This window comes from Corythoichthys intestinalis, chromosome 16 (assembly GCF_030265065.1).
Source record: "Corythoichthys intestinalis isolate RoL2023-P3 chromosome 16, ASM3026506v1, whole genome shotgun sequence".
NCBI lineage: Eukaryota > Metazoa > Chordata > Actinopteri > Syngnathiformes > Syngnathidae > Corythoichthys > Corythoichthys intestinalis.
In genome coordinates, this window is record NC_080410.1 from 39,264,195 (window position 1) to 39,552,552 (window position 288,358).

The following is a 288,358-nucleotide window of genomic DNA, read 5'->3' on the forward strand; positions in this document are numbered from 1 at the left end:
CATAGTTTTCATCAAGTGATGGGCCGCAATACCTAAATTCATAAAGAGATGGCCTCTAAACACTTTTTGTGTTAGATGGTATATATTTTTTCACTGTTCTTCACTGTTTGGTCTCCTGTATATAACCTGTTTTGACTAGAGCATGTATAAAGGCAAAAAACGCCTATGGCTATACCTGTTGTTTATGTTGAATTGTCAAATATAAGACTATTTATTCTAAATTTTTTGGTTGAATGTTCATCCTAACATGTTGAATAAATATTACAAAGTTTCAAAACGGTTCGTTACGCATGTTTGGTTGTCAATTGGACATCAATATTAAAAATTTTGATTTTGGAATTTTTGGTCTTTTGGGGCCCAAAATGATGATTTATAATTGGTCAGTGAAGGAAACAACAGTTTGGACATGAAGTTCAAGGTGTCACAAAAAAAGGGACCAAACCAGGCCATCGTAAACAATTCTTTCTTTGAAATATTAAAGGCAACTTCAAAGGCATGCAAAATCAGACAAAATAGGCCCAGACCTTAAAGGGTTAACATCAACCACATCATTTAGGGTCTTGAACTAAAGAAAGTGGGCGTGGCTAGGGCCCAAGTGGGTTGAGCCCTTGGGAGGCAATCTTGTTAGGAGCTTTACTGATCCAAAAAACGCGCGCTTCTCTCTCTCCCTTTGTATGACAGCCGCCTCCCTTCCTCTCTACTCTGCTTCATCCCTCCCACACACGCACACACACTTCCTCCTTTAGCCCGCCTTTCCTCGCTCCACTCCTCCCCTCCCCTCCCTCGCCGGTCGTCTCGGCGGATAGAAAGAAGCAGCCCGAGCGAGCAGCTCCGCTCAGCTGTATGCGAGGAGCGCCGATGGAGCTCCAGCCGTGCTGAACACTCACAAGAATCACTCAGCAGTTATAACAGTTACTAGTCATAATAATAATCGTGGATGTTGGAGCCCTTTGGGAACCTGGAAGCTTCTTCTTCAGAATGATGACACTGAGCTGAGCTGCCGGTCTCTCAGAGTACAGGTAAGAACCTGTTCTGTTTTGGCACTTGAATGCAACAAGCGTGCTTCTTTTCAATGCATTTTGAAAATTCCGGCTTCTTGGTTGGGAGTAGATGCGCAATGAGCGAGCGTCTCATGGTCTGTAGAACAAGTTTGCATTCAGCACCACGGACAGCTCCTCCTGTCTAAGCATTTCATTGCATCCCATGTAGAATAAAAAGTTGTTTTACGTCTTAATAAATCAGCATAGAAGTTTGGTATCATCAAAGATGCTACAGTAGGGAACAAATACACAATGATTAGCTATTGCCAATGGCCTTAATCTATTCTATTAGACTGCACGCTCATTACAGTTGGCCGAGCGGAGCTCACTCGTGGATAAGCTGAGGATTTCGTAGCCTCTGTGCCATCTGTCTTTAGAAATGCACACTGGAGGGACACCGCCTGAGACCTTGAGACGGAATGATTTTCTGTTTATTTTATTAAAGAAAGTCTCCAGAAAATCTTCACAGGATGTTGAATCACAACTTGGGTCGATCACTTCACTCGCTCGCAACTTTTTATTTTGCCGTCTTCTGTCTCTCTCGCACACTTCCTGCCAACCCCCCTCATCTGCCTTATCTTGATTATGCAGCTGGATGATTGAGTCAGCTATTTTGTATGCAACTTGCCTGAGCGCCCTCCTTTGTGAAAGGAGAGGGAGAGAGATCGTGCCGAGGATACCGAGAGAGAATTACAGCTTCTCGTGACAGTTTATAAAAAAATAAATAAATAAATAAATTTTAAAAAAAAGATGAGGAGGCTGCCCCCGCTGGATAAATTGCTGTTTGAGGAAGACGGATATCCTGAGGGGACGGCGCTTTGGGAAGCATGGCCGACCTTATTAAGCAGGAACGGCAACCACATTTCTTTGGACAACCTGGATAGGAGCATCCAAAAGTCATCGTTACTATGTTAGAGGGAGACGAAGCAGTGTGAGGTTGCACTTTCTTGCGATGTGTGATAAAACACTTCAAGCAACAGTAGGGAAAAATTGTGGTTCGCGTTGGGCCGCTACCTGGGGTGAAGCTTAATTTTGGAGAGACAGGTGATGCAGATAAACATTAAAGTGACACAACAATTCTAGAGCCTAATACAACTCGTCTGTGTTGTCGTCAGAATTTTTTAAAATCTACTTTCAAACTACTTCTACAAATACAACACATTAGTTGACATGCAGATAGGGGTACAGAAAGCTTTAATTATTAGTAGGGTTGTTCCGATCATGTTTTTTTGCTCCCGATCCGATACCGATCGTTTTAGTTTGAGTATCTGCCGATCCCGATATTTCCCGATCTGATTGCTTTTTTTTTTTTTTTTTTTTGCTCCCGATTCAATTCCAATCATTCCCGATAATTTTTCCCGATCATATACATTTTGGCAATGCATTAAGAAAAAAATGAATAAAACTCAGACGAATATATACATTCAATATACAGTAAATAAGTACTTTATTTGTTAATTATGACAATAAATCCTCAAGATGGCATTTACATTATTAACATTCTTTCTGTGAGAGAGATCCACGGATAGAAAGACTTGTAATTCTTAAAGGACAAATGTGACTTTGTATATTGTGACTAAATATTGCCATCTAGTGGATTTTTATCAGCTTTCAGTAAATGATAATTCAGCTATTTAACTTCTGCCCAAATGCGTGATGGGAAGTGCAACCATGACTGTGCGTAATGGTATCAATTGATATATCTTCTTAGCGTTGGGAAATAAAATAGGGTGTTAAGAAAAAGATCACCTACTACCTTTCTTCCCCGCATTGCTTCCCACGATATTTCTGATCGCTGAGAGAGGGATTGTAAGGCTTTGGCCAATTAAAAAAAGGCTTCAAAGGCTGCCAAAATTCTGTCTACTCATTTTATGTTGCCTTTTAGTTCTATGTATACGTAATACGGTGCCATTATCGATTGACCGCGACAGTGCGTGTGTGGGTAGTGCAGTGCATGCATAATTGCGTTAAATATTTTAATGTTATTACCGCCGTTGACGCGATAAATTTGACAGCCCCATTTTAAGCCAAAACTAAAGAATCTGGATGAGTGTAAGACGTTTTGTCTGTAACGGTAAATACAATTAGAAAACGATTTAATTTAAAATATATATATAGCTATATATATATATATATATATATATATATATATATATATATATATATATATATATATATATTAAAAAAGGCATGTCCGATATTTTTTTGCCGATTCCGATACTTTGACAATGACGTGATCGGCATGCCGATCGATTGGGACATCTCTAATTATTAGTCCTAGCAGAAATACATTTCTTTTTAATACTCAACAGAAATTAAGTTGAATTTGCAAGACGCTAATGCTGCTACCTTAACAAAATGCTAATTGCTTACTGCAGGCAGTGTTGTTAATAACGGTGTTAGAGTATAACGCCGTTACTAACGGCATTTTTTTTTTCAGTAGTGAGTAATCTAATTACCTTTCTAATCTTGGCAACGCCCTTACCATTACTGAGTATGTAAAGGTGTGCGTTACGATGCGTTACTACTTTGGTTGAATGACGCGAGAAAAGTCTGAGGGACATGGACTCACGGAGACGAGACAGCGGAGCTGGAGTGGGGAGGAGGCAAGGGACTTATGACGCCGGTGCAAATGTGGTGCTAGGTGGCTCAGTAACACCTGACTGTGGCCGATAGCCTACAAACTACGCCCACATGATGCTACAGTAGATATCACATATATATACAACTAGATACGAAATGATGGACTTGCCGGCGCCAGTAAACAGCCACCATCTTAAAGCAATAGACTTCTCAGGAAGGCTCTGTTGTAGAGAAGTAATGTTTTTATCTTTTAATCTAAAATACTCCTAAATCGGCAAAATCTTGACTTGAATCTATCTTCAAATGATGAAACGGTTTTAAAACTTTCACATGTCGAAAGTAGACAGAACGGAACTAATGCAAAAACAGGAACGATTTTAACAACTTTACTGGTTGATTCACAACATTAAATGACTTCCAAACATAGCAAAGGTTACCATTTAGTTATCGCATCATCAATACCCCTGTGTCTAGTTAGGTTTAGGGTAAAAAATTGGGCTAGGGCCAAGTGTCCCAAAAACCCTTTGAACTTCGCATTGTGTGACCTATGTTTTTTTTGTTTTTTTTGTTTTGTTTTTGTTTTCTTAATGAAAAAAACAACAACATGAAAAGTAACACCAGTTACTTTGCCAAGTAACTAATTACTCTTACATTTAGGTAACTGAGTTACTAACGCAATTACCTTTTGTGAGAAGTGATTTGTAACTGTAATTAATTAGTTTTTTAAAGTAAGATTAACAATACTGAACGCAGGACACAATTCTGAACAGTCATTTTAGAAACAGTCCCACCAAAATTAGGGATGACAACAGAATGAAAATTGAGAAATGCATCCCACGGATTTTAATACAACAAGATCACTGTTTCGCTCATTTCGCTGTCAATTAAAAAGGGTTCCAGCCTCAGACAAATCATCCATGCAGATAAGCAGAGTGTCCGGGCCAGCTGAGCCTCGCCCACTGCTCATAGACCCCCAGAGACGCAGACTGTCCGACAGAGGGCGGTAGAGTGGCAACAAATGTACTCGTAAGTAAGAGTAGTGTTACTTCAAAATAATATTACTCAAGTAAAAGTAAAAGTAGTCATCCCAAAAATGTACTCAAGGACTAATAAAAAAAGTTTCCAGTGAAAAGAATACTCAAATAATGAGTAAAGTTGTGAGCAACTGTTTTTATTCTTTTTTTTAAACAATGGTATTTTTTTCCTCTCAGCACAAACTTATCTTATCTTATGTTATAATGAACCGGACAATAATCCATTACAGAAATACATTAAAAAAACAAACAAAAAAACAAAACAAAAAAAAAAAACATTGAATTGTGGCAAGAGAAAAAAAAAGACAGAAATGAAGCATTATTCGTTCAAAAAGCATGAGTGCCCTCTAGTGGAGAAAATAGTTCATAGTTTGAATCGTGAATACTTCCTTCATAGTAACTATTATGAAATTAAACGGATCATATCTCTGAAACTGAGTGAAGTTTTAATCTGTGCTTTTGATTCATGTTGAGGGCAGCGCGCCATGTCAAATGCTTCATTTTTTTAAGGTGCATTAAAGACGCCACGTCATTGAACAGGCTGGCGTGATCATAGAACGGCAATCTTGGGTCGGATTGGTGTAATGGAGTCATGTGATTATTGTTGCAACTTCTCATTGGTGAAATTGGTAGAGCTGCTCGGCATCGCTGGCAAAAAAAAAAAAAAATCAAATACGTCGAATGAAGAGGAAAAATGTAACGACTCTTGTGTAGCCCCAAGTAGCTGAGTAAGAGTAGTCTTTTGTCTTCACAAATCTACTCAAGTAAAAGTAAAAACTATGGCTTAGTAAAATTACTCTTAGCCAATGACTCGTCTTGTTTCGCTATAGTGGTAGTGGCACAACGCACTCTCAACTCTGGAGACGCACAGCGTCCACATTTAAAGGACTGTGAAGCTGCGCGAATGAATGAAAATCAAGCCGCATCATAACCAGTGATAAAAAGCTAATTCTGAACAAAAGTTGAGTGTGTTGTAGTGCTTATTTTGTCAATGACATGTACACACAACCGTATACATTTGATCACTTACTCTGACATTTTAGGGGAAGCTGAGCTTCCCTTGCAGTCTGAGAGCTATCGCCACTGGTCAAGTCATTTTCCCCCATTGAAATTGGAATGCCATTAGTCAATTTCAGCCTCACCTAAAAAACACAGGGTTTTTTTTCCCAGTGTCTGGGGTTTGTGTTTTTCCTTTTTGAAACAAGGAAACTAGCTCTCTATAAAATCATACTTCATAAAACCAAAGAGGAATAGCAGAGTTACTAGAGTATATGTAGAATTTACACAAGCCAGCATGGAATAAGCACTAAACCTAACCCAATATTAAAGATGTCATTGTTGATAATCTATGGTCGCCGTGGTTACCTCAGAGCTGCTATTCCCATTTTAAATTTGTGAATTACATTACAAACTGTTATTCCCAAATCAGATTGTTGAATAATGTGGTCTTAAATCACAATAATGTTCCTACGGCTTGTTTAAGTCATCTTTTGTTGTTTTTGACGCTTGTGTTTATTGATCATTTCCATTGTGCAAAGTATTAGGGCCCCAAAAATACGTACTTGAAATGAAGAATAACTACTCACTTCATATCAATTTCATTGTACCTGTTACAATGACAACAAAAGCTTACTGTATGCTTATTCTTATGGCTAATAACTGCCATGTATTTAGCGCGTGGAGGTTGTTGTTCTACGACTAACAATGTGTAAAGGGAATCATGCTGGGAAACATATGGAACGACAGCACGGCACACACACATTGCAAAACGTAAAACTTCATGTGCCGCTCGAAAAAGCTGCTGTTGCATCACCTCCGGCGTCCCGTGTGACATGCGTTCGCTTGATTAAACCCCCCGCCATTTTTATGTTGCCTCACTCAGGCGAGTACGGCAAAGTCAGGAAATGAGCCACAGAGGGAGGATAAGACGATGCTCCTTATTCCGCGAGTTTGGATTGTTAATTTTTATCTGGGGACGGCGGACGACCAGTTAGCACGTGCACTAAAAAATAATGCACTATTTTACTTTCAAACAGGTATTTTTTTATTGTATATACACATTAGTTTTGTGTTTTTACACGTTACTGAATCCATTGTTTTGTATTTATCATGTAATAGAGTCAATTAAAACACTTATGAATAAGCATTGCTTAATACATATGTAATGTGATTTTAACTGATGATAAATCGATGTTTTTCATTGTATATACACATTAGCTTTATCTTTTTACACGTTATTGAATCCATTGTTGTATTATTTGTGTAAGAGAGTCAATTAAAACACTTAAGAAAAAGCAATGCTTAATATATATGTAACGTGATAAAATAAAATTTTAAAGAGAAGTTTTTCATTGTATATTACATATTAGCTTTGTGTTTTTACAAATTACTCATATAACTCAAAGTTGTATGAGTTATGAAAAAGCATTGCTTCATACACTGTGTATATATAATGTGATTGCACAATAGGGGTGTGACAAAATATCGAAATGGTGATATATCGTGATACTTTGTATCCCAAAAGGTTATCGATATGCTCCTGCCAAGAATCGAGATATCGTTTTAAAAAGGTGTCAATGATTTAAAAAAATAAATAAATAAATAAATAAAAGGAACCAACAAGTTTTTATCAAAATCTTCCACCATAATACAACCCCTAGCAAAAAGTATGCAATGACCAGTCTTGGACGAGCACTCTCTCAGACATTTTATCATGTAGAACAAACTCGGATAACAAGCTTGAAAAAATAATGAATTAGTTCAAAAGTGCTAAAGTGCTTTAGCATTCAGAAACACTAAAAGAAATGAATAAAAAACATTGTGGCGGTCAGTAAATGTTAATTTTATAGAGCAAGTGCAGGGAAATATTCACGGAATCACTCCATTCTGAGGAAAAAAAAAAATGGAATCATGAGAAACAAACAAAGAAATAACAATCAAAACACATCTCTGGTCTTTAGTAGCACGACCTCTGGCTTTTATGAAAGCTTGCAGTCTCTGAGGCATGGACTTGATGAGTTTTCTTAATCAATTTGGTGCCAACTCTCTTTGATTGCAGTTGCCAGACCATCCATGCAGGTCGGAGCCTTGGTGTGGACCATTTTTTTCAATTTCCTCCACAGGTTATCAATAGGGTTGGGATCTGGGCTATTTGCAGGCCATGACATTGACTGGATGAGTCTTTCTCCAAGGAATTCTTTAATAGTTTTAGCTCTGTGGCATGATGCATTGTCATCTTGGAAAATTTCATATTTTCATTTGAAGGGATAAGAAAGCTGTGTAAAATTTCAATGTAAACTTGTGCATTTATTGAAGATTTAACCACAGCCATCTCCCCAGTGCCTTTGCCTGACATGCAGCCCCATATCATCAAGGACTGAGGGAATTTTGATTTCTTCTTCAGGCAATCATCTTTGTAAATCTCACTGGAACGGCACCAAACAAAAGATCCAGCACCATCACCTTGTCAAGAGTCAAGAATCTGCATTGGACAAGGTGTCAAGAGTCAAGAATCTGCATTGGACAAGGTGACGATGCTGGAACTTTTGTTTGGTGCTGTTCCAGTGAGACCTAAAATGGCCCAAAATTACCTAATTGCCTGGCATTGACTGCCACAGACAGCCATAGACGTTCAATCAGTTTGAAGTGGGAGGGATGGCAGCGAATGAACGAATGTTCATTCGCTGCCACCCTCCCAGTTCAAATGGATTGGACGTCTACTATTGATAAACTAATTCCAATTCACACTAGAAGCTTGTTTTTCTGTAAATTAGTTGTTTGTAGAATATCCTTGAATGATTTCCTGACCAATGTATTGATAATCGTTGTATCACCATATCGTCAGATCATCGTTATCGTGAGCTTTGTATCGCAAATCGTATCGTATCGTGAGGTACCAAGAGGTTCCCACTCCTATTACACAATGTGTATGACTTTTGTCCTTCTGAGGTTGCCGTACACAGCAAAATCTTTGGAGTTGATTTTTGGGTATAAATTATTTTTGCGTTGATTGGTGTTGATTTGGGTGTTGTTTTAACACTCGCTGTGTTAAGATCACTCTGGCAGAGTTAAATATTATAGCGGAGTTAATCAGCTACACCCAGTTGAAGTGCATGTGCCAGAAAAAAACAAAGCAGGCGCAAAGACTTGTGTGTGAAGTGACACCACGACTATGAGTAGTAGTGTCTGTAAATAGCTGGAGTGTGTTCGGTTGAAAAAACACATGATAGTGAGCCTAACTCCTGTGCTTACTTAAGGGATGCAAAGTGCCTCTGTTACCTCTCGTGAGCGCAACAGTAGGGTACAATAGCCAGTTGGGCCCATGTTCTGCACAAGGGTCCCCCACTCATCCAGAATATTAACAACATCACAATGGATATTTTAAATTAACACTGCTATTGTAAGAAAACAAAAGGTGGTTCCACATTTTGCATGTAAAAGGTTTGAATAGGAATTGCTTAGCTCGTTCAAGGAGGTTATTAAGACTTACTTAAATCTTGGGCTGTCAAACGATTACAATTTTTAATCGAGTTAATCACAGCTAAAAAATTGATTAATCGTAATTAATTGCAAATCAAACCATCTCTAAAATATGCCAAATTTTTCTGTAAATTATTGTTAAAATGGAAAGATAAGACACAAAGCAGATATATACTGTACATGCAACATACTGTTCATAAGTACTGTATTTGTTTAATTTAACAATAAATCCACAAGATGGCATTAACATAATTAACATTCTTTCTGTTAAAGCGATCCATGGATAGAAAGACTTGTAGTTCTTAAAAGATGAATGTTAGTACAAGTTATAGTAATTTTATATTAAAACTAGAGATGTCCCGATCCGATATTTGGATCGGATCGGACGCCGATATGGGCAAAAAAATGCGCATAGGTATCGGATCGGAACACGGAAAAATTCTGATCCAGACTTCTGATCCATTTTTTTAAAAAAAGTCCTGTCCGGGTTTTCCAGCGCACCGATTTACATGATCCATTCCAGTTTTTGCTTCGGTTTGCCTAAAATCTGGTCCACATTTTACGGCACATCTTCAACACACTACATTTACATTACCAATTTACCGAGAGACTTTATCGGTAAAAATGTCAGCTGTGTGGGATCATTTCACCTTAAAGGACGACAAAGATGAAAAGGCAGAGTGCAACATATGCCACAATAAAGTCAAGCATAGTGGTAAAGCTGTAAGAAGTTTTAATACAACCAACCTAATCAAGCATTTAGCGAAATACCACCACAAACAATATGAGGAGTATGTTAAGAAAACCGAAGACAAAAAGAAAGGTCCTACACAACTAACACTGGCAGAAACTTTTGCTATGCGTGACAAACTGGCACTCGACAGTCCCAAAACCCAGGGAATAACAAGAGTCATTGTCGAAGAATTCATTCTGGATGACGAGCCATTATCTCACGTGAGTAAAGACGCACCATCCAACACTTAGAACCACGGTACAACATGCCCAGCCGTCATTACATCCTTCAGCGATTCAGCCGTGGAAGATTCGAGAATGATTCACAAACATCCAAATTCCGATTATTGAAATATGTCAAGTAAAGCGGAACTAATACACAGCGCGGTCTTCGGGACGCAATGAGAAACTGACCGCATTGCGTCCCAAAAGTAAACATAATGCTTGTCCCGGGTAATGCCAATGCTCAACTCACGGCTTTAGCTCAACTCATGCCGCTGGATAAAAAACACAAGAATACCTGACTGCTGCTGACCGCCGCTACAAACTACGTCAACGTCGTTGTACTGGAGATAAGATATCATATGTATATAGAACTAGATGCAAAATGACAGACTCGACGGCATTAGCAACATTGAAGTATTGAAAACCAGATGCGTTTGTAAACAGTCGCCATCTTAAAGCAGGAGACTTCCCTAGTAGGCTGTTGTGAACCTTCCAAGCGAACCTAATTAACTTTTTATCTAAAATACTCCTAAATCGGCAAAATCTTGACTTGAATCTATCTTCAAAACAGTTTTAAAACTTTCACATGTCGAAAGTAGACAGAAGGGAAATTATGGAATAACGGGAGCAATTTTAACAACTTTAACAGTTGATTCGCAAAATTAAATGAACTGAATGTAGTTTAAAGCTGCTGATACAGAATGGGGACTTGAGTATTTTATTTACTGTTTTAAAATGTTAACTTGATACTGAAATAGTTGTTTATTTAAACCTGAGAGGCTTTTTATACAATTTTTGTAACTAATGCACGAAACATTAAAAGCATCTCATAGCTTTAGGGATTTGTGGGATTTTCCACTGAGGTTGTTGGAGTTTACAATATTATTTGCACGTTTTACTGACTGACTATGCCATTTCTGTTTATTTATAATGTTTTGTGTTTGTCACTGAATAAACAGGTCAGTTTCTTGTTACCAACCGTTGTGTGTTATTCAAACTCACCTAATTCAGCTGGCTAGTTGTTATCAAGAGTACTAAAACCTTTTTCAACATGAGTCTGACAACGAAGTAAGGAGGCTAAATAACTTTAAACTTTAACACATGCTCAGATAGGTCGGTATCGCTATCGGCCAGTCTCGGTATCGAATCGGAAGTGCAAAACAATATCGGTATCGGATCGGAAGTGCAAAAACCTGGATCGGGAAATCCCTAATTAAAACCCCTCTTAATGTTTTCGTTTTAAAAAATGTGTAAAATTTTCAATCAAAAAATAAACCAGTAGCTCGCCACTGTTGACTTCGCCGACCGGTGACGTCACATGGGCTCCCTGCCGTTCTTCCACAGTGTCTTTAACTACGTAAGGTAGTGATTGAAATACACCACAAGGTGTCAATAGCCATGTTTACATGGAGCCAAATATTCCAATTGCGATCGGTTTAGATGTTCAAACCGAATAAATGTGTTCCATATAAACACCTCATTCGGAATGAACAGGCCCAAACCGAATGGAATTTCATTCCGATTCACAGGGGTGGAATATTCCTTTTCCCAAACTGATTAGAAGTAAAATTATATCATGTAAACAGGGAAGCGGAATGGTGTCTGGTTGCGTTCTTTCTGCACATGCTCCGTACTGACGTGGTGACGTCACTTGGTGACGTAAGTAACGTCACTTGCAACATGGCACAGCGCACCTAATTGGAGTCCGGCGCAAAGTTTATATCCATGAATCCCTCCACCAGCCCACACAACTTTTTAAATGAACGGCGTGTCATTCAAAGTTTTGTTTCCACTCGAAAAGTTAAAACAGCAGCTGATCTGACGATCGATCTCCATGTTTTGCAACGTGACGCTTTGTTTTGATTAATCTGCGCATGTCAGACGGCAGTTGTCAAACGTCCTTTCGGAATAAAGGCAGACATGTAAACGCTGGATCGGAATAGATGAAGTGACATGTAAACAGCTGATCTGAAATTTCCATTCAGAATTATTTGAATCGGTATGACTAAAAGTCAGCATGTAAATGTGGCTACTGGCGAGTTTTAAATGACATAGAAATCAAGCCAATGAGTGTGTTTTGTCCCTTGATTGACGCCGTAGTTCCCTGTTTACTGGTCCATCTACAGTCATTTGAGTGCTGGCTTCACAACGTACGAGACCTCTGATAGGTTGTATACTGTGACTAAATATTGCAATCCAGTGTATTCAATGAGCTAAACGACATGTTTGAATAGAGTTCGACCAAAGTCTGAGTAAGTTTTATGTGTATTTTGCATAGCTATTTTGATTGGGAATGCCAGTTCTCTTTGCATTGTTTTTGTGAACATTATTTTTCTTGAGAGATAGGAATATTATTTTTGTTGTGCTTTCACTAAATGATACTTATGTTTGTTGTGAAGGAGTTGCCGAAGCTTATGCCAATAATCCAATGAACACTTTCTATCGCCTTTCTATGCTTCTTAGCTCTCAATGTGCAAAAAACAGCGTCATTGTAATCTGTTTGAGGCAATGCATGAGCGAGTCATTCCGCGCATGCATTAAATGCGTCAAATATTTTAACGTGATAAATTAAAAAAGATTAATTATCGTCCGTTAATGTGATAAATTTGACAGCAGTACTTAAATCATTTAGGCATTTTTCATTTAACTACATAACTTAATAGTTACTTAAAGCAGTTGTGTGAAACCACTTGAAATAAGGCTTGCATAAATACCATGTTTCATTTTTTTGAGTGTGCGCCTGACAGTTCGGAGAGTCGGGTTTGAATATTAGCTCAAGTGTGGAGGCAGGGAAAAATGCAAAGTTGCTATTGGTTTATGCCTATGTCAAAAGAATGGTTAAAAGCGCCATCTAGACAAGCCTGAAAGGTGAGGTAAGACATTATCAATAATGCTGCCCACGCTTTTGCCTGAAGACACCACACATGAACCAGCATTGACTGCAACCTTTAACATTCCGGTAGGCATAAGGAAGAAGGGCTGAGGTTTTCCATTATCTAATAAAAGCTGTAGCCAGTAGATAAATGCAGGAATGACAAAACAAAGCAAAAAAAAAAAAACATCCGACAGACTGTGCTCCTACATTCTTTCCTCAGAAACTCACAGTGAATCAGCACTCCTGCTTGGCTTCATCCCAGAAAACAAAATACGTAGCTGAGGTTATTGAATGTGGCTTCTACGGCAAACGCGGGTGTATTAATAATAATAAATACAAACATGACAAAGGAACACAAGGCTGTCTGCTTGTCTATAAGCTTATCAGTAAGGAGTTCCAGGTTGAACACAAGCCATTTGATTTCTTTTATTTCCCATGACACGTTTCATTGGTAAAATGTCACCGTTTTAACTGAAATACTAACTCAAACAAGCATAAAATTTAGTTTTTCCTTTCAGTTTTTGCCTTATTGGGAGACTGGGAATATACACAGTATCATGTTTTGAGTATTGATCTTTAACTATGACAGCTATAGTTATTATAGCTTTTTGAAAATTGTACAATTGTGTATTTTCTAGTTGTATCTAGTACAACTTTATTGACGCACAGCTTTTGGTACAATTGTTTCGTAAATTAACTAGGGCTGTCAAAATTATCGTGTTAACGGGTGGTAATTAATTTTTTCAATTAATCATGTCAAAATATTTGACGCATTTAACGCACATGCCCTGCTCAAACAGATTAAAATGACAGCACAGTGTAATGTCCACTTGTTACTTGTGTTTTTTGGTGTTTTGTTGCCCTCTGCTGGCGCTTGGGTGCGACTGATTTTACGGGTTTCAGCACCATGAGCATTGTGTAATTATTGACATCAACAATGGCGAGCTACTAGTTTATTTTTTGATTGAAATTTTTGCAAATTTTTTAAAAACGAAAACATTGAGAGGGGTTTTAATATAACATTTCTATAACTTGTACTAACATTTATCTTTTAAGAACTACAAGTCTTTCTATCCATGGATCGCTTTCACAGAATGTTAATGATGTTAATGCCATCTTGTTGATTTATTGTTATAATAAACAAATACAGTACGTATGTTGAATGTATATATCCGTCTTGTGTCTTATCTTTTCATTCCAACAATAATTTACAGAAAAATATGGCATACTAACCATATATAGATGGTTTGAATTGCGATTAATTACGATTAATTAATTTTTAAGCTGTAATTAACTAGATTAAAAAATTTTAATCGTTTGACAGCCCTAAGATTAACCCATTGGCTGCCATTGACAGTAATTGACGAACCAGAGTTGCACTAAAATATTTCTGAAAGAGTTTAATTTTTCATTCTGTATTGAAGTCTTCTTTGAATCAGCAGTTACACTATAATGAGTAGTTACTTTTACTGTGGGGGGAGGAATGGGTCCGCCCCCCGATTGACTGGGGAAGGGCCATGGCCCTGGGGCGGCACCCCCGCGGCATCTCCACTCGTCTGAGGGACTATCACATGTGCGATGGGATTCACGTATGACTAGGTGCAATTAGACACACACATGTTGAAAACCTCGGTGTCAGGATTAGTGAGGAGACAGCATAGAATAGGATGCCAACTAAGGGAGTACCAAAAAAAATCGACTAATAGATGCATCGCGATTCGACACTTGACGATTCGATTACGATTTATAAATGTTCAAAAACGATGATTTTCCCTAATAACTTTACGACAGCCGCTCGTAGAGGAACAAAATTCAAGACACGTCTGCCACCCGGACACCTTTAATGGACACGCGCACAACGTTATGATGGATGCTGCCGGTTACTGAGCGAGAGATTTACTTCTTTTCAAAAGACTGGAAAATAAATTTGTGAATGCGACAGTCAGGGACCCGGCGGTCACGCTTCTGTGCGCAAGTTATTTTTTAGAGCGAGAGGGGATGAGAGATAGTTCGTTGCTCCTTGTCTTTCAGTTGTCCAGCAGTAGGTTCCAGTCATGTTAATTGGAAAAAGTCCCTAGTGTTTTGCTAAGTTCCGTGTCTGTCTATCAGAGGTGAGTACACAAACCCTCTTGTACTGTAAGGCCTTTATTGTTGTTGTTTTTGAGATGTTACTAGTTAGCACCGAGTGCTGTGCTAATTAGCTTCGTTGTTTGGTGGTATACAAAAGTTATTCCAGATGCAGAACGTGTAAAACCAGGATTAAGTACAGCGGTAACACTACAAACATTCGAAATAGTACAGAAATCTGTGAAAACAAAGGATATCGGTTAAAAGATGTCTTATTTCGAAAGACACTTTGTAGTTTCCAGAAAATGTGGAATTCATTCCACCAGTGTAAGATGCATTGTTCATAGGCGCAGTTTGACATGACCGGTGTCTTGCCAATGTAGTTACCCCAGTCAAAAATTGTATCCCCTGGGCAGAGGCCCAGGGGATACAATTTTTGCATATGGAGGTAGCTCCCAAGGGATAAATAAAGTTTATTGAATTGATTGAATTGTCTTTATTATTCAATCAAAAAAAGTTGCTTCAATTAAAAAAAAAAAAAAAAAGTTGCTTCTATCAAAATATATATTTTCAACTAAAAAAAAAAAGTCGCTTCAATTTAAAAAAAAAAAATAAAATGTGTTTGAATGCAAAAAGAAATTTGAAACTCAAAAATCTAAATAAAAAAATGTGAAAGCTATTTTTCTTTGAATAATTTTTATTTATTTATTTTTGATTGAAGCAACTTTTTGATTTAAGTAATGCTGATTTGTGTTTGGGCCACATTTTGACTAGAACATTTTTGCCTTCGTTATTCATGAAAAATATAAGTTGCTTCAAAAAAAGTGTATAGATTTTCAAAAAGAAAAATCACTTCAATCAAAAGAAGAAAAATTTCAATCATAGAAACAAGTTGTTGAATGCAAAAAAATATTTGAGATTGAAAAATTTGCATTTCATTGAAAAAGTTTTCTTTGATTGAAGCAATCCTTTTTGTGTATGGGCCATATTATGATTAGGACATTTGTGTCTAAATCATCCAATCCCCCCAAAAGTTGCTTCAATCAAAAAAACATTTTTAATCAGAGAAAATAATCATTTTTTAAAAATATATTTTTTATATTTTAAATTATATGCAAAGCAAATGACCGTCAAAGGTGCTCGAAAAATAATGTCGACCCGTTATAAAATATGTTTTTTTGTTCATTTCATTCATTATGTTGCAGTTTTATTGCATATATTTATATATGTATATATATATATATATATATATATATATATATATATATATATATATATATATATATATATATATATATATATATATATATATATATATATATATGAAAGTCAATTACATGCAATGACACTTTCTGGCCACCAGGGGGGCCTGGTCCCCCCTTAAAATCCACTTATGGCATTGTTGAGAGAAATAACTTCTGCTGTTTGAAACAGCTAATGTTTTTGCACAATCTTGTCCGTGTCAAGGCAGCTGAACAGAACAGGTTAAAAAAAACCATACTTTTACTCTTGCTCTAACTAGTACGGACTTGTCATTTGCTACGTCCGCCTCCGTGCGACAGGACTGTCACTCAAATATTCACGTGACATTAATAACACTGCGCAGTTTCATTGGCATCCCCCTATCGGTCAATCAAAACGAGCTCATCCATTATTCATTAATGTAACAGCAAAAGGGCATGAATGAATTAGCGGAGGGATGTGCAAACATTCAAATGTGCAGCGATGGCATTGCGTTGCATTTGGCGGGCGTGGGTGATTAAATGAAGCTTGATGTAAAATCTTTACAAAAGATCTTTTTTTTCAATCCTTACAGGGCATTCATTTAGCACATATTCTGTCATTGACAGTGATGGATGTCCAATCTACAGTGCCTTGCAAAAGTATTCGGCCCCCTTGAATCTTGCAACCTTTCGCCACATTTCAGGCTTCAAACATAAAGATATGAAATTTAATTTTCAATCTCCATGGACTGAGAGGCTGCCGTGCAAGAAGGAAGCCATTGCTCCAAAAGCGGCACCTTAAGGCTCGACTGAAGTTTGCTGCTGATCACATGGACAAAGATAAAGAAAGTTCTGTGGTCAGACGAAACAAAAATCAAGCTGTTTGGCCACAATGCCCAGCAATATGTTTGGAGGAGAAAAGGTGAGGCCTTTAACCCCAAGTACACCATGCCTACCGTCAAGCACGGTGGTGGTAGTATTATGCTGTGGGGCTGTTTTGCTGCCAATGGAACTGGTGCTTTACAGAGAGTAAATGGGATAATGAAGAAGGAGGATTACCTTCAAATTCTTCAAGATAACCTAACGTCATCAGGCCGAAGATTGGGTCTTGGGCGCAGATGGGTGTTCCAACAGGACAATGAACCCAAACACACATCAAAAGTGGTAATGGAATGGCTAAATCAGGCTAGAATTAAGGTTTGCGAATGGCCTTCCCAAAGTCCTGACTTAAACCCCATTAAGAACTTGTGGACAATGCTGAAGAAACAAGTCCATGTCAGAAAGCCATCAAATTTAACTGAACTGCACCAATTCTGTCAAGAGGAGTGGTCAAAGATTCAACCAGAAGCTTGTGGATGGCTACCAAAAGTGCCTAATTGAAGTGAAAATGGCCAAGGGACATGTTACCAAATATTAGCGTTGCTGTATGTATATTTTTGACCCAGCAGATTTGATCACTTTTTTCTGTTCACCCATAATAAAGTCATAAAAGAACCAAAACTTCATTAATGTTTTTTGTGACCAAGAAGTATCTGTTCCAATCACTCTATCAGAGAAAAATCAGAGTTGTAGAAATAACTGGAAACTCAAGAGAGCCATGACATTATGTTCTTCACAAGTGTATGTAAACTTTTGACCACAACTGTATATGTACGCCGCCGTCTTCCGAAGGAGGAAATCGGACGAACCGAGCCAACGGACGACAACGAGCCAACATGAATCGCCGGTCCATAGCACTGCCAATTACCAAGAAGGGCGAATTGGTAACGCAGGCATTTAATTGGAACCGCGCTATTTAATGGAGTAAGCGGTGGCATCTCTTCCACATCTGTTATAACTATTGTGGCAAGCGACATGGGAAAGAATAACTGGAGATGATCATTTTCTTAACACCATGTATTGTACTCAACGCAGAGAAGATATAGAACATTTAAGTCGCTACAGTATCATTTAGAGAAAGCAAAACAAAAATAATATTCCTATCCCTCAAAAATAAAATAATGTTCACAAAAAGAAAAGTGCTCAACGCAAAGAGATCTGGCATTCCCAATCAAAATAGCTATGCAAAATAATACTCTATTCAAACATTAAGTTTAGCTCAACAAATACGCTAGATGGCAATATTTAGTCATGATATACAAACTATTAAAATTACTATAACGTGTACTCACATTTATCTTTTAAGGATTACAAGTCTTTCAACAAATACAGTACTTATGTACAGTATGTTGAATATATATATGTCTTGTCTTTCCATTCCAACAATACAGTGCCTTGCAAAAGTATTCGGCCCCCTTGAACCTTGCAACCTTTCGCCACATTTCAGGCTTCAAACATAAAGATATAAAATTTAAATTTTTTGTCAAGAATCAACAACAAGTGGGACACAATCGTGAAGTGGAACAAAATTTATTGGATAATTTAAACTTTTTTAACAAAAAAAAAAAAGAAAAGTGGGGCGTGCAATATTATTCGGCCCCCTTGCGTTAATACTTTGTAGCGCCACCTTTTGCTCCAATTACAGCTGCAAGTCGCTTGGGGTATGTTTCTATCAGTTTTGCACATCGAGAGACTGACATTCTTGCCCATTCTTCCTTGCAAAACAGCTCGAGCTCAGTGAGGTTGGATGGAGAGTGTTTGTGAACAGCAGTCTTCAGCTCTTTCCACAGATTCTCGATTGGATTCAGGTCTGGACTTTGACTTGGCCATTCTAACACCTGGATACGTTTATTTTTGAACCATTCCATTGTAGATTTGGCTTTATGTTTTGGATCATTGTCCTGTTGGAAGATAAATCTCCGTCCCAGTCTCAGGTCTTGTGCAGATACCAACAGGTTTTCTTCCAGAATGTTCCTGTATTTGGCTGCATCCATCTTCCCGTCAATTTTAACCATCTTCCCTGTCCCTGCTGAAGAAAAGCAGGCCCAAACCATGATGCTGCCACCACCATGTTTGACAGTGGGGATGGTGTGTTCAGGGTGATGAGCTGTGTTGCTTTTACGCCAAACATATCGTTTTGCATTGTGGCCAAAAAGTTCAATTTTGGTTTCATCTGACCAGAGCACCTTCTTCCACATGTTTGGTGTGTCTCCCAGGTGGCTTGTGGCAAACTTTAAACGAGACTTTTTATGGATATCTTTGAGAAATGGCTTTCTTCTTGCCACTCTTCCATAAAGGCCAGATTTGTGCAGTGTACGACTGATTGTTGTCCTATGGACAGACTCTCCCACCTCAGCTGTAGATCTCTGCAGTTCATCCAGAGTGATCATGGGCCTCTTGGCTGCATCTCTGATCAGTTTTCTCCTTGTTTGAGAAGAAAGTTTGGAAGGACGGCCGGGTCTTGGTAGATTTGCAGTGGTCTGATGCTCCTTCCATTTCAATATGATGGCTTGCACAGTGCTCCTTGAGATGTGTAAAGCTTGGGAAATCTTTTTGTATCCAAATCCGGCTTTAAACTTCTCCACAACAGTATCTCGGACCTGCCTGGTGTGTTCCTTGGTTTTCATAATGCTCTCTGCACTTTAAACAGAACCCTGAGACTATCACAGAGCAGGTGCATTTATACGGAGACTTGATTACACACATTTGGATTCTATTTATCATCATCGGTCATTTAGGACAACATTGGATCATTCAGAGATCCTCACTGAACTTCTGGAGTGAGTTTGCTGCACTGAAAGTAAAGGGGCCAAATAATATTGCACGCCCCACTTTTCAGTTTTTTATTTGTTAAAAAAGTTTAAATTATCCAATAAATGTTGTTCCACTTCACGATTGTGTCCCACTTGTTGTTGATTCTTGACAAAAAAAATAAATTTCATATCTTTATGTTTGAAGCCTGAAATGTGGCGAAAGGTTGCAGGATACAAGGGGGCCGAATACTTTTGCAAGGCACTGTAATTTACAGAAGAATATGGCATATTTTAGTGATGGTTTGAATTGCGATTAATTGCGATTAATTACAATTAATTAATTTTTAAGCTGTGATTAACTCGATTAAAATTTTAATCGTTTGACATCCCTAAATGAGATCTGATTCTCAGTCCCTTCCCATGTAAGATAGGTGTAAAATAAAACAAAGAAAAGGCTCAGCAACATCAGCTTAAAGTAGGTTGAGTCAGTATTGTTGTTAGGATTGTCCACAAAGAACACTACCCGAGGCTATAATACACACAAGATATATAATCCAGTACGGATGCTGTGCTGAAACGCCATCATCAAACAGCGGCACTGTTCAGTCCAAATCACCTTTTCTGGCATTCACCTCACAGGTTCTCTCAAAGCCGCCAGCGTTTTTTACGTGCCGAGGAGATGATTGGGATGCTGCTTCAGTTGCATTCACTCGCTTAGCCTATTAGCCAGTGAACAAACGCTCCTCTAAGTGTAAGACGCTCTGAAGCAAAAAGTCAAGAGTACCAGATGCAATCAGAGTAGCCGACTCGGACCGACGTTGGCTGAAGGTCATCCTGTAATCTTTTTTCACAGCGCGCACGCCCTGCGTTGTCACACAGCTTGAACTCGGCGTGATTGCTTTGAGTCCGGCCAGGTTTCCATGTACTGTATGGCTTGATGGACAGATGAATACATCCACAACTTGGCAAGCTTTTGTTCGGGTAAGGGAAAATAACAAAAACAGCAATACTGTTAGGGGCACAAATAACTCTTGTGCATTGTTTCTTAATGACTGTTATTACACATGGTTTAATAACAGCGCATTGACTCACTGAGAGTCTGGATCTGTCATCGCAGAGGCCTTTTGTTTCTCACCACAATCTCGGCAGCATCTGGTTTACTGCTACACTTGTGGATCGCGGCCTGCCGTTTGATCACAGAGCGCCGTATTTGCCGGGTGGAGACTGGCAGGTGGCGCAATCACCAATCTAATGGCATTGATGGTGAAACCACATGCAAAAACAGCAGCTGGTTATGAGGTACCCGTAGACATAAACATAATCCAGTTGTACGTGTGGCGCATTAAGGATGAACAGTGAAAAATTCAGACACTAAACAGGCTTGAATCATAGGCGGAGTTTGACTTATGGGGCAGGGGGGCACAACATGTTGATGACCCCGAAATGCAGTGTCAGCTATAAAATCAACTTACAAGAATATTCATGATTAGGGTTGTTCCGATCATGTTTTTTTGCTCCCGATCCCGATCGTTTTAGTTTGAGTATCTGCCGATCCCGATATTTCCCGATCTGATTGCTTTTTTTTGGCTCCCGATTCAATTCCAACCATTCCCGATAATTTTTCCCGATCATATACATTTTGGCAATGCATTAAGAAAAAAATGAATAAAACTCGGACGAATATATACATTCAACATACAGTATATAACTACTGTATTTGTTTTTTATGACAATAAATCCTCAAGATGGCATTTACATTATTAACATTCTTTCTGTGAGAGGGATCCACGGAAAGAAAGACTTGTAATTCTTAAAGGATAAATGTGACTTTGTATATTGTGACTAAATATTGCCATCTAGTGTATTTGTTGAGCTTTCAGTAAATGATACTGTAGCCATTTAACTGTTCTGCCCTAATGCATGATGGGAAGTGCAACCATGACTGTGCGTAGTGGTATCAATTGATATATCTTCTCTGCGTTGGGAAATAACATAGGGTGGTAAGAAAAAGATCAATTACTACCTTTCTTCCCCACATTGCTTCCCACGATATTTCTAATCGTAGGGAGAGGGATTGTAAGGCTTTAGCCAATTAAAAAAAGGCTCCAAAGGCTGCCAAAATTCATTCTACTCATTTTACGCTGCCTTTTAGCTCTATATATAGATAAAACGGCGCCATTAAAGATTGAACACGACAATGCGTGAGTGGGTCGTGCAGCGCATGCGTTAATTGCGTTAAATATTTTAACGTGATAAATTTAAAAAAAATTAATTACAGCCGTTAACGGGATAAATTTGATAACCCTGTAACATATTATGTCTGTAACGTTAAATACAATTAGAAAATGATTTAATTAAAAAAAAAATATATATATATATATATATATATATATTAAAAAAGGCATGTCCGATATTTTTTTGCCGATTCCGATACTTTGAAAATGATGTGATCGTCATCTCTATTTATAATAATAATTTGACAATGAGTGTTTTTTGTTTCGCATCGCTCTTGAGGGGAATTCTAAATCAGGCTCCTTAGGCAATACTTTTTGCCAAGATCTTCATCCATTGAATATGCTGTGCCCGCCGGTGTCGTGCCAATGTAGTTACCCCTGGCAAAAATTGTATCCCCTGGGCAGAGTCAGATGGAGGTAGATTTGATTATTCAATCAAAAAAAGTTGTTTCAATCAAAATATATATTTTCAACCAAAAAAAAAAAAGTCGCTTCAATCAAAAAAAAAAAAAAAAAAGTGTTTGAATGCAAAAAAAAAAAAAAACTACAAAAAAAAAATGAACGTGAAAGCTAGTTTTCTTTGATTGATTGTTTTTTTGTTTTTTTTTTAAACTAAATATTAGATATCAATTAATTATTCTAAGCTAAAAATGACAGACATTTTGAATAATAGATATAATCTTTTTATGGCTGGGTTGAAACAAAAGTGGTTGCGCGACGTCTGTAAATGGAGGTTTCCAGGGTAAAATGTCAAATTAAAATATAGTTCGGGGGCTTAATGTGCCATGAATCTGCTATTGCAGACATATTTTTCTATCAAACACAACAGTTCTTTTGGTGTAAAATACAGCAGTTTATTTTAAAGAGGGGTGCAAGAGCAGGAAGTGATTTTTCTGCTATTTTTCTTTGATTTAATTTTTGTTTTTTATTGGAGTCAAGTTTTTTTTTGATTGAAGCAACTTTTTTTTTTTTTTGATTGAAGTAATGTTGATTTGTGTTTGGGCCACATTTTGGCTTGGACATTTTTTGTCTTTTTGATTCAATCAAAAAAGAAGTTGCTTCATAAAAAAATATATATTCAAAAAGAAAAATCACTTCAATCAAAGAAAAGAAGAATTTCAATCAAAGAAAAAGTTTTTGAATGCGAAAAAATATTTGCATTTGAACACTTAATTTTTCATTGAAAACAAGTTTGTTGATTGAAGCAATCCTTTTTGTGTTTGGGCCATATTATGGGTAGGACATTTGTGTCTAAATCATTCAATCCCAAAAAACTTGCTTCAATCTAAAATTTTCAATCAAAGAAAAAATTCATTTGACAAATGATGTTAAACGAGCTATGTTGAATGATCACAATGGGAGTATGTCATACTCTCAATGTGAAACATTAAAACTGTTCAGACCATCGGGCACTTAGATTTCCATTCTCCGTGTCAAACAGCTGAACAAGACGGTAATTAATTTTTTAAATCAATCACATTAAAATATTTGACGCATTTAACGCACATGCCCCGCTCAAACAGATTAAAATGACAGCACAGTGTCATGTCCATTTGTTACTTGTGTTTTTGGGTGTTTTGTCGCCCTCTGCTGGTGCTTGGGTGCGACTGATTTTATGGGTTTCAGCACCATGAGCATTGTGTAGTTATTGACATCAACAATGGCGAGCTACTAGTTTATTTTCTGTTTGAAAATTTTACAAATTTTATTAAAACGAAAACATTAAGGGAGTTTTAATATAAAATTTCTATAACTCGTACTAACATTTATCTTTTAAGAACTACAAGTCTTTCAATCCATGGATCGCTTTAACAGAATGTGAATAATGTTAATGCCATCTTGTTGATTTATTGTTATAATAAACAAATACAGTACTTATGTACAGGATGTTGAATGTATATATCCGCCTTGTGTCTTAACCTCCCATTCCAACAATAATTTACAGAAAAATATGGCATATTTTATAAATGGTTTGAATTGCGATTAATTACAATTAATTAATTTTTAAGCTGTGATTAACTCGATTAAAAATGTTAATCGTTTGACAGCCTATTAATAATATTTTTTTTAATCCTCTAAGGCAGGGGTTTTCAACCCAGTCCTCAAGGCACACTGTGGGTCCTGGTTTTTGTTCCAGCCGATCCAGCAGAGACAGTTGAACCAATGAGGCTTCTGCTAAAATAAGCCACACCTGACTGCAATCAACTGATTGCACTTGTAAAACACCAGATTGGGGAAAAAGTGTTGTCATCTTGTTTGGTAAGAATGAAATCCTGCACCCACAGTGTGCCTTAGTGGAATAGGTTGGGAACCCCTGCCTAAGGTGCTAGTCACATGATCTGTTCAAAAAACAATTCTGAACCATTATTTAAAAAAAATAAAAAAATGTTCATTTCATTCATTTTTGTAGCAGTTTTATTGCTTTATAACTTTAATATATATAGGAAAGTCAACTATATGCAATGACACTTTTCGACCACCAGACCCCCCGGCCCCCCACTTAAAATCTGCATATGGCTTGAATCTAAACAGACCTCCTTAAATTACTCATTACAACTGGTTTGCTTTTAATTACTTTTATATTCGTTTTTCCATTTGTATCGGTTGTGAAACTTAAATTCATCTGATAAAAGCGCCAGGAGAATGACATGAAATCTTAGGACTCAGAGTTGTTTATTAACCGATATCGTGATATTGTCCAACTCCAAAAATCCGATACCGATATATGCAGTCATGGCCTTAACAGATTGTCTGCTCACATAACAAATCCCAAGCATCTTAGTTTGGAGACCTCTAATAATAATAATAAGCATAACTGCTGTGCTCAGCTACGACCAGCTATTGTACAAATGTAGAAGTCTTCTACATCCACTTTTAAGGCAACATGCATATTGGAACAAAACCAATAATGAAAAGCCAATGTTGATATTATCCAATATCCTTTTAAAATGCTTTCATCGGCCGATATTATAGGGCAACGCTTCTCCAAGTTACAGTTGAAAAATTGTCTACTGTTATGGTTATAGATCGATTATAGCATGAAACTAGAAAATAAAATCTTACCTGGGGGAATATAAAGTGAAAACTATTTATATTCTTTTAGTGTGAATATGCTAGTTTTGATTAGGCATGTGCCGATAACCGGTTTCAAGGTATACCGTGGGATAAAAACGTCATGGTTTCAAAACCGTAAATATTTTCCCCCTAAGATATTAGCTATTTTTCATGTCCTAAAAATGCAGGGAGAAATCCCTCGCTTGCAGCTGCAAGGCTTAACCTTCCCCCACTGGTTGTTGCTCAGTGTCAATGAAACTCCTGAACTTTTTCCCCCCATCGAAGAAAAGGAAATCACAGGTATGGGAATACTTCGGGTACAGAAAAGTTAAAGACGGCCGCGGCTTACAGGAGGAGGGCCGACCAACATGTAAAACATGTTTGCGGAGGGTGGCTGTTGAGGAGGCGATACCTCCAATGTGATTTCACATTTAAACAAATTTAAAGGTTAGTAGACACTGTCATGAATGTTACCCACCAGTTACGAGAGTTAACTCCAGCGTGTTTAGTGTGTCTAGCTGGGATAAAATGTGTTTTTTTTTCTCTCTGGCAACTATCTCTGTTGAGAAAGAGAGTGCGTATCATGTAAACATGATACGAGTCAATAAAAACATGCTTTTTAGGGAAAATAATTAAATTATTTTTGTTCTGATGATAATATTGTTAAGCTGTGGATGTGGGTTCTCACCTGAAGGACTACGTTTATTTTAAATATTATTTAGAATATTTGTTATTTTTTAAAATGTATTTAACTAAATATTATACTTATGTTGTAATTTGCTAAATTGTTTTGAAAATTTAAAGTTCTGTTCAATGGAAAAGATTTTTTTTTAACCCAGATATCTCAAAAGTAACACATTTAGAGCATTAGTTGCAATACCATGATACTGTGAAACTGTGTTTTTGCTTAAGGTTATCATACCGTCAGAATCTCATACCGGCACATGCCTATATAGTACATAATATACAGTAATATACAGTTGTATATAGTAATAATTAGGGATGGGAATTGATAGGATTTTTACGATTCCGATTCCATTATCGATATTGCTTAACGATTCGATTCTTTATCGATTCTCTTATCGATTCTAATTTTGGGAAAAAGAACAAACGTTTTGATTGGCATCGAGTTTGTTTAATCAGAACTCACAACCTTACAAACTCACAACGAAATCAAAAGAGGCCCAAAGCCTCAATGTTAACTGTGGCAATAAGTGGCAAATACACAAGAATGTGTAACATTTTACTGAAACATTTATCTAATAGAAATAAAAAATATTGGTATATATTGGCAGATAGGTTGTTGTTCTGCCTTTGGCAATATGTGTTAAAGCAGGGGTCCCCAAACTTTTTCCTGTGAGGGCCACATAACTTTTCCCTTCTCTGATGAGGGGCCGGGGTCAGTTTGTAACAGAAAAAGTGTGACGATTGCAGAAGTGCATAAATGTAAAAAATTATTGTTTTTCAGAAAGCCACAATCAAATAACCCTTTCTGGATTCTTCACGGAATGAAAGTAAATAAAATAAAAATATAATAATAATAATTCATCATAAAAACACTATTAATTAAATAGATAATAACCAAATAACCCTCTCTGAATTCTTCAAGGAAAAAGGCCAGGAAATAAATAACACGATTGAGGAAAAAAAAAAAAATTCAAAATGGCCGGACCAAATGTGGAGGCGGGCCGTATTTGGGCCGTGGGCCGCAGTTTGGGCACCCGAAGAAATGCCGCATCCAAGCGAGTGAGCGAGCGAAGTGAGAGAGGGAAACACTTCTACGAGCCTACGTTCTTTGTTAATGTTAATATCTACAGAGGCAACGCCTGTATGTATCATCTTTTGTGTTGTTGTTGATGTGTTTCCACTCGCGATCGGACACTTAAATCCAGTTGTGTAGTGGTTTGAACGATGTGCTAATGCTAGCGAACGAATGCTAACCATACTGTTATTAGCAGCTAATCATCGCTGATTTACGTTGATGCAAACCTGTTTGTTATTGGGGACGAAATTGATTTGTTTCATTTCTATTCTTAGTTTCACTCTTCAAGTGATGGTTGAATAAAGTCAGCAAATTATACCAACGTCTTCTACATCGTCATTTGGGAGTTTAGCTAGCTGTATAGCCAGAACTGAGCTTAAGCCTCTCTGTGAGGACAGGGCAGTCGTATTCCCTCCCGATGCAGTTACCTCCACCTTGCAATGACTGCAAGTCGCTTTGTTGTAATTTTTCCTCGTGAAGTGAAGACACACTTTCGAGCGTTTGAACCTACGTGCTGTCATTGTTATGTTTATGGCTGCAATGCTCGTGCTTACCCGTCGTAACCTTTCATTTTCACACTCTTTCCTGGTGAAGTGTAGTCAAACTTTGGAGCGAGTGGTTCTTGGCGCCATGCTAGTTTGATGCGTCTGGACAACAAGACACGTCACGACGCAATACGCGTCTTTAGAAATCGTTAAAGGGATCGTTAAGGCTTTTTCATTGTGATGTCGAGGCCTCGAAACACTCGGAACCGGTTCCGAATTGGAATCGGATTTCGATTCCCATCCCTAGTAATAATAATATCATTATCCTACCTTCATTTGTATCATTAAGTTTTTCATGCACGAATTGTCTTTTTTTTTTGTCAACCCTTTCAGGCACTCATTTAACTCACTGGCTGCCATTGACAGCACCAGACGTCCAATCCATACTATTCAAAACGGAATGGACCTCTACCCCCGTCGCCGTCTATTGTCATGTTTTAGCATGATCACGCAATGCCAGCCTTCCCAAAAAACCAAAACCCGCAAAACCGAGTGGACAAAAACATACATCATGGCAGTTTTAAGTTGGCATTGACGTCAGTCGGGCTGACAAAGGGACCGTACTATCCATTCCCCTCTGAAAAAAAAAAGTTCACTTTGATGACCAAAAAGCGAGTCGTCAGCAGGATTTAGCAGAGGCCGGACATATGGCCGCCCAAATTATTGATGAGTCAGCCTGTGGTGTCCCGCCCGCTCTTTAAAGCACTCATCTCCTCATTAAACGCGCCTCGACTCAATGCGTCCTCTCTGATGTGCCCGCCGCGACTGATGAGGGCCCAGAGGTGCTTCAATAATGTAGACACTGTCTTTCCTGGTTGAGGCGGTTGCTAAGCTGCCTTAGTGTCCAAAAAACACAAAAGATGATCGCCGTAATACTAGGTCACTACAGTTGACAACTATTCAAAAGTTGACATTTAGGACATTTAGCCCCTTTATAGAGCGAGTTTTGTCATCTAGAAATCTTTTTATTTAAACACTTAAAGTAACACTTGGTAACTTTTCAGTTTTGGTCGATTTTAGCGACGCCGGTGGACAAAAGCGGTAGTGCTTTGTCTTAAGGAAGACTGCGTTTCCCTTGAGGACCATTGCACACCCACACAGTGTCGTAAAATCATCAATCAAAAATCCAAAATTCAATCTCCCGTAGCCTGCAGATGGATTAAACAACATATCTGTTTCCAGTGTCTGATGAGTAGTAGGATGAATAGTAATAGGGTAATGAATCCATTTGTGGCTTCACCCCAGCAAGTGAAAGTGGGGCCAATGTTTATTCTGTATATCCTGGTAGCCTCCCTTTTATTTTCCTTCTCAGACAAAACTTTTTGTCTCTTTTGTTGCTCTGCCATCTGACAGGGATCTTGGACAGCTGCCCTCTTGTTTGGCCTAAATAAGGCTGTAAGCTGTTTCAGCTAATATATGTTTGTGTATGCAAGTTTAGAGCTACAGTTTGTGGATTTATGTGTGAGGGATTTGCAATGAAAATTATTAGCATGCGTAGCATTTAAGCTAGCAGATTCTTGCTAGGCAAATTTAATCGACTAAATTCACATTTTGATCAGATGAGATGAACGTTTAAACACCTATTGTTTTGTGTCAAGTGTTTTATTGTTAAAATGTGTGTCGTTTTGAACATAAGTGTACAGTCCCAGACAAAAGTCTTGTCGCTTATCCATTTTGTAGAAACAATTGCTAATAACCTGACTTTTAATTATTCAATTGGTTTCAGAAATGGCTCATATGAAAGCTAAGACCCTCCCAAATGATGTTGAATGTACAAAAAACCCACCGAACCTCACTGTTTTGTGGCAAAAGGTGGATTTATCAGATGAATCGTCCATTGAATTACACCACAGTCGTCGCAAATATTGCAGGAGACATACTGGAGCCTGCATGAATCCGAGATTCACTCAGAAAACAATTAAGTATGATGGTGGCAAAATCATGGTCTGGGGTTACATCCAGTATGGGGGTGTGCGAGAGATCTGCAAGGTGGAAGGCAACATAAATAGTCTGAAATATCAACAAATCTTAGCTGCCTCTTACATTCCTAACCATAAAAAGGGACAAATTCTGCAGCAGGATGCTGCTCCATCGCATACTTCAATCAAGATCCTCCAGGACTGGCCAGCCCAGTCACCAGACATGAACATCATTGAGCATGTCTGGGGTAGGATGAAAGAGGAAGAATGGAAGATGAAACCCAAGAATGTTGATGAACTCTGGGAGGCATGCAAGACTGCTTTCTTTGATGTTCATGTCTTCATCGATAAATTGTACGAATCCTTGCCAAAGCCCATGGAATTCATACAAAACATTAAAATTTGGATCTCACAGCACCACTACTTAATTCCCTCATGTTATTTAAGATATTTTTGTATTTGAAGTATATTTTTTGTACAATTTTCACACTACTTTCTGTAGGCGACAAAACTTTTGTCTTGCCAAAATTTGACCTTTATGTCTTCATTAAATGATAATCTTTTTTCGGTGAAACAAATATATTTTTGCACATCCAACATCATTTGGGAGGGTCTTAGCTTTCATATGAGCCATTTATGAAACCAATTGAATAATTAATTGAAATTGTTTCTACAAAATGGATAAGCGACAAGACTTGTCAGGGACTGTACTGCCTTGCAAAAATATTCGGCCCCCTTGAACCTTGCAACCTTTCGCCACATTTCAGGCTTCAAACATAAAGATATAAAATTTTAATTTTTTGTCAAGAATCAACAACAAGTGGGACACAATCGTGAAGTGGAACAACATTTATTGGATAATTTAAACTTTTTTAACAAATAAAAAACTGAAAAGTGGGGCGTGCAATATTATTCGGCCCCCTTGCGTTAATACTTTGTAGCACCACCTTTTGCTCCAATTACAGCTGCAAGTCGCTTGGGGTATGTTTCTATCAGTTTTGCACATCGAGAGACTGACATTCTTGCCCATTCTTCCTTGCAAAACAGCTCGAGCTCAGTGGATGGAGAGTGTTTGTGAACAGCAGTCTTCAGCTCTTTTCACAGATTCTCGATTGGATTCAGGTCTGGACTTTGACTTGGCCATTCTAACACCTGGATACGTTTATTTTTGAACCATTCCATTGTAGATTTGGCTTTATGTTTTGGATCATTGTCCTGTTGGAAGATAAATCTCCGTCCCAGTCTCAGGTCTTGTGCAGATACCAACAGGTTTTCTTCGAGAATATTCCTGTATTTGGCTGCATCCATCTTCCCGTCAATTTTAACCATCTTCCCTGTCCCTGCTGAAGAAAAGCAGGCCCAAACCATGATGCTGCCACCACCATGTTTGACAGTGGGGATGGTGTGTTCAGGGTGATGAGCTGTGTTGCTTTTACGCCAAACATATCGTTTTGCATTGTGGCCAAAAAGTTCAATTTTGGTTTCATCTGACCAGAGCACCTTCTTCCACATGTTTGGTGTGTCTCCCAGGTGGCTTGTGGCAAACTTTAAACGAGACTTTTTATTGATATCTTTGAGAAATGGCTTTCTTCTTGCCACTCTTCCATAAAGGCCAGATTTGTGCAGATTGTTGTCCTATGGACAGACTCTCCCACCTCAGCTGTAGATCTCTGCAGTTCATCCAGAGTGATCATGGGCCTCTTGGCTGCATCTCTGATCAGTTTTCTCCTTGTTTGAGAAGAAGGTTTGGAAGGACGGCTGGGTCTTGGTAGATTTGCAGTGGTCTGATGCTCCTTCCATTTCAATATGATGGCTTGCACAGTGCTCCTTGAGATGTTTAAAGCTTGGGAAATCTTTTTGTATCCAAATCCGGCTATAAACTTCTCCACAACAGTATCTCGGACCTGCCTGGTGTGTTCCTTGGTTTTCATAATGCTCTCTGCACTTTAAACAGAACCCTGAGACTATCACAGAGCAGGTGCATTTATACGGAGACTTGATTACACACAGGTGGATTCTATTTATCATCATCGGTCATTTAGGACAACACTGGATCATTCAGAGATCCTCACTGAACTTCTGGAGTGAGTTTGCTGCACTGCAAGTAAAGGGGCCGAATAATATTGCACGCCCCACTTTTCAGTTTTTTATTTGTTAAAAAAGTTTAAATTATCCAATAAATGTTGTTCCACTTAACGATTGTGTCCCACTTGTTGTTGATTCTTGACAAAAAAATTAAATTTCATATCTTTATGTTTGAAGCCTGAAATGTGGCGAAAGGTTGCAAGATTCAAGGGGGCCGAATACTTTTGCAAGGCACTGTATGTGTGCTACAGCTTTACAAATTGTCAAAAGTGAAGGAAGGAAAAAGCAGTTTGCTGTCAACCTGAACAACTTCATGTTTAGTGCGGACAGAACACGTCAATTTCATAAAGTTAAAAATAAGATACTGTGTGGTACAATAAGGTACTGTTCACGCAGCTTAAAAAAAACACAACTGGAGACAAAGTTGAAATCTCGTAAGTCGAGTCTGTCGTAACTGCCTGCATTTTAAATTATTAATCATTATATCGTTATTGTATTTTTTACGATTATAAATGAATTCATAAATTAAAGCTTCATTTTCTCTTGTTTAATCCTGGCTGCACCTCTTAATCACACATGCTAAGCTTTCATGCATATCTCTCACTCGCCGTTCACTTTCCTCCGGCTCCACTGCAATGGCTTCATTTTTCACCGCCAGCGACGGCCACATCTACGAGACCGTCAAGTAAGGCCGAGTGTGTTGATACGACACCGTCACCATGGAAACTGCCTCCAAACTTGGAGCCGCGATCGGAGTGTCGTCTTACAAAAAAAATAACGGGAAAAGAAAGTGCCAGCATTTACACCTTGGGCAGACCACCGTGTACCATGACACTCACGCTGGGGGACTTTTCTGAATACTTGAAATCACAAGGCTGCAATATGATGCAGATTATTCATTCCTATTCCCTCGGCTGTCTGCTACACAGTGAGAAACCTTCTTCCATAGTTTATTTCAATAGATACAGTACACCTGCATAGCCCAGCACACACACACACAAAAGCAATATATTAGCATTGTCTATGTTTCAGGACTCAAATAATTATGAATGGTTGTAAACAATAATTACAATTTTCTGTTACTTAAAGTCAATATTTTTAATGCAACCCAACTGCTCCATACAAGAGTGACGGTAGACACTTTGAAAAAGGGTGTCAAATTTGTGGCTTAGGGGCCAGATCTGTCTCGCCGCATCATTTTAAAGGGGCACGCGTAGGTAAAATATGCACTTCAACTTCATGTGTCTTGCTAAAATAAAATGGAATAATAATTCATTTTAGACTTTCAGAAATTATCTTTAAAATGATCTTTTAAACTATCTTTAAAATAAACAGTTTTTCAAATGACCAATAATAATAATAATAATAATAATTAAATAAAATACTAAAATAAAAAAAATAAAAAACAGAATATTTACTGTTATTTACTCTTTTTTAATACAATAAAAATAAATCAATAAAAGATGTAAATAAATAAATCATGTGCCTCGAACTCATGTTTCTTAATAAAATGGAAAGGCATTTTTTGGAATGTTTACTCTTTAAAAAATCTTATTTTTATTTATTTACTTATTTACTTTATTTAAATCTTTCATTTTGAATTAATAACCTCTTTTTAAAATGATAAAATAAAAAGAGAATATTCACAGCTTTTTCCATTTTTGTTTTTTTCTACTGATAATACAATAAAAATAAATCAATAAAAGATGTAAATAAATAAATCATGTGCCTCAAATTCATGTTTCTTACTAAAATAAACATTTGAATAAAATTTTAGGAATGTTTACTTTTTGAAAAAAAAATCTTATTTTATTTATTTTAATCTTTAATTTTGATTGAATAACCTCTTTTTAAAATGATAAAATAAAAAGAGAATATTCACAGCTTTTTCCATTTTTGTTTTTTTTTTACTGATAATACAATAAAAATTAATCAATAAAAGATGTAAATAAATAAATCATATGCCTCAAATTCATGTTTCTTACTAAAATAAACATTTGAATAAAATTTTGGGAATGTTTACTTAAAAAAAAAAAACTTATTTATTTATTTTATTTTAATCTTTAATTTTGAATGAATAACCTCTTTTTAAAATGATAAAATAAAAAATAATATTCACAGCTTTTCCATTTTTTTTTTTTTTTTTAACTGAGTTTTTCTTAATTAAAAATTCCTGTTAAAAACAGGATTTTTACATCAGCAATGTCTGCAAACAATGAATTAATTATCCAAATAGTCGTTAATTTGTTGTCGTTTAGTAGATTCATAGAGTTGGCTCTAATTAACAGACACAACAACCCTCTGAAAGAAACCCTAACTCCGGCTCAAAGAGTCCAGAATTATATACTGTATTTAAAAATACATTTTTCAAAGCAATTGAGACAAATGTCAACAAACAAATAAAAGGCATCTCAGCAGGAATGTTGGCTAAAGCTCCCACAATATCTCCACACAAGAAGCGTCCTTTAATGATCACCATCAGAAGCGACAGCTGGCGAGAGATGCGCGCCGTCCCCAGCTGCCGAGCCTCAATCTGACGCTCCACCTGTTGTCACCTCGCTCGCTCGCGCATCAGACGGCGCCACCTTTCAGGGCGAATCATCTCAGCCCGGTGATCGCCCGCTGGGAAAGCGGGCAGAGAGAAGGGATCTGCGCCGGCAGATTGTCATGCTTGCGAGGTGTTATTCCTCCAATAAATAGAGATTATGCGGAAAAGCCTGCATGCCAATTACGGTACGCTTTCCCCAGATTTCTCAGTGAATTGTAACACAATCAAATTGACCGACTGACGCCAGGATGTCTTTTGCATGTCTTATTCTGCCATGTTTTGGCATTCCATAAAGCTAGACTTTTTCTCTAAGGCTCGTATATAGAAAAAAATGTCAGCAAAAAAATAAAACATTTCTTAGGCAGCCCATGAGATATTCGTGTACATGCACGGTGCCAATGCCATCCACAGAAATGTCATTGTGCTTTTGTTTGAGCAGATGGCATCTCGTCACATTTGAGTGTCAAGCAAGAATAGTTTGGAAAGCCATCGGATCATATGAAGCCATACATCACCATATAGTGTCACCAGCTACTTATTGAAATTAGCATAAATTTGGAAGTTGAGCCCGATTTTGAGCACTACCTCAATGGTTGCCGTTGAGGGCATTACGCACCCAATTTTCCTGACAGTCAAGATACTGTATCATGGTTAAAATTTCAGTTGAAAAAATTACCTGCAATAAAGAGTCGAGGGAAATATTAGGGCCCGTTTACATGATGACGCTCTGGGAATACGACAAATTTCATGTGTGCAATAGAATAGAATAGAATAGCCTTTTATGGTCATTATACAGTTGTGCAATGAAATTGTTGAGCATATCCCTTTACAGTGCAGGACAAGTAAAAATCTCGAAAGTGGCATGGAAGAGTAAAAGTAAAAAATGTAAATAAATATAAAATATTTTTGAGGTAGCTATGTTAAGGCTTTGCAAAAAAATTGAAGTGAAGTAGCAGCAGTTGACAGTGAAGGCATTGAATATTGCACATCAATATTGCACGTAAATAAGTATTGCACATATAATATGTGTGAATAGCAGTTAAGTAGAAGAGGTTGACATTGAGGCATTGAATATTGCACTTTGTAAGTATTGCACATAGAGTGGGGCAAATAAGTATTTAGTCAACCATTAATTGTGCAAGTTCTCCCACTTGAAAATATTAAAAGGCCTGTAATTGTCAACATGGGTAAACCTCAACCGTGAGAGACAATGTGGAAAATAAAAACAGAAAATCACATTCTTTGATTTTTAAAGAATTTTTTCGCAAATCATGGTGGAAAATAAGTATTTGGTCAATACCAAAAGTTCATCTCAATACTTTGTTATGTACCCTTTGTTGGCAATAACGGAGGCCGAACGTTTTCTGTAACTCTTCACAAGTTTTTCACACACTGTAGCTGGTATTTTGGCCCATTCCTCCATGCAGATCTCCTCTAGAGCAGTGATGTTTTGGGGTTGTCGTTGGGCAACACGGACTTTAAACTCCCTCCTCAGATTTTCTATGGGGTTGAGATCTGGAGACTGGCTAGGCCACTCTAGGACCTTGAAAAGCTTCTGACGAAGCGACTCCATTGTTGCCCTGGCTGTGTGTTTGGGATCATTGTCATGCTCTAAGACCCAGCCATGTCACATCTTCAATGCCCTTGCTGATGGAAGGAGATTTTCACTCAAAATCTCTCGAGACATGGCCCCATTCATTCTTTCCTTTACACAGATCAGTTGTCTCGGTCCCTTTGCAGAAAAACAGCCCCAAAACATGAGTTTTCCACCCCAACGCTTCAAAGTGAGTACGGTGTTCTTCGGATGCAATTCAGTATTCTTTCTTCTCCAAACACGAGAACCTGTGTTTCTACCAAAAGGTTCTATTTTGGATTCATCTGACCATAACACATTCTGCCAGTCCTCTTCTGGATCATCCAAATGCTGGGCCTGGACGTGTACTGGCTTCAGCAGGGGGACACGTCTGACAGTGCAGGATTTGAGTCCCTGGCGGCGCATTGTGTTACTGATCGTAGCCTTTGTTACTGTGGTCCCAGCTCCCTGTAGGTCTGAAAGACCCAGCCACGTCTCATCTTCAATGCCCTTGCTGATGGAAGGAGATTTTCACTCAAAATCTCTCAATACATGGCCTCATTCATTCTTTCCTTTACACAGATCAGTCATCCTTGTCCCTTTGCAGAAAAACAGCCCCAAAGCATGATGTTTCCACCCCCATGCTTCACAGTGGGTATGGTGCAATTCAGTATTCTTTTTCCTTCAAAAAAGAGAACCTGTGTTTCTTCCAAAAAGTTCTATTTTGGTTTCATCTGACCATAACACATTCTCGCATTCCTCTTCTGAATCATCCAAATGCTCTCATGCGAAGCGCAGACAGGCCTGGACGTGTACTTTCTTCAGCAGGAGGACACGTCTGGCAGTGCAGGATTTGAGTCCATGGCGGCGCGTTGTGTTACTGATCGTAGCCTTTGTTACTGTGGTCCCAGCTCTCTGTAGGTCATTCACTAGGTCCCCACGTGTGGTTCTGGGATTTTTGCTCACCGTTCTTGTTATCATTTTGACGCCATGGCGTGAGATCTTGCATGAAGCCCCAGATCGAGGGGGATTATCAGTGGTCTTGTATGTCTTGTATTTTCTAATAAATGCTCCCACAGTTGATTTCTTTACACCAAGCGTTTTACCTATTGCAGATTCAGTCTTCCCAGCCTGGTGCAGGTGTACAATTTTGTCTCTGGTGTCCTTCAAAAGCTCTTTGGTCTTGGCCATAGTGGAGTTTGGAGTGTGACTGACTGAAATTGTGGACAGCTGTCTTTTATACCGATAATGAGTTAAAACAGGTGCCATTAATACAGGTAACGAGTGGAGCCTCCTTGTTTGTAGGTAACCAAATACTTATTTTCCACTCTAATTTGGAAATAAATTCTTTAAAAATCAAATAATGTGATTTTCTGGGTTTTTTTTCCACATTCGGTCTGTCATGGTTGAGGTTTACCCATGTTGACAATTACAGGCCTCTCTAATATTTTCAAGTAGGAGAACTTGCACAATTGGTGGTTGACTAAATACTTATTTGCCCCATTGTAGTATATTGCATGTAAATGAATATTGGACATTGGGTGATGTGGTGTGACTTATGGCTGTTCAGGGTGGGGATGGCTTTAGCAAAGAAACTGTTCCTCAGTCTGTTTGTTCTTGCTTTTAAACACCACAATATGGTCCCATCTCCTTTTGAACGATGTCCCAATTCTGCGTGACAACAATATAGTATTCATGCCAGGCACTGGGGGGCAGTGCAGATTTACAAGGCGACAGCCAATGATGCACTTTCTCGACACCAACGACCTCCTCAGCCCAGTAAACAACATACTGTACCTGCCTTTTGCTCCAAAAGACACAAAAATGCAAACATTAAACATATTTGAATTAAAAATATTATAAAAACAGTAAATTAAAGCTGACGTTCCGCCATGTTTGCGGTTTTTAATGTTTAGTAGCTGCGCTGCGCATGTCCAAATTGAAGTGTGCGAGTGCTGACGTCGTCGGCGCGAGAGCTTTCCATTTACAGTGATCCCTCGCTTTTCGAGGTTAATAGGGACCGGAACCCACCGCTATAAGTGAAAAACCGCGAACTAGCGCCCCCCCCATGTATTTATCAATGTATTTATTTAGATTTAGCATTGGAAAGAGTTACGTATAAAACATGTTTTTTCACTTTTTTCCCCGAAAGTATAATTTAAATAAAAAAAAAAAAACGTTTATGTATACAGTCCCTGACAAAGTCTTGTCGCTTATCCATTTTGTAGAAACAATCGCTAATAACCTGACTTTTAATTATTCAATTGGTTCTCGAAATGGCTCATATGAAAGCTAAGACCCTCCCAAATGATGTTGAATGGACAAAAATATATTTGCTTCACTGAAAAAAGATGTATCATTTAATGAAGACATAAAGGTCAAATTTTGGCAAAAAAAAAGTTTTATCGCCTACAGAAAGTAGTGTGAAAATTGAACAAAAAATGTACGTCAAATACAATAATATGTTACATAACATAAGCAAATTAAGTAGTGGTGCTGTGAGGTCCAAATGACTTCCAAGGGCTTGAAGGACTGCATCCATGTGGTTTGGCAAGGATTCATACAATTTATTGATGAAGTCATCAGGAACATCAAAGAAACCAGTCTTGCATGCCTCCCAGAGTTAATCAACATTCTTGGGTTTCATCTTCCATGCTTCCTCTTTCATCCTACCCCAGACATGCTCAATGATGTTCATGTCTGGTGACTAGGCTGGCCAGTCGTGGAGGATCTTGATCTTCTTTGCCTTGAGGAACTTTGAAGTAGAGATTGAAGTATGCAATGGAGCACCATCGTGGTGCAGAATTTGTCCCTTTTTATGGTTAGGAATGTAAGAGGCAGCTAAGATTTGTTGATATTTCAGACTATTTATGTTTTTAAGTACTTCAAATGTAGTAATGATACATTTTAAACATGTTACCGTCCCGCCAAATCATTTTTAAACAAGAATAATTAATAAAAATACTTGTCTTTATTAAATGCTTCATTGAGTGAGTCCACACAGATCCGCTCCATCCTCTCACATACACACAATGAGTTGCCACAGCAACTGTTTAACAAATTAAGCGATGATTGACGCATACAGCGCTTTGATGCTGAGGCATCCAGGGATCTGCGGCAAGATCAAACATAAGACATCTATCCACGATCTTTAACTTTAATAAGCAACTCCAGTGGATTGCCTGAACAACAAAGAGCAGGGAGAATCCTTCCACTTTGGAGCCCGGAATCAAAGGTTTGCGTCTTCGCCTTGCGTTTTCGCTGTCACCATATAAAGGTGAGGCCATTCCGTAACACAATTGTTGCGTCTTTGTGTCGCAGCATCACCATCTAAACTGCTCCTTAGAACGTAAACTGAGCTTCCATTGCAGTTCTGACAATACACACTGTTAGAACTGCTGTGTAGCATTTAAGTAGCGTATTGCAGCACTCCAGCCTTCCGCTGTGAGTGCAAACGCTCAGTGACACTACAGTACGAGCTCTCGATGTTTCATGTTGGAAGACAGCAGCTCCCCAGTGAGGCCGTATGCTCCCGCTCTCTATTATAACCCTCACATTCGTGTTGTGGGGCCGGGGGGGGGAAGGCCCTTGCTTGTCTCCTCGAGGGCACAGCTGTGGTCAAAAGTAAAATAAATCTCAGGGAAAAGGATTTTTTTGGGACATTGTGCAGACTTCTTAATATATTAGGGTTATTCTTGAGCATGATAGCATTGTCAGTATTTCACAAAACGAGCAGCAAAAGCAAAATGAACGGGAAAGACTGGATGCGATGGGACGAGAGTAGCAAAAAAATTAATTAATTAAAAAACGGTGTTCTGCCAAAATGTGCTATACCAGTGAAACATCTACAAGAGGCGAATTTGACACCCAAAGTACTACCATGCGCTTTCAGCTTGTTTTCTTTAGATTCATACAGACATATTAAAGATGCCTTAAGAAAATATTTAAATGTAGTAACATCAAATAAGAGTGGTTTAAATATGATATGTGACTCCCCCCAGGGGTGAAACTGGCCAGAATTTCTTGCCGGAACTCCCCGACGTGAAGGTCGCCCACGGGGGGGTCAAACTTCTTAACTACTGAAATATAAAGAAAACTATTTTAGCACAGTTATTTCTGTAACACATACACAACGGATTTTCATTCAAAATTGTATTTTTTCAATGATTTGCAAAACAAAAACAGCAATAACCCCAACCTCCATCTCCTAATTTTTACTTTCCCTCATTTCCTCACATACTAAATGCCAAATCTCAATTTTATCTACTTAAGAACATAGGATGTATATTAAAATTGAAATTTATGTAAACATTTCCTTTTTTATGATAGTAAAGATATACGAAACATACATTCAGAAAAATAAGTACAAATTACTTATATAATGCAGAGTGAAATGGAATATATTTTGAAACTCACGCAAACATTGAGTTTTTTTTAAATCATAAGTAGCCTAACATGTATGAACAAATATAAGTCCAAAGTTTATATTAACAGCTAAGATGTTCTGAACCTCCCTATCTGGGCAAATAAAACTAAATATGATAAATAAGCCTCCTCAACTTTTTCGTTGCTCTTAAAGATTTGATCCATTTTATGTTGCATTGCCCTTTTTTTGTTGCATCAATTCAACACCCTTTTTATCTCCTGAAAACATGCACATTTGAACCAATCAGAGCTAACTAGCTCTGCTGATCACATGTCAGTATGTCAGCCAATTGAACGGATGAATGAGTTCAGGCATTTTGCTTTGCTGCGTGCATTCGCACATTGGCGTGACTCTTCATTGTCAGACTTGGATAACTGCAGCAGCTGGGGAAACCCTCCATGCCGTCCGTGGAATAAAATAAATGATAAATATTGGTGGAAACGGATTACGCTAAACAAGCACTTTATTATGCTTGTTGTTAACACTTGTGTATGTAAATCTGATGTTGGTAGATTGTTTTCTTCTTAGAGATGAAATGCATGTGTGGCAGCTTAGCATTTTTTTTTTTTTACATCGCATTTTGACAGTTGCTGTCATATTTTCGGAATCAAAGCATCGTGTACCGGAACAGCATTCCTGCCCTGAATCTTATACCGGAATAGCATTTCAGCCCTGAACCTTATACCGGAACTGCGTTCTGGCCCTGAATCTTATACCGGAACTGCGTTCCTGATCGTTCTGGCCCACTTTCACCCCTGCTCCCCCCCCAATCTCTTTGACAATCACGTGAGTTAAAGTCTCTGAGTAAAACCGGACAGAAAGACGAATTCTGGTGAATGATAGTACGATTTCTCGATTTTCTATGGCAACTCATCACATTTTTAGCGATTTTTGATTCATTCGACGGATGTCAACAAGTTTGATAACCATGTGATTCAAAATAGGGACGGATAAAAAGATTCCGGTGAATTATAGTATGATGACGGTGAGTGTGTTCCGAAGGTGAAACTGAAATTTCACTGATTCTGCACATCCAATCTACGCACTGTGCTTTTTCTTTAGGACTAGCCGCTTTTCATCTATTTAATAAAAGAAAAAATTCAAAAACTATTCCATCAACACAGTAATACAATGAGATCACACACACTGACAAGTTCCAACCATTGAGTAAATCTGAAGTGAGACTTCGCAGACCCCCTATCCATCAATTATGCATCTTAACGGTGGCAGAACTTCCTCAAAGAACATTTTCTAGGGAAATTCCTCAATATAGCATGCAATGTTAAATCAGCTTAATAATAATAATGTCATTATCAGTGCCTGAAAGCGGATGGAGTTTCATTAAATTTCCCTTGCTAGTCTGCAAGTCGTCCTTTCTGGCGATATGAGCCTGATTAAAAAGTCGAATTCATCTCTGACCGCTTTGCCAATTCACACCACAGTAGTAAAATGCAGAGTCTTATTATAGAAGGTGCAAGCTTGACTAACTGTATCGTTCTCCGCTTAATCTGATTTACAGCTAAACACCCGATGCGACGAGCCCCTGTCGCCTGACTTTTAATTAAAAACTGAGGTCTTCTTTTTTCTTAAGCTGTCTTTCACTCTCTTGAAGGATTCCAGCAATCCCCTCCACTCCGATTGAAACGATAACGCCAGTATACGATGACCGTCTTGAGATTTACGGAAGCAAATGCAACCGCTTTGAATCATGTTCATATATATTAAATAAATCACGTGTGATGAATTTGAATTACAATCGCTAGTACGGATGTCCTGGATAAAAAAAAACAAACTCATGGGCCACATAATGAGGTAGAGTCGAATGAGAGACCTAAATAAAAGCATCATGTATTTAATACAATGACAAAAAACTTTGACAAAAAATGTTTAATTGCTTCAAAAATAAAATAATAAAAAAACGTGAATATGCAAATAAAATGACTATTTTTAAAGAATACATTGGGAATTGTATTCTATGATGAATAGGATTTACTGATCATTAAGAAACAAATGCAGTAATTATTTTATGCATACAATAATTTGAAAATTAAATATTCATAGTAGGGCTATCAAAATTATCGCATTAACGGGCGGTAATTAATTTTTAAAATTAATCACGTCAAAATATTTGAGGCATTTAACGCACATGCCCCGCTCAAACAGATGACAGCACAGAGTCATGTCCATTTGTTACTTGTGTTTTTGGGTGTTTTGTCACCCTCTGATGGTGCTTGGGTGCGTCTGATTTTATGGGTTTCAGCACCATGAGCATTGTTTAATTATTGATATCAACAATGGCGAGCTACTAGTTTAAGTTTTGATTGAAAATTTTACAAATTTTATTAAAACGAAAACATTAGGAGGGGTTTTAATATAAAATTTCTATAACTTGTACTAACATTTATCTTTTAACAACTTCAAGTCTTTCTATCCATGGATCACTTTAACAGAATGTTAATAATGTTTATGCCATTTTGTTGATTTATTGTTATAATAAACAAATACAGTACTTATGTACAGTATGTTGAATGTATATATCCATCTTGTGTCTTATGTTTCTATTCCAAAAATAATTTACAGAAAAATATGCCATATTTTATAGATGGCTTGAATTGCGATTAATAACGATCAATTGATTTTTAAGCTGTGATTAACTCGATTAAAATTTTTAATCGTTTGACAGCCCTAATTCATAGTAAACAAAAATGCAAAAGTTAAATTAACAATTATTTTTGATATTACAATAAAAAAGAATGTCTTGATGGGAACCACGGACAGAAAGACTTGTAGTTCTGAAAAGAATAAATGCTAGTATGAGTGATAATAATTTCATATTCAAACCCCTCTAATGTTTTCATTTTTATAAAATTTGAAAAATTTGTTTAACTAGTAGCTCGCCATTGTTGTTGATGACGCAATGCACTCTGGGCGGTGACGTCCCTGGTCGCTATGTAAACTTGCCGTCGGTTCTGCCCTTCCAATTTGAACCCGAGTGAAAAGGTGATGAGCACCGTCGATATTTCACAAAACGGGCAGCAAAACCAATCAAATGACAGTCTCCATCAGGATTCGAGCGCGCGTTTCCCGTGTGACAGATGAGCGGGTAGACCACAGGACTATACAGTACTTCCGTGTGATGTCAGAGTCATGATTTTCCTTATACAGCAATCACAATCCACATGTGTTGTCTGTCTGTGCGTTAAAACCTGAAAACAAAACACAACTGAAAAGAAAGTGTGGCTGGCTTGACCACGGAAATAAAAAACATTGCTCACTTCAGACAGCAAGCAGACAACAACATAGTGATTGTGTAAAAGGGTTTATTGAACACACTCACAAAAAACACGTGATCGCGAAAAGGGAGACACAAGATGGGTCCATGGCACTAGGTTGGAGAAAAAAAAAAAAACCTGAGGCAGACAAACGAAAAAAAAACAAGGCAATGATGCAACTTGCAACGAAGTGATATACAAACTGTCATATGGCAGCAAGTAAATATCTCGGCAAGCCGCCTAGGATCGGTTTAAAGACACTGCTGATGAGCTGGAATTGGATGCAGTTGCAATGTTGGTACAGTGCCTTGCAAAAGTATTCGGCCCCCTTGAATCTTGCAACCTTTCGCCACATTTCAGGCTTCAAACATAAAGATATGAAATTTAATTTTTTTGTCAAGAATCAACAACAAGTGGGACACACAATCGTGAAGTGGAACAACATTTATTGGATAATTTAAACTTTTTTAACAAATAAAAAACTGAAAAGTGGGGCGTGCAATATTATTCGGCCCCTTTACTTTCAGTGCAGCAAACTCACTCCAGAAGTTCAGTGAGGATCTCTGAATGATCCAATGTTGTCCTAAATGACCGATGATGATAAATAGAATCCACCTGTGTGTAATCAAGTCTCCGTATAAATGCACCTGCTCTGTGATAGTCTCAGGGTTCTGTTTAAAGTGCAGAGAGCATTATGAAAACCAAGGAACACACCAGGCAGGTCCGAGATACTGTTGTGGAGAAGTTTAAAGCCGGATTTGGATACAAAAAGATTTCCCAAGCTTTAAACATCTCAAGGAGCACTGTGCAAGCCATCATATTGAAATGGAAGGAGCATCAGACCACTACAAATCTACCAAGACCCGGCCGTCCTTCCAAACTTTCTTCTCAAACAAGGAGAAAACTGATCAGAGATGCAGCCAAGAGGCCCATGATCACTCTGGATGAGCTGCAGAGATCTACGGCTGAGGTGGGAGAGTCTGTCCATAGGACAACAATCAGTCGTACACTGCACAAATCTGGCCTTAATGGAAGAGTGGCAAGAAGAAAGCCATTTCTCAAAGATATCCATAAAAAGTCTCGTTTAAAGTTTGCCACAAGCCACCTGGGAGACACACCAAACATGTGGAAGAAGGTGCTCTGGTCAGATGAAACCAAAATTGAACTTTTTGGCCACAATGCAAAACGATATGTTTGGCGTAAAAGCAACACAGCTCATCACCCTGAACACATCATCCCCACTGTCAAACATGGTGGTGGCAGCATCATGGTTTGGGCCTGCTTTTCTTCAGCAGGGACAGGGACGATGGTTAAAATCGACGGGAAGATGGATGCAGCCAAATACAGGAACATTCTGGAAGAAAACCTGTTGGTATCTGCACAAGACCTGAGACTGGGACGGAGATTTATCTTCCAATAGGACAATGATCCAAAACATAAAGCCAAATCTACAATGGAATGGTTAAAAAATAAACGTATCCAGGTGTTAGAATGGCCAAGTCAAAGTCCAGACCTGAATCCAATCGAGAATCTATGGAAAGAGCTGAAGACTGCTGTTCACAAACACTCTCCATCCAACCTCACTGAGCTCGAGCTTTTTTGCAAGGAAGAATGGGCAAGAATGTCAGTCTCTCGATGTGCAAAACTGATAGAAACATACCCCAAGCGACTTGCAGCTGTAATTGGAGCAAAAGGTGGCGCTACAAAGTATTAACGCAAGGGGGCCGAATAATATTGCACGCCCCACTTTTCAGTTTTTTATTTGTTAAAAAAGTTTAAATTATCCAATAAATTTTGTTCCACGATTGTGTCCCACTTGTTGTTGATTCTTGACAAAAAATTAAAATGTTATATCTTTATGTTTGAAGCCTGAAATGTGGCGAAAGGTTGCAAGGTTCAAGGGGGGCGAATACTTTTGCAAGGCACTGTAAGTCATCCCACATCTCTTGAAATCTGACCAGCTGCAGAATGTGACAAAATTTTGCGAGTCATCATACTAGCTTCACTTGCTAGCTAGCGCAGCTATTCTCTCAGTTCAGGCCAACCATGTCTTCCCCCCAGTGTGCATTGCGTGCGTAAAACATGGCACCCTCCGTAGGTCAAAACATGTTCTAAGTAATATAGATTTTTAAATCAATTGCAATAATATACAGTTTATGTTTCTGATAACATATTTTAGTAAAAGACAACAATTGTGGCTAATTAGAGCCTACAAGGCTTTAAGTCCAAGGATCCCTTTGAATAAAATAATGAAAAGAACTGAATCCAATTTTTGAAATTTAAAAAGAGAAAATTACTTCGCGAATAAAATCATTCAAAGATTTAAAACAAGAAAGCCCGCAAACAGTTTGCTGAAGACATGTCAACAAAGCACATGGATTACAGGAACCATGTCCTATGGTCTGATGAGACGGGCGGACTTTCTTGTGCACTGTGTTCAGAAGAGGCTTCCTCCTGGTGTGACAGCCACGCACACCAATTTGATGTAGAGTGCGGCGTATGGTCTGAGCACTAACAGGCTCACCCCCCACCTCTTAAATCTCTGCAGCAATGCTGACAGCACTCCTGTAATGAGTCACATGACATTTTGGACGGAAAATGACAAGCAGTACTCAATTTGGACATTTAGGGATGTACATAGTTTCTAAGGGGGTGTACTCACTTTTGTTGCCAGGGGTTTAGATATTAATGGCTATATTTTGAGTTGAGGGGAAAATAAATTAACTCTATTATATAAGCTGCACACAGGCTACTTTTCATTGTTTCAAAGTGTCATTTTGTCAGTGTTGTCCAATGAAAAGATATACTTAAATATCTGCAGAAATGCGAGGGGGGTACTCACTTTTGTGATGCATTGTATAAAGAAAACACCCTTCATATGTGGACGGTCGTAATGTCTAGAGTCGTTTCTACAAGCTCCATTGCAGCAGTATTTACTCAGCATGTCCTTTTTTGAAAGATTACTGGCAGAAAACAAGTAGTACTAGAATTGGTTGTATGTGAGCGCGCTTCTATGTTGACTTCCTTCCGGTTTACGATGGTGATGTCACGCAGCCTTGCGGTCTAAAGTGCGGTACGCTATTTGAGGTCTAGCGCTGTCAATGGCAGCTAACGTAGACACTATTCTAATGGAAGATTTGTGTAGCAATCTGTAGGTTCCTTTTTTTTTTAAACAGTAACACCTTTTTAAAACGATATATCGATTCCTGGTGGGGGCATATCGATAACCTTTTGGGTTACAAAGTATCATGATCGATCACCTTTTTGATATATTGCCACACCCCTTTTAAACACATTATAGGCCCACGCACCATCTTACCTTTGTTTTTGACTCTCCTCTCACCCAACCACGCCGATTTTTCGCCCACAAACGCGCCCCCTGAAGGCTCGGGCCCGGATGCGCATGCACCCCCGGCACACTCCTAAACTCCGCCCCTGCTATATGTACATACTGTATATTATAAGATAGGCTATTAAAAAATATTAAATTGAATCAATAAAAAGTTGTAATGAGGTGAAATGAGTTTTAAAAAATGATACAACAAATAAGTGTACAAGTATCAAAACAACATAGGAAAAAAAATTATGAATAAAACAATTAAAAGATTATTAGGGATTAATTAAAACTATTTTAAGTCTTAAACTACTTTAAATCTTAAAAGAAATTAAGGAAAAGAATTGCTGAAATTTTTAAAAAAAATATTAATAAAGTCAGCCAATACCATTACAAATTTAATAAACAGATCATGCATTTAGGTAAATATACATTAGACATGCCTAAATATTATATCACACTTCCAGTGTGTAAATCACCGTCAGTCCTATTAAAAACGTGGCAGGCAATCTTCATAACGCCTCCATAAAAATACATATTTAGCATCTCGAAAAAAAAAAAAAAAAAAAAAATCCTAACCAGAATTCCAACGAACTGCACCTGTATGAGATTGAATAAAAAAACCAACCTCCCTCAACTTAATTGCCACACTGGATGGAAATGAGCTTTGAAAAAATGAAGCCCAAAACGTGTGGGCTGCGTTCAAAGCACCAACATGCTGCCGCGGCGCTCATACTAAAAATATTGCTCTGTTGAAGTCCTACGTTATTGCTTTGACTGTATCGTCGACTTCAAAGCGTCTAAAGTTCGACAAGGTGCTGCAGGGGGTCTCGGCAGATGCGTTGTCGTTTCTCACCTCTGATTAAATATAGTGGGGCAAATAAGTATTTATTCAACCTCGAATTGTGCAAGTTCTCCAACTTGAAAATATTAGAGAGGCCTGTAATTGTCAACATGTGTAAACCTCAACCATGAGAGACAGAGTGTGAAAAAACCCCCAGAAAATCACATTGTTTGATTTTTAAAGAATTTATTTACAATTCATGGTGGAAAATAAGTATTTGGTCAATCCCAAAAGTTCATCTCAGTACTTTGTTATGTACCCTTTGTTGGCAATAACAGAGCCCAAACGTTTCCTGTAACTCTTCACAAGCTTTTCACACACTGTTGCTGGTATTTTGGCCCATTCCTCCATGCAGATCTCCTCTAAAGCAGTGATGTTTTGGGCTGTCGTTGGGCAACGCGGACTTTCAACTGCCTCCACAGATTTTCTATGGGGTTGAGATCTGGAGACTGGCTAGGCCACTCCAGGACCTTGAAATGCTTCTTACGAAGCCACTCCTTTGTTGCCCTGGCTGTGTGTTTGGGATCATTGTCATGCTGAAAGACCCAGCCACGTCTCATCTTCAATGCCCTTGCTGATGGAAGGAAATTTTTACTCAAGATCTCTCGATACATGGCCCCATTCATTCTTTCCTTTACACAGATCAGTCATCCTGGTCCCTTCGCAGAAAAACAGCCCCAAAACATGATGTTTCCACCCCTATGCTTCACAGTGGGTATGGTGTTCTTCAGATGCAATTCAGTATTCTTTCTCCTCCAAACACGAGAAACTGTGTTTCTATAAAAAGTTCTATTTGGTTTCATCTGACCATAACACATTCTCACATTCCTCTTCTGAATCATCCAAATGCTCTCCTGCGAAGCGCAGACGGGCCTGGACGTGTACTTTCTTCAGCAGGAGGACACGTCTGGCAGTACAGGATTTGAGTCCCTGGCGGTACATTGTGTTACTGATAGTAGCCTTTGTTACTGTGGTCCCAGCTCTCTGCAGGTCATCCACTAGGTTCCCCCGTGTTGTTCTGTGATTTTTGCTCACTGTTCTTGTTATCATTTTGACGCCACGGGGTGAGGTCTTGCATGAAGCCCCAGATCGAGGGAGATTATCAGTGGTCTTGCATGTGTTCCATTTTCCAATAATTGCTCCCACAGTTGATTTCTTTACACCAAGCGTTTTACCTATTGCAGATTCAGTCTTCCCAGCCTGGTGCAGGTCTACAATTTTGTCTCTGGTGTCTTTCGACAGCTCTTCGGTCTTGGCCATAGTGGAGTTTTGGAGCAGGGCCTGGCCATTTGGGGGCCCTAAGCAAAATAATGCTAAGGGGGCCATATTTTTGGCCAACCATTTCGTCACAGTGTACTGTGAAACCCATACATGCAATCCAACCCATACGTCCATATTTTGTATATTAATCATATTTTGTTGCACTGCATACTTCAAACTTCTCACCAATGACATGTAATGACAAGAAAATGGATGTTTGGATGGATAAATGGCAATGCGCGCCACATTATTCACGATGTTCTATTAACAACGTGTAAAATGAGGTTGCCAGATTGGGGGCCCCCTTGTGGTCAGGGGCCCTAAGCAGCTGCATAGTCTGTGTATAGGCTGGGCCGGCCTTGGTTTGGAGTTTGTGGACAGGTGTGTTTTATACCAATAATGAGTTAAAACAGGTGCCATTAATACAGGTAACGAGTGGAGCCTCGTTAGAAGAAGTTAGACCTCTTTGACAGCCAGAAATCTTGCTTGTTGTAGGTGTCCAAATACTTATTTTCCACTATAATTTGGAAATAAATTCTTTAAAAATCAACAAATTTTATTTTCTGTTTTTTTTTTTCCACATTCTGTCTCTCATGTTTGAGGTTTACCCATGTTGACAATTACAGGCCTCTCTAATCTTTTCAAGTAGGAGAACTTGCACAATTGGTGGTTGACTAAATACTTAATTGCCCCACTGTACCTGCTTGGCACGAGAGCTACAAGTTAACACCGGGATAAGACTGTGTACAAAACAAGACGACTGTAAGGCTCTTTGAGTGACTCGGGTGGTCTGATTCTTTTTTAACCCGCTAACACCTGCAAATGGAATTACTTGGCTTAATCGGTCTGTGTGGATTGTGAAGGTTAAGGACCACCAGCAGCACAGAAATTAGATTAAATTATTATGATTTTTTTTTTTTTTTTTTTACTTACTGGGTGCCAATGGACGTCCAATCCATGTGGATGGATTGGATGTCCATCATCGTCAGAGCAAGCGAGGAGTTAACTTATTCCATTGTGCTCAGTATTGAAAATAAGAGGCTGAGATTAAAAAAGTTCATTTACCCATCAGCACATTTCTCGCAGCACAAAGTTAAAATCACCAAAATCAATTTAAAAACAAATTTTTAGCCGCTAAAAATGTAATTGTTCACTTCAAGTATAAAATTAAAGCTCATTACCAAGCGAGGCATTCTCACTTATCGAAATAATAAGGTAGAAATTCCTATTTTTGCTTCAAATGAATGCCTTTTGTATGACTGGGTGGCTGCTTAAAAGCCTGCCACCATTCATTTGCATTCATATTAATCACAAACAATGTAAGCCTCAACCACATGAGGCTTCGTGCTAAAGATGGAGCGGTTGTATTTAGTAGGATTTTGTACAAAAAAAGAGATGCCAATCGGTGTGACACTTCAAAGATTTTAAAGACTTTTATTAGAATGATTGTGAAATCTGATTCACCAATACTGATGACCTTGGACTTCAATTGGTAAGGTTATTCGGTCATTTCATGATGCATATAAACTAAGCCCTGATTCATGCTTCTGCGTTCCGTTGACAGCGGAGCGCATCTTTAGTGGGGCAAATTGAAACTCCACTCACCATTTTGGCAGTGCACTCCGGCGTTTCATGGTCCACATCTTCAATCCTTGGTTCTCGCTCAGTAGTTGTTGTCGCTTTTGAAAGCTTAGGTTTGAAAAAATTACGTATATCCATCTTGCGTCTTCTGTTCTCAGGTGGTTATGGCTAAGCAAAGCAAATGACTGTCTAAGGTGCTAGTCACATGATCTGTTCGAAAAAAAATTTGTCGCTACTTTTTTCCCTCATTTTGAATCCTGCGGCTTATAGTGCAGTTCAACATATTTGTTGATTTATTTGGGTTAATAGGTAACCCTTTATTTGACAGCAGCGTCATAAGACTGTCTTAAGACCATCATAATTATGACATGATACTATCATGGGCATTACGACATTATGACAAATGTCATTAAGTGTCATACGTCAAATTATGTCACTAACTCCATTTGTGCCCAGTTTGGCTCCTTTAAATCCATTCAAAAGTGAGATAATTTGCCGGATGACACGAAATGACATCTCTTATAAAAGCGTTCATTAATGCTCATGACAGCGTCATGTCATAATAATGAATGTCTTATGGCAGTCTTATGGCGCCACTGTCAAATAAAGTGTTACCAAATTCCATAACTAGCAATGGCGTACCGCAAGCAACACGTCACTTCCTCTCATTAAAATTCATGACATTAGCTACTGTTGCTCATCATCAAATCATGTACGAAGGAGATGTTTACAGAGCTAAACCTACTAATTCTCTCCGAAAATGATGTGCCTGGTGCCAAATTGACTGGCAAAGATGTGGTAGAACATAAAAATGTTCAGTTAAAGAGATGGCTTTAGTGTCGAAGGCTGAAAAGACGAAAAAAAACGAGCCGACCTAAGCATAGCTTTAGCTTTTTTATCGACGCGACTGACAATGACATTCTCCTGTTTCAACAAGCTATCCTTTACCATCAGCCTTGTCTTTCTTACATATCCTCTGGTTGTCCTACGTCTCTTACCGTTCTTGGGGGTAATTTAGTTAGCTTTGTGTAGCGATAGCAAATGCTACTCAGTGACAGCCAACCAACACTTTTAATTTTTTCATTGATAACACATCTTAATCTTATAATTTATTTACACTTCCCCCTTACTAAAGTTGTTTTTTTTCATATATAACAGAAACGGTAACAGTGGCAGTCAGATACCATTGTAATTCTTTTCAGGTCATTCATTGTCAGACAGAACCAGTACGGCACAACGTTACGCTAAGAAAATAAGTAAAAAATATAAAAATGGCTTACCTCTTTGTCCTCTGAAAGACCATGCCAAACCAACATAATGTTGACCGCATATGAAATGTGAATGGATTCACCGAGCTGGTGTTAAAGTCCGTGCAAGCTGATTCGGTCTTCACATTTTTTCCTCCCGAGTTTTTGGTTTGGGGAAACGTATGAAGAAAACATTCTTCATGTGTCGTAATGTCTAGAGTCGTTTCTACAAGTTCGAAAAACGCAATGCGTGATCGGCATGTTCGTTTTTGAAAGATTACCGGAGAAAAGTAGCACTAATTAAGTTGTGTCAATGCGAGGGCGGGTCTATAATGTCCCACTTCGGCTTCACTTCCACGTTACCATGCGACATCACGGTCTAAAAATAGCCTGCGTGCGGTACGCCATTTATGAAACAACTGGAACAGTAACTGAAGAAATAATTAGCATAGAACACGAATTTTGTCTGTAGCGCCACAATGCATGCTAGGAGGCATGTTGGACGACAACAGTGTTGACAGCAGAGGTTGACTGTCTACCCCAAAGGAGCAGTAATGTCCAAATGAAGCTTCTTGAAGCTTTGCAGCTAATTCCTTCAACGCTTCATGGTGGTTCATTTGGTCTTATGAGCGTTATAATGCCGCTGTCAAATAAAGTGTAACCAGTTAGTATATTTTCGTGTAAAAATCCCATAATGCAGTGAGGACAGCTGCGGCTTATAGTCTGATGCGGTTTACCTATAAACAAATGCCGTTTTCGTGTCAAATTTGGTGGGTGGCAGCTTATAGTCAGGTGAGCCTTATAGTCCGAAATATACGGTAATCAATCAGTCCTCATACAAAAAATATGCTCTACTACCTAGCTGCCAAGTTTCAAGACGCTTAGTTCACAAATAATGGAGGATTAGGTCTTCAAAGTTAGATTCCTCAAGAAGAAAAATAAGAAGGACAACTACTTGAGTGGTGCCTTGACATGCCCCCAGCCTGTAAAAATCAAGTATAAAACCTAAACCTAAACAAGACAAACACAACTTCACAGGCAACCTTGCAAAAAAAACATCTTTAAGACCTGACAGAAGAAATTCAATCCCTTTTCAAAACACTTAATTAAGACATTTTTAAAGCTATTCAAAACCATGCGGTCTGTGCTTATTCCTATATATTTGTGTTTATTTGCCATTTATGTTACTTAGGAAAAAAAAAAGATTCAGTTCTTGAGGAGTTCTTACAGAATACTTACTACTTTGAAAATGAATTCGATCTGTGGTTTTATAACACAAAATGGAGCCTGCGTTATTGCGTCGCTGACTTTTTGTTGCGTTCTAATTGATTGGTTCGATCCTAACCGTGGAGGAAAAGGGGATCTGGTGGAATTACATAACAAGGCCTCTCAGAAAACTGGAGCAGTGCCAGTGGCAGCTTTGAGGGACCGACTCGGGCTGGGACTGGAGCCCCAGCTCCTCGTCTCTTTTTAATGTGCTCTGGATACGCGGCCATGAGCCGTGTCGCTCGCCTGCTAGCCTACATATGCTCTCCTCCGGGGCTTTGGCCTACGTGTCCTGTGGCCAAGGATTATGGTGTGTGCAAACCTCCAAGCTGTGCCCATTTGAACACTCCTGTTTAGGTATACTGTACGTAGGCTATAATGAGTAGGTGATAAGACTGTAGTGCAAATGTTATTGTTGGAATACATTTTATATTAATATTTAACCCCTGTCCATTTTTGGTGTGCGGCACACACGCTTTGACCGATTCACACCGTTCCAGCTTTCCCAAAATTCATGCGATGATGGCAAAACATTTAATAATGTCAAAATGTATCTCATTCTACATCTTTATTTCAATTCACATAATTTAGACATCTAAAAAAAATCAGGAAATCAAAGCGCACAAAAGTTGTACACTGCAAAAACACACCTCCTTAAACCTAGTTAAATTCCCTTGTTTTTAATGTAAATCTACTAGAAATGATTGAAATTGTCTGCCAGTGCCTATTTTAAACCTATTTTAAGCAATAAATTAGTATATTTAATAGGGCTGTCAAAATTAACGCGTTAACGCGCGGTAATTAATTTTTTAAATTAATCACGTTAAAATATTTGACGCAATTAACGCACATGTCCCGCTCAGACAGTATTCTGCCTTTTGTTAAGTTTTACAGCAAGGCTTTTTGTGCTGTAACAGCGAACTCTTGTGGTCGCTTTGCGACATGGTTTATTGGTTTTCTCCTCTCGTTCAATATGGCTGCAAGACGTCTCTGTTGTGCTTATATGATCCTTGGACAAGATTTGTCCGTAAGTATGGTTGTTGTAAAGAATGTACATATTATGTTAATAAGCGAAATGTTATATTTTTTGTATGAGACGCTTTTTGTTTATGTTTAGTTAACCTGTATAGCGTGCTAAGCTAACGTTGTTGCTAATGCAATGCTTGTGTACTTTTTTTTTTGTAGTTTTAAAGGGGACAATGGTTTGAGACCAATTTATTAATAAATCAGATGAAAAAGGAAGAAGTCTGATTATTAAGGCGTCGTTCACGAGCTGTCTAGCATTGGAAAAAGTAGACGCTTCGGAGTGAGGACAGCATAGACAGATTTGAATGACAGTAGATTGAAATGCCCACTACAGTCCTTATGTACCGTATGTTGAATGTATATATATATATCCATCTTGTGTCTTATCTTTCCATTCCAACAACTTATTTTACAGAATATATATATAATTCACAGAAAAATATGGCATATTTTATAGATGGTTTGAATTGCGATTAATTGCGATTAATTACGATTAATTAATTTCTGAGCTGTAATTAACTCGATTAAAATTTTTAATCGTTTGACAGCCCTAATATTTAATGTTGAAAAAAGCTTGTTTGTCAGAAATGTTCTTAATTCAAGAATAGACAAGGCCGGCCCAGCCTATACGCAGCTGCTTAGGGCCACCACTAGGTGGCCCCCAATCTGGCAAGCGCATTTTATAGACCCTACTCACCTACATCACAAAATGACGTGTCGCTGTATCCGGCCGCCATATTGTCCGTATTTTTTAGACTTATTCTCATTGTTTTCAATTAGTCGTGCAAGTTATAGAGCAATTCATGGAAGCCCCGGTGTTATCCGACGCTGTAAACTCATTGGATAAATTGCATAAAAGGCGTTATGTGGAAAAGCTTCAGTTTATCCATTCGCCAGATCCATATTTGATGCCTAAATCGATGTTTTTCGACCCGCTGTCTTCGCCGCCTTTGCCTGACATCTGCTACCATGATATTTACAACTATCTTATCCACACAAAATCAGCCTATTCTCACGAAAGTTTGAAAAACTTTAAGAGCTTGGAGGCTTATAAATACTTCGTTGCTGGTTGGGTGAAACAGGTCCTCGTCCACGAAAATTCGGCAGGAATCTATCTTGTGCTCGGGAAGGTGAGTTACGAAATTTTCAATTCAAAATCTTTTGTTCTTGCTAACATCCACTGTCAAGTCTAATGTATTTCATGTCATTTGTCAATGGAGCTAGGGCTTTTAATGTTTATATGGTTTAGCGATAACACTCTCACTACATACATATATAATATGTAATAAATATGAAGTGCGATAGCACTACTCCAGATTGTCCCTAGTTGAATTTATTTTTTGGCTTTTGACCTCAATAGTGAAATTGTAAATTAATTGTATGACAACTGTCTTATTATCCCCTTATAATTATATATTTTCAGGTAGTTCATTCACAACGTCTGACTGTATGTTGTCGGCGATTAGCCTAGCAATGATCTTAATTGTGGTTGTCAGCCCAAAACCCTCTAAATATGTATTAAATGCATTTTACCAGATATAAAATGACTACTACATAATATGTGGTAGTCATTTGGAGCCCAGTTTTCTCGTCGAATTGCAGCAGTCAATCTCGCTCTCCTGTCCGGGTCTCTCGGAATACGGTAAAACTTCAAGTCCCTCCGTCTATCTTCTCTGTTTTTGCAACCGACCGCCACACACGACTTCACCATTTTGATTATTAATGTTAACGAGCAGAAAAACACGCCATAATAGGAGGAATTTACGAAGCGCTAATGCATTAACATGACGAGTATACGGACAACATGGCGCGGGGGCGTGGCTGTGACGTCACGTGAGCAGGGTCTATACGTTGTTAATAGAGCATCGTGAATAATGTGGCATGCATTGCCGTTTATCTATGCAAAAATTTTCTTGTCATTACAATCTGGCAACCTGGGGAGTGACGTTGAACTTGCTTTGCGATGATTGGTGCTCAAACTTGATTGGAAAATAGATGCACGAATATGTCCTTTGGAGTAGTGACGGGATCTGTCGTTCACTTGAGTAAACGAATCCATTCCGGTTCGTTCAGTGAAAAGATTCGTTCAAACAAATCGTTCAACGAATCGTTCGCCCCCCTCATCTCCCTCCACGCCCAAATGAATCGTTCGGTTAGTGAACGGGAAGTGACGTTGCCGAACGAATCACCAAAGGCCGCTTCGCAGCATAACTGAACAGGAAGTGACATTGCTTGGTCCCGCCCTCTCTTGCACACAGGCTCCTCATTGACCGCTCATTATAGTTTCAGAAATGAGTGACAGGCGATATCATTCTGCTTTCACAGATAGCCTCGTCTCCCTCCCGCTGCTGCAAAAGCGAGGGAGAACTTCCGCGTCTTCTGTCCTAGTTCTATGGGCTCAAAGTCATGGCTCGTGCTTGCATTTCGATTCAGGACTAGGGATGGGAAGTGATAGGATTTTTACGATTCCGATTCCATTATCGATATTGCTTAACGATTCGATTCTTTATCGATTCTCTTATCGATTCTAATTTGGGGAAAAAGAACAAACGTTTTGATTGGCATCGAGTTTGTTTACTCAGAAGTCACAACCTTACAAACTCACAACGAGATCAAAAGAGGCCCAAAGCCTCAATGTTAGCTGTGGCAATAAGTGGCAAATACACAAGAATGTGTAACATTTTACTGAAACATTTATCTAATAGAAATAAAAAATACTGGTATATATTGGCAGATAGGTTTTTGTTCTGCCTTTGGCAATATGTGTTAAAGCAGGGGTCCCCAAACTTTTTCCTGTGAGGGCCACATAACTTTTCCCTTCTCTGATGAGGGGCCGGGGTCAGTTTGTTACAGAAAATTGTGACGATTGCAGAAGTGCATAAATGTAAAAAATTATTGTTTTTCAGAAAGCCACAATCAAATAACCCTTTCTGGATTCTTTATAATAATAATAATAATTAATAATAAAAACACTATTAATTAAATAGATAATAACCAAATAACCCTCTCTGAATTCTTCAAGGAAAAGGCCAGAAAATAAATAACACGATTGAGGAAAAAAAAAAAAAAATTCAAAATGGCCGGATCAAATGTGGAGGTGGGCCGTATTTGGGCCGCGGGCCGCAGTTTGAGGACTACTGGAGCGCGCATACACCCAAAGAAGAAATGCCGCATCCAAGTGAGTGAGAGAGGGAAACACTTCTACGAGCCTACGTTCTTTGTTAATGTTAATATCTACAGAGGCAACGCCTGTATGTATCATCTTTTGTGTTGCTGTTGTTGTGTTTCCACTCGCGATCGGACACTTAAATCCAGTTGTGTAGTGGTTTGAACGATGTGCTAATGCTAGCGAACGAATGCTAACCATACTGTTATTAGCAGCTAATCATCGCTGATTTACGTTGATGCAAACCTGTTTGTTATTGGGGACGAAATTGATTTGTTTCATTTCTATTCTTAGTTTCACTCTTCAAGTGATGGTTGAATAAAGTCAGCAAATTATACCAACGTCTTCTGCATCGTCATTTGGGAGTTTAGCTAGCTGTATAGCCGGGACTTTTATTTATTTATTTTTTTATAGCCAGGACTGAGCCTTAGCCTCTCTGTGAGGACAGCGCAATCGTATTCCCTCCTGATGCAGTTATCTCCACCTTGCAATGACTGCAAGTCGCTTTGTTGTAATTTTTCCTCGTGAAGTGAAGACACACTTTCGAGCGTTTGAACCTACGTGCTGTCATTGTTTTGTTTATGGCTGCAATGCTCGTGCTTACCCGTCGTAACCTTTCATTTTCACACTCTTTCCTGGTGAAGTGTAGTCAAACTTTGGAGCGAGTGGTTCTTGGCGCCATGCTAGTTTGATGCGTCTGGACAACAACACACATCACGACGCAATACGCGTCTTTAGGAATCGTTAAAGGGATCGTTCAGGCTTTTTCATTGTGATGTCGAGGCCTCGAAACACTCGGAACCGGTTCCGAATTGGAATCGGATTTCGATTCCCATCCCTATTCAGGACACGGTTCAACATTTTCCTTTTGTGGGGGGAGTGGGGGTTTGGGGTCGGGGGCGCACGGACTTTCTTTAGCATGATCTTGATCACATATACAATGCCGCTGCTACCAGCCAACGCGGCATGCTTGCCGTCACGAAAATAAAAATAAATCAAAAGTTTAATTTCTAAATATGGAACGACCAACACATCATATTTACCTCTCGCTCTGTTGTATTTTTGTTTTTATGCTCATCACTATTATTTTTGGTCACTATTGTTAAAACTAAAGTGTAAATAGCTTGTTTTCAAATGTGCTGCTCTGAAATAAAAACAATACTACATTTGATATTTGACAGTTTAATTGCAAATCAGTATTAAGATGATCGTATTGAATTTTTGCACTGGTATTAATAAATAAAATAATCCGGTCTGCTCCCCTGTCGTCCCCTCATCTCAGATCGTCAAATGCTGAAGAGAAATAATTGTTTGTTCTTTACGATGTCGCCTTTCTACTCTCATTAGTCTGTTAAGAAAAATGTAGACATATTGCGTCGTACTGGTAGTTGCCATTAACCGCAGTGCCCCCGCCGACTACGCCCCGCCTAATATGGACTGCTGTCACCGTACAATATTCGGATACTCAGCAAGGGACGTCATACCGTCGCTGTTTTTACTGCGGCATGACAGCATCGTAAACAATGGAGGCGGACGATCACGACGTGGCATTCCTGCTCTTTTCTTTTCCACACATTTTTCTTGAACCTTCAAACTCCGTGACGTTTCAATAATATGCTTCAATTCAGTGCCCATTTCGGGTCTTCCCATCGCGGATGATTTGGAGATGAGCGTTTTTTACAGAGCTCGTCTCCCGAGTTGTCTCCGGTCAGCCATCTGCGGGGCTGGCCCCTCCCAACTCAATGCCGACCAAAAAGGAGTACTGTATATAAAAATGCGTAGAGGAAAATTAAACCCCGAAAAAGTGACCTGCGTGGTACCTCCAGGCGAAGAGGCGCGCGATCAGTTTTTTTCCCCAAGTCATTTCTGCCTGTCAAAACAGTCGCCACTTTCAGGATAGCTACTTTTATGCACACGTTTACAGGAAATACACACAGCGCCACACCATATGCTTCTATTTGTTATTTTCCAAGTGGTGAGAGCGCAACTGAGCATCGATTGTAACATCCCAAGTAATGATGTCAGGCTTACGTTGTTTTATAAAGATTTATTTGTATCACAACTCGGCGCCTGCTCGTAAAAGTGCTCTCCCTTCATTCTCGCTCCTGCGTGATGCGTTCAACTGCGATCACGAAAAAAACAGTGATCACAAAATAATGACAGCAATGTGTAGTGATTTCAAAATTTGCCGTGGGCAAGTAATGAGTTTCCGGTTCAGAGGTAAACCGCGCGGGCGACGACGTAACACATTTCTCCTTTCTACGCATGTGTAGTTTGCGCAAATGCAGTCGTACCTTGCAGAAGCGGGGGGCTTAAACGCACCTTAAACGAAGTGTGGAAAGGTAAAAAAAAGTAGTCGGCAAAATACCCTGGAGAAAATTATCTGTCTCATTGCATTTATATCGCACATTATTATCAAGTAGTATGCCATGTATCAGCCTACGGTGAATCTACTTAATTAGTTGAGCATTCCCTACAGTACACGTTTTTGTTGACGAATATTTTCCTGGGCTGAATTTTGTTCCACGTATTCATATGTTGTACTTTGGATGATTCAAAGGAGCAGTATCTCCGTATGGAATTGGAGGTGGAGTGCCGTCATCTTCACAAGATGATGATTTCCCCAAATGTACAATTCAAGGTAATGCTTGGCAATGTCGTGTACATAGTTAAGAGATCAGGAATCAAGAAAGATGTACATAAGGTTACAATTTTAAAACAGTTTTACAAAAATATGGGCCCGTTGTTATTATTTTGCTTAGGGCCCCCAAATGGCCTGGGCTGGCCCTGAGGATATTGTTCAAAACATTATTTGAAAGGAAATTTTGCTTGATTTAGGTGAAAAATTACCTTTTAGATTTATGGGCTTAATAAGAACAAATAGTAACATTTACGTAAAGTCAATGTCAAGTCAATAATCTGACAAATTAATTTGTTAACTACTCTTTAACACTCAAACAAGATGGAGAAAATTATTTGACTAGATTTATGAAAAATAATCAGATTCACACGTTATAAATTTGAAGTCTGTAGTTTTTGCCAAAAATTGGCGGTTCCATCAGAATTTGCTAAAAACATCCCTACAGGGTGACCCCAAAAAAGTTTACACTGCCATAATACAACTTAAATGCCATGTTTATACATCTTAGAATTAGAATTTAATCACAAATTATACATTATTGTAAAGAACATGTACAGTACACTCTATTTTTCAATGTGTCCTCCCTTAAGTGTCACAACAGCCTCCAGACGCCTGCGGAACGCTTGACAGGTCTTCTTTATGTAGGATGCTGTCATCTTTCCCAAGATCTAACAATGGACCTCTCCAAGGCTGCCACAGAAGTTTGTGGCTTCTTACAGGCACTGTCCTCCACAGTTGCCCATATGCTATAATCCAGGGGATTGAGATCTGGACTCTGGGGTGGCCACATATCACCTTGTCAATCAAATTTTTGGTCCGCACAGATCGTCACTTCCTGACCCAGGTTTTCGTGAGGCTGTTCCAGTATCTTTCAGCTTCTTTTTAACTTTGTAGACTGCACATCTGGATATTTTCAGATTTGCTGCAATCTCAGTAGGTGTCAGACCGGCACGCCGCAATTCAGGTACAGCTAAAGTTTTCTTCATTTTCAGCAGAAGCACAGGAATTGTAGAGACGAGAGATTACCAGCTGCATTGAGTGACCTTAATGAATCACTTAAGCATGACAACCTATTTAGATATGTTTCAATGGCTTTTAAACAAGCAGTCAACTGAATGTAAACTTTTTTTTGGGTCACCCTGTATTTATTTTCAATGGTCCAATTGATTTCCAATGGGGGAAAATTAACCTCAAATCAACATTAAGTGACCTAAAAAAAAGCTCTAAAATCAACAGGAAATGACAAATGAACAGGAAGTGACCCATGAATGTTCTATAATCAATGCAAAAAAAAATCCCAGCGAAAACCACGAAAAATCTCCAAAGTCAAAAAACCATGGAAAATGCGAAAAATCATTAACAGTCATGCGAAAACAGCGAAAAAAATGTAAACCCGGCAATACTGCGGTAGAAAATTGCAAAACCATGAAAAATTGCAAACAGAAAAAATTGTGAAAAATCGAAAAACCATGGATTTCAGTCTTCATGGAGCACTCATTGATGGCGCTAGATGTCAATGGCAGCAAGGAAGTGACCCGAATTAACCGGAAGTGACTAAAAAATCTACAGGAAGTGACCCACAGAGAGAGAGAGAGCAACGCATCCTTATGTAATTTCTCCAGATTTTTCAACATTTACCAGTTTGTTATGCCATTTTGTGTGTCTTCCTCACACATCTGTACTCATCTATGAGCATTCATATGTAAAATAGCCAAGATTTCATTTTCTGTCTTGTCTGTCATCATTTACTCGCCGTTGAATCCTATTTTCTCTGCTCTTTTTTACAAGATACATGTTTATGTGGACACGCGTTACAGTTGTCAAGCACTTTGATTGCTGGAAGTGTGGCTAGCGAGGGCACACAAACGTCTAGCGAGCTCCCTCATGGACTCCCCTGAATTACCTGTCAGCATCGATTACACACAGTCGGTGTGGACGGGATCTCGGATTTTCTCTTGCCGAGAATTAAGATAAGCTCCTGCCTGCCCGCTTGAGATGCCCCCTGTTGACCCACCTGTTGAGTGAGATGGGAGATGTGTGTTTGCGTGTGCTGCTGAGGACACACATTTGCGACATTGCGTTGTAGAGTTGTATTGTGACTATTTTTGTTCATTGAATGAAAAAGAAAAATTAGCAAATAAAATACATATTTAATTTTTTATTACATATATACACACACACATATACAGTGCCTTGCAAAAGTATTCGGCCCCCTTGAACCTTTCGCCACATTTCAGGCTTCAAACATAAAGATATAAAATTTTAATTTTTTGTCAAGAATCAACAACAAGTGGGACACAATCGTGAAGTGGAACAACATTTATTGGATAATTTAAACTTTTTTAACAAATAAAAAACTGAAAAGTGGGGTGTGCAATATTATTCGGCCCCCTTGCGTTAATACTTTGTAGCGCCACCTTTTGCTCCAATTACAGCTGCAAGTCGCTTGGGGTATGTTTCTATCATTTTGCACATCGAGAGACTGACATTCTTGCCCATTCTTCCTTGCAAAACAGCTCGAGCTCAGTGAGGTTGGATGGAGAGTGTTTGTGAACAGCAGTCTTCAGCTCTTTCCACAGATTCTCGATTGGATTCAGGTCTGGACTTTGACTTGGCCATTCTAACACCTGGATACGTTTATTTTTGTAGATTTGGCTTTATGTTTTGGATCATTGTCCTGTTGGAAGATAAATCTCCGTCCCAGTCTCAGGTCTTGTGCAGATACCAACAGGTTTTCTTCCAGAATGTTCCTGTATTTGGCTGCATCCATCTTCCCGTCGATTTTAACCATCTTCCCTGTCCCTGCTGAAGAAAAGCAGGCCCAAACCATGATGCTGCCACCACCATGTTTGACAGTGGGGATGGTGTGTTCAGGGTGATGAGCTGTGTTGCTTTTACGCCAAACATATCGTTTTGCATTGTGGCCAAAAAGTTCAATTTTGGTTTCATCTGACCAGAGCACCTTCTTCCACATGTTTGGTGTGTCTCCCAGGTGGCTTGTGGCAAACTTTAAATGAGACTTTTTATGGATATCTTTGAGAAATGGCTTTCTTCTTGCCACTCTTCCATAAAGGCCAGATTTGTGCAGTGTACGACTGATTGTTGTCCTATGGACAGACTCTCCCACCTCAGCTGTAGATCTCTGCAGTTCATCCAGAGTGATCATGGGCCTCTTGGCTGCATCTCTAATCAGTTTTCTCCTTGTTTGAGAAGAAAGTTTGGAAGGACGGCCGGGTCTTGGTAGATTTGCAGTGGTCTGATGATCCTTCCATTTCAATATGATGGCTTGCACAGTGCTCCTTAAGATGTTTAAAGCTTGGGAAATCTTTTTGTATCCAAATCCGGCTTTAAACTTCTCCACAACAGTATCTCGGACCTGCCTGGTGTGTTCCTTGGTTTTCATAATGCTCTCTGCACTTTAAACAGAACCCTGAGACTATCACAGAGCAGGTGCATTTATACGGAGACTTGATTACACACAAGTGGATTCTATTTATCATCATCGGTCATTTAGGACAACATTGGATCATTCAGAGATCCTCACTGAACTTCTGGAGTGAGTTTGCTGCACTGAAAGTAAAGGGGCCGAATAATATTGCACGCACCACTTTTCAGTTTTTTATTTGTTAAAAAAGTTTAAATTATCCAATGAATGTTGTTCCACTTCACGATTGTGTCCCACTTGTTGTTGATTCTTGACAAAAAAATTAAATTTCATATCTTTATGTTTGAAGCCTGAAATGTGGCGAAAGGTTGCAAGATTCAAGGGGGCCGAATACTTTTGCAAGGCACTGTATATTCATAGAACGCATTGGACGTCTATCGCCGACACTGGAGACAAAGAGTGAAATGAGTGCCCTATAAGGTTAAAACAACAACAACAACAAATAATTTGTGCAAGAAAGGGTTAATTTACCGTATTTTCTGGACTACAAAGCCCTCGGATTATACGGCACAGCACCAATGAATTAATTCCTTTTCATACATAATTAAAACTTTCTTCTTTAAATTGCATTAGTGTATCAATACACTGCATTTGTGTTTTTTTCCTTCATTTACTAACATTATAATTAGAGATGTCCTATCACATCATTTTCAAAGTATCGGAATCGGCAAAAAAATATCGGACATGCCTTTTTTTAATATATGTATATTTTTTCATTAAATCGTTTTCTAATTGTATTTAACGTTACAGACATAATATGTTACACTCATCCAGAGTCTTAGTTTAGGCTTAAGGTAGGGTTATCAAATTTATCCCGTTAACGGTGGTAAGTAATTTTTTTAACAAATTTATCACATTAAAATATTTTACGCAATTAACGCATGCGCTGGACGACCCACTCACGCATTGTCGCGTTTAATCTGTAATGGCGCCGTTTTACCTATATATAGAGCTAAAAGGCAGCGTAAAATGAGTAGAGTGAATTTTGGCAGCTTTTGGAGCATTTTTTTAATTGGCTAAAGCCTTATAATCCCTCTCCCTACGATTAGAAATATCGTGGGAAGCAATGTGGGGAAGTAAGGTAGTAATTGATCTTTTTCTTAACACCCTATGTTATTTCCCAACGCAGAGAAGATATATCAATTGGTACCACTACGCACAGTCATGGGTGCACTTTCCATCATGCATTTGGGCAGAACAGTTAAATGCCTACAGTATCATTTACTGAAAGCTCAACAAATACACAAGATGGCAATAGTTAGTGACAATATACAAAGTCACATTTATCCTTTAAGAATTACAAGTCTTTCTATCCGTGGATCCCTCTCACGGAAAGAATGTTAATAATGTAAACGGCATCTTGAGGATTTATTGTCATAATAAACAAATACAGTACTTATGTACTGTATGTTGAATGTATATATTCGTCCGAGTTTTATTCATTTTTTTCTTAATGCATTGCCAAAATGTATATGATCGGGAAAAATTATCGGGAATGATTGGAATCGAATCGGGAGCAAAAAAAAAAAAAAACAATCGGATCGGGAAATATCGTGATCGGCAGATACTCAAACTAAAAAGATCGGGATCGGATCGGGAGCAAAAAAACCTGGTCGGAACAACCCTAATTATAATTATTTATTATTTGTTTTATTTATGGAACATCCATCACCGTCAATGACACTGAAAGAGACAGTGAATGATCCTGTTTAGGTAAAATTAATATGCTAAAAAATGGACATTCCATTTGGTTGCGCCAACATAACTGAAAATTTTGAAAGTGTTTCTCTAAAATGTAGTTGGTATTTTTCAAAGTATTAGTACTACGGCTGGTGGGTATTTTATGCAAATACACACTCTAATGGCTTCCCTAACCTTTGCCTCCTCCAACTCTGGTTTCTGTTTTTCGCAGCTCTCGGCTCATCCGTCAGCCTTTTTTCAGCCCCGTCGCTCTCTCGACACACTCCATTGACGGTAAATTCCAAAAAGAGAATGTGCCATTTCTCTTCTTATTCAAGCGCAGATAAAACATTCGCCTCGTTACGTCCTTGGAAATTGGAAATATATACACCGGAGGGGGCCATTTCCTGTTAGTTAGCGCCTGCCGCACCGTGCGCCTTGGAGGGTAAATGGACTGCATGCGTGTGGTACATTGCTTGCGCGGTCTTGCATCACGCAGGTAGACTAAAAGACTGTCGATACTGTAAAAGATTCTCCATCAGTGGCTTTAATAACATATAACCATCCCTTGTGACTTGATATATTTACTTTAATGTCCAAAATGCTGCTGGGATTTTCATATTTAACTAAAAAATGCAATTTCTGGAGAAACTGCAATGGTACCTTGACTGTGATGGCTCGTATTTCGGGCCATTTCCTGTTGATTTGGAGGCATCTTGGACTTCCTGTAGATATTGGGTCACTTCCTGTTGATTTTGGGGCATTTCAGGTTCACTTTCTGTTCATATTAGGTAGAGGTGGGAATCTTTGAGCAGTTAACGATTCGATTACGATTCAGAGGCTACGATTTGATTATAAAACGATTTGGTGCACCTCCCCCCAGCTATTAGTTGCTTGTAATGTTTCGTACATTAGTTACAAAAATTGTACAAAAATCCTTTCAGGCTTAAAAGACTATTTTAGTATGAAGTTAACAGTTCAAAATAGTAAGTAAAATACTCAAGTCCTCATTCTGTATCAGCAGCTTTAAAGTGCATGTGACACGAAAAAGCATGTTTATTTCATAATACACGCGGTATTTTATGCTCCTGAATGATATGGACCGCTTGGATGTGTGTGGAAGCGATCGCTATATTTATTTAGTTTTTTTGAATCCCGCGACATGAAAATGAGTGACTTCCGGCTTTGGTCTTGCATTGAGGAGGAGGGCGCTGTGACGTGTACGGGAGAAGGACTCCTCTTCACTATACAGCCTACTGTTGTGTATGAGGACTAAGGATTCAGCTGATTTTGAGGATTAATACGTTCATTTTTCGCATCTTTTCGCATCACGCTAGCCAAACGGCTGCAGAAAAATCTTGCTGTATGAGGGAGAGGCATGTGTGCCTTTTTGGAGTTTCAAAAGGTTCCCATTCACCGTGGATATTGGCCAAAACAAGCCCTACTACTGTGGGACCATTGGACTTACAGGAAGTGAGTAAACATTTGTATTATGTCAAATACTGGGATCAATTTAATATGTAGGTGGCTTGCATTTTGTGGCTGACATGCATGCGGGGCGGCTATTTTTCGAGACAACACCGCCGGCGGCTTGTCGCACATCCACCCGCCGGGAAAGCACTACATTCGGCTTATTGTGCTCATGTGCCTGGTGTTCTATCAAATTTTCAGACCGATCAGAAATTGCAACTTTGAGTTAAAAATAGCCGCGAATACAGCGATTGTTACAAAGTAAACACTACAAACTTTCTTTAAATTAAGGATTACTTACGTTTGATCATTGATAGGCATGTAAAAAGCTCTCCTCATGCACATTAGCTGCACGTTAGCTGCACAACAACTGCAGCCGCCCTCCTCCGGGTAACGAGCTGTAAATTGCTCTCCGGCGAAGACAATCGACAACCCAGTTGTCATGTCAAAACATCCGGGCTAGTTATGTGTGATTTTCCGCTCCGAAGACTGAAACATCACTCGGTTCGGGTTAGCATGTCGGCTAGCTGTCACGCCTCTTGGTTTGTTTACATTTGCCGAAGCCGGGTAAGGGAAATGACATATGTCCAATTTAGGTGTCATAAAATATCGCTCGGGAGGTGCGACAGTAAAGGTGAAGTCGACAGGTTTGACCATTATGGAGTAATTTTGCCTGTCGTCCTGAATAAGTGCATTTTTATTATTTCATATTCCATTTAGCACAAGACTGTTATTTGTCATGACCATGCCATTTATTTAGCAATTGGGGAAAATACTTGGATAAAAAGAATATCCTGTAAAAATATTGAAGTAAAAAGACAAACAATGACATTTTGCAGCTCTCTTTGTCGCGTTTTCCTCATTGTGAATAGTTCCCCCTCGACAGGCTGACTGGTCCTTCTCAAGCCATTTATTTAGCTATTGGGGAAAAAATACTTGGTTAAAAAGAATATCCTGTAAAAATATTGGAGTAGAGAGACTGAAACAATGACATTTTGCGGCTCTATTCATCGCGTTCTCCTCGTTCTGAATAATTCCCATTCAATGGGTTGAATAGTAAAACCGATGAGTCGAGTCTCCCGCTGACGTCATCCACCTGTTGGGGACGGTAGAGCCCTATAATGGTAGGCGTGGCTAACCGGCAGATTAAAAGACTAATTTCTCGTCATCTGCGCTTTGCTAAATTGTTGTATATAGTCGAATCATCTCAAAATATGATTGTAATTCACATAATAATGCTATTTAAGACTTTTTTTCTCCTGTCGAATGCTCTTTAAACTACATTCAATTAATTTAATGTTTTGAATCAACCGTTAAAGTTGTTAAAATTGCTCCCGTTATTCCATAAATTACCTTCTGTCTACTTTCGACATGTGAAATTTTTGAAACTGTTTTATCATTTTAAGATAAATTCAAGTAAAGATTTTGCCGATTTAGGAGTATTTTAGATAAAAATTCAATTAGGTTTGCTCAGAAGGTTTGCTACAACAGCCTTCCATAGAAGTCTACTGCTTTAAGATGCCGCCGAGTCTGTCATTTTGCATCTAGTTCTTTCTACATGTGACATCTACCGTAGCATTATGTGGGCATAGTTTGTTGCAGCTGTCGGCAACAGTCAGGTATTACTGTTTTTTTATCTAGCGGCATGAGTTGAGCCATAGCCCTGAGTTGAGCATCGTCATTACCCGGGTAATAACAAGCATGATGTTTACTTTTGGTCCGTTCCTCATTACGTCCCGAAGACCACGCTGACTGTGTTTTAGTTCCGCTTCACTTGGCATATTTCAATGATCGGAATTTGAATGTTTGTTAATCGTTCTCGAATCTACCATGGCCGAATTACGACTAATCTAAGAATCGTAAATTTCGCACATCTCTAATATTGGGTCACTTCTTGTTGATATGGGTGGATTTCAGGGTCACTTCCTGTTGATTTTGAGGTCACTTTTGTAGATTATGAGGCATTCCGGGGTCAATTCTTGTAAATAACGGGCCACTTCCTGTTGATTTTGGAGCATTTTGGGTTCAATTTCTGTTTATATTGGATATCTTCCTGTTGATATGGGGGATTTTAGGGTCACTTCCTGTTGATTTCCGGCCATTTCAGGGTAACTACATGTGTTTTGTGGATCTGACAAGGCGTTCGACCGTGTGCCTCGGGGAGTCCTGAGGGGTAGTGCTCCAGGAGTATAGGGTACCTAGCCCCTTGGTAAGGGCTGTTCGGTGGTCCCTGTACAACCGTTGTCAACGAGTTTGGTCCGCATTGCTTGCAGTAAGTTGAATTCATTCCCAGTGAGTGTTGGACTCCGCCAAGGCTGCCCTTTGTCACCGATTCTGTTCATAATTTTTAAGGACAGAATTCCTAGGTGCAGCCGAAGCATTGAGGGGGTCCGGTTTAGTGACCTCAGCATTGCATGTCTGCTTTTTGCAGATGATGTGGTGCAGATCAGCACCTCCAAATCAGAGACCATGGTCCTCAGCCATAAACGGGTGGAGTGCCCTCTCCAGGTCGGGGATGAGATCCTGCCCCAAGTGGAGGAGTTCAAGTATCTTGGGGTCTTGTTCGTTGCAGCGGATCGGTGGAGCGTCTGCAGTAATGCGGGCTCTGCACCGGTCCGTAGTGGTGAAGAAAGAACTGAGTCGAAAGGCTCTTGACTTACCAGTCAATCTACGTTCCTACCCTCACCTATGATCATGAACTGTGGGTCGTGACTGAAAGAACAAGATCGTAGATACAAGCGGCCGAAATGAGTTTCCTCCACAGGGTGTCTGGTCTCCCTTAGTGATAGGGTGAGAAGCTCAGTTATCTGGGAGGGACTCGGCGTCAAGCCGCTACTACTCTGCGTAAAGAGGAACCAGCTGAAGTGGCTCGGGCATCTGGTTTGGATGCCTCATGGACGCCTCCCTGGAGAGGTGTTCTGGGCATGTCCCACCGGCAGGAGGCCCCGGGGACGACCCAGAACACGCTGGAGAGACTATGTCTCCCGGCTAGCCTGGGAACGCCTTGGGATCCCGTCGGAGGAGCTGGTTAAAGTGGCTGGGGAGAGGGAAGTCTGGGCTTCCCTGTTAAAGCTGCTGCCCCCGCGACCCGACCCCAGAGCAAGTAGAAGATGATGGATGGATGGATGGATTCAGGGTCACTTCCTGTGGATTTTGATGTGTTCCTGGTTCATTTCCTGCAGATATTGGGTCACTTCCTGTTGATTTGGAGTTATTTCGGCGTTCCTTTTCTGTTCATATTGGGTCATTTCCTGTTGACATGGGTGGATGTCGGGGTCACTTACTGTTGATTTGGGGGAATTTTAGGTTCATTTCCTGTATATATGCTGGGTAACTTCGTGTTGATTTTTAGGTCACTTTTATACGTAGATTTTGAGACATTCCAGGGTCACTTCTTATAGATAAGATATCGGGTCACTTCCTGTTGATTTTGAGGCATCTCGGACTTCCTGCAGTTTTCGGGTCACTTCCTGTTGATTTTGGGCTTAATTCCTGTTCATATAGTGTCACTTCCTCTTGATATGGGGGATATTAGGGTCACTTCGTGTTGATTTGGGGGCGTTACAAGTTAACTTACTGTATATATCGGGTCACTTCCTGTTGATTTTGGGGCATTTCAAAGTCACTTATTGTTGATTTTGAGGCATTCTAGGGTCACTTCCCGTTGATATCGGGTCACATGGGTTGGAAATCAATAGGAGTGAATAAAGGTTTTTGTGATATTCAAATAAATGGCAAATACAACCATTGGAGACGAATGGGAAATTTTGCCCATTAGAAAGGAATGGGGATGTTTTTGGCAAATTTTGGCCAAACTGTACGTTTTTAACACAGACTGTATAACTTTTACGCCCCTTAGCGTCGTGATTTTTTTTATGACTAAATAATGTGATTTGGACAAAAATTGTAGGACAAATTTCACTTTTTCTTTTCCAAAAAACCCGACATTTTGGCTGCATTTGCATTTTTGGGGTGTCAAACGAAAGGGTCTTCGTCGCATGAGAAAGCTACCACCGATGAATCCTTACAGTGACCTGTTTTGGCGTAAACAGAAATTGCCGCATTATGTAGCAATAGGGTTAATATGAGAATAATGCATGCCATGTAAGCATAAACTCCCTGTTGTTTTAACTCTTTGAAGGCCTTGCTTCTCCTACATATTATTTACATACATTTGCATATTTGTTTCATAAATAAACCATGGCAAATGCCTTCCAGAAGTACAGAAAAGCTTTTTATTTGAACAATTGCACTTCGACTGAAATAGAGACATGCTTATGCAAAACAGGAGGACGTAAACGCTTGTTAAGTGTTATGTTTATTGTGGGCAAGGCAGGAATACATCTTGAATGCAAGGGAAGTATTTTGAGATGTATAAAAGTCATACAGGGGGGCATTGCTTCATAATAAAATTTGAGAAACACTTTGTTTCTAATTTGATTGTATTAGAACGTTAAAGTCGGAAGGTTTTTCATACTCAATTGGAAAAATGACTTGAGAGGTGCATGATAAAGGATGTTCGTTACACTTTATTTGAATGAATTTTTATGACAGTGGCATAAGACTGTCATTATCATGACACCTGTCACCAATATGAATGAATACAATTGACAGAATTTATTAATGTCACTTCTGATGCAAAGTTGACATTGTTTCAAATGTCTTTGAATTATGATTAAAACATTTATTGACATCTGTCATACGCCTTCGTTCATTTGTAGTGTTATGATAATGACAGTCTCAAATAAAGCATTATGGAAAGGTCTTACATTCATACTCACAGCTTTTCAAAATTTATGGCCTAAGCGTTTTCAATAGAGATGTCCCGATCCCGATCGATCGGGTCCGATCACGTCATTTTCGGAATCGGCAAAAAAATATCGGACATGCCTTTTTTTAATATACATACAGTATATTTTTTAATTAAATCGTTTTCTAATTGTATTTAACGTTACAGACATAATGTTACACTCATCCAGAGTCTTTAGTTTAGGCTTAAGGTAGGGTTATCAAATTTATCCCGATAACAGCGGTAATTGATTTTTTTTTAAATTATTTTTTTAATTTTAAAAAAAATTTATCACATTATAATCACGTATCACGTTGTGTATCATATTGCCTCTGCAAAGCCCTTTGACACAACGTTGTTGTGATCCAGGGCTATACAAATAAAACTGAATTGAATTGAATAATATATAACACAATTAATGCATGCGCTGCACGACCCACTCAGGTATTGTCGCGTTCAATTTGTAATGGCGCCACTTTACCTTTATAGAGCCTACCGACCGACGTCATAAAACCACGTGCTCGCTGTATGGTTCCGCCCACTTGTCCGTCATTTTGTCTCTGTATTAGCATTGGTTTCAATTGATCGAGGAATTTAAAATGCATTTCATGGAAGACCCGGTGCTTTCTGATGCCGTAAACTCACTGGATGTGTTGCATAAAAGGCGTTATGTGGAAAAGCTTCGTTCTATACAGTCGCCAGATCCATATTTGATGCCTAAATCGATGATTTTTGACCGGCTGCCTTCACCGTCTCTGCCTGACCCTGATATTTACAACTATCTTGTCCACACAAAATCAGCCTATTCTCCCGAAAGTTTGAAAAACTTTAAGAGCTTGGAGGCTTATAAATGCTACGTTGCTGGTTGGGTGAAACAGGTCCTCGTACACGAAAATTCGGCAGGAATCTTGTGCTCGGAAGGTGAGTTACGAAATTTTCAATTCAAAATCTTTTGTTCTTGCTAACATCCACTGTCAAGTCTAATGTATTTCATGTCATTTGTCAATGGAGCTAGGGCTTTTAATGTTTATATGGTTTAGCGATAGCACTCACTACATACATACGTGTATGTTGTCGGCGATTAGCCTAGCAATGATCTTAATTGTGGTTGTCAGCCCAAAACCCTCTAAATATATATTAAATGCATCTTACCAGATATAAAATGACTACTACATAATCTGTGGTAATCGTTTGGAGCCCAGTTTTCTCGTCGAATTGCAGCAGCCCATCTCGCTCTCTCCTCTCCGTGTCTCTCGGAATCCGGTAGAACTTCAAGTCTCTCCGTCTATCTTCTCTGTTATTGCAACCGACCGCCACACACGCCTTCACCATTTTGATTATTAATGTTAACGAGCAGAAAAACACGTCGTAAATAGGAGGAATGTACGTAGCCGTAACAGGTCAACACGATGTGTTGCCGGACAAGTGGGCGGCACCAGTCAGGAGAGCGGACTTGTGACGTCACGTGGGTAGGGTCTATAGGGAGCTAAAAGGCAGCTTACAATGAGTAGAGTGAATTTTGGCAGCCTTTGGAGCCTTTCCCTCTCCCTATTAGAACTATCGTAGGAAGCAATGTGGGGAAGAAAGGTAGTCGTTGATCTTTTTCTTAACACCTTATGATATATCCCAATGCTGAGAAGATATATTAATTAGTAGCACTACACAGAGTCATGGTTGCACTTCCCATCATGCATTTGGGCATGGCTACAGTATCATTTACTGAAAGCTCAGCAAATACACTAGATGGCAGTATTTAGTCACAATATCCAAGTCACATTTATCCTTTAAGAATTACAAATCTTTCTATCCGTGGATCCCTCTCACAGAAAGAATGTTTATAATGTAAATGCCATCTTGAGGATTTATTGTCATAATAAACAAATGCAGTACTTATGTACTGTATGTTGAATGTATATATTCACCCGAGTTTTATTCATTTTTTTCTTAATGCATTGCCAAAATGTATATGATCGGGAAAAATTATCGGGAATGATTGGAATTGAATCGGGAGCAAAAAAAAAAAAAGCAATCGGATCAGGAAATATTGGATCGGCAGATACTCAAACTAAAACGATCAGGATCGGATCAGGAGCAAAAAAACATGATCAGAACAACCGTAGTTTTCAACAAATCTACTCTTATAGCAGTGTTGTCAGTAATGCATTACTAAGTAACTAAGTTACTTTCTTTCAGTAACGAGCAAGCTAACGCGTTCATTTTTTCCAAACCAGTAATCTGTTTAAAGTTTCCCTCGTGTCTGTGCGTTACTATTTTGTTATTGCCTCATAATGTATGTGGAATGAAGACTTTTGTAGTCATGTATGGAGGGCATTTCGAATATCTTCTTGTGTTCGTTTCCATGGTAGCAGCTCATCGTTACTGCCTGTGTTGGTCTCGAGTCACACACGCTAAATGTTTTGGGACTGAGGAAGGCGTGACGAACGCGGGGTTCTGTAATGTTGATCTGTGTGCGTCCATTAATGAACTTATTTTTCTTTCATTCTGGAGGGTTCCAGCAATAGGTTGATGCTGCTCCATGCGTGGCTGTTTTGTAGCCGTTGCAATAGCGGGTAGTCATCGCTCCAAGTTGGCAAGCATAATGTATCTTGTTGATTTATTGTTATAATAAACAAATACAGTAATTATGTACCGTATTTTAAATGTACTCTCACCGGCCACTTTATTTGGTACACCATCCTAGTCACTGGTTGGACCCTTTTTGCCTTCAGAACTGCCTCAATTCTTCGTGGCATAGATTCCACAAAGTGCTGGAAGCATTCCTCAGAGAGTTTGGTCCATATTGACATGATGGCATCACACTGTTGGTGCAGATTTGTCAGCTGCACATCCATGATGCAAATCTCCCGTTCCACCACATCCCAAAGATGCTCTACTGGATTGAGATCTGGTGACTGTGGAGGCCATTTGAGTACAGTGAACTCAGTGTCATGTTCACGAAACCAGTCTGAGATGATTCCAGCTTTATGACATGGCACATTATCTTGCTGAAAGTGGCTATCAAAAGTTGGGTACATTGTGGTCATAAAAGGATGGACATGGTCAGCAACAATACTCAGGTAGGCTGTGGCGTTCCAATGATGCTCAATTGGTACCAAGGGGCCCAAAGAGTGCCAAGAAAATATTCCCCACACCATTACACCAACACCAGCCTGAACTGTTGATACAAGGCAGGATGGATCCATGCTTTCATGTTGTTCACGCCAAATTCTGACCCTACCATCCGAATGTCGCAGCAAAAATCGAGACTCATCAGACCAGGCAACGTTCTATTCAATCTTCTATTGTCCAATTTCGATGAGCTTGTGCAAATTGTAGCCTCAGTTTCCTGTTCTTAGCTGAAAGGAGTGGCGTGATCTTCTGCTGCTGTAGCACATCTGCCTCAAAATTCGACATACTGTGCATTCAGAGATGCTCTTCTGCCTACCTTGGTTGTAACGGGTGGTTATTTGAGTCACTGTTGCCTTTCTATCAGCTCGAACCAGTCTGGCCATTCTCCTCTAACTTCTGGCATCAACAAGGCAATTCCGCCCACAGAACTGCCGCTCACTGGATATTTTTTCTTTTTCGGACCATTCTCTGTAAACCTTAGAGATGGTTGTGCGTGAAAATCCCAGTAGATCAGCAGTTTATGAAATACTCAGAGCAGCCCTTCTGGCACCAACAACCATGCCACGTTCAAAGTCACTAAAATCACCTTTCTTCCCATACTGATGCTTGGTTTGAACTACAGGAGATTGTCTTAAATCACGTCTACATGCCTAAATGCACTGAGTTGCCGCCATGTGATTGGCTGATTAGAAATTAAGTGTTAAAGAGTAGTTAGACAGGTGTACCTAATAAAGTGGCCGGTGTGTGTATATGTCCGTCTTATCTTTCCATTCCAACAGTAATTTACAGAAAAATATGGTATATTTTATAGATGGTTTGAATTGCGATTAATTACGATTAATTAATTTTTAAGCTGTAATTAACTCGATTAAAAATTGTAATCGTTTGACAGCCCTAGTTCCTACTCCTACTGTCTAATAGCATGTGTTCGGGTCATGTTGTAGTGAAGGAACTCTGTCATAGAGCCCCCAGGTAAATTTATTTTGGATGACTTTGACCTACCAACATATTAATACAATCCATCGGGCAATTTCCGAGATTCCGACGGCTCGTTTAACTCCCTGTATGTTCCCCTTTAGGGTCGACAGAAGAAAATATTGATTCAAATAAGTAAGGAGGTCATTGCTGGGGTTTGGGGAATATTCTATTCCTGGCTAACGGATCAATTTTTTTGTAAATGGCCAGACTAATGTAAATCTCCTTGAACTGAGTTTCAGACTAACTATTTATGAGTCATCCAAGACAGTTTCCTATTCATTATCAGCGTGGGAGCTGCAGGTGATGCATCAATATGACACAGCTGCTAAGCAGCACTTTCTCAGAAACTGCCAGCCACTTTTTTTTTACCCTGATTGGACTTTCTAATGCTCCCCAAGAGGGCTTGTGGAAGGAAGGTAACAAAAGTGCGACTTTGGGCCATTGATATCGTCCCTGAAAATCAACACTTGCTGTAATTCGCTTGGCTCTGAGCCCTATGTTGACTTGATGAGTCTGGTATCATTGCAACGGAAGGCTGATTAACACTAAACGGCAGAGACTTTTTAATAAGTCGGGCTAAGTGGAATCCGGGAAAATATATTAGCGGGTTTCTTCTTGGGTATTTCAATTCCACAAATAGTAATAAGTCTTTTCAGTGCCCCGGCAAATGAGATGCGGCTGTGTAAATACGATTCCATCAGTTGGGGGAGGGAGGATGAGAACACAGCTAATGATTCTGAACATTGAACCTCGGCGATATCATGTTCGAGATGTCGTTTGCTTGCTTTAAATACAGTGCATTAATTGTTTCCTCATCAAGCCGTGTTGTTACAACGCTAACAGCTCTTAATTCCTCATGTAATCCCATTAACTTAACTACCTACACGGCACACATTCCAGGGCAGGTAGTACTGCAGACGGAACATGTGTTGAGGAAAATGCAGAAAAAATATTGCAGAAGGTTGTTGTCAGGCTTAACCCTTGGATGCATAAATGGGTCAAAAATGACCCGGTGAGGTTGTTTTCTTGAAATATCTTTGGATTTAAAAATTGTTATCAATTCATGTTCCAGGTACTCCTCAAAAAACATTTTTTTGATTTAATACCATTCAAATTTTTGATGAACTTTTTGAACATTTGAAGAAATTGTCATTTTTGTATTACTACCCTAAGCTTCCACAATGCATTTTCTATGGAATCCAATGGGAATCTTTCCTTCTTATTAACTTTGGCTGTCAGGAATAAATTTACTGTGGATCACGCAGACTAGGTATGTAAAAAGTGACATCTCTTAAGAAGATTATTTTACACAGCAAGAGCTGATACGTGTACTGTAAGTATTATGTCCATAAAGTATTTTGTGTGTGTGTTTTTCATTATTATTATTTATCAAGAAATTAACCTACTTCATAACTAGCGAGCCAACTAAGGCTAGGTTCATACCGCAGGTCCGAAAAGCAAAGTCTGATTTTTTTGTCATATCTTTTTTGTTTTGGCGTGCCCGTTCAGACTGCCTTTGTCCATTGAGCCTGTTCAAGTATCACTATAGATAAATAATCAATAAATGACTATACACTGAAAAAAATGGGGTGTTGAACTGACATAAAAAAAATTATGGAAAGAATTTGCACCTGATAATATTGCTTTCCTTCAGCATTTAGCAATTGTGTCCTTTTAACATAAAGCACACATGTCTCGCCAACATTAGGCACTTATGTTGCGCGAACATAATGCACTCTTGTTGAGCCAACATAAGGAACTCATGTTCACCCCAAAATACATGTTGAACCGACATTAAAGAAATACATAATTTGCACCTGATTAAATTGCTTTCCTTCAGTATTAAGCAATTGTGTTCTTTTAATATAAAGCACACATGTTGAACCAACATAGGGCACAACTAGAGCTGTCAAATTTATCGTGTTGACGAGCAGTAATTAAATTTTTTTCAATTAATCATGTTGAAATATTTAACCTATGCACGGAGTGACCCACTCATGCATTGCCGCAAACTGACTACAATGGCGCCGTTCTACGCATATATAGAGTTAAGAGGGAGTGGCAAGTGAGTAGAGTGGATGCAGGCATTCATTTTCGCCATGCTTTTACTTATCTAAAGCTTTGACATGTCTTCCACAACAATACTAACTACTGAGGGGAGCAACACTGGGAAAACTAACATGAATTGATCTTTTTCTTAACACCCTACATTGTACACAACACAGACACGATATAGTATTTGCAGCCGCTACACACAGTCAGGCTACCCACTTCCCATCATGCTTTTGGGCAGAACAGTTTTGTCACTACATTATCTTTTACTGAAAGCTCAACAAATAAACTACATGGCAATATTTAGTCGGTCGGTCAAACGGTTTGGAGTCTCCAGCGCGCCGATTAATGTGGGTAATAAGATTATGAAAGAAAGAAATAAAAATAAAGTTGAGGAATTTTACTAGCTGGGCCTGTGCCTTGCAAAGCCCCATCTACCCTAATTTTCGGACTATAAGCCGCTACTTTTTTCTCTCATTTTGAATCCTTATCGTCCAGTGCGGCTTATTTGAGGATTTATTTGGGTTAATAGGTAAAACTTTGAGGGCGGGATCATAAGACTGTCATAAGAACGTCATAATTATGACATTACACTATCATGGGCATTACTGAATGCTTATGACTGATGTCAATATGTGTCATGTGGCATATTGAGTCACTAACTCCATTTATGTCCAGCTCAGATCTTTTACGTCCATTCAAAAGTGAGATAATTTGCTGGATGACGCTAACCGACATCTATTATAAGCATTCAATAATGCTCATGTCATAATTATGACAGTATTATGGCACCACTATCCAAAAAAATGTTACCAAATACAATAGCTAGCAATTAATGAAACAACTGGAACAGTAATTGAAGAAATAATTAGCACAGAACATGAATTTTGATTGTTATTTACATTTGTAGTGCCGCAATGCATGCTAGGAGGAATGTTGGATGACAACAGTGTTGACAGCAGGTGGCAGCAGAGGTTGACTGTCTCCCCCAAGGGAGCAGTGATGGCCAAATGAAGGTTTTTGAAACAATTAGGCTTTGCAGCCAATTGGTTCAAAGCTTTATGGTGGTTCATTTGGTTTCATGACAGTCTTACAATGCTTTTGTTAAATGAAGTGTTACCAGTTAATATCTTTTGGTGTAAATATCCCATAATACAATGAGGACAACTGCGGCTTATAGTCTAGTGCGGCTTATCTATGAACAGATGCCGTTTTCATGTCAAATTTGGTGGCTGGCGGCTTATAGACAGGTGCGCCTTATAGTCCAGAAATTATGGTAATTAAAAAAAAACAAAAAAAAACACTTTTCACAAACAATGAGGTGTCACTTATTTTTTCAGGGAGTTGGCAACCCTACTTTTAAATCTCGCGACAAATGACGAGACTATTGCAATTGGTTGGAAAGGCACGTTAACATTATGTTGCATCAACATGATCTAATCTAGCTACTCATTCACTGCTCATGTTTATGTAGAGACTGCATGATTCAATCATGCTCACCTTGGAAACATGATGGTTTCTTGCTGAAAATGCACACTGTCTTTTAGTAAACTTTACAACCTGCCTGATTCATTTTTTTGAGTGACATGACGCACACATACGGACAGTTTGCCCCGACACTTCCCGTGTATTTATTTATACAGCTACATATTGATCTATTGAAAACTCTTATGTCTCCTTATCCAAAATGTCATAGCTGCTAGATATACAGCTGAAATGTTCCTACAGATGTTGGATGATGAAGAGGCAGTGACGGGGTTGGACTCAAGTGTCCGAAATTTTTGATGATGAGGACCCAGATTATTGTCCAGGTAGCAGTTGTCCACCTGGAAATCCAACTGAGCAGGATCAATCTGACTCATAAGATTCCACTTATGTGTCCTCTGAAGAAGAAAGTGTCCAAACCATGGCCAACAGAATGAGTTTGTAGGGCTCTTACTAGAGTGAATTACCTCCCAACCAGGGCAGAACACAGAGCCACAATATCCTCAGAAATCAGTCAGTGCCTCCACAAGGGTCTACCACCGTCCTGCCTGTCTTGCGAAAAAGATGCATGGGACCACTTCATCATTGATGATAAAATACAAGGAAGGATTAAGTACGTGTTGCTGTTGTTTGTTTTTTTCCCCCCAAAAATGATTATTGAATCCTTAAGATAGTTCAAGCATGATATCATTCTTGTGTGACCCTAAATATAATAATAATTAATATAAAAGTGATTGTTCTTCACCAAAATGGCATAAAAACACATTGGTTCTAATATGGGTCTTTTTTGACCCACTTATGGAAGAGTGTAGGGTCCAGTAACTTGTGCATCTATGGGTTAAGAGAATAAGGCTTAGGGTTGTTCCGATCATATTTTTTTGCTCCCGATCTGATCCCGATCGTTTTGGTTTGAGTATCTGCCGATCCCGATATTTCCCGATCCGATTGCTTTTTTTTTGCTCCCGATTCAATTCCAATCATTCCCCATAATTTTTCCCGATCATATACATTTTGGCAATGCATTAAGAAAAAAATGAATAAAACTCGGACGAATATATACATTGAACATACAGTACATAAGTACTGTATTTGTTTATTATGACAATAAATCCTCAAGATGGCATTTACATTATTAACATTCTTTCTGTGAGAGGGATCCATGGATACAAAGACTTGTGACTTTGTATATTGTGACTAAATATTGCCATCTAGTGTATTTGTTGAGCTTTCAGTAAATGATACTGCAGCCATGCCCCAATGCATGATGAGAAGTGGAACCGTGATGGAAAGTGGAACCATGACTGTGCGTCGTGCTACCAATGGATATATCTTCTCTGCTTTGGGAAATAATTTAAGGTGATAAAACAAAGATCAATTGCCACCTTGCTTCCCCACATTGCTTCCCATGATATCTCTAATCATAGGGAAAGGGATTGCGAGGCTTTAGCCAATTGAAGAAAGGCTCCAAAGGCTGCCAAAATTCACTCTACTCATTTTGCGCTGCCTTTTATCTCTCTGTATAGGTAAAACGGCGTCATTACAGATTGAACGCGACAATGCGTGAGTGGGTCGTGCAGCGCATGCGTTAATTGCGTTAAATATTTTAACGTGATAAATTTTTTTTTTTAATTAATTACCGCCGTTAACGGGATAAATTTGATAACCCTACCTTAAGCCTAAACTAAAGACTCTGGATGAGTGTAACATATTTTGTCTCTAAGGTTAAATACAATTAGAAAACGATTTAATTAAAAAATATATATATATTAAAAAAAGGCATGTCCGATATTTTTTTGCCGATTCCGATACTTTGAAAATGACGTGATTGGACCCGATCCCGATCGATCGGGACATCTCTGATAAGGCTAGCTAGCAACGTCAGGTTGTACAAGTTGCTGTTTTCTTTAGAAAGTAATAAGTACAAGTTTCTATGGTTCTTGATCTTGTCTCTTCTTCTAATCAGAAGCACAGAAGTGGCAGGCGAGGCAGGAGGTCGGAAAACTGGAGCGCAGTTTTACCCATATAGAAGAAAACTCTCTATTTGAGCACAGAATGGGGATTATTAGAGAGGACCAAGAGGGAGCAATTAGGCGAGAAAACCACAAGGACCATGCAAGACTGAAGAAGCACTTAAGAGAAAGTTAGAAACAAACGGCAGACTCAAACAGTTCCAATGAGGCAGGCGAGTAAACAGCAAGCGTAATTAAGTGGAAAATGAACTTTGGTGGAATTTGTCACAGGAGATTGCAATTTGAAAGAGTTTAATCAAACTGTCTGGTTGGGAGTTTGTTGACAGATTTGGACGGAATTGTGTCTGGGTACAAATGTGTTTGTATAGTTTCATGTTTTGTGACACAAGGGAATGTCTGTACATTGATTCTTCACAGTTGATTTCCCTTTCAGTTCCGTTTACTCTTTTGTTGTTATTGATTCTAAAGGTGCTAAGGGTCCTAAGATGCTAAGCAGGCCCGAAGTGACCAATCGGGAGAATCAGGACGAATCCCGGTGGGGTTTTGTGCCTAAAAATGTCCCCCCCCCCGTGCAAAGTTTTAGGCAGGTGTCCTGCCTAAAACATTTGCACAGTACTGTATATATATATTTTTAATTAAATCGTTTTCTAATTGTATTTAACGTTACAAACATAATATGTTACACTCATCCATAGTCTTTAGTTTAGGCTTGAGGTAGGGTTATCAAATTTATACCGATAATGGCGGTAATAAACTTTTTAAAAAATGTATCACGTTAAAATATTTAACGCAATTAATGCATGCGCTGCACGACTCACTCGTGCATTGTCACACTCAATCTGTAATGGCGCCGTTTTCCCTATACAGAGAGATGAAAGGCAGCGTTTAATGAGTAGAGTGAATTTTGTCAGCCTTTGGAGCCTTATTTAAAATGGCTAAAGCCTTGCAATCCCTCTCCCTACGATTAGAAATATCATGGGAAGCAATGTGGGGAAGGAAGGTAGCAATTGATCTTTTTCTTAACACCTTAAGTTATTTCCCAATGCAGAGAAAATATATATCCATTGGTAGCACTACGTCATGGTTCCAATTCCCATCATGCATTTGGCCATGGCTACAGTATCATTTACTGAAAGCTCAACAAATACACTAGATGGCAATATTTAGTCACAATTAAAGATGCACCGATACCAATACTAGTATCGGCAGGGGGCGCCGATCCGGCCCGAAATGGTGGTATCGGTATCGACGAGTACTAACAAAGACGGCGCCGATACCATTTACCGGTCCATTATTATAACATTTGACCGCAGCCTTTTTTTTCCCTCCTGGCGCTCACTACACTCTGTCTCCGTGTTGTGTGTTGACACGTGAACACCAAGCAGCTATCGCTATTGGCCTGCTCCAGACCAATGGCAATGGGCCAATAGCCACTCCTGACCAATGACAAGGCCGCTTAGCGGCGCTGACATGGCGGCGCCGACATAGCGGCGGTCAGGAAATATTTCAAAATAGAAATCCCGTCAATTAAAATCAACGGCTGCACGCAAGATTTGCGGCCTGAAAGTTTCGAGATGTGGAGTTAAATCGTCCAGTTTCAATACCTCGAACATGATAAAACATTTGAAGACGAAGCGTGAACGAACACAACGAGTTTGAGCCTGCAAGAGCAGGACTGCTATGGAAGGGCGCTGGACCGGTGCAACAATCTCTGGTCAGTTCACTACGTCAACTTTATTTTGTCTTTTACTTAAAGAAACGCTGCAGTAATTTGGGAACTGTTTCCAAAGAAGGGTTGCCACCTTTCAGAAATAGAAATAAGGGACTCCCCCCTCCTCCCGAAAAAAAGAGGCTAATAGAGAGACGGGATGCTGTGGTCAATTATTATTACTTATAATTGTTAGCGTCCGCAAATGCGGAAACAAGGTTGGACCTCCAAGCGGACAACAAGCGGGGGATACGTACAAGGGTTTAATGATTGCAAACAAAAAAATAACACGCAATCGCGGGATAGTAGAAATAACAAAAGGAGTCTGAGACAGCAGGTCGACGGAGCTCAATACTACAAACTCGAAGGTTAACTAAGACGATAGGCAGCGAGCCAAAAAGTCAAAATAAAAACACTCAAATACCTGCACAGGGTCGAGGTTACAAACGAGTGCAGCACACTAACAGAAAAAAAACCAATGCAGGGGCGTAACAAGCAAATGTAGCGAGACTATAGTGCGAGATGTCAAATGGCAATCAGCAAAGCAAATATCTCGGGAGCCTTCTCTGAGCTCACCCGTGCTTAAATGCTGCGTTGATGAGCCTGCATTGGATTCAGGTGCGACGTCAGGAACGCCCCCACTAACAGCCCAGCAACAAAACACAATCTAACCAGCAGCAGAATGTGACAATAATTTCATGAAAGTTGCACTGTTTGGCCTTTGAGAGGTTTAAAAAAGTTTACACATTTCATTCAGAGTTTATTATTATGAACTTATTTTTACTTTCTCACTGTTGGGCTAGTATTATACTTGTCCAAATCCTTTTCCTATTTTGCAAAGGTAAGCAACAGCCTGACAAAGCCTTGATAGCAATGATTTCACATCCAATTATGTAGCTCTTTGGGGGAGGGAAAAAAAAAATTATATATATATATATATATATATATATATATATATATGTATATATATTAGGGCTGTCAAACGATTAAAATTTTTAATCGAGTTAATTACAGCTTAAAAATTAATTAATCGTAATTAATCGCAATTAATCGCAATTCAAACCATCTATAAAATATGCCATATTTTTCTGTAAATTATTTTTGGAATGGAAAGAAAAGACAAGATGGATATATACATTCAACATACGGTACATAAGGACTGTATTTGTTTATTATAACAATAAATCAACAAGATGGCATTAACATTTTTAACATTCTGTTAAAGTGATTCATGGATAGAAAGACTTGTAGTTCTTAAAAGATGAATATTAGTACAAGTTATAGAAATGTTATATTAAAACGCCTCTTAATGTTTTCGTTTTAATAAAATTTGTAAAATTTTCAATCAAAAAATAAACTAGTAGCCCTATTCTGTCCTCAGTGTGTGTGAGTACACAAATTGACAGATAGCGAACATAAGTTCCAAAAAGAAATTAGACGGTGTGGCAAAGTTGCATGGGCTTTACTGAAGTCATCTCTTTTTGACAGGAGCACGTATCTTGTATTTTTGTAAAACTGAAAATAACAAGGCAATGTGTCAATAACTTGCATAAATCACAAAATAACATAAAATGTACACACACGTGTCCATTTGAGCAGTAGCACTAGTCAATTAGCTCACAAGCATCTAACAATGTAACTGCATTTCACCATATATGTGAACAAATTCAAATACACATCATCAATAACTATCTAATGCTCATGAATATAAACAAAGGAGGAATATAACTCACAAGCGATGCATGCATTAGACACAAACAGTGTGATGGGGCTATGAGAACTGCCACTGAATACTGGATGCGGACGTTAGCTGGTCTGAAGAGCACTGTCTATTAGTGTGAGTTCGCGTCGACATATAATCACGTCAGAAAAGCGCGCCGAAACCCAAATAATCAGCTGCACTGAATCGCCAGCAGAGGGCGACATTACGCCACATAACATATGCAAGTCACACCCAAGCGCCAGCAGAGGGCGGAAAAACTCCATAAAACACAATTAACAAGTTGGCCTTTCACTGTACTGACATTTAAATCTGTCTGAGCGGGCCTAGTGCGTTAATTGCGTCAAATATTTTAACGTGATTAATTTAAAAAACTAATTAACGCCCGTTAACGCGATAATTTTGACAGCCCTAATATATATATAAATAAACGGGGTGGTATCGGTATGGTATCGGTATCGGCTGATACTGCTTAGCCAGGTATCGGTATCGGGGCCAAAAAATGGTATCGGTGCAACACTAGTCACAATATACAAAGTCACAAGTCTTTATATCCGTGGAACCCTCTCACAGAAAGAATGTTAATAATGTAAATGCCATCTTGAGGATTTATTGTCATAATAAACAAATACAGTACTTATGTACTGTATGTTGAATGTACAGTATATATTCGTCCAAGTTTTATTCATTTTTTTCTTAATGCATTGCCAAAATGTATACGATCGGGAAAAATTATCGGGAATGATTAGAATTGAATCGGGAGCTAAAAAAAGCAATCGGATCGGGAAATATCGGGATCGGCAGATACTCAAACTAAAACGATCGGGATTGGATCGGGAGCAAAAAAACATGATCGGAACAACCCTACCTGTAACAAATTTTAATCTTACCCCTGAATTTTTGGGGTTTGAATATAAACATCCCTCACTCACAGAAAAAGGGTTGTAGAAATATTCTTTAAATCGCATTGATGTGTATATGTACATGTAATGAAGTGATCTGTGTGGAGTATGTATGCCTGCTATACAGCACATAACGCTGGGTGAGGCCGCGAAGAGTGACTGTGGCTTAAGGCCTCCTGCAGGGCATAGGCATACGTGTGTGTGCATGTACCACAAGTGTGTCTGACACAAGATCCGAGGTGGCCCTGAAGGGAAAAGAAGTAAACCTCAGGATGTGATGTCCTCGCGGCGCTCTTGACAATCGTCTGATAACTATAGCCGCTGCACACTCACGTCACGCTATTTTTTTTTTTGTCTTCCCCCTTCCTTCGTCACCGCTCGTATCAGTTGAATCCGCCCGCTGAGGTTCAAAGACGTGGAGCATATCCCTGGCACGACAAATAATGGATTAGAGGGATTAGAGGCTAGCAAACATGAAAAAAAAGGACTCGTCTTGCATTTTACATAGGAAGAGATAAAGCTTACCACGGCGGCGCGCGACACGTCAAGGAGGCGACGGGCTGAGACAGATGGCGTGTTTCTCCATGTATGTGACCAGCAAAAAAAATCAATTTACAGAAGGTAATTGTTCATTTCTGAGGATGAAGGTGGGGGCAGCGGAAGATTGAGTCCAATAGATTGCACGTAAATGGTGCTAATGGGGACAATGATCCTCCCCCAATGGATCCAATTATAAACTTGTTATTCTCGCTATTCATAAAGCTTTATGTCTCGGTCAGGGCAAAATAATAACCCTCCCCACCACCACAACCATACAAAAGATGTGTGCCTAATCACCGCACTAATAAATTTGTCCCCTTGTCACAGTCCAGCTTTTTTGATTGATAATCATGGTGTTGTTCAATTTATTCATTGTAGTTGGTTTCAAATACATCACAATTTCTGTTGTCCTGACTCAAAAATTCACTAAATTTCATAGGTGGTTCACTCCGCTTAAGATTTAGGATTCGTACACAGGACTGACCTGCTTAAAATTGGCTCCAGTAGCCCCCCCTAGAATTCTTTGAAAATTCAGCCCCTGAAGCCAATTTCTCTTGGCAACATGAAAATTGGTAGGCATGTCTGTTATGACCTGCAGAAGTCTTGAAAAGGTATGCCCTGAAGACACAGCAAGTCAGTATTTTGGTGTGAAGATATCAGTATTACTTTGGAAAACATAGAATTTGTTGAGGTTTTCATAATACAGTGGGGCAAATAAGTATTTAGCCAACCACCAATTGTGCAAGTTCCCCCACTTGAAAAGACTAGAGAGGCCTGTAATTGTCAACATGGGTAAACCTCAGCCATGAGAGACAGAATGTGGAAAAAACCCCCAGAAAATCATATTGTTTGATTTTTAAAGAATTTATTTCCAAATTACAGTGGACAATAAGTATTTGGTCACCTACAAACAAGCAAGGTTTCTGGATGTTCAAAGAGCTCTAACTTCTAACAAGGTCTAACGAGGATCCGCTCGTTACCTGTATTAATGGCACCTGTTTTAACTCATAATCGGTATAAAAGACACCTGTCCACAAGCTCAGTCAGTCACACTCCAAACTCCAGTATGGCCAAGACTAAAGAGCTGTCGAAGGACACCAGAGACAAAATTGTAGACCTGCACCAGGCTGGGAAGACTGAATCTGCAATAGGTAAAACGCTTGGTGTAAAGAAATCAACTGTGGGAGCAATTATTAGAAAATGGAAGATATACAAGACCACTGATAATCTCCCTCGATCTGGAGCTCCATTCAAGATCTCACCCCGTGGCTTCAAAATGATAACAAGAACGGTGAGCAAAAATCCCAGAACCACACGGGGAGACCTAGTGAATGACCTACAGAGAGCTGGGGCCACAGTAACAAAGGCTACTGTCAGTAACACAATGCGCCACCAGGGACTCAAATCCTGCACTGCCAGACGTGTCCCGCTGCTGAAGAAAGTACACGTCTAGGCCTGTCTGCGGTTCGCTAGAGAGCATTTGGATGATCCAGAAGAGGACTGGGAGAATGTGTTATGGTCAGATGAAACCAAAATAGAACTTTTTGGTAGAAACACAGGTTCTCGTGTTTGGAGGAGAAAGAATAGTGGATTGCATCCGAAGAACACCATACCCACTGTGAAGCATGGGGGTGGAAACATCATGCTTTGGGGCTGTTTTTCTGCAAAGGGACCAGGACGACTGATCTGTATAAAGGAAAGAATGATTGGGGCCATGTATCGAGAGATTTTGAGTGAAAATCTCCTTCCATCAGTAAGGGCATTGAAGATGAGATGTGTCTGGGTCTATCAGCATGACAATGATCCCAAACACACATCCAAGGCAACAAAGGATTGGCTTCGTAAGAAGCATTTCAAGGTCCTGGAGTGGCCTAGCCAGTCTGCAGAGATCTCAACCCCATAGAAAATCTGTGGAGGGAGTTGAAAGTCTGTGTTGCCCAACGACAGCCCTAAAACATCACTGCTGTAGAGGGGATCTGCATGGAGGAATAGGCCAAAATACCAGCAACAGCGTGTGAAAAGCTTGTGAAGAGTTACAGAAAACTTTTGGTGTTGACTAAATACTTATTTTTCGCCATGATTTGCACATAAATTCTTTAAAAATCAAACAATGTGATTTTCAGTTTTGTTTTCCCCACATTCTGTCTCTCATGGTTGAGGTTTACCCATGTTGACAATTAATGCAATGCATCGCTTCAGATGTAAATGATCAATATTCATGTTCTGATTTCATTTCCTCAGTTACTGTTCTTTTTGTTTCATTAGTTATGGTATTCGGCAACACTTTATTTGACAGTGGCGCCATAAAACTGGCATAAGACCATCATAATTATGACATGACACTGCCACACACATTAATGAATGCTTATGACAGATGTCATTTTGTGTCATTTTGGAAATTATCTCACTTTTGAGTAGATGTAAAAGATCTGAGCTGTACATAAATGGAGTTACTGACATAATTTGTCAGATTATACTTAATGACATCTGTCATGAGCATTCATTAATGCCCACGATAGTGTTATGTCACAATTATGACGGTCTTACGTCAGTCTTATGACGCTGCTGTCAAAAAATGTGTTACCTATTAACTCAAAAGATTAAAATTTTTAATTGAGTTAATTACAGCTTAAAAATTAATTAATCGTAATTGATCGCAATTCAAACCATCTATAAAATATGCCATATTTTTCTGTAAATTATTTTTGGAATGGAAAGATAAAGACACAAGACAGATATTTACATTCAACATACTGTACATATGTACTGTATTTGTTTATTATAACAATAAATCAACAAGATGGCATTAACATTATTAACATTCTGTTAAAGCGATCCATGCATAGAAAGACTTGTAGTTCTTAAAAGATAAATGTACAAGTTATAGAAATTTTATATTAAAACCCTTCTTAATGTTTTCGTTTTAATAAAATTTGTAAAAATTTCAAACAAAAAATTAACTAGTAGCTCGCCATTGTTAATGTCAATAATTACACAGTGCTCATGGTGCTGAAACCCACAAAATCAGTCGCACCCAAGCGCCAGCAGAGGGCGACAAAACACCAAAAAATACAAGTAACAAGTAGACATGACACTGTGCTGTCATTTTAATCTGTTTGAGCGGTGCATGTCTGTTAAATGCGTCAAATATTTTAACGTGATTAATTAAAAAAATTAATTATCCCCCGTTAACGCGATAATTTTGACAGCCCTACTATTAACCTAAATAAATCAACAAATAAGCCACACTGGACTATTAGCCACAGATTCAAAATGAGGGTAAAAGCAGCGGTTTATAGTCAGAAAAATTACGGTATATGTTTTTTTTCCCTCTTCATTTAGCATTTTTTCACTAGTGCAACTTATAGTACAAAATATACTGTAATCTGTTTATTTACTATCATAATTGTACCCAAAAAAATTAATAAAAGAACCCTAATTTAAGTGTACTTATGGTCTACTTAAGGTCTCTCCCTCCACTGTACAGGTGTGAAAAACAGTATACTACGACGTACTTGTAAATGTTAAGCAATGGTAGGCGTTGAATGATTATCTTTCATGTAAATATTGCCGCTGAAGGCCTTGAATTTACGATCGAATCACATCTGTGATGATGACACTCTCTCTGATAATATTACTGAAATATATCTCAAGTGAAACTCAATTTTTTAAAAAAAAAATGTAGAAAAAGCATCATTTTTATTGCACTGAGCAGAATTAATACAGCATGAAGCTAACCAGAACCTAAACATGGACATCACTGTCACTTAGAATAAGATATAAAATCTAAAGAATGCAGCTTTTACACTCAGTGGACTGTCGGAAATTCAGTTTTCAGGATAGAGATGTCTCTTAAGGAACTTGCAGATGTAAGTAATGTCGCCAGAGGGTTTACAGCACCCTTAACTCAGTTTTACGAATGACGTTTCAGTAAAGCTGCGTTTTATGTCGAGCGTTACCAAGTCGTGCTGCAAAACGGAGCCCCTCCCATGTATTGTGTCTCTCTGAGTCACCTGGGATGTTTTTACAGGCGTATTTTCGAAGCAGGGTTGTAAACAAAGGCATCACAAGCAAGTAATACTGATGGGCCGAGGGGTTGACAGGCTGCTGGGGCCCCTCAAACAGCAGCGTTAGGTGCCCGAGGCTGAAGGTTGTGTGTAGCTGCTGTCCCCCCCCCCCCGCTGGAGGGATGTGTTTCGAGACCTCAGCCTGCATCACATCTGCTGTCTCTTCCTCTTCTTGTATCCCAGCATCCCCTTTTTCCACCACCCCCACCCTCCCCACTGAGCGAAGAGCACTGACCACAACAGACTGAGGGCAGCTTTAATAGTCTACTACATGCACCGCGTGCTGAGCTTCTGAAGCAAAACACAGTTGTCTCTGCTGGATGTTCAATGCTTACTTTTCTACTTTGCCTGTTTTATCATCCATTTTCTTCAGGCGGTTTTCTTTGAAGAATTTTTGGAGCAGCTATTCATCTTTATTATAGACATGTCCTTTTAAATAATGTCTTTAAACATTAGCCGTCAAGCTAGTTCGTGAATGATAGCGAGTGATTGACTACCGCTGACATAAATTGACAATGATAGCAAAAAAAATATTGGTATTACCTGAGATTTGAACACTGAACATTAAAACTGTGAAGCAAACGAGATTTCTTCTTGCCACTGTGCTGCAAAATAAATAATAGAAAATATTGTGCCTTCTACTACCAACTATCATAGTCTAAACCAGGCAGGTCCACCATCATAGTCTTGTATGAACCCATAGACTTCACGATCAGTTGACGGGACACTGGGCGCAGGGCCGCTTCATAGGGGGCTTTTTTTCAAAAACTAGATGCTAGCAACCTAAATCCAAAAATGGCACCTCCTTTAGGCACACAGTGCCCTCCATAATTATTGGCACCCCTGAAAAAGATGTGTTTTTTAGCTTCTAATATATATATATTTTAAATTCAAATAATATGGGACCTTAATGGAAAAAAAGAGAAAAATCCAACCTTCAATACAAGTGCATTCATTCAGTGGGGAAAAAATCCCACATAAAGAAAAAAATATTTGAGATCAAATAATGTGTGCCACAATTATTAGTACTCCTGGTTTTAATACTCTGTACAACCCCCTTTTGCCAACAAAACAAGGTCTGGGGACTGAGATGAACATGGGAGGAGCTTGATTTTGTGTCTGGTAAACCATTTCTGTGTAGATTTGGCCATATGTTTAGGGTCATTGTCTTGCTGAAAGACCCAGTGACGACCCATCTTCAGCTTTCGGGCAGAGCACAACAAATTTTGATTTAAAATGTCCTGGTATTTCAAAGCATTCATGATGCCATGCACCCTAACAAGGTTCCCAGGGCCTTTGGAAGCGAAACAGCCCCACAGCATCGCTGACCCACCCCCATACTTCACAGTGGGTATGAGGTGCTTTTCAGCATGCGCATCTCTCGTGGCACGCCAGACCCACCTAGAGTGTTTGTTGCCAAAAAGCTCAATCTTGGTCTCACACAAAAATACACACGGTCCCAGGCTTCAACTAGGACCGTGTGCTTTGGTCAGATGAGACCAAGATTTTATTACGTCTATGATGGACATAATAAAATAGAGCATTGATGAGTGTACCATCACCATATCAGTCATTTTTAAACAATGAACGCCAGTTAATTTACCATTTTGTCCAAGGGGTTCCATGCTATTAACATTAAACTCTCAAGGCATTGGAATTGCCCATGTAGTACTTGTTTGGCTTTCGTTTTCAAGTTGGGCTGCAATGTGTATGAAGAGGAATCATTCCGATGGCCTAATTTCTACCCTTTCATGCAAAACAACAATAAATGATCAAATGTATATTGTTTTGTGTACATGTCATTGACTTTTGTTCAGAATTAGCCCCCTTGATTGTTCATTTTCCCCATAGTCCTTGTTGATCGCAGCGATGTGCTTGTTATGTTGATTAAATCCAGTAGATTAGTTCATAATTCAGAGGTTAGTTCATTCAGTTGATTCGATCCAGAAGATAGGGAATAGCTGAGGACCGATGGTAGGCCGTTTCCGCCACCCCCTTTCGTCGATTTAATCTTCGTCATGCTTTTCATTCCTTGCTGCATTCCGACGAACATTCATCTCCAGGTTGCGCAGCTCCGTGGTAATTTTCCTTAACCATTCTGGTTGTGGCAGTGTTGGATGCCGCCAGGTCATTCTTCACCTGTAATATGTCATCACAGGCCTTGTTGAGGCTGGCATGCACTTGCAGTAGTGGCCAATTCCACTGATCTGTTTTGGCTTTCCAACACTTTCATGATGATCCAACGAATCAAGTGGGCTCCAAGCCCCTGCTGAAGAATCGCAGCCAGCAGCGCAACAAAAAGATACACATCCTCGATGTCTTCAACTTCGAGTGTGGTCAGACACAGCGGCAGCCATTTACCCCAGCTATCCTCCATATATCCAGACTTGAAAGTGTTTCCCAGGCAGGCGCGTTGTCCAGGTTCTGATTGCATTGTAGAGAAGATCTTGTTCAGGGCACTCAGTGACCAATTGATCAGTTCCATGTCTTTACAGAATGTCACAATACTACTATTAAAAGTCAACTGTCTGTACACTTACAGAGCCAAATGATTATCTGTCCTTGTGATGTCTGGTTGAGTTCTGTTTGCATTTGCTTTGAGTTCTTTTTAAAATTTTTTTTAAATTTTTTGCTCTGAGATGAACCAAAATCTTTCATAATCATCCTAGCGATACTTGGTGATAATCAAGCTTATTTCTGGTGTTTTTTTTTTCTGTTGCAGCTGCTTGTATTTGGAGACTTGACTTCTGGCACTTTAGCTCCTTTCCCTACTGAGCAGCGGGTGCCGCTGAGCCCCTCCACCGGCACAAAGCACTCTCAGGCGGACACACCTTGAGCTTCCCCTCACTGAAAGACCAGCATTCACCACTAGACTCAAGTAAGCCTATTTACTGTACCAAGCACGAATGCATTATTTTTCATTGATGCACAAGAAAGCTACGACTTTTCCTATTTCAAGGAGAAGGGAAAGATTTTAACAGCTGCGGAAAGGGCTTTACTAGCTTCGGCGAGAACGCGGAGGTGTGAGAGCCATTTTTCGAGTGTCCCAATGCTCGGACATTTCAAGAGAGCGTATTTATGGAATGACCCTGCTCACATACACAATGAATGGGTTTCCATGCAGCAAGCTGCGCATTGTTACTGCTCGTCTGAAAAGGCTTTTATGCCAGGCTCACAAGCGTGGCCATGGCGTGTCTGGGTAGAGTATTTGTCCCCCAACCCAGAGGTTGTGGGTTCGATTCTCCGCCAAGAAAGTGTCCTTGAGCAAGATACTGAACCCCACGTTGCTCCTGGTGCTGCGTCACCAGTAGGTGGATGGTGAGATAGTGTAAAGCGCTTTGAGGGCCTTGAAAGGTGGAAAGGCGCTATGCAAGTATAACACCATTTACTAAGGGTGTAACGGTACATGTATTTGTATTGAACCGTTTTGGTATGTGGTGCTCGGTTCGAAGCGCAGGCATACCGAACGAGTTTGACGTAATGTAACCCTTACTTTTCGAGGCTGTGAGTCGATTGGGTTACAGTTTCTTTGTGTAGATTATATTTACTCCGTCTTCTCTACTATAATGAGGACCAACACGGTAGGACAGTATAACCCAGAAATGTCAACGGTGCGACAACGTGGCCGCCATGAGAACGCAGTGAAACGCGGGCTTCAAGTCAATCAGCCAATGCACACCAGTCGCAGTGCAGCCGCGTGTTAGACGCGTCCCAAAAGCGGCTCAAGACGACGCACGCGAAAAAAACGGCACAGTTTGTTATTTGACGCGAAACGCGACGCTCCTTCGTCAATACTACTACCGGTAGCTAGGCTCGGCCAGACCGGAAGTCACTCGTGTAAAAATACGGGGGATCCGGTCGATTTTCAAACTAATATGCAATCGTAACTGTAAGATATGCTTGATTGTATGACCATTATACTCTGCGGGTTATACAAGTTTGCTCTCCCACAGCTATTATACGCGCTCTCCCAAGCAATTATGAAGAATACAGTTTTAGCCCATAATCATGTGCTTACATTTTTATTACCGGCAATTGCTCACATTCTGCTGATAAATAGATACACACACATATGTTGATTCATCACACAACGTCTCAGTACTTTTCCACCAAGCTACTTCGAGTGCAAATGTGTGTTCAAAACAAAGTTATCTTGCTTGCTCAAGAGTGTGACTGTTAATTTAATCAATGAGTGTGACTGTTAATTTAATCAATGACTAGAATAGGGAACTTGCCCGATCGAAACTGCCACGTTGGACAACAGTGTTGTAACTATATTCTGCCCAGCAACAAGCCCTCAATAAAAGTCAGCAGCGTGGGGAGCTCTGAGAGAGAATTCGATGAGACGCTCTTAGTCACGTTGCCCGATCTCAGACCTCCCCCCAAACTGCAGTTGGTAAAGTCTACTCTCTGCCTCCTTGTGTCCTGCCTTTGTCACCTCGTGCTGGGTCAACAGCTAAATTGAAGAAGGTGTTTTAGACCCAACAGTAACCCACTTTTTGAGTCCATCAGATCTCTTGTCCAGTTCAGTTGACTTGTCTTTGTTGAATTACTGCTCTCTCCTCTGCTGTAATAATAACCAACACGGCCCCGTGTTCAATACAAAACCCTCCTACCACAACAAAACAAATAGGAACTAATGTTCATATAGGAACTAAAGTTATACAACATAAAATATACAATATAAATGAATACTACATCACATTTGTAAAATATAAACACATAATAAAATAAATAATAGCCCATTTAAATAAAATAAATTGAAATGAGCTAAAACACCTGTAATTAAATAATAAGAATAATACACACATCCTGCTTACACAATTAAATTTATTAATTTTTGTGTGGCGCTTTAACTTGAGAAAATCCACCAATAAAGCTTTTGAAAACCGTTCATAAGAAAAAAAAGATTCATTGAGGCATTTCATTTGTAAAATACATGTTAAAAATTGCTTTTCTCTTTAGCCTTCTTTCTTTCAGAAAGAAAGCTAACCAATACGCGGGGTCTGAAAGGCAAATTGTTGTTGGATTATCTTTAAATACCCGCTACTTATTGAGCAGAATTCTAGCTTTGTATAGACCCCAATTACCAACGTCACACAATCACAGGATCGCTGTATTGTGCCGCCATATTGTCCGTCATTGTGTGTCCGTATTGTCAATGATCGTAGTTTCTAAAAGTGGATTCACTTGCAAATTATGGAAGCCCTGTTGTTTTCAGACGCTGTAAACTCATTTGATGAGTTGCATAAAAGCCATTATTTGGAAAAGCTTCGGTCGATCCAGTCGCCAGATCCATATTTGATGCCCAAACCGATGTTTCCTCCCGTCCGGTCCCATCCCGTGAGTCAGAGCTCGTCCTGACACCACAAAATTTCCAGTCATACTCCAGTTTATGTCACAATGAGGAGTCCAAAATCGGCACCGGCCGGAATATAAACCGACATTTGGTCAGCTGAGTGTCACCGTTGTCACGAATGTAAAATGAAACTTGATCGACAACGGGCCGGTGTATGCCGAAAAATAGCTGCCCCGCCTGAAATGTCCCCCCTGACGGGAGCGCTTGTTTATAATGCTTTATTGACATGAAAACATCAAATGTTTTCATGGATGCATTACAGTAATGGATTTACGACTGTAAGATCAGTTTGAAATAATTAAATTACACAAAATATTAGTACTGTATTTTAGTAACAAATCATGGACCGGGCCACATAACCATCTTTGAACAGAAATGTATTTTTCTACAGGTTTTCAGGACCATATCCCAATGACAATCACACAGGTATGACATTTATTAGTGCAAGCAGAGTAAAATAATACATATTCACGGTACAAGAAAGTCGTTTCCGTGTCCTATTTTTCAGCACAACACCTGTTGTTGCACTCACCGTCTTGCTGCGCGACTGTGGCGACGAGTTTTGTAGTCTCCGTCTGATGTTGTTTCCGATCGTGTTGGCATCATACTGATGTTTTCGCCGCTATCTAACGGCTGTCGACACAAACGCATCATGGACCGAGATAAACAAACCGTGCTGCTTTAGAGATTTGCCCTTTTAACAGTGGGCACACAGCAACTACTAAAATGTCCGTTTATCTTCTCTGTTACTGCAACCAACCGCCACACATGCCTTCACCATTTTGATTAATCAATGTTAACGATTGTCAGGAAGGTTTTTGGGTTCGTTTACTAGGCGGTGATTCCTTAGACAAGCAGAAAAACACGCAGTAATAGGAGGAATGTACGTAGCGGTAATATGTAAACACGATGAGCTGACGGACAATATGGCGGCACCAGTCAGGGGGGCGGAGTTGTGACGTCACGTGATTGGGGTCTATAGGCTAATGTTCCTATTTTTGAAAGCACAAAGGTGTGTAATAAACAACTAGCACATTTATATTTTGCATTTTTTTTTTCTTGCTGTACCGAAAATGAACCGAACCGTGACCTCAAAACCGAGGTACGAACCGAACCGAGATTTTTATGTACTGTTAGACCCCTACCATTTACCATATTTGTGATGTGATTGGGCTGGAGACTGTCTGTCTGATATGGCAACCCTTAGGTAGAGTGCGCCGTTAGCTTCTGATCTCCATATTTAAGTGCAGATGGCGCCTTTTGTGCGCCTGGCTTAAAACGGTAATAATTCTCTTGCGGCCCGGCATTGGTACGCAGCCCAATAGTTGGGGACCACTGCTATACACTAATCTACCAATTCACTTGTCAGCATGGTTCCCTCTGGCACTTCATGTCAAACATTGTGTGACAAAGCAGAGTTGGCATACTAAGCTAAAACCTGAGAAAACGGGATGTTCCCATTTTTTTTTTTGCTCAACAACGAGTCAATCATCAGCTTTGATGGACGCGTGTCAGCCGGCGAGAAGAAGCCGCTGACGGCCGTCAATGATCGTGCCAAAATTGTCGGTCCTCTCGTGGAGACAGACGTCATCCTGCCGATCAGCTGTTTAACTCTGAGAGGCGACAGTCTCATCTTCCTCAAAAGACGCAGCCGCCGGAGAGTCTGCCGGCTGTGAAAGAAAATGTTCCACTTTTCAAAACGCTCTGTTGTACTCGTCTCTCCCCTCGAGCTGCCTGACTGGTTGCTTTTGTTTTTCAGTCGTTTGAAAATAAGACTATATTTTGAAAGGAAATCGGCAAAGTGAAGGGCATCAATTAATAGGGTTTCTCGCTCTGCTGTGGCTCAGTCATCCTTTAAAGTTTGGAGGAAATCAGTTTGTTAGAGAGCTGACAAGGATGATCTTTGCTCTTCTTTACATCTCACGTCAGATGTAAAATCAATTGGGGCCTTGCGCCGATTCAAAAAAATGATCCCTCAGTGCTCGAAGATGGATTAGAAATTAACTTCAGTTGGAAAGGGGGGGGGGGGGGGAGCAGTCTGTCTGTCAATTATTTGCTCGGCTTGTCTTTGTCTTATATCATCATTATCATTAAAAAAAAAATCAATAAGGCTGTTGTACTGACTGAAAGCAAATCATCCCTAAATGAATACAAAGGTAAAAATTGAATTTCTTCTCCCACCAATCGACCATTCAAGAACTAAACCAAAAAGCATCATGGTCTGCTAAGAAACCGCATCGTGTGTACCGAATTTTTTGGACTATTAAGTCGCTGTTTATTTTCCATAGATTTGCCTGGGGTGTGATTTATACTTTGGAGTAACAACTGTGAAATTATTAACACATTATCATATAATTTCACATATCATTTTCACACAATACCACAAGATGACATCAAGGCCTGTGTTTCAACATTTGCAGTAACTTATAAAAACAAATAATAACAACTGAGACGGGCTGAACAAAATGGCACCGAAAAGAAAATCGTATTTTGCTGATTAAAAACGGCAAGTAGTGAAATATGTAGCCGAAAGTGGTAACTGACCAGCAGAGACAAAGTTTGGAGTTTGCGAGAAACTTGTGACTGGCGAAATGCGGAGATTGTTAGTTGTAAGTTGTTAACATGTTGATTTTTATTTTATTTTATTTTTTTTAATCTAGTCAAATAATTTTCTCTTCTTTATTTTTTTTTCTTGAGTGTTAAAGGCTAATTAACAGATTAATGTGTCAGATTCTTCCACTTACTTTAAGTAAATATTACTATTTGTTCGTATTGAGCCCATACATCTAAAAGTTGGTCATCTTTCGCCTTAACCAAGAAAAAAAAAATCTTTCAAATAATGTTTTGAACAATATTCTTGAATTAAGAACATTTCTGACAAACAAGTTTTTCTTTTAAGATTAAATATACAAACTTTTTGCTTAAAATAAGTCTAAGCTTACTTTCAGATGGCTGTTTTTCTTATTTCAAGAAATCTCAGTGAGTAAAATCGACTTGAAGCACTGTAGCAGTAGCAAAATTAGTGGAGCGTTCCCCACCTCCACAACATTGACGTCTTTTTACATCACTTACAGTGGCTGCTGCTGGCGGAAAAAAACTTCTAATATCCCTTGTCTTTGAAGGGGGCAGGGGAGGCTGCATGTTGTATTACTGTCGGGCTGTGTGTGTGGTGGTGGTGGTGGTGGGGGGGTTCAAGTCATTAGCCAATCAGACGTCCGTGTGAGGGGAAAAAATGGACTGGCACATTCAGCGAGTGAAAAGGGGTCAGTGTAAGTCTGAAAATAATGAAAGTACTGTAATTCGCTTATTAATGGTAGGATCAATTCATCAATTCTATCCTTACAGCATATAGAAAGACAATCTAAACGACCTATATTACTGAAATCATTATTATAATGCAAATAAGGTTGCTTAAAAGTTGGTGGGGATAATTTGAGCATCCTGAAAAGTTGGTAGTGTTATGTCCCTACGCAAACCTACGCCCTTGGATCTGTGTACACCCGTTACAGAGTCCAATTATTTTAAACTAGGAGGACTGGCTATATAAATGCTCATCTTTCAGTGACATTGACACCACTAGACGTCTAACTAATTTTGACTAGGCACAGTCAATGAGTTACGTAAGTGCCATATAAAAGGTTGAAGTATGATGCCCGCCGCTGTAACATCATAATGCATGCATCTTAAGTCACCACGAAGTACGGTACATGTTCATATGTACGCAGGCGGCATGTATCCCATTAGACGGTGAGGAGCTGACACTGTGTACACCATTAGATTGGAAGGCGCTGACAAGATGGGGGGTTGCTGCCCATGCGATGACAAGTGCTCTCTGCGTGGGGCCGAAACATCGGCTTTAAAAAGGCAACACAAGAAAGGAGATAGCAAGCTACACCCGATCATTTCATATGCACGCGTTGCGACTCCTTGCACTGGATAGGAAAACAACCCCGCAACTCGTGTGCTTTGAAGATTGTGATTTGGTGTACTGATGTGATGTCTGCTATGGCCCGAAAGTATGACATTATGGAGTATTAATAACATTCTGGAGTAGATTTTTTTTCTGACATTGATGGAAATCAAATTCATTGAAACTTGGAGGACGGGTCAATGTTTCAGTGCAATTGACGGTGCTAAATGTTCAATCCATTCTGACAATCAAAATATCGAAATGGATTGGACGCAGCTATCGATTATTTTAATAGTCGAATAATCGATCAACTAGTTAGTTCGAATAATCAGGTTAGGAACCCACTTGTAAATATTAGAGAGGCCTGTAATTGTCAACAAGGGTAAACCTCAACCATGAGAGGGAGAATGTGGAAAAAAAAAAACTGAAAATCACATTGTTTGATTTTTAAAGAATTTATTTGCAAATCATGGTGGAAAATAAGTATTTGGTCAATACCAAAAATTAATCTCAATACTTTGTTGGGTACCCTTTGTTGGCAATAACGGAGGCCAAATGTTTTCTGTAGCTCTTCACAAGGTTTTCACACACTGTTGCTGGTATTTTGGCCCATTCCTCCATGCAGATCTCCTGAGGTTTTGGGGCTGTCGTTGGGCAACACGGACTTTCAACTCCCTCCACAGATTTTCTATGGGGTTGAGATCTGGAGACTGGCTAGGCCACTCCAGGACCTTGAAATGCTTCTTACAAAGCCACTCATTTGTTGCCCTGGCTGTGTGTTTGGGATCATTGTCATGCTGAAAGACCCAGCCACGTCTCATCTTCAATGCCCTTGTTGATGGAAGGAGATTTTCACTCAAAATCTCTCGATACATGGCCAAATTCATTCTTTCCTTTACACAGATCAGTCGTCCTGGTCCCTTTGCAGAAAAAGAGCCCCAAAGCATGATGTTTCCACCCCCCATGCTTCACAGAGGGTATGGTGTTCTTCGGATGCAATTCAGTATTCTTTCTCCTCCAAACACGAGAACCTGTGTTTCTACCAAAAAGTTCTATTTTGGTTTCATCTGACCATAACACATTCTTCCAGTCCTCTTCTGGATCATCCAAATGCTCTCTAAAGAACCGCAGACTGGCCTGAATGTGTACTTTTTTTCAGCAGTGGGACACGTCTGGCAGTGCAGGATTTGAGTCCCTGGCGGCGCATTGTGTTACTGATAGTAGCCTTTGTTACTGTGGTACCAGCTCTCTGTAGGTCATTCACTAAGTCCCCGTGTGGTTCTGGGGTTTTTGCTTACCTTTCTTGTTATCATTTTGACAACACGAGGTGAGATCTTGCATGGAGCCCCAGATCGAGGGAGATTGTCAGTGGTCTTGTATGTCTTCCATTTTCTAATTATTGCTCCCACAGTTGATTTCTTTACACCAAGCGTTTTACCTATTATTATTTTACCTATCCCAGCCTGTTGAAAGTCTACAATTTTGTCTCTGGTGACCTTCGACAGCTCTTTGGTCTTGGCCATAGTGGAGTTTGGAGTGTGACTGACTGAGCTTGTGGACAAGTGTCTTTTATACTGATAATGAGTTAAAACAGGTGCCATTAATACAGGTAACGAATGGAGCCTCGTTAGACCTCGTTTGAAGAAGTTAGACCTCTTTGACAGCCAGAAATCTTGCTTGTTTGTAGGTGACGAAATACTCCAAATCCATTCTAATTTGGAAATACATTCTTTAAAAATCAAACAATTTGATTTTCTGTTTTTTTTCCCACATTCTGTCTCTCATGGTTGAGGTTTACCCATGTTGACAATTACAGGCCTCTCTAATCGTTTCAAGTAGGAGAACTTGCACAATTGGTGGTTGACTAAATACTTATTTGCCCAACTGTAGGTATGAAATAAATAAATAAGTAAATAAAACACCTAAAGATTTGACTACCAATTTCATTTTCTACACAATAAAATTACCTTAGCGCAGCCATTTTCACTTTTTGATATGGTCAACATTTCAAAGCACCTTGAACAATAAGCTTCCTAATGCATTGATGCTTCAAGTGACTAAAAAAATAGTCTGCATTGTGCTGACCTGGGCAGCATAGGTTGCACTTGTTTGGCTAGTATTGAAGCATTTCCCCCCATCAAAACAAATCTTTAACACTAAAGACTAATTGCCAGGATAAATGATTACATTCAAAGAAACGCTCATGGGTATTCCGGTCTTGAATCATTTTCCACTACTTTAATTGCTCTGAGACGCTTTGCACACAGTGAATACTGCAACTCGAGTCGTACTAAAGTCCGACAATGCTGCATGATTCTATAAATGACATTACTATGAGATTTATGGGTCCGCAGTTGTGACTACTGTAGGAAATGTTTCTTGAGCTCACAGTGGGGATGGAGGTTACGCACCGCCCGCCGACTACCTCCCTAAGCACCCAGCAGGAGAGGGATGATGTCAGCATTCCAGCTTCCAGGCGGTTGGCGTTCATCCAGGTAGAAGGACATATGGCGAGGAGGCATGAACAATGTGCTTGCAAAAAAATCCCAGCCGCTTCTAAAAACAATCTCGGCCTTCACTTTCAGCATTATAAATTATTCATCCTCTAGCAAAAAGGAGCACATTCGGAGTCTCCCGTGAGAAAAGACAAGTCGTTGTTAAGATTCTATTTGAAAGAGCACTTCTTGTCGAGGGAGGGAGGGGAAAAAAGTGGACTTTGACATGATTTTGTTACGTCATATATGAGGGTTCCGGAACATTTATAGTTCCCGCTGGTTGTTATATTTGTCATTTTGCTGTTTTTTTATTGTGTAAATAGCAGACTAGAATCAAGACTAGATTTTTTCTCTCTCTCTGTTGCGTAGATAGCATTCGTCACGCAGTTTTGGCGTTATTTTGTCGAGACAAACTGGCATTGATAACATGGGTCAACAAAAAATTTGGGGATGCTGAATTCAAATCTGACCTGAGTTATTTTCTGTAAACTCATCTTTAAATTTTTTTGTTCAATGCAAAATCATTGAAAAGTGATATATTTTAGCTAGCAGCACTTAGCTGGGGCTATAAAAAAGCCCAAAAGTAATAATATCCAGCAAAAATAATACCGGTTTTGACATGTTTTAGACAACTGCAGAATCAGGAGAACAACAAAATGGACAATGTGAATGGTGCTCAAAGATGTGAAAATCAGTCAACTATGACCAGTGTTGTCACAGAATACTTGAAAAAGTAATGCAATTACTAATGACTGATTATGCCTCAAAAAAGTAATCTAGTTACTTTACTGATTACTTTATTATCAAAGTAACTAAGTTACTTTAAAAGTAATTTATGAGTTACTTTTTACCAATTTTTCTCCCTTTGCTGCCTCAACATAAGAATGACAACAGAAAAATTGAAGTTTTCACATATAGCTAAATCTTCAAGTTAGCTGGGGTTTAATTAGACGAGAGAGTTTATTTTAACCACCATTGACTCCCGCTATCTTAGCTACTCCGGAACCCATGAAACTAACAAATAACTGACAAACTGCACGGAATTTGTTCAAATCAATTCCAACGACAAATTAAACCCCCGCTAGTTCGAAGATTAAGCCTAATGTCAAAAATTCTGAGCTTCCCTTTGTCAATAACAGTTATAAAGCAATAAAACAGGGTATCAAGTTTCAGGTATTTCATAATAGGTCAAAACTATTTTTCGAACAGATCATGTGACTAGTACTTTAGAGACTGTCCTTTGCTTTGCTGAGCCAAAACTACACCTGAGGAGGCAAGATGGATATTTCAAATTTCTTTAAACTAGGGCTGTCGAACGATTATAATTTTTAATCGAGTTAATCACAATTTAAAAATTAATTAATCGTAATTAATTGCAATTCAAACCATCTCTAAAATATGCCATATTTTTCTGTAAATTATTGTTGGAATGGAAAGATAAGACACAAGAGGGATATATACATTCAACATATTGTACATAAGTACTGTGTTTGTTTATTATAACAATAAATCCACAAGATGGTATGAACATTATTAACATTCTTTCTGTTAAAGGGATCTACGGATAGAAAGACTTGTAGTTCTTAAAAGATAAATGTTAGTACAATTTATAGTAATTTTATATTAAAACATCTCTTAATGTTTTCGTTTTAATAAAATTTGTAAAATTTTCAATCAAAAAATAAACTAGTAGCTTGCCGTTGTTGAGGTCACAGAGTGGTGACATCGCCAAGTGGTGATGTCACACGGGCTCCCTGCCGTTCTTCCACAGTGTCTTTTACTACGTAAGGTAGTGATTGAAATACACCACAAGGTGTCGAAGGCGAGTTTTAAATTACTTAGAAATCAAGCCAATGAGTGTGTTTAGTCCCTTGACTGACGCCGTAGTTCCCTGTTTACTAGTCCATCCACGTCATTTGAATGCTGTCTTCACAACGTACGTACCTCTGATAGTTTGTATATTGTGACTAAATATTGCCATCCAGTGTATTTGTCGGGCTAAACGAAATGTTTGAATAGAGTTTGACCAAAGTCTGAGTAAGTTCTATGTGAATTTTGCATAGCTATTTTGATCGGGAATGCCAGTTCTCTTTGCATTGCTGTGTGAGAATAGGCCCGGCCCAGGGTCTCATTAATACAGATTGAAGCGCTTTTCTTTTTCTGAACATTTTTTTTTTTGAGAGATAGGAATATTATTTTTGTTGTGCTTTCACTTAATGATACTTATGTTTGTTTTGAAGGAGTTGCCGAAGCTTATGCCAATAAACGGCGCGGTCGAATGAACGTCTGTGTGCACTTACCTTTCTCTGCCTCTTAGCTTTCAATGTGCAAAAAAACGGCGTCATTGTAATCTGTTTGAGGCAATGCATGAGCGGCTCATTTCGCACATGCGTTAAATGTGTCAAATATTTTAAAGTGAATAATTTAAAAAAATTAATTACCGCCCGTTAACACGATAAATTTGACTGCACTACTTTAAACCTAAACTTTCAAAAGCTCCCAACCACAACTGAGCTTGAACCAAGGAGATATATATACTGTATACATACAGTACAGGCCAAAAGTTTGGACACACCTCAAGCGTGGATACCTTGAAGAAAGTAGCATATGAAACCTGTTTTCAACTATTTTATTATTTATTAGAATTATTTGGTTGCTTGAATTGGATGTGGAGTTTTTAGTGGTCGACAATGTTTTTGAGCCAGCGCAAAGTTTGCAACGCACACAGATATTTTTGTCATAATTACCGGACATAAATATGAAGTATGAATTATGATTATGAATTATGAAAATATGAAATATGAATATGGCTGTATTTCCAGTGAGCAAATGCACCCGATTCTGGTATCACTCCTGCCTCTCACTCTTTGCATCCTGACAAGGTAGCTAGGCTATGTTGTTGGCCTGTGCCGCAGACAGTGCTCACACAGCATGGTAATACACGTGACCTGTTTTTTATTTGTGATGAAAATTTTACACTTGATGTCACTCACAAACTCAAGAGCAACATTTTCTATTCGAAATGCTCTTCGTACATGACTGCAGTATTCTTCATTCTACATACGTTATGATGCAATAACAAAATGTAACGCACAGGCACTAAGGAAACTAACTTTAATCAGATTACTGGCTTGGAAAAATGAACGCGTTAGTTTGCTCGTTACTGAAAGAAACTACTCAGATTACAGTAATGCGTCACTGACTATGACAAGCTAATGATGACAGCGATTCAGAAAAATGTAATAGCTACCTAAGAGCTCATGCTAATAGCTAATGTTGATAGTGATTCGGAAAAAGGTATATAATTATGCACCGTATCGAAAAGTTAAAACTGGTTTTGGGTGAAAGTACATGAAGAATCTGTTTATGATACAACTAATAAAAGCACTGTTTCACTTGTACTATTTGGTACACAAATTTAACATAACGATAATAACTAGCTAAAAGCTAATGCTAATAGCGAATGTTGACGGTGTATCAGAAAAATGTTTATGGTGGTTTGGAAAAATGAAAGCGTTAGATTGCTCGTTAATGAAAGAAAGTAATCAGATTACTGTAGACAACACTGACTATGATAAGCCTATGATGACAGCGATTCAGAAAAATGTAATAGCTAGCTTATAGCTAATGCTAATAGCCAATGTTGACAGTCATTCGGAAAAAAGTATATAACTATGATGACCGAAAATTTTAACCGGTATTGGGTGAAGTACATGAAGAATCTGTATACAACACAATTAATAAAAGCACCGGTTCACCTGCACGATTTGGTACACAAATTTAACATGACAATAATAGCTGCCTAATGCTCATAGCTAATGCTGACTAATTCAGAAAAATGTATATAACTATGCGGAGGACCAAAAAGTTAAACCGGTATTGAGTGAAAGTATATGAAGAATCTGGATACGATACCACTAATATCAGCAAAAATGCCAATTTCATGAAAACTAAAAAATATAGAAAAATAAATTGATGGTAGATTTAAAAATCAGTGACCAAAACATTTTCTAGAATAAGTTTTAAAAAAAAACAACAACAACAAAAAAAAGTAATGCAGCATAAAATAACAAAATAATTTTTGCCAAGTGTATCTAATCAACTTTGACATGATTCGGTTTTTAAGGGACAGACAGTAAGTGATCACACTAGTTCAACGCAGAAGTTTGAAGCGATGCATGCAAACAAAACAAAGTGAGCAGAAAATATTCAGTGCCTTCGTATCTTTGCAAAGCTCTTTTCAGATTATCATTTAAAACTACACCCCGGCGAAATGCGGTATTCACACATTTGAGGCGAAAGATTGATTTTTATGCGTTTGTTTTGCTGTCTGGAGGATGTGGATGAGACTTCTATGGAGTAATGGAGCCTATAAATTCCAAGTCTTACAGTGTAAAAAATAAGGTTTGGTCACAGACGAAATATGAAAAGAGAAAAGCCTCAAAGTAAAATAGTGCTATGTTACAAAGCATCAGTGAGCAATGTGTCTTTGTTATAGGAAATCAACAGTTTGCTTTTTTTCCCCCTATTAAACGTCTAAAATATTCCATTGCTACAAATGCAGACAACATAATACAAACAAATTACAACACTTATCATAGTAATCAAAAGGAAACAGAAGTGATGTAGTGAGGCTTTCATGGCTTAATCTTGAAATGAGCACACTAAATAGAATTGGTAGAATCAACAGAGTTGCCTCTGGGGTTCAAGGGAGAGCATGTGCGTCACTAACCAAGTGGAGTTCATTATTCCTTTTGCATTTGTTATTCATGCTTACCTTCAAGGATTTCTACACGACTTACGTGGCTCCCACCCCAGCTGCCTGGAAGGTTTATACAAGGCTAGTAAAGTGGTGTCACTTATGAGGCCTTTTGATAACAAGACGTATTGGTGTTAGTGAAACTGTCATCACATAAATCTGGCATCTGTAATGTCACGGTTTTCACTTGTTATTGGATACAATTTACTAATTTTACCAATTCATACTCTACTGGACTGTCTCAGAAAATTAGAATACACAATATTCTAATTTTCTGAGACAGTCCTGTATATTGTTCTATGTAAAGGACGTCAGCCAAGGTCGGCCCCCCACATTTTTACCACACCAAATCTGGTCCCCTTTGCAAAAAGTTTGGACACCCCTGCTTTAAATGGTGGATTAATGTACAGGACTGTCTCAGAAAATTAGAATATTGTGTATTCTAATTTTCTGAGACAGTCCAGTATGTTATTGAAATGTTTGTCTTATAGGGGGTTGCTCTCATCATACAAAAAACTAAGAAATGATTTTGTCGACATGTTCTGTTCTTGTTTTCTTCAGCAAAATATATATTGTGACAAAATCGCTCATTTGGCAGGACTGTCTTTACTTATGTAAACTTTTCCTGCTATTCGCAGCCCTGTTTTTATCATGCTGTATACTGAATTCCATATTTTATTTTTTTACTTTTCTACTAAACATCAGGTATTTACCGTACAAAAATAAGACAAAATTCCAATTCACTGCCAATGATGGCCATAGAACTCAAATAGCTGTTAACTGGAAAAGCTAGTACCGTATTTTTTGGACTATATGTAGTACCTGAGTATAAGTCGCACCAGCCATAAAATGCCCAAAGGAGAGGAAAAATAACATACAGTATATACTGTAAGTCGCAACCGGAGTATAAGTCGCATTTTGGGGGGAAATTTACGTGATAAAATCCAACACATAGAACAGATATGCCATCTTGAAAGGCAATTTGATATGAAAATACAATAGAGAACAACATGCTGAATAAGTGTACAGTATGATAATGTTACATGATGCATGAACAACCAAATGCGAATATACCGTTGTAACCAGTGTTGTTAATAACGGCGTTACAATATAACGGCGTTACTAACGGCGTTATTTTTTTCAGTAGTGAGTAATCTAATTAATTACTTTTCTCATCTTGGCAACGCCGTTACCGTTACTGGGGCGGGAAAGGCGTGCGTTACTATGCGTTACTAAGTTAGTTGAATAAAAAAAGTCAGAGAGACGGACTCACGGAGACGAGAGAGCAGAGCAGGAGTCGGGAAGACGCCGTTGCAAACGCGATGTTAGGTGGCTCCAATAATACCTGACTGTAGCCTACAAACTACGCCCACATGATTCGGTAGATATCACGTATTATAGAACTAGATGCAAATGTTCGACACGGCTGCATTGGCAACATGTTGAAGGACTACATGCGTTAGTAAACAGCCGCCATCTTAAAGCAGTAGACCTCTCAGGAAGGCTCTGTTGTAGAGATCCTTCCTAGCGAACCAGTTTTAAAAAAAAAACTTTTTTTAAAATCTAAAATGGTGCTAAATCGGCAAAATCTTGACTTAAATCTATCTTTAAATAATGAAACAGTTTTAAAACTTACACATGTTGAAAGTAGACAGAAGGGAACTAATGCAATAGCGGGAGCAATTTTAACAACTTTAACGGTTGATTCACAACTTTAAATGACTTCCACACATAGCAAAGGTTACTATCTAGTTATCGCAATATCCTTGTGTCTAGTTAAGTGGAGGGTAAAGAATTGGGCTAGGGCCAATTGTCCCAAAAACCCTTTAAACTTCACATTGTGTGACTTTTTTTTTTTTTTTTTTTGAGAAAAAAAAAAACAAAACATGAAAATTATCACTAGTTACTTTGCCAAGTAACTAATTACTCTTATATTCAGGTAACTGAGTTACTAACGCAATTACTTTTTGGGAGAAGTAATTTGTAACTGTAATTAATTACTTTTTAAAAGTTTAATTAACAACACTGGTAGTAACCAGGACGCTATGGCCTGGTCCTGGCTATACAGTGATCTAAACTCCCAAATGACGATGCTGGACGTCCGTATAAATCGCTGAATTAATTTTTGCCGTCGTTATGACACCATCATTTGAAGAGTGAAACTAAAAATAGAAATAATACAAATCAATGCCGTCGTCGATACCAAACAGGTTCGCATCAACGTAAATGAATGATAATTAGCTGCTATTACAGCAATGACACACACGGTTAGCATGCGTTCGCTAGCATTAGCACATCGTTCAAACAACCACACAACTGGCTCTAAGTGTCCGATTGTGGGTGGAAAACACACAACAACAACAGAAAAGATTATACACACAGGTGTTGCCTCTGTAGAGATACTTTACAACCATAAACAATGAACGCAGGTTCGCAGCCGTGTTTCTCTCTCTCTCTCTCTCTCTCTCCAACTCGCTCAGACGCTGCAAAGCTGTCCGTCTTCTTCTGGCGTGTAAGCGCTCTTCTTCGCATAAACAAGTGCGAGTGCCCCCCCACTTGGGCGTGAAATGCTCATTTCTTTTTATAAAGAAACCACACAAACCCATTTATATAGCAGCTTAGAGTCTCAACACAAACTCCCATTCAAACTGTATATTGTCATACAAGAGAGTTTGCTTTGAAATTGTATTCGGATTGTATTGATGAACAACTGTTTGATAAAGAAAATGGATTTACTATAATATTAAATTTGGTTGTTTAGTTTGTTTATACCAGCACTTTGCCCACAAGAAAAAAAAAAAGTCAATCAGCAGCACTTTTTTTAATTTGAATGAACGGGACTTTTGTTTGATTTGTGTACTGAGAAATTCTTTTTATATCTTATACTCAGAACCTGTTATTAAAAACTTAAACAAGTTTTATGTACTTAAAACAGAATAATTGTAGACGACAGTTAGGTCAGGAAGTTATAATAAAATATTTTTGAAGGAAATAGTCATCTATTTTGTAGGGCTGTCAAACGATTAAAATCTTTAATCGAGTTAATCACAGTTTAAAAATTAATTAATCGTAATTAATCGCAATTCAAACTATAAAATATGCCATATTTTTCTGTAAATTATTGTTGGAATGGAAAGATAAGACACAGGACGGACATAAACATTCAACATACTGTACATAAGTACTGTATTTGTTTATTATAACAATAAATTAACAAGATGGCCTTAACATTATTAACATCCTGTTAAAGTGATCCATGGATAGAAAAACTTGTAGTTCTTAAAAGATAAATGTTAGTGCAAGTTATAGAAATTTTATTTTAAAACCCCTCTTAATGTTTTCGTTTTAATAAAATTTGTAACATTTTCAAACAAAAAAAAAAACTAGGAGCTCGCCATTGTTGATGTCAATAATTACACAATGCTCATGGTGCTGAAAACCACAAAATTAATCGCACCCAAGCGCCAGCAGAGGACGACAAAACACAAAAAAACACAAGTAACAAGTGGACATGACACTGTGCTGTCATTTTAATCTGTTTGAGTGGGGCATGTGCGTTAAATGCGTCAAATATTTTAACGTGATTAATTCAAAAAATTAATTACCGCCCAATAACGCAATCATTTTGACAGCCCTACTATTTTGTCTTCATTGTTACTTACAACATGCCTAAAACAACTTCAAGTTAAATTGTGAAAGGAACTAAAAAACTGACATTCATCCGATTAATCGATTATTTATTCGTCTAAAAAATCGATTACAAAAAAATAATCGTTAGTTACAGCCCTATAGATTTCCAATACATGTGAATTGGTATGGGTGGCAGTGAATGGATACTGTGTTCATTTTGCACCCAAAAAGTTTTAAAGCTCTGCAATAAACTTACAAATGACATGCAGCATGTGTAAGGTGGCTCAGTGGTAGAGTAGTTGTCCCCAACCCAGAGGTTGTGGGTTCAATTCTCTGCCCTGATGAACTCGTCTAAATGTCCTTGAGCAAGACACTGAACCCCACGTTGCTCCTGGTGCTGTGTCACCAGTAGGTGGATGGCGAGTTAGTGTAAAGTGTTTTGAGCGCCTTGAAAGGAAAAGGAAAGGAAAAGCGCTATATAAGTAACACCCTTTAAACACTTGCCGCTACATGAGCTTCACTTGGAGGATATTATACAAAAACTGCATCAAAATGACGGCCGAAGAAAAATAACCCTCAATTCTGAATATTTCAATTACCGTAATTTCCCGAGTATAACGCGCACCTTTTTTCCCCCAAAATCAACTTATAAAATCACGGTGCGCATTATAAACGGGTACAAGGATGGAGACAAAAAAATATATATATATATATATATATATATGTGTGTGTGTGTGTGTGTGTATATATATATGTGTATATATATATATATATATATATATATATATATATATATATACATATATATGTGTGTGTGTGTATATATTATATATATATATATATACATAAAGACCGATTTAAAAAAATGTTTTTTTAAATTGACACGGCCATGTTGTGTTGAAGAAAAGTATGCGGCGATCCGTTGCCGACCAATACGGTACGTGACGTCACCATTTTGTTTCGGTCGTGGCGAGCTAGGAAAGGAGTTGGAGGCGGAGTATCAAACAACGGAGCTAATCCGCGTTGCTTTATTGACATTTAGGCTGCGACAAAATACGGTAGCAATGTCTGTCTCACATGCAACCCGCGGAATATAACTATCTTTCCGGCTGTTCCCTCAAAAAAATACTATACTACTACATACTATACAACGTGCCAACATAAGTTCCGCCGGTGAATTCTGTTATAACTCGCTACACGGTAATACTTCACTCTGATTGGTCGAATGATTTCGTCTGTGTTAAATTCTGCTTTTTTCACTCTTCATAAAGCACAGAATTTAGTTTCTTGAACTCATTTAAGTCAACGTTTATTGCAGCTCCGCAACTCTGACCGTAACAAACGTAACACAACACAGACTTTCTGTGTCCGTCAACTGTATCTGTCCCTCAGGAAACTCAAATCCAAATAACAAATAGTTCCTATTGTTACATTCTAGTCAACAGCGATGCGCTCTTCTGATTTCCGACCTCAATCACCACTTTTATTTTACCGTATCAATCCATGGAAGAAACATTTATTCATCATGATGAAACGAGCAAGTTATACAGCAGCCTTTAAAAGAAAAAGTCACATCTGTTTTGTTTTCTCCTGGATTTTAGTAAATTGAAGTTGTCAGATTATATTATTACCGTCAGTGTTGTCACAGATTACTTAAAAAAAGTAATTTAATTACTGATTACACCTCAAAAAAGTAATCTAGTTTACCGATTACTTTATCATCAAAGTAACTAAGTTACTTTAAAAGTAATTTATCGGTTACTTTGTACCAATTGTTCTCCTTTTGCTGCCTCAACATAAAAATGACAACAAAAAATGTCATCGCATGGAATTGAATTTTTCACATAAGGCTTCATCTTTGAGTTAGCGGGGGTTAATTAGTCGATGGAGTTGATTTCAACCACCATTGACTCGCGCTAGCTTAGCCACCCCGGAGCCCTGAAACTAACAAATAACTGACAAACTGCACGGAATTTGTTCAAATCAACTCCAACGACTAAATAAACCCCCGCTAACTCCAAGATAAAGCCTAATGTCTCTGAACTTCCCCTTTAAAATAAAGACCTAGCTGTTAAAATATTGTCTATAAAAGTTGTAAAGCAATAAAAACAACAAAAATTATTGAAATGAACAAGAATCCTTCAACGTATTTCATAATGGGTCAAAATCATTTTTCGAGCAGATCGTGTGACTAGCACCTAAGACACTAGCTTTTGCTTTGCTAAGCCAAAACTACACCTATGGAGGCAAGATGGGTATTTAGAATTTCTGTAAACCTAAGCTTTCAAACGCAATCAACAACAACTGAGCTTGAACAGTTTTATATATACAGTGGGGACAACAAGTATTTGATACACTGCCGATTTTGCTGGTTTTCCCACTTGCAAAGCATGTAGAGGTCTGTAATTTGTATCATAAGTTCTCTTCAACTGTGAGAGACGGAATCTAATCCAAAAAAAAAAAACAGAAAATCACGTTGTATGATTTTTAAATGATAAATTTGCATTTAATTGCATGAAATAAGTATTTGATACATCACAAAAATCGAATTTGATATTTGGTACAGAAACCTTTGTTTGCTATTACAGATACCAAACGTTTCCTGTAGTCCTTGACAAGGTTTGCACACACTGCAGCAGGGATTTTGGCCCACTCCTCCATGCAGATCTTCTCCAGAGCCTTCATGTTACGTGCCAAAGATGGCTCGCGAAAGGCGTAACATAAAACAATCCACACAAATGTACAAGTGGACACAAATTTATTTACACAATAATCAAACTCGCAATGAATATGTACAAAATGCCGAGGAAGCGTGACTTCAGGGTAAGCCCAGGCCAAAACAACAAATAAAAGGAATTACACTCAAACCCCACCCGCTAACTAAGCCCTGATCATGTAAAAGGAACAAAGAAAAGACAGCTTCTAACCTAACTTCCTACTCTATACAAAACAGGAGAAAACGGGTTGAACAGAAATGGCGACTTACCCTTACTTGCTTCAGTGCTCTTATTTACAGTGGTGAACAAAAACGATCCAATAATGAATAAACACAAAAGACCTCACCGAAAAAGCGGGAGTGTATCAAACTAGCGATCAAAATGCAAACGAGCGTGAATGGCGAGCAAATAGCTAGCGAGGAGGAACGCGACAGAATGCTGCCAAATTGCGACCTCCCAGAACGTTGACAGCGGCAGGTTTATGAAGCTTGGCGCCTTTTTCTTGGCCAATCAGCAGCGGCGACGTCGTCAGTCCGTCCTGCGTCGATCAGCTTCCGTCACAGTGGGAGGGGAAGCAGCCAGCTGGTGGAGGCGACGATCAGCTGACTGGAAGAATCTCAGAAAATTAACCATTAAACAGCCAGGGGCCGTCACACTTCAGGTTTCGGGGCTGCTGCCGGGCAACACGGACTTTCAGCTCCCTCCATAGATTTTCTATCGGGTTCAGATCTGGTGACTGGCTAGGCCACTCCAGGACCTTAAGATGCTTCTTACGGAGCCACTCTTTAGTTGCCTTGGCTGTGTGCTTTGGGTCGTTGTCATGCTGGAAGACCCAGCCACGACCCATCTTCAGGACTCTCGCTGAAGGAAGGAGGTTGTCAGCCAAGATCTGGCGATACATAGCCCCATCCATCCTCCCCTCAATACGGTGCAGTCGTCCTGTACCCTTGGCAGAGAAGCAGCCCCAAAAAATGATGTTTCCTCCTCCATGTTTTACGGTTGGGATGGTGTTGTACTCATCCTTCTTTTTCCTCCAAACACGCCGAGCTGAGTTTAGACCAAAAAGTTCAATTTTGGTCTTATCCGACCACATGACCTTCTCCAATTGCTCCTCTGGATCATCCAGATGGTCAGTGGCAAACTTCAGACGTGTCTGGACATGCACTGGCTTCAGCAGCGGGACCTTGCGTGCGCTGTAGGATTTTAATCCATGACGCCGTAATGTGTTTCCGATGGTTTTCTTCGAGACTGTGGTTCCAGCTCTCTTCAGGTCATTGACCAGGTCCTGCCGTGTAGTTCTGGGCTGATCCCTCACCTTCCTCATGATCAGTGATGCCCCACGAGGTGAGATCTTGCATGGAGCCCCAGAACGAGACAGATTGACCGTCAACTTGAACTTCTTTCATTTTCTAATAATCGCTCCAACATTTGCTACCTTCTCACCAAGCTGCTTGCTTATTTTCCTGTAGCCCATCCCAGCCTTGTGCAGGTCTACTATTTTATCCCTGATGTCATTACACAGCTCTTTGGTCTTGGTCATTGTGGAGAGGTTGGAGTTTGTTTGTTTGAGCATGTGAACAGGTGTCTTTTATACAGGTAACAAGTTCAAACAGGTGCAGTTACTTCCGGTAATGAGTGGAGAACAGGAGGGGTTCTTAAAAAAGAACTAAGAGCCGAAATATTTACTAGTTGGTAATGTATCAAATACTTATTTCATGCAGTTAAATACAAATTTATTATTTAAATATTATACAATGTGATTTTCTGGATTTTTGTATTAGATTCCGTCCCTCACAGTTGAAGAGAACTTATGATACAAATTGCAGACCTCTACATGGCTTGCAAGTGGGGAAACAAGCAAAATCGGCAGTGTATCAAATACTTGTTCTCCCCACTGTATGTATATGTACAGTATCGGCCAAAAGTTTGGTGACACCTCAAAGGTGGACACTTTGAAGAATGTAGAATATAAAGCCTCTTTTCAGTTATTTCACCTTTTTTTGCCATTCCACATGTTCGTTCATAGTTTTGATGTATTCAGAGAGGATTTACAATAGTAGGGAAAATATTTAAAACGTAAAAATGTTTAGGTGTGTCCAAACTTTTGACTTTTGTTTGAGTCATCAACATGCTTTGCCCCCAGCCCCACAAAAGTAAAACTCCGCCTATGGTTACAAACACTGACAATAAAATGTGCATAAAGGCTGGTTACAAACTGTAGAAGTGCTGGATGTCTTGTTACCTGTAGGCTTTTTCGAGTTTTGTCGCGTTGTCCTGTAATTCCAAGTGCTTCCTTTTTTAATTGGATGTAGAGTTTTTAGCGGACGACAGTCTTTTTCAGCCAGCGTAAAGTTTGCAACGCACGGAGATATTTTTGTCATCTTTACTGGACAGAAATGTGAAGTAATGGCTGTATTTTCAGTGACCAAATGCATCCATTTGCGGCATATATCCTGCCTTTCACTGTTAGCCTCGCTGCCTCATCAGAATGCAATGTTGTTGACCGCCGTGGCAGACAGCCTCAAACAGCATCGTAATACACGTGACCCGTTATCTCCCCCCCCCCCCCCCCCCCGATTAGAAATGCTCTTCGTACATGACTACAGTATTCTTCATTCTACATACATTATGAGGCAAAAACAAAATAGTAACGCACAGACACTAGGGAAACTACCTTTAATCGGATTACTAGCTTGGAAAAATGAACGCGTTAGATTACTTGTTACTGAAGAAAGTAATCAGATTACAGTCAGTAACGCGTTACTGACAACACTGATTACCGTACATATTGTCAGTTTACGGTAATGTTTTAAACTACCAATGTGCTATGCTTGTGCTGTGTTTCACCAGGCAGTAAAATGACATATGTGTATCTGTACACGAGCTCTGTTTTCTTGTATTCTTCTATTTATTGGTGCTAAAATTAGGGTGCGTGTATTACACGGGTACAATAATTTCCCCTAGAATTTACAAGTAAATTTGGGGTGCGCGTTATACAAGGGTGCGCCTTATATTCGGGAAATTACAGTAAGGATTTATACGGTATACTGCTGTTTCTTCTAATATTTTGTTTGCATGGAGCTAACTAAGATACATTGCGATATCACAGCATTGCAGCGGTAGAATCCAATCCGCGACTCCTATGGGTGTGATGCATTGCATTGAGGCCGCATACGTGTCATGTTATAAACAAGTCACGACGTGAACAGCAAAGCAAACGGGAAAGGACAGAGACAAATGCCAGGCGGGGAAAAAGCAGCGAGGCACCATGGGAGTGTTGCTGTGAGTGTGAGACAGCCGCTGCCTGTTGGAGGCTGTGAAAAGATATGCTTTACTAATGGCTGTTCAGGGGGACGCGCGTCATTTATTACCCTACTTTGCTAATGCGAACGATGAGAGGGAGCTACGTTTGAGAGTCTCGCGTCGACAAAAGCGGTGTGACCGCAGGCCAAAAAATTCACATGGACAATGTCAGCAGCTTTTCAGCAAATACATTTGGCATTCAATTAGCCAAGTGGGAGAGACTGGCATTTTTATACTTTATAAGCTCATAGGGCGGTTCTGCTTCACTCCCATCAAGTCTACCGAGCAACAAATCCATTCATCATGACAATTTACAGTTGGGTGGGAACTTCAGAGTACTTCATGATACGATACGATTTGCGATAGAAGTCTCACGAAAACGATGATCTCAAAATTTGGCGATATAACAATTAGCGATACATAGGTCAGGAAATCATTCTACAATATTTTACTATGCAAGTAATAAACAGAAAAACAAGTCTTTTCATCATTGTGCTGTGAATTTAATAGAGTGCATCACATGTAGACGTCCAGTTCATTTGGACGCCCCTCCCATTTCAAAAAGATTGGACATCTGATTTGGGGATATTTCGGTAATTTGCTGTTGAATTTGGGGCACTTATGAGTGACTTCCTGTTGATTTTGGGGCACTTATGAATGACTTCCTGTTGATTGTGGGGCATTTCTGGTCCGCTTCCTGTTGATTTTGGGTTATAAAACAGGAAGTGACACCGGAATCTCCCCAAATGAATAGGTAGCGACCACAGGCGCAGTTTGACTTTTGGGGTAGGGGGGCACAACATGTTGATGACCCCAAAATGCAGTGTCAGCAACAAAATTCACTTACAGTGGGGCAAATAACTATTTAGTCAACCATTAATTGTGCAAGTTCTCCCACTTGAAAATATTAGAGAGGCCTGTAATTGTCAACATGGGTAAACCTCAACCATGAGAGACAGAATGTGGAAAAAAAAAAACGGAAAATCACATTGTTTGATTTTTAAAGAATTTATTTGCAAATCATGGTGGAAAAGAAGTTTTTGGTCACCAACAAACAAGCAAGATTTCTGGCTATCAGAGAGGTCTAACTCCTTCTAACGAGGTCTAACGAGGCTCGACTCGTTACCTGTATTAATGGCACCTGTTTTAACTCATTATCTGATTATATATATGTTTTTATTGCTTAAAAATTATGTACAAATAATTATTCATAGTGCCTACTGCCTCAAACAGTTTACAATGACGGCGTTTTAGCACATTGAGAGTGAAAAAGAAGAGAAATGCGAGTGGACACAGGCGTTCATCGGACCGCGCCTTTTATTGGCTTAAGCTTTGGCAACTCTTTCACAACAAATATAAGTATTGTGGCGAACGACGTGGGGAAGAATGACAGGAGACTTAATTGAACACAACACAGAACATACTGTATACAATTTGCAGTCACCACTGACAGTCATTGTTGCCCCACTTCCCATCATGCATTTGGGCGTACAGTTAAGTCGCTACATTAGAATTTAGTGAAAGCACAACAGAAATAACATTCCTATCTCTCACACGAGACAATCTTTTTCTTAACATGCTTAATTGAACACAACGCAGAACATACGATATACTATTTTCAGCCACCACTGACAGTCATGGTTGCTCAACTTCCCATCATGCATTTTGGCGGAACAGTTAAGTCACTTCAGTAGCATTTAGTGAAAGTACAACAAAAATAATATTCCTATCTCTCAAAAAAATAAGAAAAGCGCTCCATGCAAAGAGAACTGGCATTCCCAATCAAAATAGCTACTCAAAATACACATAAAACTTACTCAGACTTTGCCTTGGCTAGATATGTAATTAATTTACAAGTCGCCATTGACACCTTGTGGTGTATTTCAATCACCACCTTACGTAGTTAAACACACCGTGGAAGAATGCCAGGGAGCCCATTTGACGTCCCGTTCGGCGACGTCAAAAATGGCGAACTAGTAGTTTGTTTGTTTTTTTGATTGAAAGTTTTACAAATTTTATTAAAACGAAAACATTAAGAGGGGTTTTAATATAAAATTACTATAACTTGTACTCAAATTTATCTTTTGAGAACTACAAGTCTTTCTATCCGTAGATCCCTTTAACATAAAGAATGTTAATAATGTTAATGCCATGTTATGGATTTATTGTTATAATAAACAAATACACTACTTATGTACAGTATGTTGAATGTTTATGTCCGTCTTGTGTCTTATCTTTCCATTCCAAAAATAATTTACAGAAAAATATGGCATATTTTAGAGATGGTTTGCATTGCGATTAATTACGATTAATTAATTTTTAAGCTGTGATTAACTCGTTTAATCGTTTGACAGCCCTAATATAAAATTAATCATTAGTATTGTTTGAAGTAAAATTAGTGCCCTATAAGGGCAGAAAAAAAAATATTCATAATTTGTGCATGAAAGGGTTAAAGCAACTCTGGTTTGTCTTTCACTGTAAATGGCAGCAAATGAGTTCAACACTTTAGATTGCCATAAAATTTTGTTGGTGTGAGTAGTTACCACATGAAATCTGAGGTCTAATTTTTTAGCAAAATTGTGAGTCGCCCAAAAAAAAAATGTCTTTCTTTCTAATCCATTACATCCAGAGTGGACAATACTGAGCTATGACAGCTGAATAAATATGCACCATTTATTGTGTGCGTTATGAAATGATATGCACGAATCACCCGAATAAAGGATGTTGTTCTGCTAAACCGTAAAAGCCACCCCTAATGTTTCCTTCGGCGGCAAATGAGCCGTCATCCCGGTCCCAAGTGGATTCTGGCAAATCCTGTTGCATTAAAGCTGCCTCAAGTACAAGCTGCTCAACAACACCGCGCCACATGCTGCTACACTACAAGCTGTGTGGCTACACGGAGCCTATGTGATCAGACAGCAGCCCACTTGCAGTGTTAACATCTTTTCAGGGATGCAGAGTCACTAAATCTCCCCTTCGCTTGCCTCTGACTCACCTCCACACTGGGAAAGAGAAAACAAATAAACATTCTTCCGCAATTGTAACCACATTGTCCACATTTTCGATCACTTTGACCCCTACTATAATGTGGTTTTATACAAGTTCCAGTCCATTGTGTCAACAAACGGGCTGATGCATTCATGTTGCAGTAATAGTGAATAAATGCACTTACACCTTAATAAAACCTCCTCACCGGGGAGTCGGCATAAAGCTAACAATGCGGAATCTATTATTTCACATTGAAGTTATTGCTGGATGCTAATGTAAGTGATAACGATTTCATGGAATTATGAATATAAGGAAGCGACTGAAAAAACCCATAGGCTTGCAACTGTGTGGATTTAAAGTAGCTTTCAAGATTAAATAGCAAACAAATGTTATGTAAATTGTAGCACAGAAACGTGTTTTCCATTCGTAACAGACATGAATAATTCCAATAGTAAATACAGTTTTGCCCAGGGGGTTTATTTACTCAGCTGTAGGTGAGAGAAAGGGTATATATGTACATGTGCCTTTCTGGAATATTGCTCAAGAATGTTCCTGGCCAGTGGCGTCGTTAGCATAGGTGGAGTTTGACTTTTGGGGCAGGGGGGCACAACATGTAGATGACCCCGAAACGCAGTGTCAGCAATAAAATTAACATACAAGAATATTTATGTATAATATAAGTTGAAAATGAGCATTTTTTTTTTGTTTCCCATCATTCTTGAGGGGAATTCCAAATCAGGCTGCTTAGACTATACTTTTCGCTAAGATTGTCATCCATTGAATATGGTACGCCCACCGATGTCGTGCCAATGTAGTTACCCCAGTCAAAAATTGTATCCCCTGGGCGGAGCCACTGCGCTGCACTGATTTGCTTGATTTGCGTGTTTTGGCTATGTAGTTATCTACGAGGTTTTAAAACATGCACTTCCATTTAAAAAAAATGTTTTTTTCTGTCGTATAACGTAACATACGTACAGCACGTGAAAAAGACAATGTTTCACTGTTTTACTCGTAGGATGACCTATAACTGTTATTACTGTAATTCAAGTCCTGTATGGAGTTTCTGTCCAAAATATATAACTGTGGTTCTTTTATGGCCTCAATTAATTAAGTCGACGTAACTCATAACTATTGTGTGTGTTTGTGCGCTCCGGCAGCCACGGGACACAATTTTTGACGGGTGTAACTACATTAGCAAGACACTGGTGGTGGCTATGTTGTACAATTAGCGTCTTTAGTGGGGCAAATTGAAACTCCACTCACCATTTGATGGTGGTCTCTAGCATTTCATGGTCCACATTTTCCATCTTTGGTTCTTGCTCAGTAGTTGTTGTCCCTTTTGAACGCTTAGGTTTGAAAAAAAAAAAAATACGTGTATCCATCTTGCCTCTTCGGTCCTTGGGTGGTTTTGGCTAAGCAAAACAAATGACCGTCTAAGGCAGGGGTGTCCAAACTTTTAGCAAAGGGGGCCAGATTTGGTGTGGTAAAATCCTGTGTAACTCCCAAGGGCTAAGCCCTATTTGTTCTTAAAGCCTAGTGACGCCATTGTTCCTGGCTTATTTTAATTTATCCAAACTGCAGCGCTAGCCTAATAAACTACTGGTTAGCATGACTGCCTCAAACATATGAAATTTTTTGTCCGGCGAGGTTTCTATTTGCAGCCATGCCTCTATAAAATGGAGTCCTGTATTGATTTTAAGTTTAAACCCAAACTCTTGATTAGTTAGTCCTGATTCATTTCTATTTCGGATCAAATGTTTGACAGGTTATTAAGCAGTAAAGTCAGGCCATTTCATTCCTCTGCTTGTTTTTGCAGCATTCCAATGAGTTTGGTGTCATCCTGCAACTAAATAAGGACTGAAAAACAAGCTGCTTGTGACTGATTGCGAAACAAAATGAACATCGGACATTTCCACTCAGCTCATGTTAGTTTCTGCAAAGAGAGAAAATTGCTTCATTTAGGCCTAGCGACTTGCTGTTTATATCAATTTTCAGCAAAATAGACCCACTCTCATTGTTCACTACTAATGAGAATTTGTATCAGTCCTTAGAGGGTGGTTCAACACATGAACCGTATATTTCGACATAAAGATTCTTTATGTTGCTGCAATTCTGCTTATGCAGAGACACGTGACATTAGCATTGGGCTCAGCTGCAGCCCCATCGTGACCCCCGCCCCCACCTCCCCGAGTGCATTAGCTCCACACAAACGCCTTTAATGAATCAACTTTGGCAAGATGCGTCGATAGGAGGACACTGAGTAATGCCCACTGCTACAAACTCAGCTTTGTCGACATTATGCATCCCGTAAAGGCTGACTGGGGGGAAATGTGACGTCAAACTCAACATACAACATACCTGGAGAGTCAACACGCTGTCATGGTGATAGACATTCAATCCATTTTAATTGGAATGGCTGACCTTAAATTAATCTGTGTTAGTGCCATCGACAGCGACATACATCCAATCCGTTTGAATTGGTTAGGCTAGCAGCAATCAAACAATCATTCACTTCCTGCTTCTCCCAGTCAAAATGAATTCGACGTCCATCTCCACCAAAGAGGGAATTTATAGAATAGAACAGCCCTTTATTGTCATTATACAGTTGTACAATTAAATTGTTGAGCATCCCCCTTTACAGTGCAGGACAGTAAAAATCTCAAAAGTGACTTGCAAGTCTAAAAGTATAAAATCTAAATAAATATAAAATGTGTATGAGGTGGTCCTATGTTACTGTATCACAGGCCTGGATCTAGGTTTACCCACCAGAGTGGGCACTAAAAAATCTTGATGAGGCACCCCCAATGCAGGCTTTTTTTTTAACCCTCTGCATTTTTTAAATTTTTCTTAAAGGGATCCTCTATTTTTAAGACAAGTAAATGTTATAAGATAAATGTTAGTCTGGGGTTGAAGTCACTGAGGCGGTTGGTAAGCTCCTCAGTGGCAAGGCCCCAGGGGTAGATGAGATCCGCCCGGAGTTCCTAAAGGCTCTGGATGTTGTAGGGCTGTCATGGCTGACACGCCTCTACAACATTGCGTGGACATCGGGGACAGTGCCTCTGGATTGGCAGACCGGGGTGGTGGTCCCCCTTTTTAAAAAGGGGGACCGGAGGGTGTGTTCCAATTATAGAGGGATCACACTCCTCAGCCTCCCCGGTAAAGTCTATTCAGGGGTGCTGGAGAGGAGGGTCCGTCGGGAAGTCGAATCTCGGATTCAGGAGGAGCAGTGTGGTTTTCGTCCCGGCCGTGGAACAGTGGACCAGCTCTACACCCTCGGCAGGGTCCTCGAGGGTCCATGGGAGTTCGCCCAACCAGTCCACATGTGTTTTGTGGATTTGGAGAAGGCGTTCGACCGTGTGCCTAGGGGAGTCCTGTGGAGGGTGCTCCGAGAGTACGGGGTACCGAGCCCCTTGGTAAGGGCTGTTTGGTCCCTGTACGACTGGTGTCAGAGTCTGGTCCGCATTGCCGGCAGTAAGTCGAATTCGTTCCCAGTGAGGATTGGACTCCGCCAAGGCTGCCCTTTGTCACCGATTCTGTTCATAATTTTTATGGACAGAATTTCTAGGTGCAGCCGAAGCATTGAGGGTGTCCGGTTTGGTGGCCTCAGCATTGCATCACTGCTTTTTGCAGATGATGTGGTGCTGTTGGCTTCATCAAGCCGTGACCTCCAACTCTCACTGGGGCAGTTCGCGGCCGAGTGTGAAGCGGTTGGGATGAAGATCAGCACCTCCATATCCGAGACCATGGTCTTCAGCCGGAAAAGGGTGGAGTGCCCTCTCCGGGTCGGGGATGAGATCCTGCCCAAAGTGGAGGAGTTCAAGTATCTTGGGGTCTTGTTCACGAGTGAGGGTAGGAGGGAGAGGGTGATTGACAGGCGGATCGGTGCAGCGTCTGCAGTGATGCGGACTCTACACCGGTCCGTTGTGGTGAAGAAGGAGCTGAGCCAAAAGGCGAAGCTCTCGATTTACCGGTCGATCTACGTTCCTACCCTCACCTATGGTCACGAGCTGTGGGTCGTGACCGAAAGAACAAGATCCCGGATACAAGCGGCCGAAATGAGTTTCCTCCGCAGGGTGTCCGGGCTCTCCCTTAGAGATAGGGTGAGAAGCTCGGTCATCTGGGAGGGGCTTGGTGTCGAGCCACTACTCCTCCGCGTTGAGAGGAGCCAGTTGAGGTGGCTCGGGCATCTGGTTCGGATGCCTCCTGGACGCCTCCCTGGAGAGGTGTTCCGGGCATGTCCCACCGGCAGGAGGCCCCGGGGTCGACCCAGGACACGCTGGAGAGACTATGTCGCTCGGCTGGCCTGGGAACGCCTTGGAATCCCGCCGGAGGAGCTGGCTGAAGTGGCTGGGGAGAGGGAAGTCTGGGCTTCCCTGCTAAAGCTGCTACCCCCGCGACCTGACCCCAGACTAAGCGGAAGATAATGGATGGATGGATGGGTAAATGTTAGTATGAGTTATAATAATTTGATATTAAAACCCCTCTTAATGTTTTTGTTTGATAAAGTTTGTAAAGTTATTTTAAGTGATAGGTCGCCATTCTTGTTACGTCGCAGTGCGTGACGTCACTGGTCCCGTTGCCTAAATTTCAGCGCGTCACTCATTAGCTTTCCCAACATGTCATCAGTTCTACCCTTCCTATTTGAACCAGACCTGAAAAGTGAAAAGCAGGACAGCACTTTCGGTCGTTCACAAGATGAGCTCCAGGGAAAAATACGTGCAGCAAATACCTGATAAGACAAAAGTTCAAGGGCAAAACTGGTGATGCGAGAGAGTCCTGTTGGGAACTCCGGTTGGGAGCGAGAGTGCATGCTGTTGGGATTCGGGAACTCCGGTTTTATTAGCCGATATTCAAGATAAGCATATTGCGTTTTCAAACTTATCCCAATATAATTATGTAGATAGTTAGCATCCAGAGCTGTCGTGTGCTTTACATACAGTACAGGCCAAAGAGCACACCTTGTGTAATCCAGGTTTTGTACATTGTAACGCGTGGTAGCTAGGATACGTGCATAAAAGTACCAGAAAGGGGAGAAGCTTTCACTTATGCACATTTATTCATTAAAAATAATAATTCCACCTTGACCACTCACTTCACTCCCCTTGTTTCCATTTGACTGGAAATTACATCCAAAAGCAGCACATCGTGGCATTTTACTTCGCGAGTTTAGGCAGCAATAAGCAATTGTTGAACACGCTACACATTTGGAAAGATACCAATTACGTCATCACTGCGAGCCCGCAAACCATGGCGCCAACTAACTGTCAAAATATGGACTAAATATTATAAAATATTGCCATTGATTTAACATTTTATGTGTTTCTAACAACATATTTTAGTACAAGAGAACAATTGTGGTTTATTAGAGCCTACATGTATTTAAGTTAGAGGATCACTTTAAATCTCGTCAAATGATTTTCTCCATCTTGTTCTGAGTGTTAAAGGCTGGTTAACAAATTAATGCATCAGATTCTTTCATTTACTTTAAGTAAATATTACTATTACTACAGTATTTGTTCTTATTAAGGCCATACAACTACAAGTTGGTCATTTTTCACCTAAATCAAGAGAAAAATGCTTTCAAATAATGTTTTGAACAATATCTATTCTTGAATTTAAGAACATTTCTGACAAGTTTTTTTTAAGCTTATTTTCAGCTAGGTATTTTTCTTATTTCAAGAAATCTAAGTGAATAAATTTAATAGAAGCACTCGCAGATAATTTCACTTATTTCTAGTAGATTTACATTGAAAACAGGGGAAGTTTTCTTTTTTTTTTTTTTTTGGTTTGGGTTTTGCAGTGCGTATGTATTGGTTTCATTGGTACACCGTTTGATTAAACCTATGTTTTTAAAAACTACTTAAGAAACATTTTGAAAACTTCCAGAATAAGTGTCTGGATTTTATAAGCAAATTGAAATGGGTGGGTAGAGTAGCCAAAATTTTTACTCAAGTAAGAGTAGCGTTACCGTACTTCTAACTAATATAACTCAAGTAAGAGTAAAAGTAGTCATCCAAAAAATGTACTCAAGTACAAGTAAAAAACTACACAGTGAAAAGAACACTCAAGAGTAGGAGTGGGAACCTCTTGGTACCTCACTATACGATACGATTTGCAATACAAAGCTCACGATAACGATGATCTGACGATATGGCGATACAACGATTATCAATACATTGGTCAGGAAATCATTCTAGGATATTCTACAAACAACTAATTAACAGAAAAACAAGCTTCTAGTGTGAATTGGAATTAGTTTATCAATAGTAGACATCCAATCCATTTGAACTGGGAGGCTGGCAGCAAATGAACATTGGTTCATTCGCTGCCATCCCTCCCACTTCAAACGGATTGAACGTCTATGGCTGTCTGTGGCAGTCAATGCCAGGCAATTAGGTAATTTTGGGCCATTTTAGGTCTCACTGGAACAGCACCAAACAAAAGTTCCAGCATCATCACCTTGTCCAATGCAGATTCTTGACTCTTGACACCTTGTCCAATGCAGATTCTTGACTCTTGACAAGGTGATGGTGCTGGATCTTTTGTTTGGTGCCATTCCAGTGAGATTTACAAAGATGATTGCCTGAAGAAGACATCAAAATTCCCTCAGTCCTTGGTGATATGGGGCTGGATTTCAGGCAAAGGCACTGGGGAGATGGCTGTGGTTAAATATTCAATAAATTAACAAGTTTACATTAAAATTTTACACAGCTGAAATTTTACACAAATGAAAATATTTCATTTTCCAAGATGACAATTCATCATGCCACAGAGCTAAAACTATTAAAGCATTCCTTGGAGAAAGACTTATCCAGTCAATGTCAAGGCCTGCAAATAGCCCAGATCCCAACCCTATTGATAACCTGTGGTGGACATTGAAAAAAATGGTCCACACAAAGGCTCCGACCTGCATGGATGATCTGGCAACTGCAATCAAAGAGAGTTGGCACCAATTTGATGAAGAATGCTCATCAAGTCCATGCCTCAGAGACTGCAAGCTTTCATAAAAGCCAGAGGTCGTGCTACTAAAGGCCAGAGATGTGTTTTAATTGTTATTTCTTTGTTTGTTTCTCATGATTCCATATTTTTTTTCCTCAGAATGGAGTGATTCCATGAATATTTCCCTGCACTTGCTCTATAAAATTAACATTTACTGACCGCCACAATGTTTTTTATTCATTTCTTTTAGTGTTTCTGAACGCTAAAGCACTTTTGCACTTTTGAACTAATTCTTTATTTTTTCAAGCTTGTTATCAGGGTTTGTTCTACATGATAAAATGTCTGAGAGAGTGCTCGTCCAAGACTGGTCATTGCATACTTTTTGCTAGGGGTTGTATTATGGTGGAAGATTTTGATAAAAACTTGTTGGTTCCTTTTATTTTATTTATTTATTTATTTAAATCATTGACACCTTTTTAAAACGATATCTAGATTCTTGGCAAGAGCATATCGATAACCTTTTGGGATACAAAGTATCACGATATATCACCATTTCAATATATATTTTTTTTTTACATTGGTATATGAACCGTTGTTATAATGATACTGGACAATAACACATTACATGACCGCATTAAGCCAAAGAAATACAAAATTTTTAAAAATTGTATTCCAGTGAGAGAGAAAAAAAAACATAAACAATGCATTCTTCGTCCAAAGAGCATTAGTGCCCTCTGGTAGTGAAGAGTTCCTTCATTATTACTATTTAGAAATTAAAAGGAGTATATATCCGGTTTTCCTTGGTCAGTCAATGCCAAATAAAAACTGGTATAGAGGTTGAAATACGCACTTTCGAGTCATGTTGAGAGCAGCGCTCAATATCAAATACTTCATTTTTTAAGGTGCTAAAGACCACATGATTAAGCAGGCTAGCGTGAAGCTAGGACGGCAAGCTTGCGTCTGATTGGTATAATGGTATATTTTTGCGATGTCTAATGGCCTACCGCAAGCAACACGTCACTTCCGCTCATTAATATTCATGACATTAGCTACTGTTGCTAAGTAGGGACAAGGGACAAAGTAGGGACAAGCCACCGTTTGTCCCTAATAGGAAATGAATGGAAATCATGTACGAAGGAGATGTTTACAGAGCTAAACCTAGCAATTCTCTCCGAAAATGATGTGCTAGGTGCCAAATTGACTGGCAAAGATGTGGAAGAACATCTAAATGTTCAGTTAAAGAGATGGCTTTAGTGTCGAAGGCTGAAAAAGACGAAAAAAACGAGCCGACCTAAGAATAGCTTTAGCTTTTTTATCGACGCGACTGACAATGACATTCTTCTGTTTCAACAAGCTATCCCTTACCATCAGCCCTGTCTTTCTTATATATCTGGTTGTCCTACATCTCTTACCGTTCTTGGGGGTAATTTAGTTCGTTTTGTGTAGCGATCGCAAATGCTACTCAGTGACAGCCAACGAACACTTTTAATTTTTTCATTGATAACACATCTTAATCCTATAATTTATCTACACTTCCCCCTTACAAAAGTTGTTTATATATATATATATATATATATATAAACAACTTTGACTGACAGTGTCATAAAAATCCGGTCATAATCTATTTTTACCCGTCACTTACATTTTAAAAACGATAGTAATGACATATTCAATAATATTTAGTTTTCGTTCATTTTTAATTAATATTCTGTCCGAACAAGCTTAACAAGAGGCAAACAGACAGCGGAGTGCACCAATCAGCGACGGGCAGACGTGGCGTTAGCGACGAGGGCAGGACGAGGGACTTGCGCGCGGAAGTAAACATACGAGGAGAACGGAGTTTATTCAACATGGCTAGCGCGAGACAGACTGTTGTCAATGTCTCGTGTTGATGTGTTTTAGCTCATTTAAAACTGAATTTACCGCGGATTGGAACATATTGTCGCCTCTCCCGCCATCCGTGTTGTTGTAGAGACAACTTTCGGCACGCAAGAGTGACGTTGCTCGTGAAGAACACGTCACGCAAATAAACAAATCTGATTTGTCGATTGATTTTGTACCTACTCTAGAGGATGTGTCCCAGACTTTTCTCTCAGTGTTTGAAAAATACAGGGAGAACAGCCTGGCCGTGCCAGGCAAACACTCAGTTGCCTTGACATTTTTCCGAGTAAGGCCAACGACGTCATGCATCAAGAGAGACAATAGCTAATTAATATGCTCACTTGCCCCCCTGTGGTCTGGGGTGTGAATTGCAACCTGTCATAACGACGGATGGACTTTTCCGTCACCGTTTTAAAAAAACGGTCAACGACGGAAAATATTCGGTTATAACAGAAACGGTAACAGTGGCAGTCAGATACCATTGTAATTCTTTTCAGGTCATTCATTGTCAGACAAAAGCAGTACGGCACAACGTTACGCTAAAAAAATGAGTTCAAAATATAAAAATGGCTCACCTCTTTGTCCTCTGAAAGACCATGCCAACCCAACATAATGTTTACTGCATATGAAATGTGAATGGATTGACCGAGCTGGTGTTAAAGTCCGCGCAAGTTGATTCGGTCTTCACATTTTTTCCTCCCGAGTTTTTGGTTTCCGGAAACGTATGAAGAAAACATCCTTCATGTGTCGTAATGTCTAGTCATTTCTACAAGTTCCAAAAAAGCAATGCGTGATCGGCATGTTCGTTTTTGAAAGATTACCGGCGAAAAGTAGCACAAATTGCGTTGTGTCTATGCGAGGGCGGGTCTATAATGTCCCACTTCGGCTTTACTTCCGCTTTACGATGCGACATCACGGTCTAAAAATAGCCTGCGTGCGGTACGCCATTGATGAAATCGGTAGAGCTACTTGCTACTACTACAGCTTTTACAGCTACTCGGCATCGCTGGCAAAAAAAACTTTTCTATGTTCTGTCGGGTGGAAAACGGCTGCCCACCCAATCATATGGTAATATTGTGGTATTTTTCTTTTAATTTTTGTTGACCGAATATTTAGTGTAACGACCCCGCAATATTATTGCTGTTCTATCAGCTTCCTGCCGTCAGCGAACGCCTCTGGTACTGATGGGTGTGTGTGGTTTGCCTGGTACACCGGACTCACCGCTGTTCCATCTATTGAGTCTGGGCACCATTCAGCGGATACAATTTCCGGGGCGGAGCAAGCCACAGCAAACAGACAGCGGAGCGGACCAATCAGCGACGGGCAGACGCTTACGTTAGTGAAACGACGAGGGCAGGACGAGGGACTTGCGCGCGGAAGTAAACATACGAGGAGAGCGGAGTTTATTCAACATGGCTAGCGCGAGACAGACTGTTGTCAATGACTCGTGTCGATGTGTTTTTGGTCATTTAAAACTGATTTTACCGTGGATTGGAACATATTCTCGGCTCTCCTGTTCACCATCTGTGTTGTTGTGGAGACGACTTCCGACGCGCAAGAGTGACGTTGCTCGTAAAGAACACGTCACGCAAATAAACGAATCTTATTTGTCGATTGGTTTTGTACCTGCTTGAGAGCCGTTAATGGGCTGGTTCCCAGACTTTTCTCTCAGTGTTTGAAAAATACAGTGAGAACAGTCTGGCCGTGCCAGGCAAGTGTGTGGTTGGATGAATAGGAGGGGGCGGGGCGAGCCGAGGGTGCGTGCGTGTATGTGTCTAGAGGAGAGAGAGGAAGCGCGCGAATAACAAACGAGGTTGGAAAAACAGCTTGTTTTGGTGATTGCTTGTTCGGCGTGGTTGCGGCCAACAGTAACCGTTAATCCTGCAATAAAAAAGTAGGTGAGACCAACTCTCCGTGCGTTCTCTATAGACCCTACTCACGTGACGTCACAGCCACGCCCCCGCGCCATGTTGTCCGGATACTAGTCATGTTAATGCATTAGCGCTTCGTAAATTCCTCCTATTATGGCGTGTTTTTCTGCTCGTTAACATTAATAATCAAAATGGTGAAGTCGTGTGTGGCGGTCGGTTGCAAAAACAGAGAAGATAGACGGAGAGACTTGAATTTTTACCGTATTCCGAGAGACCCGAAGAGGAGCCCGAGATTGACTGCTGCAATTCGACGAGAAAACTGGGCTCCAAACGACTACCACAGATTATGTAGTAGTCATTTTATATCTGGTAAGATGCATTTAATATATATTTAGAGGGTTTTGGGCTGACAACCACAATTAAGATCATTGCTAGGCTAATCGCCGACAACATACACTCAGACGTTGTGAATGAACTATCTGAAAATATATAATTATAAGGGGATAATCAGACAGTTGTCATACAATTAATTTACAATTTCACTATTGAGGTCAAAAGCCAAAAAATAAATTCAACTAGGGACAATCTGGAGTAGTGCTATCGCACTTCATATTTATTACGTATTATATATGTATATAGTGAGAGTGCTATCGCTAAACCATATAAACATTAAAAGCCCTAGCTCCATTGACAAATGATATGAAATACATTAGACTTGACAGTGGATGTTAGCAAGAACAAAAGATTTTGAATTGAAAATTTCGTAACTCACCTTCCGAGCACAAGATTCCTGCCGAATTTTCGTGTACGAGGACATGTTTCACCCAACCAGCAACGTAGCATTTATAAGCCTCCAAGCTCTTAAAGTTTTTCAAACTTTCGTGAGAATAGGCTGATTTTGTGTGGACAAGATAGTTGTAAATATCAGGATATCAGATGTCAGGCGAAGCCAGCAGGTCGAAAAACATCGATTTAGGCATCAAATACGGATCTGGCGAATGGATAAACTGAAGCTTTTCCACGTAACGCCTTTTATGCAACGGATCCAATGAATTTACAGCGTCAGATAACACCGGGGCTTCCATGAATTGCTCTATAACTTGCTCGACTAATTGAAAACAATGAGAATAGGTCTGAAAAAGAGGTACAATATGGCGGCCGGAAACAGCAACACGCCCATTTTGTGACGTAGGTGAGTAGGGTCTATATCCAGTGCGACGCTGCAATAGATATTCCCGACAATTTGATTGGGTGGGCACGACTCACGTCTGGGTGGGCCGTGCCCCCCCCCCCCCACCTACATCCGGCCCCGCTGTATCACCATTTCGATATTTTGACACACCCCTATAAACTATGCATTGGACTGTACCTAACTGTATGTATCTGTAATCAAAATAAATGCATTTACAGTATTTAAAGAGGTAAATCCTATCCCCGGCTTGTCATTTTCTATTCACATTCACATGACTTAGCGTACAAAAAAGGCCAACTAAGCTTAGCATCTGCCGCGTCACGACACTTCATCACTAAAATCTTAGCTCATATGGATTAACCAGCAGGGTGTCAAACTGTGACTGAGCGAGCAGGTTCATTGCTGCGAGAATAAGGTGCACTCACCTGAATATTGAGACTCTGTGGGGCACATCACAAGGCTCCTGTTTTGCAGCAATTCCGCACTGATGAACGAATAACTGTCAATTTTTAGAAAACCTCAGTCAGTATTCATAAGCAGTGTGGCCTTGAGATACGAGTCAGTTACACGTTTTTTTTTTTTTAGAATCAAGCTGTCATTCTGTTCTCCTCCTGCTCCACACATGGCACTTCTACACTTTCACCAGTATATGCTAAACGTCATCAACTGAACGTCAGACCATTTCTCACATCCCATCATGTCCCCGTGTGTAATCATCATGCAGCAAAATGTGCTGCTCATTTGCCTCATCTCACACAGCACACCTCGAGGTTCCTACACCGGTGAAATTTTAATCCGTGCCGGTTTTGGGGCATAGAAGGTCTTTCACGGCACTCAGTCATCTTGACAAGCTCCGCAAACAACTCTCGGGGCTAAAAAGGCCACTCGACCGACCTCCCAGTCCTCTAACTCTCCCCTGATTCCATCGATTAGAGCTCAATAGAGGGCTTACGCCTCTTGTCCTTTACGCAGCACGAGCCCTTTTAGACCGTAACCACCGAACACCGCTTTGACTTCGCTCGGGATCGCAGCCAGCAAATAGCGGCCATTCTATTCTTTTTTATTAGCCCTGAGTCAGAATTATGTACAACTGATATGATTCAGACAGGACAAAAAAGAAAAGACGTTGTCTCCAAAAGGATATAATCAAGTAGCAAAGTGCTCTAGTGGTCAGGACGTCTGTCTCACACGTAAAAGTTTGGTATATGAATCATAGCTATGTTCTTTGTGGCATTTGTGTGTTCTTTTCTCGCATATTTTTGGTAAAAATACCGGTAGCTGTCGTTGTGAGAATGCTACCGTCAAAAAAAAAAAAAAACATTTAAAGGGATCCATGGATAGAAAGAGCATTGGCGTATCTACTATTAAGGCGAAGTAGGCGATCACCTTAGGCCCCCAACTAGCTACCCCTGCCACTGGAGCCAGCAGCACCCCCAACTATTTATCATATATACAGTTGTGGTCAAAGTACATACACTTGTGAAGAACATAATGTCATGGCTCTCTTGAGTTTCCAGTTATTTCTACAACTCTGATTTTTCTCTGATAGAGTGATTGGAACAGATACTTCTTTGTCACAAAAAACATTCATGAAGTTTGGTTCTTTTATGACTTTATTATGGGTGAACAGAAAAAAGTGATCATATCTTCTAGGTCAAAAATATACATACAGCAGCGCTAATATTTGGTAACATGTCCCTTGGCCATTTTCACTTTAATTAGGCGCTTCTGGTAGCCATCGACAAGTTTCTGGCAAGCTTCTGGTTGAATCTTTGACCACTCCTCCTGACAGAATTGGTGCAGTTCAGTTAAATTTGATGGCTTTCTGACATGGACTTGTTTCTTCAGCCTTGTCCACAAGTTCTCAATGGCGTTTAAGTCAGGACTTTGGGAAGGCCATACGAAAACCATAATTCTAGCCTGATTTAGCCATTGCATTACCACTTTTGATGTGCGTTTCGGGTCATCGTCCTGTTGGAACACCCAACTGCGCCCACGACCCAATCTTCGGGCTGATGACGTTAGGTTATCTTGAAGAATTTGAAGGTAATCCTCCTTCTTCATTATCCCATTTACTCTCTGTAAAGCACCAGCTCCATTGGTAGCAAAACAGCCCCTCAGCATAATACTACCACCACCGTGCTTGACGGTAGGCATGGTGTACTTGGGGTTAAAGGCCTCACCTTTTCTCCCCCAAACATATTGCTGGGCATTGTGGCCAAACAGCTCGATTTTTGTTTCGTCTGACCATAGAAGTTTCCTCCAGAAGGTCTTATCTTTGTCCATGTGATCAGCAGCAAACTTCAGTCGAGCCTTAAGGTGCCGCTTTTGGAGCAAGGGCTTCCTTCTTGCACGGCAGCCTCTCAGTCCATGGAGATGCAAAAAACACGCTTGACTGTGGACACTGACACCTGTGTTCCAGCAGCTTCTAATTCTTGGCAGATCTGCTTTTTGGTGATTCTCGGTTGAATCTTCACCCTCCTGACCAATTTTCTCTCAGCAGCAGCTGATAGCTTGCGTTTTCTTCCTGATCGTGGCAGTGACAAAACAGTGCCATGCACTTTATACTTACACACAATTGTTTGCACTGTTGCTCTTGGGACCTGCAGCTGCTTTGAAATGGCTCCAAGTGAATTCCCTGACTTGTCCAAGTCAATGATTCGCTTTTTCAGATCCATGTATGTATGTTTTTGACCTAGCAGATTTGATCACTTTTTCTGTTAACCCATAATAAAGTCATAAAAGAACCAAATTTCATGTATGTTTTTTGTTCCAATCACTCTATCGGAGAAAAATCTGAGTTGTAGAAATAACTGACATTATGTTCTTCACAAGTGTATGTAAACTTTTGACCACAACTGTAATTATGTCAGCATACCAAACAAACAAATAACAAAACAAAAATGAAAGGCATTTCAATGCTGCATTTATATTATCTCCCCCCCCCCACACACACACACAACATTGGACTGTTCCATGACGACGGACTGACCATAACTATAGCAGGGAGAGGGATTGAGGGAGCGAGCGTGCCATTTGTATTTTTTTTTTTTAATGGAAAAAAAATCCGCTTTGCACTAAAGGCGAGAAGTTTGAAGCCCGAAGTAGCGAGGGATAACTGTAGTAAGTACTCGCCGCTTTTAACCGATATGCGCATATGTTTGACGTCTCGCTACGTAGAAGGAATTGCAGAACACCGGTAGTGTTCTTCTAGCGAGTCACAATCTACGTCTTTCTCCCCGAGCGTCCATTGCACGCGTAAAACATGGCGACCTCTGTAGGTCAAATCATGTACTTAATATTAAAGATTTTTAAATCAATGGCAATATTTTATGTGTTTCTAATAACTTATTGTAATAAAAGAGAACAATTGTGTTCTGTCTGCTTTACTATTGGATCTCAGCGCCGCATTCAACACAGTTGATCACAACATACTACTCAGTAGATTGGAACAGTGGGTAGGGCTTACTGACACTATTCTTCAGTGGTTCACATCCTATTTACATGATAGGGATTTCTTTGTGTCAATCGGAAACCATCAGTCAGAACGAACCAAATTCACGTGTGGAGTCCCTCAAGGGTCAATTCTTGGACCACTCTTATTTAACATCTATATGCTTCCCTTAGCTCAGATAATGGAACAGTATGACATCTCCTATCACGCCTATGCAGATGACACACAACTGTACATTTCTGTGTCCCCACATGATTATAGTCCCTTAGTCTCCCTGAGTAAATGCATTCATCAAATCAATGAATGGATGTGCCAGAATTTTCTCCAGTTAAATGTGGAGAAGACAGAGGTGATCATTTTTGGGCCAAAAAAATAAAGGTCAGAGATAAGCAGGCAACTTAGTACAATGTCACTTACAGCTACAAATCAAGTCAGAAACCTTGGCGTAATTATTGACTCAGACCTAAAATTTGATAGCCATCTAAAGTCACTAAATCTGCTTATTACCACCTGAAAAATATAACCAGAATTAAGGGGCTTCTGACTCAACAAGACATGGAAAAACTTATGCATGCATTCATTTTCAGCAGATTGGACTATTGCAACGGTATATTTACGGGTCTTGATAAAAAAAATCAGTCAGGAAGCTGCAGCTAGTACAGAATGCTGCAGCCAGAGTCCTCACAAATACAAGGAAGCTGGACCACATTACACCGGTTTTCAAATCGCTACACTGGCTTCCAGTGAGTCAAAGGATAGACTATAAAATACTACTGCTCGTCTACAAAACACCAACTGGCCTTGGACCAAAATACATGCTTGATTTGTTAGATTCCTATGAGACATCTAGACCTCTAAGGTCGTCTGGAACCGGTCTCCTGCATGTTCCAAGAACAAGAACCAAGCAGGGTGAGGCAGCATTTAGTTATTATGCTCCTTACCTCTGGAACAAGTTACCTGAACGTCTGAAGTATGCTCAAACTGATAGCTCTTTTAAATCAGGGCTAAAAACGCTTTTGTTTAGCACTGCATATCCATAACTGTCTATATATTTCAATCTACTTGCTTTCTATTCCTCTTGTGCTTATCTCCATTGCTGATTTCAATTATTATTAGTAGTAGTAGTTTTTGTTTTACTTTTATTTATTTATTTTTATTCTATTTGTGATTAAATGCGATTTTTATGTATAATTTTATTTCTGATTTTGATTGTCTTGGTTTTTACGTTGTATTGATTTAAATGTTATTTTTATGATCTTCATGTGATGTAAAGCACTTTGAATTGCCTTGTGTTGAATTGTGCTTTATAAACAAATTTGCCTTGTCTTGCCTTGCCTTATTGGAGCCTACAAGTCTTTAAGTCCGAGGTTCCCTTTAAAAACAGTATAGTGCTTCAGTAACTGTAAATTCTGGGGTTGATTTTTATAGATTTGTTACAACTACTTTCTTGATGTTGGTGAAATCACTGCACTTATATTCTCATATCTAATTGGGATTCAAACCCACGGCATCACCACAGCAGTCAAGCGAGCTAACTACTAAGCTACTCAAGACCAATTGGAATGAGTGCTGTCAGACTGTGCACCCAGGCTACAAAGCCAATTAATAATACTCAAAGCAACACAGCACGTGTTATTGCAGTAAATTTGACAACAAACAACTTGTAAGAATTGAAATTGAAATGAAATTTTATTGTCATCATCATCAGTATCGTTGACAATCATTGGCAATTACAAAATGTGATATAATTTGCCCGAAGGAACTGAAGAAGAAGACAAAGGCGGACGGGAGGAAGCATATGCTTATCAGTTTCCCGTCCCAACTAAAGACGCACATTCAGACATGGTACATACATCAGATGGTTACAAAACTGTACAATAACACAATCAACAATCTGGGTTTATTAACTCAGCGTCCAGTCAAGCAGCTCGATTAATTTCAGGGCGTACAAGGTTATGGCTTTGTCATGTCCCTGACATTTTTGCATCTGTTTGCTGTGGGAACATTTTGTTGTGGCTATGTGTGTGGCAAAAGTGATTATGTGTTATCACAGCTGGTGTGAGTAGCGACTCAAAATGCTTTTCTTATAAGTCTCTTAAAAGGATACATTGCTAAGGTGTACATGGTGGCAACAATTGGCGCACACAAAGATCACTGTAACAGTTTAATCAGACATGAATGTATGAGGAAAATCAAACAACATGTTGTACATATTTTATCCCAAGATTAATGTCTCCACAACGAAAAACATTGCTTATTATTCGTTTTATACAGTATCTTTTCCATATACTCAGTGAAAGTCAGAGACTTTGTTATCTTTAGTAGATAATCCTTAGTGTGTTCAAGATTCTTGTAGAGACTCCTGCCGTTGATGTCATCATTAATTTTCAAGTGAGGTCAGCTGGTCAAGACTCGTAATAGCTTTAATCTTCATATCTTGCGTCTTGACAAGGATCCTGCAATCCGAGACCCAGGTGTTGGCTATTTTCCCAGCTTTCTTGAGTTGACATGCTTTTCTTGCAATTTTGGCATTTCGGCGAGTCAAGTTGTCATTCAAAAAAATCTTTGACCCTTTCAGGTGGCGGCGCTGGTTAAGCAGGGTAGTCTTGGTCTTGTGGTCTGCCAGCTTCATGAGCACCGTCCAGCGGATGTCCAGCGGTTCCATGTTTATTCCATACTCTTTCAGCTTAGCAATTGCCAGTTGCGCCACTGTGTCCCCTGGGCTAGGCGCCAGTTGTAATCCAGAAATGATGAGCTCATTTGCGCGTCGGCACTGGTCGAGATCGTCAGCCAAAATTTCCAGCCTCTTGATGCGAACATCTCTCTCCTCGACCGCCTGCTTGAGTTTCTCGTTTTCAACGCGAATTAACTGGAGCTCTCTGACGATTTCTTGATTCTGGTTTTGAATCAAGCCAGTCAAGGAGACCTCCAACTTCTGTATGTAGGATTTTATTTCATCCAAGTCTCCAGGTTTCAAATTCTTTGGAGCCATACTGGGAGTCGAGTGTCGAGTGCTTCAGGAGCTCAGAGAATGCGTCTGTACACGGTGAAGGCTGGAGCAACAATGAATGTGCCTAAAGTACAGATAATACGTCGAGAATTTCCTTTAAAATGGCTTTAACTGAATAGCCAAGTTCATAACTCGAAAAAAGAATTGAAGGGAAAGTTTGCCATAAACCTCTTCGGGTGATTTAATTCAAACTCTCGGTTGTTGTCCTTAAACAAAAGTTTCGAGGGCATCTGATTGTATTCAAACTGTGCATTGAATATAATCTTGCATAATGACGCCCATTAAACACGACGGGCCACGGAATGCTCTGAAAAGTCAGTATCACAGTATGCATTCAAGTCCGCCGATGGTGCTGATGACAGCGCTCGTTGGGAATGAAGGATGGCGCGCGTTGGCTCTTAATTGAATCTTTTCAAAGCGGCTGCACCATGCTTGACAGCTTCTATTACATCTGTATTTGCAGTGTCATTGGATGGCAAATTATTTCTAGGTTTTTATTGTTGAGCTATCAATCTCCACTGTCATTTAATTTGATATTTGTGGACAATTAATGTTAAATCTCGCTCAAATCTTACGATATCTCGCACTTAAGTGGCATGCGCACATCGGATTGAATTTGAGCGCATGTGATCAACCTGGTTGATATTTATGAGCACAATTGGCAGTGGATCAGTTCAAGTCCATTATACGTCATCATGTGAAGTACACCACACAATATCTTTACCACTGTGTCTCTATCCCAAATTTGTACATATAGTGGGGCAAATAAGTATTTAGTCAACGACTAATCGTGCATGTTCTCCCACTTGAAAATATTAGAGAGGCCTGTAATTGTCAACATGGGTAAACCTCAGCCATGAGAGACAGAATGTGGAACCCCCCCAGAAAATCACATTGTTTGAATTTTAAAGAATGTATTTGCAAATCATGGTGGAAAATAAGCATTTGGTCTATACCAAAAGTTCATCTCAATACTTTGTTATGTACCCATTGTTGGCAATAACGGAGACCAAACGTTTTCTGTAACTCCTCACAAGCTTTTCACACACTGTTGCTGGTATTTTCGCTCATTCCTCCATGCAAATTTCCTCTAGAGCAGTGATGTTTTGGGGCTGTCATTAGGCAACACGGACTTTCAACTCCCTCCTCACCCCGTGGCGTCAAAATCATAACAAGAACGGTGAGCAAAAATCCCAGAACCACAAGGGGGGACCTAGTGAATGACCTACAGAGAAGTGGGACCACAGTAACAAAGGCTACTATCAGTAACACAATGCGCCACCAGGGACTCAAATCCTGCACTGCCAGATGTGTCCCCCTGCTAAAGAAAGTACACGTCCAGGCCAGTCTGCGGTTCACTAGAGAGCATTTGGATGATCCAGAAGAGGACTGGGAGAATGTGTTAATGTCAGATGAAACCAAAATATAACTTTTTGGTAGAAACACAGGTTGTCTTGTTTAGAGGAAAAAGAATACTGAATTGCACTATACCCACTGTGAAGCATGGGGGTGGAAACATCATGCTTTGGGGCTTTTTTTTCTGCCAAGGGGCCAGGACGACTGATCTGTGTAAAGGAAAGAATGAATGGGGCCATGTATCAAGAGATTTTGAGTCAAAATCTCCTTCCATCAGCAAGGGCATTGAAGATGAGACGTGGCTGGGTCTTTCAGCATGAGAATGATCCCAAACACACAGCCAGGGCAACAAAGGAGTGGCTTTGTAAGAATTATTTCAAGGTCCTGCAGTGGCCTAGCCAGTCTCCAGGTCTCAACCCCATAGAAAATCTGCGGAGGGAGTTGAAACTCTCTTTAAGTCTCCTTAGGCAGAGGGTTCACTTACTTATTTTTCATCCTTCCGTCATTGTTTGCATGCTATCCTCATTAAAATTGAAAACCTATAAATGTTTGGGTGGTTTTAGTTAAAGCAGACACTTTTCATCTGTGTGATTTTGACAAACACCAGATCCCATTTGATTGTGATTTTATGCAGAAATGTGAGAAATTCCAAAAGATTCAGATGCTTTTTCATACCTTTGTACATTGTAGCATTTTTGCACGGTTACATCAATATCTACAGTATGGACAAATTGTCCTGTGTTGACCCCGAGATAATAACCATTGGAATAAAGTACAAAAACTTATTTCATAACTTTTTCAAGACGTTTCATTAACTTGACATAAGATTTGATGGGATCGCCATCATTAAAAATGACATTTTATTACAAGAAGACGTCTTATTAGGAGATATTTCAACATACGTATATAACCCTTTCACCATACTCAACTCAAGTTTCTGTTGAAATGCCACTGTCATTGCACTGCTAATGCCATAACATTGTTACATTCATCTCACTAATATGTTCTCAGACATGTGTCTCAATCTTGGTACTGCATACTCAACATTTGCATTTACATGTTTGCATTTTAGCACTGTTACATCAATATCTATGCACAAACTGTCATTTGCTCTCTTTTATCAAGTCAGCCATATGCCTCCTAGTCTGAGTACTGTAAATTGTCATATACGCACTGTTATATTACCACTACATCACTTGCAGCGAATCATTTATTCACTTTAGTCCCAATCTGTGTACAACCTGTGTACACGGCTATAACGCTTTCGTTTTATGTGGCACACGTTATGGCGAAGCTTTAAATCTCGTTGTTCTCTGTACAATGACAATGGAAATGTTTCTCTACTATTGTATTAAAAAAAACAGTCGTTACCGTATTTTTCGGACTATAAGTCGCACCGGAGTATAAGTCGCACCAGCCATAAAATGCCCAACCAAGAGGAAAAAAAACATATCACACCGGAGTATAAGTCGCATTTATGGGGGAAATTTACTTGATAAAATTTAATACATAGAATAGATATGTCATCTTAAAAGGCAATTTAATATAAAAATACAATAGAGAACAACATGCTGAATAAGTGTACAGTATGTTAATGTTACATGATGCATGAACAACAAAATGCGAATAAACTGTCCTCACCAGTACGCTACGGCCCGGTCCTGGCTATACAGCGAGCTAAACTCCCAAATGATGATGCTGGACGTCCGTATAATTTGCTGACTTTATTTTGGCCGTCGTTGTGACACCATCATTTGAAGAGTGAAACTAAAAATAGAAACAATACAAATCATTTTCTTCCTCGATACCAAACAGCTTCGCATCAACGTAAATAAATGATGATTAACTGCTATTACAGCAATGACACAAACGGTTAGCATGCGGTAGCTAGCATTAGCACAACGTTCAAACAACCACACAACTGGCTCTAAGTGTCCGATCGCAGGTGGAAAACACACAACAACAACAGAAAAGATGATACACACAGGCGTTGCCTCTGTAGAGATATTTTACAAGCATAAACAATGAACGTAGGTTCGCAGCCGTGTTTCTCTCTCTTGCCCATTCGCTCAGACGCTGCGTAGCTGTCCGTCTTGTTCTGGCGTGTGAGCGCTCTTCATCACGTAAACAAGTGCGAGTGCGCCCCCTCTTGGGCGTGAAAGTGCCACAAACTAAAAGCATGCATTTCCATATAAAAAGTCAATAATACAATTGAACACACATTACCGAAGGCAGAACGCAAACGTGGCCATAGCTATTAAGAGTTACTAGTATTCAGATAACTATAGCATAAAGAACATGCTAACAAGTTTAATAAATCATCAGTGTCACTCCAAAACACCAAAAATAACATGTGAAATGATATCATAATGTTTTAATAATGTTGAAATTCGCCTCCCCAGACAAGCCACACGGAAACAGCGACAGCTGAACAAAGTGCCGCTCTGCTGATGCTGCCTCTGCGCGCTCCAACCGGGAAGGCAGAACTTCGCGCGTTCTCTTCTTACTTTAACCCTTTGTTTTGACTCCATGTTTCAAAAGTTTGAAGAAGACTCACCGAAAACAGGTTGACAATTTATTCGTCGACAATGGTTAAAAACAAGGCAAAAACAGACGACGGAGGGACCATTCTGGATCCAAAGCAAGGCTACATAGAAAATGTTTCCGGGCAGCAAATCTGTCTTATCTCAGTGTCCAGTGTTTTTTAAGTCCGTGGGCCGGCCGAAGGTATGTCCAGGCGTTGCTTTGGTATGATCCCTCTCTGGCCATTTTCAGGCTGTTTAGGTTCGTGCGTGGATGGGATGTGGTTGCCACAGCGACCGACGCTGGTCTTGACATCACAAGCGCCTGCTATCAACTTTGTTATCCGGGCTGGCACTACTTGTTTTAGTACAAAGCGCGCTGGTCTTTGTCCTTGTTCGTTTGTCGGGAGGACGGATTGCCAGAGTTGGTGCGTCAATCTTGCTCGTGGCGCACACGTTTGGGCTTCTGTGATAAGATGGCGTTGTGTATCTGTTCTGTTTCTTTAAACTATGGTGTGCTATTTATTTTACATTAGGTGTGTTAGAGTAGTGCAGTCCTACAGTGAATATGAGAAATGATACTATTCCCTGATTGATTATATTACGTGTGTTCGAGTAATGCAAACAGTTAGACGGTGCCTACGAGAAACGGTACCATTTTTCCTTTTCCCCCTCATGAGCGCCGATAAGGTGATTCACTTTACTGTGTTCAAGGCCACTGAGTGGAGTCGGCCTTAACTATAGTTAAATGAATGTGTTATACTAATGCAAACAATTATATGGAGTGTGCGAGAACGGTACCTTTTCCCTTCAATAATTTCACACATAAGTCACGCCTGAGTATAAGTCGCCCCCCCAGCCAAACTATGAAATGAACTGTGACTTAAAGTCTGAAAAATACGGTACTTCAGTATTTGAGCATTGTCGTGCTTCTGCGCAAATTGCAATGCCGGGACCGTCGTAAACTGAGGGGGAAATGAACTAAAGTATTGTTGATATAAAAGATACACAAGCGAATTAAAAGAGCTTAATGTAGCAAGATTCTTTTCATTTCTTGAAAAGAGACTCCATGTTTCGAAGTGGTGTTCCTCACACAATTCCCCAAGCCATCCCCCATCCTCCAAAGCTCACAATGCCCTCCTTTAGCCGCTCCCGCCTGACTGCCCCGAAGAAAAACCTGCTAAGAGCAATAAAGTACGGCCGAGTTCCACTTGTCATCCTTTGCCTTCTACCCTACTTCTTACAGATAATAACAAATTACCAGCCGCGTCAGTCAAGGCGGCGGACGCGTAGCGAGAATAAAGGACGGCGCAAGATGTTCTTTAAGCATAATCGAGGAGAGCAGGAAGATAGACGTGAACGGCTTTGTCGCCGGCATGTGTGCCGGGACACTTTGGGTACTTCCGCTGCTATTCTTACTGCCGCCAGAAAGGAAAAAGATATAAAGATGAGACTGTAGATATTCCGCCGGCAAAATAAAAATGCTTACGTAATCGGAGATGAAAAGAAAGTGTTGGTGCTTTGAGATGCTCCAACTGTCAGGGTCTCCAATATGTTAAGCTTGTTATGTTCTTTTCAGCTAGCTGAGTTTAACACTGCTCTTGGAAAGAAATTGAAATAGTGCAATAGTGAAATAGTGCAATAATGTTTTAGTATCAACAAAATGACCGAGGAATCCAAAAAGTCTTAACAAACAAAAGTCAGGCTCACAAATCAACTTACTTTAGAAGCAGGACGAGGAACACGAGGAACTGGGAAAACGCTGTCATGAACGTGGACATGCAAATTGAAAATGACGCAACAAGGAGTGAAAAGAAACTGGGAGCTCATATACACACACAGACAAGGGGTAACGACACAACGAGGAACAGGTGAGCACAGGAGGATGCAGTTTAGAGGATACACTTGGAGCAGGTATAACAGGGGATATCAATTGGCAATCACAGGGACAAGTCACACTAGGAGAAAACCAACACAAAATCTAACAAATACATTGTTACACACATATGCTAACCATAAACATAGTGGTGTTATCGTTAGCTAATTATATTCACCATGGGCGGAGTTTGACTTTTGTGGCGGGGCATGTTGATTACCCCAAAACGCAGTATCAACAATAAAATCAACTTACAAGATATATGCTCAGATAGTAGCTTAGCCCATGCTCGTACATACTTGCATCCCAGTTGTGTGTGTGTGTGTGTGTGTGCGTGCATGTGTGAGCGCACACGTATTTCTTTTTTACCTAGTGGGGAAGTTGACGCCGCATCCTCTTTGACTGAATATTCCAGCCAGAATCTGTCCTCAGGTGGTTTGAGCTAAGCAAAGCAAATGGCTGTCTCTAAGGTGCTAGTCACATGATGTGTTGGATAGGTTTAAAAAAAAAAAAAAAAATTTTAAATTGTTCATTTCATTCACTTTTGCTGCCTCTCTTTGCAACTTTTATAGACATTTTACCGGCAAAGTCTTAATTTTAAATTCATATGTATATAGAAAAGTCAATTACATGCAATGACATTTTCGGCCAGCGGGGGGGCGGGGGGGTCAATCCCCCTTAATCTCCGCGTACGTATGATATTTACTCGTATGAAAGTAATATGAAACAACACAATAATTAGGAAGATATTTAAAAAATCGATATCATAATTAATTGCGAATATTTAATTTTTTTTTCAGTGACCAAAAGTAGTCACTTGCTCTTTAAAGGGTTAAATGTCTTAAATAACAAAAATGCTAAATGGATATCACGTCTACCACCATCAATGGCATTGAAAGATGAGCAGTCAGAGCCAGTCCTCCCAGTTTAAATGAATTCGATATCTAATGTTGTTAATGGCAAGCAAGAATAAATACATAATTAAATACTATAAAAATAAATAAATCATAAATAAATAAATAAAAATGAATACCGTAGTTTGAGAGTTTTCTTTTCCGGTGTGTTCATGTGATTATTATTATTATTTTCACTTTTTTTAAAACATTTTATTCATAATATTTATTGAGTCATTCATAAAAAAAATATATTTTTAAAGATGACATTACAAAATAGAATAACGATTAATAAGAAAAATAAAAAACACACATTTTGCATCATAAAAGCCTCACTTGTGTACCAAATATTACTGTTGTGGCCTACATGACTCTCTTTAACTTTTTCTTATTAGACTAAATAAGTAATAAATCATTTGTAAAAAAAACAAAACAAAACAAAAAAAATGTTTACTGTTAAGATTATGAAAAAAATCAAAAAGCTTATTTATTCAGCTGAATTTCCAGACCTATTTGTCCCCAAAGAAAGCTGTTGTGTGGAATGGAATTTATTGTCATCATCATCGGTATCATTGACAATCATTGACAATTACAAAATGTGATATGATTTGCCCGAAGGAACCGAAGAAGAAGACAAAGGCGGACGAGATGAAGCATATGCTCATCAGTTTCCCGTGCCCCATTCAACTAAAGACGCACATTCAGGCATGGAACATACATCAAAACTGTACAATAATGCAATCAGCAAGCAGCTCAATTAATTTAAGGGCGTACAAGGTTATGGCTTAGTCATGTCCCTGACATTTTTGCATCTGTTTGCTGTGGAACATTTTGTTGTGGCTATGTGTGTGGCAAAAGTGATTATGTGTTATCACAGCCGGTATGACTAGTGGCAACAATTGGCGCACACAAAGGTCACTGTAACAGTTTCATCAGACATGTATGTATAAAATCAAACAGCATGCTGTACATATTTTATCCCAAGATTAATGTCTCCACAACGAAAACATGCTTATTATTCGTTTTATACAGCATCTTTTCCATATACTAGACATTTGAATCAAGAGCTCGGTAGACACAGCAGATAATTATGTTTTTACAATTGGGGATTAGGAGCTCAATTGTAATACATTCAAGGAGATTGTTAATCATAATTGCAACTGTACGCGTTGAAGGCTGAGCATACACACTGATTTGTCCTATGAGGTTTTTCAATTACAGTGATACCTCTACTTAAGAACGTCCCTACATACAGAATTTTCAGGTTAATACACTTCTGAAAGAAAGAAATTTCAGGATACGAAAGGCAAAAATACAGTATAGCTGGTACTCGCAGCTCCCAGAGGTAACTGAACATAACATACAGTACTTATAGCTGCTCTGCCATTAGCTATTGCCAAGCATTCCTGGCATCCAATTGGCTAAAATGGACCAACACTGTACTTGTATATGTGTATCCCTGCGTCCTCTTCATTTGCCCCTCGTGTTTCAACAACTTTACATGAATGTATTAACTTTTATTCCTTACTCTATTCTTGGTTTTCTACATTATGCACAACTCTGATTTTTTTGTTTATTGTGCAATAATCTAATTGTAACATATATTTGTTACATGTTTTGATGCATTTTTATGCATTATAAAAGATTTTCGTCTGAATTTGGGGGGTCTTGGAACGGCATTTACATAGAAAACGCGTCTCTACTTAAAGAATTTTCAAGATAAGAAACTACTTCTGGAACCACTGTACAAAATCATTTCTTACCATTTACAGAGTTAAATAAATCATGAATTTTGTGTTTTACTGAAGGACATGCAAAATTATGGGACAAATCACACGTAAACAAACATCTGCGCAAAAAAAAAAAAAAAATCACAAAATTGGTTGATACAGTATATTGTGCGTAAGTGTTCTGATGTTGGCAATTGTCTATCATTTTGGCCAGGTTCCATTTCCGTCATTAAGTGTGCTCTAGAAAGCACGCCGGGGCGACTTTAATACTTGATGAACGCCAGCATCTCCATGCCCCGCCACTGCTCACGCCGTCTCCAGTAGTGTCGATGCCGTTGTGTGTGGAGCGTAAACTCGAGTATTACGTCTATTTTTAGAAAGGCAATTTCAAAGTTGCCCATAAACATGCCCGTGTTGGTGTGTGCGCACAACCCTTTGTGTATGCCTTCTGGCTTGTTGTTTGCAGGTTCAACAAGCTACTTGCGCACTTTCATCAGAAATGGAAGCTTCCTTCTCCCCTGGGCTCGACTTTGGAGTTATGAGAAATTCACCATGTTGAGATGCTAAGATTATGCAAATGGAACGACGTCCCGTCGGTTTAAGTTTCAAAGAGCCTGGATGGTGTCATCCTGCTCCCTTCACATCTCATCCCGATGCTACTTGGGCTCGGATCATTATTATTGTAGACATCAGAGTGAACTTAGCCGTCCAGCAGTGTGGACTTCTTCCCTCAGAGCATGTGTTGCACTGTGCACTGCACTAAAGTCTGAAATGACCTCTCTCTGTATACAATAACATGACTATTTCCAAAGCTACGATTTGTTAGATGTTCAAAGTACATAGATGGGGTGAATGGAAACCATCGCAAATTTTGTTTTTACTTTATTTTAGTTTAATGTTTAAGATGACAAATCTTAAACAAATCTAGTAATTGTAAAACATGGACTCTACCATCAAGACAGCTCCCACAGACATTGCACCACACCTTCCCGTAGGGGGCAAAACGTTGAGTTGGCTTTCACTGTGATAAACACGCTGCGTTATAATGCTGAGTTTAGGTGGAAACAGGATGAAGGTTTTACTGCATACTAGCAGGCAGGAGTGTCTCACGAGTGATTTGGTCGAGGAATCAAGGAAATTATTATATTAAATAACCCCATGCATGCACTTTGAAACGTTGCGAAAAAAAATCAATAGATATAGAAATTCAGCAATTTAAGCATTTATTTACAAGAATTTTCAACCTAAAAAGCTCCTTGTTTCATGATGGCCGCATTATTGGATTACACAATACCGTAACTTTTGCTTGAAATAGTTACGTATAATAAACGGTAACTGCCCGTTTTTTTTTGTTTTTTGTTTGGCTTTTAACCAAGAATCTACGTTCATATCTAGAGAAATTGCGCGATTTACGCATTTATTTACAAGAATTTTCAACTTAAAAAGCTCTTTGTTTCGATGACGGCCGCCATTTTGGATTACATAATGCTGAAACCCTGGCTTGAAACATTTACGTAAAATGATAACTGCCCGTTTTTTTGTTAAATCTAGACTTTTCAGGTTCATATCTATAGAAATTGCACGATTTATGCATTTATTTACAAGAATTTTCAACTCAAAAAATTCTTTGATTCGTGACGGCCGCCATGTAGGATTACACAAGACCATAACATTGTCTTAAAATATTTACGCAAAATTAATGATACCGGCCCGTTTTTTGCTTTTAACCAAGAATGTAGACTGTTGTGCGTTCATATTTGAGAAATTCCGCAATTTAAGCATTTATTTACAGTACAAGAATTTTCAATTTAAAAAGCTCTTTGTTTTGTGACGACCGCCATGTTGGATTACATAATACGGTAACTATGGTTTGAAATATTTACGTAAAATGAACAGTAACGACCCGTTTTATTTATGTATTTATTTATTTATTTATTTATTTATATATTTATTTTTTTGCTTTTAACCAAGAATCTAGTCTGTTTTACATTTATATCTAGAGAAATTGCACAATTAAAGCATTTCTTTACAGTGGGAGGGATGGCAGCGACTCTCCCATCTAAAATGAATTCGGACGTCGACAAGTGATAAACTCAATTCAATTCACAGCAGAAGGATGAAAAGAGCTTGTTTTTCTGTTTATTACTTGTATAATGTAGAATGATTTCCTGACCCATATACCGATAATCGTTATGTCGCCATATTGTGGAATAATCATTTTAGTGAGCCTTAAATCGAAAATCGTAACATATCATGAGGTACCCACAGACCCCCAGAGACGCAAAGCCTTTAGCCAATGACTTGTCTCGGTTCGCTGTAGTGGAACAATGCAATCTCAACTCTGGAAATGCACAGCGTCCATACTGTTTAAAAGACTGTGAAGCTGTGTGAATGAGTAAAAAGCAAACCGCATTGTAACCAGTAATAACAAGCCAATTCTGAACAAAAGTTAGTTATAAGTTATATTTAGTTAATGACATGTAAACACAACAGTATACATTTGCTCATTTATATTTTTGACATTTTGGGGGAAGCTGAATTCCCTTGCAGTCTTAGGGCAGATAGATAACCCAAGTAAATAAAATGGAGATGTAAAATTGTTATTTTTATATATTAAAGGGGAAGTTCAGAATTTTTGACATTAGGCTTAATCTTGGAGTTGGCAGGGGTTTAATTAGTCGATGGAGTTAATTTCAACAAATTCTGTGCAGTTTGTCAGTTATTTGTTTTGTTTGTTTAGTTATTTGTTATAGTTTCAGGGCTCCGGAGTGGCTAAGCTAGCGCGAGTCTATGGTGCCTGCTTAGCATGCCAATAATAAACGATATTAACAGATCTAACTAGGGCTGCAGCTATCAATTATTTTAGCAGTTGATTAATCTATCAACTAGTTAGTTCGAATAATCAAGTAATCTAATTAGGAACATTTAATGCGTTGCAGAATAAATTTGGGGTGATGTAAAATAAAGGCTTGCCAAGATTGCACTTTCAACAGAGCAGGCATTTTGCATATATATATTTTTAGATGCAACATGTGAACACAATAGAGAGGAATGCTTCTTCCACTCGTGTTCAGTCTGCCAAGGAGTCCCCTTCGTTCCCACATAGTAAAAATGTTTTTAATTTTTTTTAAAAACAGCTGTAAAAAAAAAAAAATGATGCGATATCACTCTGCCTGTTCCCTGCAGAGCTGCTGGATTACAAATGTTGCTGTTCATACTACAATTATTGACATGCAATGCTAAATTTTAATAACTTCATCCTGAAGACATAGCCAACACTGTTGATTGCATTGTAGGCCTGTCCCAAACGATTAGTCGACTTATCTAATAATTTGAAAAAACATTTATTTTATTTTTTTTTTTTACTAATTTATTCATTCATTCATTCATTTTCCATGCCGCTTTTCGCAATGAAATTTTTGTTGACGCTTATCAATTCACAAAAACATGTTGGAACACTTAAATTATTTATTAAAGTACAAATAAACACATAAATAACAATAATAAATCACAAATAAACAATTGAGTTCAAATGCTGATAGAATTAACTAGTGCAAAAAAATGGAATGTAAACAGATTCAGAACACTGACTTTGCCTTTCCAACATGATTCAAAACAATTCTTGAAAAAACACCTGGCATTAATATTATAGTGTAGTACTATATATAATAATTTTATAATAATTATTCATTGCCAATCAGATTTTTCATAAAGGGTGTCATTTTAAAGGTATTCTTAGTGTAGAATCTGAATTCGGAAGTATGTGGGATTAACTCCAGAAATCGCTATTCATATATGACGAACATGACATGCTTTTATTTTGAAATGTTCACCGGAAGTACGTTCGCTAAACCGCTAACTTCAGCTTTACACTCCGCAAAAAAAGCACTTTTTGTCATTGCATGTAGCGTCAGTAATACATTTTTTGTCATTTTTTCGTTTGCAAATGCTGTTAACCAGCGATTTTTCATGTTTGCAGTGTCACCTTTTACCCGCAAGTTTGCTTTCACGAGACGACCGCCAATGTTTTATAGCAGGCTAAAGTACCGGTAGGTTGCCTTTTTCCCCCCATTCACCTCAGTGTAGCAGTGCTAACGTTACAGTGTTTAATATAGATGTGTTTTCTTATTTTGTATGTCTGAACTCTAATTCTACAGCGTGTTGATAAGAGAAAGGAACTGGAGTCTCATATGCCATCAGCACGCACGCACTAATGTAAGCGATAAAAGGCAGCCTTGAAAATTACCGCCCTCATCTTTATTTGCCGTGCGATAAATGGACTCATTGCATATCGTGACAGGCTTAGCAACTTCAATAAAACATGTCGTTAGTTAGTTAGATGGACTTACAAACTGGGTAACGGCGCTTGAGATGTTTATTCACGGCCGACGTGCAGCCTAGCTCGGCATTGAAGAGACAGGACAGAAGAGTGTACCCACCTTTGTTTCTTTGAAATAAGTCAATGTTTTGGACACTCGGGTGCGCTTTTTTTTGGCTTTGTGCCGCTTTCCCCGCTTGCATACAGAGCGTCCGACATTCTGAACTTTCCACGCATATATTTTTTTAACCCTTCATTAACCGTCGGCGGGATGTTGTGCTCGTCGACGGATTTACGTCATCGATGACGTCGACTATGTCGACTAGTCGGGACAGCTCTATTGCATTGGTCATCGGTGATTCTCATGTGTGCATATTTTGTTTTTTATTGGTATGCTAAGCAGGCCCCATTGGCTCGCGCTACCTTAGCCACTCCGGTTCCCTGAAACTAACACATAACTAACAAACTGCACGGAATTTTTTGAAATCAACTCCACCGACTAATTAAACCCCCGCTAACTCGAAGATTAAGCTTTAGGTCAAAAATTCTGAACTTCTCCTTTAAGGAAAGAAAATGTTTTCTCATAACGGGTTAGTAGCAATAACTCAAAGCTAGCGGTTTCTATAACTTTCATGTTCTCATTCAGCAACACGATAGGATTTTTGAGCATTAATGTCTTTACTAGAATTATACAACAGAAATTCAGTCTGGACTTAAACTAGCTAAAATCAAAACCTCTATATTTGTTGTCCTTCAGGATTTTCTTGTAAATAGCATAATTCATGGTTCTATTAATAACAGCAAGTTAATCAGGTCCTGAAACTAGCTGGCACCACAAGGTTTGACTATTTGAAAAAAAAATTCAGGTATACAGTACTAGTACTGGCTTAGAATATTATCCCGCCTCTCCAAATGAATGTCTATATTTTTATGTGGACAGCTATTTATATTCAAATTAGCATCAGTACGCAGACATGTGAACTAAGCCTTGCGTGGGCACCTTTGATTGACAGCCCATTACCATTTGAGCACATAACTAAGCGCAGCAAAAACTAATTTAACACCAGATGGGCACAAGGAGAGCGCGGACCACCGCCAAGGTCCATGTAACCCTTGTGCTCGAGTTAATGACAAAATGTCCCTTTCGCCGGCAGTGCTTGTACATGTTTATTATCGCGATTACACTGCTGGAAATCAGCGTATCACAAACTCAGCCGTGCGGTTGGCCAGTGCATGTGAACCATGTCATTAATTTGATTAACAGCAAGCGTGATTGACAAGTGGCACCGACCGAGGAGCCGTCTAATCAGATCGGCGTCGGCTGCCGATTCTTCTGTCTGACGTTTAGGTTTAGACATAACATCATGTAAAATCTAGGGCTGTCAAACGATTAAAAAATTTAATCCAGTTAATCACAGCTTAAAAATAATCGTAATTAATCGCAATTCAAACCATCTCTAAAATATGCCTTATTTTTCTGTAAATTATTGTTGGAATGGAAAGATAAGACACAAGACGGACATAAACATTCCATATACTCTACATAAGTACTGTATTTGTTTATTATAACAATAACTCCACAAGATGGCATTAACATTATCAACATTCTTTCTGTTAAAGGGATCCACGGACAGAAAGGCTTGTAGTTCTTAAAAGATAAATTTGAGTACAAGTTAGAGTAATTTTATAATTTTTTGAGAAATAGGAATATTATTTTTGTTGTGCTTTCACTAAATGATACTGTAGCGACTTTACTGTTCCGCCCAAATGCGTGATGGGAAGTTGTGCAACCATGACTGTCAGTGGTGGCTGCAAATGGTATACAGTATGTGCTGCGTTGTGTTGAATTAGGTGTGTTAAGAAAAAGGACGTCTCCTGCTCCGCCCAAATGCATGATGGGAAGTTGGGCAACCCTGACTGTCAGTGGTGGCCTGAAATGTCATACAGTATTTTCTGTGTTGTGTTCAATTAGGCGTATTAAGAAAACAAATGTGTCCTGCTCCGCCCAAATGCATGATGGGAAGTTGGGCAACCATGACTGCCAGTGGTGGCTGCAAATGGTATACATTATGTCTTGCGTTGTGTTCAATTAGGCGTATTAAGAAAAAGAATGTCTCCTGCTCCGCCCAAATGCATGATGGGAAGTTGGGCAACCATGACTGTCATTGGTGGCTGCAAATGGTATACAGTATGTTTTGCGTTGTGTTCAATTTGGCGTGTTAAGAAAAAGATCGTTTCTAGCTCTGGACAAATGCATGATGGAAAGTTGTGCAACCATGACTTAGTATTCGCTACCAAAGGTTAAGCCAATAAAAGGCGCGGTCCAATGAACACCAGCGTCCACTCGCATTTCTCTGCCTTTTCGCTCTCAATATGCTGAAACGGCGTCATTGTAAACTGAGGCAAGGCATGAACAGGCCATTCCGTGTATGTGGTAATTGGGTCAAATATTTTAACTAGGGCTGTCCAAATTATCGCATTAACGGGCGGTAATTAATTTTTTAAATTAATCACGTTAAAATATTTAACGCAATTAACGCACAAGCCCCGCTCAGACAGATTTAAATGACAGTAGAGTGAAATGCCCACTTGTTAATTGTGTTTTATGGAGTTTTGCGGCCCTCTGCTGGCGCTTGAGTGCGACTGATTTTATAGGCTTCAGCACCCATGAGCATTGTTTAAGTAATTATTGACATCAACAATGGCGGGCTATTTTTTGATTTTTTGATTGAAGATTTTACAAATTTTATTAAAACAAAAACATTACGAGGGGTTTTAATATAAAATTTCTATAACTTGTACTAACATTTATCTTTTAAGAACTACAAGTCTTTCTATCCATGGATCGCTTTTACAGAATGTTAATAATGTTAATGCCATCTTGTTGATTCATTGTTATAATAAATGCCCACTACAGTCCTTATGTACCATATGTTGAATGTATATATCCATCTTGTGTCTTATCTTTCCATTCCAACAATAATTTACAGAAAAATATGGGATATTTTATAGATGGTTTGAATTGTGATTAATTGCGATTAATTACGATTAATTAATTTTTAAGCTGTAATTAACTCGATTAAAAATTTTAATCGTTTGACAACCCTAATTTTAATGCGATTAATTTAAAAAATTAATTACCGTCCGTTAACGCGATGAATTTGACAGCCCTAAAATCATTTCGATTGCGTGAGTTTATTAAATTTTAGGCAATAGAAAGACATTTATTCAAGAACTTAACATTATTGATTATATTGTGTTCGGCAAATGAAAAAAAATCGCCCCACAAAATGCCTTGCATATTTTTCATTATAATTCATTACAACATTTTTTGCGGACCCTCAAGGTACGACTGTACCCCAAATTAAGAAGCAGTGGTGAATCTATATTGCTGATGGAAAGCCTTGATCCCTCGTTGGGGTTCACATGGAGTGCACCACTGAAGATGACTTGACACTTAAAAGAAACAGTTTGAATGAACACTTCAGATGAGAGCCAGAAAGAAATCCATGCAGGATTTACAGTGGATAGTCAGTTGGCTATCCTCACAATGTCTGCACTCGTATAATGCTACAATACCTTGATGGGACGCTTTGGTCCTGGTTTGGTGATCAGATATTTTGATTTTCCAAAAACTACTGTTGGAAATACAGTGATCCCTCGTTTTTCGCGGTTAATGGGGACCCACGCGATAATCGAGATCCGCGAAGTAAAGGTGTAGCTTATTTACATTACATTTGTGTGTTTAATAATAGGGTTGTTCCGATCATGTTTTTTTGCTCCCGATCCGATCCCAATCATTACCGATAATTTTTCCCGATCATATACATTTTGGCAATGCATTAAGAAATAAATGAATAAAACTCGGACGAATATATACATTTAACATACAGTTCATAAATGGTGTTATACAGCGCTTTTCCACCTTTCAAAGCGCTCAAAGCGCTTTACACTACATCACCATCTACCTACTGACGACACAGCACCAGGAGCAATGTGGGGTTCAGTATCTTGCTCAAGGTGAGCTCATCAGGGCAGAGAATTGAACCCACAGCCTCTGGGTTGGGGGACAACTACTCTACCACTGAGCCACGCCATCTCCCGTACATAAGTACTGTATTTGTTTATTATGACAATAAATCCTCAAGATGGCATTTACATTATTAACATTCTTTCTGTGAGAGGGATCCACGGATAGAAAGACTTGTGACTTTGTATATTGTGACTAAATATTGCCATCTAGTGTATTTGTTGAGCTTTCATTAAATGATACTGTAGCCATGCCCAAATGCATGATGGGTGGATGTAACACACCTTTAGCAACCATGAATGTGTGTAGTGCTACCAATTGATATATCTTCTCTGCGTTGGGAAATAACATAGGGTTTTGAGAAAAAGATCAATTGCTACCTTGCTTCACCACATTACTTCCCACGATATTTCTAATCGTAGGGAGAGGGATTGTAAGGCTTTAGCCAATTAAAAAAAGGCTCCTAAAGCTGCCAAGATTCACTCTACTCATTTTACGCTGCGTTTTAGCTCTCTATATAGATATAACGGCGCCATTACTGATTGAGCGTGACAACGCGTGAGTGGGTTGTGCAGCGCATGCATGAATTGCATTAAATATTTTAACGTGATACATTTTTTAAATAATTAATTAACGCCGTTATCGGGATAAATTTGATAACCCTACCTTAAGCCTAAACTAAAGACTCTGGATGAGTGTAACATATTATGTCTCTAACGTTAAATACAATTAGAAAACGATTTAATAAAAAAAAATATATATATATATATTTAAAAAAGGCATGTCCGATTTTTTTTTGCCAATTCCGATACTTTGAAAATGACGTGATCGGATCCGACGGGATGCCGATTGATCGGGACATCTGTATTTAATATATTTAATCAGATTTAGCATTGGAAAAAGATACATACAAGACATGATTTTTCCCCCCAAATTATAATTCTTTAATAAATTCTTCATTGAATGAGTCCTCTCAAATTAACTCATGCTGCTTAGACCAGCCCTAGGCATGTGCCGGTTACCGGTTCTAAGGTTTACTGTGTTATGAAAACGTCACGGTTTCAAAACCACTAAAATTTTCAGTCATACAGTAGTTACGGTATTAGCTATTTTTCAGGTCTTAAAAGTGTAGCGAGAAATCCATGGCTTGGAGCGGCAGTGCTCACTCATCCCCTTCAAGTTGTTGCTCTGTCCTGTGTCTGTCAGTGACACTAAACCTGAGCTTTTTCCCACCTCAAAAATGGACAGTCATTAGTATGGGAGTACTTCGGCTACTGAAAAGAAACAGACAGCCACGGTTTAGAGGAGGAAAGACAGCCAACGTGCAGGCAACACCTCCAACATGATTTTACATTTACGTGATCATCATCTGTCATATCATATCATATCATATATATATATATATGTATATATATATATATATGTATATATATATATATATATATATATATATATATGTATATATATATATATATATATATATACATATATATATATTAGGGCTGTCAATTGATTACATTTTTTAATCGAGTTAATTACAGCTTAAAAATTAATTAATCGTAATTAATCGCAAGTAATCGCAATTCAAACCATCTATAAAATATGCCATATTTTTCTGTGAATTATATATATATTCTGTAAAATAAATTGTTGGAATGGAAAGATAAGACACAAGATGGATATATGCATTCAACATACAGTACATAAGTACTGTAGTGGGCATTTCACTCTACTGTCATTTAAATCTGTCTATGCTGTCCTCACTCCGAAGCGTCTACTTTTTCCAAAGCTAGACAGCTAGTGAACGACTTCTTCCTTTTTCATCTGATTTATTAATAAAATGGCCTCAAACCATTGTCCTCTTTAGACCGTCGTAAAACAACCAAAAAAAAGCACACAAGCATTGCATTAGCAGCAACGTTAGCTTAGTACGCTATACAGGTTCACTAAACATAAACAAAAAGCGTCTCATACAAAAAATATAACATTTCGCTTACTAACATAATATGTACATTCTTTACAACAACCATACTTACGGACGAATCTTGTCCAAGGATCATATAAGCACAACATTACAACGTAGACATTAGCCCGAGACGTCGTGCAGCCATATTGAACCGGCAAGAAGACAATAAACCATGTCGCAAAGCGACCACAAGAGTTCGCTGTTAGACAGCACAAAAAGCCTTGCTGTAAAACTTACCAAAAGGCAGAATACTGTCTGAGCGGGACATGTGCGTTAATTGCGTCAAATATTTTGAGGTGATTAATTAAAAAAATTAATTACCGCACGTTAACGCGATAATTTTGACAGCCCTAATATATATATATATATATATATATAAACCGTTTTTTAATTTTATTTTATTTTTTTTTATTGACACGGCCACGTTGTGTTGAAGAAACGTATGCGGTGATCCGTTGCCAACCATTATGGTACGTGACGTCACCATTTTGTTTCGGTAATACTTCACTCTGATCGGCCGTATTATTTCGTCTGTGTTAAATTCTGCTTTTTTCACTCTTCATAAAGCACAGAATTTAGTTTTTTGAAATCATTTGAGTCAACGTTTATTGCAGCTCCGCAACTCGGACCATAACAAACGTAACAACAGACTTCCTGTGTGTGTCCGTCAACTATATCTGTCCCTCGGGAAACTCAAACCCCAAATAACAATAGTTCCTATTGTTACTGTCGTGTCGACAGCGATGAGCGCTCTCGGATTTCCGACTTACGTTTTCACTTTCATTTTACCGTATCAATCCATGGAAGAAACATATTCATCATGATGAAACGAGCAAGTTATACAGCAGCCTTTAAAAGAAAAGTCACATCTGTTTTGTTTTCTCCTAAATTCTGGTAAGTTGGAGAAGTTGTCAAATCGTATTATTACCGTAAATATTGTCAGTTTATTGTAATGTTTTGAACTACCAATATGCTATGCTTGTGCTGTGTTTCACCATTCAGGATAATGACATTTCTGTATCTGTACACGAGCTCTGTTTTCTTGTATTCTTCTATTTATTGGTGCTAAAATTAGGGTGCGCGTTATAAACAGGTACAATAATTTCCCCTAGATTTTACAAGTAAATTTGGGGTGCGTATTATAAACGAGTGCGCCTTATGTTCGGGAAATTACGGTAGTTAAGTTGAGGGTAAAGAATTGGGCTAGGGCCAATTGTCCCAAAAACCCTTTAAACATCACATTTAAATTGAAAATTATCACCAGTTACTTTACCAAGTAACTAATTACGCTTACATTCAGGTAACTGAGTTACTAACGCAATTACTTTTTGGGAGAAGTAATTTGCCTCTGTAATTGATTACTTTTTTTTAAAGTAAGATTAACAACACTGTCCACCACTAACAACTTAAATCATGTCATAGCAGAGCGGCGATATACAGTACAATGTATACAACTCCAAGTTAAGTCCTGGAAAGTTTTCACAGGCAGATTAAAGCGCCACTGATTTCCCATGCTTAGTGTTAAGTGCTAGGTCACTAGCAGTGTAGCGTTTACAGGCTATTTTGGTCCTCACATGTGTGCGTGCTGGCTGTGCCGCACGTAAGCAGTCGAGCACAATCCGTTAGCTCGTTGCCAACCCGACCTTCCTGCGCTCCGGGTCAGCATCCTGGAGTGCCGCCAGCTCCTCAGGAAGCACATGTGGTGTGGCCGGCTCCGTCGTCTCACCCCCCACCCTCCCCCGACTCCCCTAGCTGCTCTTCATCCTCCTCCCTCAGGCTGCCACCACCTGACCCATTCTCAAATCTTAGGAAGTTTACCTGCAAGCATTTCTGGACTTGGCTTACTTCCAGAAAGCTCACACAGTGGCAGCCAGCTGCTTTGCATTTCGCATGTCACAAAGGACAGGAAGCACTAGACATGGAGCAAATTGCTTCTGTTGTGCATTGCATATGGATGAAAACAAGCTTACAATACAAAATTAGAACGTTATGCTGCGTATTGGGTGCATTTCATTCTTGGATTCAGTAGTTACATGAATGGTTTTGTTTTGTCTTTCATGAACAAATTATCTGGGAGGTCAAAATGGATTGGACGTCTAGCGCTGTCAATGCACTGAAACATGAGCATTCACACCCAATCTTCCTGGTTTAAATGAATTGGACGTCTATCACCATGAATGGCATGCAATGAGTTACAATGGGAAAAAAAAACAACTTTAGAGTGTTACTTGGAGCCGTAAAAACTCTTTTTTCTGAAGAGCCATGTAACGATCTGAATCATGATCATCTATCATGCATGAGATAGTAGGAGGCAGCACATACATGTAAGTATCAAATGCATGAACAATCTTCAATACGTTGACCCGAGGTTAGAGAGTGGGTTCAAGAGCAACAACTCCTGTCTGCAGTGTACACACAATATGAATATAGCATGCGAGTTCACTCGGGGATCAATAAGGTTGCAAAGAGCACCAAACCCTCTGTCAAAACAAATACTTGGCCTCTACGGTGAAACAAATACAAGAGTGTGTTTTTTTCCTCTCATGGGATCGATAAATGTGTTCATGGAGAACACGCAAGACCGGGAAATGGTCCGCGGAGCGACACGATGCTTTCATAGATGATGCTAAACAACTTAACTACAGAGAAAATGTGCTCATACCAATGGAGGGAAGCCTTTTTTTTTTTCTAGAGTTGCACAATACATCACGTCAGGCCTCACGATGTGGAACTAATAAGAGTGCAGCTAACGCAAAGTATAACTTTTTTATTTGTATTCTGTACTTTTATGGTTTGAGAGGATAACTTTCACTAGAAAACTATTTTTGTGTAACCGGTCTGCATCGCTCCACGACGCGATCTGTCCCCCTCTTCCATGTCAGCACCCGCACCACATCCAGCTCGGCAGGCAAGCGCACTTACCTGCTAGGCCAAAAGTCCAAGGTAGGGGCTATAGCTGCCAGCCCCCCTGTTGAAGGCATCGGAAGGAAGAGTTCCCATGCAATGTACACAACAGACTTATGTGCACCAGCCCTGAAAACTTCACTGCCCATCAGGGTCACGGCACCAATGCAACCTGTCTTCATGGAGCCGTACCCGACGACGCAATCTGTCCCTCTCATGCAGGACAGGACTCGTATCACTTGAGGGTGTCAGGAGGGACGTTTCCCCTAGCGACGCACACACAGACTTACGCACACCCATTACACGTGCCCCAGGACCCAGGTCGGTCCACCAGCCCATGCAAGTTGTCCCCAACCTGCTGTTGGGAATGACAATGGGGCACCCCAAACGCCCAACCAAAACCCACACCCACCATCACCCCCTACCCCACACACCTCACCGTTGCCGAAGCCTAAAGCAGGACGCCGGAACAGACGCCATGTACTAGGGTTGTTCCGATCATGTTTTTTTGCTCCCGATCCGATCCCGATCGTTTTAGTTTGAGTATCTGCCGATCCCGATATTTCCCGATCCGATTGCTTTTTTTTGCTCCCGATTCAATTCCAATCATTCCCGATAATTTTTCCCGATCATATACATTTTGGCAACGCATTAAGAAAAAAAATGAATAAAACTCGGACGAATATATACATTCAACATACAGTACATAAGTAATGTATTTGTTTATTATGACAATAAATCCTCAAGATGGCATTTACATTATTAACATTCTTTCTGTGAGAGGGATCCACGGATAGAAAGACTTGTAATTCTTAAAGGACAAATGTGACTTTGTATATTGTGACTAAATATTGCCATCTAGTGCATTTGTTGAGCTTTCAGTAAATGATACTGTAGCCATGCCCAAATGCATGATGGGAAGTGGAACCATGACTGTGCGTAGTGGTACCAATTGATATATCTTCTCTGCGTTGGAAAATATCATAGGGTGTTAAGAAAAAGATCAATTACTACCTTGCTTCCCCACATTGCTTCCCACGATAGCTCTAATCGTAGGGAGAGGGATTGTAAGGCTTTAGCCAATTAAAAAAAGGCTCCAAAGGCTTCCAAAATTCACTCTAGTCATAGTACGCTGCCTTTTAGCTCTCTATATAGGTAAAACGGCGCCATTACAGATTGAGCGGACAATGCATGAGTGGGTCGTGCAGCGCATGCATTAATTGCGTTAAATATTTTAACGTGATACAATTTTTAAAAAATTAATTACCGCGATTATCGGGATAAATTTGATAACCCTACCTTAAGCCAAAACTAAAGACTCTGGATGAGTGTAACATATTATGTCTGTAACGTTAAATACAATTAGAAAATGATTTATTTAAAAAATATATCAAAAAAAGGCATGTCCGATATGTTTTTGCCGATTCCGATACTTTGAAAATGACGTAATCGGACCCGATCGATCGGGACATCTCTACCATGTACAGTATCTATCCTCCCTCGACAGTAGAGCTGAAACGATTATCAAATAATTCGAGTAACTTGATTTTAAAAATTGATCGAGCCATTTTCTCCGCCTCAAGGAATCGTTTAATTTTGCAAGCTCTGAGCATGACGTTTGCCTGGATTACTTATAATGCGGCGCAACTCTCTGACATCACGTGCTTAGAGGAAGAAGGGAGAGGCAGCGGATATATTTGAGTCCAACCACGCTTCAATATAGAGGTGACGACGAAGAAGTGGATGAAAGCAAAGAGACAGGCACCAAGAAAAAGCAGAAAATGTCAAAAGTATGGGAGCATTTCAAGCTGGGCACCAAGTCGAATACTTTTTCATGTATTCACTGTAAGACAGTGCATGCATAACAGAACCCCACCCGGCCCTGGCTATCCGTGGCCCCGCCGACGCTTCCGCGCCCCACTGAATCCCGCAACCGCACCCGAAACTCGGCCCGGGCGCCACCGCGCGACCCGTCCACCTAGCCCCCGCTCCACCAAAGGCACCACATTTACTCCAAGAGCGGAGGAGCGAAGCTTGGGAAAAGTTCAAATCAAGTTAACGTAGCACTAATAACATAAGATAATAAGATTAACGTTACTGTACCTTGCTAACGTAATGTTAGCCTTGCGGAAGGCTAGATTTCTATTAATTATGACTACTGTCGATGCGTGGATACAGTGTCTTTCATTTGGTTATATTTAATCAGTAAAGACATAGCAATGTAAAGTGATGAGGTTGTAAAATAAAAACATAATAAAGCTAACTGTCAATTTTAACTCGGTCGTCATTGATGGATAAAACACCAAGTACCACTGGTGCCTAATGTGCTCCAGTACAGCAGGTATCATACATTTACATACATTACACATACTTTTTTTTTTTTCTAGTCAAAATCTGAGATGCAATTGTTGACTGTTTTCAACAATGTACATCTAAAACAAAGACATTGATTGTGTAAAAATTGTTCATTATTTGGTAAAATGTCGTTTTTTTTCTCATGCATATTTACAGAGGGGCAAATAAGTATTTAGTCAACCACCAATTGTGCAAGTTCTCCTACTTGAAAAGATTAGAGAGGCATGTAATCATCAACATGGGTAAACCTCAACCATGAGCGACAGAATGTGGAAAAAAAACCCAAGAAAATCACATTGTTTGATTTTTACAAAGAATTAATTTCAAAATTAAGAGTGGAAAATAAGTATTTGGTCACCTACAAACAAGCATGATTTCTGGCTGTCAAAGAGGTCTAACTTCTTCTAACAAGGTCTAACGAGGCTCCACTCGTTACCTGTATTAATGGCACCTGTTTTGACTCATTATCGGTATAAAAGACACCTGTCCACAACCTCAGTCAGTCACACTCCAAACTCCACTATGGCCAAGATCAAAGAGCTGTCTAAGGACACCAGAGACAAAATTGTAGACCTGCACCAGGCTGAGAAGACTGAATCTGCAATAGGTAAAACGCTTGGTGTAAAAAAATCAACTGTGGTAGCAATTATTAGAAAATGGAAGACATACAAGGCCACTGATAATCTCCCTCGATCTGGGGCTCCATGCAAGATCTCACCCCGTTGAGTCAAAATGATAAAAAGAACGGTGAGCAAAAATCCCAGAACCACACGGGGGGATCTAGAGAATGACCTACAGAGAGCTGGGACCACAGTAACAAAGGCTTCTATCAGTAACACAATGCGCCGCCAGGGACTCAAATCCAGAAGACGACTGGGAGAATGCGTTATGGTCAGATGAAACCAACTTACTACCAACTTTTTGGTAGAAACACAGGTTCTCGTGTTTGGAGGAGAAAGAATACTGAATTGCATCCGAAGAACACCATACCCACTGTGAAGCACGGGGGTGGAAACATCATGCTTTGGGGCTGTTTTTCTGCAAAGAGGCCAGGACGACTGATCTGTGTAAAGGAAAGAACGAATGAGGCCATGTACTGAGAGATTTTGAGTGAAAGTCTCCTTCCATCAGCAAGGGCATTGAAGATGAGATGTGGCTGGGTCTTTCAGCATGACAATGATCCCAAACACACAGCCAGGGCAACAAAGGAGTGGCTTTGTAAGAAGCATTTCAAGGTCCTGGAATGGCCTAGCCAGTCTCAAGATCTCAACTCCATAGAAAATCTGTGGAGGGAGTTAAAAGTCCGTGTTGCCCAATGACAGCCCCAAAACATCATTGCTCTAGAGGAGATCTGCATGGAGGAATGGGCCAAAATACCAGCAATAGTGTGTGAAAAGCTTGTGAGGAGTTACATAAAATGTTTGGCCTCCGCTATTGCCAACAAAGGGTACATAACAAAGTATTGAAATGAACTTTTGGTACTTTTGACCAAATACTTATTTTCCACCATGATTTGCAAATAAATTCTTTAAAAATCAAACAATGTGATTTTCTGTTTGTGTTTTTTCCACATTCTGTCTCTCATGGTTGAGGTTTACCCATGTTGACAATTACAGGCCTCTCTAAAATACTCAAGTGGGAGAACTTGCACAATTAGTGGTTGACTAAATACTTATTTGCCCCACTGTATATTTGCTCTTTAACTGAACAAAAATGTTTTATCCGATTACTCGATAGAATTTTCAGTAGAATACTCGATTACTAAAATATTCGCTAGCTGCAGCCCTACTCGACAGTTTGTTGCTTGACTGACTGACACTTGACTTTCACCAGCTTGGAAACAAACCAGTACCTCTTTGGGCATGGTCTATTACTGCGCTATTAATAAGTAGCGCTAAAATGGACTTTCGTTGCACCCCTCTTTCTGTCTGTGTATAACACGCTGTTAATCATGACATTTATGGTGATGGATTTAAGTTCTTAGCACATAAAGAGGCTCCCATGCGTCTGCCGCATGAGACTTGATTCGCTATAAATTTTGTCATCAGCACAATGATGATGTCTGAGCCGCACAGCATTATGTGAGTTCGTTTACTCGCCGTGAGGAGGCATGCGAACACGCCTCGATGACTTTTCTTGGGCATGCCTGTGTGTTAAAGCCAAATGTTCCCTTTTGGCTGAGAGGCTTTCCCTTCGGGGGCAGCTGCAAGAGCGACCCTGCCAAGGGCGCCTTCCTTCCCGTGCTTGTTCGGCTGCGTAAAATGGGTCATTGAACGGCTAAATGGACTCATTATGATGTGTAATTAAAAGAATACTGCAGACGTTTCCAAGGCTCCCCCCGTCGCTCGGTTCTTCCGCCGTTACGGGTCGTCTTGGGCCTCTGCTGGACAGCGGCTGCCACTTAAACTGGCGTCCCTTTCTCTGGCATGCGGATAACAGCCGTACCAGCTAATTGAATTGCAGTATCCATTGTCTGCTCATTTGCTGATAATCTCGCCAGTTTGCAGATTCCAATTACCGGGTGTTGCGATTGAATTTTGCCCGTGCTTTCCATTCGATACAACATGTTACACCGTGCGTATCACGAGGGGCGCGGAACGTGCATAGTTCCATTAAAACCAAGAGCAGTAATATGAATACTGATTGTGCTGTAATCTCTGGTTAGTCTTGTGCAACCATTAATATGCAGGTAGGTGGGAAAATTGCATCATTCATTGGATACATCCCACTGGAAAGCACAAAAGAAAATTGGGGGTGGAGGGTAATCTCGTATATTAATTTCAGCAAAACAAAGCCTGGACAGATTACACAAATGGAAATGCACCGAAATATGCAGTACTTCACCAGGAGTCATGGAGATGATAAGAAGCAGAGTGATGTTTGATTCATTCGTAAAACTGACTTCTGCAAGAACATTAAATCAAAGCGTGTTTGCTTGAATAGATAAGGTTAAAAAGTTTCAGTTTTTTGAGAAAAACATTGCTCATTTTTCACTATAACAGATGCCACGTTCTTCTGGGAGAGACTGTCAAAATCATGGATTTTTGGTCAATTTGACCACCATCTCCTTTCTAGATTTAGTTAGGGAGTCTTATATGTAAAAGTCATTCAAGCATGTCTTGGTGGAGCTCATTCACTGCCACTGCAAGCGATAAACATCAAATCCATTTTAACTAGGATGGCTGGCATGGAATTGAATGACCGTGTTTCAGTGCAATTGACGGTGGTAGATGTTCGATCCATTTGGACGGAAAGGGGCGAATGAGGAAAGGCTTGCACAGCATCGGCTGTGGCTGCTCTGCCCCCGCACCTAATCTCACTCGCTTCTAAGCATTTTTTTGGCCAGTGAAACGCCGGTAGCAAGCATTGTAAAATCTGCACACATCCTTTGGTACATCTGTAAAGTGTAATCCAATTTCGAGTGCTGGTGTCCGTGTTGAAGATGATTTTTATTGTTGAACTGAATGGAAAAGTTCACTTGCTGCTCGAGCACACTCCCCATCCTAACTCAATAAGCCAGGTGCACAATTTTGGGCATCTCTTGTTGTTTCTGGATTTGAATACTTTAAGCACTGGGAAGCTTGCAGACCCGTGACCTATACACACAGAAAAAGACAATCATGAGAAGGGGTATTCATGATGGCCATTTGCAAGTGTTTCTCCTCTGTGCACCTTCTCTAAAGAGTGGCATTATTGGAGCCTCAAAACAACGCTCAAATGACCTAGAAACAACATTGTTCAACATTATGGTTTACAGGAAGGGCTACGTCAGAGGTGTCAGATGTCAGTTTTTACTTAGAGGAATATATAGCGGAATTGAAAGAAAAGAGGCACAGTTATAGGTTTATGCTTAGACTTCACTATCAGTTGACGGGACAGGGTGCTGGGGCCGATCCGTAGAGGGCCTATTTTCAAAATCTTAAAATTCAAATATTTACAAAACCAAAGCAACTAGAGACCTAAAACCAAAACAGGCACCTCCCTTAGGCATATATGAGTCTCCATGAGCAGCGACATCAAACAATTCAAAATCGTTCCCTATACATATATATATATATATATATATATAGTATATATAATTTTTTTTTATATGTGTGTGTGTATATGTATCCGTATAGCCTATGTATATACAGTCCCTGACAAAAGTCTTGTCGCTTATCCATTTTGTAGAAACAATTGCTAATAACCTGACTTTTAATTACTCAATTCGTTTCAGAAATGGCTCATATGAAAGCTAAGACTCTCCCAAATGATGTTGAATGTACAAAAATATATTTGTTTCACTGAAAAAAGATTTATCATTTAATGAAGACATAAAGGTCAAATTTTGGCAAGACAAAAGTTTTGTCGCCTACAGAAAGTAGTGTGAAAATTGAACAAAAAATGTACTTCAAATACAAAAATATATTACATAACATAAGCGAATTAAGTAGTGGGGCTGTGAGATCCAAATTTAATATTTTGTGTGACTTCCATCGGCTTGAAGGACTGCATCCAAACGGTTCGGCAATGATTTATACAATTTATTGATGAAGTCATCAGGAACATCAAAGAAAGCAGTCTTGCATGCCTCTCAGAGTTCATCGGCATTCTTGGGTTTCGTATTCCATGCTTCCTCTTTCATGCTACCCCAGACATCCTCAATGATGTTCATGTCTGGTGACTGGGCTGGCCAGTCCTGGAGGATCTTGATCTTCTTTGCCTTGAGGAACTTTGAGGTGGAGGTTGAAGTATGCGATGGAGCACCATCCTGCTGCAGAATTTGTCCTTTTTTATGGTTAGGAATATAAGAGGCAGCTTCGATTTGTTGATATTTCAGACTATTTATGTTGCCTTCCATCCTGCAGATCTCTCAGGGGGCAGACAATAAAAAAACCGTGTGGCATTTGCCAAGGCCCACAGCCTGTCAAAAGGATGGACACTAGAAAAGTGGCAAAAGGGAGATTTTTCCAGATGAATCTTCCATTGAATTACACCACAGTCGCCGCAAATATTGCAGGAGACCCACTGGAGCCTGCATGGATCCGAGATTCACTCAGAAAACAGTGAAGTTTGGTGGTGGCAAAATCATGGTCTAGGGTTACATCCAGTATGGGGGTGTGCGAGATATCTCAAATTTTATGCTAGATGCACAAAAATCGCCAAATGCTGAGATAATCACCTATATTTTCAGGATCAATCGCAATATTTAACATATTAGCCATATCAAGTTTTTGGCCAAACTAGCAACTTAATTTTTTTATATTTCTTGCAAGTTTTCAACCGCTAATAAATCACTCAATTTTCACATCAAAAAAACTTAATACATGAAGAAAGCATGCAGAATCATCTTAATTTTACTCAACAAAAGCACAATTTGTATATTCCTATATGCAATTACAACTTATTTAGGTTGAATTCCGATGCCTCAGCACGGAGGCGCATCTTGCCGGCTATTTGGCCCTCGTTGTTTTTAGATTGAAATGTTACCAAAAAAAAAAAAAATGTATGGACGCGTAAATGTCTAAATTACTACTTTTTTGCCAAAAAACGGGCAGTTGGCTGAAAATTACAAAATCATTTGAATGTAAACTTACGCTACTGTGTATGGATACAATATGGCGGCCATCACAAAGCAAAGCTTTTAAATTTGAAAATTCTTGTAAATAAATGCGTACATCCCGCAATTTCTGTAAATACGAACATAGAACAGTCTAGATTCTTGGTTAAAAGCAAAAAAAAAACAAAACAAAAAAAAAAAAAAACGGCAGTCATCATTCATTTCACATAAATATTTCGGACTAAAATTACGCTATTGTGTACATCCAAGGCAGCCATCACAGAACATAGAGCTTTTTAAGTTGAAAATTCTTGTAAAAATTGCGTACATCACTGACTTTCTGTACATATGAACATAGAACAGTCTAGAGTCTTTGTTAAAAGCAAAAAAACAAGCAGTTATCATTTGTTTTACGTAAATATTTCGAGCTAAAGTTAAGCTAATTTTTTCCATGCCTTTTTTACGTTTCAAAGCGCCTGCTATTTTATGTAATAATTACCTTGAATCCTTGACAAAATTACTCTTGAGACACTGGTGCCAGCTTGTATGCAGTAAAACGTTCTTCCTTTTTCCACCTACATCTGGCGTTTGAAAGCAGCGTGTTTGAGTTTTCCCCCGATGAGAAGGCATGGCGCAATGTTTGTGGGAACTGTCTCGTCAACTGATGGTGAAGTCTATGGTTTATGCCAAGAAAAATCTCAGATAAACAGAGGCGAAGGATGATGAGAACTGGTAAACTTACCCTCAGACCATTTCCAAAGACCTAAAACATTATTGCTGCAGATGTTGTCATTATGCATTGTTAAATCATAGATTTTATAAATTTAACATTATTTGTATGTTCTGCTGCAGAGTCCAGTGAAGGAGGCAGTAACATCTGGGATGCTCTGGGTCGTCGAGGACTTCCAAGCATATTATCAAGGTAATTTAGTTGTACATGCATCTTGAGTCACCTGCAGATTTGCAATCAGCAAAACAAGTTGCCACCCACCTTCCACTCTGCCCCTTCCTCTCTAAGAGGATGAGCGGGAATCCATGGCTAATCTTCAGGTCAATACACATGATAAGTACAGTTCCGAAAACAAGTCTCTAAACAGGACATGCCATCCTTAACACTATCACTCGCTCTCTGTGTGTTTGTGTTGATTGTTGTTATGTCCTGTTTAGGCAAGGAAAGGCAAATTTATTTATATAGCACAATTCAACACAAGGCAATTCAAAGTGCTTTACATCACATGAAGATCATAAAAATCACATTTAAATCAACACAACGTAAAAACCAAGACAAAAGATCACATTTCATCACAGAATAAAAATAAATAAATAAAAATAAAACAAAAATAAAAATACTAATAATAATAATAATTGAAATCAGCAATGGAGATAAGCACAAGAGGAAAAGAAAGCAGGTAGATTGAAATATATAGACAGTTATGGATATGCAGTGCTAAACAAAAGCGTTTTTAGCCCTGATTTAAAAGAGCTAACAGTTTGAGCATACTTTAGACGTTCGGGTAACTTGTTCCAGAAGTGAGGAGCATGATAACTAAATGCTGCCTCACCCTGCTTGGTTCTTGTTCTTGGAACATGGAGAAGACCGGTTCCAGATGAACTTAGGGGTCTAGATGTCTCATAGGAATCTAACAAGTCAAGCATGTATTTTGGTCCAAGGCCATTAGGTGTTTTGTAGACGAGCAGTAGTATTTTATAGTCTATCCTTTGACTCACTGGAAGCCAGTGAAGCGATTTCAAAACCGGTGTAATGTGGTCCAGCTTCCTTGTATTTGTGAGGACTCTGGCTGCAGCATTCTGTACTAGCTGCAGCTTCCTGACTGATTTTTTATCAAGACCTGTAAATATATCGTTGCAATAGTCCAATCTGCTGAAAATGAATGCATGCATAAGTTTTTCCATGTCTTGTTGAGTCAGAAGCCCCTTAATTCTGGTTATATTTTTTAGGTTGTAATAAGCGGATTTAGTGACGGACTTTAGATGGCTATCAAATTTTAGGTCTGAGTCAATAATTACGGCAAGGTTTCTGACTTGATTTGTAGCTGTAAGTGACATTGTGCTAAGGTGGCTGCTTATCTTTGACCTTTCCTTTTTTGGCCCAAAAATGATCACCTCTGTCTTCTCCACATTTAACGGGAGAAAATTCTGGCACATCCATTCATCGATTTGATGAATGCATTTACTCAGGGAGACTAAGGGACTATAATCATGTGGGGACACAGAAATGTACAGTTGTGTGTCATCTGCATAGGCGTGATAGGAGATGTCATACTGTTCCATTATCTGAGCTAACGGAAGCATATAGATGTTAAATAAGAGTGGTCCAAGAATTGACCCTTGAGGGACTCCACACATGAATTTGGTTCGTTCTGACTGATAGTTTCCGATTGACAAAAAGAAATCCCCCTTCTTGTAAATAGGATGTGAACCACCGAAGAATAGTGTCAGTAAGCCCTACCCACTTTACATTTTCAGCAGCTATTGCAACCTCCATGTGCACTTGCAAGAATAATTAAACTTAATGATGAGCACAATACTATAAAAATGTATCGAGTTTCCATAACAGAGGACGAATAAAATCTCCATTTAAAAAAAAATTAACTGCTCTCCTCGGAACGTTCACCCAAATTATGTATTCAGCAGGAGGATAAACACAAACAATGAACTATCATCACTCGGTTTTATGTCCTATGCATCATCCTAAGGAAAGACGAGAGAAAAATTAAATCCTCAAAAACACTCGTGAGACAAACAGAATGCATCAGCATATTCGGAAAAAAAGATCCAACTCGCTATTTGTTATGTTTACAATTGGAAGAGACCTGCTTTTCATTACTATTGATGACCGAAAGTAAACCTACCCCCATAAAGTGATGTTATAACATTTATAGTCAGTAGTTACTCTAGAAATAACATCTAATTTTGAAAAAGACACGGTTTGGAGGGTATTAATACCAGATCAGATTGACTGCGTAAAATCAGGGGAATAAGTGATGGCATTTATGGGTTGAATATAGAGTGGTAAAAATGAAAACTGATAAAAACGAAGGTTATGCACAATTTCTCGCTGTAAAATAAAAGCACATTTGCCTGATGAGGATAAAGCGTCCTGACATCCGCCCAGTCCTTGTACAGAGGCAGATAATCGTCTTGTTAAAGAGATAATAATCCACAATATTACGCCTGGTGTTCACCTCCAGCACAACTTTATTCGAAGTACGTGGCCTCGACGCATGAATCATCATTGACTCACTTTTATAACCGGAACAACCTTTCCTTCGTAAATGACTCACTCTTTACGCAGCTAATCAGTCGCAGCGCATCTTATCATTTTCCCCAACTTTACTTTATCTGATGCTATTGTCATCGCACAACCCGGAGAGCCGGCGGGCGCGGATACCGCGTATAATTTGCCGAAAAACGAAGGGACAACAGCAGAGCGGAGAGCCTGAAGAAGTGTGATTAACCAAGCTGTGTTGGAATAATAAAGAGTCGTTTCGCTCTGCATTGTAATGAAAGCGGTGCTTCATCATCATCATGGAAATGAGCAGTGGTGCAGACACTCACGGAAACAGATCTGCATTTTAATAAATATTAATACTGCTTTTTTGCTCTGTTTAGTGACAAAATTAATCTAGTTTTTGGAGTTAAGAGTAGTGTTGCCTTACAAAGAAAGGCATACAGATATGTGTTGTGACTAGAGATGTCCGACACTTTTGGGTGGCCAATACCAGCGGCCGATAAAAGACATTTTCAAAATATCGGTTTTGCGCCAATTCATACATTGCCTCAAAAGTGAATGCACAGCAGGCAACCATTGTACATGAGTTGATCACAGCCTAACCTGCAGCTATTACTTATGACCTCTAAATGTCTCTAAATGGAGATGCTTGGGTTTGTGAAGACCATTTGAATTCATGGTGCATAAATTAAATGAATGATAAATGAAAAATAAAGCATTATATACTAATCACATATATCTACTGCGTTACCAGAAAGAAATAGTCAGGACAAAATGGCGAGTTTTAAATTAAATTACAAATCAAGCCAAATAGTGTGTTTTGTCCCTCGACTGACGCCGTAGTTTCCTGTTTACTGGTCCATCCATTGTAATTCACGTCATTTGAGTGCTGGCTTCACAACGTACTTGACCTCTGATAGTTTGTATATTGTGAATAAATATTGCCATCCAATGTATTTGTTGAACAAACGAAATGTTTGAATAGAGTTTGACCAAAGTCTTGAGTAAGTTTTATGTGTATGTTGCATAGCTATTTTGATTGGGAATGCCAGTTCTCTTTACAATGTTTTTTAACTGTGTGAAAATAGGGCCTTATTAATACAGATTGAAGCGCTTTTCTTTTTGTGAACTTTATTTTTTTTGAGAGAGATATTATTTTTGTTGTGCTTTCACCAAATGATACTTATGTTTGTTGTGAAGGAGTTGCCGAAGCTTATGCCAATAAACGGCGCGGTCCAATGAACGCCTGTGTCCACTCACCTTTTGTAATATTCTGATATAGAATTATCCGAGGCACTTTAAAGTGCACGCAGCGCCAACATGTTGTTTACTCACATGATGCAGGAGTGAGTTAGAGTTACGGCCTGCCGAGAGCTGTAAGCTGTGTTAATGTTGAAGCTGAATGTGCTAATAAAGAAACAAAGTGCCAGCACGTCGTGTGAGGTATACATTTGTTAAGAAAAAGCACAAAACAAGACACCTTTCTCTTTCTCTTAGCTCTCAAGTGCGTCATTGTTTGTTTGAGGCAATGCATGAGCGGGTCATTCCGCCCATGCGTTGAATATTTTAACGTGATTAATTTTAAAAATTAATTACCGCCCGTTAACGCGTTAAATTTGACAGCCCTAAAAAATATTGAAGTTGTTATATCAGTAAAACATCCAGTGGGACATCCCATTATAACTGGCCATAATTTGTTGAGTCCACGACCACATATATCGGTAAATGGTAAATGGTGTTATACTTATATAGCGCTTTTCCACCTTTCAAAGCGCTCAAAGCGCTTTACACTACATCGCCATCTACCTACTGGTGACGCAGCACCAGGAGCAATGTGGGGTTCAGTATCTTGCTCAAGGATACTTAGGCGAGTTCATCAGCGCAGAGAATTGAACTGGCCTATTGACCAGTGAAAGAGGGGGATGGGGGTGGGGGTGTCTATAAGCCTATAAGCCAAGTGATTGAAAGGGGTAGAGTGTACACAAATCAGTTCTGTGATGTAGAACCCAGTAATCGTGTGAATGTTTTATGAGTGTAAGCCCGTTGGCGACCAACCCTACGCCGCCGCATCGCCAATCCCGGCACCGGGACCCCCAACCCGAGCATGCCCTACCACATCCAGCAGCACGCAAGCCCCACCGGGCGCGCGACAGCCACGCAGACGGGCGCCAACCCAGGGCCACGGCCCCCACCCAGCCAGCTCGGGGAGGGAGGGTGATCGGGGGGCCAGGCGCAGCCCATCCCTCCTCCTGCAGCCCAGCAAGGGAGCGGTCGTCTCCCCCCCCCCCCGGGACCCAGGGTGGTCCCCCGGCCCACCCGCGCACCCATCAACCGGCCGTCAGGGATGGCCGGAGGGGACGCACCACCAACCCCACGCCTACCCCCACCCCCGCCCGCTCACCCGGGCCACGAGACACAGCCGCAGCCCCCCAACCGGCACAGCACGCCACGGGACCCCCAGCGGCCCACCAAGCCCCAGGCAAGGCAGGGTCCCCCCGTTGGTGCAGGCGACACCCCGCTGATACATCGGCGCCCAGCCAGCGACCCGCGACGGAGCGCAGGGCGGATGCCCAGCCAGAGAAGAGAGGGGGAGGCGGAGGCAGGAGAATGCCCAGGAACAGCCAGGAACAGCCGTTCGTTAAAATATTTTATGTTATTAATATATGCGCTGCGCGACCCTCTCACTCATTGTCGCGCTCAATATGTAATGACGTCGATTTGTCTTTATAGAGAGATAAAAGGCAGTGCAAAATGAGTACAGTGAACTTTGGCAGCCTTTGAAGCCTTTCTTCAATTGGCTAATACCTTGCAATCCCTCTTTCTATGATTAGAAATATCATGGGAAGCAATGTGGCGAAGCAAGGTCGCAATAGATCTTTGTCTTAACACCTTAAGTTATTTCCCAAAGCAGAGAAGATATATCTATTGGTAGCACGACGCACAGTCATGGTTTTACTTCCCATAATGGTTTCACTTCCCATCATGCATTGGAGCATGCCTGCAGTATCATTTACTGAAAGCTCAACAAATACACTAGATGGCAATATTTAGTTACAATACACAAAGTCACAAGTCTTTCTATCCGTGGATCCCTCTCACAGAAAGAATGTTAATAATGTAAACGCCATCTTGAGGATTTATTGTCATAATAAACAAATACAGTACTTATGTACTGTATGTTGAATGTATATATTCGTCCGAGTTTTATTCATTTTTTTCTGAATGCATTGCCAAAATGTATATGATCGGGAAAAATTGTCGGGAATGATTGGAGTTGAATCGGGAGCAAAAAAAAGCAATCGGATCGGGAAATATCGGGATCGGCAGACACTCAAACTAAAACGATCGGGATCGGATCGGGAGCAAAAAAAGCATGATCGGAACAACCCTATTTGTAATCTGTTCGCCTGTGTGAAAAAACTACATTTCCTCACGCCATTAGACGCCACTTCCTGCCGAGAGCTGTGCCGAGCTGTGTTCATACTGTTAGCTTCATGTGTTAACAAAGAAACAAAGTCGTCAGCACGTCGTGTGTTCGATACATTGTTGTTGTACTGTGCACTATCCGTTTAAGAGACGCTGGAGTAGTAGGCGGTGAGGAGATCGGCGAGAAGCAAAACTTCGCGGTCGAATGTGGCGGCACTCCGCTATTTTTTGTTTTCTTATTGTTGCCACAACAAAGTGGAGAAAGCCATCAACGACTCATCTCCTTCTTTCCCCCCCAACGTTTTTATATTATTATTTTATATGCACGAGAGCTGCCGGATCTGCCAAAATGAACATGATGTCTGATGATTATTTTTTTTTTAACAATGTCATCAGATAGACAAAAACATAAAATTATGTGCAAATGCCTGCATCTTCAAATCATGAAAATAATAACAGCCTATATCTTACCAATCTTGATGGGTCTTGTATCCATTCCATGTCAGGTAGTCTAGGCACATTGTTTGCATCCTGATTAGCGTCTGGCTAATACATGTTAGGTCCAACATAAAATTCCAACCTCCTCTTCTTCCTCCAACTCTTCAAAAACTTGGATCTCCTCCCTTGCGCTCGATCTATCGCTTATATCGCTGTTTGAATAATTGTTTGAAGGGCTTTGTATGGCGGCCGTATATATGAAGCTGCCATCGCTGTTCCCGGTGTGACGTATCACTTCCGGGTTCGTCCCCTTTCAGGCTCGAACTTCGGAAACGCGATTATTTTGTCAAATATACAACATATAAATTATTTTTTCGTGCTTTATTTGTTGGACAATGTTTAATTACTTTAATTGTGACGCTATTTGGCATGTTATGAAATTACTTCACATTACTGCTTTAAATCAGTCGAGATCTAAAGTTGCTGTATAAAGTAAAATAAGAAAGCAGAACTCTATTGTTGGTCAAGCCGACCTTTCTGTGTGTTATGCTAAATTAATGCCTGTGTTTTTAATTACTCACTGAAATGTCATCTGTAAGTTTGGGTCTTGGCATTAAGACATAATTCCGAAAAAACTTTAATAAGACCAGTACTAAATGAATGACAGGTGAAACGAAAATTGTGTAGACAGGGATGACGCTGCCAAATATGCAAGTGCCAGTGCTTAAAGTCTTACTCATACAGCCAAGGGGATTTTTGAAATCTAAATGCAAATGCTAAATGTAAGCAGATGAGCAAACAAGCACGCTATTTACTTCTATCAGTAAGCATCTAAGTCTAAAGGAAACAGCGTCTGCTAATGAGGGATGAATTATTAAACACATGACCGTCCCATAAAGGGAGACAGGCTTTAGTGTGTCGTAAAACGTTTAATACATGTTTATAACCATCCATTGATTAAAGTGTTACTGGACTAGTGAAATGTTACAGCGTGGCTTGTTGGGATTGTGCTAGGCTCTTTACGGCCGGTTGCCGGCCATGGCCTCTGTTAGAACAGAGGGCTGAACCATTGTTAAATCGGCATCCTGATTGATGGCATCGGAGTGCAAGTGAGGGCGACTTTTAAGCTTCAAGTTTAAAGTGAGTGCAACGCAAAGTGCAATAGGTCTTGATGGCATCAGAGAACAAGAGTTATCTGAATGGATTAGTGCAGGGAGCAGCATGGATTAGAAATGGATCCCGCAGGAGGACTCAAATTGGTGGCATAAAGTGATTGTAAAACATCAGCGTGCTCGCAGTTTATTGGGCTCTTTTCCTCATCAATGGAATTGAACCGGTCGTTCGTGCTGGCCCCTTGCATCAATATCCCTTTGTCGTGCCTTGCCTCCCGATGAATATCACATGACTTGGCTGAAGCCATGTTGGAGGCTCCTCAGCAGATGCTAATTTGTGGACTGTTTTCATTGGTTTACTGTACCCCAAATTTACTTGTACAATCTAGGGAAAATTATTGTACCCGTGTATAACACGCACCCTAATTTTAGCACTAATAAATAGAAGAATACAAGAAAACAGAGCTCGTGTACAGTTACAGAAATGTCATTTTACTGACTGGTGAAACACAGCACAAGCATAGCACATTGGTAGTTCAAAACATTACCGTAAACTGACAATATGTACGGTAATAATATGATCTGATAACTTCTTCAAATTACCAGAATCCAGGAGAAAACAAAACGGTTGTGACTTTTCTTTTAAAGGCTGCTGTATAACTTGCTCGTTTCATCATGATGAATAAATGTTTCCTCCATGGATTGATACGGTAAAATGAAAATGAGAACGTTAAGTCGGAAATCCGAGAGAGCTCATCGCTGTCGACACGACAGTAACAATAGGAACTATTGTTATTTGGGTTTGAGTTTCCCGAGGGACAGATATAGTTGAAGGATACAGGAAGTCTGTGTTGTGTTACGTTTGCTATGGTCCAAGTTGCGGAGCTGCAATAAACGTTGACTCAAATGAGTTCAAGAAACTAAATTTTGTGCTTTATGAAGAGTGAAAAAAGCAGAATTTAACACAGACGAAATCTTTCAACCGATCAGAGTGAAGTATTACCGAAACAAGATGGTGACGCCACGTACCTTAATGGTCGGCAACAGATCGCCGCATACGTTTCTTCAACACAACATGGCCGTGTCAATAGAAAAAAAAAATCGGTTTATATATACATATTAGGGCTGTCAAACGATTAAGATTTTTAATCAAGTTAATTACAGCTTAAAAATTAATTAATCGTAATTATTCACAATTAATCGCAATTCAAGCTCTCTATAAAATATGCCATATTTTTCTGTAAATTATTGTTGGAATGGAAAGATAAGACACAAGATGGATATATATATTTAACCTGCGGTACATAAGGACTTTATTTGTATATTATAACAATAAATCAACAAGATAGCATTAACATTATTAACATTCTGTTAAAGCAATCCATGGATAGAAAGACTTGTAGTTCTTAAAAGAGTTATTACAACTCTTTTATTACAAGAGTTACAACAATTACAAGAGTTAGTACAAGTTATAGAAATTTTATATTAAAGCCCCTCTTAATGTTTTTGTTTTAATAAAACTTGTAAAATTTTCAATCAAAAAATAAACTAGTTATTAATAAACCATTGTTGATGTCAATAATTACTTACACAATGCTCATGGGTGCTGAAGCCTATAAAATCAGTCGCACCCAAGCGCCAGCAGAGGGCAGCAAAACTCCACAAAACACAATTAACAAGTAGGGATTTCACTGTACTGTCATTTAGATCTGTCTGAGCGGGGCATGTGCGTTAATTGCGTCAAATATTTTAACGTGATTAATTTAAAAAATTAATTACCGCCCGTTAACGCGATAATTTTGACATATATATATACTATATATATTTTATATATATATATATATATATATATATATATATATATATATATATATATATATTTCTGTCTCCATCCCTGTACCCGTGTTTAATGCGCACCATGATTTTACAAGTTGATTTTGGGGGGAAAAAAAGTGTGCGTTATATTCGAGAAATTACGGTACATCCATCATTTTTTTTTCTGGTCAGTCGTCCCAGGAATCTGCAGCGATAAAGCGTTGATTCCATGGAGAATAATGTCGATTCTAGGGGAGCGATTGTTGATTCCACAACTTAAAAGTTGTTTTTCCAAAGGCAATGAAAAAAAAAAAAAAAAAAAAAAAACATAAATGACCACTTATAAAGCAATGCTATGCAACAACGATGTAAAAATTCATTCAATCATTCATTCATCTTCTGAACTGCTTATCCTCACAAGAGTCGCAGGGGTGCTGGAGCCTTTCCCAGCTAACATCAGACAGGAGACAGGGTACACTCTAATTTGGTTGCCAGCCAGTCTAAATGTAAAAATTATCTTGTGAAATTATTTGCAATACCTTAACATTGTGAAACATTGCGATTTTGAATTAATAAACACCAGTATATTGTCCTTGTCACTCTTGAGCAGATTTATTCACATTGCTTATAAAGAGAAAAACATCATCAAACAAAGGGCTTGATGCTTAGCAATACTGGAGGGAAGATTTCAAGTGGAAGCCATCAACTTGACCTTGACCAGGCCAACAGCATGCAGCAGAAAATTGTTAAGTGCAGAACATTTAACGAAATAAAACTAAGTGCAAATTATCCAGTTGTTTTATAAACATTACTGCTGACTATTGAAAATGAATACATAAATATTCAGTCAGTTAATTATATATAGATTTTCTTCTTTCTGGCAGGTGCTATTTAACCCCAACATCTAGCGGCTGTGATGAGAACAACAGGTATGTTCAGATGTTGCAATCTGTGATAAATTCCGTGATTCCTGGGGGGACGATTGAAGGCATCTTGAGTGTCTTTGGGAGAGAGGCATTGTATACCCTAGACTTGCTACCAGCCAAACACAGTACTCCCCAGCTTTTACATTCACACCTATGAGCATAGCATACACGTTTTAGGAGTGTGGGATGAAGCAAGAGTACCTGAAACAAAAGTATCTTTTATACTCTGATAGTGCGGCAACGATTACTGTAATTTTCGGACTATAAACTGCTACATTTTTCCTTCATTTTGAATCCTGTGGCTTACAGTCCACTGTGGCTTATTTGTTGATTTATTTGGGTTAATAGGTAACACTTTATTTGAAAGCGGCGTCATAAGACTGTCATAAGACCGTCATAATTATGACATAACACTGTCATGGGCATTACTGAATGCTTATGACAGACGTCATTAAGTGTCATCTGGCAAATTATGTCACTAACTCCATTTATGTCCAGCTCGGATGTTATCCATGTAAAAGTGAGATAATTTGCCGGATAACACTAAATGACATCTGTTATAAGCATTCATTTATGCTCATGACAGTGTCATATCATAATTATGATTGTCTAATGACGGTTTTATAGAATCACTGTCAAATAAAATGTTACCATATACCATAACTTGCAATTTATGAAACAACTGGAACAGTAACTGAAGATATAATTATCACAGAACAGGAAATTTGATTGTTATTTACATCTGTAGCACTGCAATGCATGCTAGGAGGCATGTTGGATTGCTAGGAGATATGGACAACAACTGGTTTGACAGCAGGGGGCTGCAGAGTTTAACTGCCTCCCCCAAGGGAGCAGTGATGGCCAAATGAAGGTTCTTTAAGGGAATAAGCTTTGCAGCCAATTGGTACAAAGCTTCATGGTGGTTCATTTGGTCTTATGACAGTCGTATGATGCCGCTGTCAAATAAAGTGTTACCGCTGTCTCTCTTTTGGTGTAAATATCCCATAATACTGTGAAGGGAGCTGCGGCTTATATTCCAGTGCAGTATGCCAATACTCGTCTAACATGGCTGAATCCAGGGTGCTCCCTGTTAAGACCAACAAAAGGTATATTTTCATTTGAGCTAATATGTTTGTTTATGCAGTCATTATTTTGTTTAAAAGTAGTATACTTAGCGGTTTTTTGTGACAATATGTGTTTGAATGTTTTGTTAAGAGCTTTGCAAAATAAGAAAATGTTAGCAATTCATAGCATTTAAGCTAGCGGACTTTTGCTGTGCAAGTTAGCCAATTGTTCTTTTGTTGTACTTAGATCGTCATTTTATTATTATTATTATTTTTTTTTTATACCGTTTGAGGCTAAGCTCAGGTATTTCAATTTAGTTTTACATGCATTTAATGTTCTTTTGAAAGTGCAATCTTAGCAAGCTAAAATATTGTTGCAAGCATAAACACTTGTTTCTTACTTTTTACATCTCCTACAATCTATTCTGCAAGGCATGAAATGTTTGTCATCAGATTACTCAACTATTCTAAGATTATTGCTAAGTAATCAATAGATTAATTATTTAAATAATCGAGAGCTGCAGCCCTATACTCTGAAGGTCTTCGCATTGGATGTATGAAACCATTGCAATACTTGAAAGCAAATGAGAAATGGCAATAGATTGACGGTCAACTGGGTGTCCTAGAACAGGTTGCCTGTTGTATACGCCTCAATAGGCAACATTCAATCAAACTGACACACTTGGTGCAGATACGTTCTCTCCGTTGACACCGCCTCGTGTCCATTTATATCCAGTTACATTACAGCCACTGTTCTTCACAAGGTTAATTAGCTTATATGAGGTACATGCTTATGTCCTTTCACTTCAATCAGTGTTGAATTTATGCTACTGTTTCTATATTTTTCTGACCTCAGTGAAGGTCGAACTTAGGTGTCTTCACGGAAGTGATGATGGGAAAATGTCGAAAAAAACGCTATGTCATGACCAAGGGCGTGGGCTCGTTCTCAACATTGGTAGGGACGATATAACAGCATTATCTGCATGTACACTTTTTGCTGGGGACATTTATAAAACCAAACAGATTATTGAACTGTGGTCAGGGCTATGCACCTTACCAATGCAAAATAAATCTTAATAAGTCATTTAGAAAAAAAATAATGTGAAAATTAATGTAAGCATGTGGGAAAAACTTAATGCACATAATGTAAACAATGATCCCAATGAGGGACGGCTGGCTTGACTTCGTTGTTCCTTGTGGACGCTGGCCTGACTGCAGTAGTTTTACAGGTTAGCAAGTTCAGACAATTTAATGTTATGCTAACTCTGATGCACGTCTGACTTTCTTTAGCAAAATTAGTGGTGGCGTCAGCCAATCAAACGTGTGTTTGAGGAGGGAAAAAAATGGACCAAAACATTCAGCAAGTGAAAGGCGATAAATGTAAGTCTGAAAATAATGAAAATAATTCACTTAATAATGGTAGAGTCTATTTTATCCACACAACAGTCTAAATTACCTATAAACAGTGGGGCAAATAAGTATTTAGTCAACCACCAATTGTGCAAGTTCTCCTACTTGAAAAGATTAGAGAGGCCTGTAATTGTCAACATGGGTAAACCTCAACCATGAGAGACAGAATGTGGGGGAAAAAAACAGAAAATCACATTGTTTGATTTTTAAAGATTTCCAAATTAGAGTGGAAAATAAGTATTTGTTCACCTACAAACAAGTAAGATTTCTGGCTGTCAAAGGGGTCTAACATCTAACGAGGTCTAACGAGGCTCCAGTAGTTACCTGTATTAATGGCACCTGTTTTAACTCATTATGGGTATAAAAGACACCTGTCCACGATCTCAGTCAGTCACACTCCAAACTCCACTATGGCCAAGACCAAAGAGCTGTCGAAGGACACCAGTGACAAAATTGTAGACCTGCACCAGGCTGGGAAGACTGAATCTGCAATAGGTAAAACGCTTGGTGTAAAGAAATCAACTGTGGGAGCAATTATTAGAAAATGGAAGACATACAAGACCACTGATAATCTCCCTCGATCTGGGGCTCCATGCAAGAGATCACCCTGTGGCGTCAAAATGATAACAAGAATGGTGAGCATAAATTCCAGAACCCCACGGGGGGACCTAGTGAATGACCTACAAAAAGCTGGGACCAGAGTAACAAAGTCTACTATCATTAACACAATGTGCCGCCAGGGACTGAAATCCTGCACTGCCAGACGTGTCCCCCTGCTGTACACGTACAACGTCCAAGCCCATCTATGGTTCGCTAGAGAGCATTTGGATGATCTAGAAGAGGACTGGGCGAATGTGTTATGGTCAGATGAAACCAAAATAGAACTTTTTGGTAGAAACACAGGTTCGCATGTTTGGAGGAGAAAGAATACTGAATTGCATCCGAAGAACACCATACCCACTGTGAAGCATGGGGGTGGAAACATCATGCCTTGGGGCTGTTTTTCTGCAAAGGGACCAGGACGACTGAGCTGTGTAAAGGAAAGAATGAATGGGTTCATGTATCGAGAGATTTTGAGTGAAAATGTCCTTCCATCAGCAAGGGCATTGAAGATGAGACGTGGCTGGGTCTTTCAGCATGACAATGATCCCAAACACACAGCCAGGGCAACAAAGGAGTGGCTTCATAAGAAGCATTTCAAGGTCCTGGAGTGGCCTAACCAGTCTCAAGATCTCAACCCCATAGGAAATCTGTGGAGGGAGTTGAAAGTCCGTGTTGCCCAACGACAGCCCCAAAACATCACTGCTCTAGAGGAGATCTGCATGGAGGAATGGGCCAAAATACCAGCAACAGTGTGTGAAAAGCTTGTGAAGAGTTACAGAAAACGTTTGGCCTCTGTTATTGCCAACAAAGGTTACATAACAAAGTATTGAGATGAACTTTTGGTATTGACCAAAATCTTATTTTCCACCATGATTTGCAAATAAACTCTTTAAAAATCAAACAACGTGATTTTCTGTCCCCCCCCCCCCCCCCCTACATTCTGTCTCTCATGGTTGAGGTTGTCATGTTGACAATTACAGGCCTCTCTAATATTTTCAAGTGGGAGAACTTGCACAATTAGTGGTTGACTAAATACTTATTTGCCTTATTGCAAGTGAACTCATCATATAATGCAAATAAGGCTGGTGGGGAGAATTTGAGCATCCTGAAAAGTTGGTAGTGTTATGTCCCCACCGTCCCTATGCAAACCTACGCCCTTGCTCATGATCCACTTTTACAGATGGGAAGAACAAGCGCTGTTGAAAAACATTTGTATGGTATCATTTTGAAGGGTCTTTCAAAACACCTTGTTAAGACACCTTATTAGAGTAGAGTAGGCCATAGGAACATTTAATAAAAGCAGACAAAACAGCACAAGGCAAGATTGTCCTCTCCGTACTTGGCAATGAGGAAGGCAGTCATAAATGAAATGAATAGACGTAGACAAGAGTTGTGACAGGCAGCTGTTACCCATTGATCTTCTCACTCCCCGATGATTTTTTTTCTTCCACTTCACAGATAAAGGCGATTAATAATACCCATAATCATTTCGCCCACAAAACCACACACACATCACAATGAAAGACTTTTTTTCACACTCTTACACATCCATTATTGCCACCCGTTAGACACGACGGGACATCGTCTCCTCGGCAAAAATACTAACACAGGGAAAGTGCATGTTAATTGCACGTGTCCTTTTCGCAGGACATGGTCGGGCGTGTTCTTTTACGATAACAAAGGGAGGTAATGGAGGCTTTGGATTAGAAAGGTGAGGTCGGTCACCTTTAAAGAAGAAGGATCCCGAACCATCTGCTTGCAGTTGACGTGGGCATGTTTTAAATACCTTTCATGTCGCATTTTTGGCATTAACTCATTAGCTGCCACTGACGACGATAGACTTCCAATCCAGAGCTGGCATTTCATGATCATGGATAAACTTAACTATCAGTTGATGGGACACGGGGCGCGGGGCCGTTCCGTTTGTTTTCAAAGACTTAAAATTCCAATATTTTGAAAACCAAAGCCGCTAGCTACCTAAAACCGAACCTGGCACCCCTCTTAGCCATAACTATCAGTTGATGAGACACGGGGCGCGGGGCCGTTCCGTTTGTTTTCAAAGACTTAAAATTCCAATATTTTGAAAACCAAAGCCGCTAGCTACCTAAAACCGAACCAGGCACCTCCATTAGCTATATAGTAGTCTCCATGAGCAGTGACATCAAAAAATTCAAAGTTGTTCCCTAATAAAACCCCAATTACTTGTTGTTGTTTTTTTATATCAGTATCAGAGATAGTCACCTATATTTTCAGGATCAAAAGCAACATTTAACATACCATATACAGTTGTGGTCAAAAGTTTACATACACTTGTGAAGAACATAATGTCATGGCTCTCTTGAGTTTCCAGTTATTTCTACAACTCTGATTTTTCTCTGATAGAGTGATTGGAACAGATACTTCTTTGTCACAAAAAACATGAAGTTTGGTTCTTTTATGACTTTAATATGGGTGAACAGAAAAAAAGTGATCAAATCTGCTGGGTCAAAAATATACATACAGCAGCGCTAATATTTGGTAACATGTCCCTTGGCCATTTTCACTTCAATTAGGCGCTTTTGGTAGCCATCCACAAGCTTCTGGCAAGCTTCTGGTTGAATCTTTGACCACTCCTCTTGACAGAATTGGTGCAGTTCAGTTAAATTTGATGGCTTTCTGACATGGACTTGTTTCTTCAGCATTGTCCACCAGTTCTCAATGGGGTTTAAGTCAGGACTTTGGGAAGGCCATCCGAAAACCTTAATTCTAGCCTGATTTGGCCATTCCATTACCACTTTTGATGTGTGTTTGGGGTCATTGTCCTGTTGGAACACCCAACCGTGCCCAAGACCCAATCTTCGGGCTAATGACGTTAGGTTATCTTGAAGAATTTGAAGGTAATCCTCCTTCTTCATTATCCCATTTACTCTCTGTAAAGCACCAGTTCCATTGGTAGCAAAACAGCCCCACAGCATAATACTACCACCACCGTGCTTGACGGTAGGCATGGTGTACTTGGGGTTAAAGGCCTCACCTTTTCTCCTCCAAACATATTGCTGGGCATTGTGGCCAAACAGCTCGATTTTTGTTTCGTCTGACCACAGAACTTTCCTCCAGAAGGTCTTATCTTTGTCCATGTGATCAGCAGCAAACTTCAGTCGAGCCTTAAGGTGCCGCTTTTGGAGCAAGGGCTTCCTTCTTGCATGGCAGCCTCTCAGTCCATGGAGATGCAAAACACGCTTGACTGTGGACACTGACACCTGTGTTCCAGCAGCTTCTAATTCTTGGCAGATCTGCTTTTTGGTGATTCTCGTTTGAATCTTCACCCTCCTGACCAATTTTCTCTCAGCAGCAGGTGATAGCTTGCATTTTCTTCCTGATCGTGGCAGTGACAAAACAGTGCCATGCACTTTATACTTACAAACAATTGTTTGCACTGTTGCTCTTGGGACCTGCAGCTGCTTTGAAATGGCTCCAAGTGACTTTCCTGACTTGTTCAAGTCAGTGATTCGCTTTTTCAGATCCATGTATATATATTTTTGACCCAGCAGATTTGATCACTTTTTTCTGTTCACCCATATTAAAGTCATAAAAGAACCAAACTTCGTGTTTTTTGTGACAAAGAAGTATCTGTTCCAATCACTCTATCGGAGAAAAATCAGAGTTGTAGAAATAACTGGAAACTCAAGAGAGCCATGACATTATGTTCTTCACAAGTGTATGTAAACTTTTGACCACAACTGTAGGTTTTTGCCCAAAATATCAGCTTGTTTTTTTAATTCAGTGCAAGTTTTCAACAGCTAATAAATCACTCAATTTTCACATCAGAAATGTAATGCTTGAGTAGATCATGCAGAATCATGTTAATCTTACTCAACAAAAGCAAAATTAGCATTTTCTATATAAAATCACAACTAATTTAGGTTAAATTCCGATGTTACTATTGCCTCAGCACGGATGCACATCTTGCGGCTATCTGGCCCTCGCCACTGCCTGCCAAAGCCACAGCAACAACGCAATTACAGATAGTCCCCGGGTTACGAGAGACCTGACTTACACGATTTCGACTTTACGACGCGCCCACCCCACACGCGCACACAGAGCAGCCCACTGACAGAGGGTTTTTTTTAGAACGTGTTTTGAGGTATTTAAAGGGTTCATTCCGATTCACACAGAAATCCAGGTTACATCTCCAGCGCAGGAACGGAACTCGTTCGTGAACCGGGGACTACCTGTATATTTAACATGATAAATGGCGATGACTCGATTAAATAACTAATAGTACTGAGTACTTGTACAAGTTTTTAAGACTTTTGAAAAAAATGATTCAAGACATTTTAATGCAAATTATGCTTGAAAAAATGAACTCAATGCCTTTTTAGACTTTTCAAGAATCCATGGCAACCCGGAGAAGCAGTGGTGGATGCTGGTCTTTCAATAAGGGGAAGCTCAAAGTGTGTCCGCCAGGAAATGCTTTGTGATGGTGAAGGGGCTTAGCGGCTCCCGTTTCTCGATAGGGAAAGAAACCAGAGTGCCAGAAGTAAAGTATCTACACGCTAGCAGCTACAACAGAAAAAAAACAAAACAGAAATAAGCCTGATTTGTCGTATTGTAAAGGGTATTAAAACACTAAGGGGCTGTGAGATATCAACAGAACCGTTATGTGGCAAGATAACAAATATTAATGAAGTTAACAAAAAATAAATTGCGCAGGTGCAATCGTTGTTTATCGACGAGAGAGTTGCGTTCGTATTTTATCAAAAAATCGCTAAAATGGTTCAAACCTGTCATGCTATGTGGTCTACAAATAGCCATTTGTCGCAATGTAGTACCCATGAGTTCCCGAACGCGAGAAAAAGAGCTGGACTACGCAGACAATGAGTAAAGTTCGTCCGTCCTAAGAGGGCTAATTTTGCAGACCCAGCCTCCGGCACAGTTTTGTGTGGTGCGCATTTTACACCTGGAAGCTATTCGAACGATGGACAAATGAAATCAGGTTTTGCTAAGAAATTGCTGATGAAAGCAGCCACCAAACACGCAAAGTCACCTAAATGTCCCGAGATATCAAGAAAGAGGACGACTGGCTCTGATGAGACCACCCCAGGCTAACCAAAGGAGCGGAGCAGCCAAGCTCGAAATGGCCAGAGTGAGTACTCTTTTATAATAAAAACATATCACGCATTGGATATAGGACTGGACACATGTATAAATTATCGCTTGTAAAATATATAGAACAAATCCTCGAATTTCATTCATATTTGTATCTGTTGGCAGAGCGAAAACCTATGATAGCACAATAAAAGATAATTATTCTATACATTGATTTTGCGGTCACGGTGTATCAGCTTCACAAAAAGAAATGCAAAACAAACCATTCGGTGTTTCCCACACGATGTTGCCGGTGTTTCATCAGTGTGATTGCTGCTCTCAATGATTCTTTCATTAGGCTGCATTGGCTTTCGTTTGGGCTCAAATTGATAACCCAAAACACCAAAGAAAGGTTCATAACTCTCCTCGTCACCATTAGAAGAATGTTCGTTACGTCGGAGTCGTCGCTGCAACTAGAAACAAAATTGTCCGCTATCATCGCCGCCATTCAGTACTAAGCACTGAGCCGGTTGTTTCCTTGTAGTGACGTCACGCACACAATATGCTAGATTTCCGGGATCTCGTGGACGGGTCCTTTTAGCTTGGCAATCGATCCAAATTTCTATCATTTTCTTGGTGTTGCGATGTGTGTAATTACACGAAGTGGCATGATATGAATCCAAAAGGCATGCGTTTATGGATAAATGATGGAATATTAGCATTTCCCAAGGTGTTGTCATACCCTTTAACAAAGCAAGTGTCGCTAGGATGATTATGAAAGTCTCTGGTTTACTCAGAACAACGGAATGAAAATTGAAAAATGCTCATTTTGCTGTCAATCAAAAAGGGATTCAGCTTCAGACATATCATCCAATCATCATGCAGAGAACAAGAGCGTCCGGACCAGCCGAGCCCCGCCCACTGCCCATAGACCGCTAGAGACGCACAGCATCCGATGGGCTGGATAAACCCTGCCTTTAGCCAATGACGTGTCTCGATTCGCTGTAGCGAAACAATGTACTCTCAACTCTGGAAACGCACAGCGTCCACACTGTTTAAATGACTGTGAAGTTGCGTGAATGTAAAGCAAGCAGCATCGTAACCAGTGATAAGAAGCTCATTCTGAGCAAAAATTGAGCGCGTCGTGGCGCATATTTAGTCAACGACATCTCCACACAACATTATACATTTGATCAATTATTTTTGGGAGGAAGCTGAGCTTCCCTTGCAATCTTACAGCAATCGCCTCTGTTGGGAAGGCTTCAGCCTGGATTCAAACCCACATCCTCAGAACCGTGAGACAGATGTGCTAACCGCCTGAACACCGAGCCGCCACTTAAAGTTCTTCCTTTAGATAAATTGATTTATGTAAGACGGAGAACGTGTCTGCGAACAAAATCACCCGCAGAAGTGAAATAAAAAGTGTAACATTCCCGATGCTAGTGAATGACAGGAAACCCGAGTGGGCACGTGGAAAAACAGGAGCACCTTTTGCCTGCGAAATAAAAGTGTCTCCATCTTGACAGGAACGTTATTGTTTCTTACAGGATGCCTTCCCTCAGGGCGCAAAAAGACATAATAGAGAGCTGCTACTTGAGTGTAAAATAGAAGTAAAAATTCTTTTTGTGCGTCACTCAGAACAACGAAAGATCTCATCAGGACCTGACTGATTCACCGCTGTGAGGACTTTTATCCCTGTTAGGGTGCACGGAGCAACATAAATCCTCCAAATACTAATGGACTTTAGATGAGATCCTCTGACACGCAAGGCTCTGATCGCATTGAATCAAAATTAGCATTTTTATTGCCGCGTTTCCATTTTGAAACTCCGATGGCATGCACGCGAGCACAGTATTTGCTTTGCAGATTTAACAAAGACCTGTGAGAAAATGCTACTCATAGAGGAAGAGTCTAATATATGCCGCGTTGGTGCCTTGCATCTGGCAGATCGCATTTAAACGGCCACTCTCCACGTAAAGATGCAAACGAGCTACTTAATGACTGGTTTAATCAACAGCACACGAGATGCAAATCCTCCATACGACAATAACGGCATTCTCTTTAAGAGAAGGTTCTCATTGACATCACCTGTTGCTGTCTGTTATTTCAATACAAAGGCACTTGAACACGCTTGTTTGACCCGTACACTATTAAAGAAGGATTTCATCAGTAAAACACCTGTTTGTAGTCATACAAGAGAGTTTAAAATAAATTACAATTCAGTTGTATTTAACTTTTTAGTACATTGGGGCAAATAAGTATTTAGTCAATTGTCAATTGTGCAAGTTCTCCTACTTGAAAAGATTGGAGAGGCCTGTAATTATCAACATGGGTAAACCTCAACCATGAGAGACAGAATGTGGAAAAAACAAACAAAAAATCACATTGTTTGATTTTTAAAGAATTTATTTCCAAATTAGAGAGGAAAATAAGTATTTGGTCACCTACAAACAAGCAAGATGGCTGTCAAAGAGGTCTAACTTCTTCTAACGAGGTCTAACAAGACTCCAATCGTTACCTGTTTTAACTCATTATCGGTATAAAAGACACCTGTCCACACCCTCATTTCAGTCACACTCCAAACTCCGTTATTGCCAAGACCAAAGAGCTGCCGAAGGACACCAGAGACAAAATTGTAGACCTGCGCCAGGCTGGGAAGACTGAATCTGCAATAGGTAAAACGCTTGGTGTAAAGAAATCAACTGTGGGAGCAATTATTAGAAAAAGGAAGACATACAAGACCACTGATAGTCTCCCTCGATCTGGGGCTCCATGCAAGACCTCACCCTGTGGCGTCAAAATGATAACAAGACAGTGAGCAAAAATCCCAGAACCACACGGGGGGACCTAGTGAATGACCTACAGAGAGCTGGGACTACGGTGACAAAGGCTAATATTAGTAACACAATGGGCTGCCAGGGACTCAAATCCTGCACTGCCAGATGTGTCCCCCTGCTAAAGCCAGTACACGTCCAGGCCCGTCTGCGGTTCGCTAGAGAGCATTTGGATGATCCAGAAGAGGACTGGGAGAATGTGTTATGGTCAGATGAAACCAAAATAGAACTTTTTGGTAGAAACACAGGTTCTCGTGTTTGGAGGAGACAAGAATACTGAATTGCATCCAGAGAACACCATACCCACTGTGAAGCATGGGGGTGCAAACATGCTTTGGGGCTGTTTTTCTGCAAAGGGACCAGGACGACTGATCTGTGTAAAGGAAAGAATGAATGGGGCCATGTATTGAGAGATTTTGAGTGAAAATCTCCTTTCATCAGCAAGGGCATTGAAGATGAGACGTGGCTGGGTCTTTCAGCATGACAATGATCCCAAACACACAGCCAGGGCAACAAAGGAGTGGCTTTGTAAGAAGCATTTCAAGGTCCTGGAGTGCCCTAGCCAGTCTCCAGATCTCAGGCCATAGAAAATCTGTGGAGGCAGTTGAAAGTCCGTGTTGCCCAACGACAGCCCCAAAAAGTCACTGCTCTAGAGGAGATTTGCATGGAGGAATGGGCCAAAATACCAGCAACAGTGTGTGAAAAGCTTGTGAACAGTTACAGAAAACGTTTGGCCTCCATTATTGCCAACAAAGGGTACTTAATAAAGTATTGAGATGAACTTTTGGTATTGACCAAATACTTATTTTCCACCATGATTTGCAAATAAATTCTTTAAAAATCAAATAATGTGATTTTCTTTTTTTTTTTTTTTTTCCACATTCTGTCTCTCATGGTTGAGGTTTACCCATGTTGACAAATACAGGCCTCTCTAATATTTTCAAGTGGGAGAACTTGCACAATTAGTGGTTGACGAAATGCTTATTTGCCCCACTGTATGAGCCACTAAGCTACCAGGGTGCTATTATATAACACTTTGTGACCATTTTTTGCAATTAAAAAATACGGGTGTAATTATTATCGTATTTTTTTTTATTATTAGCGTCAGTAATTGTTGCAGGGTTTCTCACAGTGATTTATAAGACTGCTGTCTTATCTTGCCCCCTAGCCAGGCTAAAACAGTGCTACAGTGCCTACTCATAATTAAACGTTGCGTATTTTACGAGTCGATTCAACGCAGCATCATGCATCTTGAGCCCAGAGGCGGAGTTTGACTTTTTTAAGCAGGGGGGGGCAAACATGTTGATGACCCCGAAACGCAGTGTCAGCAATAAAATTGATTTACAAGATATATGCCCGGATATTAGCTTTGCCCATGCTCGTACATACAGGCACCCCAGCTGTGTGTGTATGCGTGCGTGAGTGAGCGTGCGGGTTTATCTGTCTTACCGGTGGAAAAGTAGACACCGCATCCGTTTTGACAGAATATTCCAGCCAGGAACATTTTTAATAATACGTTGAAAATGAGCATTTTTTTTGTTTCCGTCATTTTAAAGGATTACCATCTTTCGTGGCGCAAACTGAAACTCTGCTCACCATTTGGGCGGTGCTATCCTGCATTTAATTAATAACTTATTCTCAACCTTACTTTTGACCACAATACACGCTTTGTAAAAAAAACAAAAACAAAACAACATTAATTAAATAGTGACTTTTTTTTTGTTTTTGTTTTTCAGTCATCGGTATTCAAAATCAAAATTGTGGTGACATCCCTTGTTGATAGTCAATTCACCTCTTCTCATGATCATCAACTTGCATCTCTCCGTCACCGATTCCTGCACACTACTGCTCTACTTTGTCTGGACAGAAATATGGATATATCACTCTCACTGTTATGAAATTAATCAGTGTTTCTCAACAGGTGGGTTACCTAGCCTACCTCTCTCATTCCTCCTTGCTGATTTAGCCTTGCAAATAACTTTCTAATATCGATTTGAAAGAGTAATGCTTGAGTCAAACAGAAAATAAAAAACAACACATCTTGTTAAAGATTACAGGGACTGCAGTAACAAAGCTGGAAATTATGAGTAGTGCACATGCAAAATTGCAACAGGTTATATCCCAAAGATAGGCAATTAATTCATACAGATTGATTCTATTCATTTTGGTTATATAAACAAATAGCAATAAATAAATCAGTATTGATACATTTCAAATATTACATATCTTTTTAACACAATATTAGACAAAGCTCTTGAGTGAGAACCTCGCTTTCAAATCGCATTTAATTGCCATTGTATTCATAGCCGGATAAGCTAAAAGACGGTAGCTAATCTACTAATTCAATTTGCGAACAAAGTACTTTACCAGAGTTAAATGCCTGATACGTAAAGAGTCAAGTTTAACCATTTAAATTCACAATTCATGGGAATAAGCAACCAAACCAACATCAACACAGAGGTAAAAACAAACAAAAAGGTTGGGCAGTTTATCTGAAACCGAACTGTAAAGCATTTGGGAAGATGTACCGTAATTTTCGGACAATAAGGCACACATGACTAGAAGCTGCCACCCACCAAATTTGACACGAAAACGGCATTTGTTCATAGATAAGCCGCACTGACTTATAAGCTGCAGCTGTCCTCACTGTATTATGGGATATTTACACCAAAAGGTATTAACGGATAACACTTAATTTGACAGCGGCATCTTAAGACTGGCATAAGACCAAATGAACCACCATGGTTTTGAACCAATTGGCTGCAAAGCTCCATTGCTTCAAGAAGCTTCATTTGATTGCTCCCTTGGGGGAGACACTCAACCTCTGCTCCCACCTGCTGTCAACACTGGTGTCGTCCAACATGCCTCCTAGTAGGCCTGAACGATATTGGAAAAAACTATTGCTGCGATTTTTTGGGGGTTTGCAATATTATATTGCGATATTTAAAAAAAAAAAAAAAAAAATTATATATATATATATATATATATATTTTTTTTTTTTAAAAAGAAATTTTCACTAGATGACTTGAATAGCTGTTTGGAAAGACTCTGGATGACTCACAATGACCAGTGTACAGTGATCCCTCATTTTTCGCGGTGAATGGGGACCAGAACCCACCGCGATAAGTGAAAAACCGTGAAGTTGCGCATCCCGCCTCCCCAATTTTTTATTTTTTTGTGTGTGTGCTCAACAACACCGGCGCTAGCTATTTCGGTGCCCTAGGCATAAATGCTTTGTGGTGCCGCCCCCCCCCCCCCCACCCAGCTGCCCATCCACACTTTCAACGATAGAAATGAACAATATCTGAACATTTGTCAGTATTGCTTTATTTTACGAAATAACTTAGTTGTCAACAGTAATATTTAACAAACATTCACATTCACAAATGTTTCACAAACTTTCAAACCAAACAAAACCAAAATGAAGCAAAAAACAAAAATATAGATTTGCGACTGAAGCATAATGGAGCAAACCACAAGGGAATTGGTGGGGGGGGGGGGGGGGGGGCACCAAAGGTAGACTGATGAGAGGGCCGCACAGGAGATTCTTTTTTTGTGTAAATAATGAGCCTATGTTACTTATATTTGTATTACTTGCATTTATCAGGCTTTACAAAGTTTTATTTTAAATACTATATGTTGTTGTTATTATTACAATTACTATTTTTTAGGATTTTTTACAAACTTGTTTTTTTTTGGGTGCCCCTTCAGGCAGTTGGTGCCCTACGCGCAGTGCGTGTTATGCGTATGCGGAGCGCCGTGTCTAGTGCTCAATGTATTTATTCAGATTTGGCATTGGAAAGAGATACATATAAGGCATGTTTTTTTCCCTCACTTTTTCCCCAAAGTATGATTTAAAAAAAAAAAAAAAAAAAATATATATATATATATATATATATATACATATATATGTATTAGGGCTGTAATATAAACTAGTAGCCTGCCATTGTTGATGTCAATAATTACTTACACAATGCTCATGGTGCTGAAGCCTATAAAATCAGTCGCACCCAAGCGCCAGCAGAGGGCAGCAAAACTCCATAAAACACAATTAACAAGTGGGCATTTCACTCTACTGACATTTAAATCTGTCTGAGCGGGACATGTGCGTTAATTGCGTCAAATATTTTAACGTGATTAATTTTAAAAATTTATTAACGCCCGTTAACACGCTAATTTTGACACCCCTAATATATATATATATATATATATATATATATATTAGGGCTGTCAAAATTAACGCGTTAACGCGCGGTAATTAATTTTTTAAATTAATCACGTTAAAATATTTGACGCAATTAACGCACATGTCCAGCTCAGACAGTATTCTGCCTTTTGTTAAGTTTTACAGCAAGGCTTTTTGTGCTGTAACAGCGAACTCTTGTGGTCGCTTTGCGACATGGTTTATTGGTTTTCTCCTCTCGTTCAATATGGCTGCAAGACGTCTCTGTTGTGCTTATATGATCCTTGGACAAGATTTGTCCGTAAGTATGGTTGTTGTAAAGAATGTACATATTATGTTAATAAGCGAAATGTTATATTTTTTGTATGAGACGCTTTTTGTTTATGTTTAGTTAACCTGTATAGCGTGCTAAGCTAACGTTGTTGCTAATGCAATGCTTGTGTACTTTTTTTTTGTAGTTTTAAAGGGGACAATGGTTTGAGACCAATTTATTAATAAATCAGATGAAAAAGGAAGAAGTCTGATTATTAAGGCGTCGTTCACTAGCTGTCTAGCATTGGAAAAAGTAGACGCTTCGGAGTGAGGACAGCATAGACAGATTTGAATGACAGTAGATTGAAATGCCCACTACAGTCCTTATGTACCGTATGTTGAATGTATATATATATATATATCCATCTTGTGTCTTATCTTTCCATTCCAACAACTTATTTTACAGAATATATATATAATTCACAGAAAAATATGGCATATTTTATAGATGGTTTGAATTGCGATTAATTGCGATTAATTACGATTAATTAATTTTTGAGCTGTAATTAACTCGATTAAAATTTTTAATCGTTTGACAGCCCTAATATATATATATATATATTAATAAATGGTTTTAAGCACTTCAAATGTAATAATTATGATCAGTTTTAAACATAACTGTCCAACCAAATAATTTTTGAACAAGAATAAAGTACTGTAGCAGAAAAATGCTTGGCTTTATTAAATACTTCTGTTTATCTACCTTAGCTGTGACTCTTGGTGGACATGTAGAAATTACAAACTCCTCATCATCACTTCTGGCATTTAATTTATATGTCTCAAACGTCTCCACACACACACACATTCATTCCAAAGCGGCTTCCTTGCAAAAACTGTTTAACAAGTTAAACGATGACTGACAGCTGCTGCGCTGTGATGTCCACTTCTTTGGCAAGATCAAAGATACCAGCATCGTTAACTTTAATAAGCAAGTGCTGCAGTGACCGTGAGGTTCAAAGAGCTGGGAGAGGGAGGGTGTGAGGCTCTGCGCAGAGCAGAAAGCAGGGCGTATGTGGATTAAAAAAAAAAAAACTATCGCACGTCCTTGCGATGGGACTATTGCGCACGCACACATCGCGATGGCGATGTTTAAACGATATATCGCTCAGGCTTACCTCCTAGCATGCATTGCAGCACTACAGACTGCACTGGACTATAATCCACAGCTGTCATCACTGTATTATGGGATATCTACACGAAAAGATATTAACCGGTAACACTTATTTTTGACTTATTAAGACGGTCATAAGACCAAATGAATCACCTTGAAGCTTTGAACCAATTGGCTGTAAAGTTTCATTGCTTCAAGAAGCTTCATTTGGCCATCACTGCTCCCTTGGTGGAGACGGTCAACCTCTGCTGCCACCACTGCTGTTGTCCAACATGCCTCCTAGCATGCATTGTAGCGCTGCAGATGTAAATAACAATCAAAATTCATGTTCTGTGCTAGTTATTTCTTCAGTTACTGTTCCAGTTGTTTCATTAATTGCTAGTTATGATATTTTGTAACACTTTATTTGACAGCGGCGCCATAAGACTGTCAGAAGATCACCATAATTATGACATGATACTGCCATGAGCTTTAATGAATACTTATGACAGATGTAGTTTTGTGTCATCCGGCAAATTATCTCACTTTTCAATGGATGTAAAAGATCTGAGCTGGACATAAATGGAGTTAGTGACATAATTTGCCGGATGATACTTAATGACATCTGTCATAAACATTCATTTATGCCCATTATAGTGCCATGTCATAAATATGACGTACTTATGGCAGTGTTATGAGGCCGCTGACAAATAAAGTTTTGCCTTTAAACCCAATAAATCAACAAATAAGCCGCACTGAACTACATACTCCAGGATTCAAAATGATGGAAACAAGTAGCGGCTTATTGTACGAAAATTACGGTAATTTGCGCCGTTGACTGTATAGTTAGCACATGAATATTGATGCTGCATTCACGTATTGTTCGAGTAATCGGGAAAAAAAATGTATCATTGGAGCATTAAAATAACCAACCATGGTTTTATCCTGCTTTGTGACTTTACAACACATCAGAACGATTTTCAGCTTGGGAACTCAGAGTCATTTAAGATCCCGACATACTAGTACATGAACGCAGCATATCTTCCGAAGGTGCTTCGGATTAATTTATCTTTTAAAACAGTGACACCATTTTAAGACATGATATGATTTTTTGTGGGATCATACCGACAGAGGTGGGTAGAGTAGCCAAAAATGTTACTCAAGTGAGAGTAGCATAACTTCTAAATAATATTACTCAAGTAAAAGTATAAGCAGTCATACAAAAATGTACTCAAATACAAGTCAAAAAAGGATTCGTTGAAAAGAATACTCAAGTAACGAGTAACATTGTGAGCAACTGCTTACAATGTCTCATTTAAAAAAATAATAATTGTGTATAATTTTTACTTCAGCTATGAGAACTGTTATTATTGTACTGTACTATTACCTATTACATTACCACATAAGGCCAAAAAGGTGACACAAAAATCCTCGAATTCAGACCAGAACAACACTATAAAACAGCAACCGTCCAAAGAGCATGAGTGCCCTCTAGTGGAGAAAAAAACAGTGTTACCTCTAATTGGTATAATGGAGTCATAAGGTTATTTTTTGCGACGTCTCATTAGTGAAAATGAGACAGCCACTGTCGGCATCACTGGCAAAAATAAAGTCAATATGTAGAATAGAGAGAAAAAAATATAACGACTCTAGTGTAGCCCAAAGTAGCGAAGTAAGATTAGTTCCTTAATAGTAGTTTCTTTTTCACAAATCTACTCAATTAAAAGTAAAAAGTATTGCGCGGTAAAACTACTTTAGGAAGCAGATTTTTCTCCAAAAGTTACTGTCGTAAATGTAATGGAGTAAATGTAATGCACTACTACCCAGCTCTGCATACCAATTACCTTTTGAGCTAAAAAGTATTGCGATAAAGTGGTACCTCTACATACGAAGATAATTCGTTCCAGGACTTTGTATGTCGAAATTGTCATATGTCAAGCAGGATTTTCCCATTAGAATACATTATAATTCCATGAATTCGGTCAAAAGATCAAAAACCTACACTAAATCCTTAATAAAGACTTCTGGTACTATTACAAATAGCAATTACACAGAGCAAAACAAATAAATTATGAATAAAAATCGTAATAATAATAATAATAGTTATAATAATAATACCTGTAATAATGTAACGAAATGGGTTCTAATGTGGCGGATGTGTTTCGCGTGGTGCACCTGAACGTGGCTGGCGTGCCAGAGTGAAAGAGGACTTTTTACTTTCACTTTTCATGTTCAGCTGCGGTGGACAGTAGGTATGTTGTGCTGCACAAGTTCTGAAAAAAATGATTAAAAACCTGACGAAGCTGGCGATTTCTTTGGCAAAGTTACAATAATAATATTTGTCACGTCAACTTAAAAAGACTGGCGAACGGAGGTCGGAGGTGGACCGTCGAGATCGTAGACATTCGAGATCGTAGACATTCTACGGCCGTATTGTCGAGCAAGTTCACGACCGCGCACACCGCGCTCATATTTTCCTAGCATTTCCATCTTCATTTCAATGGTAAGAGTCACCTTTCCCCTTTTTTTTCACCACCTTCACTAACATTCTTAGAACCTATGTTGATTTCTCTCACAAGAAAATCAGCCGTGCGTCCGTTTTGCTGACCAGAAAACAAAGAAACTGTGGCGCTGTCATAAATCGTCGTATTTCGAGCATGTCGTCGGATGTAGAAACAAATGGCGAGTGAAATTTTATGTCGGATGTCGAAAAGATTGTGCGTCGAGGTGATCGTATGTCAGGATACAAATGTACTGTATATCACTTTTCCGATATATTGTCACACTCTTAATGGTGATAGATGTCCAATTCCTTTAAACCAGGAAGACTGGCTGGGAATGATCATGTTTTAGTGCCATTGACGGTGCTAGCGACATCAATAGCAGCCATTGAGTTAAATAAGTTCCCTATGAAGGGTTATATTCGACATAATTAAGTAAACGATACAAATGAGATACAATATAAATGAAACTGTAATCAAGTCTACAAAAAATCTGATGTAAACATGCCAATACACTTACATAAAGAGACATCCTTTGTTCATTCTTCTTAGAAAATGGATTGACTTTTTGAGAAAGGCTAATGAATAATAGCATGGAACCTTGCTCTTGGTTAATTAACATGACATAAAATGACTACTGCTCATTCATTTGTGAGTCATATAATGAGGACTGTGCTCACACTGCCTCAATGCACACTGATTGACATGAGGTGTGGTCTCATTTTATTTTTGTGGAACGCATTAGACTTTTTTTCCCCCCATATAACATTTGACCTTTATCGCAGTCTCTGTAAGTTGAGGAACAACAAGAATATGACAGAATTCTTTGGCATTACAAGACTTTGGCAAAGTTCATGTCTAAATAACATGTAGGCGGCCACTGACCTTGACCAGCCCTGATGGAGCCATTGCGCTTTGGAACCGTTAGAAAGCTGACAAAAACATTGGGAATGCCATTTTCATCCAAAAATCAGTAGAAAAGTCTCGGCAACGCAGATGAACGATATGTGAAAGTTTTTCACAGTGGCTGTCACATGCATTTTACAGTCAGATCGTGTGCTTTCCCTTTTTTGACCACAATAGGCAGAAGATCTTTTTTGGAAGGAACAGCAACAAATCACATTGACATTGACGAGACTAATATCCGTTTGAGGCCTTCATCTCTCACTGAGAGTCGTGCGGCGCACTTTGAAGATAATGCATATCTGTATTAAATATTAGCGAAATAAGGGAGCCGAAGAATGTTGCTGCTGCAGCGGTCTAACTGGGGATTGAGATGTTTGCATGAAGGAGAATTGATGGCCGCAGGAGTGGATACATAAAAACCCAATGATCCAATGACCCAATGTTTGAAAAAAAAAAAAAAGTAAAATAATATATATATATATATATATATATATATATATATATATATATATATATATTTATATTTATACATACATATTAGGGCTGTCAAAATTATCGCGTTAACGGGCGGTAATTAATTTTTTAAATTAATCACGTTAAAATATTTGACGCAATTAACGCACATGCCCCGCTCAAACAGAGTAAAATGACAGCACAGTGTCATGCCCACTTGTTACTTGTGTTTTTTGTCTCCTTCTGCCTGCGCTTTGGTGCAACTGATTTTATGGGTTTAAGCACCGTGAGCATCGTGTATTTTTATGTACATCAACAATGGCGAGCTACTAGTTTATTTTTTGTTGAAAATTTTACAAATTTTATTAAAACGAAAACATTAAGAGGGTTTTAAATATAAAAATTCTATGACTTGTATTAACATTTATCTTTTAAGAACTACAAGTCTGCCTATCCATGGATCGCTTTAACAGAATGTTAATGTTAATGCCATCTTGTTGATTTATTGTTATGATTAACAAATACAGTACTTATGTACAGTATGTTGAATGTATATATCCGTCTTGTGTCTTATCTTTCCATTCATACAATAATTTACAGAAAAATATGGCATATTTTAGAGATAGTTTGAATTGCGATTAATTACGATTAATTAATTTTTAAGCTGTGATTAACTCGATTAAAAATTTTAATCGTTTGACAGCCCTACAACATAGGTGACTATAGCCTTCAAAAATAATATTTTATTATAACTTCCTGACTTAACTGTAGTCTACAACTGTACTGTTTTACGTACATAAAACTTGTTAAAGTTTTTAATAAAGGTTCTGAATATAAGATATAAAAAGAATTTCTCAGTACACAAATAAAACAAAAGTCCTGTTCATTCAAATAAAAATAAAGTGCTGCTGATTAACATTTTTTTTTCTTGTGGGCAAAGTGCTGATATAAATTGTGTTAATGACTCATTTATTTTTTTTTAAACAAACTAAACAACCAAACCGAATATTGTAATGAAGCCGTTTTCTTTATCAAACAGTTGTTCATGAATACAATCCGAATCCAATTTCAAAGCACACTCTCTTGTCTGACAATTTAGTTTGAATGGGAGTTTGTGTTGAAATGAGACTCGAAGCTGTTATATAAATGGGTTTTTGTGGTTTCTTTATAAAAAAAAAAAAAGAAATGAGGTTACTTTACTATCTAACAATAATTCAAGTGCAAATATGGTTCTCAAAACACATTATTAAGGGGCGCTTAAGACAGTGATTAACTTAATTGCTAACTAGTTTAGCACTCTGTGCTAAGTAGTAATGTCTCATCAACAAAGAATAGAAACAATAAAACCTTTTACTCACCACTAACAGAGGCACACTGGATCTAACAACACAAAAGACAATCAAACTCTCGACACTTCGTAATATTGTTGATTCAGCAACGCAACCTGAGGGTAGCAGTGAACTCTCTCTCTCTTGCTCTAATCACTGGCACGCACGGAGCCTCACACTACACACAAACAAGGACACAAACGGGACTACTCATAGCTGCGGCAAGAATCGATTATCAAATTCGTTGGCAACTAATCTAATAATCGATTTTAATCGATTTAATCGATTAGTTTTTGCAGCCTTAAAAATCTGTCACCATCAATAGCACTGAAAGACTTAAAAGTACGGTTCTCCGATAATGACTTTTAACTGACAACCGATATCCCGATATTGTCCAACTCTAAAAATCTGATACAAATATATGTGGTCATGAACTTAACATATTTTAACTAATTGTATTAGGCTGTCCCACTGCATGCTCTTAAGGCTGACGGCGGACCTACGCCATGAACGCAGACTCAATTTACGACCCTGCACCGTAGCCTGACGTGCACCACCACCACCTTTTTTGTCTCCCTCTGCCAGCACTTTGGTGCCACTGATTTAATGGGTTTAAGCACTGTGAGCATCGTGTATTTATTGACATCAACAATGGCGAGCTACTAGTTCATTTTTTGATTGAAAATTTTACAAATTTTATTAAAACGAAAACATTAAGAGGGATTTTAATATAAAATTTCAATAACTTGTACTAACATTTATCTTTTAAGAACTACAAGTCTTTCTATCCACGGATCGCTTTAACAGAATGTTAATGTAAATGCCACCTTGTTGATTAATTGTTATGATTAACAAATACAGTACTTATGTACAGTATGTTGAATGTATATATCCGTCTTGTGTCCTATCTTTCCATTCCAACAATAATTTACAGAAAAATATGGCATATTTTATAGATGGTTTGAATGGTTTGAATTGCGATGAATTACGATCAATTAATTTTTTAGCTGTGATTAACTCGATTAAAAATTGTAATCGTTTGACAGCCCTACTTTTAACCAATAACGTCCTTATCTATAAGGAATTCAGGGATTTAAGCATTTATTCGCAAAAATTTTCAACGGAAAATGCTCTTTGTCTGTGATATGGCGCCCGCTAATTTGCATACTGACTAGCATCATAATTTGCAATATTTACGTAAAATAAATGCTAAGTGCGCGTTTTTTTTTTTTTTTTTTGCTTAGTTTTAACCAATATTCGAGACTGTTTTACGTCCACATCTATTAAGAATACAGGGATTTAAGCATTTATTCACAAGCATTTCAACGGAATAAACTCTTTGTTTGTATATGGCGGCCGCTAATTCGCTTACTGACTAGCATCATAGTTCGCAATATTTACGTAAAATAAATGCTAACTGCACTTTTTTTTTGCTTTTAACCAATAATCGACACTGTTTTACATCCATATCTATTAAGAATACAGGGATTTAAGCATTTATTCACAAGAATTTCCAACGGAAAAAGCTCTTTGTCTGTGTTTCCTCTCAGTCAGCTTTGACAGAGATAGGCCCCCTGTGAGTCGGCCCCGCGCCCCGTATCCCGTCAATACATTATGAAGTCTATGCTTGGACCAAGGGCGGAGCTTGGGGGAAGCACTACCTTTTTTATGTGTTTTACAGCTAACTTATTCTTTTAACAGTAATATTCTCTGCTGCCAGTATTTTACCGTGAATTTAACTTTTTTTTCAATGCCTGTTGGATCAAATTAAGATAGGCACATTTAAATTCTTAGCCTTAGTCAGCAGCCAGAATCATTGTTGCCACATGCTTTGGCTTGAAGGCAGAAAAGAACGTGCCGAGTTGATGGTCAGTTGATGGCCTGGAAAATTGCATTTAAACCTTCGGGTGTTATTGCCACTCATATCTTAAGTCTCCAAAGTGCAGGATTAAATTAAACTCCTGCTGTATGCTTGATGAACGCTCACCGCAGCTCACTTACTTTAGTTCCCGTGTTGAATGAGTGCCATGCTGCTGTTTTTGTTTATTTGAAATGAATATGTTTTGCTGCACTTTTCACAAGCCGTTGTCCTGCCATTTTTCAATGGCGTGTTGTCTTGATAAAAGTGTCACTCAAAAGTCCGATTTGGTTTCATGATGAGATTTTTTTTCCTGTCCTTGTCTCAGCTCGAATCGCAACTGAAGGACACTGTATCAAGTAAAGAACAATAGAATAAGATATTGGGAGGCATGGCGTGAGGTGCGAAGTCATTTAAACTTTTACAAAGTATGACGGCGAAGTGGAATACTAAGTAGCGAGCGCGTGTACAGGAGGTTCGTAGCGGACCAGAGGCAGTCAAAAATGCACTTTTCTCAGCCAATCCTTGCACCCAAGACTCCAATTAGGTCCTCATCCCAAAAAAAGGATCCATCACTATAAATTCTGCTCGAATGCTGCATCAGCATTAAATTAAATCGGCCTCACGCCTCACTAATACTTACTGCTAATTACTAGCAACCTGTGCCAATTAGCAGCAGTGAGGTGTTATTTGGCACACACGAATGTTTAAAGTAGGCCATTAAATTAACAAGATGGAGATAAATAAAAGATGTATTTGTGCTGCAGCTCGATTGCAATAGATGTTAAAATTGGAGTGCTGGCAGTGAACGATCCCTTCCAATTAAAATGGATTGGACATCTATTGAAACATGCTAATTTACTGCTAGCCAAAAGCCTTGTTATCAATATATAGAAAAATCCCACATTGCACAGTAGTGTTTTACATCAGGGGTGTCACATGGACGGCCCGCAGGCTGAAAGCGGCCTGCGAGGTGGTCCAATTGATAAAACTGCCACTCAAAAGTTGGATTTGGCTTCATGATGAGATGAGCAATAACCAGTGTTGGGAAAGTTCATTTTCTACACAGACTAGTTCAAATTGCAGTTCACAAATTTCAAAAGGAACGGTTCAGTTCATAATTCAAAATTTTTAACTCAAGTTCATGGCTCAAAAAAAAAAGAACTTTTGTAGGGTTTTTTGTTTGTTTTGCAACTTTTGTATTCTGTTCTTTCTTCTCTCCACTAATGGCTGCCATCTATTATTGACAGAGTCGATACTGAATGACCGACAGCAATCATTTTGTCCATTTCAGCACTGAAACTGTGGAAGATTCATATTCAATTTCAAATCCGCTAAGGTAGACCTGTTCGTAAAACTCGCCAATAGGAGTGGGAACCTCTTGGTACCTCACGATACGATTTGCGATACAAAACTCACCAAACGATGATCTGACGATATGGCGATACAACGATTATCGATTCATTGGTCAGGAAATCATTCTAGGATATTCTACCAACAACTAATAAACAGAAAAACAAGCTTCTGCAGTGAATCGGAATGAGTTTATCACTAGTAGACGTCCAATCCATTTGAACTGGGAGGGTGACAGAGAATGAACATTCGTTCTGTTGCCTCCATCCCTTCCAATTCAAACGGACTGAACGTCTTTGGTTGTCAGTGGCAGCCAATGCCAGGCAATGAGGTCATTTTGGGCCATTTAAGGTAATTTACCTGTTGATTTTCAGTTACTAACGTAGATGTTCTTCCAAAAAGGTGCATGGGGTCAAAGTAGACAAAGATATGCTTGTTGCCATCGACATAGGGGTTGGTGTAGGACCAGGTGCCCTCGGGGAGCTCAAGGCTGGCGTAGTAGCCAGCATTGTTGGCGTGGCCGTCCAAGCTGACTGAGTGGAAACACGAACAAAGAGCTTTTTGCGTTGAAAATTCTTGGGAATAAATGCTTAAATCCCTGAATTCTTTGTAGATATGTACGTAAAACAGTCTTGATTCTTGGTTTAAAAAAAAGCAACAACAACAAAAAAAGGCAGTTAGCATCTTTTTATGTACCGCAATTTCCGGATTACAAGCCGCTACTTTTTTCCCTCATTTTGAATCCTGCGGCGTATGCAATGATGCGGCCAATTTATCCATTTTTCTAACGTCCGCCAGGAGTGCTCGAGCATAAAATGTAAGCGTAAGACATGTGTCGAGGAAGACGCTAGTTTGCATTCTTACCCATATTTTAACTTTGTGCTTTGTGCACGAATAAAAGTAGCAGACCCTCATCGTTGTGCATTAGTAAAATTAGCATACCTGCATCATGGAAAATGCTACAAGAAATGGATATGACGTGCCGAGTTGAATTGAAGGCTTGGATGGCCAGCGGCGTCAGATCAGTTACAAAAGTGGCTCTATGCGAAGAGCAACTTTGCAAAAGTCTGACAGCGTGGAAAAATATCCACCATCACCAACGGGTTTCCAAAAGCCGGTCTGCTACATGACGAAGACGACAACGACACACGCTCAGGAGTGAACTTGAGGAGTCAGCTAAGTGCCGTGTTGCTGGCGCTGTTTGCAAAGAAAAGTTAAGGCATTGTAAAAATGACAAAGAATAACCCGCTAAGTTAGGTTGCAATTCTTTATTTTGGAAACTCGTGGAACAACACACGACTGCTGCCTCTAGCAGCCGAAGCACACACACAGACACACCCGCAACAACAGCACGTCTCTTGCTCTTCTGCAACTCCCTTACCTGTAAGTCACACGCTATATCACAACCCGATTCGTTAAAATATGGTATTAAAACTTAGAAAACTGTGTATTTCTTTGTTAATGTCTCTTGTTACTAAGTGGGCACACGCGTCTCATAGGCAGGAGAGGCTTATGTGTGTACAAAATGCTTTTTCCTTTAAAAATGTACTGGGTGAGGCTTGTAATCAGGGGCGCTGAATAGTCCGGAAATTTCGGTCGAATGTGCTGCTAGTTTAGTCTCTATGGTCGCCCCCTTCGTAACACAAAGAGGTTTTTGCGTTGAAAATTCTGGTGAATAAATTAGGGCTGTCAAAATTATCACGTTAACAGGCGGTAATTATTTTTTTAAATTAATCACGTTAAAATATTTGACGCATTTAACGCACATGCCCTGCTCAAACAGATTAAAATGACAGCCCAGTGTAATGTCTACTTGTTACTTGTGTTTTTTGTTGTTTTGTCGCCCTCAGCTGGCGCTTGGGTGTGACTAATTTTATGGGTTTCAGCACCATGAGCATTGTGTAATTATTGACATCAACAATGGCGAGCTACTAGTGTTTTTTGATTGAAAATTTTACACATTTTATTACACGAAAACATTAAGAGGGGTTTTAATATAAACTTTCTATAACTTGTACGAACATTTTTAAGTCTTTCTATCCATGGATCGCTTTAACAGAATGTTAATAATGTTAATGACATCTTGTTGATTTATTGTTATAATAAACAAATACAGTACCTATGTACAGTATGCTGAATGTATATATCCGTCTTGTGTCTTATCTTTCCATTCCAACAATAATTTACAGAAAAAATACAGCATATTTTAAAGATGGTTTGAATTGCGATTAATTAATTTTTAAGCTGTAATTAACTCGATTAAAAATTTTAATCGTTGGACAGCCCTAGAATAAATGCTTAAATCCCTGAATTCTTTATAGATATGGACGTAAAACGGTCTCGATTCTTAGTTAAAAGGGAAGAAAAGAAAAAAAAAAAAAAACGGGCAGTTAGCAGTTTTTTTATTTAAATATGTCGAAGCATAATGCCAATGTTGTACCCCCTACTTTCTCTCATTGACTTTTTTCACAAGGTTTCCTTAAATCCTCAAACAAATCACTCCTGAGACAATCCTTCCTGTATGTATGCGGTACAACTTGCGTATTTTTTCAAAAATCCAAGCTTGGGCTCACAGCATGTTCTGTCTTCAACTGACTATTACCTATTAAAGCGGACTTTGGTACAGCCCCCTACGGTAAGGCGTGACGCAAAGAATGACGAAGTGTCAGGTCAATAGATTTTTTTTAAGTCAATGGTTATGCAAAATGAACTCATTGCCTGCCATTGACAATGATAGACGTCCAATTCATCTATAAGGGAAGGATTGGCTATGAATGCTTCCAGTGCTATTGATGGCATCCATTTTGACTGAGGGGGGAAAAGCATTCGCCCCCTCCCAGTCAAAATGGATTAGACGTCAAGCACAGTCAATGGCAGCCATTGGGTTAACTTGTTTGGCCAAAAATAAACTAGTCCTGCCCACATGATATCTAATGGCGTACCGCAAGCCACACGTCACTTCCGCTCATTAATGTTCATGACATTAGCTACTGTTGCTAAGGGGGGGGGGACACGCCACCGTTTGTCCCTAATAGGAAATGAATGGAAATCGTGTATGAAGGAGATGTTTACTGAGCTAAACCTACCAATTCTCTCGGAAAATGATGTCCCTGGTGCCAAATTCACTGGCAAAGATGTGGAAGAACATAAAAATGTTCAGTTAAAGAGATGGCTTGAGTGTCAAAGGCTGAAAAAGACCAAAAAAAACAGGCCGACTTAAGCATAGCGTTAGCTTTTTTATCAACGCGACGGACAATGAGATTCTCCTGATTTAACAAGCTATCCTTTACCACCAGCCCTGTCTTTGTTATAAATTATATCCTCTGGTTGTTCTACATCTCTGACCGTTCTTGGGGGTAATTTAGTTAGTTTTGTGTAGCGATCGCAAATGCTACTCAGCGACAGCCAACGAACACTTTTGATTTTTTCATTGATAACAAATCTTAATTCTATAATTTATTTACACTTCCCCCTTACTAAAGTTTTTTTTTTTTTTTTTTTTAACAACAGAGAAGGTAACTGGCAGTCAAATACCATTTTAATTATTTCCAGGTCATTCATTGTCAGACAGGAGCAGCACAGCACAACTTCACGCTAAAAAATAAGTTAAAAATATCAAAATGGCTTACCTCTTTGTCCTCTGAAGGAGCATTTCAACCCAACAAAATGTTTACTGCGTATGAAATGTGAACGGCTTCACCCTGGCTTCACCTAGCTGGCTTAAAACGTCCGCGCAAGTTGATTCATTCGTCACATTTTTTCTTCCGTGTTTTTGGTTTCGGGAAACATATGAAGAAAACATCCTTAATATCTAGAGTCGTTTCTACAAGTTCCAAAAAAGCAATACGTGATCAGCATGTTCGTTTTTGAAAGATTACCGGAGAAAAGTAGCTGAATTAAAGTGCCTACGAAAGGGATTTAAAAAAAAAAAAAAGTCTTAAATAGCATAATTATGTGAATTAGAATCATATTTTGAGACGATTCGACTATATTCAACAATTTGGCAAAGCGCAGATGACGAGAAATTAGTCTTTTAATCAGCCGTTTAGCCACGCCTACCATTATAGAGTCTAGCGACCCCAACAGAAGGATGAGGTCGACAGGGTCATACTTTCACGTAGGGCTGCAGCTATCGAATATTTTAGTAGTCGATTAATCGATGGACTAGTTACTTCGAATAATCGAGTAATCTATGTACAACAAAACAATTGGCCAACTTTCACAGAAAAAGTCCGCTAGCTTAAATGCTATAAAATGCTAACTTTTTTTTTTTTTTTTTTTACAATGCTCTTAACTAATTGTTCAGACACTTATTCCCACAAAAAGTGTACAAACATACCTATAAACTAAATTATGAATGCATTAAAAAAACATTAGCTCAAACAAAAACTTAGCTTACGTTGGTCTTAACAGGGAGCAGTTGGATTCAGCCATGTGAAAAGAGGCAGACACGAGGGCAGTGTATCCACCCTAATCAATTAAACTAAATGCAAACACTTTCAAAATAAACCATTACAACACCACTTTAACTAAACGAATACTCGAAGCAACAAAATTCAATTCGAATATTTTTTTCTAATCGAATACTCGAGTTAATCGATTAATCGTTGCAGCACTACTTTCATATGATTTAGAATTCAGCCCATTGAGGGGGAATTATTCAGAATGAGGAAAATGCGACGAAGAGAGCCGCAAAATGTCATTGTTTCAGTCTCTCTACTCCAATATTTTTACTGGGTATTCTTTTTATCGAAGTATGTTTTCCCCAATTGCTAAATAAACGGTATGGTCATGACAGATAACAGTCTTGTGTTAAATGGAATACGGAATATTAAAAATGCATTTATTGAGTACAACATGGCAAAGTGACTCCATAATGGTCAAAACTGTCCACTTCTTGAACCTCCCAAACTATATTTAATGCCACCAGTGTTAATCCGGCTTTTGTCATTTCCCTGCCCCATCTTAGGAGAGTGTAAACAAACTGGAACTTGTAGAAATGACTCTAGACAGTACGACCATGAAGGATATTTTCTTCATACGATCCCGGAAACCAAAAACTCGGGAAGAAAAAAATGTGAAAACCGAATCAACTTGCGAGGACTTTAACACCAGCTCGGCGAATCCATTCACGTTTCATATGCAGTATACATTATGTTGGGTTGGCATGGTCTTTCAGAGGACAAAGAGGTAAGCCGTTTTTATATTTTTACTTTATTTTTTTTGCGTAACGTTGTGTTGTACTGCTTCTGTCTGACAATGAATGACCTGAAAAAAATTACAATGGTATCTGACTGCCATTGTTACCGTTTCTGTTGTATATATATATAAAAAAACAATTTTAGTAAGGGGGAAGTGTCTATAGATTATAGGATTAAGATGTGTTATCAATGAAAAAATTAAAAGAGTTCGTTGGCTGTCACTGAGTAGCATTTGCGATCGCTACACAAAGCTAACTAAATTACCCCCAAGAACGGTAAGAGACGTAGGACAACCAGAGGATATATAAGAAAGACAGGGCTGATGCTAAAGGATAGCTTGTTGAAACCGGAGAATGTCATTGTCAGTCGCGTCCATAAAAAAAAAGCTAAAGCTATGCTTAGGTCGGCTCGTTTTTTTCGTCTTTTTCAGCCTTCGACACTAAAGCCATCTCTTTAACTGAACAATTTTATGTTCTTCCACATCTATGCCAGTCAATTTAGCACCAGGCACATCATTTTCGGAGAGAATTGGTAGGTTTAGCGCTGTAAACATCTCCTTCGTACACGATTTCCATTCATTTCCTATTAGGGACAAACAGTGGCTTGTCCTTGCTTAGCAACAGTAGCTAATGCCATGAATATTAATGAGCGGAAGTGATGTGTTGCTTGCGGTACGCCATTGAATGATAAATGCCAACCCATTCCTGTCAAAGCAGATTGGATGACTCTCCATTTCCTGCTCAAAAGAGGTGGGAGGAGTCACGTGCCAAATCCAGTAGAGTCAATTTAAGTGCAACTGAGTGGAACAAAATCAATTGACTTCAATGAGTCAGCAGCAGACAAAAAGTGATAAGCTAAAAATTAAAAAAGTTCAAACTTAAAAACGCATATTTGCTCCAGTTAAACAAGTGTAAAGCTTGAACAAACAGCCATTCTGTTTTTTTAAGGCCTCGCTCTCACCGAGATAAATGCGGCAGTTTAATATGCGCTGATTTAACCGGAGCACGCGCGCCATCCCTGTCCCCCCGCCAAAAGCAATTCAGGACCTCGATGAGCACAATGTTTCCTTCCCCGAGAGCCATAGTTCCATTTCAACTCAATTGATTGGCCACTTCTGCTGCTCCATTCTTTGCTTTCTTCCCCCCTCTCTTCGGTCGTCTCTTCTGCCCAGCGAGAGGTGGCTGCATTTTCAATGACATCAAATAAAGGGGGCATTCATTGGTATGGATGAGAAGGGTCCGCAGAGATTGAGGCACCTACACCGCCACAGAGCATGAGATAAGAAACACAGGCACGACAAGAAAGGGCAGTGCTTCAAACTATATTTTAAAAAAACAGAGGGAAGGAAAGAAAAAGAGGTACAGGTGTTTTGATATCAGACTCTGTGGACACTTGCAGATAGAAGCGGACAATTTGAAAGAAGGATTTACATCGATGTTGTTTGGACGGCCACAAATAACAATGGACAAACCCAAGCAAGCTGCTGCAGCAGAGGCGCTCGCTCAATGTGCACGCAATATCCTGTCATTAGTGCAGGGAGACGCAGTAGATTTGTGATTCGTTTGGCGGCTCGTTTCATTTCAGAGCTTGGCTTTTTGGCAAGGCAGGGGGCGCATATCATTGCCAGACGACACAAGGGAACACTGGAGGTGACTTGTAGATTTCCCTATAAAGCTTTTAAGCTGACACTTTTACAACACAGATTCCAACCCTCGACCATAACCTGGCCTTATTTGACCGATGTCGCTTTGCAGCATGGGTGCTGAATACAATGGAAGCGCTTACAAGATGATCAGTGATGTGCGGGCAAAGACAATAGCCTCCAACCAGTGGTGGATGATGGTATTCCAAGGAGGGGAAGCTCAAAGTGTGTCCGCCTGTGAGTGCTTTGTGACGGTGGAAGGGCTCCCGAAGGGTACTGAAGTCAGTATACAACTCACCTAATGCAATCTTCTGATATGCTTGCAAGCATGACCAGTTGTTTTTCACTGAAACTGCTGATAGTTAGTTTTGCCTCAAATAATCATGGACTTTTAACTGCAAACCAGCAAGGCTATTTTGCAAGATGCGCAGGAAGAGTTCATCACCAAACAGACACACCTCCTTTTAAGTACAGCATATAAGCAACGCCGAGCTCTCTGTTAGGTGTGCATTTCTCTACACAGCTTTTGTTCTGTCATTGAACGCACCCAGAAATTTCTGAAATTAAAACTGCGCAGTAATGATCTCTTGCCTCTAGAGCGGAAACGAATACTCGAGCAACTCGAGTAACTCGAGTTTAAAAACTGATCCGAGTAATTTTATTCACCTCGGGTAATCGTTTATTTTGACAGCTCTAAGCGTCACGTTTTGCTCGGACTACTTTTAATGCGGGACAACGCGCTGATGTCACGTGCGTCGAGGAAGAAGAAGAAAAAAAAAAAACTTACTGCAGCCGACAGCCGCTACAAACGACGCCGACGTTGCTAAATACTAGCCTGCACGATGCTACGTTGGTAGCAGGTAGCGTCTGATGAGTCTCATAGAGATCACATGTATGTTGAACTAGATGCTTAATCACAGACTCGGCCGCGTCTGGGCAGCGCCATCTTAAAGCAGTAGAGCGCTAAGCGCTAATAAAGAGCGCTAAGCGCTAATAAATAAGATTAACGTTGCTGTCACTAGCTCAAGTAACGTTAGCCCTGCGGAGGGCTAGGTTTCTATTAATTATGACCACTTTCGATGCGTGGCTAACGTGTCTTACATACAGGCTTTAACATAACATAGCGTTGTGTAGTGATGAGGGTGTAAAATGAAAACTCAATAATGCTAACTATCAATTTTAGCTCAGTAGTCATTGCTGGATAAAACACCAAGTAGCACTGGTCCCTAATGTGCCCCAATACAGCCTGTATCATTCATTTATTTTGAACACTGCAAAAACTCAAAATCCTATCAGGACTTACAGTTTAGACTAATTTAAAACTTAACTAGAACTTAAAAATGGCTTGACACAAGTAGAAATTCAATTGAAACACGTGGGGAAAAAAATCCTAACTTATAAGTGATGTGTGTTATCAAGAGTAACGGCATTTTCAGGCGTGTGTATATATATATATATATACATATATATATATATATATATATATATATATATATATATATATATATATATATATATATACATATATATATATATATATATATATATATATATATATATACATACATATATATATATATATATATATATATATATACGTACATATATACATATTTTTTTGTTTCTTTTTTAATAAGATCTAAAGTTTTTTTGAGTGAAAGCAGTGAATTAGTCTTTTTTTATTCTAGTTACATCTGAGATGCAATTGTTGGCTGTTTTCAACACTATACATCGAAAAGACATTGATTGACTGAAAATGGTTCAAGATTAGATGAAATGTCTTGTTTTCTCATGTATATTTATAATTGCTCTTCACCTAAAAATATATTTGTTTTATCCGATTACTCGATTATTCGATAGAATTTTCAGTCGATTACTCGATTACTAAAATATTCGATGGCTGCAGCCCTACTTGCCTCCAGTCTTTATTCAACAATCCAGTCTAGCCGTCTTATGCCCCTTTCCCACTGAAACTAGTGGGTCAACGCGCGTTTTTTCCAAGCCGATGCAAACCACTAGCAATTGGCATTTGGCACCTTTCCCATTGACAAAAAAAAAGCTGTGTCTTTTTTTTATTATTCACCCTTCTAACCCCCCACCCCTCCTCAGCCGTGCGTAAGGTTACGTGACGTCACCACGCTAAGATAAGCCTTGCTAAAAAAAAAAAAAAAAAAAAAAAAAAAAAAAAAAAAAAAAAAAAACGGTTCACTAATTAGTTTATCTAATTTAACTAATTAGCTAGTACCATCAAATATGGGCAGAATATGCAATCAAAATTTAACTCATTCACTCTCAGCCATTTTTTTGACTGATTTTGCAAGGCCCACAGAAAATTCTGTTATATTGCAATATAAACATGGAACCCACCAAAAGAAAAAAAAAGATGACTCTCTTCTTTCAGCAGAAAAAAAGTTAGTTCATATCTTTTTCCATTCTTTAGAAATCAGCATTAGTAAATAGCTTAGTTTGAGCAATTTTCCAATTTCTGATGAAAAAACAGAGAAATACCCCTTTCCCACTAGCCAAAAAACCCATGTCAACCCACTAACAATCAGCTTTTGGTGGCAGTGGGAAAGGTGCAGCGACCCGCCTCGACCCGTGTCAATCAACCCGCCAAGCGACCCGCGTTAAAATCACCTCGGCTCTGATCGTCATGCAGTGTGAAAGCAAAACCCCGGGTCAACAGTCAACACCCTAATCTACGTGGTGACGTAGGCTCTTACGTGATGCGTCATAACAATTTCGACAATTTTGAGGGCAGTAAAAAGCATGAAAACAGAGAACACAAACGGAAACGAGGCTTCCATGTTGCTCTGCATTGTTTACTTCCTTTAACTGAATGAATTCGGTCGCACTTGTGTCGACGCGCATCTTAGCGTGGTGACGTCACGTAACCTTATGCACGAATGAGGAGAGGTGTGGGGGTTAGACGGGTGAAAAAAAAAAAAAAAGACACGGCTTTTTTTGTCAATGGGAAATGTGCCAAATGCCAATTGCTAGTGAGTGGCATCAGCTTGGAAAAAACGCGTGTTGACCCACTAGTTTCAGTGGGAAAGGGGAAAAATTGAGCTTTTTGTGAAAGCATACATTTCAAACAAAACTTTTGACTTTAACACAGCTATTTTTCGCTTATGTGACATCCCAAACATCGGAATAATATTTTCGTTCAACAAAATAAACAACGAGAAAAAGAGAGCTTTTGATCGCAAAGTAACAATTTATTTACACACAACTAAACTATTGGAACTGTTGAACTATTTGCGCACATAACAACGGGAAACTCTCTCAGCTGCTCACGTAGCTAATCTGATGAGTCCGGATCAAGATCGTTCTCACTTTTTTCATCATCTTCATCGTTGGTTTCAACCTCGGGCTAAGGAGTAACGCAACGTGAGCTCCGCAGAACGCGTGTGGAACCTGATGCTGTTGTGGACGTCACCGTCTGTCTCATCAAGATAGATTTTTTTCAATCCTTCTTTGACGATGGTTTCATTTTCTTTTCAAAACACTCCTCCAGTGTCGTTTGCCTTTTTTTCCCGATCGTTCTCCACATTTTTCTCAAATTCTCACGCGTCTTCACAAGATCCCTCCAACTTCCGTTTCCTGACTATTTTTTTTTCACTTCCTTTCTTGGCCCGAGATGAGTTCTATCAGGGTCCCCCAAGGATTGATCAATCTAAATTCAAGACTTTTAAGACCTTTTTTAATGCCATTTTAACTGAAGATTAATACTTTTTTCGCACCCATTATTTAGATAATATTGAATCATATTAAAAAAATAAAGCACTGAACATCAAATTTAACCTCAATTACTAAGTGTGTTTAACAAAAGAATAAGGGTGTCAACAATAATCGATGCGGCGATGCATCCCGATATGGGGCAGGGACGATTCGATTCGATGCGGGCAACACGCTGAATCGATTCAGCGCATTTTAAAATATATAAGTACGTTAAAAAATCTTCCCTGCGCAATTCCGGTGATGCAATGGATTTGGTTTCCCCATTTGTATTGTTATTCTCATGTTTACCTGTAGAGAGAGCTACTTTACATTCAAAGCAAGCCCGTAGAGGTTAGATCGGGCCTAAAACAATTCCAGCCCAACCCGACACGGCCCGTTGGTATTGAAGCCCGACCGGCCAGATCAATTAACTATAGATTTGCATGCCCGAGCCGAGTGATGCGGGAAAAAAAAAAAAACGCAGCAGCAGCAGCAATTTATTTTCATTTCTTCAAGTTTTCTTACTGTTTGAATAGTCTACATATTTTTATAAGAGTTATAAAAGCCTTTACACAACGAAATAATGCTGGGAAAGTTTAATATAAAAAAAAAAAGACGGTTTTGCAGACACACAGAGGAGAAGATTCGAAAGGATCACATTTGCCTTTGTGTGCATAAATAAAAGTGTCTTTCCTAACAAATTCTCAGTTGGCAGACAAAAAGCGCAAGTTTACTCAATATTTAAATAGTCTACATATTTCTAAGAGATTTATAAAAGCATTTACTCAACAAAATAACGCTGGGAAAGTTTAATATTTTTTAAAAAACACGGTTTTACAGACACACAGAGGAGAAGATTCGAAAGGATCACATTTGCCTTTGTGTGCATAAATAAAAGTGTCTTTCGTAACGAATTCTCAGTTGGCAGGAAAAAAACGCAAGTTTACTCAATATTTAAATAGTCTACATATTTTTGTGAAATTTATAGAAGCATTTACACAACGAAATAACGCTGGGAAAGTTTGATTAAAAAAAAAAAAAACACGGTTTTACAGACACACAGAGAAGATTCAAAAGGATCACATTTGCCTTTGTGTGCGTAAATAAAAGTGTCTTTCGTAAAGAATTCTCAGTTGGCAGGAAAAAAACGCAAGTTTACTCAATATTTAAATAGTCTACATATTTTTATGAGAATTATAAAAGCATTCACACAACGAAATAACGGGAGGAGAAGAAGAAAAAGAGGGATGCGCCACAGCCCTCTGCGCATTTTTTTTTTTTCTTTTTTAATAATTTATTAGTCCGGCGCGGCGGCCCGACCCGACCCGACCCGACCCACCGAAACGTGAATGCTTAACATTTCGGGTCGGGTCGGGTCGGGTTCGGGCACAAGATCTAACCTCTACGCAGGGGGGACGAGGAGCCCAAATCCACTTCCTTACCGGAGTAATGTCACAGACAAGCGCAGTTGTAATCGAGAGAGCAGAGAGATAGGACATAACATAACAATGGTTGAAACGGAGAAAGAGGGAGCGAGAAATATTATAGATATAAGATAGGCTAGGCCTACATTTTACTTTTCTTCTACATTACAATTTAGTTGATGTTTTGTTTGCAACTGAACTGATCCCTGGATTGATATTGCGATAAAGATGCTGCTGCACTACAATATTTTCTTTGTCGTTTTCTTTAATATTTACTTGAATATTTTTATTGATGGGTCGTTGTGACTAAAATACAGTGACTGTTATTACTGATTTTGCACAGGAGTTCAGATGTTGCACTGTGTGAAAGGCTGCTACTGTGTGTAAAAAAAAAAAAAAAAAAAAAAAGAGAAAGCCCTGGTCTCATTCAAAGCACAAATTAAATGCTGTGATCTGATTTTTTTTTTTTTTTAAGATATATATGAAAGTATACTATTTTCATTTGACTTCAACCAGGAGTGACACAAGAGCCAATAAAAAGTTGTTTAATGTCTGTCCGCTTGTGTTGGCTCATGATTCACGAAAAATATGCTTTGCTTTAGAATTTTAATGCATCCCAGGCTTTAATGCATCGCAATGCATTGCCGAATCGAACCGAATCGAGACCCTCTGAATCGAATCGAATCGTGGCCTTCCGAATCGTAATCGAATCGAATCGTGAGGGCGGTGTCGATGCACACCTCTACAAAAGAATGCACATTTATTAAAGATACAATTAAAACACATTTAAATATAAGGTCTTTCAGAATTTTTTTCCCCAGGATAAAATGGATTTTACACTATTATTGTAAAGCAACTTCAGAAATTACATTTGCAATACAACAGGTTTCCCTTTTAAGAGGACCTAGTCAAGGTGGTAGGTAGGTGATTGTCAAGTTGGCCACCTTAACTGTAAAGTGCTTGCAATTGGCAGTGAAAGTTTAAAAAACAGCCACTAAATGGCAGTAGTTTACCATTAATTACCACAAAATGAAAAAGCTACACATGATCATTTCCCTTGGTAATCGCTTTTTTCTAATCACATTACAAGTATACAAAACACATGTTAATCCTTTGTTAGCTATTGAAGACATTTCTTTTAATCAGATAGAGAAAATCCATACTCTTATTTAATCAAGAAAAACATTTAAATATACCAGGAGGTGTTTTACTATCACCTACATTATAATTTGCCTATCACCATGCCATGTTATTCAGATCAACGTTACCCCGCACTCATTCCAATAATAGACAGTGTCAACCGTGTTGTGTATCTGAGAGTGATGGTGAATCTACGACTCCGGTTTATCCATGCTAAGGCTAGTGCACCTGCCAATACCCCATTGAACATGGCTAACTCTTGAGTTAAAACTGCGAAATTCACATTCATTCGAAAGGCAAACCGTGCAGAAATACATTATTGCATCTAACACTTTTTAATTGGAGAAATTGGCAACTTACTTTGAAATTTTAAGCAGGTCCTCTGCCTTCGCATGACCCATAAACTGCGACCCAAAGTATCTGGATGCGACTTGGTCGCCGATCCAATACCTCACATGCTGGTCCAACTGTTTGGACTTGGTTGTCTTGTTGAGGCTTTCGTCAAACATAACAACTAAGGCACCTGAGCAGTTCCTTGCGTTAGCACAAAGTACTGTGCGATTGCCTGCTGTTGTGATGTTGATGCTAATGATGCTAACGGCGCGCAAGCACGAGGTGCAGTGCATCGTAAAAATTCTACGCATCATCTTCGTTATGGATTAAAAAAAAACAAAACTTCGTCACGGATATAATTTGGGTTGCACTGAGATGTTCTTGAAAATTAAAACCACGGTGAAAAAATTCCAGACTTACGACAACTAATTTAATACTTTTAATACCTTTAATAATGGAAAACTAAATGAAATGCTTTTTTAATACTTTTAATAACCTGCAGGTACCCTGTTACCAAATGCATACTGAACTCAAGTGGCCAGTTTCATTGCTTTTAAATGGGTTTTGAGCTTTGTGCATTGTATCTTAGATACAAAGGAACCTATAGATGCCTCTTGTCAAACAAACAAAAAAAAAAAAAACGCAAAAGAAGTATAAATACGTTTTTGGGACACTGAAGCAATTAAAAATAGAATGTATTTATACGTTTTTGGGAGCAAATGAGTTAATAATCACTTTTGGAATTCACCAAAGAAATGGGGTTTATTTCAGAGATCTAAACATATAGAATACTCAAAACACTGCAGCAAAGGCATTCTCAACTCCATTATTCTGAAGTAAATAGATTATAACTACAGTATGTTGAAATGGAAGCAGCAAATGAATGGTACTCTTTTAAAGTATCAAAATGACACAATTACTGTGTACAAAACCTCTCTAATCAGGATCGTTTGTGTTGTATTCCTGTTTCAAATTATGTCAGTCAAAACTAATATAGATCTTATCAGTAGCAAAATTTGTATCCAGTTGATGCTACAAGAATTACTCTTTTCACGCTGTGATGTTTTGCAGACCGCCTCTCATATAAAAGAGCCAATTGGGCCCAGTGCGGTTCCATCAGCAAAAGTACAAGTTGGCGTTTGAATGGTTCTTCAAAGGCAAGGTTTCAATAGGTTATCCACACAAGTGGAAAAGGGAAAAGAAAAGCCTTCATTACCGAGCACATAAAGCCTGAATGGGAGAGAGCGAGCCTGTGGAATGGCTGCCCGGTTCTGATAGGGGAATACGCTCACTTCTGATGCCTCGGGTGTTCTGGCCGGCTGCACTGGACCGTACAGATTGCTGCCATTAGGGATAGTGGGTCTTTGGTGGCAAATAAGCCCTCAAAAGGCTGCAAACACCCCTGGCTATGCATAAGACTCATTGGAACATCAGACTTCACAATCATGACAACATGTGCATGACACTAAAGCACTGACATTAGTTTAGTGGGTGTGTAGACAGTTGACATGCTCCAGGCTTTGGCCCTGACAAAAGTGTACTCTCTATAAAATGGGTGGGGGGAAACTGCAGAAGTATTCCTACCCTCATTTTCTACAAAGTGCATCCATGGAGAAAAGCTGTTCCGTCAGTGCAAGCCAGGTCTTAGAATCCTCCCACAGGCTGTGCATCGTTCTAAAATAGATAAGAATACAGTACATTACTTCATGTATGTCATTTTTCCAAATTTAACGCATTCATTTTAACTGAGATGCCTAGCATTGAATAATCACGTTTCAGTGCCATTGCCACATTGTTTCATTGTTGTAAGACAATGTTTTCTAACCACTGCCCTCCAGTGGACAGTTTTATTACTTTAAAATGGATTTTCAGCTTTGTGCTTTGGAGTTAAGTTGAATTAGAACACAGAAATGTCTCTTGCGGGAAAAAAATAAAAAGTAAAAGACGTATAAAAACGTCCTTGGGACACTGAAACAATTAAAAATAGAACGTATTCATACGTTTTTGGGAGGAAATTAGTTAATTGTTCTTTTCTTAATAAACGTATTTAGCTTGGGTGATAATTGCGTTCATTTCGTTTCTGATTTTTGTGTGATCATCTCCTGTTCATTAAGAGAATAAAAGAACGTGTGAAGAGAAAATCAACTTTTTTCTTTTTCATTACTGTATCGTTATTAATGGCAGCCAATGAGTTAAACATATAGGTAATATTCAAACTGCATAATGCAAAACTTTCCTCTCGAATTGGGGGAGGGTCTCAAAACTATTGCTTGCTAATGCAGTACTTCTCAAATAGTGGGGCGAGCGATCGGGGGTGGCACACGTGACCTCGGGGAACATACTTTGGCAACATTTTATAATAACTATCCGTTTTACTAGTTAATAGATCATTAGTAAACTGTTGATAAATGATTTATTGTTGATTTGTGAAGTATTTGTTAACAGTTTGTTAAGCATTTACAGGGTGTTCTTAACCTTAAACACGGTGTAGAAACGTTTCAAGTTTTTGTGTGTAACGTTTGGCAATTCTACCTTTTCAGGTTAAGAAATGCCGTTCACTTCAAAAGAAAAGGCATTTTGATAAGGCATTTTGCAGGCAGCGCTCATGTTGCACATTTATGAAAATCTGCCATAGAACCAAATATATATTTGTACTTTTCTTTGAATATTTAACCAATAAAACTTATGACCTTCAACATAAAGTGTATATAGTTTTATTAAGATCCATCAACTAGCATGGGCATTTATAATGCGGTCAACCATATTGGAACACCCTGTAAATGCTTAACAAACTGTTAACAAATACTTTACAAAACAACAATAAATCATTTATCAACAGTTTACTAATGATCTATTCACTAGTAAAACGGATAGTTATTATTAGTGATGCACGATAATACATTTTTCAACCGATACCGATAACCGATAATGTCAAGCCGATAATTCTATTAAATGAGTTATGTAAAATTTTAAAGTATACAGAAAAGAAAATATTACTGTGCAAAAATATAATTTATTGCTGTTTTTTTCAACATAAAATATGAACAAGTCGTCAATTCAAACATCTAAATAATGACAGATTGTCTGACATTGTGTAATGGTAAACCTTTAGCAACAATTACTTACAGAGTAAATACCTAAGTCGCACAAAAATGCCTTTAAAAGTAAGCCAATCCTAACATGTATAACATTAATACACTGCAAAACACACCTCCTTAAAACTAGTAAGTTTTAAGTGTAAATCTATTGGCAATAAGTGAAATTATCTGCCATCGCTTCAAGTGTATTTCTCTCAGATTTCTTGGAAGAAAAATAGCTAGCTGAAAATAATCTTAACAGCCTTGTTTTAAGCAATACATTATTATACTTAATCCTAAAAAATATTTTTAAAAACTTGGAAGAAGGAAAGATTTTGAATAATATTTGTGGCTACAGAATATTGATTTAAGAATTTGATTAATACTGTGACTGTAATTGAGCAGAGAAATAAGTTAAATAATTTGAAAAGTGATTGCTAATGTTATATGCTTTGTTGCACACTGTGAAAATTATTAACTCAAAAGAGGGAGATATCATGTATCCATTGTACAGCGCTTTGTTTACATTTGCGGCTTTCACGACATTTGCTCTACAGCAGCTAAACTGCTACACAGCAGTATTATTTGGACGGAGTTGGAGCTCGCATCCGCGTGCGTGTTGTTTTGTGCCTGAGTTTTGTTAAGCCGAAAATAAAGGCAGCGTTACAAAGTCATCTGACCGCTCGTCATTTTACCCACTGAATGCATTATTGACTGGCTGACTTCGATTTCTCCATGTTTAAATTATCATCTAACCACTGTGCCGTCATGATAATCTTGCTTACTGGACATCACTTTTTCATGAAGAATGGTGGTTGTATAAACTGCATTATTTTTTTATCCAGGACTTTGGTTCTCGGGTCATTTAGGTAAAAAAAAAAAAAAGTGTCACGTCTCGGCGGCGGCGGCAGCTACGTTCGTACCGGATAATCCGCCCGCCCCGGCCGGTTCGCCACGGCGTATTCAGGTCCTGGCTCTGCTCGCACGCCGTGGGGGAACGCTCGAGAAACCGGGGTGTTCGCCAATGGCGAGGCGGCGGCGGCCTGCCGAACCGGCCAGAGCAGCGGGCTCCGTCGGAAGACGGCTACTTGCCGACTATCGGTCTCCAGTCATGCCGGTGTTTAGCCTTAGATGCGAATTTACCACCCGCCTTGGGCTGCATTCCCAAACAGCCCGACTCTGTATCGTCACAAGCCCTGTAGTTTAACTTAGTGTTTACAATAGCTTTAGCGTTCCCGCTAGCAGCAGCCTCGTATTCGTTCCAAAAATCTTTGTGATGCAATTTTAAATGGCTGCTGGGTTAGTGGTTTTGAATGACGACGCTTTCTTTGTGCCTCATGGAACTTCTACGGTACATGTTTCGCAGATGGCGAGAGCGTCGTTTTTTTAGTAACAGCCGCCATAATATTCAACTACTTCTTGTCGTGTAACTCCGCCTCCTCAACCCCTCCTCCCTCAGGGGCTTCAGAGAGGGGAGGGGTTGAGGAGGCGGCGTGCTGAATTCTTTGGTTGCGCACATTTGGAGGCTAAATCAAGTATATAATTATCGGATTGCAATATCGGTTGAATTTTTTTATTATCTGGATTATCTGTGTGACGTCATAATTGCCATTATCGGCCGATAATCATCGGTGACCGATAATATCGTGTATCTTTAGTTATTATAAAGTGTTACCCATACTTTTTTTCCCGTACTAGAGTAAAGTGTAATTTCGCATCTTCTCCGGCTCCACTGTTGTTTTGGATGGAGAAATTCTAAAACGGAAGTTGCTTGCAGACTTAATGAAGTAAAGCGGAAGTACCTCAGAAACTTGTCTATATGCTAAAAGACGTTGAAAATACGCGAGCGACGCAAGGTCGGCTGGTGCGTCACCTCTGTCTGTACGCTTTGTATTGGTGCAAAAGGTCGCAGACTCGGCTTTAATAACAAGACTCCTCTCAGTCAGATGTTTTGTTCTTACCACATATTCAAGAGTTGTATTTTTCATACTCGTTTTATGGAACATTTGATTCAAACCCTTTGAGAGTGTTCTTTTTCTCGTCAGTTCTCCTCTACTGCTGCTCTTTTGTCAACCAGAAGGTGCTTTCAAATGGCATCCTTGGGCATTGTTGTCTTCCAATAAGTGCACTTTTCTGTTTTCATTTCCATCCGTGCTCATGTGGCTGACCATCTTGTTTATTTGTAAATTTCAATGCCAAATATTTACAAAAATATTTAAAGTGCACTTCACCCTGCTCTAAATGCCATTCTTTTGGTCGACCGAGCAACAGCTGCATTATAAAACGATAGCCTTGTGGAGGAAAATAGCTATGCGTGAATGAGCAAACGAGAACAAGAATCATGTCCTCAAAAACATATTGCAACAATAGAAGACAGCGTTGAAATAAAATGCAGGTTTATGGACAGCAGTGGGACAAAACAAATAGCAAAAGAGTTTCTTGTTGCATATAATATTGCAAATTCGTTCCTAGGGAAATTGTTGCCTCACTTAAGAATGAGCATGCCAAAGATAAGCTTGGTGATGCATTAGTGGAATAAAACTCTGCATAATTTGTGTCCATTTACTAAATGTATGTGTTGTGATAGTGTTTTTTTTTTGTTTTTTTTTGCTGTAGTGATACACAAGGGCGTGACCGTATATCGATATGCTCCTGCCAATATTCGATATATCATTTGAAAAAGGTGTCTGGTTGCTCGCAAAATTCGCCGATAGAATAATGTCTATGTTGACTCATTGTGTTCGTTCATTAGCCCCTCCCAGTCAAAATGGATTGGACGTCTAGCGCCATCAACGGCACTGAAACCAAAGTATTCACAGCCAGTGTTGTTAATTAAGGCGTTAGAATATAACGGCATTACTAACGGCGTTATTTTCTTCAGTAGTGAGTAATCTAATTACCATATTGGCCTGAATATAAGACGGCCCTCATTATAAGACGACCCCCTCTTTTTCAAGACTCAAGTTTGAAAAAAGACTTTTTGAACACCAAATTAATTTTTATACAGAAAATAATTACAGTACATACGAAACAAATGATTATAACATTGATTGCCTCATTCAAATCTTAATATCTGAACATTTAAATATATAAACTAAAGTGCAATCACAATCGTAAATGAATGGCTTCTGGTTTTTGAAATGTAAATAAACCAATCCATTGTGATGAAACAACAAAATTGCAATAACCGCATTAACCATCAAAGTGAAGTCTAACTGTAACTGTAGTCTTGAAACAAATCTGAATAACGAAAAACATTGCAATAAAATGCAAACTGGTTAAACTTGAGAGTAGCTGTCATGACAGAACATCGCTTTAATGATATCTAGCACCATCTAGCGTCATGAATGGGTAGAGTAGCTGAGATCTGTCATACAAAACATCGCTTCAATGATATCTGGCGCCATCTAGCGTCGTGAATGGGTATAATGTCTAGACCGCGGATATAAGACGACCCCCTCTTTTTCAGTCTTATTTCAATGCAAAAAACACAGTCTTATATTCGGGCCAATACGATAATCAGTTTTCTCATCTTGGCAACGCCGTTACCGTTACTGAGGCAGGAAAGGCGTTACTATGCGTTACTATGTTGGTTGACTGCAGCAAGAAAAGTCTGAGAAAGACGGACTTACAGAGACGAGAGAGCAGAGCAGGAGTGGGGAGGAGGCAAGGGAGTGTGCTACTATGCTCGGTGGCTCCAATAATACCTGACTGTAGCTGATAGCCTACAAACAACGCCCACATTGTGCTTCGGTAGATATCACATATATACGGAACTAGATGCAAATGACAGGCACGGCGGCATTAACAACATGTATAATGAACTAGATGCGTTAGTAAACAGCCGCCATCCTAAAGCAGTAGACTTCTCAGGAAGGCTCTGTTGTAGAGAACCTTCCTAGCGAACCTAAGTAACTTTTTATCTAAAATGCTCCTAAATCGGCAAAACTTAACTTAAATCTATCTTTAAATGATGAAACAGTTTTAGAACTTACACATGTCGAAAGTAGACAGAAGGGAACCAATGCAATAACGGGAGCAATTTTAACAACTTTAACGGTTGATTCACGACATCAAATGACTTCCACACATAGCAAAGGTTACTATCTAGTTATCGCAATATTCGCAATAGCCCTGTGTCTAGTTAAGTTTAGGGTAAAGAATTGGGCTAGGGCCAATTGTCCCAAAAACCCTTCAAACTTCACCTGTTTTTTTTTTTTGTTTGTTTTAAAAAACAAAAAAACAAAAACGTCTTCAGAAGAGGCTTCCTCCTTGGGTGACAGCCATGCACACCAATTTGATGTAGAGTGTGGCGGATGGTCTGGGCACTGACAGGCTGACCCCCCACCTCTTCAATCTTTGCAGCAACGCTGACAGCACTCCTGTAACGAGTCACATGACATTTTGGAGGGCAAATGACAAGTAGTACTCAATTTGGACATTTAGGGATGTGCATTTTTTCATAGGGGTGTACTCACCTTTGTTGCCAGAGGTTTAGATATTAATGGCTATATTTTGAGTTATTTTGAGGGGAAAATAAATTCACTCTATTATATAAGCTGCACACAGACTACTTTTCATTGGGTCAAAGTGTCATTTTGTCAGTGATGTCCCATGAGAAGATATACTTAAATATCTGCAGAAATGCGAGGGGTGTACTCACTTTTGTGATACACTATATACATATATATACATATATATATATATCAGGGGTCGCGTTAACCGAATATTTTCCATCGTTGACCGTTTTTTTTAAACGGTGACGGAAAAAACTGAAGTCCATCCGTCATTTTGACAGGTTGCAATTCACACCCCAGACCACAGGGTGGCGAGTGAGCATATTAATTAGCTATTGTCTCTCTTGATGCATGACGTCGTTGGCCTTACTCGGAAAAATGTCAAGGCAACTGAGTGTTTGCCTGGCACGGCCAGACTGTTCTCCCTGTATTTTTCAAACACTGAGAGAAAAGTCTGGGACACAGCCTCTCGAGTAAGTACAAAATCAATCGACAAATCAGATTTGTTTATTTGCGTGACGTGTTCCTCACGAGCAACGACACTCTTGCGCGCCGAAAGTCGTCTCTACAACAACACGGATGGCGAACGGGACAGCCGAGAATATGTTCCAATCCGCGGTAAATTCAGTTTTAAATGAGCTAAAACACATTGACATGAGATATTGACAACAGTCTGTCTCGCGCTAACCATGTTGAATAAACTCCGTTCTCCTCGTATGTTTACTTCCGCGCACAAGTCCCTCGTCCTGCCCTCGTCGCTTTGCTAACGGCACGTCTGCCCGTCGCTGATTGGTGCACTCCGCTGTCTGTTTGCCTCTTGTTAAGCTTGTTCGGACAGAATATTAATTAAAAATGAATGAAAACTAAATACTATTGAATATGTCATTATTATCATTTTAAAAATGTAAGTGACGGGTAAAAATAGATTATGACCGGATTTTTATGACACTGCCAGTCAAAATGACAGACAACGAAAAAGTCTAGCGCAACCTCTGATATATATATATATTTAGTGCTGTCAAAATGATTGCGTTAACGGGCTAACGGGTGGTAATTATTCTTTTTAATCATGTTAAAATATTTGACGCAATTAATGCATGTGCGGAATGACCCGCTCATGCATTGCCTCAAACACATTACCATGACACCGTTTGGTCAAACTCTATTCAAACATTTCATTTAGCTCAACAAATACACTGGATGGCAATATTTAGTCACAATATACAAACTATAAGAGGTCTCGTACGTTATGAATCCAGTACTCAAATGAACGTGAATCACAATAGACTCAGTCTAAAAAAAAACAAACAGGGAGCTACGGCGCTAGTCGAGGGACAAAACACACTCACTTGATTACTTTCGTTTTCTAAATAATTTAAAACTCGCCACTGACACCTTGTGGTGTATTTACATCACTACCTTACGTAGTTAAAGAAACTGCGGAAGAACGCTTGTGACGTCACCGCTCGGCAACGTCAACAATGGCAAGCTACTAGTTTATTTTTTGATTGAAAATTTTACAAATTTTATTACAACGAAAACATTCACAGGGGTTTTAATATTATAATTTCTATAACTTGTACTAACATTTATCTTTTAAGAACTACAAGTCTTTCTATCCATGGATCGCTTTAACAGAATGTTAATAATGTTAATGCCATCTTGTTGATTTATTGTTATTATAAACAGATACGGTACTTACTGTATGTACAGCATGTTGAATGTATATATCTTTCTTGTCTTATCTTTCCATTCCAACAATAGTTTACAGAAAAATATGGCATATTTTATAGATGGTTTAAATTGCGATTAATTACGATTAATTTTTAAGCTGTGAGAAACTCGATTACAAACGTTAATTGTTTGACAGCCCTAATATATATATATATATATATATATATGTATATATGTATACACATTTTTTTTTTTTTAACTTGGGCACTGTTGGAGGCAGTCTTTCAGGTCCTCCGTGGTTCGTTTTCAATTCAGGTGAGACGGCTAGACTGGATTGCAAAGTAAAAGACTGGAGGCATGAGATTGTTATCATGCGCAGTTTTGATTTCAGAAATTTCTGGGTGCATTCAATGACAGAACAAAAGCTGTGTACAGAAATGCACACCGAACAGAGAGCTCGGCGTTGCTTATATGCTGTACTTAAAAGGAGGTGTGTCTATTTGGTGATTAACTCATCTTACAAAATAGGTCATGAGCCATGCAGGTTGGCAATTAAAAGTCCATGATTATTGTTTGCAGTTAAAGTCCATGATTATCTGAGGCAAAACTAACTCTGAGCGGTTTTCTGTAAAAAACAACTCCATTTATGGACATGATTGCATTAGGAGAGATGTATACCGACTCAGTACCGATCTAGATGAAGTCATCAATGAGAAATACACAACACATACTTTATCTTAACATTTAAAAGTAGAATGGTGAAGTAAATGCAGAAACTGAGAGCTGGTTAACCTCTGTAAAACAATAGTACGTTTATGAAAGGGAAAGCAAAAAAAATAAAATAACGCATAATCTCTCTCCCTCAAGGCCAATACCAATCAGTGTTAAACACACGGCTAAGCTTCAGCTAATCACAACACTGATCCAGTGTATCATCTTTGTGGAACAATATTTAACAGTCAATTCCACCAATGGCTCTAATCATTATTCTTCTGTAGCTCTTGCATTCTCAAGTTGATTTGAGCCAATATGCATTCGCTTTCAACCAAATACCACAGCAATTCAGCTATAGTCATTAAGAGTACAAATGTCAAACTCCTAGTTGTATTACCGTACAAAAGACAGCCCGCTAAACTCATTACGATGCCTTGATGAAATAAATTGATAGAAAAGTGGAGCCAGTGTCTCCTGCCGAACATTCTGCTCAGACGCATTCTTGGCTGAGATTTCTTGAAATATTGTCGTCACGACGCAACATGAAAAAAGCTCATGAGAAAGCAGGGATGGTGTTAAACTTCACTGTCACGTCGTCTCTCCTCAAACGGTGCCATTATCTCTGCTGTGTAAAAGCATGTCCTTCAACACACAAAAAGCATCTTTACAACCCCTGCATCCACCCACATGGATGCCCATGATTACCATTCTATATACAATCTAAGCAAAATTCTGAATAATAAAAAAACTATTATTCAGTTTTTACTATTATTGAATAAATTACTATTAATTACTATTATTATTATAATACTGTTATATTATAATATTACTATTATTGAATAAAACATTATTCAAATGACTACAACTGAAAAATTAACATTTTCTCCAATATGTATAATGTCAAAATCATTCTTTATTAACATAGCATGTTATTGTGGCACATACAACACCTCATTAGCAGAAAGTTGACCCCATAAACTATTCAGTCAAGTAGTGGTAGCAGTGATATGATAATCAAAACACAAATGAGAGAATTGAAACTGTTAAAAAAAAGAAAGAAAAATAATAGTATGGAATTCACCAGCCAAAGCAAACCCCATAGTCGTTAAAATGTGTCGTCAGATCCCACCGTTTGGTCTCAGGATGAACCGTACATGAATCATCACCAAATAAATGGCAGTCAATTCAACGCAACTGAATTTACTGTCAACAAAGGCAACATACTGTATGTCACAACTAACGTAATTTTCGGACTATAAAGCACACCTGACTATAAGCCGCCACCCACCAAATTTGACACGAAAACTAAATGTATTCATAGTAGGACTGTCAAACGATTAAAATTTTTAATCGAGTTAATCACAGCTTAAGAATTAATCGTAATTAATCGCAATTCAAAACATCTCTAATATATGCTATATTTTTCTGTATACAGAAAGCATATATACAGTATATATATATATATATATATATATATATATATATATATATATATATATATTTTTTTTTTTTTTTTCTATAAATTATTGTTGGAATGGACATATAAGACAAGACAGATGAATACATTCAACATACTGTACAGAAGTAAAAGGGATCCACGGATAGAAAGACTTGTAATTCTTAAAAGATAAATGTGAATACAAGTTATAGTAATTTTGATAGTTTGTATATTGGGACTAAATATTGCTGTCTAGTGTAGATTTTGTTGAGATAAACGAAATGTTTGAATAGTATTGAAGAGTATTATTTTGCATAGCTTTTTTGATTGGGAATGCCAGTTCTCTTTACATTGACCGCTTTTCTTTTTGTGAACATTTTTTTTTTTTGAGCGATAGGAATACAGTGGTACCTCTACATACGATCGCTTCGACACACGAACTTTTCGACATCCGACGTAAAATTTAACTCGCCATTTGTTTCTACATCCGACGACATGCTCGAAATACGACGACAATGGCAGCACCGCAGACGAATGCACGGCGGATTTCCTTGTGTGACAAATCAACACAGGTTTCAGAAAAGGTTGGTACAGGTGGTGAAACAAGGAAAAAGTTGATGCTTACCTTCGAAATGAAGATGCAAATGACAGAAAAATATGAGCGTGGGGTGGGCATCCGTGAAATGGCTCAACATTACATCTCCACGGTCCTCCTCCGACCATCGTTCGCCAGTCTTTATAAGTTAAGCTGACAATTCTTATAGTGGTAACATCTCCAAAGAAATCGCCAGCTTCGCCACGTTTTCATCATTTCTTTCACAACTTATTCAACACAAAACGCCTGCTGTCTGCCGCAACTGACGGTGTTCTCAAGAGAACATTCAAAGTGAAAGTGAAACTCAAGCTCACCGGTCCAGGCACGTCAGCACCGCGGTGCGTTCAGGTACACAAAAAAACGTCCGTCTTATTAGAACCCGATTCGTTACACTATTACAGGAATTATTATTATTCTTTTTATTATATTATTCCAATTTTGATTTATAATTTATTTGTTTTGCTACGTGTAATTGCTATTTGTAATAGCACCAGCAGTATTTTTTAAGGATTTAGTGCAGGTTTTTGGGCTGTGGAACGAATTAATGGAATTATAATGTATTCCTATGGGAAAATCCTGCTCGACATACGACCATTTCGACTTACAAACAAGGTCCTGGAACGGATTAACTTCGTATGTAGAGGTACCACTGTATTGTTTTTGTTTTGCCTTTACTAAATGATACTGTAGTGACTTAAGTGTTCTTAGCTGCCGAAATGCACGATGGGAAGTTGGGCAACCATGACTGTCAGTGGTGGCTGCAAATGGTATACCTTCCCTGCATTGTGTACTATTACAAGGTTTTAAGAAAAACCTCATCTCTTGTCATTCTTCACCACGTCGCCTGCCACAATAGTTATAACTGTTATGAAAGAGATGCCAAAGCTGACACCAATAAATAGCGCGGCTCTAATGAATGCCTGTGTCCATTCCACTCGCTTGTCTCTGCCTCTTAACTCTCAATATACATAAAACGGCGCCATAGTAGTCTGTTCGCGGCAATGCGTGAGTGGGTCGTTCCGCGCATGCCTTAAATGCGTTAAATATTTTAACGTGGTTAATAAAAAATTTAAAAAAAGAGTTACCGCCTGTAAACGCGATAATTTTGACAGCCCTAGTTCATAGATAAGCCGCACTGGACAATAAGTCGCAGCTGTCCTCATTGTATTATGGGGTATTTACACCAAAAGATATTAACCGGTAACACTTTGTTTGACAGTGGCATCATAAGACCAAATGAACCACCATGAAGCTTTGAATGAATTGACTGCAAAGTTTCATTTGGTCAACACTGCTCCCTTGAGGATATGGTCAACCTCTGCCGCCGCCCACTGTCAAAACTTTTGTCATCCAACATGCCTCCTAGCATGCGTTGCAGCAGTAAAGATGTAAATAACAATCAAAATTCATGTTCTGTGCTAATTCTTTCTTCAGTTACTGTTCCGGTGGTTTCATTAATTGCTAGTTATGGTATTTGGTAACACTTTATTTGACAGTGGCGCCATAGGACTTTCTAAAGACAATCATAATTATGACATGACACTGTCATGAGCATTAATAAATCCTTATAACAGATGTCATTTATTGTTATTTGTCATAACATCCAGCGTTTTTCTATTTTCTATGGTAACCTCTGCAGACTGTACGGAAAATGACACATGGTCCAGTTTTACATGCAGTTTTTTTAATTAGTTTTAGAAATCCATGCAACAAAAACTGTCAGAGTGCCGGCATACAGTCATTAGGGATAGATTTTTGACTACATATCCTTGATTATTTGTGCATGTATTCAGTTTCTGTTAAGATTGGTTTCAATACGGTGGAACAAATTCTTTCCTACGTCCTATATTTCATTTGTCCCAGAGAATTTTGTCATCGCTTGAATTGCTTAGTCAATGTCCTACAACTGATGTCCATCATCTTTTTTATGGCACTCTTATGATGCCACTGTCAAATAAATTGTTACCTATTAACCCAAATAAATCTACAAATAAGTCGCACTGGAGTATATGCCGCAGGATTCAAAATGAGGGGAAAAAGTAGTGGCTTATAGTACGAAAATTACGGTGGTTTGCTGACCTAAGAAGATGGACATGACAAAATTCTCTGGGACAAATGAAATATAGGACGTAGGAAAGAATTTATTCCACCCTATCGAAACCAATCTTAACAGAAACTGAATACATGCACAAATAATCAGGCATATTTAGTCAAAAATCTATCCCCTAATGACTGTATGCCAGTACTCTGACAGTTTTTGTTGCATGGATTTCTAAAACTAATTAACAAACTGCGTGTAAAACTGGACCATGTGTCATTTTCAGTTCAGTCTGCAGAGGTTAACATAGAAAATGACTTGCCTGGTAGGCCTATTTGTGAAAAATTTTTCAAGGTTCATTTTTTTTTGTTAGTTTTTGTAAGCTGTCAAGTGTTTATGTGAACTACAGCTTGCATTTATGCTCCAACTAAAAATGTCATAGTAAACATTAATAGCATGATAAGAGCTTCATTTTACATTAAATACAGTTGTGCTACCTTTGCACTGTTAAGAATGCAACTCTGAAAAATTAATATATCTAGTAGCAATGTTTCAAGACTGATTATGATAAATGCAACAGGATATTTAGCAATGTGAACATGCTTAAAATATGGGCCTCTTTTATTTACATTAAAGTGCTGGATGTTATTTAAAAACATATTAAGCCATGAATTTAATGGCCCACCCATTTGAGATCAAATTGGGATGAATGTGTCCTGCGAACTAAAATCCGTTTAACACCGCTGAACAAGCACGAGCCACCAATACCCAACTCATACACAAAGTCCTTATTTTCTCTGGAATAAGACTGTGCACTTAAATGAGTGCTTTATGCATTGAGGTTGTCAGATGAAAACCCTAAACACATTGATCCAGCGCGCAGTTGCCCACTGTGCTATGTAATTGATCTAATGTGGTGTCTAAACGCAGGCCGCCCAGCGTCTAACAGTGTGCAGGTTAATGGTGAGACAACTGGGACTTTGCCTTTCACTAAACTGTCAAGTAGTAATTGGCCAATAGCTTGTTTTAATAGTCTGCCACACGTATTCGTGTTTAAGGAATAATTGCCAGAGCAGGAAAAAGCAAAGCATATCTCGACAACAAACATGCATTTATTAATAAATGTGCATTTGTCATTGTGATGAAGATTAATTGACGTTATCAAATCTGTGTTACAGGTTATTACTCCATCAAGAAGGTGATGCAAACGGGAAGGGCGTTGGAGGGACATTAAAACGAGGCAATTCCACAATGTTTGCTTCTGAGACAAAGAGCACAAATAAACCCAAGATGGTGAAATCCCCACAAGGCCACCGACTTCCAATCTAAATGAATGAGACTCCATCCATGACGAGGAGACGGCTGAACGGGCTCCCTCTGGTCCTGAACACAAGATCGCTTCAGCTGAATTGAAACCGTAGCGGCGTTGCCTTCTCTTTGTTTATCATTCACCGACATGACTCGCAGGGAGGCACCAATGGCTGGCAGGTGTGGCATGGCGAGCACTGCCCTGCTTTGGACTGCAGCCATTGTTTATTTGACCCACGTAGGTCAAGTCAGAGGAGACTGCTGGTTAATTGAGGGTGAAAAGGGCTTTGTGTGGCTGGCGATCTGCAGCCAAAATCAACCACCTTATGAGGCTATCCCGCAGCACATCAACAGCACCATTGTGGACCTTCGTATGAATGAAAACAAGATTAAAAGTATTCAGTACTCTGCCCTGAGTCGCTTTGCCAACCTGACCTACCTGAACCTGACCAAGAATGAAATCTCTTACATAGAAGACGGGGCCTTTTCCGCTCAATTCAACTTACAAGTTCTTCAAATGGGCTTCAACAAGTTACGCAACTTAACAGAAGGGATCCTCAGGGGTCTTGGGAAGCTGCAGTACCTCTACCTCCAGGCAAACCTGATTGAGACTGTGACACCCAATGCCTTTTGGGAATGCCCCAACATCGAAAACATTGACTTGTCTATGAACCGAATCCAACAGTTGGATGGCTCCACGTTCACCAGTTTAACTAAGCTGACAACCTGTGAGCTCTACACAAATCCTTTCAACTGCTCCTGTGAACTGCTTGGTTTTGTCAAGTGGCTCTCGATTTTCCCCAACAGGACAAATGAGCGGATGGTCTGTGACTCACCAAGTGGCGTGTCTGGGTACAGTCTCCTAAGTCAGAACCCAAACAATCCCACGTACCGAAATGCTCTTCACATGCTCACCACCGTGTGCACTGATGACTACATAACACCATTTTTTCCATTGCCAAGGGAACCCACGACTCCTCCACCAGACTTCACCCTTTGCGGGTTAGAGGATTGTCCATCAGGGACAGAGCCAGAGGACATCATTGCCTACAACATCAGTACAACCATCAACGAGGTAGAAGCAAAACCACTGATGAAACTGAAGCACGTCTCCAATACAGGCGCCACTATCACAGTTCAGATTCCTTATCCTTTCAAAAAGATGTACATTCTGGTTCTGTACAACAACAGTTTTTTTACGGATATCCAAACCCTTAAGGAAATCAATGAGGACATCGATCTGAAGCAGCTCAAACCTCACACGAACTACACGTACTGTGTTTCTTCTATTCGAAACTCGCTGAGACGAAACCACACTTGTCTGACAATCACCACCGGACCCTGGAAGGGAAAGTTGAAGGACACAAACAACACAACTGCCACTCATTACATCATGACCATTTTGGGCTGTCTCTTCAGTATGGTCATCTTTCTAGGTGTGGTTTATTACTGCTTGCGACGCAAGCGCCAGCAAGACGAAAAGCACAAAAAGGCAGGGAGCCTAAAGAAAAACATTATGGAGTTGAAATACGGACAGGAACTGGAGGGTGGGACTATTTCTCGCATGTCACAGAAACAGTTGCTGACCGGGGAGAGCATGGCACGCATGCCTTACCTGCCGCCAGCTAGTGAAATGGATCAGTACAAATTTCAAGAAATAAGCAACACTCCAAAAATGATGAAGGGTAGTTACATGGAGGTGCGAAGTCTGGACCACCACGAACGCAGGGAGTGTGACATGGGAATGGCAGGGAACAGCCAGGGTTCTGTGGCCGAGATTTCCACCATTGCAAAAGAGGTTGATAAAGTCAACCAGATCATTAACAATTGCATTGATGCTCTAAAGACAGACTCCACATCTTATCAAGGGGTAAGATCTGGAGCTGTGTCTAACGCAGAGCCCCAGTTGGTGCTCATATCTGAGCAGCCGCAGAATAAACCAGGACTCCTGTCCCCTCCTTACAAGGACAGCTACCACCATTCTCTTCAGAGACATCGATCCTCAGACGCCTCTCCAAAAAGGCCAAGCACTGCCTCAGGAATGCGAAGCCCTCGACCTTACCGTACCGAATCCCGGTACATTGAGAAAACCTCCCCGACAGGAGACACTATCCTTACGGTGACACCCGCCGCTGCCATCCTGAGGGCCGAAGCTGAGAAGATCCGTCAGTATGGCGACCACCGTCACTCCTATCCCGACACTCAGATCGAGGAGCTGGATGGACCCGATGGTATGAAGTCGCCCATGCTGGAGCCTCTCTCACACTCCCGTTCCAGAGACTTGGCTTACTCCCAGCTGCCAGCTCAGTACCACAACCTGAGCTACTCTTCCAGTCCAGAGTATTACTGCAAACCTTCACACAGCATCTGGGAGCGATTCAAACTCCACCGAAAACGGCACAAAGATGATGAATACATGGCGGCAGGTCACGCGCTCCGCAAGAAGGTGCAGTTTGCAAAGGATGAGGACCTGCACGACATTTTGGACTACTGGAAAGGCGTGTCAGCCCAGCATAAATCGTAACGTCCTCAGTTTTTTTCTTTTTAATACGAACCACACCTTACAGTGACACAAGAACCTCATCCGACTTTCGATCAATGGATTCTTTCATGCTCAAAATCACATACAGTAGGGCAAGTAAGTAATTAGTCAACCACTAATTTTGCAAGTTCTCCCACTTGAAAATATTAGAGAGGCCTGTAATTGTCAACATGGGTAAACCTCAACCATGAGAGACAGAATGTGGAGAAAAAAAAACAATATCACATTGTTTGATTTTTAAAGAATTTGCAAATCATGGTGGAAAATAAGTATTCTGTCAATACCAAAAGTTTATCTCAGTACTTTGTTATGTACGCTTTGTTGGCAATAACAGAGGCCAAACGTTTTCTGTAAGTTGTCACAAGCTTTTCACACACTGTTGCTGGTATTTTGGCCCATTCTTCCATGCAGATCTCCTCTAGAGCAGTGATGTTTTGGGGCTGTCGTTGGGCAACACGGACTTTCAACTCCCTCCACAGATTTTCTATGGGGTTGAGATCTTGAGACTGGTTAGGCTACTCCAGGACCTTGAAATGCTTCTTACAAAGCCACTCCTTTGTTGCCCTAGCTGTGTGTTTGGGATCATTGTCATGCTGAAAGACCCAGCCACATCTCATCTTCAATGCCCTTGCTGATGGAAGGTGATTTTCACTCAACATCTCTCGATACATGGCCACATTCATTCTTTCCTTTACACAGATCAGTCGTCCTGGTCCCTTTGCAGAAAAACAGCCCCAAAGCATAATGTTTCCACCCCCATGCTTCACAGTGGATATGGTGTTCTTCAGATGTAATTCAGTATTCTTTGTCCTCCAAACACAAAAACCTGTGTTTCTACCAAAAAGTTCTATTTTGGTTTCATCTGACCAAAATACATTCTCCCAGTCCTCTTTTGGATCATCCAGATGCTCTCTAGCGAACCGCAGACAGGCCTGGACGTGTACTGGCTTCAGCAGGGTGACACGTCTGGCTTTGAGGATTTGAGTCCCTGGCGGCGCATTGTGTTACTGATTGTATCCTTTGTTACTGCGGTCCCAGCTCTCTGTAGGTCATTCACTAGGTCCCCCCGTGTGGTTCTGGGATATTTGCTCACCGTTCTTGTTATCATTTTGAAGCCACGGGGTGAGATCGTGCATTGAGCCCCAGATCAAGGGAGATTATCAGTGGTCTTGTATGTCTTCCATTTTCTAATTATTGCTCCCACAGTTGATTTCTTTACACCAAGCGTTTTACCTATTGCAGATTTAGTCTTCCCAGCCTGGTGCAGGTCTACAATTTTGTCTCTGGTGTCCTTTGACAGCTCTTTGGTCTTGGCCTTAGTTGAGTTTGGGGTGTGACTGACTGAGGTTGTGGACAGGTGTCTTTTATACCGATTATGAGTTAAAACAGGTGCCATTAATACAGGTAATGAGTGGAGCCTCGTTAGACCTCGTTAGAAGAAGTTAGACCTCTTTGACAGCCAGAAATCTTGCTTGTTTGTTGGTGACCAAATACTTCTTCTCCACTCTAATTCGGAAATAAATTCTTTAAAAAGCTAACAATGTGATTTTCTGTTACTTTTTTCCACAATCTGTCTCTCATGGTTGAGGTTTACCTATGTTGACAATTACAGGCCTCTCTAATCTTTTCAAGTAGGAGAACTTGCACAATTGGTGGTTGACTAAATACTTATTTGCCCCACTGTATGTATCACATTCTATTTTGACTGGGAGGGAAAATAGTATTGTTTCATATTTGTCATATTGTGTAAAGAGTTCATGAAGTGACAACATTTTAATCTATTAATGAGAAAATATACTGCTAAATAATAATATATATGTTACAACGGATTATCGGTTTTTGGGTATCGCATGGCCAAGTCCTGTGAAAGTGGATTTGCTGTTGTGTAATATGAAAATACTCTATGAAACTATGTTTACTGAAATCTCAATATTTTGTTGATCTGGACTCTCTTTTTTAAACTCCAATATTACTCCGTTTATATTCTACACACATTTTGTATAGATTTGCTCATTTTCACCGATCCATTGTTTTGCTGTGATAATATTTGCGAAATCAGGATTGAAGTCATACAGCTAAATCTACAATTATGGTTAAGCATGTCCCTATTAATTACATCCAAACATTTTTATGCTTTTCTTTCAGACTTTTCCATGTAATTATCCACAACATTTCTTTTTTACCAGTTCTAAACCTTTTCATATGTGAAGGTTTCATTCACCAGGCATTTCTAATTTTATGACCAAAGTAGAAAAACTGTTTACAATATTCCTGCACGGTCTGGGAATGGAATGAGTTTTTTTTCTTTTAATATTTGCAACGAATTGCTCCTGGAAAAGAGAACATATTGAGGAGGGGCGATCCAATTTGAGTGTATGCGTTTGGAAATTATCATATTTCAAGAGGAAGCGGAAGGACTGCAAAAGTATTTTCCCTGCTAGAGAGCCTGATGGATGAATGTAACATACAAAAAAACTCTGATGTGTCTATGGCAGCTTTTATGTATATTTTTCAGAAAGTATTTATTCATAGCGTTGAACAAATGTTTGGTTTTCCTTGCTTCCAGTGTACTATAATGATCTGACGTGATTAAAGCAGGGGAAGTAAGTCTGTTACGCCGATGGGCCTTGTCGCTTCGTCTTCATTTGATTAAACTGCAAAGCTGTTACGTCATTTTGTGTATTGTGGACGTTACTTACCGGATGGACGACGATCAACACGCTAGAGTTAACACTTGAGAATGTGAAGAAAAAAAATAGACTCTTTTGACTTACTGGCTGTGAATTTGTATATTATGAATTTTTGGCAGTAAATTTGAAGCCTTAACACGTCAAAAGGATGTTTACAGCGCTCACTGCACTCGGGCTCTTGGGGGAAGGATTTGTTGTATATTTATGAATGAGCAATACATAAATGAATGTCAGTTTGGTGACACAATAGCTTAGTTCAGCTTCAAATAACCTCATGACTGCACAAAAGGATTGGGTGATTTTGAAGTGTCTTGTTTATAAATTAATTAGAACTCCCAAGATGGAAGAAATTCAAACTTTCTCGTTTTTTTTTTTTTTTTTTTTTTTAACTAACCTGGTTTACTTAAGAATGTGCGTGGCAGCATTTAACCTTCTGCTGGAATTTGTCATCACTACAACATTATTATTAAATATACTAGCACCCTCCTGACCAAGGGCGTAGGTTCCCACCAACTTTTAAGCAACCTTGTCTTCGGAGTATAATGACTTTAGTCATATGTCATATAGATTGTCTTCCCATATGTTTTAATTGTTGCAACTGACCCCACCATTATTAAGTGAATTATTTTCATTATGTGCAGACTTACATGTACCTCGTTTCACTTGCTGAATTTGCCAGTCCATTTTTTCCCTCCTAAACGCTTATTTGATTGGCTGATGACTTCACGCCCCCAACAAACAAGCAAACACACACACACACACACAAACATTAGATATCAGGAATATTAGTTTTTTTTCCAGCCATTGGCAGCCACTGTAAGAAATGTAAAAAGACATCAATGTTGTAGAAGTGGGGAACACACCACAAATTTTGCGACTGAAAGTGTGACCTGCATCAGAGTTAGCATAACATTAAACTGTTTGAACTTGCTAACCTGCAAACTCGCTTAGAGAGAAGGGTCCTCCTGTATATGTTTTCTACTGTTAACTAAGGGTGTAACGGTACACGTATTTGTATTTAACCGTTTCGGTACGTGGTGCTCGGTTCGGAACGGAGGCGTACCGAACGAGTTTCTGATGTAATGTAACCCTTACTTTTCGAGAATGTGAGTCGATCGGGTTACAGTTTCTTTACGCCGTCTTCTCTACTATAATGAGGACCAAAACGGTAGGACAGTATGACCCAGAAACGTCAACGGAGCGAGAACGTGGCCGCAGCGAGAACGCAGTGAAACGCGGGCGTTAAAGTCAATCAGCCAATGCACACAAGTCGCAGTGCGGCCACGTGTTAGGCGCGTCCCAGAAGCGGCTCAACACGACGCACGCGAAAAGAACGGCAGAGTTTATTATTTGACGCGAGATACGACCTTCCTGCGTCAATACTACTACTGGTAGGTAGGATCGGGCGGACCGGAAGTCACTCACGTCAAAATACGGTGGAACAGGTCGATTTTCAAACTTATATGCAATCGTAACCCACTTTTTGAGTCCATCAGATCTCTTGAGTGGTAGATCGGGGCACAGTTGACTTGTCTTTGTTGATTTACTGCTGTATTCTCTGCTATAATAACCAACACGGCCCCGTATTCAATACAAAACCCTCCTACCACAACAAAACAAGCAGGAACTAATATTCACATAGGAACTAAAGTTATACAACATAAAATATACAATTTAAATGAATACTACATCACATTTGTAAAATATAAACACATAAAAAAATAAATAATAGCCCATTTAAATAGAATGAAATGAGCTTTAACACCTGTAATTAAATAATAAGAATAATACACAGATCCTGCTTAAACAATTAATTTTATTAATTTCTGTGTGGCGCTTTAACTTGAGAAAATCCACCAATAAAGCTTTTGAAAATCGTTCATAAGAAAAAGAAAAAAAAGATTCATTGAGACATTTCATTTGTAAAATACATGTTAAAATCTTGGTCATTGGGATTGCTTTTCTCTTTAGCACAGGACTTCTTTTTTCTTCTTTCTGAAAGAAAGCTGACCAATCTGAAAGGCAAATTGTTGTTGGATTATCTTTAAATACCCGATACTTTTTGAGCAGAATTCTAGCTTTGTATAGGCTAATGTTTCTATTGTTGAAAGCACAAAGGTGTGTAATAAACAACTAGCACATTTATATTTTGCATTTTGTTTTCTAACTGTACCGAAAATGAACCGAACCGTGACCTCAAAACCGAGCTACGTACCGAACCGAGATTTTTGTGTGCCGTTACACCCCTACTGTTAACGTTAAATTAACTGTGAGAAATGTAGTGAAACGAGGTCTACCCTCTTCTCCCTAATTTTACTTTTTATTTTATTTATGTGGTCTTAAAGCAGCCCACAGGATTTTCTTTTTTTTTTTTGTTCAGTTTGGCTGTGCTTGTGGATAAAAGCAGTAGTGTTTTACCTGAAGGACAGATCCATTTTTATCTATTTATTATTCCCTGAAAAAGAAGTTTTTCAGTTATATTTAATTTCTTTATTTAGACAAAGTTGAGTGGTCTTCAGACAAATTTTTTCTGGAAGTTTTAAATATGTTTCTTTAGTAGTTTTTGAGAAACAAAGGTTTGAATTGAACAGCGTAGGCAGGTTATACTGTTATATCGTTTCTACATTGTTGAGACCAAACCTAAGCCCTTGCTCCTGATGCTCATTAATTGTCACATATTAGGGCCGCAACTAACGATATTGTTCATAATCGATTAATCGGTTGATTGATTATACGATTAATCGAATAAATGTCACTTTTTTCAATTACCTTAACAATTAACCTTGAAGTTGTTTTCAGAATGTTGTAAGTAACAATGAAGACAAAATGGATGACAATTTCCTTCAAAACTAATATTTTATTACAGCTTCCTGACTTAACTGTAGTTTCCACTGTATCGGTAATCAAATTCGTTGGCAGCTAATTTATTATTGATTTTAATTGATTTAATCGATTAGTTGTTGCAGCCTTATTAAGGGGGTAGTTTAGACAGTAAGATGTCTGAAAATAGGCAAAAATGTGAATTGTTGTTTTCCAAAATAAAATTGGATTTCTGTTCATGTCCTACTTTGACTTAACAAAAATATAATAAAGAAATCTGATAATATTTACAACTGAGAAGTTATATACAGAAGTGGGTAGAATAGCCAAAAGTTTTATTCAAGTAAAAGTAGCGTTACTGCTAAATAATATTACTCAAGTAAAAGTAGTCATCCTAAGATTTCCTCAAGTACAAGTAAAAAAAAGTATTCGTTAAAAAGAACGCTCCAGTAATGAGTAACATTGTGAATAACTGCTTACAATGTCTGATTAAACAAACTAAAATAAAGGTATATTTTTTTTCTGAGCACAACTTCATCGACATGAACTGTTATTACTACGTATACTGTACTATAACCTATTACATGACCATGTTAGGCCAAAAAGATGGCACAAAAATCATTAAATTCAGACCAGAACAACATTATGAAGTATCACCCGTCCAATATGTAGAATAAAGACGAAAAATGTAATGACTCTAGTGTAGCCCAAAGTAGTGGAGTAAGAGTAGTGTTTCTTCACAAATATATTCAAATAAAAGTAAAAAGTAATGATTGGTAAAACTACTCTAAGAAGTACATTTTTCTCATAAAGTTACTCAAGTAAATGTAACTGAATAAATGTAACACATTACGACCCACCTTTGGTTATATGAATGGAATAATTTCAAGAATTTAGACAAATTTAAGGTGAAGAAGGTCCTAAACGATTAATTGGTTATCAAAATATTCATCCATCATCTTCCGCTTGCTCCGGGATCGTGTCGCAGGGGACAGCAGCCTCAACAGGGAAGCCCAGACTTCCCTCTCCCCAGCCACTTCAACCAGCTCCACCAGCGGGATCCCAAGGCGTTCCCAGTCCAGCCGAGAGAGATGGTCTCTCCAGCGTGTCTTGGGTTGTCCCCGGAGCCTCCTTCCGGTGAGACATGCCCGGAACACCTCTCCAGGGAGGCGTCCAGGAGTCATCCGAACCAGATTCCCGAGCCACCACAGCTGGCTCCTCTCAACTTGGAGGGAGTAGCGGCTCGACGCAGAGTCCCTCCCGGATGACCGAGCTTCTCACCCTATCTCTGAGGGAGAGCCCGGACACCCTGCAGAGGAAACTTATTTCAGCCGCTTGTATCTGGGATCGACCCACGACCCACAGCTTGTGACCATAGGTGAGGGTAGGAACGTAGTTCGACTGGTAAATCGAGAGCTTCGCCTTTCGGCTCAACTCCTTCTTCACCACTACGGACCGGTTCAGAGTGCGCATTACTGCAGATGCTGCACCAATGCGCCTGTCGATCTCCCGCTCCTTCCTACCCTCACACGTGAACAAGACCCCAAAATACTTGAACTCCTCCACTTGGGCCAGGATCTCATCCCCGATCCGGAGAGGGCACTCCACCCTTTTCCGACTGAGGACCATAGTCTCGGATTTGGAGGTGCTGATCTTCATCCCAACCACTTCACACTTGACTGCCAACCGCTCCAGGGAGAGTTGGAGGTCACGGCTTGATAAAGCCAACAGCACCACATCATCTGCAAAAAGCAGAGATGCAATGCTGAAGTCGCCAAACGGACACACTCAACGCTTCGGGCTGCGCCTAGGAATTCTGTCCATAAAAAATTATGAACAGAATCGGTGCAAAGGGCAGCCTTGGCGGAGCCCAACCCTCACTGGGAACGAATTTGACTTACTGCCGGCAATGCGGATAAAATTCTGTCACCGGTCGTACAGGGACCGAACAGCCCTTACCAGGGGCTCGGTACCTTGTAAAACCGAAGCACCCCCCACAGGACTCCATGGGACACACGGTCGAAGGCCTTCTCCAGATCCACAAAACACATGTAGAGTGGTTGGGCAAACTCCCATGTACACCCTGCCGAGGGTGTAGAGTTGGTCCACTGTTCCACGGCCAGGGCGAAAACCACACTGCTCCTCCTGGATCTGAGATTCAACTTCCCGACGGAACCTCCTCTCCGGCACCCCTAAATAGACTTTACCAGGGAGGCTGAGGAGTGTGATCCCTCTATAATTGGAACACACCCTCCGGTACCCCTTCTTCAAAAGGGGGACCACCACCCCGGTCTGCCAATCCAGAGGCACTGTTCCCGATGTACAAGCTATGTTGTAGAGGCATGTCAATCAATTATCAAAATAGTTGTTGATTAATTTGGTAATCAATTAGTCGTCGATTAATCAATTACCGTATTAGCCCGAATATAAGACGGCCCTGATTATAAGATGACCCTCTCTTTTTCAAGACTCAAGTTTGAAAAAAGACTTTTTGAACACCAAATTAATTTTTATAGAGAAAATAATTACAGTACATCTGAAAGAAAAGATTATAACAATATCTTTAAGAGAAAATGCATGTTATTTTGCCTCATTCAAATCTTAATATCTGAACATTTAAATATGTAAACTAACGTGCAATCACATTCGTAAATGAATAGCTTCTGGTTTTTGAAATGTAAATAAACCTACAAAATTGCAATAACTGCATTAACCATCAAAGTGAAGTCTAACTGTAACTGTAGTCTTGAAACAAATCTGAATAAGGAAAAACATTGCAAAAAAATAATGCAAACTGGTTAAACTAAAAAGAGTAGCTGAGAACTGTCATGACAGAACATCGCTTCAATGATATCTGGCGCCATCTAGTGTCGTGAATGGGTTTAATGTCCAGACCGCAAATATAAGACGACCCCCACTTTTTCAGTCTTATTTCAATGCAAAAAACAGTCTTATATCCGAGCCAATACAGTAATTGTTGCACCTCTATCAATCAATCAATCAATCAATCAACTTTATTTGTATAGCACATTTAAAAATCCGCCAAGGAGACCAAAGTGCTTTACATAGCAAAACACAGCAAAATAAGTCAACTTTGAAAGATAAAACAAACACATAAAATAAAATAAATAAAAGACGAGGTCATAAACTGTCATTGCACATTAAAAGCTGAAGAAAAATAAAATGTTTTAAGACGTGATTTAAAATCCGTAAGTGAGGGGGCCTGTCTAATAGTAAGTGGTAATTGGTTCCACAGCCTGGGCGCCATCACCGCAAATGCACGGTCACCCCTAAGCTTCAGCCTTGATCTTGGGACTACTAGAAGCAGGTGGTCAGCTGATCTGAGGGTTCTGGTTGGACTGTAAGGCTGAAGCAGTTCTGACAAATATGGCGGCGCAAGATTATTCAAACATTTAAAAACAAATAATAATATCTTAAAATGTATTCGGTAATGTACCGGGAGCCAGTGAAGAGATGCTAAAATTGGGGTGATATGTTCACGCCTGCAGGTTCTAGTTAGGAGTCGAGCAGCAGAGTTTTGTACAAGTTGCAGACGGGCCAGTGCCGCCCGACCGACACCTGCATACAAAGAATTACCGTAATCCAGCCGAGTTGTGACAAAAGCATGAATCAATTTTTCCATATCAGAGCGTGAAACAATAGATTTCACCTTAGCAATCTGGCGAAGCTGATAAAAACAGTCCCGAACAACACAAGAAATCTGCTTCTCAAATTTAAAATCAGCATCAAATTGGACCCCTAGATTTTTGACATAATTCTTAAGAAACGGAGACAATAAACCGAGGTCAACATTCAGGGAGGCCTGGCTACTTGGTTTGAACACCATGACTTCAGACTTACTGTCATTCAAACTTAAAAAATTACATGAGAGTCACGACTTTATATCGTTGAGGCATTCAATAAGTTGACAGAAAGTGCCATTCTGCCCCAATGGAAAATAGATCTGACAGTCATCAGCATACAAATGAAAAGAAACACCATGTTTTCTAAAAACAGAACCAAGAGGCAATAAATAAAGTGAAAATAAAAGAGGGCCGAGAACAGATCCCTGGGGAACCCCATGTGGAAGCGATGCCTTTTTGGACATGAAATTGCCCATTTTCACACAAAAACTCCGTTCATTTAGGTAAGACTTAAACCATTCAAGAGCGACACCTTGAATACCCACACTGTGTTCAAGACGAGAAATTAAAATCTGATGGTCAAATCAATCAAATATTAATTCATTATTTCAGAAACTTATTATTAATCAGACTAGGTTAGACTAGTGATGGATAATTCTTGTTTTCAAAATTAATGAATAAAATGCTTTGCTTTGACCTGTAAATAATAGGTTGATCTGATACAGATATCTGAATTAACGCTAAAATCCATGACTATTTTAACATACTCCTTTGTGTTTGTGTGATTGAGTATTAGGGCCAAATGGAGAAAAAAAAGACTACGAGATTAAAGTGCATGTGAAACGAAAAAGCATGTTTATTTCATAATACATGCGGTATTTTATGCTCCTGAATGATATGGACCGCTTGGATGTGTGTGGAAGCGATTGCTATATTTATTTAGTTTTTTGAATCCCGCGCCATGAAAATGAGTGACTTCCGGCTTCGGTCTTGCATTGAGGAGGACGGCGCTGTGACGTGTACAAGTGAAGGCGTCCTCTTCACTTAACAGCCGTACTGTTGTGTATGAGGACTAAGGATTCAGCTGATTTTGCGGATTAATACGTTTATTTTTCGCATCACGCCAGCCAAACGGCTGCAGAAATCTTGCTTTATGAGAGAGAGGTGTGTGCGCCTTTTTGGAGTTTCAAAAGGTTCCCATTCACCGTGGATATTAGTAAAGCCCTACTACTGTGGGACCATTGGATTTACGAGGAAGTGGGTAAACATCTTGTTTTGTATTATGTCAAATATTAATAAAGCGATTACAAAGTAAACACTACAAACTTTCTTTAAATAAAGGACTACTTACATTTGATCATTGATAGGCATGTAAAAAGCTCTCCTCGTGCACGTTAGCTGCACAACAATTGCAGCCGCCCTCCTCCGGGGAACGAACTGTAAATTGCTCTCTGCCGGGCAGTTTGCCGATCCACAAAGACAATCAACAACCCAGTCGTCCTGTCAAATAATCCGGGTTAGTTATGTGTGACTTTCTGCTTCGAAGACTTTGAAACATCACTCGGTTCGGGTTAGCATGTCGGCTAGCTGTCACGCCTCTTGGTCTGTTTACATTCTCCGAAGCCGGGGAAGGGAAATGACATATGTCTGATTTAGGTGTCATAAAATATTGTTCGGAAAGTGCGACAGTAAAGGTGAAGTCGACAGTTTTGACCATTATGGAGTAATTTTGCCATGTCATCCTGAATAAGTGCATTTTTATTATTTCATATTCCATTTAGCACAAGACTGTTATTTGTCATGACCATGCCATTTATTTAGCAAATGGGGAAAATACTTGGATAAAAAGAATATCCTGTAAAAATACTGAAGTAAAGAGACAGAAACAATGACATTTTGCAGCTCTCTTCGTCGCGTTTTCCTCGTTGTGAATAGTTCCCGCTCGACGGGCTGACTGGTCCTTCTCAAGCCATTTATTTAGCTATTGGGGAAAAATACTTGGATAAAAAGAATATCCTGTAAAAATATTGGAGTAGAGAGACTGAAACAATGACATTTTGCGGCTCTCTTCGTCGCGTTTTCCTCATTCTGAATAATTCCCCCTCAATGGGTTGAATAGTAAAACCTATGAGCCCAGTCTCCCACTGACGTCATCCACCTGTTGGGGACGCTAGAGCCCTATAATGGTAGGCGTGGCTAACCGGCAGATTAAAAGACTAATTTCTCGTCATCTGCGCTTTGCTAAATTGTATATAGTCGAATCGTCTCAAAATATGATTCTAATTCACATAATAATGCTATTTAAGACTTTTTTTCTCGTGTCGTATGCTCTTTAAAGTCGGACTGTTACTACAAGAAAAAGAGTCGAACTGTTACTAGAGGGAAAAAAGTCGTATAATTACGTAGGAGTAATATAGCTAAGTAAGCTGTTACGTACTTTAAGTACATGTACTTTAGCTGGGAGCTACGATGAAGCATTAGTATAAATCCTATTATTGTTTCTAATTTACTGTAGATGAGCTAAGATAAAGGATTTCCTTATTTAAGAAGCAGATTCTAAAATATAGACGAAGGAGATGCATTATAGAGGCTACAATCTCGTGAGATGCTCGATATAGTTCATTTTAACAGGAGCATTAGAGTAGCGCAAGACGTAGCAGTTAAGAGATTAGCGCTACGTACATTAGCCAAACTGCACCATACATATCATCTCATTTAATAATACAACATTTATTCTCAAATGGTTAATTCAACTTTTTTTTCGTAGTAACAGTACGATTTTTTTCTCACAGTAACAGTACGACTTTCATTTCGTAGTCCTTTTTTTCTTCTTTATTCGGCCCTAATACTCAGTTGTATGTTTGTGTGTAATTTAACCATTAATTTGAAAAGAACCATCTGTGAGCCTGATGCGTTTGCAGTAAGCACCTTGTGACGTGTTAGCTTGCCGTAATATTTCAAACGCCTTAACAATTTTTGAGATATATTGTGTACAAGTGTAAATCTCCTTTTAAGTTCCTGCATTGGTACTGTTTGATGATGACTCTGTTTTATTTTTTCTTTTGCTTTGTCTTTTATTTTCTAATATAAAAAAAGCATTTCAGTATACAATGAGAGCTACGGGAGATTTCTAGTTCAGTTAGCTACTTAGCAATGTGTTTTTCTACTGCATATTGTAGCACTTATGTATTATAAAGAGTTTAAAGTGGTGACTAAAACCTGTAGACAGATCAAAAGTTGTTGAAGTGCATCAAAAACAAACAAGAGCACAAAAAAGTGTTTTTTTTCTTTGTTTTTCTTAATACTATGTAATCTGCTTTCAGACAAAGTACTGTGAAATAAAGTTAAGGGTGCACAGCAAGGCTCGGTTTCATTATTATATATTATACAGTCATACGCGGAGATTAAGAGGGTAATAGCCACCCCTGGTGGCCGAAAAATGTCATTGCAAGTAATTGACTTTCCCATACAGTGTATATGGATTTAAAATTAAGACTTTGCTGGTAAAACGTTGTCTATTAAAGTTGTAAAGCAACAAAACAAACAAACAAATAGATGAAATAAGCAAAAAAAACATTTATAATTGATCAAAATACATTTTCGAACAGATCATGTGACTAGCACCTTAGAGATGATCCTTTGCTTTGCTTAGCCAAAACTAACTGAGGACAGAAGAGGCAAGATGGATAATGACGTAATTTTTTTCAAACCTAAACTTTCAAAAGCGACAACAACTACTGAGTGAGAACCAAGGATTGAAGATGTGGACCATGAAACGCCGGAGAGCATGGCCAAAATAGTGAGCGGAGTTTCAGTTTCCCCAACTAAAGACGCTAATTGTAAAATAGAACCACCACCGGGTGTACCATATTCAATGGTTGGCCAAAAGCATAGATGTCCTAAGCAGCCTGATTAAGAAGCCCCCCCTAAAAATGATGGGAAACAAAAACCCTTCATTTTCAACATATTATTAAGTATTTCTGCCTGGAATATTCAGTCAAAAAGGATGCCGTCTTGTTGATTCGTTTCACAAGGGTGTGAATGACTGAAAAAAAAAATTGGCAGTAAATTGGATATATACGCGGAATGCAAAAATCGGCATCTACTTCCCCACTAGGTAAGACAGAAAAAGGCACACAGGTGGGATGCCTGTATTTACGAGTATGGGCTAAGCCGGGGGTCCCCAACTGCAAATGCGCCGCGTACCAAAGGTCCGCAGTGCATTTGCTACCGGGCCGCACAGAAATAATAATTTATTAACGACTGCATTCTGGCTGAATTAACTTTAGCCTGTGCTCCTGGCTTAACACACCAATATCTCTGTCTGCTCTAGATATAATACTACAGGATAGAATGTCGTCATAGAAATCCATTGATTGGACTACTAGCAGTACATCTTGTTTTGTATATCTATGTACGCATGTCCTTGATAATAACGTATGACGTAGGGCGGACGCATCACATTTGTTCCGGGAAATAATTAGCCCCCACACTAGAATGACTGAAAAACATCTTTGGACAGATTTCTTTAAAGGGCACCTGACGAGCCAGAAGATGAGCCCACAACCTCGAAGAAAACAAAATCTAAGCTACTTCCCAATCACGAACTGCGAAGGAGTGGATTCGTGACCCGTTTGTGAATAAACTCAGTGATTCGATAATGTCTGTGCAACAGGAGGATCAGCTTGTAGAGATCGCAAATGACAGTGACCTTAAAGGACATTTGAGACAACAATTCTACTGAGGTTCTGGATTAAAGGCATTCCGGAATTTCCTGACATCGCTACAAGAGCACTGAAAACCGTGCTACAATTTCCAACATCGTATGTTTGTGAAGCGGTCTTCTCTCACTCTCCCATCACACCTAGATGGTGTCTAGATACAGTAGATGTATCTAGACACTCAGCTCAGCTCTCCCACTGATTCAGCAGATGAGTTTTATTTTCTCTGCACTTTACATGGTGGAGCTAAAAACAAATGTTACTTTATATTTGCTGTATTTTTCTGCGCATATTGCCAGTGTTCTGACAAATTTTCCATGCGCATAACGTTAACAATGGCTGCGAATGCAGCGATTCCAAAGTAAACACTACAAACCTTCTTTAAAGAAAGCAATATTAACTCATTTGCTCCCATAAACGTATAAATACGTTCTATTTTTAATAGTTTCAGTGTCTTTTACGTTTTTTTTTTTTCACAAAAGACATCTCTAGGTTCTGATTCAACTTGGCTCCAAAGCACAATGCTGTCAATCCATTTTAAAGCAATAAAACTGGTCACTGGAGGGCAGTAGCACATTTGGTAAGAGCCGTAACCGGATTCAACAGAACGAACGGCCGGGCGGCACGGCCAGTGGAAGACCACCGAATGGACGTTCAGGATGGCAGGCGGCGGACGATCGAGCAGAGCAACCGGGAGGACGCCCGGGATGCCAGGCACTGGATGATCGAGCAGAATGACCAGGACCACCAGTGCAGCGGACGATGCCGTTGAGTCGGTGCTGCTCGCCGAACAGAGTCCGCGCCGCCATGCTCAGCTGCTCGCGTCCCCCGCACCCTCCAGTGTCCCGCAACTCAGCTGGAAACGTGCACGACCAAACCAGTTCCCCACCAGGAACACAAGATCCCCAGGCGAACTCCGCCACAAGGCAGTGGTCACCACAAAAGAAAGGCTAAAAAAAATCCATCTTTATGAGACAGGTGGCGATGTGGGAAAAGTTTACCCCGGCTGTTGTGGCAAAAACAACGTATAATCTCTCAGTTATGTGTAAATAAATTGTTACTTTGCTATCAAAAGCTCTATTTGTCTTGTTGTTTATGTTATTTTGTAAAAGGAAAAGATTATTCAGAAGTTTGGGATATAACTAAAGCAAAAAATTGCTGTGTTAAAGTCAAAGTTATGTTTGAAATGTAAGCGTTTACAAAAAGCTAAATTCTGTTTTTTCCATCAGAAATTGAAAAATTGCTCAAACTAAGCTATTTTCTAATGCTGATTTCTGACGAATGGAAAAACATATGAACTAACTTTTTTTCCAGCTGAAAGAAGAGAGTCCAATCTTTCTTTTGTGTTTGTGTTCCATGTTTATATAACAATAAAACAGAATTTTCTGTGGGCCTTGCAAAATCAGTCAAAATCCAGTAAAACGGCCAGGAGCGAAGGGAGTTGCACCGGTGAAAATAGCTGGGAGGTGATGAGTTAACATACATTTGATCATGGACGGACATGTAACAAGTTCTCCTCAGACACATCCTGCCATGTTAGCTGCACACAACAACTGCATGCCGCTCTCTTACTTAACGACTTCGCCGTGTCGTTAAGCATTCATTTAGCCATTTTTGTGTTGCACAGGTATGTTTATGATGTAACTAGTTTTTTCAGCACCGTTGGATAACATTGAGAGTCCAACTGAATATAAAAGAGGGCTTTTTCAACGCCACAAAAGCTTTGGGAGAAAATTTTATGAGGTTGCAAACTTTGACAGAACACCGGTCCGTGAAAAAAAGACCCAAATCACACAGGTCCGTGGTGCAAAAAAGGTTGGGGACCCCTGAGCTAAGCTACTAACCGAGCATATAACTTTTAAGGTAATTTTATTGCTGACACTGCGTTTCAGGGTCATATATAGTACATGTTTTGCACCCTTGCCTCCGCCAATGTATACAGGATAAGATATAATTATTGTAGCAAGAGATGTCCCGATCGATCAGCATCCCGATCGATCGGGTCCGATCACGTCATTTTCAAAGTATCGGAATCGGCGAAATATCGGATATGCCTTTTTTAAATATATATATATATATTTTTTAATTAAATCGTTTTCTAATTGTATTTAACGTTACAGACATAATATGTTACACTCATCCAGAGTCTTTAGTTTAGGCTTAAGGTAGGGTTATCAAATTTATCCCGATAACAGTGGTAATTAGAGATTTTAAAAATGTATCATGTTAAAATATTTGATGCAATTAATGCATGCGCTGCACGACCCACTCACGCATTGTCGCGCTCAATCTGTAATGGCGCCATTTTACCTATATAAAGAGATAAAAGGCAGCGTAAAATGAGGAGTGAATTTTGGCAGCCTTTGGGGCATTTTTTTAATTGGCTAAAGCCTTACAATCCCTCTCCCTTCGATTAGAAATATCATGGGAGGCAATGTGGGGAAGCAAGGTAGCAATTGATCTTTTTCTTAACATCTTACTTTATTTCCACTTCCCATCATGCATTTGGGCATGGCTACAGTATCATTTACTGAAAGCTCAACAAATACACTAGATGGTAGAGGTGTGCAAAATTTCCGATTCTTAGATTATTCGCGATTCGGCCGTGGAAGATTCGAGAACGATTCACAAACATCCAAATTCCGATTATTGAAATATGCCAAGTAAAGCGGAAGTACAACACACTCAGCGCGCCGCGCGGTCAATGAGCAACGGAGCGAGAGTAGCTAAACATCATGCTTCTCATTAACCGGCCCCTCGGGTAATGCCAATGCTCAACTCACGGCTCTAGCTCAACTCATGCCACGAGATAAAAAAACACAACAACATACCTGAAGCTGCTACAAAAGTACGTCATCCACATAATGTTACGGTAGATATCATTTATATAAGACTAGATGCACTACGGTAGCGGTAGCGTTTGCAGCACATCTACAAAAAGCTAGATGCAAACGTAGTAAACGGCCGCCATCTTAAAGCAGTACACTTCTCTGCAAGGCTGTTGTAGCGAACCTTCCAAGCAAACCTAATTAACTTTTTATCTAAAATACTCCTAAATCGGTAAAATATTGACTTGAATCTATCTTTAAAATAGTTTTAAAACTTTCACATGTCGAAAGTTGACGAAAGGGAAATTATGGATTAACGGGAGCAATTTTAACAACTTTAACGGTTGATTCACAACATTAAATTAATTGAATGTAGTTTAAAGCTGCTGATACAGAATGGGGACTGGAGTTTTTTATTTACTTTTATTTTTGTATATTTGTTTACTGCTATATGTTAACTTGATACTGAAATAGTAGTTTGGTTTAGCCTGACAGTATTTTTGAACAATTTTGGAACAAATGTACAAAATATTAAAAAAAAAAAAAAAAAAAAAAAAAAAAGGGGGGGGGTGCATCAATAATCGTTTTAGAATCGAATCGGACCATCTGAATCGTAATCGTAATCGAATTGTTAGGTGCCCAAAGATTCCCAGCTCTACTAGATGGCAATATTTAGTGACAATATACAAAGTCACAAGTAGGGATGGGAATTGATAGGATTTTTACGATTCCGATTCCATTATCGATATTGCTTAACGTTCGATTCTTTATCGATTTTCTTATCGATTCTAATTTGGGAAACAAATACACTAGATGGCAATATTTAGTGACAATATACAAAGTCACAAGTCTTTCTATCCGTGGATCCCTCTCACAGAAAGAATGTTAATAATGTAAATGCCATCTTGAGGATTTATTGTCATAATAAACAAATACAGTACTTATGTACTGTATGTTGAATGTATATATTTGTCGGAGTTTTATTCAATTTTTTCTTAATGCATTGCCAAAATGTATATGATCGGGAAAAATTATCGGGAATGATTGGAATTGAATCGGGAGCAAAAAAAAGCAATCGGATCGGGAAATATCGGGATCGGCAGATACTCAAACTAAAACGATCGGGATCGGATCGGGAGCAAAAAAAAACATGATCGGAACAACCCTAATTGTAGCCATACCTCAAGGTATGTCTATGAGCAGGTGCATGCAAAAACTGACAAACTGAATTAGAAAAGCAATAGGTGTTCTAGGGAAGAAGGCATAAAATGTTGGCTCAGTGAAATACATTCAGTGTATCCTACAAGCAAAGGTTCTGTGTATTTCTGGAGGGCATTGTTTAAAAAAAAGCCATCTTGAAAAAAACAAACAAAAGAAGGTTTACTTTTCAAGCCTCTGCTTGCTGGAAGCACATAAATAAAAATCCACAGTAGGTTGTTGCTCATTAGCCGAGTCAAGAAAAGTTCCTCCTTTTTTGTCAGTGTTGCTTGAAAGGCCGTACGCCTCTTGATTTATTTGCCTTTTTTTTTCTTCAGTTTCCCAACCGTGCAAATTACTTTATCTATTTCCCGCAATGACAGTTAGACGCTGGAGGCTAAATGCAGTCACAACACACCTGGCGTACACTGTGCAGTCGTGTCACGCTCGCTGGCAAATGATCATTGCGCCTCCTCTCGTAAATTGCAATAAGCATATTGCTTTGTCTTGCATGGCTAAATCTATAATTCATTTACAATACATTTGATTGGTTCTTTTACAGACAACAGAATTGAATAAATAAATAAAATGGCGGACAAAAAACACCCTAGAGGAAACTGTTGCCTGTTAGCAATATTGCCTAATAATTGCTTCACTCAGCTAGTCGATCAGCTTTGACATCAGTTTACACTTGTTTATAAATGCACAAAGATTTAATGATCAGGCCCAATGCATTTACACCTGCAATAATAGATGAATATCACATATTCAGCTGTAAAACCGAGACGAGAATAGAAAGACTGTTGTATAGCATAAGCGGATTTTGGGGGGGGGGGGGGGGCAGCAGGGCCAGGCCCCCCCTTAAAAGTGTCATTGCATGAAATTGACTTTCTTATAATTATAAAAGTTGTAAAGCAATAAAACTGCTACAAAAATGAATGAAATGAACAAAAAAATATATGGCGGAAAACACAGACAAGACTGAAAAAGCAGTTTCTGCTCTTGCACTCCTCTTTAAAAGAAACTGCAGTATTTTAAACCAAAACAACTGTTGTGTTTGATAGAATAATATGTCTATATGCTGCCATAGCAGATTCATGGCACATTAAGCCCACAAACAATTTTTAATTTGTCCGTTTTACCCTGAACACCCTCGTTTACAGACGACGCACAACCGCTTTTGTTTAAACCTAGCCATAAAAAGAAGGTAAGTACTGATATTTATTATTCAAAATAACTGTCATTTTTAGCTTAGAATCATTAATTGATGTCTAATATTTAGTTAAAAAAAAAATATATATTTGCATTTAAACTTTTAAACAAATTACGTCACTATGAAAAATTTGGCGTCTGTAAAAAAGTCACGGATATCTACCTCACAACTACCGCTTAATTGTTTTTTTTTTTTTCTTACTGTCGCATTTCCCCAATATTTTAGATGATTAAATAATCTATCCAAACAAAGAAAAATTGAAAAGGGTAACTATATGAAAAAGAAAATCTCGACCACTCCTTGATGTCTGCGATTTCTGCATGGCAACTCTTGTTATATCACCATGTTTCACCCATAAAATCCCCCAAAAACCTGGCTGTGGCCATTCACAGCTGTGTCTTGACACTCAGTGATACATTCTACATGGAGTTTTTGGATTTAAACAAGGTAAGTACACGAAAATATCTCATTAAAATCGTGGCGTCTTTAATTCTGCACTTGCGTGCTCTTTGCCTCCAGTTAGGGTTTCCGATTTTTTTTTTTTTTTAAATGCCCTCCTGTTCAAATTTTTCTTTCCCCAGAAAATTAAGATTTTAAGCTTTCCAATGATGTATCACACATGCATACAGGACAATTTTGAAATTTGGCCAAATTGGAGGTCTCAGAGCGGAACTTCAAGTCGCCTGAGTGTTTTCCGCCAAACTTTTATAATGGGTCAAAATTATTTTTCGAACAGATCATGTGACTAGCACCTTAGACGGTCATTCACTCTGCATATAATTTTCAAAAAATTAGGGGGAGGGTAATTTTATTTTTTAAATGATTTTTTTTTTCTTTGATTGAATTTTTTTTTTTCATTAAAGCACCTTTTTGGGGGTATGAATGATTTAGACACAAATGTCCTACCCATAATATGGCCCAAACACAAAAAGGATTGCTTCAATCAAATAAAACTTTTTCAATGAAAAATTAAGTGTTCAAATGCCAAATTTTTAAATCTGAAATATTTTTTCGCATTCAAAAACGTTTTCTATGATTGAAATTTTTCTTTGTTTGATTGAAGTGATTTTTGTTTTTGAAAATATATATTTTTTGAAGCAACTTATTTTTGATTGAATAATAAAGACCAAAATGTCCTAGCCAAAATCTGGCCCAAACACAAATCAACACTACTTCAATCAAGAACGTTGGTTCAATCCCCCCAAAAATGCAAAGAAAAATAGCTTTCACATGCATTTTTTTTAACTTTCAAATTAATTTTTGCACCCACTTTTGTTTTTGTTTTTGACTGAAGCGACTTTTTTTTTTTTTGGATTAAAAATATAAATTTTGATAGTAACTTTTTTTTCATTGACGCAACTTTGCTTTGATTGAATAATTAAGACACAAATCTACCTCCATATGGCGCCGCCCAGGGGATACAATTTTTGACTGGGGTAACTACATTGGCACAACACCGACAGCCGTACCATATTCAGTGGTTGACGATCTTGGCGAAAAGTATTGCCTAAGCAGCCAGATTTAGAATTCCCCTCAAGAATGATGGGAAACAAAAAACGCTAATTGTCAACTTATTATTATAAATATTCTTGTAAGTTAATTTTATTGCTGACACTGTGTTTCGGGGTCATCAACATGTTGTGCCCCCCCCCCCCCCCCCCCCCCCGCCCCAAAAGTCAAACTCCGCCTATGATGAATAAATAGTATTCATAGTTACTAATCCCAAGAAGATAACAGTATTCTGTTAGTCCAGAACAAACATAAGAATCGACAGTACGAGAGAATAATGAGACGAAAAGGTCATTTTTCCCTCCTTACATGTAATAGTTTGTGATTTTTCTTCTCTTAAAAAAAGACGACAATGTTAGTAGACGGAGCGTCATGTCGAGGTGACACAGCAGCTGGGCACCATCCATCAACTGCAAGTGCACTCTTAGCGCTGCTCAAAAATTGGCAGAGCTGTTGTTTAGTCACTGCTCCGACAGTGATGCCAAGAGTGTCTAAAACCGGGCCAGAAGAAAAGCAAAACCAGCAGACAAAAGACTCCGCCATGGAGCTCATTTTCACCCCCAAAAGGATGCTTCTAAGAGGTTTCTTATGTGCGTTTTATTCATGTTCCACTATCGATTGATTTTGAATAAAACGTGACATGGGTTATGGCTGTGTGTTCGTTATGAATGAACTGCTATATGTTGAACGAGCAGTCGTTTTACAGGATTACGTAAGCATACATAACCTTTCATCAGACGCAATTTTACTCAAGGACCAACTCTCAAGGATCATTTCTCCATGTCTCTGTAAGAAACCATTGATTCTGAATACCGTATTGGCCCGAATATAAGACGGTGTTTTTTGCATTTAAATAAGACTGAAAAAGTGGGGGTCGTCTTATATTCGCGGTCTGAACGTTATACTGTTTCCAGTCATACTCTACATTTTTTTAACCAACTGCACAGGCAAACTAGCATGTTGACATTTTCAAAGAACAGACCTTTTCTTTTGAACAATGTGCCCTGTCAAAGAAAACAGTCTCTCGCAAGGAACGGTTGTGGCAGGTGTGACCAGATACTTTTTTTGCAAGGTGGGCCAGCTTACTGTGGGCACCACTGTGCACAGATCACCACTGTAGTGGACTTAAGTCGATGCTGGCACTGCCTTGTACCTGTCTAGTGGTTTGTCATTGGTTGTTGTTGTTTGTTGTCATTTGATTTTCAAGGCCCTCATCTTCGACTATGATAATGGGTCTACACTCTACAGCAGCGGTCTCAAACCGACTCCACAAAGGGCCGCAGTGGGTCCTGGTTTTTGTTCCAACAGATCCAGCACAAACAGTTCAACCAATGAGGTTTCTACTAACATAAGCAGCACCTGATTGCAATCAACTGATTACACATGTAAGAAACCAGATTGGTGAAAAGGTATTTGTCTCGTTTGGTTGGAATGAAATCCAGTACCCCCTGCGGCCCTTTGAGGACCGGTTTGAGACCACTGCTCTACAGTCTCTGGCTACCCAAGTAGCGATAGCAGTAATCAACCTACTTGTTGTCTTTTTGTTGACAAAGTCCGAGTCCGCACGCCAGGGGCGGACTGGTAATCTGTAGTTTCTGGAGGATCACAGAACGGCCGGTGCTCTGGACGGCCGGCGGCCACCGTACATACTTTACTGTTTTTATCCCCTCTATACTGTGTGATTATCTACAGTTCGCATCCAATCCGACAGGTGGCAGCAATGCGCCTGGCTGTTAACCGCCAATCTGATAGGAGGAGAACGAAGAAGTGGGCCATTGCCGCAAGGCGCTGTGACTCTGAAAGACTTGTTGTGGCCCACGAAGGGGCAGGATAGAGCGATAAGAGCTTTGGCGGACTTTCTAGTTGCCACCGGTCTGAGATGGAATGAAGAGGGTTACTTGCTATGTATATTGGCAATTGTTATCCACCAGGTAGCTACAATTTAAATGAAATAAATGGCAATCATTGCTACAGTATCATTTACTGAAAGCTCAACAAATACACTAGATGGCAATATTTAGTCACAATATACAAAGTCACAAGTCTTTCTATCCATGGATCCCTCTCACAGAAAGAATGTTAATAATGTAAATGCCATCTTGAGGATTTATTGTCGTAACAAACAAATACAGTACTTATGTACTGTATGTTGAATGTATATATTCGTCCGAGTTGTATTCATTTTTTTCTTAATGCATTGCCAAAATGTATATGATCGGGAAAAATTATCGGGAATGACTGGAATTGAATCGGGACCACAAAAAAAAAAGCAATCGGATCGGGAAATACCGGGATCGGCAGATACTCAAACTAAAACGATCGGGATCAGATCGGGAGCAAAAAAAACATGATCGGAACAACCCTACTTTCCAGTGAAGGTTATGTATGTAGGATTTCTCTTGAAATGTTAATTGTATTTTCATTGAAATTTATTATTTGTATGGCAAGATTAATTATGGCATAAACAATGAAGTCATTTTATAGACACAGGGGATAGGTGTTATTATAATCAATTGTATACATAAAACTTGCTTTAAAAAAATTAATTCTTTTATTTGTTTATTCAGGTTGATTATAGAGCTAGTTTTCAGTTCAGCCTTGCAGTACTTTGAGCGCCCCAAGTCAGACAGTCACAGTCTAGACACATTTTCTTCATTTTTCTCTCAAAGTGAACGAAATTGATGCATTTTACAATAAAATGTAAAAAAAAAAATTCTCCCGGGGGGGGGGGGCATGCCCCCGGACCCCCCTAGAGGGTCTGTGTACAAAAATTCTTGTGGGCTGGGCTGAGTCAAAGTTGAGGGCTGCTTTTTAGTCCCATTCCGCCCCTGCCGCACGCTGCCAGTGTAGCTTGATGACTGCGGCTTGTTCCCACAGTGTTAGCGTTACTGCTAACACTAGCGAAGATACGCTTGGCCAGAAGGTGGTACTTTAGGCTGGTTGAGCTTCGATCGAAGGGCAGTTCATTACAGAAGTATGTGCACACAACTTTGGTTTTATCCAGATTTCCATTAGGCAGCTTTTAAAAACGGAATTTGCCATGAAGCAGTCCTGGGTCATTTTGCCCTGCATTGCCGCGCGGAGAATGTAAACATTAGCGTGTGGGGCTACGGGAGGCAGTTGTGGCCAAACTTAATGTGAGCGGTAAATTGCGTTATTTTTTTTTTTATGCGTTAATATTTCCAGATTAATCATGGTCGTTAACGCGTTATTGTTACAATAGTTTTTTCCATTATCGTTCAGGCTTAGTATGATCTGAGAAAATAGAAAAGTTTAAGATCAGTGATTTTATCTTTCCATGCCTCTTAACTGGCATGATTTTCGACTGACCTTTCAAAATTGGGACCTTGGCATTAGAATCCCATTGATTCTGAAAGACGTCCAACACAACATGACTGAGCTCTCACTTTGCCTACCACCATTTTAACTTCTTTGAAGGGCATCAGCACCCGAGGTTTGAACTAAACCAATTTTCCTCACTTTTGCCTCGTGGATAGCCTGCCATTTCCCTGCACATTGTCTTGTTTTCTACTGCACCCAAATCCCAGCCCAACAAAGTCAGACTGCTATTACTCCTTTTAAAAGGAAAGACAATTTCTCCCGAATGTTTTATCTCCTGACGGCAATCGGCCAGGAGGAAAGTAAGGAGCAATCAAGCCTTGGCGAGCGATGCCAACCATATTAACACTTTGTGAAAAGTTTTGTTTGAAAAAAATAATTGGGGCTAGGCTCTGGAGAGCCGTAACATGCTTCTGGTAAATGCATCTGACAGTATTAACGACTGTACACGCAACGTGATTCATGTGCAGCTCTCAGCTGGCTTCATAATGACATGAGTGATGTGCTTACTGCAGTGGCATGTCCCTCAAGATGGAGCGTTACTAAGAAATCCATCATGCTATAGCAAGGGCTGCGGTGATATACGAGCGCCTCCATGTTGGCGGCCTGAAAGCCTTCGCTCTCGTTAAAGGAGATTTATGCTGATGGACGATTGTGATGAGCGCAAACAGCCGAGTCCTGTTCATAAAATACGCCTCTATGATCAAGCTCACGCTCCCCTAGATCTAGTCAGGAGCTCGGGTCGACACCAAAGAAGAAGAAATGCTGAGTGTAGCGCATGTCAGGGCAGAAGCACCTGATTGGCTCATTTGGGGAATGAAAGCCTGCAGAGCGGAATCAAAGAGGGAAAATGTGCCCACGCAGGTCCATGTGACTTTTGTTCCTGGGTGATAATAAGGCAGCCTCGCCTCTTGCCTCACATTGGAGAGCCCAAAACACGAGCCGCTTCCCATTCTGGTGAGATAAAAAGCTTTTAGCCTTTAATTATTTTCCCCCCACACTTCCCTTTTATGAATTTGTTTAACATTCAGAGACGAGGGTGCTCCTGAACACAGCGACAAAAGGGCAGTTCATTTCCTGTCGGCACATTTAAAATAGCATCTCATTTATTGGACTCGGCTTATTAATAGTCAGAGTTCAAGTCTTTTGCAGCAACGCAGAATGAAACCATTAACCCACCATTGTCAATTGTCGTCGTCATTAATTCTGCAGCAGTAATAATTTGACTTGTTTTCACTCAAAATAAATACAGTAGCGCTTTAAAATACAGTGGGGGAAATAAGTATTTAGTCAACCACTAATTGTGCATGGTCTCCCACTTGAAAGTATTAAAGAGGCCTGTAATTGTCAACATGGGTAAACCTCAACCATGAGAGACAGAATGTGGGGAAAAAAAATAAAACAGAAAATCACAGTTTGATTTTTAAAGAATTTATATGCAAATCATGGTGGAAAGTAAGTATTTGGTCAATACCAAGAGTTCATCTCAATATCCAAACGTTTTCTGTAACTCTTCACAAGCTTTTCACACACTATTGCTGGTATTTTGGCCCATTCGTCCATGCAGATCTCCTCTAGAGCAGTGATGTTTTGTGGCTGTCGTTGGGCAACACAGACTTTCAACTCCCTCCACAGATATTCTATGGGGTTGAGATCTGGAGACTGGCTAGGCCACTCCAGGACCTTGAAATGCTTCCCATGAAGCCAATCCTTTTTTGCCCTGGCTGTGTGTTTGGGATCATTGTCATGCTGAAAGACCCAGCCACGTCTCATCTTCAATGCCCTTGCTGATGGAAGGAGATTTTCACTCAAAATCTCTCGATACATGGCCCCATTCATTCTTTCTTTTACACATATCAGTCATCCTTGTCCCTTTGCAGAAAAACAGCCCCATAGCATGATGTTTCCACCCCCATGCTTCACAGTGGGTATGGTGTTCTTCGGATGCAATTCAGTATTCTTTCTCCACCAAACACGAGAACCTGTGTTTCTACCAAACAGTTCTATTTTGGTTTCGTCTGACCATAACACATTCTCCCAGTCCTCTTCTGGATCATCCAAATGCTCTCTAGCGAACCGCAGACGGGCCTGGACGTGTACTTTCTTCAGCAGGGGGACACATCTGGCAATGCAGGATTTGAGTCCCTGGGCGGCGCATTGTGTTACTGATAGTAGCCTTTGTTACTGTGGTCCCAGCTCTCTGTAGGTCATTCACTAGGTCCCCCGTGTATTCAATTATTCGGTGCAGTTGATTTAAACAAGTTCATGCAATTTGTCAGCTATTTGTTAGTTTCAGGGGCTCCAGAGTGGCTAAACTAGCGCGAGTCAAAAGTGTTTGTAATCAACTCCATCGACTAATTAAACTCCCGCTAACTCGAAGATTAAGCCTTATATGAAAAATTCTGATCTTCCCCTTTAAATTCAATTATCGGAAAGTCAATTACATGCGATGACATTTTTCTGTTGTCATTCTTATGTCGAGGCAGTAAAGGGAGAAAAAATAATTGATAAATTACTTTTAAAGTAACTTAGTTACTTAGATATTAATCACTTAGATTACTTTTTTTAGGCGTAATCAGTAATTAAATTACTTTGTCAAGTAATCTGTGACACCACACAGTAAATTAAATATAAAATTTAGAATTTAGGAACCTGTGCCCTTGAATTTATAATAAATGGCTATTGGTAATACACAAAAAAATTGAATGAGTATTTGTCTAACTTTGGTGGAAATACAGCTTAATCTTTATTGGGGACACAAATGGCACCAAAAAATAACCCTGAACAATATTTGAAAAAAGAGGTTTCAAGTTGTTTATTACCACTGACAGCTTAAGTTGACAATGTTAGAGGTCCTGCCCCCGGAGCTCTGCTCCTCCTCTTTGTGTGTGCGTGTGTCTGGCTTGATTGCAGGATTGGACAGATGGGTGAGCCTGGGACCAGGTGCAGGTGATCGTCGTTAATGGCTCACGTAAGCCGGTCCCTGGCCTCACCTCATCGCCAGATCAACAACTCAGCTCAAGGAGTTCGTGACTCCTGCTTCAGTCAGTAAAGAAACCTGAAAATCTGCTATTTAATTTTTTTTGTTCCCTTGATCCTGTACAACTTGCCTGCCTGAATGCCTGCTTGCTCACCTGCTCACCCACAACAAGGGCTCACCTGACTATTTCGACACCTTCTGCCAAACCTGTCAATAAATTGTTGTCACTAGCCACGTTTACATGCTGACTTTTATTCATACCGATTCAAATCATTCCAAATGGAAATTTCAGATCAGCTATTTACATGTCACTTCATCTATTCCGATCCAGCGTTTACATGTGACTGCCTTTATTCCGAAAGGACGTTTGACAACTGCCGTCTGACATGCGCAGATTAATCAAAACAAAGCGTCACGTTGCAAAACATGGAGATCGATCGTCGGAGTGCTGCTGTTTTAACTTTAGCCCACTTGATGTGTTTGTGGGGTCGTATCCGCTTCTGCTGTTTTGCTCTTTTCCCTTGTAGTAGCCGGTTTTCCACCGGTTTCTAATCTGGTCAACGCTCCGGTCTATTCCGGCTTCGTGTAACCTCTCGTGAACTTTTTTAAATAGTTCACTGTTCCTCGTTTTACGCCCGTCTAAGCGAGCAATTATATTCAATTCTTTTAAAGTTTGAATTACCGTATTGGCCCGAATATAAGACGACCCCGATTATAAGACGACCCCCTCTTTTTCAAGACTCAAGTTTGAAAAAATACTTTTTGAACACCAAATTAATTTTTATACTGAAAATAATTACAATACATCTGAAACAAATGATTATAACAATATATTTGAGAGAAAAGGCATTTAATTTCACATTCAAAACTTAATATCTGAACTATCTAACTGTCACTGAAGTCTTGAAACACATCGGAAGATGGAAAAACACTGCAATAAAATAATGCAAACAGTCATGAGAGAACATTACTCCTCACAAACATCCTCTGCCTCGCTATGCTCCGTGTCACTGTCCTCACTCCCATCCTCTGGCTCCGCTGGTTCCTCCCATAGCACTGCCATCCAGAGCATTTGATATACAACATTTTTTAAACCCGTGGATGATGCTCTTTGGGGAAACTGCCTCCCATGCATGGAGGATCCACTCACAGAGCAAACGTACCGAAGGCTTTTGAATCTTTCCTGTTGGTGTGAATGCGTGATCACCAGACAGGAGCCACTCTGTGTATTTCTTTCGCAAATTGTCTTTGAATGATTTGTTGACCACAACATCCAACACCTGCAGCTGACTTGTCATTCCTCCCGGAATGATCACTAAGTCGCCGTTCATCGCCTTCACTTGTTTTTTGACTGGATCAGACAAGTGTCCACGAAATGCATCCAAAATCAGCATGTTCCTCTTGTGTCGGAGTCCCCCACGCCGTCTGCCCCACACAACCTTGAGCCAGTCCACTACAAGCTCCGTCTCCATCCAGCCCTTTTCCTGGGCACGTACAATAATGCCAGCTGGCACCGCCTCCTTAGGTACTGTCTTACGTTTTAAAACCACATACGGAGGGAGTTTGGTTCCGTCTGCGAGGCAGGCTAACATGACGGTAACGCGGCTCTTCTCATTTCCAGTGGATTTTATAGTAACTGACTTCTCACCTTTCTTGTGTACAGTGACAGGTGTTGGCATGTCAAAAAACACAGGTGTCTGATCAGCATTGCCAATCTGATCCAGTGGGTATAAGTGTTTTTTCCTTAAGGTGATTACATAGCGCTGAAAAGACAACAGCTTCTCTCCAAAGTCAGAGGGCAGGCGCTGGGCTAGACTTGTTCTGCGTCGCAGCGCTAGTCCGTTACGCCGCATCATTCTTTTACACCAGCCGAGGCTTGCTTTGAAGTCAGCGGTGGGTATGTTTAGCTCTTTGGCTATTTCAACAGCCTTGAGCTGAATGATAGCTCTGCTGATGGGCATCCCGTCCTTTCGTTTCGTGTACACGTACGCGCACACCCTCCTGTCAAGTTCTTGGAAGCGGCCGCTCCGACGACCACGGAAAGCTTTTCTCTGACTGTGAGCATTTTTTAGGCGATCTTTTTGAGCTCTCCATCTCCGTACATTACACTCTGTGACACCATATTTCACAGCCGCTTTGCAGTTGTTTGAAGACACCGCCTCATTTATCACCATCAACTTGAAGTTTGCGTCATAACTTCTCCTCAGCTGCCGGTTGACCTGGCCAATCTTCGACCCACTTTTCTCCAAACTGTCGCGAAGTTTCTCCATTTTCGGTTATCTCTTCTATTACCGGTATTTTCTTCTCTTTTCCTTCTTACCACTTTCTTCTTCGTGTCAGGGGTTCGCTTTGGCCGCCGGAGTCGCGTTCAGCATTCGATTCATTGATGACTGGCGCCATCCAGCGTCGTGAATGGGTATATGTCTAGGCCGCAGTTTTTTTTTTTTTGTTTTAGGCCGCAGTTATAAGACGACCTCCTCTTTTTCAATCTTATTTCAGTGCAAAAAACATCGTCTTATATTCGGGCCAATACGGTAAATACAATCTTTCCGCCGGACTCCAATTAGGTGCGCTGTGCTTGGAAGCCATGTTGCAAGTGACGTTACTTATGTCACAAAGTGACGTCACCACGTCAGTACGGCGCATGTGCAGAAAGAACGCAACGAGACACCATTCCGCTTCCCTGTGAATCGGAATGAAAATTCCATTCGGTTTGGGCCTGTTCATTCCGAATGAGGTGTTTATATGGAACACATTTATTCGGTTTGAACAAATATTCCGATTGTAATTGGAATATTTGGCTCCATGTAAACATGGCAACTGCCAGTTTGCTTATCATCTCTGCACTTGGGTCCCCCACTCACCCAAAAACCCAACAGACAAGACAGTTGACTCATGCATCGTGTAGAAATATATTTCCATTTGTTCACAATAATCACATGTGAAAAATGCCACTTACTTTTCTAACATATTCACACAGGCCCATTTTGTCTTCTTACCAGTGTATGTAATTTGATCAGGGCAGGGGGTTGTACATTCCAAGCAAGTTACCCAAGAAGGGGGGGGAAGGCTATGCAAGGGGAGGCTGAAAGCACTATTCTTTGTCACCTGCTACCAATATGTCTTGTCTTTTCTGTTTGTCTTTAAGTGTAAATTCTTTGTTCTTTTTTATTCACGAATTCTGTGTCATCATCTCCTGTTCGTTATAAGAATAAAACAACCTGTAACATGGAAGAATCAACTCTTTTTCTTCAATAGCCTTCAATAGTAGCCTTTCTGTCCGTTAGCTTAATGCTAGTGACAAATCTATCTTGCAGTGCTTTAAACTTTGAAGCAACTGATAGAACACAAACAGTGCAACAACACATGTACACAAACTAATAACAATACTCGCCGTCATATACTATACACGAAGCGCGAAGAATAACTGAGCTGAGAGGAGTCTGTCTGTTCTCCACCACTTAAAATGTTACAAATAATCTTTCAGAAACAGTTTTTAGTAATTGCTACAGGATACAAAAATCTAAAAAAAAGAAAAAAAAAACAAGACGACCTTGTCACTATCTAAATATATGGAACTTTTTTTTCAACGACTGCAAACGGCATTATTCAACCACAAACATGCAGTCCACCCACGTAGGTGTTTTCACTTATTTGGAGCGATTATACCTGAGGACAGCGTGGGTGGGAAAGCGCAGCACTTGATTGATACACTACCCTTTTTAGTTGTGTATTGTTGGCCACACCAGGGGTGTCTGTTCTTATTATTCCACGGCTAATGTTACTGTGTTTTTCTAAAGCGTTATGGATGATAGTTGATAGTGCAGATGGTGACTCATGGTAGCAAGATAAAATGTGATTAAGTTGTGACACACACACACACAAAAAAAAACATCATTAAGATGATACTTTGAGGTTTTAAATAGCTCGGAATGACGGCAATTACAGAAAGCATTTTGCACAACCTCTGAATGGTTAATGAGTTTATCTTTTGAGAGAACAATTGCCGCGTAGTGGAGGAAGGAAGCGCCCTCACGCTCACGCTGTTCTCCCAATGAAAGCGTTCATCAGACAGTAATAGCAACAAGTGCGCAGGAATAAGGAACCTAATGAACGTGAATGGAACATCTGCACTGCCACGAAAAATGACGCACAACATGTGTTGAGGATGACTTAGTGGCACATTTAAATATCTAGCTCATTTCCCATCTTCACAGCTCTAATGGTTGTCGGGAGATTGGCCTCAGCTAGTTAAAGAACATTATTTCGAGGAAATTGTTTCCATTTTGGCACTTAACACAAAAATGGTTTTGATGGCCAAGTTTTGCCTGCGAGACACATCTCATTGTAAGTAAAAACAAAACATTTTCTCATTGTACAGATTAGATTGTACATAGATTGTACAGCTAATAGAGTTGTTCGATATCATCGGGAAGCCGATAATATCAGGCGATAAAAACATTTTAAAATGATATCGGATAATATCGACATCGGTTATTCATTATTGGTTTTAGGCCAATACGCAAGCTAGACATGTGCTGATTACCGGTTTCAAGGTATAGACCCTACTCACATGACGTCACAACCACGCCTCCGCGCCATATTGTCCGTCAACTCGTCGTGTTGACGCATTACCGCTACGTAAATTCCGCTACGTGTTTTTCTGCTCGTTAACATTAATAATCAAAATGGTGAAGGCGTGTGTGGCGGTTGGTTGCAATAACAGAGAAGATAGACGGAGAGACTTGAAGTTCTACCGTATTCCGAGAGACCCGGAGAGGAGAGCGAGATGGACTGCTGCAATTCGACGAGAAAACTGGGCTCCAAACGATTACCACGGATTATGTAGTAGTCATTTTATATCTGGTAAGATGCATTTAATATATATTTAGAAGGTTTTGGGCTGACAACCACAATTAAGATCATTGTGAGGCTAATCGCCGACAACATACAGTTTCAAACTCAAGATGCTTATTTCTTCCACCATCATTACATTTTGAATAATATTTAGCTGGTACCAAGTGAAAGAAGCTGGCCTCGTCTACGGATCATCAGTTAAACACTTGTGTCCAAACCTTTTGCAAAGGGGGCCAGATTTAGTGTGGTAAAAATGCTACCTTGGCCGATTTACATAGAACAATATATTTAAACAAATTTTAGCAAGCCCTTCTGTGTGTCACATTTGCTTTATTTTTTTTTATTCATAATTTCAACAGTCTCGTCTTTGTGACGTTCTTTTTCGACACTCGGGCTCTTGCAAAATACTGCTGCTGTGAAATTAAACTAGCTTCAAGTTGCTATAATTTCTCGCTGCGTATCTTCCCTGTAATGTTGTCGTACATGTCAGCGTGTCTTGTTCGGTAATATCATTATCGCGTCACATCGAACTCTTTGAAAACAGCGACTGTCTCTTTGCAAATGAGGCAGACACAGTTGTTGCGTGTTTTATTGAAGAAATAGTCCAATCTCCACCTATCCTTGAAGCTTCGGCCATCGCAGTCAACTTTTTTTTTTTTATTGATTGTCGCCATTTTAGAAAATTGGAATTAAAGGGTCACACGGGGTAATGTTGCTTAGAGTGCTGCTCTTAAAGTTTTTCAAAGTTTCGTGAGAATAGGCTGATTTTGTGTGGACAAGATAGTTGTAGATATCAGGGTAGCAGATGTCAGGCAGAGAGGGCGAAGACAGCGGGTCGAAAAATATCGATTTAGGCATCCAATATGGATCTGGCGAATGGATAGACTGAAGCTTTTCCACATAACGCCTTTTATGCAACGCATCCAATGAGTTTACAGCGTCTGAAAGCACCGGGGCTTCCTTGAATTGCACTATAAATTGCACGACAAATTGAAACCATTGAGAATACGGGTAAACAATGACGGACAATATGGCGGCCGGATACAGCGACACGTCATTCTGTGACGTTGGTGAGTAGGGTCTATACCGTGGTATGAGAACGTCACGGTTTCAAAACATTTCAAAAAATTTTCCGTCATACCGTCGCTACGGTATTAGCTATTTTATGTCCGAAAAATGCAGGGAAAAATCCCTCGCTTGCAGCTGCAAGGCTCAAACCTCCCCCACCGTTTTTTGCTCAGTGTCAGTGATTCAGCTGTGCGACACGATGGCTGGAGGAGGTGAAACTCCTGAACTTTTTCCACCATCGAAGAAAACAAAATCACTGGTATGGGAGTACTCCGGCAACAGAAAAATTAGAGGAGGAGCCAACCGACATTAAAAACATGTTTGCAGGGGGGGCTGCCGAGGAGGCAATACCTCCAATATGATTTCGCATTTATACAAAATGAAAGGTTAGTAAACACTGCCATGAATGTTTCCCACCAGTTACGAGAGTTAACTCCAGCGTGTTTAGTATGTCTAGCGGTGGTAAAACGTGTTTTTTTTTCTCTCTGGCAACTGTCTGTGTTGACAAAGAGTGTGTGTATAATGTAAACCTGATACGAGTCATACACATGTGCTTTTTATGAAAAATAATTCAATTATTTTTGTTTTGACAGTAATAATGTTGAGCTGTGGCTGTGGGTTTAGGCTCACCTAAATGACTGCATTTATTTAAATTTTAATTAGAATATTTGTTATTTATTTTTTTGTTACCTTTACATTATTCTTATGTTCCTATTTCCAAATATTTTTTGAAAAATAAAAATCTTGTTCAATGGAGTTTTTTTTAACCAAGATATCTCAAAGTAACACATTTTAGAGTTGTAATTGCAACATTGTGATAACGTGATATTTTGGTTAAAGGTTATCATTCCGTCAGAATCCCATACTGGCACATGCCTAATTGCATGCTGCTTCTAACCTAATGTAGAAACTTCCTGCCTTCTGCCTTTGTATAAGGACTGGTCACAGCTTTGCACAGTAGTGATGCTTATTACCTTGGTCTTTCTGAAAGAAAGAACAAGGTATTGTTATTGTGCAACTTTATTATTATTATTATTATTATTATTATTATTATTCAATAATTCTCCGCGTTTTTTTGAGCCAACGCACAGCCCAAACCGTAGCACCGATCGGCACCGTTGAAGTATCGGCACGACCGGATTTTTCGCGTGACGATGGGAATTTTTCAAACCGCCACGAAAAATTTTCCGTTCGCCCGTAAACGGCAATTTTCCGAAAAATAAAAAAAGTTTCAAAATGTATCTAGTCCTACAATTTTTGACCAAATCACATAATTTGGGCATCAAAAATTCCGGGACGGTGAGGGGCATAAAAGTTGTATACAGAATTTGGCAAAAATTTACGGTTCCCCGGAAATTTGCCAAAAACTTTCCTATTCATTTTGAAAGGAAAAAAAACGCGCACTTCACAGCCCGAACCGTTAGACCGATCGGCACCGTTCAAGTATCGGCACGACCGGAATTTTCGCGTGACACAGGAAACTTTACAAATGGCCCCGAAAATTTTTCCGTTCGTCCGTAAACGGCAATTTTCCGTGAAAAAAAAAAAAGTTTCAAAATGTATCTAGTCCTACAATTTTTGACCAAATCACATAATTTGGGCATCAAAAATTCCGGGACGGTGAGGGGCATAAAAGTTGTATACAGAATTTGGAAAAAAATTACGCTTCCTCGGAAATTTGCCAAAAACTATCCCATTCATTTCGAATGGGAAAAGTCCCATTCACTTCCAATGGGATTTCCAATGGAATTTACATTGCATTGATGCCATTGACGGCCATGCATGTCGAATCTACTGATGCCAATGTACTTGGATTCAATTGACTATATGGATGTCGATGCCATTGTCTGCCATGGACGTCCAAAATTTTTCCCATTCATTTTCAATGGGGAAAAAACAAAATTACCCCAAATCAACAGAAAATGACCAGATATCAATAGGACGTGTCCCCTAAACTTCCCCATTCCATTGACGCTTATGAAGGGTGCCGCCATTGACTTACATGGACGTCCAAAAATTTTCCCATTCATTTTCAATGGGGAAAAAACTAAATTTCTCCAAATCAACAGAAAATGACCAGATATCAATAGGACGTATATCCCAAACGTCCCCAACTCCATTGACGCTTATGGAGGGTGCTGCCATTGACGTCCATGGACGTCCAAAATTTTTCCCATTCATTTTCAATGGGAAATTTTTTTTTTTCCCCATATCAACAGAAAATGACTAGATATCAATAGGACGTGTCCCCCAAATGTCCCCGATTGCATTGCTGCTTATGGAGGGTGATGCCATTGACGTCCAGGGACGTCCAAACTTCCCATTCATTTCCAATGGCATTTCTTCATGTTTGTTCATTCTTTTGATGCCAATGTACTTGGATTCCATTGACGCTTAAGTAAGTTGATACCATTGACGTCCATGGACGTCCAAAATTTTTCCCATTCATTTTCAATGGGAAATTTTTTTTTTCCCCCAAATCAACAGAAAATGACTAGATATCATTAGGACGTGTCCCCCAAATGTCCCCGATTGCATTGCCGCTTACGGAAGGTGATGCCATTGACGTCCATGGACGTCCAAACTTCCCGATCATTTCCAAAGGCATTTCTTCATGTTTGTTCATTCTATTGATGCCAATGTACTTGGATTCCATTGACGCTTATGTAAGTTGATACCATTGACGTCCATGGACGTCCAAAATTTTTCCCATTCATTTTCAATGGGATTTTTTTTTTTTCCCAAATCAACAGAAAATGACTAGATATCATTAGGACGTGTCCCCCAAATGTCCCCGATTGCATTGCCGCTTATGGAGGGTGATGCCATTGACGTTCATGGACGTCCAAACTTCCCATTCATTTCCTATGGCATTTCTTCATGTTTCTTAATTTTATTGATGCCAATGTACTTGGATTCCATTGACGCTTATGTAAGTTGATACCATTGACGTCCATGGACGTCCAAAATTTTTCCCATTCATTTTCAATGGGAAAATTTTTTTTTTTCCCAAATCAAGAGAAAATGACTAGATATCATTAGGACGTGTCCTCCAAACTTCCCCGATTCCATTAACAATTATGAAAGGTGCCGCCATTGACGTCCATGGACGTCCAATTCTCCCATTCATTTCTAACGGCTTTTACTTTGTTTTTTGCCAATGACTGGCATTATGATCCATTCTATTGATAGACCTGAGTGGGGCTAAGATCTGTATCTCCACAGAGGAAAGACCAAGGTGTGTAATTTCTCCCGAAATTGCAGTTTCTAGTTGACCATTAAATTTCTCCAAACTAAATGCTTGGGATTTGTTGTGTGAGCAGACCATCTGCATTCCTGGTGCAAAAATTAAATTTACAATAATTGATTGAAAAACAACCATGACCGTATATATCGGTATCGGTTTGATATTGGTATCGGATTTTTGGAGTTGGACAATATCGGGATATCGGTTATCAGTTAAAAAGTTATTATCGGACAACTCAAACAACTAATAATAATTATTGGTATAAAGATAAAAGAATAAGTTTCATGACATCCCAGATAAATAAGAAAATATTTACAGTTTATTATAAAATAGTATACTATACGGTTCTATATTATATTACAATACACTATATAATAGAGCCGGGCGGTAAACTTAAAATTTACCGTTACCAAAATTCTTCATGATGACCGACGTTTTTGACCATGTCGGTAATTTTGGTAATTTCAAGGAAATATAGTCTTTTCATGCCGCTTTGACTCTGTATGTTTCGGCTATGTTCTTTCACAGACGGATTTTCACCCGCTGTCCTCCCTGGTTCTCAGGATATCAGGAGAGGGTGCTTTCTAGGCAAGGCAAGGCAAGGCAAATTTATTTATATAGCACAATTCAACACAAGGCAATTCAAAGTGCTTTACATCACATGAAGACCATAAAAATCACATTTAAATCAACACAACGTAAAAACCAAGACAAATGATCGCATTTAATCACAGAATAAAAATAAATAAATAAAAATAAAACAAAAATAAAAATAAAGCAAAAACTACTACTACTAATAATAATTGAAATCAGCAATGGAGATAAGCACAAGAGGAATAGAAAGCAGGTAGGTTGAAATATATAGACAGTTATGGATATGCAGTGCCAAACAAAAGCGTTTTTAGCCCTGATTTAAAGGAGCTAACAGTTTGAGCATACTTCAGACGTTCGGGTAACTTGTTCCAGAGGTGAGGAGCATAATAACTAAATGCTGCCTCACCCTGCTTGGTTCTTGTTCTTGGAACATGCAGAAGACCCGTTCCAGACGACCTTAGGGGTCTAGATGTCTCATAGGAATCTAACAAATCAAGCATGTATTTTGGTCCAAGGCCATTAAGTGTTTTGTAGACGAGCAGTAGTATTTTATAGTCTATCCTTTGACTCACTGGAAGCCAGTGTAGCGATTTCAAAACCGGTGTAATGTGGTCCAGCTTCCTTGTATTTGTGAGGACTCTGGCTGCAGCATTCTGTACTAGCTGCAGTTTCCTGACTGATTTTTTATCAAGACCTGTAAATATACCGTTGCAGTAGTCCAATCTGCTGAAAATGAATGCATGCATAAGTTTTTCCATGTCTTGTTGAGTCAGAAGCCCCTTAATTCTGGTTATATTTTTTAGGTGGTAATAAGCGGATTTAGTGACGGACTTTAGATGGCTATCAAATTTTAGGTCTGAGTCAATAATTACGCCAAGGTTTCTGACTTGATTTGTAGCTGTAAGTGACATTGTGCTAAGTTGGCTGCTTATCTTTGACCTTTCCTTTTTTGGCCCAAAAATGATCACCTCTGTCTTCTCCACATTTAACTGGAGAAAATTCTGGCACATCCATTCATTGATTTGATGAATGCATTTACTCAGGGAGACTAAGGGACTATAATCATGTGGGGACACAGAAATGTACAGTTGTGTGTCATCTGCATAGGCGTGATAGGAGATGTCATACTGTTCCATTATCTGAGCTAACGGAAGCATATAGATGTTAAATAAGAGTGGTCCAAGAACTGACCCTTGAGGGACTCCACACGTGAATTTGGTTCGTTCTGACTGATAGTTTCCAATTGACACAAAGAAATCTCTATCATGTAAATAGGATGTGAACCACTGAACAATAGTGTCAGTAAGCCCTACCCACTGTTCCAATCTGCTGAGTAGTATGTTGTGATCAACCGTGTCAAATGCGGCGCTGAGATCCAATAGTAGCAGAACAGATGATTTGCCTGCATCGGTATTCCGACGAATATCATTTAGGACTTTGATAAGCACGGTCTCGGTGCTGTGTTGTGGCCGAAATCCAGACTGAAATAAGTTAAAAAGATTGTTTTGCATCATAAAAGTCTGGATCTGTTCAAACACAACCCTTTCGATAATTTTCCCCAGGAATGTCGGATTTGATATTGGCCTGTAATTACTAATGGTTGAGGCATCCAAATTAGTTTTTTTTAGGAGAGGTTTTATTACTGCAGTTTTTAAAGTCTGAGGAAACTCTCCTGTTTGGAGGGAAGTATTTATAATCTGAAGTATGTCTGGGGCTATGCAATGAAAAACAGTTTTGAAAAAGTTTGAAGGAAGGATGTCAAGGCAGCATGTTGTGGGTTTTGATTTCGACACAATTTCTGTTAAAGTGGCATAGTCCAGGAGGCTAAACTGTCTAAGATTGACGTGGGGGACATTTTGGGAGGCGTTTAGTGTAACATTTGTTAATCCGGAGTTGCACACAGTCTGTCTAATCTTTAGTACTTTGTGTGTAAAGAATGCTGCGAAATTATTACAGGACACCTCAGATGCCAATTCCTGAGGTATTGATGCTTGTGGGTTTGTCAGTTTGTCAACAACAGAAAATAGTGTGCGAGTATTGTTGGTGTTTCTACTAATGATCTCTGAAAAATATGATTGTCTAGCATTTTTCAGTTCCTGGTTGTATTTGCGAAGACTCTCTTTGTAGATATCATAAAAAACTAGGAGTTTGTTTTTTCGCCATCTGCGTTCTGCTCGTCTACAAACTTGCTTTTGTTTTATAGCTAGTATGGCATTTCTCCAGGGTGACCTCTTCTTTCTTGACAAAGTTTTTGTTTTAATCGGGGCAATAGTGTCCATTACAGTCATCACACTGGAACTGAAACTATTTACAAGTTCTTCCACTGGAGCTATTGTAGGGGTTAATGATGAGGCATAGGCCTGTGTGAATAACGCACATGTGTTATCACTTATGTAACGCTTCCTAATAACCTGTGTTTCCCTTTTCAGAGGATGGACAGGGGTGGTCATTTTAAACATAATGCAGTAGTGATCAGACGGAGCAACATCATTCACTGTGACCTCAGAGATGTTAAGACCTTTGGATATTATTAAGTCCAGTATGTGCCCTCTGTTATGTGTTGGAACTGTGACATGCTGAGATAAACCAAATGTATCCAAAATATTTAAAAGCTCTCTAGCACATCCTTCTTCAGGATTATCAACATGAATGTTAAAGTCACCCACTAAAACAACACAATCAAAGTCCATGCAGACGGAAGACAGTATTTTGGTAAGCTCATCAAAAAACATTTTCTACTGGTAGCCCGGCCACAGGCTAACGCTAGCGGCTAACGCTACAAATGAACGTGATGGAGTCAGATAGCGGCTCTAACCTTGTCGAAACAGCTGAAATTAATGAGTGGATTGGGCACGGACTGCATCCACCAATCATTATGTCATGTTATTTTGTATCTCTGTGTGTATGTGATTTCTCTGATAGCTTTTATGATTGTAAAGCATTCAGCATAAAGTATAATCCAACAGTGAAGCCTATAATATGACCGTTTAATGGCCACAGCTATTTTTCTGTATGGGCTTGCTTTATTCTGTGTCATTGCTGCCATCATAAAATCTCAAATGTTTCATTGGCATAAGAGCAATATAGCTTTAATGTGGTTGTGTCTATGTGGGGGGTGCATATGTGTGTGCACATATTAAAAAATGCTCTGAAAAGAAAAAAAACTGAAACCTTGAAGTAAACACTTGTGTTGAGTAATTATGTCACAGCAGCCATTACCAATAGGTCGTCTCTTTGAAGTGTGCTGTTCAAGCTGTAAGTCATTTGTGTTACAATTACATGTTTGAAAAGTCGTCTTCTTGATTTTTATAATGTACATTTTTTAAGTCAAACAAGCTGTTATAAATGTTCACACTTGAATTCTTATTGTTTACAAGAATTTTTTATATACTTAATGTTTAGACTGCATTGTTACGGATGGAGAGTAAGGGCCCAAGTACACCGCATGCGTGATCAACCATGAGAGACAGAATGTGGGAAAAAAAACAACAGAAAATCACATTATTTGATTTTTAAAGAATTTATTCGCAACTCATGGTGGAAAATAAGTATTTGGTCTATACCAAAAGTGAATCTCAATACTTTTTTAAGTACCCCTTGTTGGCAATAAGGGAGGCCAAACGTTTTTCACACACTGTTGCTGGTATTTCGGCCCATTCCTCCATGCAGATCTCCTCTAGAGCAGTGATGTTTTGGGGTTGTCTTTGGGCAACACGGACTTTCAACTCCCGCCGCAGATTTTCTATGGCGTTGAGACCTGGAGACTGGCTAGGCCACTCCAGGACCTTGAAATGCTTCTTACGAAGCTACTCCTTTGTTGAGGTTTACCCATGTTGACAATTACAGGCCTCTCTAATATTTTCAAGTGGGAGAACTTGCACAATTAGTGGTTGACTAAATACTTATTTGCCCCACTGTATTTCCGGCTGTTCCCTCAACAAAATACCGCGCCCCGGGAACTATACAACGTGCCAACATAAGTTCCGCCGGTGAATTCTGTTATTACTTGCTATAGTACATCCATATGAGTGTACAGTGCTTAGTTTTCACCACTTTTATAGCCAAGATGACCGCACGTGCACGCAGCGTGCTTCCGGGTTGTGCGCGCGCGCTCACGCCCCCCCTCACCTTTGTCATTATAATGTGCGAGTTGTGTATGTGTGCACAAAACAATGCAAATTGACTGCTTTAGGGCCCAAGTACACCAGATGCATGATCGTTGCGGTTCCGGTCCGACTCCGGTAAAAAATAGCGCCGGAGCCAATCCGTTCCCATTATATCCTATTGTTCAACGTATACCGGCCGCGTCACTGCTCCGGATTGACTGCGGACCAACTCCGGCGTGCCGCATGCCCGCCGGATGGTATAGGCTATTTTCTATTTTTGCCGGACACGCATCCGACAAAATGGGCGGAGCTGGGCCTGGACGTAACAGCCCAGGTGCCTAATCACGGTTTAAACACGAGCGAAGATGGATGATGAGCGCTTCATCATGGAGGTGGAAAGTCACAAAGTGATATACGATGCAGCAGATCGTTACTATAAGGACACCTTTAAAAGCGAAACTGCAAGGTGTCCTATTATGTGTGTTTTTCTGTCCTGATCTCATCATGATGCAGTCATGTCTGTCTCTTAATTCCAGATTGACTAAAATATCAATATGCAAAGAAAACATGTGCTCTCTCTCTGCTTCTCTGATGAGTATAGACTCCGTGTGTTTTTCGTTGTTTTAAATGGCACATTATCGCACGCGATCACGCGAGAGCTCACGGGGGGGACGAGGTTGGCGGACCGCAGCCGTGCAGCAGCCGGTATGATTTGCCTGTTTTTGACGGACTGCGTGGCACGCAGGCAACACTGAACCGGACCGGAACCGCAACGATCACGCATGCAGTGTACTTGGGCTTTAAGGGCATGCGTGATCGTTGCGGTTCCGGTCCGACTCCGGTAAAAAATAGTGCCGGAGCCAATCCGTTCCCATTATATCCTATTGTTCAACGTATACCGGCCGCGTCAGTGCTTCGGATTGACTGCAAACCATCTCCGGCGGGCATGCGGCACGCCGGAGATGGTATAGGCTATTTTCTATTTCAGCCGGACACGCATCCGACAAAATGGGCGGAGCTGGGCCTGACGTCAAAAGCCCAGGTGCCTAATCACGGTTTAAACACGAGCGAAAATGGATGATGACCGCTTCATCATGGAGGTGGAAAGTCACAAAGTGATATACGATGCAGCAGATCGTTACTATAAGGCAGTGCTTCTCAATTATTTTCTGTCACGACCCCCCAAGGAAGACGTAAATGTTTCGCGCCCCCCCAAACTCTCTGCCGCCACTGTAAATAGTATCATTTGTCTATAAAATTACTATTATAAATATGCATCTGCCTAACATTGTGTCCTTTTTTTATAATAAAGAAAAGTAACATAGATCAAATTATAATAAAGTATTATTAACATTATTATTAGTATTATTATCATTGTTTTGTTTGTAACAGAGAAGACTTGACGTGCATCAATTTGCCTTAATTAAAAAAAAAAAAAATTCACATCCAAACTAAAAAATACACTCAAGGTACATTTTTGACCATTTGTTACAGAAAAATAAAATGTAATAAAATCAGTAAATAATACCAAATTAAAATTGATTAGCAACATTCACTCATGAGGACAATGTGCCAAAAAATTTGACCGAAAAAACAAAACTGAATAAAAGGGGGGGGAAAGTGTCCTTGGACAGGACAGTTTTTATTTTTGCTGCTCACAGTATTTACCTCAGTTGCAATGGTGTGGAGTTATTTTGCAATTAGCATGCTAACAATGCTCACTGGCTTATTGATATAACACTGACAAAGCAGGACGATTGTTGGCAATATTCGGCACGTTTTCACTGAAAAAATCAAGCGGCTTAACAATGAGATTGGGGTCTAATGTCTTTAAGTGGCGTCTTAATTGATTTGGCTTCTTGCTGTCTGCTATAATTATTTTTAGACACAGTAAACAGTGGTCTTTCATCATCACCCACTGTATTAAAAGTCAAAGCTAAAAGGCAAACGGCACGAAAAAAGCGCATTCACGGCGGCCGAGGTAGAACCGTAGGTGAGGGCAGTCGTCGTGACGATCCCAAGCCGAAAATGGCACTTCTCGGGCGGCGACGTGAGAACCGGACAAGACAGTGGGTCGCTGCGTGAGTGAGTCCGGTCGGGAAACGGCTTTCGAAAACGGCAGTGGCACACTGCTCTTCATATCTGTTGTCTGTGTGTGCTGAGTGCTCTTCCTTAGTTCAAAAATACTGCGCGCACTCTGAAAATGAGAGCGCCACTGCCACCTACTGAGTGGATGTGCAAGTACACTTTATTCCAGTACGGCAAAAAAAAAAAAACATGTTCCCCGAGGTCACATGCGCCCCCCCGGCATTGCTCTGCGCGCCCCACTATTTGAGAAGTACTGCTATAAGGACACCTTTAAAAGCGAAACTGCAAAGTGTCCTATTATGTGTGTTTTTCTGGCAATGATATCAAACATGACGTGCTAAGCAAAAAAAAACAAAACAAAAAAAAAGCAGCGTATCTGGAAGTGGTTCCACTGCAGAAATTCTCGTGCCCCGCGCACAAACAATCTCGGTTTGTATATAGAGTCGAGGGGGAAAAGTACGAAAGAGAAAAAAGAGACGAAAGAAAAAAAAGAGACACCCACAAGTTTCGACCTGGTGGTCTATTCAAGACGTTTCTCTTTCTGTCCTACATTTCACTTGACTCTTAATAGAAAAAACAACTGTTTGCGCTGGGCACATGAATCTGCAGTGTTGAGACACCAATTCCAAGTACGCTGTTTTTTTAGTCCGTGTCGTATATAATTCGCTATCCATTTTATAAATATGACAGATTATTTATCAGTTGTTTATAACAGCTCTATGAGATGTTATGTGCCATCCAGGGGTCGCGTTAACCGGATATTTTCCGTCGTTGACCGGTTTTTTAAAACGGTGACGGAAAAAACTGAAGTCCGTCCGTCATTTTGACAGGTTGCAATTCACACCCCAGACCACAGGGTGGCGTGTTAGCATATTAATTAGCTATTGTCTCTCTTAATGCATGACGTCGTTGGCTCTTCTGTCAGAATATTGTAGCGTCACCGGGGTCTGGCGGCGGCACCGTGATTGACACGTCAACGCGAGGTTCTTATTGGTGCACCCGGTGTGCCAGCGTCGCATGACGTCACAACTCCGCCCCCCTGACTGGAGCCGCCATATTGTGTGTCAGCTCGTCATGTTTACACATTACCGCTACGTACATGCCTCCTATTACGGCGTGTTTTTCTGCTCGTTAATATTAATAATCAAAATGGTGAAGGCGTGTGTGGCGGTTGGTTGCTGTAACAGAGAAGATAGACAGAGAGACTTGAAGTTCTACCGTATTCTGAGAGACCCGAAGATGAGAGCGAGATGGACTGCTGTAATTCGACAAGAAATCTGGGCACCAAACGATCACCACAGACTATGTAGTAGTCATTTTATATCTGGTAAGATGCATTTAATATATATTTAGAAGACTTTGGGCTGACAACCACAATTAAGATCATTGTGTGACGTTGGTGATTGGGGTCTATATCGTTGCCTCTTTTTCTTTGGGGGCGGAGTTGTTGGCGGTAAGCAGAGTAAAAAGGGAGAAAAATACCACGACTTCCGTGTCTAATATTTCGCCGCCAAGCAAGCGTTACAATATTAATTAAAAATGAATGAAAACTAAATACTATTGAATATGTCATCATTATCATTTTAAAAATGTAAGTGACGGGTAAAAATAGACTATGACCGGATTTTTATGACCCTGTCAGTCAAAATGACAGACAACGAAAATGTCTAGCGCAACCTCTGGTGCCATCAATTTTAAATGTGCACAAAGATATAAACGCACCGACACAACCAAGGGCATAATAGCCCCCTGCACGGAGCCCTGATCTCAACATGATGCAGTCAAACTGGAATTAAGAGACAGACACAACTAAAATATTGTAGCGTCGCCGGTGTTGTGCCGACCGGGGCTGTCATCGGTGGGTTAATTTATGCACCAACGCGGGGCTGTCATTGGTGTGCTGGTGCACCAACCCGACGCTCCGATTGGTGGACTAGATAGCGTCAGTGTAAATACAGTGGGGAGAACAAGTATGTAATACACTGACAATGGGGAAACCCATTGGCAGTGTATCAAATACTTGTTCTCCCCACTGTAGGTGTTTTTGCATTGGTGAAGTGGCGGTAAGTTAATAAAGAAAAAGAGGAAAAAGGCGTTGAAGCTCGTGTGTTGTTTTCGCGGCCAAACTTCCGCTTAGCAAACGTTACAATATCAATATGCAAGGAAAAAAATGTGCTCTCTCTCTGCTTTTCTGATGAGTACATACTACAGACTCCGTGTGTTTGTCGTTGTTTTAAATGGCACATTATCACGCGCAATCACGCGAGAGCTCACGAGGGGACGGAGTTGGCGGACCGCAGCCGTGCAGCAGCCGGTATGATTTGCCTGTTTTTGACGGACTGCGTGGCACGCAGTCAACACTGAACCAGACCGGAACCGGAACAATCACGCATGCAGTGTACTTGGGCCTTAATTTACCCTTTTGTTCAGATATGTTTGTTTTCCCTTTCACTTTGTACTGGTTTATGTTGGTTTTCACCTGTATTTTTCCTTTGCAGTAATTTCCACCTGTGTGATCACAGAGGGCCTCCACAGCTGGAACCACTCCAACATTAGTCAATCATCTAATCATCTGTGTGCCCTGCCACTATATAAGTTGAAATGTTTGCTCTGTTCAGGAGAGGAGGTGGCAGCTCTCAATTTGGTTGCGTTGGTTTGTTGAAGCCTGTTATGTTTTGACTTTGGTTCTATTCATGAAGTTTGCTTCCTGCCACTTGTTTATTAATGATCTCTTTTGTTTTTTCCCCCTCTAGGCTGGCACAGAGGTAGGGACTTTAGTTAGACACCTGCAGGTATACATCGTGTCTCCCACCTCACGTAGGTACTAACTCTCTGTATTAGTCCATTAGATAGAGCAGCAACACCACCCATGGATTTTGGGGCACAATAGGTGCCTGTCACTGTAGTGATTTAGTTTGAGGGGTTGTTTTGGGTTCTAGGTTTAGTTGGGGATTTTTGGAACTTTTATTTGGTGTTTGCTGCATAGTGCAGGGGGTTGGGTAAATGTTTGTGTGCTCTGTGTCCATTGCCTTATTTTCTGTTAAATAAACTCTTTTAATTTGCAATTTGATTTGTCACTGCCTCCTCCTTTCACACCTGCCGTCTTATGGTACGCTCGAGGCCCCTGACCACCAGGGGTACTCATAACATGCATGTACAATTGTTAAATTGAAAGCTGGTAAATAATTTTAACAAGAAACTGTTAATTTGTATTTCATGTATTCAGATTTTTTTAATTGTATAACAGTCTGCTTGGGCGAATTTATCGTCATTTATCATTATCGAGGTAAACCAGCTCAATTTACCGTGATATGTACTTAAGGCCATATCGCCCAGCCCTATTATACAAGCACTATATTATACAACAGAAACGAATACTGATCAAAATAACACACTGCATCCAAGATCATTAACCACCCACATTCAACTCACAGAACTCAATCACATAGCAGTCACACACATTGCACTGTCAATAACCAACGGCCCTGACCCTTCTCTCACTCCACACTGGTGCCCTCTGGTCGCAGATCCCAGACTCTGAGATAGAGATGGGCTCGCTTTAGTGAAAGCTTTGTCCCATCTGCCATTTTAGCATTTAATAACCTCCCACGATAACCTGATAAGGGCCAGATTTCTGAGTGATTTTCTTGTCTTTCATAAATGTTGTCTATTATGAAGTGGTCTTGCTTTGTATTAGAGCTAAAACGACTCAATCTGAGTAACTCGATTTCAAAAAATTGCAATTTTCTCCGCCTTGAGGAATCGTTTAATTTCGCCAGCTCTAAGCATGATGTTTTGCCAGGACTTCTTTTAATGCGGCACAACGTGCTGACATCACATGCGTAAAGGAAAAAGACCGAGGAAGCGCATATATTTGATTTTAACCATGCATGAATATAGAGGTTGTGAGAGAATTTTATTCATGCTTAAAACACAACCATTATACATCATATTTTGTATGCTTTTGTTATGCTTGCATGAGAACATTGTAGCATAAAGCATCATTGTTATATCAACCTGTTTGAGTCTGCCTTCCCATAGACTGTATCACAATATGCCTAAATATGGACTGTTATGTTCCTGTTTTCCAATATGCCCTGAATGAATACAATGAGCGACTGTGGTTTGTCAGACTAAGCTTATCTTCGTTCTAGCCGGGACCGGTGTTCAAGGTCTCAGCTCAAAGATGTTTTTGTATGGAAAAATACCCAAGTTTGTGAGATGATGAGTTTCCTTTCATAGTTAAGTTTCGTTTCGGCTTCAGCACCGCCCTTTCAACAGTATAAATGTCCAGCCTCTATTGTACTTCTTCATACTTTCTGGGTGATCACAGCTCCTGGCTGGGTCACATCATTTTGTACCCGAGAGCTATTGTTCATAAAATTTTCGAAGAAAAGCAATCCATAGTTGGGGTCGTATTCATTTCTCTAATCGAGCTATCGTGGTAACACTCGTCTTGGAGTTCAAATTTAAGCTTCCCTGACAGAGGTAAAGACGAAGAAGCCGACAAAAGCGAAGAGAAAGGCACCCATAAAAAGCCAAGGATTTACAATTTAGACTAACTTAAAACCTAACTAGAACTTAAATATAGCTCGACACAAATGGAAATTAAATTGAAACACGTAGGAAAAACACCTAACTTTTAAGTGATGTGTGTTATTAAGCGTAATGAAATTTTTTAGGTATGAAATACTGTGCATATATATATATATATATATATATATATATATATATATATAATTTTTTTTTTTAATAAGATCTTAAGTTTTTTGAGTGAAATCAGTGATTTTTGTTTTTTTCTAGTCACATTTGAGATGCAATTGTTGGCTTTTTTCAACAATGTACATTTAAAATAAAGACATTGATTGTCTAAAAATGATTCAATATTAGATGAAATGTTCTCACGTATATTTGCTCTTTACCTAAAAAAAAGTACGTTTTATCCGATTACTCGATTAACTGAAGAAATTTTCAGTAGAATACTCGATAATGTTATGTTAATAATTCATATAATGATCGTAATTTTATTGTTGCTAATGATAGACTGTGATAATTAATCTCCCTATTGGACAATAAAGGCTATCTATCGATCAATTAAAGGAATTATCCTTTAAAAGGAATAAAGAAAGAAACAAAGAAACCTGTTTGGGACTATTAGCTTCCAACTGACTAATTAGAATGACTACCATAACTGACATTATTATGATTATAGAAAATGTACAACTGCTGTGACAATGTTGCAGGTGTGTCTAATCAACAAAGCTTGATGTATTTAATTGTATTTTACAAGAGCATACTGTACAAATTAGTGGCAACAATCAGTTGCTCTAAATCTGCAAGGGAAGCTCCGCTTCCCCAAAATGTAAAAAATAAATACATAAATAATAAAATGTAGTAGAGAAATGCTTGACTATATTAAATGCTTCAATGAATGAGTCCACTCACTCCACTATACTGCTCACTTATACACAATGAGTTGCCACAGCAACTGTTTAACAAGTTAAACGATGATTGACTTTCAAGCTTTAGCTTACAAGCATCCGTGGCAAGATCAAACCCAAACATCTTTCAATGTTGTTACCTTTAAAAAGCAACTCCAGTGCCTGATGAATAAAGAGCAGGGGACAAGGAGGGAGCGAGAAAGAGACTACGCGATCAGCTCGGGACAGCTCATCAGTATTTTTTGACTGAAAAAAATCCGCGATGGACTGAAGGCACAAAGTTTAAAGCGTGAATTAGCACATTGTTTTTCTACAGCGAAATGAGACGAGTATTTGGCAAAAGCAGGGGTCTCCAAACTGGTCCTCGAGGGCCGCTGTGGGTCCTGGTTTTTGTTCATACCGATCAAGCACAGACCTTTTAATAAAGATGCACCGATACCGATACTAGTATCGGCAGGGGGCGCCGATCCGGCCCAAAATGGTGGTATCGGTATCGGCGAGTACCAACAAAGACTGCGCCGATACCATTTACCGGTCCATTATTATAACATTTGACTGCAGCCTTTTTTTTCCCTCCAGGCGCTCACTACACTTTGTCTCTGTGTTGTGTGATGACACGTGAACACCAAGCAGCTATCGCAATTGGCCTGCTCCAGACCAATGAGAACGGGCCAATAGCCACTCCTGACCAATGACAAGGCCGCTATGTCGGCGCCGCCAACATGGCGGCGGTCGGGGAATATTTCAAAATAGAAATCCCGTCAATTAAAATCAATGGCTGCACGCAAGATTTGCGGCCTGAAAGTTTCGAGATGTGGAGTTAAATCGGCCAGTTTCAATACATCGAACCTGATAAAACATTTGAAGACGAAATGTGAACGACCACAACGAGTTTGAGCCTGCAACAGCAGGACTGCTCTCCAGAGGAAGGGCGCAGGACCGGAGCAACAATCTCTGGTCAGTTTACTACATCTACTTTACTTTTATTGTCTTTTACAGAAAGAAATGCCGCAGTAATTTGGGACCTGTTTCCAAAGTAGGTTTGCCACCTTTTAGAAATAGAAATAAGGGACCCCCCCCCCACCCCCCGAAAAAAGGAGGCTAATAGAGAGACGGGATGCTGTGGTCAATTATTATTACTCATAATTGTGAGCGTCCGCAAATGCGGAAACAAGGTTGGACCTCGAAGCGGACAACAAGCGGGGGATACGTACAAGGGTTTAATTGCAAACAAAAAATTACACGCGATCGCGGGATAGTAGAAATAACAAAAGGAGTCCGTGACAGCAGGTCGACGGAGCTCAATACTACAAACTCGAAGGTTAACTAAGACAATAGGCAGCGAGCCAAAAAGCCAAAATAAAAACACTTAAATACCTGCACAGGGTAGAGGTTACAAACGAGTGCAGCACACTAACAGAAAAAAACCCCAATGCAGGGGCGTAACAAGCAAATGTAGCGAGACTATAGTGCGAGATGTCAAATGGCGATCAGCAGAGCAAATACAGTGCCTTGCAAAAGTATTCGGCCCCCTTGAACCTTGCAACCTTTCGCCACATTTCAGGCTTCTCAGGCTTTTCAGTTTTTTATTTGTTAAAAAAGTTTAAATTATCCAATAAATGTTGTTCCACTTCACGATTGTGTCCCACTTGTTGTTGATTCTTAACAAAAAAATTAAATTTCATATCTTTATGTTTGAAGCCTGAAATGTGGCGAAAGGTTGCAAGATTCAAGGGGGCCGAATACTTTTGCAAGGCACTGTATCTCGGCAGCCTTCTCTGAGCTCACCCGTGCTTAAATGCTGCGTTGATGAGCCCGCATTGGATTCAGGTGCGACGTCAGGATCGCCCCCACTAACAGCCCAGCAACAAAACACAATCTAATCAGCAGCAGAATGTGACAATAATTTCATGAAAGTTGCACTGTTTGGCCTTTGAGAGGTTTAAAAAAAGTTTACTCAGTTCATTCAGAGTTTATTATTGTGAACTTATTTTTACTTTCTTACTGTTGGGCTGGTATTATACTTTGTAGTAGTCTTTTTCCTATTTTGCAAAGGTAAGCAACAGCCTGACAAAGACTTGATAGCAATGATATCACATCCAATTATGTAGCTCTTTGGGGGAAAAATATATATATATAAATGGGGTGGTATCGGTATGGTATCGGTATCGGCCGATACTGCACAGCCAGGTATCCGTATCGGGGCCAAAAAATGGTATCGGTGCAACACTACCTTTCAACCAATGTGGTTTCTACTAAAACAAGCAGCACCTGACTGCAATCAACTGATTACACTTATAAAACATCAGATTGGTGAAAAGGTGTGGTCTTGTTTTGTAGGAGTGAAGTCCTCCTGCATCCACTGCTGCCCTATGTGGAATAGTTTAGAGACCACTGGGCTATAGGCTCGGTTTATCCTGCCTATCGGACGCTGTGCATCTCAGGAGGTCTTTGGGCAGTGGGTGGGGCTCGGCTGGTCTAGGCACTCTGCTTCTCTCTAATGATTGGATGATATGTCTGCGGCTTAATCCCTTATTGATTGACAGTGAAAAGAGCGATTCAGTGATCTTGTCATATTAACATCCAGGGCAGGCATTTTTCAATGTTCATTCCGTTGTTCTGAGTTGAACCGGAGACTTTCATATTCATCCTAGAGACACTTGCTTAGTTAAAACTTCTAACGAAAAATTTAACTTCTCTTTCTGTTCTTTTTTATATTGTACCTGCGTGTGTCTGGAGACTTGACTTCGGGCTCTCTAGTTTCTTTCCCTATCGAGCAGTGGGTGCTGCTCAGCCCCTCCACTATCACAAAGCACTCACAGGCGGAGACACTTCGAGCTTCCCCTCATTGAAAGACCAGCATCCCCCACTGGTACAAATGTCCATCCATATAAATACTGCCAGTAACATTTTATCTTGTGCTAGCATGCTCGGGATTTAAAGGTAATATTTAATGAGCTTTTAAAATGCAAACAAACAGATTATGAAAGAAAACAAGTCCATAACTGGAGTCAGTCACATTGCAAATATTGCCTTCTCATTTTATGAAAGCATCAAACGCGCAGAAAACACAGCATAAAGTTAATGACACAGAAAAAGCCATTAAACGTGTAAAAATAATAATACAAAGTAAAACAAAATGAAGACAAACGCATGTTTATGTCTGCCTTTTACTTAATTAAAACCATTCAGCTTTTGTATGGGGTCTTTTGTATAAGGTCACAAGGCGGCTTGCATAGTTAACAAGGTGTTTAATGCACAATGTTTCTACTAATTCTCCACAAAATCATCATTGACAAGCTCTTTCACCAAGGATGCAATTTATATTTTACATTACCTTGGTCGTGACAAGCTCCTCGTTATGTTTGTGTCTGCTGGCGCCTTAATTGCATCACCTAGCAAGTTAGCGGGCACGCTCAAGACGCTATTTGCCTCCATTAATTTTTAACCATGTTTGGGAAATTGGAAGGGTCTAATTTCATGCCCCGCTGGACTCACAGTTTTATAGCTTACAAACAATCACACAGGGGGAACCTGAGGGAATCATTAGTATGGTTTCGTCTTCTGTTGTTTACTTAAAGTCCTGCTGGAGCACTGGAACTATGCCAGCCATTTGCTACACTTGAACAACAGTTGCATGAAAGCTTTCCAGATAGCATTAGAAAACTATTCAGACAGCCAATAAGTGACTCAAAAGTTGAGTAACATGAACCTAATCAGAATAATTAATGAGATAATATGGAGTGGAAAAAATAGTGCTGCAGTCTTAGCTATTAGCTCAATCAAAGCAGGTTTGCCAACTATCATCAAGTTTAATTGGACTATAGATGCTAACAATGTCAGCTTAACACCAAGATTCACAACTGCAGTAAGTGCACCCCTTAACCATCTGTGACTGTACACAGAACAAATTGAATTTAGCACAGAAACCTTTTCTGCTAAAGATTCAAAGAACATGTTTAAGTCAATCATGGTTCCTAAAACATTACCTAATCAGAACCAGTGACATCACTGGAAACAGATCCGACCAAATACTTATTTTCCACCATGATTTGCAAAGAAATTCTTTAAAAATCAAACAATGTGATTTTCTATTTTTTTTTCTACATTCTGTCTCTCATGGTTGAGGTTTACCCATGGTGACAATTACAGGCCCCTCTAATCTTTTCAAGTAGGAGAACTTGCACAATTGGTGGTTGACTAAATACTTATTTGCCCCACTGTATATCAGGAGCTAGTTACAAACGCAAATTTGAATTGCTGCTTCTGAAGGTGAAACTGATTTAATATAATTTTAATTTTAGTTTCATTCCGCATGTATTGATTTCATGACCAGCTGAATAAAGTCAACAAACCACACAGACGTCTGACATCGTCATTTTGGGGCTTAGCTCACTGCCTAGCAAGGACTTAGCGCCAATATCTTGACGAGCACAGTGCATTGACGTACAGTTGTGGTCAAAAGTTTACATACACTTGTGAAGAATATAATGTCATGGCTCTCTTGAGTTTCCAGTTATTTCTACAACTCTGATTTTTCTCCGATAGAGTGATTGGAACAGATACTTCTTTGTCACAAAAAACATTCATGAAGTTTGGTTCTTTTATGACTTTATTATGGGTTAACAGTAAAAGTGATCAAATCTGCTGGGTCAAAAATATACATACATGGATCTGAAAAAGCGAATCATTGACTTGAACAAGTCAGGAAAGTCACTTGGAGCCATTTCAAAGCAGCTGCAGGTCCCAAGAGCAACAGTGCAAACAATTGTTTGTAAGTATAAAGTGCATGGCACTGTTTTGTCACTGCCACGATCAGGAAGAAAACGCAAGCTATCACCTGCTGCTGAGAGAAAATTGGTCAGGAGTGTGAAGATTCAACCGAGAATTAGGGCTGGGCGATATGGCCTTAAGTACGTATCACGATAAATTGAGCAGATTTACCTCGATAACGATAAATGACGATAAATTCGCCCAAGCAAACTGTTATATAATTTGAAAATTTGAATCAATGCATGGAATACAAATTAAGTTTCTCATTAAATTTATTTACCAGCTTTCAATTTAACAATTGCACATGCAGTCTAAACATTAAGTATTAAAAAAAATCTTGTAAACAATAAGAATTCTTGTGTGAATATTTATAACAGCTTGTATGACTTGAAAAATATCATCACTTGAATTTCATTAAATTCATTCCGCATTGTTATACACTAGATAGTGGCATACGTTTAGATATTTAGAATAGATACAAATACGACACATCCACCCGCCCCCCAGAAATTATACTTAATTAAAAAATAAAATGTTTCACAAACGTTTCCTTTCTTTTATTCGGCTCAATTATTTACATCTTATGATTTTGGAAATCCCTACAGTATGCAATAAATAATATTCCTGTTCCCAAGCACTGTGCTTACTGTACTGTAATTTTTACAAAAAATAAACAATACATAGTTACTCCCCGTCATCTAGGACGAGCCACTTACAAGACTAGCACTGTCGTGTATTACAAATACTGCTTTGAACACATCTTCACAGACAAAAGCAATGACACAGGCTTAAAGAGGTCAACTTTAATTGTGTAAATCACACTTAATAACGACACGATCTCCTGGTTGAAATAGACGACATCCACTTAATTCTATTGAAGATATGTAATGCTGAGGCAATTTGTCAACTTTACTTTTAAAAAGAAACGTGCACTGTTTATCCAGTAGATGGGCCTCTTGCAGTGTGTCAAACAGTGATTCAATTTAGGGCAATTGTCTTAAAAGTGGTTCATTGTTTCAGAAAGCCTCGGTTTTTCCATCCCTATCTGGAACCCGTCAAGAGTTTACTTAATGTCGGGTGAAAGTTTGGTGAAGCTAACTTAAGCCCGACTTCATCCCGTTTACTTGTAGCGTTAGCCGCTAGCGTTAGCTGCTAGCGTTAGCCTACCGGGCTTCTGTTTGATTGGCTTCCTGAAAACCATGTGACTCCAAACGTAAGCACACTGTCTGCTTTCTTAACGGGGAATGAACATAGCCGAACAACACAGAGTCAAAGCGGGATGAAAAGACTATATTTTCTTCTTTTATTAAATTACCGAATTTACCGACATGGTCAAAATTACG

General features: G+C 39.5%; 1 protein-coding gene across 9 annotated transcripts; it reads left to right on the forward strand.

The window, feature by feature from the left end:
* The first annotated feature begins 752 nt into the window (after window positions 1-752).
* elfn1a (extracellular leucine-rich repeat and fibronectin type III domain containing 1a) lies at window positions 753-234,031 on the forward strand. 9 transcript variants are annotated; one of them, XM_057860885.1, is made up of 6 exons: window positions 753-1,019; window positions 92,331-92,486; window positions 149,473-149,542; window positions 167,458-167,527; window positions 177,534-177,578; window positions 231,229-234,031. In XM_057860885.1, exon 6 carries the CDS (start codon window positions 231,507-231,509, stop codon window positions 233,880-233,882), a length of 2,376 nt encoding a protein of 791 aa, XP_057716868.1. In that variant the 5' UTR covers window positions 753-1,019; window positions 92,331-92,486; window positions 149,473-149,542; window positions 167,458-167,527; window positions 177,534-177,578; window positions 231,229-231,506; the 3' UTR covers window positions 233,883-234,031. The 9 variants fall into 9 exon arrangements, with proteins under 9 accessions (XP_057716868.1, XP_057716864.1, XP_057716869.1 ...); XM_057860881.1 differs by lacking the exon at window positions 149,473-149,542 and adding an exon at window positions 177,260-177,394; XM_057860886.1 differs by lacking the exons at window positions 149,473-149,542; window positions 177,534-177,578 and adding an exon at window positions 59,593-59,673.
* Window positions 234,032-288,358: the final 54,327 nt, after the last annotated feature.

What these genes read in the sequence shown, in the direction of transcription:
- elfn1a (XM_057860886.1), top strand. Translation starts at nt 231,507, where the DNA reads ATGACTCGCAGGGAGGCACCAATGGCTGGCAGGTGTGGCATGGCGAGC.